Source organism: Cyanistes caeruleus, chromosome 3, assembly GCF_971803275.1.
Source record: "Cyanistes caeruleus chromosome 3, bCyaCae1.hap1.1, whole genome shotgun sequence".
Lineage (NCBI taxonomy): Eukaryota > Metazoa > Chordata > Aves > Passeriformes > Paridae > Cyanistes > Cyanistes caeruleus.
The window spans coordinates 96,672,148-96,960,505 of NC_141703.1; the positions used below are offsets into that span (position 1 = coordinate 96,672,148).

At 38.2% G+C, this 288,358-nt stretch overlaps 1 protein-coding gene and 3 long non-coding RNA genes across 6 annotated transcripts; 3 read left to right on the plus strand and 1 right to left on the minus strand.

Annotated features, from left to right (window-relative positions):
* Positions 1-21,861: 21,861 nt before the first annotated feature.
* Positions 21,862-148,501, minus strand: CBLB (Cbl proto-oncogene B). Of its 3 annotated transcripts, XM_086883215.1 has the most exons (20): positions 148,329-148,446; positions 147,297-147,455; positions 137,443-137,693; positions 81,976-82,122; positions 79,202-79,292; positions 70,798-70,954; positions 66,760-66,881; positions 64,502-64,639; positions 62,874-62,961; positions 60,460-60,591; positions 56,550-56,753; positions 48,645-48,830; positions 45,764-46,123; positions 43,847-43,941; positions 40,133-40,276; positions 36,121-36,200; positions 35,889-36,020; positions 34,448-34,585; positions 31,842-31,961; positions 21,862-25,985 (listed from the first exon to the last, which is right to left on the minus strand). In XM_086883215.1, exons 4-20 carry the CDS (start codon positions 82,052-82,054, stop codon positions 25,723-25,725), a joined length of 2,529 nt encoding a protein of 842 aa, XP_086739341.1. In that variant the 5' UTR covers positions 82,055-82,122; positions 137,443-137,693; positions 147,297-147,455; positions 148,329-148,446; the 3' UTR covers positions 21,862-25,722. The 3 variants fall into 3 exon arrangements, with proteins under 3 accessions (XP_086739341.1, XP_086739339.1, XP_086739340.1); XM_086883213.1 differs by lacking the exon at positions 79,202-79,292 and having other exon boundaries at positions 148,329-148,499; XM_086883214.1 differs by lacking the exons at positions 35,889-36,020; positions 79,202-79,292 and having other exon boundaries at positions 148,329-148,501.
* On the plus strand, positions 46,017-51,760 carry LOC147654377 (uncharacterized). Its single transcript, XR_015285071.1, has 2 exons — positions 46,017-46,397; positions 48,307-51,760. It is a non-coding gene; the product is annotated as an uncharacterized LOC147654377 (long non-coding RNA).
* Positions 148,502-214,664: 66,163 nt separating the features above from the next.
* On the plus strand, positions 214,665-225,799 carry LOC111943892 (uncharacterized). Its single transcript, XR_015285072.1, has 6 exons — positions 214,665-214,739; positions 219,009-219,092; positions 224,692-224,793; positions 225,205-225,272; positions 225,433-225,586; positions 225,666-225,799. It is a non-coding gene; the product is annotated as an uncharacterized LOC111943892 (long non-coding RNA).
* Positions 225,800-270,167: 44,368 nt separating this feature from the next.
* Positions 270,168-282,677, plus strand: LOC147654378 (uncharacterized). The gene is made up of 3 exons (XR_015285074.1): positions 270,168-270,547; positions 270,815-271,093; positions 281,917-282,677. It is a non-coding gene; the product is annotated as an uncharacterized LOC147654378 (long non-coding RNA).
* Positions 282,678-288,358: the final 5,681 nt, after the last annotated feature.

The window sequence follows — 288,358 nt, forward strand, 5'->3', positions numbered from 1 at the left end:
TGCAGCAAAGGCAGAATCCTGCAACAACACTCCAGCAGCTCTAGAGTCCTCTGAAGCAAAAATACCAAAGCTGTATCTTTGCTGCAGTGGGTATGAGCCACAGAGACGTGATAATGGTGTGGCCCCAAGGTAAGGCCTTCTGCAAAGAGAGGGAAAAAAGAGTACTTGGGGATAACCCTATCAAAGGAAAAGCTCAGGGACATTAAGTGCTGGTTCTGTTCCTACAGACAAGCCTCTGTTGAGGGCTTTACTGCACCTACAGCTGCTGCTCAGGGCCTGAGCAAGGGACAGTGCTGACCCAGCTGTGGCCAGGGAAACAAACCATCCACACCTTTCTGGGCATTTGCCAGATCTGCCAGCACCAACCCAAATGCTTTAGGCAGTATGTTACACCTTTTCCTGGACACTGTTTTCATCCTGTCATGTTTTGGAAAAAATACACAAATAAGTAACTAAATTCTGTATTGGTTATTATTTGAACATTATGAGATACTAATGTGAGTTTTATCCATATTGGTACCAGCCCACAAAGATGTACAAGAATGAATAAATCTAAATTTGTTGTGGTTTTATTTTTAGTGATAAATTTTGTCAGGGAACATCCGATATTCACCTATTAGCCTCAGCTGCTGGCTGTTGCAGTGAAATCTGATTTACTTGTAGTACCACATGTAGCTGGATACCTTCCTGTTGACTTCATATTTAGACATCCATATGTCTGCAATTATCTCAGCTACAATTAAGCAGTGACATATGAAATGAGATCATGACCTCCTGTGTCAACCACATCTGTGCAAATGTTTTCTGGGTTTCCTTTTGACAAGAATGTGTCTGCATTCAGGTGTCTGTTTCCAAGAATTGTCCAATACAGCATTTTCAGGCAGGTTTCTCCTCCAAGCAGAGGAGGCACATAGCTTCCAGTTACGTGCTTCTAACCCCTGAAGGGCTCCCAAGCTCTTCTAGAAAAGGATAACATCCTCAAGCTGGCATAATTCAGCGTGGGGCAAGGCTCACTTCAACCCCCTCTCCTGCTGACATATGGAAGGGAGGGCATTGTAGGAAGGGAGGCAGGCAGGCTGCAAACAAACCAAGCAGCCAAACCCACCCCCCACACACCCCTTGCCTGTGTACACTTCATGTGTAATGCAGCTCACACATTCAGTAAAGATTTGCTGCATTTCAAGTTATTAGAGAATCAGAAAATAAGCCTATTACTTATTATCAAATTATGTCAAAGCCAATTTCTAAAATAAGACTAACTTCATCCACCCAGCCACTCACAAGTCTTAAAATGTCTTGTAATGCATACATTTTTTCATTTACATTCTAAATAGAGACATTTATTCTGTTTGTAGCAAGGAATTCACTATGATGTAGTAATGAATTTCAGCTTGAAAAGGTATAGCCTGACAAATTACTAGGGAATTTTGTTTCTTAGTGAGAAAACAGCAATGTACCTCTGTTGTCACTCACCCTCCCCTGTTTCCACCAAGAGTTTTGTCTCTTCCCATGCTCCACCTGGTGTTAGAGCCAAGGCCTCTGTCAGAGTCTGTTCCCTGTGCCCATTGCCACATCTCCTGTTCAGTACCGATGGATTCTCTGCTGCCCTCACCATCAGTTCTTCATTTGCAGGACACCTAGTAAATACCAGCAACTAAACACAACACAGACATGAAATAGACTGTGAAACAGGGAAAAAGGTAGAAACATACCAAGCTTCCTGTGTTTGGGCTTCAATGTGTTCACTTCCATAGTTCTGGAGTCCCCTGGAGTTTCACTGTTTTGGGAAAATTGCGCAAAAATCTAACCCACACTCCAAAGGCTCAACTGTAATGCCATAACATATAGCCATGCACACCACTGTGCCTTTTCTTCTCATCTAACCTTTCTCCTGTCACTCATAGCATTAGAAATAATGTTAAATAAATATCATTAGGTACTGGAATGCCAGCACAAGTCTTAGGTTTAAGAATGTGATCTTTTTTCCTATATTCAGTCCACATAGTAGTGATGCAAGGATTTATTGCATGAGACCCAGCCCTAGACTTGAGAGAGCAGAGAGAAGTAACATCCTATTGCTCTAAACAGTAACAAATTAAATCATATTTAAATATAGTGACTTCCATCCATCTTGTTTTTCTAGAAAAAAGGAGTCTCTCTTTCAATACAAACCTATGTTCGATTTCACTCAGATATATTCTGCAATATAATAATTGAGTAATTATAGAATGATACATAATATAGTAATAGAACAATAATTATATAATAAGCTATATAATAAAGCTTATAATAAAAGAGACCAACTACAAATCCAGAACAATGCTTCCCTCAGATCAAACTCACATCACCCTAATCCATTCCCCGCCTGCCCCTTGAGATTCTCTCCAGATCAGTTAAGTGACTGAATAGGCACATCTCTGATGTCAGTTTGTTTTCTCCAGGGCTAGAAAACAATTACAAATTCAGGTTGTGTTGTAAGTGTTCAATAATCTACACACCAGATCGAGAGTTTTCATTAATATCTGCATCTGTCACAAGAAAAGCTATTCTAGCATGGACAACAGAATACAGTTTAAAGGAAGAACATATAATTGAATCTAAATTCAGGAAATTAAATGAGTTAAAGACTCAAATAAAACCCTCATAAAGACAAAATATTTTCACAAATTTGATTTTGTCCATGTTGATATAAAAGCTTTCTCTGGTTTTATTATTGCAAATAAAGAAAGATAATACTCATTTCCATGAATTTAGGGAAGTAAATCACACAACAAACATAACTGGCCAAAGAGAGTGCACTCACTGAACAGAAAGAAACAGGATATGGAAATCAGCTCAACAGACTTTCTGATAAAATTAAAGCTAGCAAGGTTAGCAGTGTGTGGAATACTCAGCTTTTGTCTCTTGTCAAGTGTAGTATCTATTCTAAATGCAATGTCTTTCTACCCCCACCCACTGCACTTGAAATAACCCACTGTGCAGTGCAGTCCAGGTTTGCTGTTTCTCTTCTGCACAGCACTGCATCCCAGATTTTCCTAATCCAAACCACATCAGGAACAACAGCAGAAAAGCAGTTTTTCACTGAAATTTTTACACATATTCAAGGCAAGGATAAGAATTATGAGTTTGGCAACCAAAGTCATCAGTAGTCAGACTGAGAAAAGTCATATTTGTGGACCATCTCCTCTCACTCTGCCTTTGACTGAAAAAATCAGTTGTTTGATCCTTCAAAAAGGGGTGTGGGAGAGAATGGAAGAGTGAAACCGCCAGTAAGCAGGAGAATAACTCACTAAAAGGTACCTTAAATGAAAGCTAAATACCTTTCCAAGTGCAAATCTTCAAAAAATAAAAAAAGCAGAAAGAAGAATCTGAGGTGGGAATGTTGCTGTGGTCAGCAGCATCCTCCAAGGATGCAGCCCTTAGACAGGAGTGCTGCTCCATCCGAATGCTCTCTCTACTGCTCTCCCTGGAGCACTTTTGCAAACATTTGCTCTCTCCTCATTATGAATATGTTTCTCTGCACTTAGATGAGCTAAAAGGTGCTCATAGTTATCACCACACAGGGATCTGGGGCTCAAGGCAGTCAGAGCAATCCTTTACAATGCTGCTACTGAGTTCTAACAGAGGAAACCACCAGATCTCTCCGTGTAGCTGCAGAGAGGGAGCAGCCTACAGTATTGGGCAGAGGTAAATTCAGCAATTAACAAATCCGTCTAATTCCAGTTGCAGCAGGATGGAAATGCTGAAAGGAACTTCAGCCACCACAGAAGGTGTGCAGAGGGTTGACATTAAGCAGGTTGCATTTGCTCATGGAGTTTTAAGGAAGGTCTGATGGCTGAACCAGCAGTAGCTGGAGCAGGACTGGCTGAAGCACCAATTCAGCTTCAATATAGCAGCAGGTACCAAGAGAACTTTTTAAACATCTGCATTTCTTCAATCAGTACAATTCAGCTCAGAGATGAACTGAAAGGAAAGAAAAAACTTCTGAGGAAATAATTAGGCTGGACAGGATGAGTGTCTTCGGCTCTAAGAGATAGGGTAACTAAACCTAAATAGCTCAGCTTCCTGAATATACATAATATTGCCTTTATTGTAATTATTCCACCTTCAGTACAAAAGATATACATGAATTTACATGAAGAAAAGCATTGAACTGCATTTCAAGGTACTACTAACCAATAACCCTCTCAAATGGTGTTTTAGTGCACTCAGTTCTTTCTTCCAACTAATTCTTGACACAAAACACGAGTGTAATAAGTAATCCAGCATAAAAATGCATTACTCAGCATTCTTAATAAATCCACTTGACATATAAGGCATGGCCATTTGTTACTGGCTGGGCACAGGGCAGAGACATGGCCAAAGAAAAGTGATTGTGGCTGTGGTAAATCTGACAGAATTTCTAATGGGGAACACAGCTTCTGCTTCCACCATCCTGAAAAGAATTTTGGTGTGAAAGTATCACAAACAGAACTCTCATTGTGTATTGCTGGTGCTCAGCTACATGGGGAAAACTCTAAATTCTGACTAATGCAGAAACTTGTGCATCAGGACAGAGGCAGTGAGAGAGAAACTGTCAGGCACCAAGGAACAAATAATGAAATTACTCATAAGGAATTAAAGCTGACCCAAAATCATTAGAAAATGGTTCAGGAATGAGAATTTTTCCAAAAAGAAGCTAAATAATATTTCAAAGGAAGAAGAAATAAAAGAGTATGAAGAAAAATAAATAAATATTAAATTAAATATTCATATAAATAAGTATATAAATAAATGAAACAAACCATCCTGTCTGCAATGGCAGCTACTAAATATCCAGAGATATTTGAAGATTATTATAAAGTTCCAGTGATTATAAAGTTCCAAACAAAAATTTGTCAACCTCCCTGTTCCAAAACAGGAACCATAAGCTGAAACTGCCTGAACCAAAAATATTTATGGGGACATTTGAGGGATAGGGACAGTTTTGACCATGTAGGAACTAATGAGCTAAAAATGGGAATGAAAGAACTTTTACATTACAAACATCACCTTGAGGATTCCAGGTTACTGTGGATGACAGTCTAAGTGGAAGAGTAACCAGACTGGTGTTTAAGATGTTTACAACACTTTCTTACCACTTTGGGTTCCATGGAGACACAGCCATGCAAGGTCCAGAACAATTCTTCTTTCAGAAGAATCACATGCTGGGTTGTTGCCTTAGGATCTGACTCTCCTCCTTTATATTGCAGGCTTGAGATAGAACTGATAGGGACTGTAATTCTTATTGATTAATCAACATATCACTAATAAATAATAAAACAGTTTAATTACCTAATAAAAAGACAGCTGTTTCCAATTTACATTATTTGGCTTGCTGTTACACACAGCTACAAAGCTACCATTTATCACTGCTAAATCCTATTAATTACACATAACTACTTCTGAAATACAAGTCACCCTTCCCTCCCCACAGCATTTAACATTAAGGTGCAGGTTATCCCTCTTGGCTCTGCCCCCTACACCAGCCTTTTCCAAAGCAGGCCTGCCTGGCATGTGAGAGAGTTTTCCCAAGGGTTCCCCCTGGCATCCTGGTGGCCTGAGGCCAGTGGGACAGCTACAGTGACATCTGTAAAAGCTCATACTCTTATATCTGGAAAATCTGCCCTCCTTTGGTTTGTACCTGATTTTTATCTTAGCTTCCATTTCTCCACTTCTTAACCCTGTTATTCACCTTGTACCTCCTTTCCTCTAGCCATTCCCCTCCCAAATTAATGTGTTTCTGTTTTTGCTTCTCCACTGGTCCCAGTGCTGCTGCATCCAAATTTGCTACCCAAATTCAGTGGGTTCAATAACAGTAATGAAGCAATCTCATCTTTACTAATGCAGTTCCTTAACTGAAGGGAAAGTGGCAAGACAAACTCCCCTACAGCTGCCTGGTTATTTTTAGCTTACCTGTCGTCCAGGACAAATCACTCCATATGGGAGCCTTGGTACCACTACCTGGATCCAGTTAAGCACAAGCATTTCCCTGTCATCTGCATGAGGAGCGTGCATGTGACAGCAGCTTGTCACACTGTTTCTGTTCTTGTCACATAACTGCTTCTGTTCACATCATCACCATCCTGCTCTCTCTCAGCTGATGGATTGCAGTGCCCTTGGTGTGCCCTTCAGACAATCTACACCTTTTCCTGGAGACTCATTAGAATCCAAGACCTGGCATTCCAGCAGGACATCTGATCCCCCCCTCCAAAGGTTAACTCAAAGTGTTCTGGGGGAGGACAAAATCCATAGAGGTAATGCAAAAATTAATAATCTGTGTAGTAGACAGAGGTAGCCTGGCTATAACACAGAACAGAAGATGTCTTTATTTAAGTCCACAGTGCTGGCATTCAAAGATGTAGAAGAAACATTGCTTTGTTCCCATTCCTTGCCCCCCAAAATGAAGTTGAGGAGCATTGTTAATGATGGTGGTGATGATGGCAGCAGGGCAAATCACTGCTTAGAGACAGCATCCAGAAAGTGTCTGAAGTAACAAGCAGAAGAGCTTGCTGCTCTGAGCTGAGAGCAATGTGCACCTTTCACAGTGCTGGTGCCTGCAGTAGTGAGTGAGCATCCTCCAAGGGACCAGTGACCAGTTGTCCTGCTCCTACTTATCTGGGGCAGGGGAGATTGCAGGCACAATGTCAAACACCACACAGAACTTTAATGGGGGTCTGGCTGTAGACAGTTAACTTTATTAGCCACAAAGATCAAGCACTCACCACAGATACCCTCAGATACTGTTCTGATCCCTAATCATTCTTGACAGCAGGTGGAATTTTGTGTGTTGAATTAGGAGTCTGTCTTCCCTCACGTCAGAGATCATTTCCTCCCAGTACAGCCTCGGTGCCTGGAGAACACGGCAGCATTAATAGGTTTCATTTCCCCCTACTGATGCTGAACAGCCTATGATTAATCACACTGTCACTGGATCCTATCCTGATGAGAAAAGTAGGCTAAGCATTATTTATATTTCTAAATGTTAGGCATTTGCAATATGGTTTTAACAGTCAGTACCCTGATTTTCTGTGACAGTGGTTTGTATCACAGAACAGCAGTGGCTGTATGTGAAGATCTGCTGGCCATTTCTCAGAGCTGGCTAAAAGTAGCCAGGCTCAATAAAAATTACAATAAAAAAATTACAATCATTATTTTGTCCTTCTGAAACCTGTTCTCAGTAAGAACTCAAATGCAATTACCATCCCAGGTCACATCACTTTGGCAGTTTCTCCTTGCACGCAGTGAGCCCGTTCCCAAGGTGTGGGTGACATTACCTCAATGCTTTCCAGTCAAAAGGGTCAATTGGCAGAATTGTTCAGAACATTTTCAGCACTGAACTGGGCTATTCTGCAAATAAAGCCTTGTACAACAGCGAGCTCAGGGCCCCCCAGCAGGACAGCTGCCCTTCCAACTGGTCACCTCAGGCAAATGACAGCAACCCAGTGGTATTTTCCCAACATGCAAGTTTTACCTCGCTCATTGAAGACAGAGATTTCCCTACTCCTTTATTATCATTGTTTATTTTAACTAAATGACTTGGTAGTCTTCTGCCTGGCTGTTTACAAAGTCCCAGTGCATATCCTGTGATACTTAGCAACTGCTCAAAGCCCTGTACCCTGGTCAGAACCTCATGAGGAAGTCAGACACTATAATTCTATAATTTTATTAACAGTTCCTTATTGAAAGCAGAACATCAGACTCAAGCTAATCAGTTCTGTTGACACAACAAGCTTCAAACTCCTGGCTTACTCTTTCCTAATCAGAAGCCTAATCAAATTTTACATGTTAATATGACCTGATTATTAACTGGCCCAGAAAGGAAACATTTTTCTCCCCTAATCGTTCCAGCCAGGACCCTCCTGGGCCCACTGCCTAAATCCACTGGCAAGTGCTGGTACACACCTGCCATCTTCTTTTGCTGGGCTGGGTTTTGTCACCTCTGACATAAAGGGTAAAACCAGCCATGAATGAGGGAAATGCCCAGCAAACATCATGGCTGTGGAAAGGCAAGGGCACCTCCAGAGATGGCACTCTGAGCTCCACTGAGCATCTCCCACATCAGTCCCAATGTCTGATGGAGCTCCAGCCTTCTCTCACATGTGCCTATCAGAAAGAGGCATGTGCTTCATCACATCCTGCTCCTCCAACCACCCTGTGCCATCACACAAAGCTGTCGCTGCTTGCCCTGCACCAGACAGCTGTTCCCGTGCTCCAGACGTGCTTCCCGTGCTCCAGATGTGCTTCCCGAGCTCCAGATGTGCTTCCCGAGCTCCAGATGTGCTCTCCCTGTCCCGCAGAGGGCAGGCAGCCCGTGGCTCTGCACAGCAGCACAGGAGCATCCTGCCCTTGGGCACCACTCGGGCCCCCAGGAGATGGCCGGGGACAAGGACAAGGAGGAAACCTCGTACAGAGAGAGGCTCTGATGGGAAGATGGGCAGGAGCCCACATCAAACACACCAGGGAGCCAAGGGATGCAGGTGACAGAGAGGAGGAGGGGGAAATGCACTTCAGAAAATAAAGGAGTGATCTGAAACCAGCAAAGCAGGAAACGAGAGGAGATCTTAGAAAGCAGAGAGGAGACTAAACATGCAAATTCTGACTAGGAATAAAATAGAGGCTGGTGGGAGAGAAAACAGCTCAGGACAGCACAAGCAGCTGAGCAAACAGCAGCAAACCATCAGCAGCGCTGTGAAACGCAACTGAGAAAGGATGTGATGCTCTGCAAAGGTCACACAAGGAATCACAACTCAGGAGGAAAGGAAAACCTTGCTTGGAGTCTGGGGGAGATGACTGGAGATTGTCATCCCAACATTTTGTCATGTTTTGTACAACCACTAAATAAATAAATATTTTTCCTTGAAAATAGACATCAGATTTGTGTATGCAAGCATTGTATATTATATAACAATCATTGTAAGGTTAAACATTACAATAAAAAGAAAATGGAGAGGGAAGCATGAAACAGAGGGGGAAAAAAAGGCCTGGTGAATTCTACCTTGTGTTTGTGTTTCCACTGGCACTCAGAATGGATGAAGTGACTTTCTGGCTCTCCTGTTGGGACAATGCTGCTACTTGGAGACTGGGGAGGGAGGGGAAGGGCTTCCAACATTTCTGAAAAATGTGCACCTCTTCAGAGCACAATCACTCAAAAAGAGAGCAGTGACTAAAAACAGATTAATGATAACATGCTCCCTCCACCACATAGCAGCAAAGGTAAGCTCTCAATACAAATTATGTGACTTTTTTTTTTATTTTTTTATTTTTTTGCAAGGAGGATGAGTAATCACATGAGAAATCCATGTGACGATAGATGGATGTCACCATGGACAGTTCAGGAAACAAAGTACTTAAAAAAATCTAATTACTGCACATCTTAGTGGATTTAAAGCATTTGGGGGTCATCCATCAAAATTAAAGCATGCTGTGATTAGAGAACCATATTAGGATGGGATACATCTTGCATTACAAGGGAGACTTCCAAATTAAAGTCAGCATGCAGGGAAAATGTGATTCCTTTGAGCTTTCACTAAAATTTAGACAACTTGTAATTAATATGCATGCGGGATGACTTGTAACTTGGTGGGTCATGTGCCTTTTTAAAACTTGATAATTTTAATGCCAATTTAAAATATTTTTATTAATATGATTAATGCAAGCCAGTTTGTCTGATGGGAGGGAACAGAAGCAAATCAAAGTTAGCTGTCTGCTTCATTTAAACTCATATTGCTAGGAATATACACTGCTCCCTGGCCTGAGTTATCAGATAGAAAGAGGAAAAGAAAAAAATGTACAGAAATGGAACCATTATTTACTGAAGAGGATTGGAAGCTGTCATCCATTGAACAAGGCTTGGTCAACCAAACTTTGGGACATAATTGTATCTTCTACAAGATGCCAAGATAATGGATAAGGATTTCAAAGGAGTTCTATTAAAAGACAGTATTTTCCAGGCTGTAAAAGGGCTTTAGATTGACAAACATCCTCCAAAAGTGAGCTAGGAAATCAGAGAGACAGTTTAATCCACACTGCCTTGATTTAGGCTCACTAGACTCACAAAATATCTGCTGAAACACAGGGCTGCCGTTTATGATGAATCCAACTTTCTCCTGTAATGTGACACCCTTTTATAAATGAGCCTGTGATGCTGCAACTCAGGCTCAAGAAAAGAGGAGACAGGAGAGGTTGGCAGCTCTGGAAGCCAAGCCTGCAATGTCTCAGATGAAAACCTTGTTTGGCATTGTTCCCACCCCTGCAGGGTGCTCTCGCTATTGAAGGGCGCTAGAACAGGGGTGATGTATGAGCCACAAGGCCACAGCTAACATTGACCCTGCAGCCCTGCCACACACAGCTCCTCCTCCTGTGGCTGTGCCCTCCCTGTCCCACAGCTCCCCTTCCCTCCCCTCCACTGCTGCCATGGCACAGGCAAGGAATGGATGCCTTGTGCCTGCAAGCAACTCTGCAGAAAGTCCATTTTCCCTGGGTTTGCTGCACAAGATTGGATGCACAGCACAGCAGTATTGCATCAGGCTTTAGCACACTGACACCACATCTTCCTCTCATCAGGAGGTGTCTGCTCTTCGTGCTCTCCTGTGCACAGGCACACAGGGATGGACTGGACGTGCAGGGAAGGGGGTGTCTCAGAAAAGCCCTGGGCTGGGCTGTGTACACACACAGAGCTGTGCAGATCTGATCAACTCAGCTTATCAGCAAGCTCCTTCAGCAGGTGACACAGCTAGGCCCTTGTTTCATAGGGCACAGGCTTTCAGTAAGACTTTGGTCAAACAGCTCTGAAGTGAAGGGGAGAAATCACTGTCCATATGCTGAACTAATTCTAAACTCTAACGAGAAAGTCTTCACAGAGAGAAAGCTGAAAAAAAACTGAATGAAGGCAGTGCTGCAGCAAGAGCCCACATGTTTACAGATAAACATTACAGACACTTCATTGGTATTGAGTCAGCAACTGAGGCAGGCAGTAAAAGTTTGAAAGGAGCACATCTCTCGATAGGTGAAGTGCACCAGACAGTCCACACTCCATCACCAAAACCATTTTCAGAAGAGCTGTGCATCCCCTGTCAAGCAGTTCCTGGGCTCCTCTTGTTTCTTCTTTTACTACCAAACCCAGCCACAAGCAGGAAGATTCTTTCTACTTTCCCTCTTCCTCTGCCTCCTACCTGTTTATCTTTTGTCTGATCTCCATCCTGGAAAGTTCCCTGCAGCTAGTTTTTCACCTGATAGAAAGTGAAGCAAAAAATCCCAAATCAGTCTTTCTGCAAAAGTCTTTTTTTCCTTCATTGAATTCCTTCAAACATCTCAATTGTTATCAATCTATCCCAATGGCTTCATATATTTACCATCATTTCATCCTCTGTCTTCACTGCTACTGCAATTCTACCTCCATTCCATCTTCAACTTGGCTTTATTTGGTCATTGGTCTCCCATTTGGTTTTGGTCTCATGGTCATGGATTGGTAGTGATGTGACTTCCAGTCTTCCTTAAGCATGTGATTGGCACAGATAATTAGACAAAAGGAGGAGGAAAGTTTCCAAATTTTTGTTTGACCCACACTCTCTCAAAAAAGATGCCAGCAAATCAGTGTGCAGATAACATGAGCAGTGTGCTGTCAGGACTGACAGCCCCCAGGGTGCACACAGCACTTTCTGCACCAGAGAAACCACAGCAGCTGCAGAGCTTCAATCAAAGCACATTTACAGTAAATTCTTCCTCTCCAGGGAAGAGTCGAGACACCAACCAACTACAGCCAAGCAATACACAAGAATGTTTAAAAAAATAAATAAAAAAAATGCTTCAGATATCCCATGAAAGAGGTGGCACATCATTAAACAATCTTTTCAAACATCCTTGACCAGATTAAATACCCCCCCGTGGAGTTACAAACCAGTTGCTACAAGGCAGAAACTGGATGATTTCAAAGCACATAAACACGCCCCATTTCATTATAAAACTAAAGATTTGCTAAAAAGTGGATAAAAATATTGTAGAAAAAAATAATGGTAGAAAACCCATTATTTTCCCAGTCTATAAAATTAGTCCCATTCTCTTTAACATAATTTCTCTGCACTGCTGCAATCTGCAAGCTCTTACACATTTGAACTGATTATTATATGGTATTATATTATATGCCCTGTTTGGGCATATAACAGTGGGCTCCTGTTTGAAAGTGAAACTACATGTTGTTAACAGAGATCATGGAGAAAAGTAGATGAGTTTCTGTCATTTTCATCCTCTGGCTCACCTCAGCAAGACAGCACCACAGCTTTCCTGGCTAGCACACACTACCACAACCCACAGGACATGCTAATGGCTGCATTTTCACAAAAACAAAAAAAAAAAACAAAACACACACACAAAAATAAAATAACTCCAAAGACAAGAAAAAAAAAACCATAATCAGGGAACCAGAGCACATCAGGCTGATGGCAGCAGTCACATCAGCATGGTGTCAAACAGCAGCCATCATCTGGAGCCACCAAGGAGCAGCGATTGTAGAGCCAAGCCCTCTGCAGCAGTCCCACTGCCCACACTGTGCCTTCCTCCCCCAGGAGTTCACCTGAAGAGATCCCACAGGCTCACAGCCCGAGAGCATTTTGCCTGTGGCTTAGGAGGCACCACTCAGCATCACACTGCAAAGGTGCCAGAACCATGGAAACGTACGGACAAGTAGGATGCCAGCCAAGAAAAAAGACAAAGCACTGACACAGTTAAAAACTTAATGGTCTCAACACAGCATCGATGCTTTGTGCAGACAAGGGATGATTGCACTTAAAGCCACTTACAGAGCTGGCCAGGCACTTCAGGCTGGCACAAACAGCCAAGGAACAGCTAATGAACAGCTGCTAATGAGATATTTGCTCACTGTGGAAGACAGAAGGGGCAAGAAAGAAGCAGAGTGTTACTGTCACCGAATGTCCCTGAGCAACAAAAATTGTAAAGGAGGAGAGAGTTCACAGCATGGCACATCAGGATCTTGAAGAGACGGGCACAAGCTCTTGGCAGCTGTGGTACATGGGATGGAATAGCCAGCAAGGGTGGGAAGACAGGATTTCAAAATTTCTGAGGAAAATCTTAACAGAGAAATTGTATCATAAGAAGCAAATAGAAGGGATGAGGGAAGTCTATGAGATGAACCAAGAGAAAGATATAAAGCCTGAGACTGAAGTAGTAAAGGTGAGACTGCCAGGCACACACTATAAGAGAGCTGTAAGAGCAAAATTCAAAAACGTGCATCTGCTTTTACTGAAAATGAGACGGTGAGAGAAAATAGATATTCTAATTAGGTTTAAAAAGGTACATGCAGACTTTTCCCACTGCCATATTTCAGGTGTTTGCAAATTAAACCTAATTGCATTTTGCAAATATCTACAAAGATATATCAACACCACGCATCATTTTACTTGGTTGAAGTTCCTATGCTACCTTTCACAGTTGCCAGTATAAAAGAAACAGTACCTGTCAAGATAATTGTTTGATTGTACTCCCCTATATGGCTATTTCCTCAAATTTTCCCTTGTCTTATTCTTATTTTATATTTCAATAGGAAGTATATATTTACTCATTTATATATACATATATATATATACATAGATATACACATATACATACATAAATTCACACACACACATAAATACATATATATATATATATATATATATATATATAATGTTTCTGCTTCACATTAGGGTCAAAACTATTAGAAGAAGGCTTGTTTTTCTATTCTGTGTTTTCCACTTTTCTAGCATCTAGTTCACTGGGGTCTCACCACCCTGACAAGATTTTTGTCCAGGATCAGATAAACAGCAACAATGACAGCAGTATATCTTTAATTTCCCTATTTTCTCTTAACTCCCAAATATGAGAAAAAAAATCCCACCAAATGCACTGCATGTTACAAGGTGGACAGGAAGAAAAAAACACCTCAGCAGTTAGACTCCTGACTTTGAGGCAGTAGAAATTTGGTTGAGGAAAGGTCAGAGTGGAATAACAAAGTTGGTTTTATTATAGTAGGAAAAAGCTTAATAGAAACAAGATATGTAGATTAATTAGAGCATAAATCTCTTCTAATGACTTTAGCTCAGATCATCATCTTTTAATTGCCTTTCACATCAAATCATGAAGGTTTTTGGCATATGTACTTTATTTCCATTGATTTAATTTTTAAATCAATAGAAGTGACTCACACAGAAGTCAGCCTTTACTGACTTCAGTATTAGATAGAAGCCTAAGAAACAGAAATGCACAGAAAACTTTGGAGTCCAAACTGCTTGAACAGGGCTCTTTAACCATGATACTGACTTCTTTGGATCTGCTTTTATATGAAAATTTCCTCCTTCATATGGCCTTAATCACAGAATGGGCTGAAAGGGACCTTTAAAGGCCACCCAGTCCAATCCCTCCTGCAATGAGCAGGGACACCTTCCACAAGAGCAGGATGTTCAGAGCCCCATCCAACCTGGCCCTGGAATGTTTCCAGGGATGGGGCATTCACCACCTCTCACAGCAACCTGTTCCAGCATCTCATCACCCTCACTGTGAAAAACATCATCCTCCAATCTAACCTAAATCAATCCTTCAGTTGCAAATGTTATCTTGTCTTATCTCAACAGATCCTGTTAAAAAATTGTCCCTCTCATAGGCAACACTGCTACTTGCATCACAGACAAAGTCTGGGCAGACAGAAGAGAACCTATTAAAGTAAAAGATAAAGAATAGTTAAGGGAGAAAGGAAACAAACTGCAGACACTGACATGATGAGTTCTGTCCCTCGGCCCATGGGAATTTTGTTTTCCCAGCACAGGGAGGAAAATGCCATTATTTTCACCTACTCTCTGAACTTCTCATAACATCTCCTGCTGAATCCATTATGGTTTGACTCTCCCTTTAAACTGAACTGATCAAGTTCTTGTCTTTGCAAAATGGCAAAAAATCACCGCATAACAGAGCTTGGAAAAACAACAAAACTGTGCCTACAATGCTTTGTTCCATCACTTACAGACTGGCCTGCCAATTCTCACAATCCAGTTGTAGAAAAAGGAAATTTCTTACTCTCTAGAAATGAGGAAGAATAGGTGTTTTGCAGCTTCTAGCTTGCCATCTCCAGCACTGTGCCAACTTTCACTTTCAGGAGCGCAAATAAATGAGCTATACTTATGATGTGTATTTAAATTCCAATTATCATACAATTAAGCTACAACTATGCTTCTCAAGAAACAATATGCTCTTACAGCATAAACAAAACATCAGCAAAATTACTGAGACTGTTTCTTAGAGACATAAACCATTTTCATTTCTTACTGCTACAAGGATATTGTTTTACATCCAAAGAATGCCTTTCTCTATGTATGTGAGTTCTGGCATCACCATTCCTAAAATAGCTTTCAAAGCATTTTTAAAGTTATTCTTGTGGAACCTCTTTTCCCCTTCTTCCCCCTGAGTTAATCTGATAGATCTTTTATAAATAAACACAGTCTCCCCTTCACAATGGGAATGGGAACAGTGACATACCTCAGAATCCATGAATTTCAGACAACAAAATTTAGGAGAACTTATCTTAAAATATTTGAAAATAATTGTCAGCCCCCTCCCCCTCAAACCCAGACAACAAAATATCCTGTCATTGTCCTTATCTGGTATTTTTAGGTTCAGTCTCAAAGTCCAGCTCCTCTCTAAACTCAAAGACCAGTCCTAGCAACATTTCCTCTTGTCAGGATATGGCTTTGTAAAGCGGATCCCTTGGCTTGAATAAGGCTCAATTCATTGATGTAAATGTAGAATGCAAAGAAGTGCCAACGTTTTAAGGACTTTCCCCTTCTTATTCTCCAACCCAAGAAAGCCCACTGCCACAGCAGCTTCAAAGCAGCTGACATGCAGCCCAGAGATCAGGCAAGCATTTCCTAGCTTATTATAGGCTGCTTTTCTGGGAGTCTCCCTCTCTCTACATGTTATTCAGCAGACATGCAAATGAAGTATTGTCCAATTTGTTCCCGAGTTTCTTACAGAAATGCAGAAGCATTGCTCTCCTTTGTACTCTCCTAAACTGCCCTACTGGCCTGGCTCACAAATTTCTGCAGCCTCTAGAAGTGTTTCTGTGTTTAAAAGGAGTGAAATACACATAAACTGTATTTCTTGAGCAACAAAACTCACACAGGTTTTACTAGTATACCAGAAAAAAAAAACCTTTGCAAAGAGATCTCACTAAACCTTTGCAGTTTAGAGAGATTAATTACAGAGACATAGAACTAGAAAGAGGGCACCTCCCTCCATTCTCTCTCCCTTCTGCCTTCTACACACCAGAACACCTACCAAGGGCATTTTACACAGTTTCTCTGGATAAATAGGTTTAAAAAGCAGCTATGGATCTTGGGTGCACGTGTAGTTTTAAGTGCAGTGAGAAATCTTAAAATATGTTGGATGACAAGGAAGTCGCTTTTGAAACTGGACCACCTGAAACTGGGGTATCACAATTTCCCCCTAGATAATTTCATTTTATTTGGGCAATAACAATTCTCAGCATGCCTGATAGCTGTATGATTTATTGCCAGTCATGAGCATAAAGCATACTCACACCATGACTGCTCTGTAGCTGGAAAATTATTTCCAAAACTGCACTGAAAAGTGAAACCCAGATTTCAATTCTGAGAAAAAAACCCCACAATCTCCCACTTCAAAGTAACCTGTAACCTCTTAACACTTTCTGGATTTAACAGGTTCCAGATTGGGCTCGGATACAAAACTGCCAAATGACAGAGTTTTCTTTGTTTAATCACTCATTTGTAAGACTTAGTGAACTTTCTCACTATCAGTTTCAAACCATCTGATTTTGTGAGTCTTTTCTATACTTAGACATTAACTAATCATATCTTCATTAGAATATAAAGAAAAAAAGAAAGGCCCATTGTTTCTGAGACTTGTTCATTTAAAGCAGCATTAAATGGAATTATTAAGATGCATTACCCGCCACCATTTGTGTTTTAGCTGAGGATGGTATTTACACTTCTTATTTAATTCTGGAGAAAGTTTTTCATCAAATGAACCACTTCTATCTTCCTTTTGGTTTTTTTTTCCCCATAAGGGGATTTTCTTCATACTTTTTTCCTTGTCTTTCTCTGTTCCCACCTCTGTCACATTGCTCCTTCCTGTTTCCTCTGAAAAAACTTTTTATCCTGTTGCCACTGACAAAAGATTAACACCAAGGTCTTGTTCAAACAGCCTAGCTGCTGAACAAGCACCAGCAAGTTAGCACCATTTCAGAAAGTATAGGAAGCAGTTTTCATATTTGTTTATTAACCAAGAAACAAAACAAAAAAATAGTTGGAGGATCTGCAGCTCCCTCAATGCCACTGCTGAGTGCTAGCACCTTTCTGTTTTTAAAGGCACATGAGATAGCTTCCAAAAACTGAAAATATAAACTTCTCCACCATAAATAAATAGAGAAAATAAATAAATAGATAAAAAAAAGTGCTTCTCCTGAAATCCCTTTTCTCCCACAAACATGCTACTAACAAATCAGGCAACTAGACCCACTCTATACATCTCATATAGCTCTACTGACAGACTTTGCTACTGTCTTGAAAGGGAGACCTGGCAGCCTCAATATTGCTGTGATGGAGAAAGCTCAAACACAACAATGATACAGTACCAATAATACAAGGTCCCACAGGGCAGATCACTGAAAAATAAATTTCAGCTCAAACAACCAAGGAAAATCAATCCACATTGCCAAGTTAGTTTGCACATCAACAGGAGTCTCTGTTGCTGTGCTCATCACTAGCAAGAAATTAGCCTTTGTCCTGTGCACCCCATCAGAGGAGTGTACTTCACAAGGCAGAGTACAACCACCTCTGAACAAGAATGGAAATAACACGGGGTTCAGGACAGGTGGAGTTTTACAGCATTATGCTTGTGACATCACACACAGTACAGCAAGTTACAAAAAGTGCAAAGCGTACCCACTTTGCATGAAGCCACAGGCAATTTTAATTTTGTCTCAGGCCTTTATAAATTGTTATGGAATGTGGATAAAAAGGCAACCAAGAGCCAGTGTGATGGCAGGCTCACAGCCTGCAGCAATGCCCTGGTCAGCCAGTATCCTAAAAACAAAGCACAGATACAATCAAGGCTCTGCCTCTCCTAGTAATCTTGGAGACTTCACTCAGCAACACCAACACATGAAAGGAAAGGATGCCAATGCATGCAGACAAGTCTGTGTAACTCCAAGCAAGGTTTGTTTATTGCTAATAGTCTTCCTGCTTAAGTTAAACCTCAGAATACATAGGAGAGCCTTTGAAAGGCCTGGAAACCTCACTTCAAATCACAGGTAAATAATGTCTCTATGAGAACTGACTGAGCAGATTGCCACGAAGAATTTCAGAGCTGTGCCACAGACCACAGCAAGGTTGGGGATGGGGGGTGTGTGTGTGAAGAGTAGTGGTGTGAGGGCAAACACTAAAATAAGGGTATTAACTATGGCACAGATGACTCTGTAATGATACATGCAGGAACATAAGGCCCTTTTCATGTAACTGTGTTCTGCGCCAAGCATGGCAAGTAAGATTTACCCCAGTAAAACGCACCCTTGTACACTACTACTCAAATTCCCCCCTCAACTCACACTCTGAAACACTTCTCTAAATTTCAACCAAATGTCCACCCATTTTTCTCATCTGATTCCCCTGCTTCCTGTTTCTATTGCACAACATTCCTGCTCCCCCAAGGTAATCACAGTTCTAGCACCTCCTTGCTCAGCCAGGTTGTACATTCCCAACCCTTCCCTCACCAACCAGCCATCCTGTCTCTGGAGGATCTCCTCCAGGTGGGAAATCTACACTTGTGTAAGACCTCATGAAATTCACCCAATTTCTGTTAGAATTTGGGAAAATTATAATGTGCATCCTCCCCCAGCAGCAGGGAGAGGAAACCCACAAGCCTTCTGTCTCTGGTCATGCTCACAGATACTGGTTCACCTAAAAAGCCACAAAATTGTGGCCAACATATGGGCAAGGTTACCTCACAAATGAGGAACAGAAGTCTTTTGGAGGCCATTGGTGCAATCATTCAGATATAGTGCTTTTACATTCTCTGTGTGAGAGCTTTCAAGCTAAATGATACTTACTTGTTTGATTTCAAAGGTCAATCTTTTATCCCAGATGCTCATGGTAATCAATTACCTTTATCTGCAAGTAAGTTCCCAATTTCACTGACACATCTTATAAAATTCATCCCTTCCACTTGCTCCTCAGTTTGTACTAGAAGTAAGCAAATGTATTTGATTTTTCAAGATACAAACCAATTTCATTGGACAAACTCCTCTAACTCCCATATATTTAGACACAATTCATCTCAAATAGAAGGAGTGTTACCAGCAGATGTCATGTGTTGGTTTCTTCTCACATCTCAGAAGCAAAATAGGAGTCTGCTGAAATAAGAAGTGGATTTCATTTTCATCCCTGACAAGTAAGTCATGAAACACAAGAGTGCTCTTCCAGATCAAGAAAGGAACAGGAAAAAAAGCCAGTGATAATAAAGAAAAGAGGCTTTCTCACAGAATTCTTGGTTCATTTTGGATGACCACATTCACAGAGGCCATTTGGATACAGTGCAGAGAATCTGAACAATCAGTGAGACAGACAATGACAGCAGAACACTTTATGAGGGACCTCAGAAAAAAACACAGATGTGGTTGCAAGCTGAGATGGGAAACTGTAAAGTGTCTGTCATTAAGGCAATGAAGGATGTGCTGGTGATTGATGCCACTGGAGAGATTTGGGGTGGGAGAAGGAGATAAAAACAGTCAGAGGGAGCAGATGAGGATGCACAGTGATGTATCCTCATCACTGGCTGTTGTAGGACAAAGGTCAGGCTGAACATGGCCCAAGCTGGGATTTAGGAGAGCAGGATAATCTGAATTTAGCCAAGGTAATAAAGGTACTACTGACAAAAGCCATAGTGAAAAGGGAATAAAAGCTTTTAAATTAAGGCCCAAGAATTTCATATAGACCACAATAAATTGTAACAAAAATTTAACAAGAGGAAACACTTGAGTCACATGTTCAAGCAAATTAATAGCTTCAGAAAAGTACCAGCCACTACCTTCAGGTATTTCTGAAAGGCAAGTTTAGAAAGGTATTTCTGCTGTAAGTTTACTTTTGGTTGTAAAGAATTTGAAATTCAAAGACACTCCATTAACAAATTAAAAAGAGCTCTCCAAGGGCACTTTCTGCATTGTAGTCTAATGAGAACTAGGGAGCAGGCATTACTTTCAGTGTCCTGATCACTACACCGATGCACAGAAGCCAGGCTCTCTATTTTGGAGTGGATGTATGCACCCCCCCAGCTACACAGGGATAAAAACTCGCCTTGTAAAATGTGGATGACTGTAGTAGCTTGACTACTACTGACTACTTGGGCCTTGACTACTGGGCAGGTTCAGCTACCCAAAAGGAGCAGGTATTTTGTACCATGATTGCCACAGCCTAGGTGTGAACTCCCCAGGCTGGCATCAAGCAGCATCCTCTCTCCTCCACTCTCCACCAGACCAGCACGTACATCTCGGGGTACATACACACATCCTTCAAAAGCCAAGAGATGAACTTGAAAACAGAGGTGTTTCCACTGAAATCCTCATAAAGCTTTTGGCTGTTTTGCTGGCATGCAAACACTTGAGCAGAATGCTCTTTCACACTTCCCTCTGCTGCTAAAATCCTGGCATCCTGTTCCTAAACAGTGTGACTTCTAAATAAGACACACTGTCCTCAGAGAAGGACACTTCCCTGGAGAAGAACACAGTAACTGAAGACTGGAAAAACCATAACAAACACCCCTTCATGTGCACTAGATCTCCAGGCAATTCACACTAGCTAAATCTTACATGGCAACAGGAGAGAGGGGCTTGGATTGTTATTACATAATTATCTCCTTCTGCCTAGATATCTGTTCCTCTCCCATCCTGCTGCCTACTGTGGCACTTAAGGCAATAAAAAATTAAAACATGTTTTCCAAGCAGTAATGTTGTAGTTGGCTGATTCCTTCACAGATCCAGACAGATGGAAGCAGCTTCACAGTGAGAAGATCACTATTCAATGGGTTTAGGCTTTTACTTCTGGCAGGTCTACGAAGCAAGAATCTTGTCACAGTTCACATTATTCTGAGTCTTCTAAGTTATTTACAATGTTCAGGATGTTTATGCAATTAAGTTTCACAAATTTAAGATTTTGTGATTTAAGATTAAGGTTTGGGAATTAGCATTTATTCTGAATAAGAATTTCCACTGCTAGACATGAAATCATCTAAGGCCAAATGGAATGTTCAGATGTCACAGTAACACACAGTGTTAAAATCTAAACGTAGCAATTTCCTGATGGGAACTTACTGAAACTGATAAATGGAGGTGGGTATCTTGTACAGAATAATGACTGGGTCTATCAAACAAAAATTCCTGAAACATTCCTAGAGCATCCAGCTGCTAAAATTTGATTGTAACACAATAATGTAACACCTAACTTTCACATATGAAGAGTAACAATGACAGAAATAGGCACCTGGAGTACTAAAGACAAGTATCCCAAACAGGAAAATTCTCTAATTAGCAATGTGACTAGTGACATACACGGTGGACAAGGATTTAACACAATGAAGAAAATACCATGAAAATCTCAGCACTGAAAGTCTAATCCAACTGCAGGGAACAGTGCTGGGGTTTAAGTAGCAATAGTTGTATTGCCATGCATAGAAGAGGGTTTTGATTTTCTAAGCTTTATATCAGCGCTAGCTTATTGTAATTTTCTTGAGGAAAAAACCCTGATAATTAATATACAGTCGGACTATGTGTTTACCACTTTGGATTCTAAATATTTAATAGTTAGCATCTTTCTGCCATACAGCTATTACATGCACATTCCAAAATTACTGCCAATTTATTAACTTTTACTACTGAAATTTAGAAATGAGGTAATGTATGGGGATATAAAACACATGTCACAATGCAATGATTCACCTTATTTTAGAGCAAGGCCTCATTTTTGTGGCTTACAGAACAATGTTTTTTAAGGCCCCTACACAGGACAGGCTATGTTGCTAAAGCATCATATGAAAAGTGATAATATTCAGCAACAGAGAGACAGAGTCTTGAAAAATCACGGACCAACCCAACATTCTCTTAACATTAATTTTATAAAATACCTTACATGAACAGATAAAGAACTTGAGCATACATAATAACCAAAATTTAAAAAGAATGTTGAATAAAATATAAATTAATTGAACACATCACTAAATTTGCCACATGAGACAAGTTTATAAAAGGCATTTTCAGATAAAATAGTTATTTGAAAGAAAATCCTTCAAAATGGAAACTGCTGAAGTCCTTTTTCAAGAAGTCACTCCTAAAAGCCCTAAATTCCAGGTCATCAGGTAGCACCTGAATTTGCTTTGAATACGGTGTTCATTTGCTTCAAAATTTGTCAAGATTTAAGACACAAATTTAAATGCTTTCAGGTCAGAGTTGTCAGTGCAAAGTAAAGCTTCAAGCTGAAAATGAGAGAAATACAACAGAAGAAATGATCCTGGTACAAAACTTCCTTAATTCACATTATAAAAAAGCTGTGCCAGATGCACTCTTGAGATATTGGACATTAACAAATTTTACCATTTTAAGGTTCAAGACAAGCCATTAAAATGGCTAATTATATTCATTTCCTTTAACACGATTTAATTTTTTCCTACACACAGCCTTTGAAAAATGATCTGTGCTGCTGATGTCCACTCGTTCTGCTTAACTTCTGATTCAGCTGATTTGCTCAAAATGCAGTAACTCAGCCAAAAGGAGAGGAAAAAACAACACAAGGATGGTCTAAAGACTGCAAATGTCTCTGAGTTTAACCAACTTTGTTCACCCAAGTACCCTCATTCAAGTCAGTATTCCCTAAAGTAATATAAGTGCATAACACACTGCCAGGCTCAAACCCTTAAGTCTTTCAAAGGTTAAAAATATGTTTAGAGAACTAGGTCTTTAGAGAACTAGACTGCAGCCAGATTAATTCATTTTTAAGCCTATTAATTCCTGCAGAGTAAACATCAACACTACAGCAAAGCACTTTTGCTGTTTGACTTTAAAACTACTAACCAAAACAGGTTTGAAATAGTCTGCATGTTCCCCTGTTTAGAAGAGTCATTAGGACACTCATTTAAAGATTAGTGGAACTCTTTTCAAGTTACCACTCAGAATATTGCTCATCAAGTTTGGTTTTTTTATCACATAATAAAAAAAAGTGTCACTGGTGGTCACAAGCAGAAAGAAGGAAAACTTTAAAAACCTTAATCTAACAGGCAGTAGTTCCAGCCTCTAATTGAAATATAAGGATGTAATTTATACTAAGCTGCTGCATAAAAGAAGAGAAAATGAGTTCTTCATTACAATTCAAAATTTCAAAACTCAGTTTGCAGATTGTTTGTTCATCCTTGTAAAGTGCTCTTTTTTCACTGTCATCATTGCTATGGTGGCAGTTATGCTAGAACCTCATTTCAGTAATTCCAGTACAACCAGAGTGTATAATTTAATAGCCTGAATCATTTTCAATTCATAGCTAGCTAAAATGCTACAGTGATGTTGCAAACAAACCAAATGAGCAAGAGGGCTCACTACTACACAAAACTTTCTCCCAGAACAAAGGAAAAAGATTAACTCAAGCCAAAAGCACAGAATGTAACTTACACCAAAACTTTTCCTAAGCTGTACTCGAGGAAAGAACAATTACAGTAAGATGCAAATGTCTTTTCCCAGAACATAAACTCAGAAGCATTTGCTCAAATCCCAATGGAGCAGCAGCTCTTCCCTACACCCTGTATTCTCCTGATCATCTTTTATCACTGAAGCAGATTAACAGTATCCATACTATGCTTCGTGATGCTATGAAATACTTTAGTTTTAAGAATAAATTTTTTGTTGGAACAACAGGACTTTGAGATAGCCCAGGAATTTCCAATGGGTGTTCTCAGTTCAAATCCTGCAGTTCAGCCACGTGCTGCCTTTAAAAACATCTTTACAACAAATGCACCAGCTGATGAGATCTGATCCTGTAAGTGGTACAAATTCTAGCACTTGCTCAGAGTGAAAGAGAACACTAACAGCTGAAAGGGAATAAAGAATATATATTTCACCACCCAGCACACTGAATTTTCAGGCACACTGAAAATTTTCATACACTCATCACATCTCAAAATAAGAAAAATATTCTAACTACCACATGGTTTTATTTTTTCAATAGTATTAGAAGAAAAATTTCAAAGTATCCTAAAAACAAACAAAAAACCGAAAGCAGCAATCTTAAGAATTGTTCTGAAAATATTTGGACTCAACTTTGAAAGCACACAGAATAGAGCTGTCTTCTCTTTTTTTAAAACCAGAAAGATTTTTCAATTGGCTTGCACCAATTTGGGCTCAAAAATAAAATGTCAAAGTTTGGAGTATCACTAACCAAGTAAAGTAAAAACATATTTCCAACTAATCAGCTGGAAAGTGAGTGAATGAATTTGGGTGTTAAACACATCTTTGAGGATTATAAAGTACGCAGGGGAGGGAGGAGGTTATTAAAGAACTTTGCAAAAAATATTGCTACAGTAGCATTAGGAATTAACAGTGCATCAAAGATTTAAAGTTTCCAAGTTAATACAAACTGATCCAAGCCACAATGAACCACAGGATAATCACTCAAATAAAACATTAACTGCATTCTACTTTACTGAATCTAGAACTGAAATTTACCTGAATACCTTTAATATCATTGAAACAGATTCCTTTTAGTCTTGTCATGAAGAAATGGTGCCATTAGTGTGTAATCAAAACACAGTATTATCATGTGCATTTGGCTTTTTTTGAACATCTGCAATCAAATACTCAAATTTGAAGGAGATTTTACATGTGAGAACTCAGTATCACTGCTGCATGAAGTGTTTTATTTGTTGGTTGGGATGGTTTTTTATGGAAACTGTATATAAAAGACCTTGAGACTACAGGTCATGGAATTCTTGTTAAACAGAAAGCTGCCCAAAATTACTGTCAAAATACCTTTAAGAAGGCAGTTCACAGAATAATGTGTTTTACATTCAGATACTTCCTCTTTCAAAAGCAAAGGAATCCCAGAAGAAAAAAAAAAATCAGTAGTGAAGGCCACATACTTTTTGCATTCGATGAGCTGAAATGCAAAAAACAATTAAAGCATCTCGTAAAAGAAAAAAACGACCAAAAGAAACACAGAATTTCTGGAAAGTGATGATTTAGTTGGTGGAGTGGTCAGCATGGAAACTGTTGGGAATGCTACAGCAGAACTGACCACAAGTACAAGGGAATATGAACAGGACATAGTACAGGCACAAACTAGAAAACTGTAACTTGCCAACTTGTAAACAAGAAAAAGCATTTCACAGATTAAAAGTTCTAGGGAAGTAAACTTTTTTTTAAATTACTTTGTAAGTTCAACCCTGATTTAAAAAAGTATGGCTAGCAAAAATACATAAGCCTCAGCATATTTATAAGTCTTGATCAGAGCAGCCAGGAGCCTTTGATAAATGGCTGGAAACAAACATCCTTCTGCTAAGGATGGAAGAAAAATACTCCACTCTGTTCTTCCTCTCATTCCCCAATCCACACGTGTATCTGTAGAATTCATACGCTCCAAGAAAATCTTGATGCTGCTATAGATTGAGACGTGGGGAGACTGGTGGAGGAAAACAAACAAACTCTCTTAAAATACTACGGGCCACGTCAACATTATTCTGGGCAATTTCAAGTGCCCTCTTGACTTCTTCAAAGGAATAGCCCTCTCCCATAAGTTTTGCAATTTTCGCATCCACATTTTCCATGGAACTGTCAGAGCTGTACGCTTTCCTGTGATGTATTTCTGGTGCAGTTCTCCGAGGAAGTGGTTTAGGGGGCCTGGCTGGTGCTTGTGAACCATCTGTTTCAAATAAAAGAGATAAAAATCATTATAAATTGGCCTAAGACTGTGTCAAATGTTGCTCAAATCCCACGAAGCTGTTTGAAAAGCAAAATTCTAAAGGAACATGAAGAAATTTTTTAGTTAACCAATATAGTTAATTTTAAAATTCTGACAGAAGCAGAAGTGCTCAAGAGCATCCAAAATGGAAATAATGCAGCAATACACTATTTTAATAATATGATAGGAACATGCAATTTACAATCTGGATTATCTAATGCTGGAAGAAAAATAAAGTATGCTGGAATAATAAAGACAGTGAAAATAGCCAATCAAACTATAAAAGGCTCTCCATTCTCAATCCACAGTTTGAGAACTTCTGAGTTACAAAAAAATAGCCCAAAACAACAAAACAAACTAACAAAAAAACCCACAAACAAACAAACAAACAAAAAAACCCCAAGAAAAATATCCCTACAAAAACAAACAAATAAGCAAAACCCAAGCACAAATTTGATCACAATTTTATTGGGGACCGTAAGTTGCATAAAAAAGGAATCCAAATATGACTGAAGGAGAAAAATCCTGAACTTATTGGTCCATCTTGTAGATGCTGTTAATTCAATTGTTATTCATTTCATGCACAGCAACTAAACCTAAGTACATAAATAAGTGGTTTCTCAAAAAGACCTCTAGCCCAATTATTGCCATGGTGAGAACAGAACATGCTCCTTCCTCTCCAGTCCCCCTTTGGAAACATCTCCCAGTTCCTCATCATCTGTGGAAAGGTTACCTTCAAAGTTAATGCTGGTGACTAAGAATCATGATCTGCTGGTGAAAAAAAAGCTAATATGCAAACTTGCTAATCTTCTCAGAGTCAAGAGTTTCGTGCTCAAGTAAACTTGGTACTTTAAAGAAATGCCTTTATCCTCACTGATTCCACAATAAGAAGCTTAAATACAAGCAGGCACAGTGCAAAAAGCACTTTCAAGAGCAAAGTATTTAAAAAATTAAAAAATCTTTAATCCCTCAAAAAGGGTTTTAACAAGTCCTATCAACAGTGACTTTGATAGATAAATTAATGGAATTTCTGGCTGTGATACTTCCTGTTTACTTACACTGATAGCAGTGGCATTTTCCAGTGTTAAGTATTTCAGAGACAGTTCTTTAGGCACAGAAGAAATGTTATATTTCCAATATTCTTGTTGAAACCTTATCATAACACTGGATAGAGAAAACTATATATCAACCAAGTGCATTAAACACTTCACATAAATGAAAGCAGTTCAAACAAGAGCTTGTCTAATGCAGGTGTATTTTTCTTTCAAGTCAGTTTTAACATCAATTTGGATGTGTGTTGCTATACAATTTAATTCCACTTCTTAATTTAGAGTTAATAGTACCTTTAGCAAGATGGTGATATTCATGGAACAAATGGATGAAAGAAATTTGATTAAAGATTTATAGTAAGAGGCTAAGACGTACAGGTACTAAGGGCTACTTCATATTTGTTTTGATTTTTTTTCTCTCTGAAGATAAAAAGAGTGATGTAAATGCCAAACTTTCTGAAGCAAATCCAAACCTGCTAGGAAGGTGTGGAAGACCCATGAAACACTTCTCTGAGAAATTAACTGTAGCTCAGGAAATTCAGGTAATCACTAAAAACTGAATAAAGTAAGTTCAGATTTCTCACTTATTTTAGGAAACTCAAGACTATAAAAGAATAATATTCTTTATCTTTAGGTTAATGGCACATCATTTAAAACTGAACATTTTTCTTTCACAAATATTCAAACTGTTTTAATATGTACATTCCATTATGGGCTTCATTTCTATACAGTACGAAACGAAATTCATTTACAAACTACATTTTCCCCTGGGCTTGAAGTACAGAAGAAATTCCTTACTAATAAATCCGATCCTTCCCTGTGCTTGTGTTACATGAGGATATTTTTGCTTGACTCAGTCTAATACAGGCTTAAAACTGAAGTTATTTCTTGTTTAAAACCTTTGCTGAAGCTTTCAAACAAACTTTATTAAGCAATCACATCATTTAGAAAGGTCATTTTAAATTCTGTTAGCAGATTTGAAGCATAAGCATTTCTTTCCTCACTACAGTGGCATCTCTCTATAGCAAAGATACTCTGAGATCTTCAGCCTCTCTCTCAATTCCCATTATTTTTTAAACGCTGACATCTCTTTCAGTATCTTCACATCCATGTAAAATTTCAGCTAAAGCTGGGTATCATATTGGATCCTGAGCTTAAAGGTACTAAGCCTAAGCTGCATGTCCATCTGGACACTAAGATAGAGGTATTAAGCAGGACTTTCCTTCCCTACCTCCATCCTCTGATGTTTCAGCCACCACAGATGTCTAACCAAAAATTCAAATAGATTTTCTAACTGTGAAATTCAATTAACAGTTTCTACCACAAGCAGCTTCCTCCACCACTCACATTTCTGTAAATCAGCACTAGACTGAACCCTTAGGTAAGGGGTTAATGCAAAGGGAGACACAGGCTCCTTTAATAAGTGTTTAAAAAGCATGGCAAAAGTGGTGAGAGCTCTATGGCACAGTGGGAGAGGCTATTTGTATCGATGCCAACTGTCTGTTCCTCTCTGCTGTGAAATGCCCTTCTTCTCTTCCCTCACTGCTTCTCCTGGATTCCTTTGCTTTTCACTGACTGCCTGAGGAGCATCAGGGAAGCAGGTGACAAAGGCCAGCTGTGCAAGGCCCTCTGTGGAGCAGTGGCAAGCAGCTACACCTCACCTAACTGGGGTGCAGAAACAAAGCACACCCAGGGGACACGTGCTCTGAGGAACTCCGAGAGCAAGGAGAAGGCGAGGGAAGGACCCTCCATCAAGTTGTTAGGCACAATCTTTGCATTTTGTAATAGTGTGGATTACATTATTTCCTCTAGTGTTAACTGAAATATACCCTGGAATAATGTTTTCATAAAGGGAATCCAAATTTGTAAGCATTTTCATAAGGCCAAATGAGTGAATGAATAGGCAGCAGGCAAATAAAGTTAACCAATCATTTGAATCTATATCTTACATAATAGCTAAGTTCAGCAAAATAGAGAGACATCTATTAGAGGCTTAATTTTCTTCCTCCTTTCCCTCGTATTATTTGCTGTGCTTAGGTAAAATTTCCTAATTATTAGCAATATCATAGATTAATAGAATTGGTTAGGTTGGAAAGGACCTTGAAGTTAATTTAATTCCAATGCCCCTGCCATGGGGGATGAGGCACCCTTTCCAGGGATGAGGCACCCACAGCTCCTCTGGACAACCTGTCCCAGGGCCTCACTATCCTCACAGTAAAGAACTTCTTCCTGATACCTCATCTAATCTCTTTCAGTTCTGCCTTGTCCTGTCACTGCTCTTGTAAAAAGTCCCTCTCCTGCCTTGTTGAGGCTGCCTTCATGTACTGGAAGGCCACAATTAGGTCACCCCAAAACCTTCCCTTCTCCAGGCTGAACAATCCAAATTGTCTCAGGCTTTCCTCACAGGAGAGATGCCCCAACCCTCTAATCACCTTGGTGGTCTTCTCTGGACTCACTCCAGCAGGTCCATGTCTTTCTTATGCTGGATGCATTTCTCCAGGTGGTGCCAAATTCCCTCCTTTGCCCTTGCTGGCCAGACTGCTCTGGATGCAGCCCAGGACATGTTTGGCTTTCTGGGCTCTGAGCACATACTGGTAGTTCATGTCCAGTCTCTCATCCACAGCACCCAAAAGCCCTATCTCCTTTTCCTGCTCTTTTTGTAATAATTTTAAACAGTGGTACATAAGAAGTTTGAGAAACCATGCCTTTGGGGGACTGGGTTGCATGGCTGAGTACTATTTCTGAAGTGTTCAACAGTGGATACCTGAATTAGAATAAATTATTTGGTAGATGTTAAGGATTCAGTTAAACATAATGACAGCAATCTTAAAAACAGTGAAAGTGAAGCAGAGAACTTAAAGCACTGCCCATGCTTCTCTAGGAACCCAGTGGCTAAATTATAATTAGATTTTAGAGTGAACTCCATTTCTTTTTAAGCTAGTTCAAAGAATCACCTTACAAAAGCACTGAAAAGAAGAATTTCTTAAGTGAGCTGATTAGTTCAGAGTAAATGCAAAACCAAAGTTCGGAATACAGTTATGCTCCCTACATTGTCTTTTTAAATCATAGATGAAGGTGAACCAGTTCATCCTGCAGCTCATCAGTTCCATCCTTTGGAATTACTGCCACTGTAAAAACAACTTTCCAATTAAGAGAATGACATGATCTATCACATAGTTTTCATCTAATTGAAATTAAATGGAATATCTTGCTGCATATCATGCTGATTTAGAATGATATTTATAGCAAAAGCTGACACGTGAGTGTTTTAGAAGATGGCTGTGGGAAACACAAATCAAAAAGTATCAAGTAGCACCAGAAAGCTCCAAGTTCTTCACTAACAAGTATCTTGAAATAATTTAGGAAAATTAAAAATTGTTCGACCGCAGAAGTGCAAGAATTGCAGGAAAACTCCACAGCTTTAAAAGTAGTTACATCACTGTCATAATTTACATTATAACAGAACTCAAAACACCCTGAATAAATGACACTTTAGGACAAATAGACCCCTCACAATGCCACACAAAGCACGTGCTATAAACTCTTTTCTTCTAACAACTGGAAACAAAAAGAGAAACACTTATATTTGTAAAGATGCTCTCCCAACAGGGACAGTATTTACTAAAGGCATCACACTAATTCACAGTTATGCTATTCATTAATAAAATAAGTAAGCCTGAAGACAGCTACAGAAATTTCCCATCATTTAAGTTTGAAAAATATACTCTTTTATTCCCTATACCCCAGCATCATGAAACTCTGTATTTCTGAGAAGGAGAATGTAATTACCACTAAAAAAATATATACTTTTTTCCCACTTGGGAATGCTGCAATTGAACAATGGTGATTATTACAACTGAAAGATTAGAGGAAAAAGAAATACTTTCCTTTATGCATAAGAAGTCTTTACACACAACTTTATCTATCTGGAGAATGATTAATAGTACCAAACATCACTTGGCTTTTTCTTTGTGTGGTTTCTTCATACAGCAAAATAACATGGTTGGGCCAATCCTCCCCCTTCCCTATGTACCATGCACATCTAAAGAAAGGAAAATTTGTCTAAAAACTGGTGAAGGTACTTTGAAATACAGGTAATACTGTTATCATTTTTATTCACTTAGTAGATTTCCTTTAAATGTACTATTATTGTTGCCTGAAAACCATAACCAAAATTTCTTTGGCAGAGGTACTGTTTCTACTGTACCTGTTCCATTGAAAAGGAAGACCAAATTTTAAGTGGTTTTGATTCTTGTTGTTTTATTAAGAAACCTCTTAAAAGATTCTTAGAAATTCAGACAAACACATTAGCAAAAAAGACAGGAAATAATAATACTTTAGAGAGTTAAGCTACTATTTTTTTTGTTTAGGAGAAATGAAACAAAGATGGAAATCAGATGCTTGTGCTCTTTTCAGTACTTCTGACCCCTTATGACCTTGAAAGAACACTTTGAAAGTTGTCAGGAAAATCTCTTCTCTTCCTTTCCCAAAAAATAAGGAATGCTATGACTCACATAAGCATTCAGTTTGGCAGCTAGTAAAATGGATGCCATAATAGTAGATACACCTACACACAGCAAGTAGCCATTTCTGTCTTGACTGCAGAACTTAAATCTCTGTTATCCTTTGATGATTTCACACTTTTGTAAAGCAATATTACCATTGCCATTTGTTGCCCAGAATGACAAAAAACTCATTGGACTTTATGGATTCAAGTTATTTTCTACATACAATTGCAATTTTCTACAAGAACAGTTTGGTGCCTTACCTGAAGATGGAGGAAGTTGATCGTAGTCTTGAGATGTCCTATTTGTTTTGACATTTTCTCCAGGTGCTCTCCGAGCAGGCGGCAAAGGAACATGACCAGTTATTGGGTCGAAATGGGGATCTGTGATAACAGAATAAAAAAGGTGTCTTAGAATAATCAGAATTACTGTTTGAGGGAGGGCTGAAGCATAGAAGGTTGGATTAAAATAGCCTCCCACCATGCAAAATAACCAGGTGTCCCTGGACATAAACCTCCAACGTTGGCATTCATAGTACACACGTAAGTATGATTTGAAGTAACAAACACAGGAGCACAGCTTAAAGGTGGTCTGTCCTGCACTGACTGTGGTCTCTACATCCATGAGGTATTTTTCAACCACCCAACTCTGACACTGCTGGGATTGTGTCTGGAAAAGCATAGAGAAAAGGTTGCAGTACCTAAAGCAGTACAATTAGAAACATCCCATCTATTCAGTTTGGTTAGAGCTTCATTACACTTCTGTGCTTTGCAGTGCACAAAGACTGCAGGGCTCATTTCCTATTCATACAGTCCCAGCTATGGGTAAATATTACAGGGACAGAATTTAAAAAATGAGAGAAATAAACAATTCTGGTATATTGCTCCCTCCTCTTCTATTTTCTTTGGCTACTAAAGATGCTGCTGAGCAAGTGCAACATCATCCTGGATCTGGCTTCTGCTCTAGACTCAGAGCTTGCAGAGTGTTTGTTTTGTATGTGAGTGCAACTTTTTGCTGGTGTTGATGATGAGATTATTATTCTAATCTGACAGGCTCTGATGGATAGCTGAGAAATCACCCTCAAGACTTGTATGGAAACCAATCATCAAAACCTCATCATAAATCTTCTACAACAGATTATGTGACAAGATGCAAAGTGAGTAATATGGCTTTAGAAATACCATATGAATAAAAAAAGACCAATTCACACAACCATGCATGCCTAAGTAGATGCAATACACTGCTAAGATTAATGAGAACTGCTGCTGTACCACTGTATTCCTTATGCAAATACGAAGAACAATACGTGGCTGTAGATACATATTCCAGATATTTATTTTAAAGCTAATAAATGTTTTTAACACTATCAGTGACTTTCTCAGATTATTTGGAAGTTACACTTAAACATTTAAAACTCTGCATCATGTTTCTGGGAACTGGGCATAGGCAGATGGAGCTTATGTGCATTTGTCTGTGAGGGCTCCTGTTTTTCCTGTCCATTACCATCAGAACTAAATGGTGCAGTGGGTGTTTCTGCATCAGATTATACAACTGAGGCACCCATTCAGATTAGACTGCTGAAGGTTGCATTGTTTTTATTTTGACATGTAGAAGATAAACTACACTGTATTTATGAACATCAACCTTTAAATTCTGTAAAGCAGTAAGTCTGAAGTGCACCTGTATGCATTCAGCAACTTAGATGAGAAAGTAACACACCCAGCTGAATTTGCATTATAAAATACACAAAGCCTTGGCAAATTACTCAATGTCAGGCCTTGACTGATAGCAAAACACACATAATAAAAACATTCCATCAAAGGTCACCTCACTTCAACCTAAAGTAGCTCCCTTTCACCCCACAGAGAGTTCCACTCACACAGGTCACCCAAACACCAGAGAATGTGTCAGGCCATCATGCAGCTGCACGTGACTGCTTGTCATCCACATTCTGGCCTTCCTGTGAAACTATCACCAAAACATTTCATTTTATCCCTCTCCACAGAGCTTCTAAGAAAAACAGACAGGGGGTAGACAACATCTAACCCCACCTCAGGGCATATCATCCCTGAAAATATTCACAGAAAATGTAAACTTAAGACACCAACATCCTTTGAAAGCTTCCACAAATTAAAAATACAAAAAACAAAAAAACCCCACTTCACAGATGGGCACTATGACACACAAAAATCCTGCTGTAATCTGTATCATAATCAGCAAACACATTCAACTTCATTAACCTGAAAATCAAACTCTTTTCAATTCGAAGACAAAAAAATCATGATTTGTAAGCACAGTTTTCATACCTTTTATAAGCAAAATACCAGCCTGAATGTATCACAGTGATTTACAGGTAAAGATAGGTGAAAACCTGACTTAGCAAAAAGATTATGAACCCCAGGACCTAGCAACTGTGTTAACAATATAGTTTTGTAGCAAAATTTTACAACAGTAAATTTGTAAAAAAAAAAAATTTGTAAGAAAGTAAAAGCATAATGTTCTTTTCTTTTATAACTTCTTTCAAAGTTTCAACTTGAAAATAACCCCCATGAATTATATTTTACTATTGAAAACAATGGAATTGAAAAAAATATACAGACTAATATCAGTCTGTTTACAAGAGAAAACTAAGATTTACAAAATTTCTAGCCTGGTATAGAAATATTGACCTCATTTTATTACTTTGTGATAATGAAAGGCAAAGTCTTTCTATCTTCTGAGTAGCTTCACCTCCACCATTTAAAAATTTGATTTTTTAATATTTTATATAATGAGATCTGAGGCCTGGTGACAACTTTATCACTGAACAGGTAAGCTTCTGAAGTAAAGGAAAATAAAATAAAATATGCTGTTTCCTTTGTATTCCTACCAGAATGAAGGAACAGTTCGTGTCCTGAAGAGGGTCGGCTCCCTGAGCCAGCAGGTTTTGTGTGCTCAATCATGCTGTGCCGAGCAGGTGGTGGTGGTGGTGGGAGTGAGGGGGGAGAGTTATCAAATGCATCTTCACCTGCAGTTTAGAAATGAATTATTAGATGAGCAAGACTTCATTAAGAACTGCAGAATAAGAATAAATTTTATTTTTCTCTGGCTGCTGAGGCTTTTACTCCTATGGTTCATCTAAGCAGTTCAGTGACTCCAGTAATGAAACTGTAAACCTGACTGTTAATACCCACAGTCCCTTTCTAAAACATGCTCTGAATGACCTTTTGCCATGCTCAGTTTCTTTTCTGGGATGGAAGGAGAGATTGCTTTCAGTGACTCAATTGCCAAGATGTGTACTACAATGAAAGCTTCACCAAGTACCACAGTAGAATAACAGCTGTATTTCAGTGGCTAAGCAGGTGTATTTATATACAAACACCAATGCTGGCTGCACTGAATCTGCTACATTTACACTGTGCACTATCTCTATCTGCTGCTCAGAAGCTCTGACTCCAGATACAAACTGAATTTTCTAGAGCTAGGCAAAAGAACACCCCTCTTATAGAAAGGTGGTGCAAGCAGGACTGGAGTTACCAAGCACTGTGATTTTTTTGTTCTTTTGCCTGCATTTCTCCTGCATCTCAGCAACACTTCAGGGACCAGGGGGAGCACAGTGCAGCAACAAGGCAAATGTTCAAAACATTTTATGGAACCAGAAATTTGGATGCTTACACATACACAGACACAACCATGCAGCTGAGTTTGTCAATGAAGGTGTGGGTGGTCCCCAAGCACAGCACCAATATATACACAGAGATCACTAATTTTTGTGTTGGAGAACACAACAGAAACCAGGGTTGGAAAAAAGAGTTTTTGGTGACTGTAGACAGCAGGGAGTTTTGAACTGCCCCCTGATGGGGGAAAAAAAATCCCAGAAATTAACTTCATTATTTAATTTAGTGCTTTGGTTTGTTTTACTCAAATACCATCTTTTTGGCATTCTTCTTTTTTATTTTCTTTTTCTTTTTTTATTTGATAAAATAAATGGAATTAGTTAAGCTACAGCAGGAAAAATGCTCCACTACTGCATTAAATTGCAATGCTCAAGCTTCTTAGTAAAGGACAATTAAAATTCATTTTAGCAAAAGTGGTTTTTACTTTTCTGTATAGCTGGACTACAGATTCAGTATACCTTTTTGTCTGTCTCGAGTGAGGCCCTACAAACAGACTCCAAATGACAGAAATATTGACTGACAGCTGCAATATTTAGCTCATAGTCTGTTTGGTCATCCTAACATACTCAACATTGTCTGTTTTTCAGTAAATATGGCATTTAGTTCATCTGGGCAGTGTTAACCATTCCATGTAATCAGCAAAAAGTCTGCAACCTAAAGGGGGCACCAGAAGATCATAATCGGAGGGTGTCCTGTTGAGCAAAGAGCTGTGTTTGGGGTTGTCTCTGGCAGGAGGCCGTGCAGGAGGCAAAGGTACCGGAACAGTAGGTGCATCATAGACATCTCCTGAATGACACAACCACAAGAAGTGAATGTTTTTCTGCTGCACCCCTAGGGCAGCACAGAGTAAATCTTCTCGGCAAACAATGAAAGAAGAGAAACGTACCTGACTCGGGATGTTTAGATTTCTTTATCTCGGAAGTAGCACCGTGTGTTCCATTCGCACATTGACCATTCTCACACACCCTGAAGACAGACATTAAGCAGGAAGTAATCAACCATTTAGCCAAGCATTAATTCCCTGGATCAGCAGTACCTGGCAGTTCACTATATGGACACGAATCTGGGACAATAAGCCGCACCGATTTTTAAATTTACATTTTTAGATATTGAGAGTAGATACTGGTTAACCTTCATTAAAACTGCTTTGAAGGATTATACTGCTTTCTTGTACTGACATGGCTTAAAACAACACAGGCTTCAATACAAGTTAGAGGAAGAACTAACATTAAACACAGTCCTCACTTCAGAGCCCAGCTCATTACTTCATTCACACATCACCCTTATATCACAGCCTCAATCTTAGTTCACCTTCCCAGATGCTGAATTTTCCCTAGCAGGATAATGAAGAAAGGGAAATGTGGATTTTGGTAATTTTCCACACCAAAGCACACAGAAAAACCATTCAACAAAATCTAAGAACAACAACAAAAAAATTCAAACAGAACACCACAATACATACTAATAACAAATTTCAATTCAGCCTTGCCAAACATTAACAAAACTCCAGTGAAAACCCCAAAATTGAACTAGCCAAAGCAGTTTTGCAGGAACCTATTCATTTCTGTATCAAAAAACTGAGCCTTGCTGATACTTCTATCACAGTTTACTGAGTTTTCTTTATTAAATGGAATCATATTTTGCCCTCAAAACTTAACAATGCTATCAAATTAATATGAAAAGCATCCAACCAAACAGTAAAGAGTGCCTACAATCTTGTTGAAAATACTGGACGTTATTTTTGTTCAAGTGAAGACTTTGTTCAAATATGACAAGGAAAAATATTGAACAAGCCTTTTCATAATATTATATACTGTTTAAAAATACAGAAGAACCAGGAAACTGCTCCTGTCACTGGAACTGTGGACCCTGTATATCCACAAAGAACCAGAGACTTTCCTTGGATAAAGGCCACCATGCTAAGCAATTCCAGCTTAAAGACAAAAATCCCATTCCACCATGCATCATTATTAATTAGACATTGGAATATCTGCTAGAGCTATATACAGTTAAAATTTCAGGTTTGGGGTTTTTACCAACAGTATTAATAAACCTATCAGCTTTGGTCAAATGGAAAGAAGGAATAAATAAGGGTCTGGAATCATTTAAAATATATAACCAGGAAAGAGGAAGTGAATTGCATTTGTGGTCCCAAGAGTTACAAATAAGGGTAATGAAATAAATGTAAGAGTAATTGCAAGATTTAAAAACAAACAAATAAACAAAAGCCCCTAATGGTAAGAGATCTTTTGCTATAAATTAACTCCCCCAGAGAAGTGCTAGAGGAAGTGTTTCTTTCTCTGAGATTGGTTCAGTCTTTCAAATGCACTGGATGCAACACTTCCTTTGACTCCTCACCATATACACTAAATAATTAAGAGTATTTTCTGCTCTAGTTTTAATCAATTCTGCATTTTCAATAATGTAACTAGCCACAGGCAGCACAGTAACTTAACACAGCACCACTTCAGGAGTATTCAGTCCATGATGAGCCCGGCTAAGCGATCAGTTTACAAACAATGCTGAAATACCTGCTTACATTAACAGTAAACCCCAGAAAAAAGGGCACCAAATGAGTACTAACAAGCAAGCCTTTTCTCCTTTCCCCTTTTGGAAAAAGTTTTATTAGGAAAAGACAGCAAATCCAATAAGGTAATATTCTTCTAATAATAGTCTTATTAGTAATGCTGAAATTCTTTCCTTTTATTTCTTATTCCTGAGCTGATGTTCTGCGGTAACAAACCAGACAATTAAATGATCTGCCAGAAAGTAAGACTGTGAATCATTTTTTTGCATTATTCTTGAAATATTTTTAGCACTGTCATATCTACAGGTAAAAGAGAGAAAAGGCAACACAAATCTGGGAGTAGGATGGAACAATTACATAATTCTAAACCACAAAACATTCTGACAAAATTTTGAAGCTCTTTAGCTTACTGAAAACTTCAAGTACTATCCAAGAAATGAGGGACTAATACTTTGGAAAGAGGTAAGATAAAGTGACAATGGGGAAAACAACTGAAATGTACTAAAAATTAAAAGAAAAAAAAAAAAAGAAAATAAGAGTTGATAACAGTTTTGCTGAACAATAATGAGAAGTTTCATTGAAACAAAACACCCCTCCCAAGTTACTTAATGAAATGCATTCAAAGAACACATCAAGCAGGAACCAGATTCTTTCTTGAAAACTTTATCTCAGCTTTCTCATCTAAGTAGTGACATTAGCTAGAAGAAGACATTTTAAGTATGTGGAACACCAGACTTTTTTTTTTTTTTTTTTCCTTAATGCCTAGGAGAATGGTTTGAGTTAAATTTTTTATCAGAATGTATAATAAGAGGAGTTGGTGGTTTTAATCATGGAGCAGCTTGAATAGCCAACTGAGGCATTTGATCTGTATCAGGTTCTGAATTCATGTAAAAACCCCCGCCATAAGCACAGTAAAAACTAGAGAAAACTTCAAAATCATCTTTCTATCTATAGCTTCTATTAGTAATTCTGAGGGTCTGGTAAAGTACTATCCCAGCCAACTGAAGGCACTCAGTTATTTTTTTTTGTAAAATAAAAATGATAAGATTCTATTTCTCCAGCTGCTTATTTTCTCAACCTTTCAGTTTGAATCTATTTGCATCATTCCCATACAGAAGCACAACATGATTCCATAAAAATGGCATAGGTAAAAGGATTAGGACCTTGGAATGTTTTTCTTCTTGCTTCCCATTTTTTTGCTCAGCCAACACAGTTTTATTTATCATTGATTTTTTTTTTTTTTTAAAGTCACATACAGTAGATAAAAATTTAAGTACTTAAGTTCATTAAGCTTTGGCAATGGCAACAGTATTCATGTCTATGCAGTGAAGCCTGGATTAGGATTTCCAAGACAGAATTTTTAACCTGTATGCAAAGAATGATTGTATTATGATCATTTTATCTACCTGTTTTAAATTCTGACTTAAATGTCTAAAAATTATTTCTGGCTAATTTTGGGGTGAGATACATGTTTATTGATGGCAGGTCCTCAACATCACATTCTGACAGAGAGAGTTAAAAATGGCAATATGTCACTGATTTTTTTTGATCACAGGAAGGTCTAAATTTTTTAGATCAATCCTTGATTTTAATACCATACTTGTGACCTACAAGATCAGTAAAACATTTGCCCTTTTTTTTTTCTGTGACTCCAGTCATTCATAACTTTTTAAGGAGCAAAGTTCAGCAGGAATGTCACAGCCTTCAGTTGCCATGCCCTTGCTCCAAGTCTCCTTGTCATAATCCTTTAGTAATTCTGAACAGTGAAGGTTTGGAAGTATTGTTTCAGAACATATTTAAAGCTAAGGAGACATATTCCACCTGTATGTAAAAAAAGTTCTCTTCCTGAGAAGCACAAAAAAAATATACTGCCAAACAGGCTGAAAAAGCTAAAAAGACACACTATACATTGGACAAAAAGAGAATCAAAGTATGTCCATACAGCTTCCAGTTCACATACTTTTCAATACCACATTGCTTTTAAATTGAATTATATAAAATGTGAAAGGCAAAGAATTTCAAAGCTGTGAATTTCAGTCACACATTTCTTCTTAAAATTATATCTGAAAGAGTTTTAGGGGTTGGATCTCCAGGTCAGTTTTGAAAACCTCAATGTAAGGGGAAAAAAAAGACCCCAAATGCAAAAATGGCGTCCAAAGGCAAAAAATACCCAGTTCTAACACAAGAGAGATACAATGATGTAAACTTCATAGGCTTTTATCTGTGTCAGTGGCCAAATGAAACAGAAGCATGGGTAATCCAAGCTTAGAAGGCAGGCAAGCTTAACCATCACATCAAACAATCCAGTTAATTTTGGAAAAAGCATAGGTTTTGTAAAAAGATCTTTTTCAAGGCTGCTAAATTACCTTACCGAGCAAGAGGTTTTATATTATGACCATGAGGTGGTTGTGAACACAGTATTACAGGATGTGAAGAAGGAATTTTGTATTCATCATCATCATCTGGGTGTTCCCTTGATTTATCAGACAGAGAATTTGCTGAAGGACCAGGGCACCTAAGGAGAAGAGAAAAATATTGATTTATCTTTAGCTGTTAGGTACATGACCTCAGATAATATCAAAAATGCTCTTCTTTAGCCAAAACATCCTTAATATGTCTGCTGCATATAAGGAGACAAAAGCACCATGACAAACAACCTTGGAAGGCTACTGACTTTTTGTCACTGAGAATGCATAGAGCAAAGGGCAGCTGCCCTTCTAAGAGAGAAACAGCTACTTTAATCAAGCACAGCTGAGCAGAGAATTGCAAAGAATTAAGAGTACTAAATAGGCACTTGCAAGATCCAGCCAGTTTGCTTTATCAAAAGCACTAAATAAAAGTTAATTCAGGACGAAAAGTGTTCAGCAGGGCTTAGTGATGCAGAGGAGATTCACCCTTTCAGTGGCCTGTCAAGCTGTAAGGACACACAGTGTCCTCTCACATGTCTGGAACGTGCACGTCAGACTGCTCCTTCTGTCACTGGGAAGTGTCATGCCAAAGGCTGATCTCAAGGGACACAGGAATTCCAAGACACAGTTTGCCCTAATGCAACTGTGATTTCACCTTCAAAATTTTGTTAGCAAGATGGGACAGACAGCAAGAAAACAAACACCTTTTGATACTACTGTTCCCTCAACTATCTCAACTCAAGGCAACTAAATATTCCTAACAAATTTATAAACTACAAAAGGTGCTTGGAATTGGATGCTTCATTACATACTCAAAAATGGATGCTCCCTCATGCAAAATACCACTGTGACTTATGGTACTTTTGAGACAGCACTGATGTAGCAAAATGGGAGCTACTCACCAGAATGAAACAAACACTACTTAACTTGAACACTTTGAAATTTTGGGGAAGAATCATTCTGTATCTTTGACATAAGAGTTTTAGATCTCTTTTCAAGAATAAAACAACAATTTGATCAAAAAGTCTTACATAATTACAGAAGTCTAAATAAAAATAACTATTTTTACATGTCCAGTCAAAAACATAGGGGCTGAGTGGAAAATAAAAATCAGATGTTCAGTTAGCAAGACTCCAATATTTCAATATTGAAGTGCAGTTTATCGTAAGTACTTTAGCAAAACAAAAATAAATCAGCACTGTTTCCAGGAGAAAAAAAAAAAACAAAAAACCAAAAACCTCCAGTGCTTTTCTATTAATGTAACTTTTTAAGGAAAAAAAAGTCACATTTGTAACATTATATTCAGTAAAGGCTGAACAAACAATTTAAGTAGGGACAATTTAGAATTGTGACTTTTCAAGTAAGAGTCATTTTGCCTCCTTGTTATTTAGAATAAGACATTTCATACATGATCAGTGTATCCTTCAGTCAAATGTTTGGAATTACTGACTGATTATAACAACTAGAAAGAACAGAATGCCTTGGAGCTATATGAAACAAACCAGCTCTCAATCCACCACACTGCACAGACTGGAAAGCAGGAAAAAAAATGAGCAACTTGCTCAGATTAATTGGAGTAAAACAGGGTATTTTGAATCAAGTACAGTTCAACATTTATGAGTGTTTAGAGCAGTCAATTCAACAGGAAGAAAAACAGACTGCAAAAATATTCTCTCTGACATTTCCAAATACATTATGATAGATATTATTTGAGCGACATTTTTTGAAAGCAGTTGCTGTGGTTGGTGGAAATTGCTGTTTTTAAAGTTTTTTTTCCCTTCCTCCCAAGTTTTTCTAACTACGTACTGTCACACAACATTATTGTGTATATAATATAAATATGCCTATATTATAGGGGTATTTCCTACTGGTAACAAAAACCTAATTTTAAATAAATTAAGACCAAACAAATTAGTGTTTAAAGAACATACAATGATCAATTTTTGCTTTTAAGAGTCATTCCATGGGATAGTTTAGTAATTAGATAATTTGAACTTCTTACTCTTAGTATTATGTATTGGTAATTTTACATCTTAAAAATAAGAAATCTGAAACTGCCTGTGTAATTTTTAAAAGGTGTAAGCACAAAGCCAAAATAGAAATGAAACTTAATTTCTTCCTCAAAAATCAATGAAGCTTGGTTTTTGCAAATGAAGGTTCTTTCTTCTTCCTGGAATTTATCAGTTTTCTATTCAGAAGTCTTCCGTTAATGAAAATAATTTCTTTTGACCAAGCTGAAGTCACACATTCTAGCTTTGGATTGGCCTGACATGGGTTTTGTGCCTGTACATATTGTCACAATATTGTGTGGCCTTTCCAATGGTCTGTGTGCTCTGTGTAAATACACTATACTTTGGTTGTAGGCTACATCTGGAAATATTTGAGAAAAAAAAAACCGGGATTCACATGAAGTGGGATGTTTTTCCATTAAATGAAATACAAAAATAAGAATATTCCCCTCTTCAGATTTGCATTGTGTTATGAAATAAGTAGACTAGAAGGGCACTGATTACATGAGGTATCCAACTGGTACTCCTCTGAGACCCCATCTCCATCAGGTTACACTCTGACATTTAATTACAGGTATGTCTGGATAATATACTAAATTTTTCTTCTGAACTTGCAGTAGGCATGGAGAATTTCACCTCAGCAATTGCTTCACCTGAGAACAGGCTTCTAAATAAAAAAGTCAATGCTTGACTGCATCTTTATTGTAGCACTCAGGAAGAAAAAACCCAGCATATTAATAAAGTGCTGAAATATATTTGACTTCTATATTGAAGCTAACTGAACACAAAAATGAAATAAGTTCGGGACTAATATGAACTGACTGTCCAATTATATTATTTAAGAGCAAGAATCACAAGCAGAACATTGGAAAGAAGTTGTAGGACAGCATTATTGTGACATGCTCCAATTTCCTTACAAAAACACAAAAAAAATGAAAAACCACATTATAGGAGTTCCAAGATTTTGACTTTAAATATATCTTGTTCTGTACAAAATCCTGTGTCATTCAGAATCTGAAGATACTTGCTGTGACAGCAACATCTTTATTTAAAAAATAAACAGTCATTTTACTGGAAGACTAACAGTAGTCTGCAATTGAAATGACAAATCTTCCCATATTCTGGAACTCAGGGAGGTTGATCATATTTAAAATTATATAAAATGGTTTTGGTGGCTTGTTTTTCAGCCGTAACAAATAAGAGATGATAGTGTGAACCCCGGATAAGGCTCCACATACTGAAAGCCCAGAAAGACTGACTAGATTAGGGGTAGAACAGTGACAGAAGATATTTTTTAGCCCTAGCACTTTCCCTAGAATCTGTCATCTCCTGCAATAAATAGCTCTGACCACACTTCTCCTGCAGTAATAGAAGCCAAACCAGACAGTATCTGCTCTCACTGCCAAATGCCTGTGAGCAAAATCTGCCACAATTTATCCTCTCTCCCTATACAAACATGCTGTGTTCAATTAACATTAGGACTGCTCCCACTTAATCAATACCATTTACATTTCCTTAAGGAAAAGGCACATTAAAATTAATGGAAAGCATATCAAATTGTATTAGTTAATTTCTTTCTTTTTCTCATTTTTCCTTTTAGCACCAGAGAGTTGGTGCTATTATCTAATATTAATTAGCATTTTTCTTTTATAGATAAAGTTAACTTACTTTATACTAGGGATGACGGAGCCAGCTGGAAGAGGGGGTGAAAGCCGTGGAGGGACATCATATTCTTCATTTATTAGATGACCATTTGAAAAAACCTAAAAATCATACAAGTATTACAATGGGTATCTCCTTCTGTCACCATGGATATTCATCAACTAAGTATTACACAGCAGACTTTGAGAAGCCTGTGGATAAAGGCTTTCCCAGGAGTTCACACCACAGAGCCTCAGTGAAGTGAAGTCTCAGGCCTGCTTCAGCTCAGCCCATTTCGGAGCTGTAGAACATGTTAGTTTAAAACTCCACCAAATGAAGTTTAACTTGACAGTTACTAGAGAGACACCCAGTTACAGATGAACTGCTTGGGGGAAAATTAACATTTCCAGATCAAAGTGAGAGAGATGAAATGTAATGGCAAAGCAACAGGTACATCATACTGAACATATTAGTTATTAAAACTGTGACACAGTGCCTGCTAGAATCCATCCTCTACCCACAGGATTGTCTTCCCAATTCTCAGCCTCTACCAATAGCAAAATGTTTATATTAGAATTGATGTAAGAATCAGGGAAGAAAATTCATTCCTTGTTTCCCTCATGAATGTAAATACAGCCTGAAATTGTAATTCAGGGTTGCTTCTGCTAATCAAATGGTTTAGATCTACAACCTGAAGATGACAGTTCAAGAAGTACTTGGTTAAAGACACATAACTTCTCCAGACTACACTTCCACACTGACTGGGTACTCTAATTTGAGAAGCAGACACTCCAACAGCTTAAATGCTAGACCACAACACGAGTGCCACATGAAGGTACAGTTGAGGATAAAAACCCAGAATCTATCCTTTGAAAATCAGAAGAAAGCCTGCAGCATTTTAAACAACAGCCTAGTTCTATGTAAAATGTTGGTGCTTACCCTCAACGCTAAGCATTATATAATAATAATTTAATTATATATAACATCCTAAATGACTTAAGTACCCTTCAACACACGTCAACACCCCTTATCAACAATAACTGAATTTCAGTAACGTACTTTCAAAATAACCAAAAAACCCATATATACATATTGATATCTATCTGTACCTTCATCTATACCTCTATATATATATATATATCTATATATGGGAAGATATTTGCTATATATATACACACACACAAAAATGAATTAACTGGAGATACAAAGGTTTAATAGCCTGTGGTCTTGAGAAAAGCAAATAGATGAAAAAAAAAATTTCTAACAACCATTACTTAACCACAAATCCATCCATCTAAGCAAGAGCTATGTAGTCTTGTGCAATCTATGTAGTCTTCAAGCTAAGAGAGCAGCTTTGAGTTACTAACCTCTATGAATAAATTACTGAGCTGCTTTGATAAAACTGATTAGAGCAGAACTAGGAATTTTTTCTTAGGACATCACCATTTGATCTCCTTTCAAAGCTAAGCCTGACCAGCTGTAAATGGCTTTGCAAATGCCTGAAGCTGCTAAATGACAGCATTCACCTCACCTACAACAGAGCTAACTGGAACGTCTACTATTCCATCAGAAATGCACACACAGTTTTGGCATATGACAGTTCCAAAGTGGACTTGAGATGCTATGTAATTACAGCACACAGGGATACGCTGTTGTCGTGGATAATTTGCTACAAGAATATAGCAAATCTAGAATATTCTCTCAAAGATATTTTTAGAAGGTTTTATATGAAAATTGTAACTCAGACCCTCGTGTACTGTTGCTTTACAAATTACAGTATTTAACAAATCATTTCTTTAAGAGCAGCTTATTATTAAGTATCAACAGAAAAGCTTCGGAAACCACAAATCAACACTGGCCGATATACACAGCGCGTTAGCCAGCGCCAGACAATGCCGCAGTAGGTGTGAATTTATGGTTCGACAGCCAGTCCATCACAAATACCTTGGCACCTTCTGCAGGCAGCTCGTGTCGCCGGTGCTTCCTCACAAAGCCCTGCTCAGAGCTCACGCGGCCGTGCCTCCCGTTTGAAACGGCGGTCAGTCCTGCTTTGGGCGAAGCGTCGCCCGCCCCGCGGCAGCCCACCAGCTGTCCTGTCCCGAACACGTCCCTGGGACACCAGGCCTCGAGGGGCAGGGGCTGGTCCCTGGCAGGCAGGCTCTCGGGCTGGGGCAGGTGCCGGCCGGCCCTGCTGTCCGGCAGCATGGGGGGAGGCCGCTCGGGCGGCGGCGGCGGAGGGTCCCGCAGGGGAGGTGGCGGCGCTGGCAGAGGTTTGTCCTGTTTCCTCACCATGCAGGGCGAAGACTAAACAACATGGGAAGTTACGAGAAAAGAAAAAGAAAGGTTACACGGAGGCATAAATGCTGCTCGTGACCAAGAATGGCTTTATCATTTCTGACGGAGACATTTTCTTGTCAGGAGGTTGAATGCAGGCCTTGCCGGCATTCCGCAGACAACCAGGCCCTTCTTCAGAAAACATGCCCCCATTTCTGATGTCACATGAGTAACCCAAGCGAGGAGTGGGAAGCAGAAAAGACAATTAAGTCAAGCAGATTTATTTGACCCATAGTTCTTTCCAGTATCCTTTGCTTTGATCACTTGAACCGCTTACTCATCTGTGGAAATGAATTCTGTGGAGTGTTTGGAAAAAACGGGCTTCCTCATATGGAAAAGTGTGTTGAAAAACCCAAAATCCCAAACAAAATAAAATCCCAGAGGAGTAACTCACTGATAGCAAGTGAGCACATAAAGCAATGATTACAGAGCAAGGGGAAGAAGAAACAATAATTTCATTTTTAATTATATACCGAGGAATGACTCCAATCTTTACATGACATGTACTGTGTTAGAGTACCAAATCTGTTTGAACTGCATTCAGTTTTTCAGGTAGCAGCCTAATTAGTTTGTAGTTTTACTTGCAATTAGCTTATCTGCAAGCAACATTTGTCAGAATACCTGCTTTCTAAGAACTGAATTACATCATAAATGGTTGAATGTGGTCTAAAATTATGTATGCTAATACTAAATAGCTGAAACCCACGTTATCAGGAAAAAAACCTCACAGCTGCACAAATCTGAGCACAAATCTGACAAAACTAAAACATTTTCATTATGACTGAATTAATAATGGCAATTTACAAAGTAACACCTGGGCCAGGTCTTTACAAATGTTTTATCTCCAGCTACCATAAGGAATACAGGGAAGATTATTTCCCTGGGAATGTATAATTTTCTTGGACTTTGGTAAGCCTGCATTTTATTATCATTTAAAGAAATGGAGGTCACTGAACTTTTTAAAGTAAGAACAGCATTTGCTCTCACTTCACTGGCTAGCTCAGCACTACTCTTCAAGCAGCACCTAAACACATCACTTGAACAGAAAATAAAGTTATTCTACCTACAGACCCATGCATTTTAAAAGGAAATAAACTAAATAAAGAAGTGTTTAACTCACTTACTAGTCAAGTAAAATAGTTATTTCCATGGTCAACAAAGGAAAATAATACCCTGATCCAGATTTTTTGTTATACCTTATACTTATAAATTACAGTTTTTAATTTGAGCAAAACAGAAAAGTTGTGTGATTTTTTCCTGAAGGAGTAGTTTTGGCAGGACTAAATAGTATTTTTTTTTCTCTGAAATATAATTTTGTTTAATGTATGAGACTATTCTTGGTTGCCCCCGTTCTGCTTCCCTTGCACCCCACAAATTTATATTTTTACAGGAAAATTTTCATGTAAAAAAAGCATTTTCAAAAAATTAAAGCAGCATTAATGTTATTCTTGGTTTGCTTTTCTTTTAAAGCCATGAACTCTGCAAAAACCCCTATTGTAAAACTAATTCTTAATGGATGTGGCATATGCTTTGTGTATATCCTCAATGTGTTATAAATTCCTTTGTATAATATAAGAAGTTAAGAAAGAAAATTCAATAAACTATTCAGACTTCTATTTTTCCTTCTAAATTATGAACCAATAAGATCTTAAAAATATACTGCTTTTCAACCTTAAAGTAAAAACCTGACAAAAGAAACAAGGTACTGCAAACTGGATATGAGCACACAGGTTTCAAGTCATGTCGTGAACTTGAATTTGAATTAATCATATAAAAATGAAAAATTTTAATCTAACTCCCTCTATACAGCAATTACAATAAAACAATCAACTTGTTATAGAGAGCAACAAACAATATTTGTTCTCTTTCATACTTATTCACTCAAAAAATCATTGAATCTTCAGTATCACTAGTTTTACAGAACATAACATACAATCTTATTTGCTACCCTTGAAATTTGAGTCCTATTATATGCCATTTAAGGTTTTGAAAGCAGTGTATCTGCACATATTTTTCTTGTAAGGACACTGTGCAAATTGAACATAAATCATCATAAAAGGAAAACATATAATTTTAATGAGATAATGACCTTTAAATCTATTTTCAGGAAACTTTAGCTTCTATTTATTTTCATTAATCAGAGTTTGTTACAGAACTGATCCATTACTGCAACATCATTAAAATTCTGACCATAACCAAGTACAAGATAATCATCAGACAAACTGAAGTCATATTTGACCAACACATGCAGCCAAAAACATTTAACTATATAAGGCATTATGGAAAGAGAAGAGACTTCATCAAGATGGATGTAATCTTAAGTTTCTTTAAACTAGAAGGAATTTGGGCAGAGCAAAATCATGAAAAAGCAAAATCCATGGAAATGTTTGTAACAGTCCACTATACAAAACAAACAAGAAGCTCACCTTGGAAAAAAGCAAATACAATTTCTCAGAACTATATCCAGAAATAATGGTTCAGTACCACTTACCTTTGGTGACCCGGTTGGGCTGGCACACGGTGACCGTGCTACTCCCTTCTGAATCAGATCCAGACGGGGAGGTACAGGTGGAAGACTCAGATGTGGGATTTGCAGGGGGTCTGGAAGTGGTTTTCTTCTTTGTGCAAGAGGGGAAGATCCTGGGGAAGTCACTGGTGAATTCTGCCTCTCATTGCACTTCAGGATAGAGAAAACAAAATTGCCTTTTACCTGATGATCAAGTATACAACTTCCATTCCACAACTAAAACACTTGATGCTTAGCAGATACTTAGTAAGAGTCAATTATAATAGTCATTTTTCATAATGGACATCTGGACAGTATAGTTCAACTTGTAGTTACTGAAGAAGAACTCTACAAGTCATTTTACCTCAAAATTAAGACCTGTGTTAATTTGTGATGAAAATAAAAGAATACATGTTCCAGCAATTTGTAGAAAATCTTAACAACAGTGGCCAAACATGAGGAAAAAAACCCCATAACCCCATACCATAGCACTACTACCCTTGATAACCTTTTTATTAATAGAGAGTACTCAATCTAAAGTTCTACAAATTACTTTTAAAAACTGGACATCCATGATATTGTCTGTTATTGCTTGCTGCCCAATTTCAAATCATACTTCCATATGAAATAGAATGCATGTCTTCTGAAAATTCACCAATCAAAATCACCAGCAAGATATTCAGGAAAGAAGCAAAATTAGCAAAAAATGGAGCTGTTACAACAATAATTTTAGAATAATTTTATCATTTAAACAAATATTGAACTAATAACACAAACATTTAACATCCCCTTCCAGTGACAAATTATGATTTCTTTTTACCTGGACCTATCCTTTCAAATTCATCAGAACATAGATTACTACTCTTAATATAGGTCTCCACCCAATTTTTCAACTAGTCCCAACCCTTCATCTGGTTCAGTTTTAACAAACACAGCTCAGGCATTTGCACAGATCAGTACAAGTTATTTCTATGAACTCACAGAATGAGTTTCAGTGCCCTGTAATAAACCTGAACATCTGTGCTGCTCTGTGCTTTCCCTGAGAGTAGACACGAGTAGCTGGAAGACATTCCCAGGAAGGATCAGCCTTAGGCCACTTGTGCATTGAGGCATCCCACTGTTCTCATATCACAGCTTGCCTAAAGAGGTAAAAATGCACCCATCTTTAGGCTAAACCCCTTTGATAAAGACTTCCCCCTCTCTTCATAAGCTTTTTCTCATGAATGCTGAACATCCCATAGTGGTAACTGGAATGAGAGTAGAAAGTTCTTCAGCAAGGTAAACAAGTAAGCAACACTACCTTTCTTTATACACAATCATTGTATTAAAGAAACTGGAAACTTCATCAATTCAAAAGCAGATTGAGGAAAAGTATCTATAGCAGTGACTCCTTATCAATGCTCTGTACTACAGCTTAGTTTAATCTCCCATTCCATACAATGGATTGCTACCATATCTCCTTCAAAAATAGGAGCCACCAAAGTATTGCTGCCAACAGTGCACAAAAATGCAGGAGAGGGGGGTGAGAAGATGTTGAAAGCTGGAAGGGTAATGTGCAACTCCATCATCAGGATGATTGTTTTGCTGCTATTTAGAGTCTTACCCATTTTGTCTACGTGTGCAAGCTCAATGTCACAACTAAACATTCAAATTCAGGAGACAGAGCAGTTTAAGTTTTGTGGTCTTCATGGCTACCAGAAGTTTCTCAGTTACTCTCTTCATTGAAGAGGTAGTCTTAATACTTATATTAAATGTCTTGAATAAAGTCTTTAAATTTTGTTTCCTTTAATTGGTGAACAACCCTGTCCTTGACTGGGAGACCATAAAGATAAGCACATGAATTACTGAAGCATTTAGCTGCTCAACATTAAGGGAAGTTGAATAACAAAGTAAGATAACTATCTTGCGAGCATGCCTGAGCAACCGAAATTATCGCTATTATAAACCGAATGTCAATTCATTTTCCTTATCAGAAGGCATCTGTCAATTAAACAGCACAATAAACATTATATCATTTAATAGCATTAGTTTTCAAAGTATAGTTACAACTCCATAAAGCATTCCTGAAAGCCAAGAACCATGCAATACAATATACTCAAAGGATTGACTTCAACAGACACAAAATGAATTTATTTCCCAGATTATCTGAAATAGATAAATAAGGCAGGTCACACCTCCAAGAAGATTCAATTATTTAAAATAAATGAAAGTGATGTAGTTAAGTCACAGCATTTTTCAGTGTTGCACAACATAATGCATTTCAGTCAGTGGGGAATCATTCCAGAAGAGCAATCATATATGTGATAGGAATAGGAAACAAAGAGTAAGAGAGATAGGAAATACTGAAAACCCTTTATTGGACAGGAAACACTTGTTTGGAATTTAGAATGTTCTAACTGTCACATCATCAAAATAATTAATGCAATTTCTTGAAAGAGCAACCCAAGAGTCTCAAATAGGAGACTGCATGGAGTTGTAAAAATCCCAGCTAAGTGAACAGCACTATAGTGATATCTTCTTAAGAATATCCATCCCTGCTTCTATCTGGCAAACTTCTCTTACATGGTTCTGCTCTAAAGAATCATTAGACAAAATGATACCCTCTTCCCTCAGTGTGCTCGCTGGTTCCATCCATGTCAGACTTCCTTTCTCCTGCTGCAACAACAGTCTGGCTTTTGCAGAGACAAAAACCATAGAATATTCACATTTAAAACCCATTAATATAGAAGTTCAAGATTCTTAAACCCTGACATGCTTTTAAACCCAATGAAGCAAGCTATTTAATTTATGTGATAAACTTCTCTTTCCATCTATTCTTGGTATTTGGCTACCTATATCACATTCCGTGGATAGTAAACCACAACTAACAAAACTAAATGGAAAATTTTTGAAGCAGTAAGTGTGTGAGAAGACTTGAATTTCAGCTTACATCCATGCCTTGTTATGTCTTGTTTGAAAATAGTGATTTTTTGGTCCCCTGGACTACCATGCTATACTACAGCCACAATGCTAACAGAACATACTGTGACCCCAGAGATTTCAAAAAGGGAATTAATTACAGCCAAGAAATTAAAGAGTAACGTATCAGGCACAATAAAAAATAGAATAATTTTTTTTTTTTTTTTTTTTTAAAAAAAGAAGAAAGTTAAATAGCTGCAAGCTTCTACAAGGAAGCTTAATCCGTATCATCACTTGATGCTGAAGTAAGAGCAAAAGCTTTGCTGGGACAAACTAATAATTCCTTGTTTGGTTCCACCAATACTAGAAATAAATCAAATCTAAATATTCCACAGCAACAAACAGGTTTTCCTCAGCATTCAGTATCAGATTTCCATCATGTTCCCATTATGAAAATCCCATATTTTTCAGTCCACCTGTCTAGCTTCATCATTTGATGTGTGTTGACAAGCTAGGCCAAGAAGATGGCTGCATCTCATGTGGATACCAAGGCATTAATAGATGTACTAATATCTACTCTTTGTGGCAAATTCTCCTAAAATTTCTCTGTTTGTCACCTACTGGAGATTTCTGTGTGTTTTCTATACACTGGGAAAAAAATGTGCAACGAGAGAGAACAGTGACAAAAAGCTAAAACAATCAAGTGATTAAGACACAAACTAACTCGAATGAACTGGCAGTGACAGAAGACAGACCTTCAGCGTACAAAGGGGCTCTGCTGCACCACACAGAGACCTGTGCAATAAAGATGTAATTAAGGAGAAGAACACAGACTCCTTTGTAACAACATGGACTTCATCTGGTTGGTGTGACTGCTGCCAAAGGAAAAGCAGCTGCAACTTTGCAGTTGTACTGCAGAAGGGACCATACTTGTGTTATTCCATCAGATGCATCTGTTACTGGGATATACTGGTATCAGTTTGCCCCTAGCAGCTGTGAATTCAAGAAAAAGCCTGTTTCCAACCCTGATTCCAATTTCTAGCCAAGGTTTTTTCTGATGGAAATATTAACAGCCAGGCTATTGAATCAAGAGCTTTTAAATAGTTTTATGCCAAATAGGCACGTATGAAAAGCATATTCAACATAAATCCTAACAATTGACTCACTGAGGAATACTATTTTGCCTGTTAATGTCCTTGGAGCAACCTCAAACTGCATGAGACATCTAAGAAGGTCCAAGCAGACCTACACCAGAAGTAACTTCCTGAAGTTACTTTATTTATAATCAGGTAAGAGTAACTCATGTATTTGTTATTTCTTGTTAAGATAAGCTGTGACCTAGGTAGAGCTGTATTATCTAGGCTTAAAAACTTACACGAGGATATAAATTTACATCACTTAACACTGATGACTTTAAACATGTTTTTAAAAGACAGATTTATTCCCTTTATCATTGCTGACCCAAGAAAATGCATATGAAGGAGGGAAAAGGAGTTAGGTCTGCTAGAGTCAGCAGCACACTGCCAAGGGAATCAGTAATTAGGGGAGGCACACTGCCTCCCAGCATTTAAACCCTTCAAATACTAGTAAGTAATCACTTAAGTAAGTCACTCCAGTTGAGTGACATGATCTTAATACATTCCCACCAACCAGGTGTAGCATTATGTAGGCAGTGATACATATGTGTCAGTTCAGGTACTGCTGAAGGGAATATCTAGATACATATTTTAAGTCTTATTTTATATATTTTTATATTTCATATAATGAAATTAAAAACATTATTACCATGTATTACATACCTTCCTCCATTACCAGAAAAAAACTCAACTCAATAATAAGGAAATGAGTGAAAATAGCCTTCTCCCATATTTTGAGAGCCAAGGTCTTTTGTTGTGATTTATCAAATTTGACCTAGCTCATCTGCTGGAAGAAGCCTAGTCATGGCAAACTGTCTTTGAGCCTTGACAATTTGCTATCATTATTTTAAAGTACAGGGTGAACCAATCAATCAGGGTATTGTACATTCAGATATCTAGGAAAATAATTTCAGACATGACAGTAACACCCCAGATGGGGTAACTGCATCTACTTTTAGACAAAAGTATTTATAGACTGTGTTAATTCACTTTAAGGTACTGAAAACCTCAGACTCCTATACTGGCAGAGCCGTCTATGTTTTCATGGGATATTATTTGCATAATAATTACTTTAGGCACTTAGGAATTTAAAATTACTTGCTCTTAGCAAGAACTCCTGCACTATCCATTTTCCTTATTTTCTTTCTTTTTAAAAGAAGTGTATCAAATTATGTCTTGTACCAAGGAAAAGTGACAGAGAACTCTTCATTCATTAGGAAAATTAAATATTAAACATTATAGAATAATTAAAATACTCCACAAGAGACTGAAATGCTGTCTCGAAAAATAAAAAAAAAAAAAGCTATTTTCAATATTTACCTGAGCCTGTAATCTTTTTTTTTTAGAATGCATTTCATAATGTTTGCTTTGCTAGAATAAAAGCTGAGAAGAGGAACATTTTGGAAAATAACTGCATTTGCTAATCTGATACCACAGAGCTGGAAATTTCTTGGTGAGGAAACAATTAACAGAGGGTTTTGGCACCACTCTTCCTCTTTCTTTCATTAAGAAATATCTGAAGACAATTTGGAAATAATAGTAATAAAAAAAAAAAAGCTGATTGATGAGGCAGATAAACAGCCTAACTGCAGTGGATTTCTCCAAAGCCTCTGACAGAGCTGACCTGCTGCTACTGCTGACTCATACACAACACCTAGCAAGAATTATTCATTTTTCTTAGTGCGTATCCACTTACTAATTCCTTTAAAGAATGACAAAGGAGCTTCATGATTATTCTTTTCCTTTAAGTAATTTCAAGTCTTTCAGAGACTTAATACAGGCACTTCTGAGTGTTTCTGAGTACAGTTCACACATTAGAGTGATAAACTGCAGAACTGATATTTTTCTGATATCAAATTGAGTATTTCCACAACACATCATGAAGCCCTACAGTCACTTTCATCAGAACTTCATGTCCCTGAAATTCTCCTCTTCTAAAGGGTTTCACAGCCCAGCTCACTACTAGCCAGATTTTTTCATAGAATGGTCAGCCAGGTGACTTGACACAAATACAGCCCATTTGATTTTCAATGATTAACAGATTTATGTTGAGAAAGCTTACCACAGTCCACGCAAGAAAGTAAGAATTGAAAAATTTGTTCACTGAGATGACAAAATTACAACAGTACCAGCAGGTTGGCTGCAAGAGCTAAATTACTGTCTTTGCCACCTAACTTCCATCATTTCAACAAATTACTTTACTACAACACAGTCATTATGCAGCACCCTGTTCAAATGAACAACATTAATGACAAAGAAAAGAAAATTTCACAGAATAAAGTTCTACATAATGTCATAGAGAAAAATATAGTTTCTTTTAGCAGGCTCCAAAGATACACTGCTTAGCAGGAAAAACAAATAATGGTTAAAGAAATAGGCAAGTCTGATGAAGACATTGCTAACAAAAATAATATTTATAAAAATAAGAAACAATTCCATATTACATACAGATGACATGGCTAAGACCATCATTGCACAACCAATGGTAATAAGTTTAAGAAGTTTAAGAAAACAGTGGCTAAAAATCACCAAATGACCCAATAATTCAACAATTTCAAATAGATTTCAAGAGGCTGGCAGAGTGAAGACTTCTTTCACCGAACAATGAAATCAATGAAATAAAAATAGCAAGGCACCAAAGCACTCAAGCACTTGGTGGATACCTAAAAGAAGACTTCTTATAGTAAAACCTACTGTTCCTTCTTTTGATAGAGGCATAATGCATTTTTGCCTTATCATGGAAGTGATAGCGTTATAAAAGCCCATCAATTCAAGGCTATCTCACAGAGGTCATGCTGCAGACTGCAATTTAAGTCCAGGCAAGAAGGATAAACTGTTCCCAAGGGTAGAGCATGTTGTATTACGTACACAACACAAGAATGATTCATAAGCCTTAAGAGGTTAGGAAGGATATCAGCAGCATGTATATTAACTGACAGATACTCTCAGATATGAGGGTGAAAAATGTTTTTTTTTTTTCCTAACAAATGCAATGATAAGGAAATGGCAAAGTAAGATGTTACAAAATTAATTCCAAGGCAACAATTCAATCTGGATGACCTTAGTATAAGGTAAAATCTAGTAAATGCTCTGTCAAAATCAGTGTTGCATGCCCTTTGACAATATCTATTCCAGAGCAAAATACAGTAGTAAAAAACTATCACCATAAAATTAACTTTTGGCAATGACAGTGCTTATTTCTCAGTAATAAAATCTCCTGCAACAAAGATCTCTGAATTTAACATAGAGCATTTTCAGGACAAAAAACATCACAAAACACATCCCAAAACACAAAGCACTATGGATAATCTCAAAAATGCTTTTCCCACTTAGAGAACCTAATTCTAAAAATTACAGAAAAAAAATTATAGACAACTCACATAAACATAACTTGTAGTTAATTGTGTGCAGTATGAATTAGGCATCAAGTCACTTTTATGAAGTAATAATATTGAAAACTGTTTAGAAACTCAATTTTAATCCTAAAACATTCTATGCATGTGTACACACATATCGGAATTTTTTTCTTCTTTACAAATAAAAGCTCAGGGAATTGTCCATACAGCATAATTTGGGTAAGAGTTTCAGCTGGTGCATACTTATACTTCACCCTTTATAAACTAAGTTATCTCAGTTCACATCACCTCAGCTGAGAATATGGAATATTCTTTTCCTCCAGTTCAACTTCAGTTTTAACGCATTTGTATTGACACATTTTGTTTTTTTCAATCCAACAGCTGTTCAGTGAGATGCTGTGAGCTAAAGCATGAAGTGCAACCCCTCATTGTTTAAAGTTACAGGCAGCTTTGTTTACAAATGTCTGGGTTTAGCAGTTGTGCAGTGTTGGGAAAGTTACCTTTCGGACTGAAGCCAAACGATTCATCATTAGAGACTCTTCTCGATCATCATCATCATCCAAGTCCAACATGGGCATACTAAAGCTATCCATAATACTGCAGCACCTGGAGTTCTCATCCCTGGGATCAAAGGGATCCACAATGATTGGTTCTGTTCCTTTGATTTCACAGCGGCAGAAAGGGCAGCCTTGGCCATCTGATTCCTACAGCAAGATAAAAAAGTAGATAAATTTTAAAAAAAAGAAACAAAGCTAGCAATAATTTAAAAGTAGGACTTATACCTTACACACAGAAACATCCTCAATCAGTCTCTAAAAGCTTGTAAAGAAGGACTGGAATAAACAGGAAACAGATTAACAAATATTTAACTACAGTAAATCTTAAAATGACTGCACGTTTAAAGCTGTCTCTCTTTAAAAGATTAAACTTCACTTAAAAACAACTAATCAAAATGTAACTATTATCTCTTCAAAGCAGTAAAACAGTCTTAATATTACAGGTCAGGAAGCAACAGGATTCCTTTCAGGCTTACAATTTTGCTATTTCTTCAAGAGAAAGAAGGTGAGGTGTGTAGACAGAGATAATGCATTTTGTTATACACCTTTTATATTAACCAGAAAATATTTCTTTTTCATTTGACATTAGAAAGTGGAAGCAAGTTTAATGGCATGCAGCTCTTCTTGTAAAAACATATTCAGCCCATCACAGCTACAGCATTACCAACATTCAGAACACCTAAGGCTACAAGCAGCTTTCTTCATATTTACATAAAAAATCAGGACTGAACTACATTTTCAATAAATTATATAAGACAATGAATTATATTCACATATTATCAGAAATGAGAACTACTTGAATTTTAATTTTTAAGTCATATGTGTTCACTGATTTTCAAGCATCCATATTCTATTCCTTTTACTTATTTCAGAAATGTATTTTTTCTCATCAGAAATAAACAAAAAGCCTTTAGATTCAGACTACTAATGAACAAAAATCAGAGAAGTCTTTTCAAGCACTTATAGAAATATTTCTATCAAGAAGCACAACAGCTACTAATTACTAAAAATAAAACCAAAAGCCCACCACCAAATAAATAAAACCACAGACAAATCCACACCCAGAACCATGAAGCTTTGAGAGTTTAGGATAATTCAAAGAGAAATCAGAAATCATGTTGTGTTGTATTTACAGTCAGGTAGACAGACAGCTAAAAGGATATGAACACCAAAATTAATTCTAAACCTCCTACTGATACTGAAATATAACCAAGCAAGCACAGGTTTTTGATTTCTCAGATGCAAAAACAACTTTAACTTTCTTTCTAGCTTTATTTTTATCTTGACACTTGCCAGTCTTACTAAACTGACAGATGATTTTACAGTTTTTGGATAAGCTGTATCACAAGGCCAGATGAGCATAAATGATGTCTTCTGACATCACTCGCAGGATCAGTACTGGATTTTCATTTTGTATGGAAAGACACATCTACTCTACTTTCAGCACTGTGAGTACAACTAATTAGTCAACTTCACTACTGCAAAAAACATCTTTAGATTATATGGTCCTGCTAAAGTAGCTGTGGTCAAGTGAGCCGAAGTCCTCCCTCACTCTATACAACTCCTTACAGTTTCATTTTCTTAAAAAAAACCCCAAAATTATCAATGAGGCAACAGAGCTTTTACTTTTCAAGGCTTTCTTGTACCTGTGTTCTGCACTAGCAGTTTCCATCCTTTCTTTAAAATGTCTTAGTAACTAAAAACATCAGCAGACTTGTATTCAATAGTATGAATATATATCTGACTCACACTTGCCCATGCCCTCAAAAAGGTTATTCAAAGCCTTACAATACAGCCTATACATATGCTTTTAGAAAACATGTACTTTTCAGACAGCAGATTTCTGTGGTATAAAATGACATTTTACTCCTGTTGCATTATACAAAAAGGAAATAAGTAAACCAAGTCTTATTTGAGAGACTGAGCCCCATAGAGGTGAACAACTCAATCATCCTTAGTATTCTACGCAGATCTGATGTTGCTTACTCGAATTTTTTCTGCTTAGTGAAAACATCTGTATTGGATCTCTTGAGGCATGGCTAACGAGCCATTATGCTGCCAATTAAACAACCCACCAGAAGCTCACAACAGCTGATGCTGTTATACTATAATATTTCTTCATTGCCTCACTAATTATACAAAAGTTAAATTTGTAATGAAGTCTGAAATGTACCTGACCAATTACAGCTGGTAGCTATGTTCTGATGAAACCTGGTGCATCCAAACACGTCAGTTTTCTGAGCCTAAAATGCTTTGTCATTCTCTTCCTGAATCCCTATCCCATAACCAAGTACTGGGGATCTCAGCTTCTCCAGTCTCCAGAATCAGAGCACATCACTGGTCCAAGAGTGCAATGGGCTCTTACCACACCACAAGACACCCAACAATCAGTAGTTGTACAAGTACAAAGTAGAAGTACAAAGATTTCAGTCCTTCTGCTTAGCCCTGTCAGCTGAGCCAAAAAACAAATGAACAAGCAAACAAAGCTAACAAAACTACAGACCTTAGAATTTTTTAAGTCAATGATTTATGTGGTCAGACCTCTATGTCTGACATTCAGAATGAAACTTGAAAGAATAGAGAAAGGGTACTCCTGAAATGAGAAATATTGTTCCAGCCCAGCAGCTACTTAGTAGTGAAATAAATATACTTTTGTGGGTATGCCTCAAATGGAATTTCCTCAGAATTTCTGATCTATGGCAAATTTGAAAGATTTGTGTTTGGAACATCAAACTCAAATTTCACAAAGAACACAAAATTGGAAACCGAGAGTACTTCTTTTTCAAAAAACTTTTATTGCTAATGGAAGAAAAACTCAAATGATACTTCTGATATATCATGTTGGTTTGCCACTGAGGCTTTCTTAATTAGGTAGAAAATGTCCTAATTAGAAAAGGAAAATTATAGTAATTGAAGACATGCCACTAATGTAAGAGTGAAAACACACTGATGGAGGTGAACTCATTTAAAAATAGGTCCAAAATGCACTAGACTCAAGGATTCTTTTTATTCCTCTCACTACATTTATAAGCATTGACTGATTATTAAATGTGGAACAAAGAGAACTGGATGAACCTTACTTCTCCCCATAAAATAAAGATATGAAAGAAGGGGCAGGGATGATGCACAACTGTAAAGAGGACTTCAGACACTACTTTTTAGGTCAGCTGCCCTGAATTAAAGGTACCCATTCTCCCTTTTCCCACAGACTGGAACACCCAAGAACAAGATGGACAAAACACACCAACCTGCATCACCAGGAAGTCTCTGGGTTTTTTTGGATGTTCCATAAATGACTTTGAGAGAAGGGAGTTTCCCATCCATTCAATCTTAGTCCAACAACCATCTAAAGCCATCTAGGTGTTCCAGTGCTTTGCATGTTACTAATGTGAAACACAGGCATCCTGAAAGCTTAATTTTCCACAGATCAATACATGACACCTCTACTACTCTCACCAAAGATGTCCCCTCTCCTTATAAAATGCTGTCTAGTCACTTATCCATTCCCAGCAGCTACATGTCCTCTTTGTGCCATTTAAATACATCATCAAGTGACCTCTGTGTGACTGAATTGGCACCAAATGCCCAGCTACTGTCTGAGTAGGTACTGCACTCAGGAAATAGCTTCCACTCAGCAGCAGTCAACAAATGGTCTTGGCAAGACTACAGGTCCAGACTACAAAGACTCCTGGAGCTTTATTTTTCACAGATTCCTGGTTTGAAAAATGAGGAAGTTTGTAATTTTTACTATATACATCCTTGCACCTGGAAAAATAAACATATGCCCACATTGTAAACAGGAACGTAACAGAGAAATCCATCCTCTTCCCCACCAACTGAACTATGACAGTACCTGCCATGCTGTAAGACAAGAAGTGCACATAAGGTGTCCACAAGGCTCTATCTTCACATCTTTGTCATTCTCTGCACAGATTTTACACAGCTGAAAAGTGGAACCCATTTCACAGTACAATTCATATTGCTCCTGTAACAAAAAGAAATCAAGCAATTATTTCTTTCCAATGAATTGTTCACAAAGAATATACTTCTCCAAATACCCTGTTTTCCAATCTGCTTTATTTATTAATTAAGGAAACTCTTGCTACTGATCTAAAAGCCACACTAAGGTTACTGAATTTTTTACTTACATTTTTGCTTCTTCCAACCTGTGATATACTACAATTCATGCCAAAAAGTGTTAAAAATATCTGTGCCTATTTGATTTTATACAGAATTGTCATACATAACTGCTCTGCAAGGCACATGCCCTGCTTTTCTTCGGTTGCAGCTAAAAGAAAGAAAATGAACATATGATTCTAAGTAAAAAATGAAGTGATGAATGGGAACAAAACTGGGATTTTCATTTCTAGGTGTGAGTTTTGAAATAAGAAGATTATTGGATTGAAGACTGACAAGCAAAAGTGCTTTTTACCTACAGCAAGGATGTTGTAAGCTAAAGTACACAATCCTTGTAAAGGAAGTATGGCAACACCCTGCAGGATAACTTGGCGACAGTCATGCACAGATTATTCAGTACTTTGCATCCTTACAAGACTGACAGGAAGGCAGAACACCACCATTAGATGGAATAAATAATAGACAAAACTCAAGTCCAGAACAGTTTTCTAGAATTAGTTATTGTTGTGGAACTAACAGTTAAATGCATTTGTATTGAAATAAGCTTTTTTAGCCTTGAAAAAACAAATTTTGAAATCCTAAAGTAAGTACAATCCAGATCATGGGAAAATAACCAGCTACTGCTATGTAAAGTGAGGGGACATGAGTCTAAGAAAAAGAGAAAACAAGTGAGAGCTTGCATCTGCAGCTGTAGTCAGTCTAGTAAAGATGCTTATGGTGGAGCTCTCGCAAAGAATCCATCTGCAGCAATCTAGCCCTGCAGCCACTTTCATACCATCTTTCCATAGTTTAAGCAGGTCTAGTGACAACTTTAAACCTCTTCAGTTGCATATTATTTAAGGCAGACTCCCATAATTCAGACTTTGTTGAATTACCATCAAAGCTAGCTAATAATGTCCTCATAACTACATGTGCAGAAATAACTTGACTCATTCAATGGATCCAAAATAAAATATTATTGGCTTGTGAGGAGCGAGGTAGCCACTGACCATGTGCTGCTTCTCCTTTCTTTGAGAATAAGTGAAGATATGGGCTGCAGCATTGCTCTGAGCAACACAAATACCTGATAAGTCTCCATTACTCTTTCATTATTATCTTAAGACAGGAGGGAAAAGATGGAAGTCAGAGAAGTGGAAGTGTTCAGGTTTTCTTCAGGTAATTCTTTTTAAGAATTCTTTTACTTACAAAACAGGTATTTCTGATAATACCATAGATAGTAAAGAATACTTCTTTTCTAAAATACTTCTGGAGGTGGAATGCACATAGAGTACCCAGAAGTACACAAGATTCAGCAGGTCAGCCAGACTGATTGGAAGAAACAGAAGACCAGCTGGAGCAGCATGGCTTGTATCTAGTCTGGTGTCTTTCTTTGCACATAATCTTCCAGATGTTTTCATCAGGAAAAATGAAAAGTGTTCTGCACTGTATCCCTTAGCCTTCTAGTGTTAATTTCAGCACTATTTTTAATCAAGCATTTCTCTTGGGGTGGCTACTTCCTACTACTTGACTATCAAACATTTGCACAATTAATCACATCATTATTTAATGAGACTATAAACACAACTACATATTCGAATTTTCTCTGCAATTCTCTGCAAAGTGGCTCTGTCTAAACATTTAATCACTTCTGCTGTTTTCCATGATCTCTCTTTTGATTTGCACCATAGACAAAGAAGAAAGGAGAGAACTGGATATCCTGGAACTGATATTTCTGTGATGTATGACCCTTTCCTCCTGGACTCGCCAACCAACTGTACCATTCCTATCCAGCCTTCAAAACTATTACTTGGTCCTCATTTTGTTTCTGTATACCCCTTTGTTATTAGCAAGGAAAAAACAAACTATATGAATTTGTTACATAAATATCAGAAAAAAACTTTAATAGCTGTATGAAACACTTCCCACTGGGAAAAGGCTCACAATAAACAAAACATTCCAAGATGTGCTGTCTGCATCACCATCCACTCTACAGTTTATTACCCTGTTCTTCACCTAAGCCCTCCTATCAACACTATATTTTCAGTCTTATGAACCTATTGCTCACATTTTAATAAAAGCTTATTAATACTGATAGGTGAGATACTAAGAGAAGTGAAGACTACAAAGTAACTCAAAACTCTGCCAACATACCTGCGTGACTTTTATGTGATCGTGTGGTGTGGGCTCACATAATCCTGTCAAATCAGGGTTATAACTTCGTCCATCTGGGAACAGATAGCTGCATCACAAGAAGACTGTTATAAATATGTGCATTTCTTCAGCTTTATTAGCTAAATCATACTTACAAAATTTCAAGGGGGCAGAATAAGTGACAGTAGACATTAACTAAAATAAATCATCTTTCCTCAGCCATCTATTTTATCTTTTAAGTGCAACTAAATTGCTACATATTCATTCTGACACATGCTCAAGCGTATTTATAAAAGCAGAGGACAGATTTTGGCATCACTTGCATAGCTACCACCAGAATGCATCTGAGCTTTGATTAGCAGATAACCTTCTAGGGGAAACTCAAAAGAGAGTTATTTCACATCTTTGTTTCACAGTGAGCACACACTTCCTAGTGATTTCCCCACTGAGAGCATCATGCTCAGGACTCTATTTAGACTATTTCAACTAAAGCTGAAGAAAAGAAGGCAGCACATTTGTGTGTATCTGTATTTTGATATATATATAATATGTCACAATATTATATCTGTGCATATCTGTGTATAATATGACAAGAATCCACACTGAGAACTTCTAATGCAGACTGGATGTTAGGCAAGAACCAATGGGAGCATTTCAATCATGTGGGAAATTATCAACAGGTTAAATGATATTACAGTAACCCTATGTTGTTCTATATTCAGGTTTATGTTACCTGTAACTTGGGAACAGTTTCTTAAAGGTCATGTATTTTTATGTGATCTAATGAAAAAGTTATAAGGTACAAAAACATCACTCTGCATAAAATATTCTCAGCTTCAGTTTTTGTTTGCTCAGTTTTTGTCAGAGAGAAACACTACCAATATAAGTGTGTTTTTATTACAGGTATGAAATCAACACACCTGAAAAAAAATACTAGATTGTGTAGGACTGAGAAAAATTACAAGACTGGAAAAGATTTATCAGTCTTTTTGTTTCTAAGGATTGATCAATTGCCTTTTCTCTTTCTTTCACATTATATATATTTATATTGGGTATACCAAAACATGTATCCCAGTGAAAAGATTCTGACACCAAATATTTGTCTGTTACTTCAGCCAACCTAGCAAAAATGTACTACTTCTCCCTATAAACTTACATTCTCTAATAATTATAAATCTTTTCAGTAAACTATTAGAATGTGGAAAATGTTCTGGCTGCACAATATATAAAAAAGCAATTACATAGCTTTCAAATCATTGTCCACAGTTAGACACATGAGTAACTGGAAGTAGCAACTGTTCAATAAGCCTAAGTGCATTTGGGACTCTTGGGGGGCTGTGGGGGGAAGGAGGGATCAATGCAACAACTGTCTCATTTTATTTTCTCATGGAATTTATTTGCTATGAGATATGACTTTGGTTAACTTTCAGTAACTCTGGTTAATGGAATTAGCTAGAAACAAGTTGGTTTTAAATGAATTAAACGAATGGTCCTTAAACTCTGAAATAATGCTAACCACCATATGCAGTTTCTCTGTTTTAAATATATTTAACTACCCATATAAGCATTAAGGGAACAAGGAAATCAGGATTTCACAGCCATGGTGGCTGTTAAGAATTTGTACTTACAATCCTTCCCGGCTGCCGTCGATCAAAGCTTGAAACAGAGGCTTATTGTGAGGTATGGTCTGCAGTATGTTCCCATCACCAGTCACATACCCGATGGCCCACTGGCCCAGGCGAGTGCAACTCAGTCTGAAAATGTAGCTTAATAAAAACAGGATGAATGAAAAGTCAGTATAATTCAGAGTTCAGCAAAACAAGTGAAGAGAGCAATTATGGCCTCTGGTTCAAACACTGAATTAGGTCTCTGAACATTTGGGTCAGATTCACAATTCTGCCATGTTCTTTGTATAACCTTAAATAAACCTGCCTCTTCTACACTGTCACTTTCTCATGGGCAGAAATAAAGTAAGAGTAGCTGCCTAGCCCCTGCTTTTCATCTGCTTATGTTTTAGTTCTCAGAGTGAAAGCTGCACATTCACCGTGAGCAGTCTCACTCAGACATGTCCATAAACCTCTCCAAGAAGAGTGTATGACATTATCCAGCCTCCATAGCTACAACAGACACCTTTTGTGCTTGTGCAGGCCAATAACCTGAACAAGTGGAAGGAAAAATATAAAGCATCTTTAGATGCAACAGAAACAGGAAAGATGAATGATAAAACCTGCTCTACTAGAAAATGGTAACTTTGTGTGAGCCTGTGGAGGTGAACAAAAGAAATATCATTTCTACTGCAGTAAAGTGAAATATTAACTACACCATTTGACTTGGATTTAAATACTTCTGTGTGTTACAGGTGATAGCTGGGACTATACGTAATGTAGACATAGAGCACAATCAGAAGAAAAGGAAGTTTACAAGCAACAGGATTGGGCATGTATAGAGCTTTACATTAAAAACTACTCCCTTTCATGTCAGACACCATTTCACATGCAAAAACCTCACTGAGAAAAGCATCTCACAGCAAAAGACCACAAACTCAATTCTATATTACAGAGGAGCTTTTCTTAATTACCCATCAATATTATATTTCATTTCAAACTAATATAAGACATCTAAGCCTCTCTGAAGTTTGACAGAGCTCTTACAACCTTCAGTAGGGCCAACATTACATTGAAGTACTAACTATATATCTGAACAGAATCTTTTAATTTGCAGGATGTTTTAGTCAGATTAAAGAAGAAATTTCACTTCATATCCCCTCTTTCACACTCCAGCATTTCACTTAAGCGACTCAGAAAGTAATTTTTTGATAGGCAATAGAAAGCTATCTTAAAATTAACAATTTACAAGGAACATATAAGCTACATGGGGTAATTTCTCTATCACAGCATTAGAATCAATAATAGAGAAAATAATAAATACATAAAATGCTCTCCAAATCAGCTTAGTTATTTGATTTTTGCAGTAGTGTCCACAATTATCAAGCTAAAAATCAGCAGTTTTCTGTTAGAACCACAAGATTTCTGTATATATGCACTTGACTACTAGGATAACTTCTCATACAGTATACTATTTGCTAAATATCAGAAGAAACCAAGCACAGAACATGGGTATAACTGCTGGTAGACTTCACTAATGAGTTTCAAAACAATGCACTTTAACTATGTGTACATGTGCTTCAGCAGATGTTTCAGCAAGGAGACATTAGGGACAAAGCTTCTGTAAGACAAAGCTAGCAAAAGAAATTGTATGTAACATGGGATTAAATACATTCTTGTTTTTATTTTTTCCCCTGAGTGAAGAAAAAAAACAGTGACATAATTGTAAAAGCTCAGTTTAAGTGATTTACTATGCATAGCACCACATAAGGAAGTGTTTATAAACTACATGTCATGCTCTTTAATCTGACTGTTTTACTAGGTGAAGAGTTTATGATACAGAATGACACAGGCAAAGGAAAAAGAAACATATAAAACACAAAAGGAACACAAAATCACAGATTATATAGCTTGAATGTTGCCATGAAAGATGTTAAGAAGATTTTTGCTTTGAGTGAAAACTCAATGTACATTTATTCAATGTAAATTTTGAAAATCAAATTACATTTTAAAATACGCTTTTCAAGAATGAATTGCTTGTTTTACCTGATTCAGAAGAAGAAAGGAAAAGCAATTTATTTTCAATTTCTCTCTGTTTATTTTTACATATTTAGACTTCAGTGTGCTAATATGATATTTTTTTTGCTTCACTTCTTCAGTGCTTCAGTAAGTGTTAAATAAAATGCAAAAACATGCAAAATAGAAGTATGAACCTAGCAGAATTATGTAGGTTCCAAGACAGCAAGTTTATTTGGAAAGCAATCCGCAGTGAAACCTCTCACCTCCCAGGTTTAGTGCTGTATTTCTGCAGCCTTGCTTTCACTTCATCATACGTCAGGAATGCCATATATCCAGGATGTGTCACAGCGAGGAAGTTCCAATTCCTTAAGATTGAGCCCCACGGCTACAACGAGAAGACAAACAAGTAAAGAGACAAAGCCACGTAGCTCTGTATTTCTAATAAAACTCAAGTCTGCATGTCAGTCACCTAGAGTGTTTTAGCTTCAGCTGAAAAACACTTGGGTCTAAATGATTCAAAGGACTGTCCTAAATACCCAATTTTGCTACAAGTGTTCCTTCGAAAGAATTATTCCAAGAACACCAAGCACAGCTTTTTGGATAAGGATTTTGAAGACCCTGAATTTAAGAGACCTTCTATTCATAGCTACATAAAATATTAAACATCTTATTTAGTTAAAACCTAGAAAGTATGACTCCATGATGGTTTAATAAAAACACAATTAAGCCTGAGAGGTCCTGAAGCACTTTCATAGTTAATGTTAAGTAACACTGACAAATGAATTGTAATAAAGCTCCTAATTTGAGCTATCATTCCTTTTTTTATTCTCTACATCTTGATTTCTTCAGTCACTATAATGGTATTACAGCCAGAAAACAGAACAAATATTGACAGCACTTCACCTGAGTATTTTCTAACTTGAGTAGCAAATGCTTCAGAAAATTCAGTGAAACATGCCTGATATGCTGTCACTTCAAAGAATATGGAACAGTCCATTAATGTAAATAAAGAATGATTTTTTAAAGTAATGGATTCATTTAGATATATAAATGTCCATTTCCAGCATTTGGGAAGTCAAGAAGCTGCCTCTGAATGTTTTGCAGATCATTAACCTATTTCTCAGAAGATCAAGGCAGGTGAAGTTAAGTGACACAAGACAAGAGGCTTGTGCTCTTATGTGCCCTGAAAATTCCCTTTAAAAGAACTTCTAAGGGGCAGAGATGAAATGCCTGTATGATATGCTTGAGCATTTTATCCTAACAGTTCTTGAGAGTGTTACATTTTCCAGGCAAACCCTAGCCACTAACTAAACACAGATGAATACCTATGTATTTTAAAATTAATGCCTCATCAAGTTGGACACATGGAATAAGAAGACACGTTTCAGCACAGAGGGTGTAAGAAATCTGAAGTGTTTAAATTTGTCCAAAAGCCAGGAGGAAAGAAAAAAAAATCCCAGTCCTAGATTCAACACTGCATGTGAAGAATGGACTGAGAGCAGCCCTGATGAGCAGGAGTTGGGTGTGCTGCTGGATGAGAGGCTGAACACAACCCAGCAAAGTGCACTTACAGCCCGAAAAGCCAAATGTGTCCTGCACTGCGCCCAAAGCAGCGTGGCCAGCAGGGCAAGGGAGGGGATTCTCACTCTCCTCAGCTCTTGTGAGACCCCACGTGGAAAACCACATCCAGCTCTTGGGCCTCCAGCACAGGAGGGACACAGACCTGCTGGAGCAAGTCCAGAGGAGGGACAGCAAGTTGATGAGGTGGATGGAACACCTGACCTATAAAGACAGGCTGAGAGAGCTGTTATTATTCAGCCTGGAGAAGTGAAGGCTCTGAAAACCTGGAAACCTGGTGCAGCATCCCAATACCTGAAGGGGTATACAAGAGAGCTGGAGAAGAATTTCAAAAGGACTTGGAGTGATAGGACAAGGGGGAATGGTTTCAAACTGAAAGACTATAGGTTTAAACTGGATACTTGGAAAAAATTCTTCAGTCTAAGTGAAATGAAGGCATCGGAACAGGTTGCTCAGGGAAGCTGATCCATAACATTTTGGTATGGGGCATTCATTTGATGACCCATCCCTGAAAATGTTCAGGCTGGAGGGAGCTTCTGGTCTTGTAGAAGTGTGTCCCTACCCATGGCAGGGGGGGGTTGGAATGAGATGATCTTTAGGGTCTCTTCCAACCCAAACCATTCAAAGGCAAGAACCCATAGCTTGCCTTGTGTACACGGAGTCTTACCAGAGCAGAAGTGCTAAATGGGACAAGATTTTAACCCTTTCTCTTCAGTGGAAGTATTTTCACACCAAAGGACATGTCAACAGCAACAGATTGAAGTTTCTGCAGAGCATGCAGATACTCTGCTGTGCTAAGCTTCTCTCTGGTCAGGGAGCACAGCACTTAAAGTTGTGTATACATACAGTGGGGAGGCAGGGGGAGCAACTTCACTTTCAAAGGATCTCCATAAAGCCTAGTCTTGCTTGCTTGTGTGAAAAAATAGCATTACAAATGCAGCTTTTCTGTAACATAACCCACAGTCGGCAAAACAGTATTTTGATTACTTAACTGGGATTTTCTCTCCGTGGGTGTATGCACACATAGCTACAGAAGCTGTTTAAAAACTAGAGAAGTAAAATGTAACCTTCTGGGAGAAGTTCTCAGACCAAGTTCAGTGCAAGTTCAGTTCAACAGTTACACAGCTTTTGCACCCAATCTGTTTGTCAAAACATAGCTCTCTGCTTCTTTGCTGAATTAAAAGTTAACCCTTACCAGTCATCTCTCTTTACATGTATAAATATTGCTGATCCCCTCTTCTAGCACAAGGCACAGTAATGAATCCAACCAGCAGTGGCCTCACAAAGAAAATAAGTGGCCAATGTTTGTGGCTCAGTTAAAAAGAGATTACTGACACCATTAACATTTGCAATTGTGACACTCTTTTGACTCAGAATGGAGAAGAGATACTCAAAATCAAAACTCTGTATACTAAAATCATTAATCCCCTCCTGCCAGATTTTACTATCAGCTTCATGATGGCACCCTTTCCCACAAAAGCAAAACTAGGACATCTAAGCAAGAATTAGCACAAGACAATGTGGAAAACAGAACAAACATCAACCCACAGTTTGATGTAAAATTGGTATTTTGAACGTATGTCCATTAGGCCAAATAATAATGACATATTCATATAGGTTGAAAAAAGACCTCTGAGATCATCAAGTCCAGCTGTTAACCCAGTACTGCCAAGTGTTCATAATGATACATAGGTTATGATGATAATATGATGCATATTACATATGCAGTAGTATATATAATAATATATAACACATTATTATAAATAATAAGTATAATTGTTTGTATGGTATTATATATAATATTTATATATTCAAATAGGTCTCAAAAAGACCTCTGAGACCATCAAATCCAACTGTTAACCCAGCACTCCCACTAAATCATGTCCCTAAGTGCTTGAAAACCCTTTCAGTGAAAAAGCTTTTTCTAATATCCAGTCTAAACCTTCCCTAGTGCAACTTGTAGCTCTGTACTAGTTTACCACTGTACATGGTAAAGAAAATAAATTATCAAATAAATGGTTGTATATCTCAGCAGTTTCTTATATTTTTAAAAGAAATATCCAAAGTGATCAATTCAGAAACAGTACATCTAATATGGATGCAAGTACAGTCTTCCATATTGATTAAAATACCTTAAATATGTTCTGTAGAAGAGAAACAAGTTTAAAATAGACACATAACATATAGGTATAGTTAATTTTATAAATATTGACAATAGTACAATTAATGCTATTCCCAAATATAGCTCCTTGTTGTGAATAAGCAATAAAGCATTAATGGCAAAAATAGGTTCATGAAAAAAAGTTAGGCCTACATTTAGCCTAAAGTAAATTAATATGTAACTGTCTTTATGTTTTTTGTAAAACACCTCATATATGTAGATTACAAATGCACAACACAAAAAAAACAACTAAAACTCTGATTATATGGATATCTACATTTCTAGGAATGTATTTAAAAATAGTGAAAAATAAGCAGCAAACACAAAGCTATTGTAGTAAAATTAGATACATGCAGAAACGAAGCAGGTGTTGCTGTACACTTTCAGTTTTTCAGATGTGTGTGCTGCTGCCTCAACCACCACTGATGGACTAAAAGAAATGCACTCTATTTCTAAATTATAATGTTTTAGTTCTTCCATTTTTTCAAAGAAATCTGCTTCCTTGCCTCAGAGCACTAAGCTTCTAAAATTCACATAAGTATCTAAAATTTTCAAATCTTACCTGAAATAATCTAGTGAAGATATCAAATTCAAAAATTGAAATGTAGTCATTGCAGGTCAAGTCAATAGTAGATTTAAGAGCCATTGCTTCCAAACCAGAGCTAATCTGATGAACTTCATGAAGGCACTGCCTGAACACTTTCCATGGCACTATAGTTCTGTTAAACAGGCAGAAAGAATAAATTCAGTGAAATAACATATTTAAGATATGATACCTCATTCAGACATCAAAACTGAACTTTTAGAGGAGTGAAGTGCAACATTAATTTGGTTTCTCTACAGAGGAAAGTAAAACCCTACAAATTAAGTTTTCTGAAAGCAGCCTAAGGAAATACAAGAATGTCTTACCTTCCTTTAAACACAGCTGAAGTGCCATTTCTTTCACAAAGATAAATATTCAAGCTTCCTTAGGAGTACAACAAAAACAACACTGCAGAAACCAAAGTACCCTACCAAGCAGGTGCTGCAAACAATCTCACATCCTTTCAGAGACAATGTAAAGGACCAGCTCTATGCTTGTTAAGAACTCTTTTCTTCAAAATCTCCCTTTCCAGTATGATAAGCATCAATTTAGTATCTACAATTATGTGATTTTTGCTATAGTTAAAGCTCATGAGCAGTGGTCAAGTAACACGACAGCAATCAACCACGTACCACCAAGAATGGTCCAAGCCCTGTCATAAGCCATGACAGCTACATTAACTTTAATAGACAGGAAATTAGAATTATCTTTTCTAACACACAAAGCCATGTTCTGTCAGATTCAGTTTCTATTTCCACAGTTGAAGATAATGCAGGTTAGTTATTTCACCAGCCAAATACTTGTATTTGGAAACTGGGATGAGGTTGATCACTTGAACGTGCTTCATCTTATCACTCTCAGTAACAGAAATAATTCTTGTGTCACTGGGGTCGAATCCAAATTTTGCTAAGCCATAACACCTCTTAAAAATGTTCTCCCACACATTGAAATCAGATTATATGATATTTTTTTAAAAAAATTAATTAACCAAAATATACCAAATGCATAATTATTTAGGACTAGATCTCACACATTCATAGTAATATTTTGTTAATAACTGCTAAATCAACAAAAAACACAAGCCTCACAAACTCAGTAATATTTCCTGTAAATTTTATTAGTTCAAATTGCTTTAGTTCTTCTAACTATTTTCTCATGCACAAATGCAAATAACTTACACGGGGCAGGGGAGAACAAATGTATTAAGTTGGTCCTGTGTAACAAACACTACACAGTTATCCTAAACTCAAACAAGCAATAATCTGAAGTACAACACTAAAGATATACTCCTGTATTTCTGTTGCATAAGATATTCACTACATTTCTAAGTGCAAAGAAATTCACTTGTTACATGCAGGCTTGTATTGAGAAAGTCATAAATGACAAAATGGGAAGTTTAATAGATCGCAGCAGATACTTTCATCTGTATATGAAAAACAGGAAACCACAAAGAGCTGAAGAGAGATACCACATCAGATGCCATTTATGAAAGAATGCACATCAAATTTTCATTAGGGCAAAGAGAGAATAAAACATTGTATTAAATTCAGACAAAAAAAATTAGAAAAATCAGTGCCTTTGTGGTGCTAAAGTTGTCTTGGCTCAAGTGCCTACTGCTTATTTAGCTCCTGTAACAATGGCTCCAAATTTTTTTCTGATTCTCTTTATAAACCACCCTAAATGGTTACAGCACTCTGGGATCATGCTGAAATGGGTTTAAAAAAGTTTCAGGGTTGACTGTGGGTTTTGTGAGCTTTTTGCTTGGTTGTTATTTGTTGGTTTTTTGGTTTGTTTTTTTAGGGGGGGAGAGGGTGTTAATTTTATTGTTTTGAGGTTTTTTAAAGACAATAACCCTAAAATAAAAAAAACAATAGAGCGTTTATCAGATAGGATGACAGTCATACTACACCTTAACAATAGGTTTTTCATCCCTTGCACAAGACAGTTCCTTAGATGCAATCAATAAATAGGATCTTTAGCTATCTATTCACAAACAACCTGCATTCCCAAAACTCCACCAGCAACACAGAAAACAGAAGTCTTCAGGAAAATATGTTTTCAGAGCTCTGTTGGCTATATTTTGGCTAAGACAGAAACCAGATGCTGGAAAATGAGTGATTAGCTAATGAAATAACAACTAAAGTTATTTTTTGGGATTTCTCCAAGAACAAGTGCTTGAAATAGTGGTGGCCCAAATTTAAAATACACTAAATTCAGCAGGTTTTTTTTTTTCTCTGCAGCTTCCTGGGATAGGTCTTTTATCTTCTGCTTTCTTTAAATAAAGGTGTGAATTGGTTGTTGAAACCTGTTAACTCCTATTTCTCAGCAGCTATTTTATAGTTATCATTTCAAAATACTTTGAAACAGCATCAGCCAGGGATTATTTCTCCCCAGTGTCTCTCTCCAATTTATCCACGCATATGCTGATCTCTTTAAGACCTTGCAGACTGCACACACCCACTAAATGCAGGTGTTACTGGGTCTTCACAAGGTGAAAGTTTCTGCAATGTCCTCTCCTCCTGCTCCTACATCACTGAAACCTGGTGACCTTTCAGGCACCCTGAGAAACACATCCTCTGCAGAGATCTGGGAGGGCTCACTCAGCATGAAAGAAGCTTTCAGAGATGGCTGGACAAGTTGAGTTTCTGTTTGAATGAACATTTCACTGCTCTTGCTTTCTTGTGTTTCAGGGGATACACAGCCTTTGAAGGCATCTGTTCATGAGTCTCAAGTTTAAAGTTATTTTAATTTGAGTTTGGTTGGTGGCAGGGATGGTGGAAAGGAAAAAAGTATAGGACCAAGATGGAGATTCAGACTTTCCTCATCAATAGAATGTTTAGACTGTTATTTAAATACATACATATGTTTACATATATAAAACACCTGTTCTTATAGAAAGAAAATAACAAAACCCTGTTAGCAATGAAACCACTGCCTGCCACATTCAGCTCCTGAACCATAGAAGGTATCTCCTATAAATATTTTCAGGGATCTTTGTAATATTTGTTGCATCATGTCCTAATGATGCTTTGCACTAGAGGCTGGCAGATACTCTGCACATGCCTCATGCTATTAGGCTGAACCTGTAGACACTTGTCTAGGAGATGAGTCAGTCAGCTCTGCCTCAGCTCATCAGAAAGATGTGATTTGATGTCTTGGTAACATTAGCTGTCTACAGAATCAGGCTGAGGAAGTGCAGGTCTCAGTATTTCAGGTATTTAATTGTAGTTACATAAGCTATCCCTTGTAGAAGAAGTGCCCATGACTTGACTCCAGCTGAAACAATGTTCTGGGGAGTCTCTCACCTGAGAGGGTGGCACTAAACAGTGACTGTACTTCTCTCAAAGGCTTGATGCCCAAAGTTTACAGCACTACTGCATATGCACACATTACAAACAGATATACCCAGAGCTTTGGTAACACTTTCTTTTTTTATAATACACTTCAGAAAAAAAAAATAAAAGAAAGAAGAAAATACGACTGAATTACAGGTACATACCTTGACTGTGCTACACATTAATTTATTGCAACACTATCAGCTCAAAAAAATCTTCAGAGAGGTAATATTAGAAGGAAACAAAAATATGAAGAAAGTCAAGATGTACAGCAGTAAAAGAATAGAAGGACCTTTTACAAGGAAATCCTTATATCCACCTGCCAATCTTTTAGGAAATGATTTATACACAACATGTCCTTGTACTGCCTTTTCTCATCATTAAAGTAGAAGCAAGCTCATGCCAATTCAAGGAAAGAAAACAAAAATAAAAGAAATGGTCCTGAAAAATATTTCCTTAAGAGGTTTTCTGTGCATCTCTCAAATCAACAAAACTATCTGGATCATGGTATTTACCCTGGGATTGTGTTCTTAAAGAGTCCTGTCAAAAACCCTAAAATAAGCCATTTCTCCTGTCAAAAACCCTAAAATAAGCCATTTCTCCACAGGTCTCTCTAAATGATACTACTTCATTCCCTTTCTTCTGCAATAGTAGATTTAGTAAGTGTATCTGAAAAACTATGAATTCAAAAGTGTCCTATATGAAACATAAGATTTTAAAAATACTGTTATATAGGATGGTATCTATTTACTATTGTTGGCACACATCAAAGAGAAGTATGACTCTATAATCTGAAATAAAGTGTTTTAAACACCCCCCACACAACTTCCACATGCTTAAAGGGAAAGGATTAGTGTTTAGCATGTGATTTCCAAGTGATTTAGCAGAGGAATTTAGGTTCTCTCTTCCCTCCTGCCCTCATCATGCGTACATGGGATTTTCTAAACTCCCCAAATGTTGCTACATTATTAAAAGCAAAAGACGTTAATATAAACCTGGAGATGAAGCATCCATTTCCTGAGCACAAAGAGAACAGCACTTGTGTAAAACTGCAGAGATGCAGCTACCCTGCAATGTCAAGTGACACTGCTTCCATTTGAACCAGATCAGACCACAAGAATGTCTAGGGAGGTAAACATGTACCTGTATAACTTACACTTACAGTGAATGGTTTTTTTTCTGCAAGAGACTCTTTCAAATGTTGCCAAAAAACACATCATGAAAAGGCCATTTATACTGTTTCCAGAGCAATCTCAAAAATATTCAAGCAAATACTGACCCAGATAGAAACAACATTCTTTGTAAGTCTGCAGTGAGCAATGTGGATTTTGACTTATCACCACTGAAAAGAGCATTTTCTTAAGACTGCTGCTTCAGTTTTAAGTGAGAGGCAACATGTTTCCACTGCTTCTGAACTGCAAAGCAAATAAATGACACACAGAAGGCTTGAAAAATTCAGTCCTAAGGGAAAAAAGGAATTCTGCCATATCATGCCAGTACAATTGCTAAATAGTGACATCATTGAGAACAAATATAGATGAATCTACTGAGAACAGAAAAAGAGAGAAAATCAGCCTTATGAAATGGAGAAAATATACCACCAAAAAAAGCCACTTCCAAAGCTGTGTAACTGGACATTGCTGGAGAGACAGCAAGTTCCTTGAGATACAGGAACTCTGTGTTTCTGTTCATTTCTCTGCATTTTCAGCTCTGATCTCTAACAACAAAATCAAAGCATGTTCACACTTTTGCACATCCTTTTATACTTAAAACATTGCCTCTCCTGTCTATCCATGGAGAATGTGTTCTCCTGTCTCACAATCTGGTGTGCAAAGTATCAGAACTTTCTTCTATCTTTTGTAGATGCAATTTTACTTTATTCTTAGATACCCAGAACAGCTGTGAAGACTGCTCTTTTCCATTTTCTAATCCTGTCTTGCAACTTTCTACTGACTTGCTCTTCTCTGTAATGTTACCTGTTGTCTTATTCAAACATTTTCATCTTGAATTTGTAGGAAACAGGTCTAGAGAGATTCCTGTCCCACCAGTACCCAGAGAATAGTACCTTCTGTCTCTAGCTCAAGTTTAAACAGGTTTATCAATAAGCCAAAAGCCCCATTTTAAACTCTTTAAAAGTTCCTGTTACTAAAACACCTGTCTTGACAGTGATGAAGGCAATGGCATTTGGATCACTGCCTCTTCCACTTTCATCTCTGTCTTTGGCTTCCCTTTACACTTCAGTTCATACTCAGATTTGAAGCTCTCTGGGCCAGGACCAACTCTTCAGTCTGTATTTTTACACTGTTCAGGCAGTAATAGGGCTCTTGGGCACTATCAGCAGCAAGAACAGAAAATCAAGTAATAAATTAAGGGGATTAACAAGGTGTTAAAACTTAGCTTATCTGAGGTCTCTTGAACTTGGCAACATTTAACTGTCAGATAAGTTGTGCATTGTGGTCTGCCTGTTTTACTGCTGCTTCTGTGAACCCAAACCACTGAGGCCGTGTCTGTTCTATCCTGAGCCAAAAAGCACTGACCACAGCAGAACCACAGCTACTCCAAGTTTAGAATATCAATTTGAAATGCACTATTTAACTGCTACAGAGAAATCAATAGCCACATTTTTTCATAAATTCCAATAAAAAATAAATACATTTCAGGCCTCATCTGGAAAAAAATACAGGAGTGTTAAAATAGTATTGTCTTTGATCCCAACAGTGAAAGAATTTCTATTTCCTCAGCAACTAAAAGGTGGATGGGAAATCAATTTACCTGAAAACAATAACAGAAATGCTTTAACATTTTTAAAGTTCCACAACAAAGAATAAAAAGTTTAAAAGTTAAATAAATGGCAGAACTGAGGAAAAAATTAAAATCTAAGAATATTGACATTTAGCTGCTGATTCATTCTGCAGCATGAAGACTGTCACAAATCACAAATTTGTGTAACAAATTTCAATAGCTACCAAGCCCTACATGACTTCTGTAGTTTCCAAATTAAGAAGCTGAAAGATCTGTTAGGTCATCTTGCCTGATCTCCTTCACAATTCAGGATTGCTCCCTGTGGCATTTTGCACAGTTCTACTCAGAAAAAAACCAAAAACAATAGAAGATATAACGTGCTATTAAAATGAGTGAGAAATCAAGGCAAATTCTCATCAAGCAGCATACAGTAATAAAATGCTGGTAATGAAGATGCTATCAGATTGTGTTTTATATGCAGATTTACAACCCACTGGGGGGGTTACTAAAGTATCTGTAAACAAGTATAACTGCTGATTACATGCCTTACAATTTCACAGTTCCACTGAACATTCCTGTCTAGCTGTACATGGAACTAGCACTTGCCTCAGCACAACTATGATGGTCAACTGGGGGTGAAGATTCACTCCACTAAAACCACCTGTTCCAATCAGTGTACTCTAGCAATCACTACAAATTCAGGAAAATCACATCTCAATTTCACTACTTTCCTGCTTTTGACATTATCAAGTTCTTTTTTGGTATAGGTAAAGCTTGCGTCAATTTATTTCTTAGTTCTTTTTCAGTCAGCTCCTTTATATTCTTCAAGAGGCTCTCTTTTTCCACATTGCCTGTGAAAATACCAGAGACTACCTATTCCAGGCATTTAGCCTTTGGAATGCTCTCACCCATTCCTGATTTGTTTTCAGAAAGCAAATCCAAACTAAACTATTCCCCATCTCCCTGATATCTTTTCTTTGACAGCTTCCTTGACAAAATCTATACACCAAAATAATCCTGGGCCTTCTACTGAACACTGCTGACCTCCTCACCTACCCCCCCGTAATTTGGATACACGTTTTACTTCGTCCTTGCAGAGAAATCAATACCTCCACTCTTTCCTTCTTCATAGGGCAATTAGCACGTTTCTCCTTCCACCCAGACAATCACAATCTCATTATCTTCCACTTTGGTTTATCAATCCTCCCTATACACTCCTGAATCCCACATTAGTGTCTCCAGATCCCTTCCAAATATCCTAGAACTTCCAAGGTTTCCCATTCTCCTCTGAAACATGCAATACTGGAAAAAACTCACAATTGTAAAGGCTCTATGTGCTCCTTATACATTTTCTGCCTGTGTGAGGGCTGATGATTTCCATTATTGGTACATCTGCTGCTCTCACGTAGCATTCTCTCCCAGATAAGCTGTTCCAACTACTGGCATTGTAGCCATTCTAGACTGCCACAGTCCAGAAGTTTTTTAGGGGTGTACCAGAAATGTGAAAACTAAGAAGGTATTTGAAGGCCAAGAGTATGTGGTTATCTCAGCACTTTGCTATGAGGGAGGCATTCAAATTGCTTGCTGAGTTCTACACAGTATTTTCAACAGAAATGCAATGAGCAGCTAAATGTATGCTCCAAGGTGAGAAAGAGCCTGGCCATTCACTTTGCTCCTAAGTTTGAAGCCACATGAATTTACACCTGACTAGCTCTAAACACAAAAAAGAAAGCCTGCAGACTATGAAATTTATTAGTAACAGGATAAATTAACTTAGTTGCAGTTGCACAATTTTGCAGCAAGTGTGCAGACGGAAAAATGTAACCAACAAAATTAAAAGTTCCCCATTCACTGGAAAAAAGCAGTGGGAAAAAAAATTGCTCCTTTTTTGTTTTAAAGTACAAACTGGACTCATGAAAACTGTGTTTTGGATTTCAGTCCTCAGCAAACCGTAACATGTTGCTTTCTCTAAAAGGAAGTGTAGGTCATGTTTTCAAAAACTGAAAGCCAACTTAAAAATATAAATTACTATTGGTGATAGTCTTCTTGATATTTAAAATATTTCAAATTAAAAAATTAAAAACATTGATTTCAGAAAGAAATGAGTGCAAAAGCTTGATTCTATAAAAAAAGCATCCAATTCATTATGCTTAGAAACAGGAAAGTTTTAATGATAATACTATGTTGAAAAAATTATAAGTTCATCTAATACTTCAAACTCCCTCCTTCCAATCAGAACAAACTGCAATAGAAATATTTTTAGTACTACAATTTACCATCAGAAGCCAAGATCCAGCACAACTTACTTTTTATTTATGCTGTAATCTTGAGCAGCGTTAGTCAGTGACCCAAAGTAAGGGCTGCTGTTCAGAAACAAGTGAGGGGTCCAGGCTTGCCCTGTAAAACAGAGATGCAGCCAGGGAACACACAATCAAGTTCCTCCCTGTAATCCTTCACTGCACTGCCTAAGCAGAGTTGGGGCTTTCAGAAAGTCCTAGAGGCCTACCTTTGGATGGCCAGGTTAGAGAAAGATATCATGGGCTGTTTGCAAAACCTTTATGCAGGCTTTGCTTTTAAGGAAGTGATACCAGCATATTCACAAACTAATTTGTCACAACAGGCCCACTGTAAAGGATGTGGCTTACAGGCATACCTGCCATATATTTCTAAAAGGATTAGAAAATAATTAATGTTTAAAAAGCTTCGGGCATTTTGTTTAACAAAGAGATTAAAAATAATGCCAAATAAACTTTTTTCTCATCTGTTTGTTTGACATATATGCTGTTACATGTTTTATAGTTACTTAAGCACAATTAACTAAACCTGAGATAATGGCAAGGCTGCCAAGCAGAGATCTACTGCTCCTTGCTTAGAAGACAGGCAGCAAAACCAGCTTCACTTTATTGGAGAAGAGCTGGGAACACCAGTAACAGTGCTTATTTACTTGGTCTAAAAGTAAAGCACCTGACCAGAAATAACTCAAAAAAATTTTCAGCCTATACTACAAACCAAAAATACATATGTTTAACTGGATATCACCAAACTGCCTTGGTTCCTAGGTATTTTTGATGCATTAATGTATTAGGCAACAAGCCAACAAAACCCAAACATCCAGTCACCCTCCCTGAAAAACAATCAAACAAAAAAACCCAAACACAAAAAAAAACCTTATCAAGGTACACAGAGGAGAGCAGAGGTCAGAGGGTTTATACTGAAGGTTCATATTTTAAGTTGCATTCTATGCAGAAATTTGCATAAGCAGAAAAAACCCCAAAGCCTAGAAAAGGCATGGCAACAGCACTGAGGCCATGAAAGGTTTTAGAAATAAGAGCTCCAGGAGATGAGTACCTCCAGAAGAGGTAAGAGTTAAGTGTGCACAAAAAAAGACACGGGTAGAGCTGAGTTGTTCAGATGGAGTGATGCAGTTAAAAGATTCTCCTTACCAATCTTGTTCTGATAAGAACATATAAATATGTTACAGTATCCCACTGTCTGACACCTCAAATACCTATCTATTGTGTCATCTCCCAGTGGAAATTGGAGGACCATGGAAGGAAACTTGAAGGAAATCTCTTGAATCTCACACAGACAATAGAAGTCAGTTGAGAGCCCCAAAGAGGAACAGCACAGAGAATAGGGGAGCTGAGGAAACTGGTTCAGATGAAATGATAGAAACAGCAGAATGCAGAGAAGGAGATCTGTAAATCCCAATGACAGAAACACAATTTGCCATCAAGACATCTGCTAAAGGTCATTTAAGGACAGAGCCCAAAAGGAAAAAAAAAGTACCACAACAAAATTTAAATTCTGAGAGTTCCTAAGAAAAGGGGAAAAAGAGAGGAAGAAAAAATAGCAACACTGAACAAACATGATCATTAGTCATTTGATCAGAGATCCTGTTTTTCTTTTCTTGACTGACATGTTTTTAAAAACCTTGTCTGATAGAGAACCCTACACGTCACTTAAGTTAATCCCCCAGAAAACTTTAACTGAACTTTTGAAGTTATTTTGAAAATTATATTCACGTAAAAACGGGTAACACGGAACACGGTTAAATTCCTTTTCTCTAACAAAACAGAGGACTGATATAGCAACTTCATCACACCAACATTACTTACATGGGAAAGAAATTACCAGAAAACACTACCATGAACCCAGAAAGAGGAAAGCTGACAGTGTGTTTAGACTAACAAAAAAAACATGGAAGTGAAACTTGTAAATTCACACTGAACAGAACTGATTTGCAAAAGTGCCAACCTGGTATTCTAAATAAAAAACGACTTATTTTAAAGAGCTGTTTATGCTCAGAAGATGCAACAGATTGTTCCAGAAATTGTTCTGCCAACATTGTGCAAGATACAAGAGCTGATGACCATAATGACTGCTCTGCTATAATGAAAAATACACCAATCTATTGCCTCTGGCAGTCCTCTTATGTCACTGTTTCATTTACAAAAATTCCACATGAGAAAGTGAACAAGCTTCACATCTTTTATTAGCTTACATGTGTATTCTAAATGGGTTTTTTTTCCCAGAAACAAACCAAAAATCTCACGTATGCCTACTTTTACTTTTTCACCATTGCATTTCCTATATGGATTAAATCACGTATCTACACTTCACATACTTCATTCCACCAAATACTGTAGTAGCTAGAAAGTTAAAGGTGAGATAAGGAAACATACGGTCCATGAAACTAATATCAAGTTCCTAATTTAGACTTTAGAGTTTTTGTTTGTAGAATATATATAATTATTCTGTAGAATATATATATATATATAAAAGGACATGATTTGCCATATACTTTGTAAAAGCAATGTACTATCTTCACCCTATAATAGAACAAAAATTTCTTTCAGTAAGACTGAAGTAGCCTTGACAGAATTACCTTTATGCAAGTTACAGCATTGAAATAAAAAAAAAAAACACTAACAATGAACTCAGGAATTTCAGCCAATTTAAAGACTTGGATGAGAAATTATATTCAAAACACCCACCAACCCTTATTTGTATTTATGAAAAGTTCATTTTTTCATGCTTATGATTAGAAAGAATTGAGGATTTTACAAAAGTTACTTACTTATCTCCGAAGAATTTTCTCCAGAAATCTGCAGCATCGGCTTTGGTGATGCGAAAGTTATCACCCTGGAATTGTCCATTTGGAAAAATAGCCTTGATTTCTGCTAACATGTGGCTGAAGATGAGAGACAGCTTTGTAAGGTTTCTTCTGCAGATACAAGAGGGGGAAAAAAAAAAATAAATCACATTAAATCCTTCAAATTTAATCAATCTTCAGGTATTTCACATATCCCATGTATTGTGTAATAATCACTGTATGACACAAGAAAAACACTGAGCTTCAACTGAAAACACAGAGAAATACAAATCAGTGGTTCGTGTTTCCATGGACTTCTGAGGACATATTTATCATAAGTCTCCATCAATATAAAACCAGTTTTTGGCAGCAAAACAAATCTGAGTTCACAACTGCATATTCGGATAAATTTCTTGTGCACTATCCTTTTATGTCTCCATTTCATTTACTCATTGCAGAAGCAAGAACTTATACTTATTAGATAGCTTATTTTTAAAAAAAACCCAACCAACAAAGAAAAACAAAAAGCTCCCAAACCTCAAAAACGTAAAATTATATTTTTGTATGTGACAACAAACCTGTTTCAGTCCAGGTTTCCAGAAATATAAACATGGCATAGAACTAGATTTACTCCTTTTTCCTATGATTGTTTTATTTTTTTTTATTCTTTTCAGCTTTCTCTCACTGTACTTATTCTCCTTCCAAATGCTCTCTAGTTAAAATTTGCTTTCACTAGCATATTATAAACAAAAATCTAACTTGTTGTAAACAAACAAACAAACAAAAAGCTTCTTTGCAATCATCTCATCACGTTTTCCAGGCTTGTATCAGTTAATCAAAAATTATTTAGCTTTTGGCACAGAAATCCCATCTGGTATATATAAAGAATCCTTAAATGCAAATAAGCCTTTTGTATGGAAAAATCTGTGGGAAATGGTGAGGAAAGGAGAAAAGAAAGAAGAAGCAAACTTTATGAGAGCTTATGCCTGGAGATTCCTTGACACTCCTTGCAGTAAAAAAAGGGCAATTTCCCAAGGAAATATACAAAATAGAGGAGACTGAGCAGTTTCTGATGAAGGATTTGTACTCTGGTGAATTCCACTGACTATTTTAATGTGTTAGAAGTGTCCTATGTATGTCAAGTCCATTCAGCTTCAACCATCTCAGGTACTACTTAAAAATGACTCAAGCAATTTAATGAATACCACACTAAAATCCTTATCCATCATGTAATTTATAGACAGTTTAAAGACAATATTTTAAATAAATTCAAACTTATTCATAAGTTTCTTGCCACATGGAAATATTAAGATAGATATTTATTTTAGCTAAACATATTTCCTGGGGTCTTCCTAAAAGAACACTGAATTTAGCACTGAAGTGGTAATTATTTCAACTACATTTGTGAACTTTATAATAGAAATTTCTGTGGAAACTGTGTTGCAGATTTACCATAGGTTTTACTACCAAGAAAATGATGATAAAGTTGCTGTGAAAACATAAGTAATTTAAAACAAACAAAGCAACCCCCAATGAATACACTCTCCCTTCCCTCAAGATTAAGAATGGCTATAGGGCTAAGTCATTCAGAGTCCTCTAATTCCTTCACTAAAATCAGATGTCTGTAATTACAATGCTCAAGAGTTCCTTACTATCCCCCTTCCTATTTCCTTTGTATTTTAATTACACACATGTGTTCTTTATTATTTTATTCCTCAGAACTCAAGCCTGATGGAGAGGAGCAAGCAACAGCTTTTTTTTCATGTGGTTTCCTGGGTCTGCCCTAGACCCAAGATTAAACAAGAAGCTTTCTGTCCTTGGGACAGATGGGAACACGACTCTGTGCATGTTTGAGCAGAGCTCTGCCTTGCCTGGCACAGGCAGTGTCCCACATTCATGTGCTGTGCTGCAGGGGCTCTCTTCAGGTACAAATTCACCTAGTGAGCTTTGCTGGGTCTGTGGGGCTGGAGCCCTGCAGTGAATTAAGGGATGAAGTGACACAGAGGTGCCATCTGGGGCACTTCCTTGCCGGAGGGCAGCATGTGTTTGTACCTGCAGAGGCACTGCCTGCTGGGCACAGCTGCACAGGACATGGACAGAACCAGCAGCCCCTAGGATGTGGGCAGTACAGGCACAATAAAAACAGCACCCAAATGGCTCTGCCTAAATCACAAAGCCTCTTCCTTCCCTCTTACAACAGCACCAGTCACGTAGTGCATCAGCACACTTTTGCTCCATTATATGAAATCACAAGGAACGGAGAAAAAGTAAAATTATTTTTTGTTTGCATTTGTATAAATAAGAAAAAATATTTTAACATCTGAGACAGCTTCTTTTTATTTGACGACAAAGGTGAAACTTGAAACCAACTAAAAGCTTGTCTGTGCTTGAATATATATCAGAGCATGTATAAACAGCAAGAGATGACAAACTCCTGGTAATTTATATGCAGGATATGTTTTTTCTCTTTACTTTTGATTCTTACTCTGTGAGATCATTATCTCAAGTCCTTCAAAAAGCCATGATAAATCACATCTTAATTTTTTACTTACACAACAGCAAAGCACATACTGCACCATTTTTGCTCAGATATACTTATGTGATACCAGATCTCAGTGCCTTCTTGAGGCAGACATACAAAGCTCACTGATTTCAGAAATGGTTATCAACAATTACACTGCAGAGACGATAGCACTGGGGTGGGCCAATGACTCTCCCTCCCTGGACACTTCACTTGCCTGAAGATATCTATCCATTTCAGCAGTGTACTATTCCTGTCTTGGGGAGGGCTTTCCCAAGACACCTCAAGAAATATGTACTCAGACCTAGTAGTTTGTGTCGCTGCATTTTTCCACCTAGGATGATTCCCTTCTTTCCCCCATATGAAGGATGAGCAGTGTCAAAAAAATTTCCATCTTAGTTTCCATTCATATGTTTAAGACAAGGTATTTAAGTCCTATTCATTTGAAAAAAAAAACAAAACAAATAAAACCATCAAGGTTTGGCAATTTGGTGAACAATTCTAATGGAAGCCAAAGAACTGTTCAATCTGAGCACCTGTTTTAGGTTTTTGCCACCATAAGACTGTAAAGAAACCAGTCTGCACCTCTTGCAGTAACAAAGGCTTTCTTCTGGTCACAGCAAAGACTGATGTAGTGGCAAAGGGACAATTGCACTGCCAGTCCAGAGGAGCAGAAGAGCTGACCTGATAGAGACATGCTCCAGAGACCCTTTGACTCACTGGATTCCAGCAGGGGAGATATCTAAGGGATCACAGTGGAGCTGCAACTCAAACTCACAGCATCCAAATTATACAGAAACAATGGTTTTAATGCCTCAGCAGCCAAGCTTTAGGGTTTAAAATTATACTTTTTTCTGGCAACCTGGGTCTGGTTAGAGGTGGAATTTTTTTCCTTATCTGTGGAACAGAGCGCAGACATCTTTATCTCTGCAGAGAAGGGATTTCATGCTGATAAGAAAAATCTTACCTTACTAAAATTAAAATCAAACAACACTGCTTTATACAAAAGTGAACCAAGATGATGACTCTTCAGTATATAGTGGCTACTGTGGTAAAATATAATATTTTAACACTAAATTATGTTATATCAACTGCATTTTACGTAACATACAGTGTAGGTCTCATCCATATTACTTGCAACATACTCAATACCTCCTAGCTGATGTTTCTCTTATGATTCAAGCTTATAATGTGCTACCTTGTTTGACTTGCACCAAGTCAAACTAATGTCATACAGATCAAATTCCTTGATTTGACCCAAACTTGATTTCTGAAGTACCATTTCGTCAGTCAGAATCTATGACTGATTGCCAAACATCTTTGTACATGACAGATCTATTGAAGAACCAACATGGTCTGAATCAACCCCAGAGCACCTAAGATACAAAAATTAAAAACTGAATTTTTATTTCATATAAACGTCTGAAGATCTACTGAATCAGTAAGCATCCTTTGGTTGCAAATGCAGCAATATGCATTTTTTAATTTCAAAATGAATCCTTCTTTTAAAGAGAGCAAAGCCTGAAGACAATAATATTTGGTTTCTTCACTTCTCACAAATTACTATATTCTGTATCAATTTTCTCTTCCACTGTTAGGAGTGGGGTCAGGCTAGAGAATTCTGCAAAGATTTAATAACTGAAGGACTTTTCAAATACCAGTCATGTGCAATGTGAAAACAGGGCTTGATAATGGAGACACTACAATATCCCTGCCAAACCAAAACAGCAGGAACAGCTGAGCAGTAGGAGGTCTGAAACTATCCTACCCTCCTGGATCTACTGAAAAAAAAAGAGGGAAGCATGATCAGCATGCAACAGCACAGATCAGTTTTGGCTGTGTCAACTTTGTAATCACTGTATGAAGTTAGTTTTACATGTTGGAAGGCAGTATGGCCCAGCGAAAAGAACTGGACAGGGAATTAGGTGGTGTCAGTTCCTTTCTGCCACTGGCCTGAATTGTGAGGTGGAAGGAACACCTGAGTCCTGCATTTACTGTCTGTGTACATGGATGAACACAGCAAAATGTTCAGAGAGTGCCAAACTTGGAGAGCTCTGGACAAAAACGTACGGCACATCCAGCCTGTGCATAAATACACAAAGCAAAGCATTCATCTGTGCCATCATCCTTCATAATTACTGGATGCCACAGACAATAACCAATACAAAGTCATTTTAGCAATACATACTTGTTACTCCTACAAAAACTTGAAAGTGTTTATATCTACCTACATATTACATGTATATATAGTTTCTACTTTCATGCCTATTTATTACTATGCCTGTGAAAAAACGTATTTTCATTTTACAACTACAAATATTTTGGAAAAAGAAACCCAGTCTGGAAGAATAGTATGAATGCATAGCTCTGCAGTTATTTATGTTATTCCAAAAATTAGGTTATTGCTGGACTTCCTTCTTCATTGCATCTAGCAGATGTTTAATCTTTCTGCATCCACATTGATACACTTTGTTAAACAATCACCTGCTGTAATAAGCAATACACCTTTCCAATACAGCTTTCCAAGCTCATAATATATAACTCAATCACCTGGCACAGAAAACATCTTTAGAGTTAGAATAAAATCTGTTTGGCAGCTAAGAATATTTTCCAGATAGATCTTTGCAAGTACAAAAAACTACTCCTAAGTAACAGATAATTCCTCTGAAATCATTATATAGAATAATCATACAAAGACAGCTCTATTAGCTGGCAAAACTGCAAATCATAACTGCATAGGAACTAAGATGAAAGGAAGTTTGAAATATGTATTTCATAAAGTGAATTGTTTATTTTGACTTCTAAAAATCCATCCCCCCCCACCAAATATTACCAAATATTAAAGCCTCAAAATCCAAAGCATATGTACAGAACTCGTTTCACTTAATTAGTTCTATTCAAAACAGATTTCTGATCCATATGCTCTATTGTGGTAAAACACAAGGATTCTACAAAATGCATGTTACTTATCCAAAGGAACAGAATAGAGTCTTGTGATTCAGGTGCAAAAGAGGCAAATGAAGACCAAAGTTCTGAGTTCTGTCACTCCACTCTCCCAGAGTTCAGAATTTACATTTTGTGACTCACATTTGCATTTTGTGAAAAAAGTTCTTTACAAACTATTTCCCATTTTTATTTTGCTACCATGAAGACAGTCATAGCTGCTCAAAAAACCCCTTGACAGATGATACTTCTGCCACTAGCTACTTATAAGTGACTCAAATAGGAATGCACTAAGTCCAGGACTTATAATATATATATAGATATAATTTATATATTTTATGTAACAATTCATATATTTATATATGTATATTTTATATAATATAAAATACAGAGGAGAAAAAAATCTGAAGAAATATGTGAATTTTTGAAGATCTCCAAAAGACATAGTAACAAGACTAAAAATTATACGTGCTGACAGTGGTTCACTCTTGATAATCTAGTATAACCCTGACTCATTCATCCCCCTTCCTCTTACAGAACTTCCCTTCTCAGAGACAGGAAACATAGGAAAAAGAATTAGTAAAAAAACCAAAACCAAACCCTCCCCCCCCCCCCCAATAACACTCCTTACAAAGAAAAGCACAAAAAATAAACAAAAACAAACAAAAAACCACATCCCCCCAACACTTCTTTTTCAGAAATCTACAGGTGTAGAATGCAGTCAGATAATCTTAACAATGGAGCATTCCTTAACACTTCAGAGGAAACTAAGGAAACCAAAGGTTCCTGTCAGCATGCTTGCAGAGATAAAATATGCCTACCATCATATTTGGCAATCAGATCAACTCTGCTCCTGTGCAATGATTATTTTTAAAAGCTATATAAGGACAGGGTATTGTTTAGGGACCAAAGTATATGAGCCTATTCTTGGGATGAAATGTCCCTGGGAGTAAGAATAATCATGAGCTCTGTTTCCTACTTGTGCCACTGACTCATGGAAGGAACACATACAACTCAACTTTGCTTTAGTTTATTATAACTATTTGCTACAGTTTGTTTTAGTATTCCTTATCTGTAAGCTACCCCACAAACAAAACCTAAATACCTGCCTTAAACACGCAGCAAGATTCAGCCAATAACTAAATTTATCATATATTAAGCATAAAAAAACCCAAGTATAAAATTGCAAGAAACTAACTGGAGACAAGTATTAGTTTTCTTTGAATCCTGGAGGAGATGGGTTTATTATGGGTAGGAAGGCAGCATCCTTCCTTGAATGCCTCTTCATCAGCCTCTTTGTAACACACACAAGGAATATGGTACAAGTCTGTGCTACTCACAATGGATACAAAAGGAGGAAATGACAGACTTTGGGTAAGAATTGGGCAAGGATGTTTGGGAAAACAAAAAGCTGATTCCAATGTCACCTTGAATTTTCCTCCATCTTTTCCTTTGCTTAGAAATCCTTCTACATTCATACACCATCTTTCACCAGCAGCCTGTCTCCTTTTCTTCTCATATTTAAGAAAATAAATTAAAATGGGAGAAGGCAATGCTTGAAGAATTCAAAATTTCATTTCATCTTGTGAAACTGTTTATCAGCTGTCATTGCTTCTACAGTAGGTATTTACTACCCAATTTATACAATTTATCCTGAGAATTAACTTAATATACAACTACTTAGTAAAGAAAGTGGAATATAAACACAGAGGAAGGAAGAAGGCCAGAGGTTTGCCAATCCATGATACTCTACAAACTGATGAGTCTGTCTGCTCACTGCTCTTTCATTTGTGAACTGTCATTGCACTGTGCCACCAACATCTCTTAAGTGAAGTTCTATCCAATGATTATATTTGCTTTTTGCTAAACAAATGCTTCATACAGCAGCAACCATGAATAGCTCTTGTCAGCTGGGCTTTAGGCTTTACAGTCCAAGATTTGAAAATTTCATTACCTCCAGTTCTGTCCAAGGGGCATTTATCCACACAGATAAATGTCTCAAGGTACTCCTAAACAATTTTAATTTTTTTCTTCCCTAGTCCCCTGGTATATGAGGTAACAAATATAACCATGAAATGGAAACCTAAGGAGTAGTAGCAAGAGTAAGAAGTAACAAAGAAAACACAGTCTGCATAAAGCAAAATGTGAGTCAGCAGCAACAGAGGTGTGTTGACAAGCTAAAGATTTAATAATTTTGCCTATAATTATTATCTTTAATTATTCATGCAGAAGGATAGAGGTTACACAAAAAACACCCTCTAGAGAATGCTACTCTGAAAGAGATTTACATAAAACTGATCTGAATATTTACAAGTGCAAATATTTTGTGAGGACAGTCAATCCTATAACATTTTAGGTAGCAACATAAACTAGCAGACTTCTTGATTTTACTGCCAAGACTTTCAATGGACCTACTAGATCATCCTTACAAAATAAATTATTTAACATAATATGTACAGAGATTTTAAAACAGAGCTGGACACTGGCTGTTTACTTTTATTTGCTACTTTGTAACAGTCTACTGCTTTTGCACTCTGGTTCCACTCATCAGTAACAACATCTGTTCAAGCACAGTTTGCTTCCTCTGACCTCCTCCCATAGACATCTTTGTCTACAATGGTCCAATATTATTAAACTGAAGACTGACTTAAGTCTAAAGCCTATATCTGTATGTACAAATGAAACTGAAGTTGTCACTTCAGAATTCCCCAGGAACAGCAGTAAACTCAGTGTTTGAAAAGGTGAATTAATTCACTGAATACACAAATACATAAAACTTGTTGGAAGCATGAATGAATTAATATGAAACAGAGAAGACTGAACTAGCATCCTTTTGCCATTTTCCAAAGCCTCCTCCAAGTGGAAGGAATTCTTAAGTAGGGGACTTTTAACACCAAAGAGGATAGAATAAGAAAATTATTCTCCATTTCTCTCAGCAAAGCCCTCAAAGAATCCAGAAAGGCAGACAAGCTGTTTGTTTCAAGAGCAAAGAACACTGAAGCTAGAGAGGGGAGATGGAAATAAATAGATGGCAACATTGTACCCAGAGAAACTTTATTTACAAGGTATGATAATGCAGAGCAGCATAGGAAAACCCATGAGAAAAAGCCAACACTTAAAGAGAAGGTTGAACAGCATAAAAAAATTAAACTAGAAGGAGATGCATTAAACACCAGGAACAAATGTATGTATTCTGCAGTTGCTGTCTAAGTGAACATCTCTCCTCTGCATTCAGGCCTAACCAGGCAACAGAGCCATGGAATAAAAAAAACTCATACTGTATTTAGAGACCATCAAAATGTACAGATCCTAAGGGGATCAACCAAGGCTATACACAGAATCTTATTCCTGGCAATTCTTTTGAGACTTCACCCTTTTTTTTTTTTATTTCAGTTATAATTTTGTTTTTGTTTGTATGAGTTGTAAGAAGTACAGTAGTATTTTTACTGATCAGATCTTCTAGTGCAGATAAGGGATCTAAAGAGAAGTTTTAAAATAACATCCACTTTCTTGTATTAGGAGTGTATAGAAGTATCAAAACTGCTGTTTTTATAGAAATGCTGTAACATGCAGAGGTGCTTAGTACCTGCTGTGTAACACATGACTTCCACTGAGTGCAAGTCAACAAGCTGTCCCAGCATTCCCAAGAGCCTGGCCAAAAAGGAATTTTCCTGGCTGAGCTGCTTCTGAGACTTGATCGAGAGAAAATACCAAGTTGCACATTTTGCCCTAGAATTCAACTTTAGAAAAAGCCCTTGGATTTTACTTTTCAAGCCTCTTGTGCACTATCACTTCTATTTATTTGTTTAGTGGCAGTGATAGGAGCCTCTCATCAAAAGTAGAATTATTTTACAAAAACTAAACCTCTTCATCCCATGTACCTTCCTGTCAAAACTATCATCATTAAATTAGCAGAGAAACTCTCCAACTCTACACTTCAACAATTATAGTTTTTTCACAGACCTTCAAATACGTAAGAATTTTGACCCTAAGCCCTGAAATCAGATTTCATGTAGGTAGATGCTCTCATTACAGCATTCTCAGTGTTGTCACTAAAGCATTCTAAAGGTATTTTAGAACACATGAAAATATGTTATTTATTCAAAATGGAAATTCAAGTGAGAGCTACATAATCCATCAAAATATAATAATCAGCCTTCAAACCACGTCTCAAGGTATTGAATTCCCATCAAACATCTAATAAAAATTTCCATTTCGTCAGATGCACTCTAATCAAATCCACCTGAAATCATTCACTGAAAATGATTTAAACATTACTTAGAGCCGAGATGCAACTTGTTTGCAACATTCAGGTAACAGAAATCTGTGTCCCACAGCTAAGCAGTGTCACACACAAACGCATATGGCATAAAAATATACAAAATAAGATATATGAAGTACTGAAACTGCATCTGGGTATCAGAATAATCACTGTTTTATTTACTGAGAGACTTTAATGTGACTTTCATTGAGAGAAAAAAACTGCTATCTCTGGTCAAAACAGTAAACAACACACCCTATTCCCTTACACATGCACCCTGAGGCACTCAGTCACCTGTCCTCCTGCATAGGAGGAGCACATCTAAACCATTTAAATCCAGATTGCTGCCACACTGCATTAGGAACTTTATCTGTACAGAATAGCAGGGAGAGAAAAATCAAATCCTTGGTTCCAAAATGCCACTTGAAATGATGCCATAGGTACTTGGGTCCCTTGAGGAACAGGCCAGTGTGTATCCAACAGGACAGTAAGGAATCATGTGGCATCAAGGGAATACAGCACAGACCTTGGTCAAAGTCTAACAGATTTTATAATAAGATGTGTGATTTCACACTAACTAGAAAACAGTAGAACTGGCTGAAGTATTTTCATCAGTAATTTAGACAGTAAAAGCAGGCACTAAAACACAAGGATATAGCTAGACAGACAGGTGTGTTTTACATGTAAACAGAGGCAGAATCTTTGTCTTCAAGAAGTACTGATGCCAAATGCCCAAACAGAAGCTTTCCATAAAAATCAAAATAAACCATTTTGCTTTTTCACTCCTTATCTCCCATGAAAAGCAAAGGAAGAGAACAGAATGAAAAAGATTGAGAAGTTATTTGCAAAAAATTACTTTCCTTCTTTTGGTCTAAAGTACAGTAACCAATGAAGAAATTTATACCTTGATCTGCTTATTATTTTTTTTTTACATGAAGCCATTCAAAGGCTATAAGGCTGACAGATAACTGCAAATAGCTGCAGAGTAACTGCACAATAAAAACGGCAGATGAAGTTCAATAGATGTGAAGGCATAACGTATTTGAACAAAAAGCTTGACCTGATGTAGAAAACAGCAGGCTCTGAGCTCTCCATTGTCACCCAAAAGCAAAATTTTCAATTATGATGGGTAATTCCATGAAAATATCTGCTCAGTGCTCATCAGCAATAAAAACCCAGATCAAGTATTATGAATTATTAGAAAAAGAAGAGAGGAAAAAACCCTGAAAACATACTTATGCCACCATGTAGAAACACAATAGCCTGTTATCAAACCAGATACATAAGAAACAAAGACATAAGAGATACACTGAAGGATGAGTGACGTTACCAAAGGTAAGAACTGGCTACAAACTGAAGAGGAAGTAAGTATGGTGGGACTCTTCACGTTGGATGAATAACCACAGAGGAACTCTGATAGAGATCTACAAATTGCAAGTGACATAAGGAAGATGGATGAGGACTGACAGTAACTAGAACATTTAGTGAAGGAGACAGGAAGCAGGCTCAAAAAATCCCCGATGCACAAAAGCTGTTGCTTAAGGATACTGAGGAGACAAGTTTAAATAGGTTTGAGGGGAAGCTGGGAAAACCCCAGGAAGAGCTGCTTCACTGAAGGTTACTAGAGTAACAAAGCACAACAGGTTCAGGAAATCCCTTAGCTAAAAATGGCCAAAGGCTGAGAGAGTACTAGAGAAACGTACTAAATTATACATGTTTGCCCCATTTATTCTTCCTTAGGTATCTCCTTATCCTCACCACTGAAAACAAGAGTAACTACAGTGGTTCAGAACAGGTTCTGTCTTAAAAACAGGACACAGTACTTCAGAACTAAAGCACATGGTTCATAGGTTACCCCCAAAGCTCTTAAGTTCACTTATTTCACTCATACAATTTGATTGCACAGAACTTCTAATACTTGATCACTCCTAAATTAATTCTGGATGCCTTGGTGAATGGAAGCATCCTGCTGTTGACAATCATTCTTTTCCACCCCCATAACTGAGATTAAGAAATTGAAGTTGCCCAAATGTACCATGCCTGTACCATGAGTGTGGCTACCTGCTCCACCAGGAGAGTGGCCAGGTGGTGGAGCAGCGCCACATGAGGCAAAGATTGAGAGAAGTACCAGGGTTGATCAGGAGCAGAGCCCTATTCTGTGTTTTTAAATGATAGCTGCAACAAGAACCTAGATGGGTACTTGCCAACACTGGAGACACGAGTAGTGTTAAGAGGGCTAGCGGGAAAATTGAATCACAGATATCTTCCAAGATAATCAGCTTCAACAGTGAAAACCAAGTAAGATACCATTCCTAAAATTAGATGAAGAGGCTCATAGAGGGCAAGTGTCCAAAGAGAAAAGGTTACTACACCACAGCTGCAATGGAAACGTCAAAATTCTGAGCACCAATGTGAAAATCTGTATGTTTTATTTACTGCTAAATTTTATCACGTGCAGGCCATTAAAACAATGTACATGAATAGAATCACAACTGGACACAAAATACACTAAAATTCCTTCTGGTAAAAATAGCTTTTAAGGCATGAATGTTCCAGGAGTCACACCCTAAGAGTTTATTCCCCTGGGACAACACTTGCGCAGTTTTGCCTAGCAAGACAGTTCACTTTGCTACTTGCAAAAGTAAACACTTTATGCGATTATGGATTCCTGGAACAATCCATCAGTCTCTGAAAACAAATTGCTTTGAAACAGGAATGTAAACCTTAAAACAATACTGTTCTTCTCTCAAACATCGAAGCTCAGTCCAGCTCTTGCTACCAAAGCAAGTAAGAGCAGGAGACAGAAATTGAAACAAACAAAAATCTCTGGACACTAAGACATCCAGCTGCAGATTTCTAATCAGTCTTCTTTTCATGAGTCATCCTTAAAATCACTGCAGTAAATATCCTCACCACCTGAAAATACTTATATTAAGATTATATGTAATTATACTATCTTTAGTGTGGTTTAGTTTGTGGACCCAACACTTCAATTTCTCTAATTACTTGAGTGCTATAGCTAAATTAAATATATAAAAATACTCTTAAGAGCCATCAGGCTAAAATATTCACAGTCAAAACCATATTCACACTTCTGTTTTTTCATATCAGCCATCTTGGGACAGGAAAGGAGCATTGACAACCAAAGTATACCAGGTATTTAATCACCCTTTGATACAATGAATAACAAGACGACTGTTTAGAGCTGAAGGGAAACAGAACTGGAAAAATAAAACTGCATTCCTTCCATCTCTGGGAAGCTCAGAGCACCAGCTACCATGGCAGGTAGCCTGCTGAGGTTTGGCACAGCTTGAAATACTCTTGACAAAGAATTTCACTCAGTGCAGTGCATTTGGTGTTGGAAACCCTTTCACACATATTAGCAGTTTTCTTCCCATCTAAGAGACATCTGACATGAAGTGGATGACAAATACTATCCCTGTAATAAGCCATATCTGAGCTACTATAAGAAATATTTGTGATCAATAGCTATTGTTGGCTCTTACAGTCTAACAAATGACAAAGTCTCTATTTTCTAGTGACTGCAAGATCATTTCCAAAAAAAGAACTATTACAGCTAACTACAAGAGAGAATACTGGAGAAGCTTGTGCAGCCAACTTGGAAAATATCTCAATCTGTATCAGCAAAAGACAGAGTTCTTGAAAGCTTTTTGTGCCCCAAGTCCCCACGCAGCCTGCTCTGTCCCTGGACAGCTTCCCAGAAAAAGCAACGTCCTGTACACCAGTTTCCACCAGAAGTCCCACAGTACTCCTTCACTCCTCCTATTCCCTAATGGCTAAAAGTAAATTTTACATCTGGCTCCCAAAGAAGAGAAAGGAAAGACTGTGAGAGACAGACAGGAGAGGGGAAACAGAGAAGGCAAAGGCCGAATAGCTATCCTGGAGCTTCTTGCTTCCCACCCACCAAGCCACATTCCACAGCCCCACAAGGGAGAGACCCCTCTTTAGCACAGAAGATAAAGCAGTATCTGACATGGAGCATTCTCTTACGGAACGTGCACCCATGGAAAAGACTGATGCAAAGCCTGAAATATCCAGTGTGCTGCATTCATGTTCTCATACCAGTCTAAAGCCCACTGGTAAACATTTAGGAAGAGAAAAAACCTTACTCTGTTAATATCCCAAACACAAAAATTCCCCAAGACTTCTCCTGAGAGCTTGAGGATTAAAAGGCCTGGCTAGTATGTCATAGTGACTCACTGCTTAAATCCAGAATATTAAAAGATAAGCTAGCCAGAAGAAACTTTACTTTTGCCATAAGTGATGTTAATTAAAAGGTCAAGAGATCTAGAGAAGGTATTAAGAGAAAAACCACAGAAGAAGGAAATGAGCAGGACATTAAAAATATATTTTTTTTAAAAGGCAGGGATTAAAGGAGGATAAAATAAAACCCTTTGAGAGCTGAAAACGAAAAAAGGATGAAAAGGTAGAAATGAAAAGTGTAAAATTTATATCTCTAATTCTTCCTTCAGAACTTTATAGTTCACATTTTCCTCCAGGTTTAGTCACCTTAATTGCACATATGATTCACAGCAGGCTCACTTGCTAGTAACAGTTTCATGATTAAGAAGGCACAGTAAGTTTTGATTTCAATAGCTAAGACCTCAGTATATCTGAAAAAAATTGTTTCAGTCATAATGCACGTGTGAAGAATAATTCTCAATTTGATTTTTCCATTTCTTGCTTCTTTTAGTCTGGCTGCAGAGAGCCCAGTAATAACAGCAACAATGTACTAACACCAAGCAGTTCATCAACATCCCACACCAGCTGTACATAACTCTCTTAGGAGAATATGAAAGCTATTTCTTTCCAAAAGCAAGCCCTTAGTATGTGTTAGGAACAACGTAAATAATTTTGGATTCAGACTGTGCTAGGCACCAGTTTTGATTTGTAATGTTACTCAAAGAATCACAACTGTGGAAATAAGAAAATGTTTTTAAAGTGCTTAATTCTGAAGAGTCTTCTTTAGCTTCCCTTAAATGATTTTAATAGTATGTTTAAGGAAAATGCCACAGGGACAACATAGCTCCTTTTGGAAGAGAGGGTAATGCTAAATAAATAATTCCTTACCTAAACTCTCACTTAATGGTAAATTTGAATGATGATGAAGCAATAGGAATGTGTTCAAGAGGGGGGTTTCTTTTTCCAGCAGACCAAAGTTGAGCTCTCAATGGCAAAGTTTAATCAGTCAAAATGGAGAACATTAACACTGCAGAGGATCTCTGAAACAGGCATGGCCCTCTGGGCAGGAGCTGGGAGGTCACAGATATTTTGCTGCAGGTTGGGTATTTGAGCCTGTCACATGCTGTTCTAGCTCTCCATGCTTGTGCCTGTGCAAATTAACCACCAGCAAGTGTACAACATCAACTCCAACTCTGTACAGCCGCAAGCAAGTACATAGGTGCTGCTGCTTCCCTGTGCCTCAGAACACGTTCAATGTCATGATCCTGAACCACATTGCACCCTCATCCACAGTCAGCTCCTCTACAATGGCTATTTAAACACAGCATTATTTTTATCATCAAGGCTGGGTGCAAGGGGAGGGAGCAGGAGATCCTGGAAGCATTCAATAATACTCTTGGACGTGGAAATCTGAACTTTCAAGCCGTACTGAAGTCATTTCACAGTCAATCCACAGAACTCAGTGGATCCTGCTGTAAACAAGTCTTGGCTGAAAACAATGTTCACCCCCCACTACAAATCTGGGGCTATATTCAGAATATATATATATTCAGAATATATAGCTATATTCATCTATTATTTAGAAGGCCTGAATTCTACCTAGCTTTCTGAGTGCTTATTTTTGACAATTCCTGAAAGGAAGGCCCACTGAGAAACTACAACCTTTTAAAAAAAGAAAAAGAAAAGAAAAAAAAAGAAAAATCCAGCACTAAATGCCTTTGATCTAAAATGATGCTTTTTCCCCAGCACAGTAGTAGGACTGCCATAGAAAAATACTTCTCTTGACATAAAAAAATAATAAAATCATATACATATATGCTTTGTTTCCAGAATTATATCAGAACACATTGTTTTAATAGTCTTTGCTATTTTACTGCTTAGATGTATACTATCTCACAAACCTACAGAACTGCAAATACATCCACTTATGATAAACCAGAAATTTCCCTCTGCTTGCTCAACAGCTGTCTCTGTTAAAACAAACCCAGAATAACAATTCTTATCTAAAAATTGAAGATTTGAAAAAGTTTCGGATCAAATATTTGTCAGGTAAACACTAGAAAGAAGCTTTTATAAAACTTAAAGCTGACAGCATTCTGTAACACCATAAAGTTGAGATCCTTTCAACCTGCAAACTCAGAAAAATCCTGAGATAATGGAAAGGCACAGAAGATAAATCACCATATGACTTGCTGTTATAGGGCTTACAAACACCTATATGTGTCACTGAAGCATTAGTCCAAAGGCAATCACTCAGCATTTCTCAGACTGCAGGGACTTATTCCCAGGTCCAGAACTTAAAGAGACACTATTTTAATAGGAGCCACAAGACCTCTAAGTCTATCAGGTTAAGTGTAAAGGGAAAAACGCCTCATCTCCAGTATTAATAGAGTGTGTCTTAACCATGAGTTAATTTGCACTAGTTACTGTATTATAAATTCCTAATCCAAACAGAGTTCCCTAATTTTAATGAGCTGAATTATGAAGCAAGCTCAGGCAAGGGTTATGCAGATTTTGTCTGACAAAGAACTTTGTTGCAAGTACCCTGCCTCTGCCAGAGTTTTGTGTGAAGCAAGTATCTCACAAGAACTTTCCATCAGCTCATTAACATTCCCCACCATCTCTCTAAACAGCAAAGCCATCTATGCAGATTCAAACAAAAACCAGAAACCCTCTTCATAGAGGATGACAGCCTGGAGCAGCCAGCACTATCAATTGAAATCTTGCCCCTGTTGCATAACAAGTAGTAAAAAGAGAGAGGTTACAAGCAGTATTACTCCACAATTTATTATCTGTCTTCTGACAGCAAGTAATAAATCCTTTTCCTAGTTATTAATTCTTAACCACTGACTTTTATAATGATAAGCTTTCTTTATAATATACTGAAAGAGTAACAAGGTCCATCTAAAGATAGTGACAGGAAAGTTGAAAACTAAGACCAAAAATATTTCCTCAGTTAAAGAATTCCTCATTCAAAACTTCACTGTTCATACAGGTTTTCTGGGATTAGTTTTCTCCATGTCTGAAAAAGTTTCAGCTTCTGGTGAGGGGAAAGGTATGGCTTCCTGAAACCCCTTCAGAATAAGTGTGTTTGTTCTGGAATACCATTGGGCCACTTACTGCATCATTCACCCTCTGGATACAGTACAGCTTGGCAAAACATCTCTTCAACAGGTAACAAAAGACATGACATCAGTTATCCTTCATTACACAGGACAAGGTGATCCTTTTATTAAAAAATTCATACAAACCATAATACCAAGAATATATGCAATATATGGTGGGATTTACCTCAAACCCATATAATAAAAACAGCATGATGTTTCTGCATAGTAAATGTCACATTAGCACATTACATAACAAAAATAACATTCTCTTCTATTCCTAACTTTATATTATCTGCCTAGTCTACCACATTCACCTCTGCCCTTTGGTATTTTCTTTAGATTACTTGCATTAATTTTAACATTTATTCAGCTGACTTGAAAGGTATTTTTCAGCTACAAGTAGGAGTGTGGTAAGTATCAGCCATCTATATAACTAATAAACTAGTTCTGTCCTGTATGTCTTTTGGTATCAGAGGGCATTGAGACACACACACACATGTGAAAATAGATAGATAGATAGATAGATAGATAGATAGATAGATAGATAGATAGATAGATAGATAGAGAGATAGATAGAGAGATAGATAGATAGATAGATAGATAGATAGATAGATAGATAGATAGATAGATGTATTTATATGCAATTGGCAGTTAGCTTAAAAGTTGGTGGCTGGGTTAAAGATTGAACTCGATGACCTTAGAGGTCTTTTCCAACCTAAACCATTCTGTTTCTGAGACAACAGAAGGCAGTTTCTCTCCAACACTGTAAATCAAACTGGACATTTGTTTGTTAAGACTCTCAGACTCCAGACACATTTTGAGTGTTTCCCCCAAGTCCTACACTTTCTTTCATTTCCCAGTTGCAATTAAAGCTTCTTAGGTGCATGACATATTACAATCAGACACCAATAATACATTTACATACCTTGCATCAGATTACATATTTTGTCCCCTCAAGAATGAAAATATTTCCCTTGCACCATAAATTACTCTCATGCTCTATGCAACCAGAACACCTCAAAGAAAAGGAAGAATCAGATTCATTTTTGCTACTGCCTGCCTCAAGCAGGGTCCCAGCTAGGGCAGTGCTCCTCACAAAGGGAGAACAATCCACTCCAGTTAATCCACTCAACTCCACAGAGTCTTTGCTGCTTCTTTCACAAAAGATCATGATTATGGAAATAACTAAGGGGTTCACAAACCTCTATGCAGCAACATGTTGCAAGATAGTACGAATTTAACTAGGGTGTTCAAGTGAACAGTTAGAACAGTCTTTGTAGACACACAGCCAATGTTCGCTTCCCCAGTTTATGTAAGAGAAAGTGAAGGCAAAGATACATTTTTAACAGGAGTTCAAAAGCCCTGACTACACTGGCTTGTGTGTATTTCCTTGCAATAGGAAATAGGGCCAGGGCATGAGCACTCCTAGCTGCAGGCAGATGCCTTGCCATGACTGTCCCAGCCCCACCAGACTTGTGCCACACAATTCAGGTACCATTCGTGTGACAGCTCCCGTGGGAGACCATTCCCAGCAGGATCCCAGCAGCTGATCCCAGTGGATCAGCTCTCCCTGTCTGTAGAGGAAAGCCTGTCCTAGACACATGCCATCCCACACCATGACTCCACGCAATGAGCACGGGCACATTTTATTACTGATCACCAAAATGGCCATCAGAATAGAAATCTAGGGAAAGCTGGTCACCAGGGATCTAACTCGGGAACATTCTTGAGGCTCAGAGACAGCAGTGAAACTCAGCAGATTTACAAGTGCCTGATAAATTAAAACAAAGCCTAAAAATACCAGAGTTAACCTACCAGAAAAAGTTAATGGTAATTCAACTCAAACTTCTGCAATGTTCATTTCTGTTGAAGAAAATATTTCAATTGTGAATACCAGCATACGTACCCAAGAAAAAAAGAACAAAGGAGGAACAGACTGGGTTTTTAAATAGAAGGCACGAAACAATAAAGCATGCACCTTTTCTAATAAAAATGCATCAGAAGTTTTACAGCGTAAAAACTTGAATATTCACTCTCAAAAGCACAAAGCCACTTCGGCATCTGTTGAAAACACTGCATTATCTCAGAATGTAACTATGACACAAATACACAGAACTATAAATACAATTACATCTGTAGCTTTTATCTAAAGTAAAGTATCTAAAGATGTTATGCATGAGAGTTATCAAAACCAGAAGGAAAACATCAGATTTTGATAAAGATTGAGATATTCTAGAGTTTATATGACACTAAATTTTGCTCCAAAAAGAGACAGACTCTTAAAATGGAGAAACATAAAATGTCATGAAGTCCACTGGAACTTTTTGCACTCCCCTTCTTTTTACAGGAAAGTAGTCAAACATAAAACCATGGGAGTTTGTATGAAAGAACTTCTCCTTTGCATATAGATACAAAGTTGCACATTTAGTTTAAAGTGGGCCATAGTATTTTTAAAACAAAACATAACCCAAATGCTAAAGAATAATGCTGCATACTCTAAGGTTACCTGTAAGACGAAAGTAACCTTAAGAACTGACACTTGTTTATTCCACTGATATCCAATACTTGTTGAGACCATTTGAAGATACATTTCCTATTTTAAAATGTGGAACTTTTGCATCTACTTTATTCAGCTGAACTCTCCCATCACTAACATTAGACTTTCACTCAAATTGAACTTACAGGGAAAAATCTGTCACCTAGAAGGGACAAAATCATAGAATTACCCAAAAGCGAGATTTGTGTTGAATCTGCTATTCTTGTGAATAACCTGTTTCAAAATTTCCTGTTTCAGAATCAGCAGCAGTTTCTATACTGATAATTAGTCACCCTAATGAACGCACAGCAATTTCTACCCAATTCAATAGGGTAGGAAACAACACATCCTCCATGAAAAGTAAGCACACAATTGCCAGACTCTTTTCTGCATGGGGAAACTTCACAAAGGCGCCAGAAAAAAAGCATCAAAACTCTATATGATGATTCTTCCACATATGATTTATCAGGTGGCATTAAAGTTTCAAAAAAAATTTACATCTGGCTGCAACATTTTTTGGTTTTTGGGGTTTTTTTTTTGCACATGCCACACAGGAAATCATTTAATGCCATTGTACTTCAGGGTGCAGTTCTGTAATTGAGCTCCTCAGATGATGTAAAAGGGGTTTTGTCCCAGTGTAGTAGCCCAACCACAGATCTTACTGGGAGTAAAGATCTGGATTTTAGGTTTGTTGCGTTGGGGTTTCTTTTGTGTTGGGGAGCAGGGGTTGGTTTGGGTGCCTGGTGTTGGGGTTTGCATTTTCCAGCAAGATACTCGGAACCCCAAATCAATTTTTCACTTTTACATTTTTTTTCAGCAAAAAATATGAGCAAATTGTTTGTTCCTACAATTTAACTAGTAAGTTGCAAAATCCCCTCAAAACAGAGTCATCTAATAGAAATTTTGACACATGCTTGTTTAGAGCCACTCTAGTCAGTACTGGTTAAAAGCATTTTATTTTTTCATATATGATTTTCCTGTAAAATTCTATATCTAGGATGGGTTCTCCTTTCTATTTAAAAACAGAGTTGCTCTTGCCTTACAGAGGTTGTTGTCTTTTTTCTCTCTTTTTGGGGGAGAAAAATGAGTACATTCTCTAATGGCTAAGAGAAATCAGATATCTAGCATTTAAATACTTTGCATCCAGCACATGTGAAACATTGCCAATTCAAGGTGGGAAGTGAAAATAGAAAGCAGGAACAGCTTATATATACAAAGTTGAAGTAATGGAGAAAAAAGGCTTGCTGCGTTAATTGACCAGCCTAAAGCCATATGATATACAGACCTATGTAGACACTTTGGTGCCAAAAGCAGTACTGTATTTTAAATGTTTCTGGAGAGTTAGCAACTCTTTTTGCTTATATTCCAATGGAAAAAAAAAAAACCAATTAGTTACTTTCCTGACTTCCTGTTGACTCTTACACTAACACTATAATATTTGACTATAATTCACTTTTCTAACAATCAAATATAGTGGAAAAATGCAATCTTACTTTTTTTCCACCCCCACCCTCCGCATCATTAACATTGAAGCAAAGAATACACAGCTGCCTTTTTAACTTTCACAAATTGAAACTATGTTCCTCTAATGTAACATTGATATTCTTGTGCATCTTAAGGTGGATCAGTTACACCCTGGGTAAGGAAAGGGTTAGCACTTGTCTTACACAAATGATCAGAGTAGCTATGCAGTAAACAGAAAAGCTCCAGAGTTTACCTTCACTAAGCAGCAAATAGGATGAGAATGATGAGGGGTTTAATTATTGTTTTTACCCTTCATAAAGAATAGCAAGAACATTAATCAAACTGAAATTCTGATTATACAAACACAACAAATGGAAAGCTGCTTGGAAGCTTTATCGCATCACTGGAACAGAGGTACTGAAAATACATATTCCCCACCCAATTATAATTTCCCACTCTCTTCCCTTCCTGTCTGGAAAAAAAACCCAAAAACAACAGAACATCAAAACCAAAAGGTTCAACACTTCTTCACCTCACTCCCTTCACTTACCTTGGGCACTCGTTTACAAATCTCTGATTTCCTCATTCATGAACTGGAATGAAACTATCATCATCAGGAGCAGAATCATTTTGTGAAAGCAGAACAAAGTTATCCCACACAAGGTTATCCCACTCATGTTTACTTTACCAAGTAGACGTTTCACCTCTGGAGCAGATAAACAATTCTGAATGTATTTTCAGTTTCCAACTGAAACATGGAGATGAAACACTTATATAAATATATATATATATTGTAGGTTCTCATTCATTAATGAAAAACACAGTAGCGAACTACTACTGAATATTATCTCTACAAGCAAGCCTGTGAAGGCCTTTTAAGTTTCATCCAACCCTAAAAAGATGCACTGCATTTAAGTGCTTTAAAGACAAGTCACTATTGTGAATTGCATACAGCAAATTAAGCAAATTGAAACCACATTCTCTAGATAAAAATCAATTAGCATGATACATGCTGTATTACACTCTTATCTACAGCCTACTCTCATATGCAACAAATGAAAATTCTTAGGATGAAAAGCCAGTTCTTTCTGTCAGTATCCCCTGTAGAATTAAGAACTGTAACCCTGCAGTGCCAAGGATCCTTATTTTACACACAGGAAACGGCCCAACAGGAAGTCAAAACAAATGTACCAAAGGTGGTCCAAGAGGCTAATGTGAGCTGGATGATGGCCGAAAACCAGGGTTCTAAGCCTTTCTCTCTCTATACATTAAAAATCACTGGCTAAGAAAGAAAAAGGCACCTGCACTGCTGTTTGAGCCAGGCCACACCACTGGTACTTGCAACAGCAGTTTAAGAACACACAAAGTTCTGATTGTTTGCAAAAGCTTTAATGCATAATCCATAACTGCATCTGAACTATTTTTGCCATGGGAGAAATAAACCCTCACCTATTTGCCAAAGACCCTGCAGTAAATGAAGCAACTACTCTTGGTCTGACACTAGCATAGTATATTATTCACATAACTTAGATCCTTCCTCACCTATTTGCTTAAACAGCTTAAAGTTCTTAATAACAGCTGAGCCTAGTCTTGATATCTTCACCTGTCATTTTAGATAAAACTTTAATTTCTGATTTTAGGTATTTCCAACATGTTTCATATATTTTAATTTTCCCATTCTACTTATAAAGCACAATCTGTTTGGCATCTACAAAATTTTCTTTAAATTTAATATTATTAAGGTAAAGCCTGAAATGGGCAGAGAGCCCAAGCATGGTTTTGTGGCTTGGCTTGAGTTCAAACAGAAAACAGTAAGAAAATCCAAAGGCGAGGAAACCCACCTTTTCAAGTCAGAACCATTATAAAAACAGGTCTCAAGCTGCTCTATGCAACCATTTTCTCTATAGATACCCCAAAAATAAGGCCCAGACCACTCTGTCGTCCCCAGCATGTACCACCAAAAACCTGAACAATAGGGATGACAGACTGTAAGATGCTCAAGCTGCTCTGTTCTGTCTCCTACAGTGGCGTTAGTGAAAAAATAATCACTACAACAACTGTGATGTATCAGTGCCCAGACTCTCCTAAGCAAGGCAGGTTAGTCACTGCATCTGCAAATAAACTGCCAGATTTTTTTCTCATTTGATGATAATGACCACAGACTTGATGTAAAAAAGTTAAATCAAAACACCATAGAGGTCTCCTTCAAAAGAATAATTATCCTTCCACTTGGCTGAAGTGCAAACTAGCAGAATAAGAGCCAATTAATTAAAAAGCCACATAAATTACATGGTTATTTTTCACTACCCTGCTGTGCAGTTTGACAGTCACCAAGTAAGGGGAAAGAGAAAAGCAGGGAAAATACTTGTAAGTGACAAATTAAGGACTTTATTCTGCAACCAAGAAGGAGTTTATGCTAGAATTACTTTGTAGATGTCTCAGGAATTAAGTTTTGCTCACTGGCATGTGGAAGGATTACACAACCTGGCAGAATAGGCTGAGCAAACAGATGAGGAGATAACACACACCAGGAAGGGCACTGAGAGAAGTTACATGCTCATGAGGCAAAAAAACAGCTGATCAGTTTAATTAAAACCTTTTTGTTCAAACATTTTTGTAAGGAGACATTTTTTTATCTGTGCCAATGTTTGAGCTTTCTTTTAAAGCAACATTTTCCAATTATTTTGTTATTTATTCCTTTCCAGCATCTGTGCCATAGAAAGGGTAAAATTTAAAATTTCTCTCAGTCTCTTCTTTCTCTCTGTGCCTCTGTTTTATTAACTAGTTATAAGTAACTATATTAATAATTAAAAGTTATAAATATATTAATGATATTAATATTATGATAACTTATAACTAGTTATAAACTTTTGTCAAATTGTTTTGCCCTAAGTTTATTTTTTCATTACAGCAAAATGACCAAGAAGTCAGACTACACTGTCAGAAATGTCAACAACTTCACACAACAGCAAAGTCTCTCTTAACACATGAATGAGCACCACTTAGTTTTGCTTTCAAAACACTGGTCATTTAGATCTATTGTGAAACAGCAGACAGCACATAATCAGAAAGAGTGAGCTGTTCATTGAGGGAGCAAATATAAACATGTACAAAGCATACACATTTTTTTAAAAGAGCCCTGAGGATGACCAATCATTTGAACAAAAAAAAAAATAAAAAAATAGAAGTAATATTCAGCCATATTCCAAGCTTTAAAATGCCTATGAAAACTCTTCCATGGAAGTTGCACTATATTAGACATGATTAAAACTGTACACTACATTTTTTCCTTTGAGCTGAATACATATCATAGTTAACAAAGTATCAAAGATGACCTTCTGAATTAGTCCACAGTTAATTCATATCCAGAGCTCACAGCTCTTACCCAGAATATCTGAGCCTCTGATTTTTGCCTAAACAATTTTCAAGCATGTTTTTCTTTGTTTCCTATTCATTAAGTACATATTTACAAACAGTACTACTAAGTAACATGACTTTTCCCAATGAAAATTATCAATATTAAGACCTTAAATTCTAGCTATGTCTATCTCTACAAATACAGTTTCCTTCCAAGGAAAGATTAAATGGTTAAAAATACTTTACAATTTCTACATATTTTTTTCCTATGCAAAATATTTCAGGTTGAAGTTCTTTGCTTTCATTTTAACCAAATTAAAGGAAAATAAAAAAGGCTGTACAGAGCATTTAGTGCCACAGCATACTCATCTCATTAAATCTGTTAAACAATTAATCTAAGTAAGGTTACTCACTTTTGAAGCAAAGCTACCAAAGAACTATTTCAATTGCTTAAAAACAGATTAAAACAACTGTAGCAAAAACCTGACAAATAAACACTGGAACTTTACTCTTTTTGCTCAAGCATAACATCAGCTCACGGTTCAAGTATTTTTATCTCTACAGGAAGAAAGGAAAGGCAGAAGAAAAGTCAACACAGTCATGGCTGTTTTAAACACACTACTGAAAATGCTTAATTGATTTTTACTATCACTGCTTTTCAGAAATGGTATCTTGGCACACTTGGGAACTTGTTCCTTGCCTGCATCTGTTTTGGCATATTTTGGTGTTGGCAAGTAAACTGTTTCATAAACAACAACACCCCAAACACTAAAATTGTACCATAAACAGAGAATTAATTTTTACCTAGGGCACTAAACTTTTTATTAGCATTAGAAAGCTTCCTATATGTGTGAGAGCTTAAAGTTTTTTGGGGTTTTTTTGTTGTGTTTTTTGTTAGTTTTGTTTCCATTTTGCTTGTTTTTTTTACTGTAGGAAGGCAAGACTGAGTTCAGAATCAGATTTTCTGAAGCAACATTCTAAGGGTCAGAAAATTCACCATTTGTTTGACACAACTTTTTAAGAGCTAATACTTGCCAGCTTTTAAACACTGAAGATAAGAAAAGAAATACAACAGTACCATCACTCTTAAAATGCTTTATTATGCATTAACTGTAATACTTTGTTTCAGTAAGTTTCTTCACATCATAGTAGTTTTACAAATAAGATGAGACAGTAAAAACATCAGGCTACTGGCAACGGTTCCAAGAATAATAATCTATGAACAAAGAAACAATGAAAACCTCTTACTCCAGTGCTTACAAGCAAGTATGTGAAAACTACCAACATCCAAAGCATGAAATAATCATGTATTTGTTTGCATCAAAAACTACTACAGGTTGATTAAATTTGATCAATATGCAAACATTCAAGAAAATCCTGAAAAACATTTATCAGAGTAATAAGCTAATGTCAAGTAAAGCAAAAATTTTCAGCTTTTCTGAGAGTAGTTTCTATCAGTAATCCTTTTATTTCTTTTGCTACTGTACATCTCCAATGCCACTTGCATTTGGAACTTTGTACTACACAGAACACAGCATGGATGCTCCTTGGTTCTGAACTGAATCTCTCAAATCATAACAAGTACTGCAAAAGTTTGCCACAGAAATGTCACAGCAGCAACTTTTGCCGTGACGCGGAAAGTCTGACAAATCCAAAACCATTTTTGTAACGGCTAGGTTATTTCACAATATGATAAGATCATTATGATCACTTCTTGGTTACTTTAATAGATATATTTTTCTTTCCCACAAATAACTTGCCACTCCCCTCCCCCCCTTTTTTTCCCTGATTATGCATCTCAGAAGTTCACAGTGCTGCTCTACCCATCTGTTTCTGGGAGTCCCTCAGAAACATCACCCACCAGCAGTTCCTTCATTCATTAATTTATTTGCTGTATGCAAAGAAAATGGAATGTTTTCTTTCCGAATACTTACTTTCCCTAAAATTATCAAGTCCATTATTTATGTCACCAATAGCAAGCTTTTTCTCTAAGGAACAAATACAAAGGTCTGGAATTCTATTTTGCCTGCTTCTAATACAGTGTTTGACATTTTCATACCTTGAGATGGGGTTTAGTTTTCATTCCAAATTACATCTCTAGACACAGAAAGATGTTAGCTTCATCTCACTTTTGGCTGGAATTCATTTTTGAGAAATGATTAAATATCAAGAGATTTCAAACTGTGATTAAAAAACACCTATCAGTAATTCAAAATTTCATCCTTGTAGTAAACTAGTTCAGAATTTTTGCAAGACAGAAAATAGAGAAGGCAAAGGCTATCTAACAAATAGGTCTAATTTTTTTTTGTTTATGATGATGATAATATAACACAGCCTATTTCAGAATTATTCTGGTAGAAAGATGGAAGGTAGATTATTTGATTTTTTTTTATTCATGACAATCTGTGGCTTTTTAAGCTATTGTGTCTAGTAGTTAATTAGAACAATTTTTGTATTAATCCAAATGAGAGATCTTTTCCTCCTCATCCCAATAATTCTCAAGAATTATTAATCTTTTATGTGCTCCTTTAAAAGCTTAAAATCATTTGCCTTGTGACCAGTACGCACATACTGAAGATGTACACTGGTGATACCATTGCCCAAAAAAGTAAAAAACCCAGAGCATACAAAAATAGATCCTCCTACACAAACATACTTTAAATGCATTTATTTTGAGGATAACAAGTAAGACTTTAGTGGATGGTCATGATACAAGTGAGAAGACGCACTTCTCTGAAACACTGAAAGCTTTTGCTCTCTGCATGTACTGCATTTGTCAGTGATATCAGAAATGCTTTTCTTGCCCACATTTAGGCATACTATTTTAGATTAATTTTGCAGATTGATCTTCTCCTTTTGTGTTAAAAAGATAAAATACTTCACGATAAAGCTCCCAGTAAAACCAGCAGAAATAACATGTACCGGTTGTCCATGACTGTATAAGCACAGAGAGTAGTATCATCACAAGTACCACAAAGTTCAACTGTCCAGGCTGCCTGAGGTGTCCTTTCCAGAAGCCAAAAAGTCACTGTTGGAGAAAAATCAGTTGGAAAACTGTATTTCAAGGCACTGCCTGAAAGGGGAGAGAAATGAAAGAGGATACTCCTCAGCAGCCAGCAGCAAAGTTGTCTGTGAGCAGCAATACGGAAAGTGGACTCCAGCAGACACAGCTTCTATAAAACCAGTGTTACATCCTCCCACAGTCAATCAGCAAAAGTAAAGATCCAGTCCTGCACTCAGGCATTGCAACAATTGCATTTCAGGACATATTGTACAATTCCAGAGAACTGCAGTTAAAAAAATGTACCACCTAGCAGTTGAGCACCTTCTACTTCTCCTGCTTCCTTACCTGCTACTCCTGAGGGATCTCCAAGTAAAAGACACACCCTGGTACTCATGTTTTTCATGTTTTTTTTCATGGCTAAGCAATTAATGAGACAAAGCTGTTCTTTGGGCTATACCTCAGGCATCTATAAACAATTTCACTATTTCAAATGCAAGATGAATGTTAAAGATGCTCCCAGAAGGACTTGCCCAGCTCTATTTTGGTTTACAACAGGGCTGTATTTAAATTAAACAAGACTTTTATAGAAGCCTTGTACAAGTTAAGATCATTTTTAGCTTTCTAACATGCCTACATCAGAAAACAAAAAGTCACCCTAAATTAAAGCAGGGCTCAAGAAAGGATACGATTTTTCAGCTATCAATGCAATTACTTATCTAAAATTAAGACTAAGGAAAGCTGTTTCAGTTGTGCAACAGTGTAGCACAGCAGATCTGACCAGACTCCTGCTCTTTCAGGACACAAAAAGGACAGCCTCTGAAACTCACTTGGCATTCATGAAGTTCTTCTTCATGAAGACTATCCAACTCCTGACTGAATTGACGTTGATGTGGAAACCTTGAGAGATGTCTCAGTCAGACTAACAAAATTAATGGCTGCTTAACTTTACCATCACTCTTTGAATTTTCCCCACTAAGAGCTATCCTCCAGCAAAATACCCTGAATATAAATTATTACTGCAAAGCACTCGGACACTACCGTGATCAGTTTTAATAATGCCATAGCTGAAATTAATACTCAGTCATGAATAAGGCAAGTAGGCAGAAAGAAGTTTAAGACTACACAATGTGTAAGTAAAATAAAAAATAGAAAATTATTCTGAACTTATTAGGAAACATTGGGGTTATGTAAATAGTGAGCAATAACAAGTAATTCTGAATATGATATAAATGAAAACAGTATCCAAATGCACGTACACAAAAGGGGCCCTGAGGTATTTTATCACGTAGATCCTTGGAATAAAAGTCTCATCTCCTGAAAGAAGTAGGACATATTTCCAATCTTTTGTACCAAATTCATAAGGACAACTGAAGTAGTTATGCTTGTTTTTCTTAAAATTTAAATATTTGGTATTATAACTTCAGTGGTTCCAACACTTTTCAAACTTCTTATTATTTTGGCACACCGTTTATAAAAGCAAAGAGCAATAACAGACTTTACTGGACTGTATTTGTGGAATCAGAACATAAATAGAATAGATAATTATTTCAAATACATTATTGGTTATACTATCATCAAAGAGATAAAATATTGCATTCAAAAATGAAAAAAAATACTGTCATTGCCTTGAAGATCACTTCAGTGTGTTGAACTCCAGCCTACCTCTTTACTTAAAGCTCAGTCATGACATTGTATAAATATTGATCCTGAAAATGTGTCCTTCCTATAGAGAGACCAAAATAATGTAATTTTTCTCTTTTTTCAATATTAGTGTCTTTAGTAATTTTAAATATTAGTATAATATTGAAGAAAGCCTAACGAGGCAGAGCACTGTACTTAAGAGATCCAACTTGCCTCTTCTGTTTAGTGCATGTTCTTAAAGTCATGGATGTAACTCATATTCCTCACATAACAGACAGAATACCTTTGGTTTATCACACAGAATCACAGAAAATGCTGAGCTAGGAGGGACCCATCAGGGTCATCGAGGCCAACTCCTGGTCCTGAGCAGGACACTCCAAGAGTCACACTGTGACTGAGAGTGTTGTCCAAATGCTGCCTGAACTCTGTCAGTCTGGTGCTGTGGACTTCCCTGAAGAGCCTGTTCCCCAGCCACCCTCTGGGTGAAAAATCCCTTCCTGATTGTTTAAAAACAATTCTCATTTTAACCGCCTGATGTTTTTGTTTGACTAGCCAGAAATATTTACAGAAACTGCAAGAAGCTGTAGTTTCCTATTACAAATACAAATGTTTCTTAAAAGATTTATTGAACAACAATATAGTCTAGAAAGCTAAATCAAAATAAAATGCTTTAAGAAAAATTTCACCCATCATAAAATAGCTCAGCAGGGATAGAATAGCAAAAGAGTGCTTCCAAGAACTCCAGCACAAAAAAATACTTTATCTAGCTGCCAAAAGTTTAACTGGAAATACTTTGATAAATATCTCAGACTACCTTGCAACTCAACTTCTGTTTGCAAATCACCACAAGTTTTACTTTATTAGCCTGTTTCAGCAAAAATGAGTTTCTTCTGCTGGCCAGTTCCCGTCACTAGCACAATCATTTGAAGCAGATTGCATTGAATGTCAATTTGTGTGCTTATCATTGCTTCTGTCTTATTATTATTTCTGTTAATTTAGCACAGAGAGGCCCCAATCAAAACTGAGGCCTTTGTCAGGCTCTGTACAAACCAGAACAGGAAGGCCTAAAGGCCTTTGAAATAAGGACACAAGTCTGCAGAAGTGGCTGATACACCAGAAGGTCATGCTTCCACCCAGAGGACCTCAAAAATGGGCTGTGAGGAGCCTCAGGAAGTTCAACAGGAGAAACGTCAAGCCCTGTCCCTGAGGAGACACCACCTGGAGCAGTCAGTACATGCTGTGAGGCAGCTTTGAGAGAAGGATGTGAGGTCCTGCTGGCCACCGAGTTGAACACCAGCCAGGAACACAGCCCTGAGGCCAAGAGGGCCAATGCCATGCTGGCTCGCATTAGGGGAGCGCTGCCATGCAGCGATCCTTCTTCTCCACTCAGCAAGTGCGAGCCCACTCCTGGAGCACCGCTGGGCTCTCCGCTACAGGAGAGAGACAGAGCTCCTGCAGAAAGTTCAGCAAGGGGCCATGGAGATTGAGGGGTTGGAGCACTTCACGTGAGACAGTCAAGGTCATTTGGACCGGAGAAGGAAAGGCTTGAGTGAAATCCCATCGATGTATAAAAATACCTCAATGAAGGGTGCAAGGAGGGGATATATAAGCTGAAAGCAACTGATACAGACTGAAACACGGGAGGTTCTCTCTCAACATCAGGAAACACTTTTTTCCTGTGAGGGTAACCAAGCAGTGTCACAGGTTGCCCAGGGAAGTGCTAGAGTCTCCATCTCTGTATACAAGCAAAAGCCACCTGGACATGGTTGTGGGCAAATGGCTCTAAGTGGCCCTTCTTGAGCAGGGTCTTGGAACAGATGAGCTCCAAAAGTCCCTTACAACCTCAACCATTCTGCAATTCTGTGATCCTTTTTTTTATTTTACAGACTCAATTCAACATAAATAATTATGTAAGGAATCACATCACTCATTAATTCCAGGAATAAATGCATGATCAATAGTACCACACTGTGACAGTAATCTAAGAACAAAGGCAATGAAATACCAAGAAGTTTATGCCTCATTTAATTTAATAAGGTGAAATATATGTTGGTATTTTAGTCGATCCTGATCCCAAGTCAGTCTGTGAAAGACCCAGAAGTTTCAAAATACACATATTTACATTAAGAATCTGAGAACAGGGTAACAGTATAGAAGAATACCAAAGCAAAGTAAGACCATGTAGGAAACTTTAAACAATGTTTATATATGGAAAATTAATTATACCAAATAGCCTCAGCTCACTTTGATTGTCATTTACTATTATAAACTCACGGCTGACTACTCTCAAATTAATTGCTCAATCTTCATCAGTACATGTCATATGATGGGTATCTCAATTTTCAGAAAATGTTACTTGCTTTAAACACCAGATTTAGCAAAGCACATCCTTAACTTTGAAACAAAATAAAAGCATCCCTTTTGGAAGCGACTGTGTTTATAAAGACTCAGCTGGTTATTTGCATGCCTGATGCTCAGAACAATATGCTAGTCAAGCAAGGACACAAATATCCTGACTGAATCATACTCAGGATACAGTCACGGAGTACCAATAACATTTCCTTATAGACACAGAGAAAAACTGATCAGCTTAACAGCCACAAGAGAGCTGGTCTAGAAGTGAAAAGGGGACGGAAAGGTTAAACTTTTGCAGCTTACAAGGTTTCATCCTACATTTCGCATGGGTGAAAGAAACCACAAGTCTTACAAAGTTCCACTAATTTAAGCTCAAATAGCTCTTTTAAAACAGTTAGAAACCATCAAAATTCCTCCCTACCTAAGATTTCTGCAATGCAACAGCACCCTGAATACCTTCCCGTACACTGCAGTCCATTGACTTTTGTCTTGCAGGTCTGCAAGGGGAGAGGAAGTTTGGAAGTGCAGACAGGCTCCTGCTCAGCACATAGTAACAGCTCAATAAGGGGCTGCCCCCGTCAAGGCAAGATTTAATCAACACTATTTGAAATGTAGTTCAGACTGCTGTGCTAGCAGAATTCATCCAAACATCTCACATGGAGGAAGCAGACCATGACAAATATTTCTTTTTACTGGCACTATACATAGAGATGAACAGCTGTTACAGTGAGGTGTAAACCTGCCTACTATTTTCAGCAAAAGCAGGAGGACAGTCATTCTTTGAGTTCTCTGGCAGTAGACGCTGTTGAACTGACGTGCTCTGTGCTGCTGCTTGGCACAACTTTGCAGTCTACAGAGCAGACTTCCCCGTTCCATGAAAGCTGGCCTTCACCCTGCACTGAAGGGCACAACTGTTCCAGATTCTGTACACTGACTATGTGCCATTCACAGCCCTGAACGTTAATGGCAAACTGTAAAAGCCAAAGCGTAATAAACAGTGAAAATGAAAAAAAATGTGAAATTAAGGTAAGCAGATATGGAGAAGATGCTGTGGACAGTGTTAGGATGACATACAAAACCACCTGAGGGAGGCACAGCTTCCCTGCAGCTGGGGGTGCTGGACCAGGGGCTACACCCCAGCTTCCACAGCCTCTTACCTCACAGAGGGGATGGCATTGACACACACAGACCAATCCTCACTGGTTTAATTTACCTTATGTTTTAAAGCATGGATTCCCTCACAGCCTGCTTAAGAGACTGCTCTGCTTACCGTAGCCCACATGGAAAGCCCTTTCAGAAGCCTACTTTACCAACAATCATGGTCTTAGTGGTATGGCTCTGACAGCAGGAAAATTCAGTGAAGGACCCACTGATTTTTTAAAGAATTGTTCTGGGAGATACAGTATCAATAAAACCCTCTACTTACTAAACCACAAGAAATTTCTAAAAGGAAATAGCTGTATTAAAGGAGTCATGAAAAGTTTCAATATCTTGAAGTTTCATATATTGAAGTCTTCAAGCTTAAAAAGCATAAAACTAGAACTGCACACTATTGCTAAAAGAGTCATATTTCATCATAGGGCCTTTAAGATTATTTCACCCTACAGAACAGCTTACTTTGAATACCACAGACATAACATTTACAGTAAAAACCAGAAAATATAACACTATGACAAGATGGAACATAGACATAAATATTTTTAAAGATTAGAATATAAAATTTAATTCAATAGCAGCATCAGACTGGGAGCAATGATTATTCAAAATTATAAAGCTTTTCATTGGCAAAAGTTATACAATGTGACTGAAAACATATTTTATGGAAACAAACAGAACATTTACATTTGAGATTTTAACTATCTTCAAAAGCTAACTTTCTGCACACTTTTTTTTAACAGAAGGCAATCTAATGTTTACTCTTGTATAGTTCTAGAAAAACTTCACACATGGTATCCACAGGTAATTTTTAAGGTGGTCTCGAAGTATTATATTCAGTTTTACAACACCCAAGCCTGAAATATCTAAAGAGGAACCTGATTTAAAATTATACATTCTTCCTCATAAAAAATTTAGTTTCCTCTACACACGTATTACTTGTCCAAAGATGAGTTTATGCCTTTGCTTTCAAATTCTAAATGTGGTAAATTTGACAGACAACCAAGTACACAGAACCCTCACCATGGGCAGGCATGATGATAATGTGCATGCATGTAGAGAACTTAACTGTACACACATCTGGCAATTGCCTAAGCACAAACAGCAGTATCTCCAAATGGTGGCCAGAAATGATGAACACCTTGTATGTAATACAAAGAAATGATTCAGCAGAGGACTAAAACCCCAAGCAGTTACAGTACTTGTCATATTAAAAAGAAACACAATATAATAAGCAGAGGAAGAGAAGTATTTCAGAAATTTAAATCTCAATGTGCTTATCGAAATGTAAAGACAACTTTCTGTGTTTTACTGACAAATGAACATTTTGCTAACAAAATGGTGCATGTAAATTGTGTCACTGAGGCTATAATCTCAATTTGTAATCTAGTGGACTGAAATCTCTTCTTACATCAGAAGGCATAACAGAGCAGCTCAGGTAGCTAGTCTTCAGTTACCTTTCTTTGATAACTTGTTTGCATTATAAACTTTCCTTCGGAACACAATTTGTGAAACTAAACCCCTAGAAGCCAAAACAAGGGAATGGTCAACAATATCTTTGGAGTTATTTCCAATTAGTAGAAGTACAAGTGAATTGGAGACCTGAGTTCATTAACAGCTCTTCAAGGAAATAACCATGTCTTATATGTCAGAACTACATCCTGAAATTTAAAATGTCAGTCTCTCACTGTGTTATATTTACAGTCTAGCAAATTAATATTCTGCTCCTCTAAGCATAACTAAACCCTGCAGCTTAAAATTCTGCACAGCTGATGTTCTGAGGTATAGCCTTAGACAGGCCACATTCACCTTCAACAGGGACAGCACACTTACAATGAAGGACTTCCAGGCATTAGTTTCCCCCCTTCAGACATACCCTTCCACGAAATGCCACTGTATTTCTCCAGACTTTCTGTAACCCTATCTTTTCTTACACACATATGAATGTTACTAACAATGCCCTCTCTTTAAAACACACCTAGACCACAGGTCGCTTCCATGGTTATTCTCTATTCAGACTAGGGGTGAGAAAGCCACGGGTCTCTGTCTCAGAGATCTTGCTCTGTGCCCTTTTATTTTGAAAGTCACATGCTAATTTTGGACCAAACAGGCCCAACAGCCTATGCTGACTGCATGGCTGAAAAAGGAAAAAAAAAAAGAAAATCATCATATTGTTTTTTACCTATTTACATCATTTTGGTAAGGCTTTGGTCCTTCATCCACAATCTGCTGCCTTACAGCTCCACTCTACACGCTCTTCTGTATAAAACATACATATGTTTTAGTAGACAAAATCAATTAACCATGCATTATGCTAGCTGCCTTCTTCACTCCAAAATGGAATTTTGTTAGCTCAACAATTTTTATAGCTAAAAGGCTGACTAGAACTCAAGGTGCCTTAGCCTCATCACCAGGGAACATCTTTTTCAGCGGACCTTATCTCACTCTATGTTCCTCCTCTGTGCCAACATCGCTCCACTCTCATATGTGACCTTACCCAAACTAAAGTGTGTGGGGAGGTCTCCTCTCCAGTCATTTAAAACCAAATTTCTCTGAGTGGCTCTGTGAGCTTTACCTTTTCTGTAAGTCTGTTTCCAGTGCTACTGTCATCCAGCTGCTATCTATTAAACACATGCAGCGGATCACAGCTCAGCAGAGGCAGCATCAGATGTATCCATACCCACAAGCTCCCCGCAGATGGGGGAAACAAAAAAAAGGTGGCAGGGAGAGAAAGGGACAGGAAATCTCTGTTATCAATAGATGACATCCTGTTCATAGACTCACATGAGTCTATGTGATACATACTGTAAGTGTTAAACTGAAACCAGATTCTATTACAAAAAAAAAAAAAAAACAAAAAAAACAACAACCCTGATGCCTGCTGCTACAGCATTAAAATAGGTAATATTTTAAGACAGTAATTTATACACAGCTATGACTGCTCTCAGAACCAAAATAAGACAGGACAAGGACCTGGCCTCAAACTTGTGAAGAAAATTAATTATTTCTCTCCCGCCTCTGTCCCTGGGCAACCGGCTGCAGGTGGCCCTGCTTGAGCAGAGGGGTTGAACCATATGATCTCCAGACATCCTTTCCCACTTCAGTTATTATTCAAATCCTAAGATCAACACTTCCACTTGGAAATGCAAGTCTGACGAGAAGTAAAACTGAGGACTTGACTCAATTGTAGTTGTAGTTGAATGCTAACAACATTCACTTTTTCAGAAAAAGACTGAATTTCCATTGTAGAAAGCTAACTAAATAAATATCAACTCAAGAAAGAGTAAGAGATAAGATTCCCACGCGACCCAATTCCCGAGCTGTGCCAATTGAAGTTTAAAACTAGTTTCTGTGTGTCCCCAGCTGTGTCCTGGAGTACTATCTGTTCAGGAGCTGCAGTTCAGCTGGGAGCATTTCTGCACTGGAAATGGACACACTTGACATAAGACACTGCAGCATTCCCTACACTCAGTCAAGCACAGCAACAACAGCCAGCTCCAGGAGAACCATTTCTCTTCTAAGGACAAGATAATTCTGAGAACAGCTTTTCTTCCTGCAGTACAGCTGAAGACAAAATTCAGTGTGATCTTTGGAAATAAAAACTGTTCTATTTAGCTTTAAACCTTCACTTCCTCTTCACAGACTTCTGAATACTTAGATACAAGAGTGGTGATATAAATATAGGTTTAATCATGGGTGAGTCATTGAAGCCTATTGCTCAACTTGGCACCTTTTTCACAAGTTGTTACAAACCACTGCATTGCATCTCACCTGTACTACATATAACTAACTGCAAAAATGCACTCTTTCCTATCACTGTAGCAGAAACTAAGTCCTGTTCTCAAGAAATTAAAAATAAATGGTTCCAACTGATTAAGTTCACAGCTTTGCTCAATAAATAAACTCAGAAAGATCTAACGTTTCATGAAAATTTAGTTATGTAATGTGGTTCTACTATTATTCATTATATCCACTGTGTATATGCTTGATGCCAGGCAATGTCTTTTTAATCCAGCTTGGTAGCTATCGACATGAAAAGCAAATTTGTCATATTAACTCTACATCCAACATGCTACTTTCTCCAGCAAAGATCATCCTGGTCTTACAGCAAATCCCTAGATCAGAAAGGGGTTTAACAAAGACAAATATCTTTTTATGTATCCTCCCCTTTTTAATAAAAATATGGAAGAAGAAAAATCGTTAGCATGATATAATACAGAAATCAAAGCAAGAGCCTGAAGAGCTGGAGACACCCTTCCTGGCACTGCTACATAATCCTAGGAAAATTACTTTCACACTTCTCTGTGTCTCAATTTCCTCAATTTCTAGTTGAAGAAAAATCTAAAAGCACTTTTGTATTTAGAACTAAATACCATATAAAAGTTAGGAATATGACCAAAATCCCACTTATTTCACACATTACACTAACAGGTTGATCTTTGTGTAAAATATATAAACTATTGGCATGAGTGTGAGAATCAAATACTTGCAAGTCTTTATCTAAACACTGAACATTACTAGATATGATCCTGACTCAACCTTCAGAAACACAATGCAACAATTATTTTAAAACAATGTTTAAAAAGAAAAATGTTTTAAAGTGCATTCATCTTTTGTCAAGTTTTAGATAGATATGAAAACATATATTAGATATAAACTAATTCATTATATAGGCTTATTAAAATAATGATGCAAAAATTAAAGAGATGGGGTTTGTTTGACCTTGTTATTATAAAACTATTTTGCTAAGTCAGATATTAAAATTTAGAGCAGTTGCATCTCCAACTGTGAGATAAGTAATATAATAAAAACCGTAGAATGCAGCTCTGTTATGACATATTTTGAGTCAGCTGGGGTTATTTCCCCACGCACTCCAATTCAAAACACTTCCATATGAGAAAAGCAAAAGCTCCACTTCTTTCATCCTTAACTTGGTTCCTCCATCAGTGTTACACAAAGAGTATAACTTCACTAACTCAAATAAGTTAGGGTAACACCACCTTTCACAGAAACAAAACTGGGTGTTGACAAATTGTGATTCTTCAGATATGTTACCAAGGCAGCCTTTGCCCTGAAAATGAGCACATTTTATCCTGCAAACCAGAAGACAGTGAGATCCAAAAGCATGCACTAAAAACAAACAGTTTTTGGAAGGAACGGTGGCAGGAGTAGCAGAATCAGCAGTTTTGGGTCTCACAATTCAGAAGATTTCTGGACAGCAGCCATTGTCCAGCATTAAACTTATGGTATGGGACAGGGAAGATGAAACCAAAGCACTTTAATTAGATCACTTTAACTTAAAGTGAACACACAACAAATCAGAACTTACTGGTGGGTAAATTAGATTTGAATAGATGTTCAGCTATCTAATAAATCTTACTTCATTCTTCACTGCAAAGAACACTCAAACCCTCCAAATAGCTTTGACTTAAAAGAGGTACATAAACTTAGTTCATTCTTCAATTTAGCCACAAATTCCACATTAAGTAGGTACCATAAACCAAATGGAATCAAATTAAATTACACACTTGAAGCACTCCTTGGAGAGAGCTATTGACTAAATGTTGATTTTTCAGGAACAAAACACTGAGGTCATATATAGCATGGGGAAATTAAGACATGTGCATTTTGTGTGTTTTTCTTTTGAACTCTTAATAAAGTTGACTATTCTAAATGACTATGCCTCTATCCATAAAGAGAGATTCAAAGAGAAGGAAATCTGAAGGGTCATTTGCTTTTACACAAACTAAATAACTGATCATGGGCTACTAAATATTATCACAGAAAACAGATTAATGCTAATCATGTCATGCTTACTGATTTGCCAAAAAGTCACAGGCCACAAAGATAACAGGTTCAAGCATGGGTCAGGACTTCATGTATCTTGCCCTTCCTACACTATTCCTCTGCAAGCTTTTCTCTTCTGACACCCAACACCTTTTAAGACTGGTACAACAGCAACACAAAGCCCAGTGTAATATATCCCAGCTCTCACTGCATCAAATTCAGTCCACTAAATGAGAGTAGAAGTAAATTGGTCTTCTTTTAGCACTCATCTCTGTTGCATTGCTTTGCCCCACACTTTGGAAACCCAATTTCAAGTTTGATAAAATCTTATTAATATTTTGTTGGGAACAGAACAGTGAAAAAAGGTTTCCACTAATTTGGAAAGCACAAATTCAGGCTGTATCAAATACTTATCCTCCAATGGTTCATGTGCAGATTTATTCAAACTAATTATACTAGACAGGGCACATTGAATTGTGAATCAAAGCAAAACTCTCAGTGTAATCAAGTATCTAAGTTAAAAAGCTAAAGTATGGTTGTTTAAAAATAAATCTCTCCGAACATAAAAATATAACTACCCTTTGTAACACCACTTTGAAGAGTTAAAGTACTGTACAAATAAAACTGCCACTCAAACCGTAACAACATTAAAAAGAATAAAGTAAGCTTTTTTTGAAGGTCTGGTGAACATTTGCTGGACTGGCAAAATAGAAATGTTCTCTAATTATTAAAAGATGAAAGAGTATCTAAGTGCATGTGATTGTTTGAATAGTCCTTGATGGGACAGCATTATTACTACTTAGTTTTCTCCAGTGTAAGCTAAAGAGCATATAAAATCTCAGCTGTTAGTGTAAAACTGTTATAACATTGCAGTCATGGACAACTGCAGTTGCTGACTATATTATTTTTTTCTCCCCAGGGGGGCATACATTCATCCTAGATTCACTGGGGAATCAAGCCTTGTGGAAGAAGGAACCCTGGGGACATTTTAGCAACACTGCAGTGGGGAGGGAAGGCTAATTATGAAAATGAGGCAGAACTATTACAGTGGGAGCTCCAGGATATGTAGGACTTACACAGAAATGAAAGTAGTTGCAAAATAAGAAATATGACTAATTCAAGGCTATTCAAACACCTTTTTTTCTTATCATGATTGGTGTGCATTTTATCATCCATCTAGTTACTCTTGAAAGGAGAATGCTGTTATAAATGAAAATTTATTTTGTAATATTAAACCCAGAAAGTGTATGAAGTCTATGAAGAACTCCAAAAGGACACATGAAACTAGTACGCTATCAAGTACACTTTATTAAGCAGCATCAAATCTATATGAAATTTAAATTACTCTCAAACTTCCAGAAGATCGTCAAACACTCAGACTTGCATATGCACCCATCACTGTTTCAAGTTTTTATCAGATGGTATCTTAAAAAGTAAAGGCCTAAAGAAATTTTGATTTTGTCTGAGGTTTGTGCAAGTTCCCTCTACCTCTGATGTGGACCATTCAGAGGAAACATGTAAAGATGGGCTCAGGCATCAGCCATAGGAATTTATCTTGACATCAGTGCAGTCTGATGCTAAAAAGACAGAAGCACTTACAAGCATGAAGAAATTAAGTAAACAATCACATTTTGCAGATGGAGAAAATAGGACACAGAGCTTCTAATCACAAATTATGGCCATCATCCTGCAAAGCTATTTACTGCAGGACACAGTAGTGGCTGACCATCTATGCATATTTATTGCACTCTAAATTAGATCTTTACACAAGATTTAATGCCTTAGTGACCTGCAGACTTCATTACAGACACGCAATTCTCTTGGACTAACATTAAAAAGAACTCAGACTACAGTGATTCATCTAACCAGAAGGGCAGTTGGGTTGCATACCCAACATATTAATGTGTTATGAGCCCTGCTAACTACCTGATTACATCCAAGACCTGGTCATCACCTGAATCATTCTTTCCCCTGCAAACTCCACCCACTCCCAAAAAGGGGCAAAAGGTTACACTACTGTTTGCTTCAGGGTTTAACCTCTCCAGCTCACAGAGGTCAAGCTCTTGCAACATCTGGGCTCATTGTTCTTTGCAGTCAAAGTTTCAGTTTCCAGAAGATACTTTGACGTTTGGGATGGGGCTGTAGTTAGTAGGTGGGAGTGCATTGACATGGTTTCAGAACAGAAAGAGAAAACCTCAGGTTTCTGTCAATTCAATATTCTTTTGTCAATATTAACTTGTGTTTCCTAAGGGAGGCACAAAAACAATTTGCATACTTGCGTCACTATGCATATTACCTGATGTATTGCACATCTAGTTCCTCTCAAGAGGTTCAAGTAAGCCACGACCAGGATTCATTCCATATAAAACAATAATTAGAATAATCTACCACTGCAGAAACGTGGGACCACCGGACATCCTAACGTGATCAGTAGAGCTGCACAAGAGAAGAGTTTTTACAGCAACGTCCTGCCCACCCACCCTTTCCTATCAAGGATGTACAGAGGAGCTCTTTCCAGGGGTGTCAGTTCTCAACTTGGATTTCAAAATGTGGAAGAGCATTGATTTGCTTATCTTCAAACTGCAGGCTTGTCTTGTTGGCCTGCTGTTACTCAAGTGAAACCATTTGCCATTTATATGGAGGCTTGTAGATGGCATTCAGCTAAAGAGGGCTCAAAACACATTCATTTAATATAAAACCTCTGTCCAGCAAATATTATCCCACATAAGTAAATCCCAAGCCATAACACAACAACATTTTGTTTACAGCATATCGCTTTTGAAACTCTAGTAGCAAGTTATTGTTCCTGCACACAAACTGAAATGTTTGAAGTCTGCCTGTTTCAACATCCAATCTGAACTCTGCTCCTACACAGCCACCCACACGCTACAGAATCAGCATGTCCTGTCCCATGGTTTGCCCTGCTGTGTGTATGAAACCAAGTGGTTTCTTAACTAGCAAAGGCTTCTAGCAAGAAAACACTCTAACTTGGAGGAACACTGTTTAAACACATTAAAATACACCACAGACTTACTCCATTTCTCAGAACATAATAAAAAAGATTGGTTTGACAAATAAGGGAGACACCAATTAATTATAGACTATTACAATGATGAAACCTCAATCAGATGAAACTAATTCAGTGAAACTGGAAGTTCCCCATACTCAAACATGATTATTAGAAAAACGTAATTGCTTTTCAGCCTAGACAACAGTCACAAGCCCTAGCCCATCTTCTTTTACCACAAATCTCTTAAAATTCTTCAAAAACAGTGATATCTACTATAGCCTCAGTACAGTTAATGAGCAGGTACTGCTTTAGAGTTAAAGAGTCTATCATGACACCATGCCTCTAATTCAGCTTGTATTCACCTGGCAAAAAGTCACACTTGAAAACTACAATGGCTGAGACTGTGTGTTAAGTTCCATCACAGACAACTTTCACATGCAGGCTAAAACAAGGCTCTTAAAATAGGGAGCTATTCTGGAAATGCTGACACATCTTTAACACTGTGAGTGGGCGCCAATATAATACACACATTGTGTACACATATGTTGCTGTCTTCCTGGGAAGCTTAGCTGAAAGCCCACATGGTTGATGTGGGACAGCAGGAATGCCTCTTTGAAAGCGCTCACACTCCTTATTCATAGTATCTCAAACGAAACCCATGGCATATGGTAAAATTATGCCATTTTACAAACCAGCACTTATGGCAGTGAACAATCCTTTTGAATCAAAACTACCCTTGACACTTCAACAAAGAAAAAAACACCTTGATGACAGAATTTACACACAGTATCAAACATTCAAATAAAAAAAATGCTAAGAGCTAGAATTGCAGAGGTCACCAACAGTTTAACAAAATGAGTTACATCCATTACAAACAGACCTACTTTAGTTATTCTTTTTCCACTAAAGCACACACCCACTATAGAGGGTCAGATTCACAAAAGAATAATGAAACAATAGATGGACCATCTGCTGTTACACAAAGCAAATTGAAAATCCAGGAATAGAATATATGGGAGCTATACTAAAATCAGAACTACCTTTCCATTTGCTTTTACTCCAGATTCTTAGCTGAGCTTTTAAAAACAAAAGCAAACAAGAAAGGCTACCACACAGGAAAGCTGTAAGAGAGAGAAACAAGTACACATAAAGGTTGAAAAGAACAGGACAAATCCTTTGAAACTTTTTTTTTCTTCTCTTGGCAACTCTAACCTATACACCAATTTTCCAGTGACAAATACTCTTCCTTCTGTTAATAGAGCAAATGACTGGCATTCACAGAACTGGCTTTCCACAAGGGTACAGAAGGATATGACAGTTATCTTAAATTGCATATCCATGAATATCCACAACCTAAATGTCTTCACAGATTTCAGTTCACTTTTCTCTACGGTTTACTCACCTCCATTCCAGCTTATTTAGCCACATCAAGCACAAGGCAAACAGAACTCCTTAATAGGCTTAAAACAAGTGTGAAAAAATAACTACCCAAGGAAGACTGTCTTGCATAGTACACTACTCAAAAACAAAGTGCAAATAAACAAAGGAGCCATACATTTACATGTCTCTTTTTCCCAACAGGTACCTTCAACTGGTGTAACAGATAGGACTCTTCTGTTCCATTATGTTTGAAGGATTTAGCCACTAGACACCTTTACAGTGTTAAAACCCATACCAGGAGATTGGTCTTGCTCTTTTTTGTTGTTTTGTTTACACTGAGTAAGCATAAGCTAGTATATTTTTCTAGTATTTCATTAGCTATTACCCCTTCCAGTAAGAGTGGACGCACTGGGCTCATAGGTTTTGAGAAGGTATGTCAAAGTCCTTCCAGTTATCCACTCCAATAACAAACTGCACTCTCAGAAATCATTAAATAAAAGATGGAATTTTAAAACAAATATCCAAAAATCTGTCTTCCAAGTCCATTTAAAGATATATTGTAGGATTCTAAAAAAACTATGTGTATCTTTTAGGTTGCCTATGACAGTTTAGCATTAATAACGCTAAATTCATGCAGCGCAAACAAAAACCCTGAAAAAAGCTTTTGTGCTTTCAGAAAAGCATTTTGTATTCATATTCCTTTTAAGCCACTAAAAAACTGTTATGTGGTGTTCAAACATGTCTCTTCCTGGCATTAGGATTCATTAAAGATAATTTCAAAGTGACTGCTGGGATTCATGATCCTCACAGAACAGCTTCCCTCCCCCATTCTTTTCTTCCTCCCAGTGGAAGTGGAAAAAATGTGAGAAAATAAGCAAGTCTTTCTCAGCACCACTTAAGACAACTTCATAAGGCAAGATTCCTTTCAGATAATCATTACAAGCCTGTCAGTCATACATGGGTGTAGTTAATGAAGCCACATAAGCAGAGACTGGAGGACAGCTGGGCACTGACTGGGTCACCCCTGCTCCATCCTGCTGAACACCCCCCAGACGAGCGCTGCCTTCTTACATGACTGTGCTCTGTAAGTGATTACAGCCCCATTCCTCATAGGGCATTAATTACAGGGATTAACAGTAAAAGGAAACACATGAACAGGATGCTACATACTTTTGGGGTTTGTTTTTTGGTGGTGTTTTTTTTTTTTCTTTTAATCTTTGTGTATTTGCTACAGCTATGAATTAAGGAGTAAAAAGGATGTGCAGAGATCTGAACAAAACACTACAATACAGTCTTCCAGTCTGCCATATTAAAGAAGCCCATTAAAAAAATGGCTGGAGGAGAGGATTTGAACCTGCTGACACATGACTTCCTAAGCAAGACAAAAAAACTGGCTATATATGCCACATTTTCTATATTTTCCACACTTCAGCATAGAATATGTATCATTAAGCTGTAAAACCACTGGAGCATTAGCCACTGGGAATGAGCTGTCAGTAAGATGCACTTATGAAGTGGATTAAAAATTCTTATGAAGTTAGAACAGACACAAGCCTTTATCAGCACTCCTATCACCCATCATTACTCTGCTGCTATAACCAAAAAGCATGTAACTGTAAATACTACTCTTAATTCTAGAAAAACCTGGAGCTGCTGTACTGTAAATTAAATGGCATAATACTTATATCTAAGTGACCTATTGTGACTCAGGCAACCAGTAAAAAATAACGTAAATAGAACTAAAGTATAGCTGTTCAAACTCAGAACAAAAAATACAGACACAGCCTATTCATTATTACCAACTCAGTGTTATTGAGATGATCTAGAAACTGAATATGTGATTTTCCTATTACGGTGTTTCAGAGCTGAAAACTAGAACAATATTTCATTACAAAAGATTACTTTTTTCTAGTGTTTTAAAACCAAATAACTTAGAAATGAAGAGACAAAAACAAGCTAAGTTAACATAACATAGACATCTCCTTTACTGCTGGCACATTAGGCAAGCAGATGTTCTTAACAGAGACTGTCATCATTTTTAATGACAAACAACAGTTGGAACACAGGTTCTGCACTTTAGGATTTTCACAACAGGCTGTATATCTGAACAAACCAAAATATTTTCAGGCTCTATTTCTTGTATTATATCTTCCTTTAACATGCATGTCATTCATAGAGTATTAAAAAGAACTTACACAGCTCTACCCTAACTGTACTGATGAAAGGCTTACATACCCTAGTTGCTGAAACTTATAACTTTGACATTGAAGAAATTATTTTTCTTCTGTCAAAACTAAGCATTCTCCAAAAATAAGAATAGTACTTAGAGATTTTGATACTAAACCTTAAAGTAATCTGGTAACACAATAATTTAATTTTCTACAAGTTACACAATGACTAATTCTCTACAGCCCCATAAACCTTTCAAAATGCTGACATGAAAAACATCTGAAGGTGTTTCTCTTTGTCTTTTCACATTCTCCCACTGGAGAACAGTTAGAATTAAAGGCCTGCTCTAGGATATACACCTGTCAGGTCTCATCTATTAATGACTTTTAAAAAAAATTAAACATTATTCTAACCAATGTTCCTGGGTACAAGACATTTTATTACTGATCCTGAATTTCATACTTCCTATGACAGATATTCATGACTCAGAATCATCTCTGAAATGAGTTCATAAAATATTCTGTTGGCTAAGGACCATCTTCCATTGGAACAATTTGAAAACAGATGCTAATACAAGTGTCTGTCTTACATTAATGTCCTTTAACTTGTAACAGGAGGCACTTTTTTATCATTCAATCATTCCTTAAGCAATAGTGTATTCCCCAAAATGTGCTATTTTAAGAGGGATAACTAACAAATGAACTTATCACCTCTTAAAAAGTAACAAGATTTGTGATACAGAGCCAATGAAGGTGTTTGGGTTTTTTTCAGGACAAGTAAAGAGGTTAGTAAAAGCTTTCAGAACATTACTGAGGCCTAGCACACACTCAAGAAACAATTAAGATTATTAAAATGTTTCTTTATTCATACTGTAATCAAGACTAGAATTTGTCACAGAATAATCCTCTACACAAACTAGGGAACGATCACAGATTTTCTACTAAATATGTCAGTTTCACTTCTTTGAATGTGTGTCCTGGCTCCAGCCAGGGCAGGGTAATTTTTTGCAGTAGCTGGGACAGGGGCATGGCCAGGACCCCAGTGTTATTCCATTCCAGCTCAGGTCATTTCATTCTGGTCAGAGTGGTGGGAATGCTGGTCCTGGGCCAGGGGGAACATGGCTGCAGTCAGGTCAAGCTCCCCGCTCTCCTTTTTGCAAACTTCTGTTATTACTATTGTTAGTGCTCCTGTTCGTTTTCTCATCTCACTGCTGCTTCTCGTACATTATTCTACCTGTGCCTTTTGCACTTCCAGTTCTCCACCTGCTGCAGCAGGGAGGGAGAGGGGAAACGGAGAAGAGTGAGTGGCAGCGTGTGGTTTGGGGTTTGTGGGAACACTAAATTGGGGAATACCTTTCCCAAACCAAGAACAGAAGTTAGTCAACAGACACTAGAAAAAAAGGTGAACACTGGGCCCCAGATACAGCTAATCATCATTTGCAGGAGACTCTGACTGTAGTCACTCATAAGCAAGCCCATGGATCATTCTTTTCCTGCCATCAGTGCCACACGTCTAACCCAGTCCTGCAGTATGTCAAGTACTTTCTCAAGAGTCTTGATATTCTCCACCATTGGTCATATCAACATAAACAGACACAGTGCAATACTTTGGATTGGAGCTCCAGAGACAGAGATAGCAGCTAATCAGGAGTTGATAAGACTTCCATACCTTATTACTCAGTATTCCTCCCCATCAGGAGGTAGCTGCATTGTCCAAGGTAGATGCAAAACTGGGGCTAATATTCAATAATGAGATATGGTTGTGGATTTTATTTCTAAAGACACATCTGCTGGGTACACCAGACAAAACAAAGTAAGGCTCAAATTACTATTAGTGATAACTTTGAGTAAGAATCGTGGAATAAGTAAGGTAATCTTGACACATTTTTGTTACACATGATAGGAATAATTTCCTTTTTTATTCTTGCTTCAAATTTCAAAGCCATACTGTTTCACTGGTTTATCCTAGGGGAAAGCAAGGATGTGTTTTGTGAACTCTCCCACAAGTGGTATCAAGTAGAAGAAAAAAAATTAAATTTAATTATTTTTCCCCAAAATTCTTCTCCCACTGTAGAGTCACAGCTTGCCAAAACTCAGCTAGTAGCAGTGAAAGGCTAGCTCATCAGGTAGGCTGTCCAGGTCCCCAGTGGAGTCCTAGCTGCACAACACATCAGATACTGTACTAAAATTACATCTCCACTCTTTGACCATTCAAGAACTATAAATGAAAGTCCTCCTACAGAGAGATCACAACCTTACCCATACAGAAATTTAATTTAGCTCAATCCATATGCCACCAAGTACTATAATCTTTCATTGTATACCCCAGAAATGTGTTTCTTAGGCATCTGTTACTTCTATGTTTCCCCTTATTGCCTTATATCATAGCAGGAAGAAATACAGTTATATCTACCTCTCCATCAGATACATGAAAAGGAGCAATACAATCAGTATTATGACCAAATACACTAAAATGAACAAAAAATTACTTTTTCACTGCTTGTGTGATCTGCCAAGATATCTGAAAGCTGTACGTACAATAAAGCCAATATACTTAGTCAATATGTATTTCACTTCACACGATGGTAAAAATTAGGTAATGACACAGATTATGGGGAAAATCTTCCATTATGAGACAGGATAGCTCTTTAATTCCAACATGAAATCTAAGCAAATGATGGTGAAAGTGCTCAGTGTTTTATCATATGCTAGAGACAAATATAAAAACATTTCAACAATGAGTACCTTGGTTGCACTCAAACCAGAAAGATTAAAAATGTTTTTAATCATCTACATTACTAATAAGAGACAGATGACAGTCACCTGGTTGCCTGCTCAGGAAGTTTTATCCCTCACATAAATTCACTTAGTGACAACTTCTTCCATTTGTACTACGGGTTAAGATGTGCTTCTTCTCAGTTTACTCTTGGTCCTTTCCACGTATTACCCTGTTTCTTTGGATTTTTTTTGGTGAGTTTTATTAAATGCAGTCTTTTGTGTAAATATAACACCTCCTTTCAAATCAAGCAAATTATATTCCTAAACTGGTTATCAAGAGAATATGCTTTTAAATAATTTGTAATTGCTCAATATAAAATAATGAGACTTGCCAATATATTCATCTTGCAACCAACAAAACTGTTTTGTGCAGACAACAGTAAACCTGTATGTTTAACCACTAATCCTTGTTCCTCCAATACAAATTAACCATATTAAAGCTTTGCCTCATTCTAGAGCATGCACAATATTATTGAACAATCTGTAAAAACAAAGTTAGCTTGCAAATGTGCAGCCACTGATAAAAAGACTTGCAAAATATTTATATTAACTCTGTTATTTTTAGTGAGATTCAAGTAAATTAGCTTTATTAATACTGAAGCAGAGAACAAAACAGGAAGAAAAAAAAAAAACTTGAGTCAAATGATCATAAAGTATTTTTAAAATTCCATGACTATCAAAGTACTCCCTAGCATGCCAGATTTTAATGAATGGAATACAGTAGTTCCATCCATTAGCTTTTCCATCAATATCCCACTCTGTCACTTTTGTTTTGAACTAAAACTTCAACTATGTTAATCTAAACATATACTGCCACTTTTTCAAATGAAGGTTATTTCTTACTCTTTACAGGTTAGTGAAACTGTCTTGACTACAGCAAGTCAACTGTCTTGACTTGATACACAGCAAGCATGTCTTCTAGGCTGATTTTTTCATCAAGCGTTCCTTGGACAAAGGATTACCACTACAGCATGATTGTTTTTATAAACTGGCTCTACTTTACTTTCAAAGAGCTTCTATTGACTAAACAGCAAGTGTAGCACTTGAAAGCGATTATTTCCAACTTTTTTTCCATCTCTTTACAGAATAAAAGCAGACTTTCTTTCATGTTTCTAATTTTTAATGGAAAACAATGCCACATAAGATTAAGAAAAGGAAACCATTTATTTTTATAACCTAAAAATAAAATTATATGTGCTTATAAGTTTAGGCATACATTTCATAAAAATGGATCCTTTCTTCTATAATCTCTGTGCTCCTGCTTGCATGGCAAGCAGCTTCCATCATGCAGGCTAGTGTTGAAGGCATCCTAAAACAAATACCTTTTCACTGAATACAAAATACTTCTGGAGATGGAGAGGCAGAGACCAAAATTTTCTAAAAATCAAATGCACATAAAAAAGTGATTGACAAAAGATACATTCGGGTCCATTACAGGAGCCTTCTTTTCTACATGCTAAATTCAGGACCCAGCACTGCCTGCTCTTCAAGAAGTTCCCAAAGTTGCTAACTGGGGCTTTATCATACCTATTAACACAGCTCTATTTATGGTTGGTGGCCATGGTCCGCCCCCACAAGCACAGCTGCTCCCTATACAGACCCTGCAGGCAAGTATGGGGAAGGGATGTGAGACAGAGCTACTGCAGACCAGAAATGGGTACTGCTACCCTCACTGCAATAGAGTGCTTCCAGACTTCTCTAACCAAAAATACTGGGTCAGAAAAACACCTACTTCCCCAGCTCACTGTGCCATCCTATACTATACCCTGAAGATGAACTGAAATCCTACAGAAAACTGTGTCAGGTTAGACATTGCAAGAGTTATTTTGTATAACCCTAGCAGCAAAACTATCATCAGCTTTATCATAAAGGAAATTAATGTATAGAAAGCCTATGGGACAGATTCCCCTAACTGTGCTTTTTGAGAGCTTTCACACCTGCCTAAAATGGGTATAAATTGTATGGCACCTTAAAATTTGGCAACAACATCATGCACACTTTCATAAGGCATTAATAATTATACAAAAGACAACAAGGAAAATATCAGACTGTGCGTATATCCCCTTACAACCAGCTCAGACATGACTGTCAACACCACATTACTTGTAAAATAATGTTTGAAAGAGACCTTTCACTAACATACAAAATGCTGTTTGATTTTATAAGAATAACAAAGTAAAAGAAAAAGTGCATGTATCTCTCCTCTACACAACTAGATATGAATCAAGGCTCTAAATCAATTATAAGAATTTACAAGCCATTATTTTTTCATTAGGATCTTTTGTGGTTTTAAAATCCTTGTCTTCCTCTGCAATCTGAATAAATAGTTGCCTCTAAGTAACTCTGGTACTAATACTTCCTTTGTTCTCATTTGACAGTACCCACCCCCAAGCACTGGAGATGATAAAAAAAATCTAAAATTTAAATACTGCCTTACAACAACTGCAGTCACAGCCTGTTTGCATTTATGCTGAGAACAAGCTGTCATAATACTGCTCTACCATTTGTAACCTCCACGCGTTGTCACCTGCCCTCTGCAACAAGAGTCTCTTTGTCTGAAAAGTGTGTTTGTGTAACATTCCTTTTTTAATTTAAACTATAGCCAAAAATAGCAAACAGCTTGTGCTCCACCAGATCTGCACTGAAGCTCAGCTACTCATGTGGGTCAGGTACAGTAATAAACCAAAGGGTTTATTAAAGCTGTTTGGTTTTACATCTGGTTTTACATCACATCTACGGAACAGGAAGGGAGAAGAGGGTGGAAATTCTCACCATGACATGAAAGCTTAAAAAAAACCCAAAAACACTGTATTTCCTCCTCCCCATCTAATGCAACCCCATCTAATCAGTCATGCATTCATTTTTCCTGAGAAGAAACTTCTTTGTTAGAGGCTATTTACTGTAGCCAAGTTCTTATACTAGGAATCATCTAAAAATACAGGTAAATAAATACAAGAGGGGAAAAAACAAATATTAGATTCCCTTCTCTCAGCTTCAGCAAGATTAAACAGTCAATATATCTCTAAATTGTGGTGAGACAGTTTAAGTTTAGGGGTTTACATACCATGTTAAACAACAGATTGATGGTATGTATAGCTTAGCTCAGAATTTACTGGAGACCAAAAACTATATAATATGCTTGGAAAACAGAACAAATCAGGAAGCCCATAACTTTTATTCGACAATTACCACGTTATCTATGTGATGTCAATCAAAAGCCAAAACTGGCTCTATGAAAAGGGCCATTAACATCTTTTTCTGAATCTCTACCTTCTATTTGTCAAACAAAAAAAACCATCAGCCAAAACAATCTTAACTTCTCCAAACAAAATCACCCTGAATTAAAACTTTGCTCTTCCTGATCCTTCCCACAATCAACAAAACCTCCTCTTCCTGGAGACACAAACAAGTTGTGAGGCTAGCTAAGTTATAAACTTCTTAAATTCCTATAAATTAAACAGCAAGTTTGTGATACAAGCAGAGGTAATGCAAGGAAGCAGACAAGACACACAAGACAGAAGTACACAAGGGGCTACTGCATCGCAGCAGGCACACCTGACTCCCATCCTGATACTATTTTTAACCTCTTATTAAGTCTGTACTTTCAGGATAAGAAGAAATACGTGAGAAATTTCTGCAGCAGAAAGAACATTGTGTACTTTAATGTAGCAGTTCAAGGACTTGATCCAAAAACCACAACTGATCACAAGTCAAGATGGACTTAAGGAAGAGAAATGGAATACTCTATAAACCCAGTAACCAATATCAACAGTAACAAAGGAGAACTTGATCTATCATTTGAATTGCAGGTACAAGACCTCCTTACAAGACTTAAGAGAGTATAAGAATTCTGCACCAACATTTAAACAAGCTGTACAATATAGAAACACATAATTTGAATCAAGACATCAAACAGCCAGATGCACAAGAGAATTTAATAAGACTTTTTAGACAGGAACAGAAGTGGTTTTGTGATCACCTTGAAGGACTCCTTTGACTCTGACATATACTTCATACACACCTTCCTACACTGACCACAAAACCATCACAGGTCTTCTCTTGACATCTTCATCCTTACCATCCACTGCTTAAGAAATATCCATCTTCCACTTCTGGAATACCACTTAAAAACAAACAGCCAACCAACTCTGGCTGAACCAAGGTGAATTTTAAGAGATTATTAAAAATATACACCCTGGTTTTACACTTTTCTGCCTCTCCTCATATAAAAGGCCTATAGCAGAAGGCAGTCAATATTAAAAGTCAGAGAAAAAGTTCCATTTCAAGACATTCTTCTAAGATATGTTTTACAGGAAATCACAGGAAACCTCCCACTTGTCTCCATTAGTAAGAACTGAAGACTATGTCCAGCACCTTGAATGAATCCAAATGTACTCTCCCCACTGCCACTTTATTCTTTAGTCTTATTATTGTAACTTATGTGCTTGATTTCTACACCTGGATAACACATTTATCTCAAAAACTGCCATTCTGTGAAGTTTTTATTTTTTCTGAATTCCTAATTCTGGAATACAGCAAAAGGGAAGGAAGTTTGGACTTCACAGACATGATGTTTTCCAGCTTTAGTTTACTTCCCAATAAACAAAGGGCGACAAAGAAAAGCAACAAAAAGCAGAAAAGACAACCCCAAAAGCCTCAAAGACACAGAGAACCTTTTTAGAGTAGATGACTCTGAACCAGTAATTCTAATAAACTTGCGTTAATAACTTTTTAAAAAGTAAAATCTGTGACAAAAAGTAAAATTACTTCAGTCATAGAAAGATTTCCATACAGCCTGTATGTAGTACAGTTTACAGAACTTACTGGACATTATCTCTTACTTCATTAAGCAAGAAGACTGAAAGGACATAATTTTGTAGAAGACACCATACTCAAAAATAGATGCAGTTAAGCACAAGAAACAAACTTGCAAACCCTATTTTCCCTTCTTAGCAAGACTTATCCAATAGAGTACAGAATGACAGCACCATCTACTCTTAAATGGCTATCATATGCATTCGATATGGAAACAAGATACTGTACCAGCCAGATTACCTACAAATGGCTAACACCAAAGCTTACACTACCTAAGTGCTGCTTCTCTAACTTGTTTCTTCCACAGGACCTTTGAAAACTAAAATTCATTCACAGGATCTTTGAAAACTAAAATCTCTGATAAATTATTCACAGTAGAGTAGTTTTTGTGTCATCACACAAACAAAATCACATGTATATTGGCACTGGTTCCTAAATGTACCATCACTATAGAAATTAGTCAATAATGCTAAATAAGTTAAAATTATACCAATCAAATTTATGAAGAGTAAAGCATTTCTCTTTTCTATGATGCGCTTTTATCCACAAACCAAGACAGAATAAGAATGAAAAACCACAGAAACTGTCCAGGTGCCAACATTTGCCTTAGCTTTTTTTAAAATTTACTATTTCCCAATATTTCCACTACAAATTGACTACTTTAATGACAGTCATTTTAGAAGCATCTTCAAAAATACAATCTTCAATTGATCACTGCTACAATTACATTATAATACTTGTTAATCATTTGTTGATGAGGTTAATGCAAGCATATTTGGAAGCAAAGAAACTATCAAAACACATTAAAGCTACTAAACACATTAACAACTTCTTTGCTAAGTTACCAAGAATTAGCATGATAAAGTATATTGAAGCACTCCTTAGCAGTGCTCCAACACCTAGTCATATAGCTCAGCAAACAAGTACACCTTCATTCAGGATGCACTGAAATCATATAGACTTTTATTTGGAATGACATGGGTCATGATCTAATGAAGTAATTCTTACAATCTTTTCATTTAAGCATTCTGACAGTCAAAATGCAATTTGTATTTTGGAAACACAACTAACAATTTGAACACAAGAAAAACATTTCTATTATGCTCCTTTTCTCAAGCTCTGAACTCCATCAGTTAAGCAAAATAAGATAGCTGTCAACTTCTGAAATACTAATTTTAAAAGCCTGAAATAGTTATTGTGATTCAGTGCACTTCATTAGTATGATTTGTTTTAAAATTGCTCCTCTCCAGCCATCTCAGAAGAATGGCCCAAATATACAGTAAATATGCTAACTACACCTTCTCCAAAAATTCTGTGCTTCACAAAAGACATCCTTCTAGCACCACTGTTACCATAATACAGAAAATGAAATGGGTAACCAGAAAGAAGCAACTCCAGCAACTAGACAAGAGTTACTAACATATTGCCTGAATTACTGTACAGAGCTTATAGCACGTATTTTGAAGGAGTGTCACTGAAACTGGCTTTAATTTTTGCCAACTTTAAGCAAACCTGTAACTAGATTGGGGTTTCATACAACACAAGTAAGTCAAAATAAAACCTGCTTATATAATCCAACTACTCCTGTCAAATTTCCCTTGTCATAACAAGTTCATATTTCCTTTGAAACACAATGACTTCTATACATATACCAAATGGGATGCCTAAATTAGGTAGCCATGGGCTCAGCGATGCACAGCTCTCTCAGGAGTTCTGGTAAGAATGCATCCACATTGAAAACATTGCTTTGCACACAAATTCACACACAGAAAACATGCATTCATCAAAATCTTTACTGATCACTGAAACACCTTAAACAGTATATTTTGCTCCTCTTGGAGCGTTTCTGCCTAAGTATATTCACATCTGGACAGTCTTGATGTTCTATAAGAGAAAAGTCCTTAGATGTCAAACAAATTTCAGACACCCTACCAAGCCCAAAAGACTACCACAGTAGACTGAGTAGCTATAATCATTGCCAAAGATCTGGAAGGAACATATGTACAATTCAACCATAACAGCAATGACATATACAAGAATGTAGACATTTCACTGCTTCTACCAACAATTTCACCAGCTGTAAAACTATACTGCCACCATGCCTGCCTCAGAGCTCAAATGCAGACAGACAGAAGAGCAGGAATTCAATCCTCCATTCGCTTGACATCTCATTCTCCACCATCTCCTTTAAAAAGAGACTTCAGATAGAGCATTGTCTCTTTCATTTAAATAGATTTACAGTAATAGCACACAAGGCAAAGACTAATGGCCACAACAGTGTTCAATCCCCTCTCTTCCCAAAACAAGACTGCAGATCTTGCACAGAATTTCCTGAAATATTGTTTTTTAAAATATTAGGTAATCAAATCAAATATTAAAAACCTCTTCAGTTACCACCAAGAGTGCAGATAAAGTGGACGTTAATTCCTTTTATTAAAACTGAACCATTGCAAATCAAGAATCCATTATGTTTCTGAAAAGGTTTCTCAGCATGAAGCTAACGTTATCATTTCCTTATCATAAAATTACATAATATCTGAAAAGTGTGAATATTGTTTTGCATCATTCCATCGCTTGTGAAAATTCTAAGTCAATATCCATCATGGGTCCCAAAGTTTAAGGATCTAGGGTAGGGAGGGAGGTCAAGCTCAATCCAAGTTAACAGTCCCTCTCTCTACCACAGGAAAAACTACATACTGTAAGCCCTGTGAATAAGCAATTACAATGAAATGAATGTTTTATGAAGGAAATGCACTTGGTTTTAAAGGTCACAAAGTGACAGATAAGAGCATACAGCAAAACAAATCCAGCAAATTACTGATTGACCTGCAGGGTCAATGAATCCAAGCAATAAATATTTCTGCTCTTTGAATAATTAAAAATGTCAAAGCACAATGGCTGCAGACAACAGTGTTAAGAATGCAGATACACCAGATGATGTACTTCATATTTAAGTACTTCACTTACCTGTCCTGTGACTGCTCTTCATACATTCTTTCCTTTCCTTCTTTAAAGAGTCTTATGGCCCGTTTTGATTTTTTCATAAGACTGTCAATGTAGATTTTAAAATACTCATTCTCACTGAGTTGTGCGAGTTTCTGGTTGTCATCATATTTGCTCAGTATAAGTCGCAAATGTTGGTAAGTATCAGGTAGAATGTCAAGTATATAAGGTGGGCTGTTTTTGAGTTGAAGCTTTGGGTTTTGGCACAATCTTACCTATAAGCAAAAACAAGAGAATGTAAAAGACAAGAAATCCATTGAGGCAAAAACTGATTTGATATTTTCAAATTTATCAGGTATAACATACTTCTCTAACCTCCAACCCCAAAGAATTAAATTGTACTTCATTTATATTCTGTGAAATTCCAACACAGTTTCTGATGTCAAAAGGGGCAAAATTTGACTTAATCTTGTCACATCTCTAAAAAGCAAACAAGCTTACCTACATATTTGTGGGTTTGCCCTTCAAGTATGTCTTTTCCTGCCTAATATATGCTAAGGAGTATATCAAAACACAGCATGCAACAAATGCCAAGAGCAGTACTTTCATACAGCTCTGTTTGCTGCAGGTAACTTAGCTACAGGTGTTTAAGTATCTGCTAAGAACTGACATAAATTACTTTGTCATCTGCTGTCTCTCTTTATCTAACAATATAGCCTCTTAGACCCTAGGGAAATTTAATTTTGAAAGCTCTGCACTTAAGAAAATGGTCTGAACTGTGACAGTTGTTCAAAAATTATTACCTATAACAGACAGACTTTAGGTCACTCAAAAACAGATATTGTAAACCAGAAAACAAAATTATTATAAACTCATTGTTTTCCAGCTCCTGGCTGGAATAGAAGTTCAGTACTCTGCTTTTGACTGGATGAGGAGGTGCCCACTACAGCTTTGTTCTCATTCCCCTACCTGTAACAAAAGACTCATAGGTCAAGAAAAGGACAGGGAGAGCTCATTCACAAAATACTGTCACAGGTATTTAATATTAACGTACTTAGCCTCGACTTGGGGAACTTAATTCATGTAATTATCAATCAAATCAGAGTAGGGTGACAAGAAAATAAAACCAAATCTTAAAAACACATTACACCCACCACTCCCTCCTTTCTGTGCCTAACTTTATTTTCCACTCTACCTCCTCCCTCACTATAGCACAGGGGATGGTGAATGGAGACTGTGGTCAGTTCATCCCACCTTGTCTGCCACTGCTCCCTCCACAGTGGAAGAACTCCTCACACTCTTCCCCTGCCCCAAACAGGGGTCCCTCCCACAGGAGACAGCTGTCTTTGAACTTCCCCAACATGAGTCTTTCTCACAGAACACGGTTCTTCATGAACTCCTCTAGAACATATCCCCTCCACAGGGTGCTCAGGAACAGACTGCTCCAGCATGGGTCCTCTGCAGGGTCACAAGTCCTGCCAGGAAACCTGTTCCAGTGTGGGCTCCTCTGTCCACAGGACCACAGATCCTGCCAGGAGCCTGTTCTAGCACATGCTAGACACGTTAAGGTGTCACAGCCTCCTTCAAGCATCAGCCTGCTCTGATGTGGGGTCCTCCACGGCTTAAAGTGAAAGCCAGCTCCACTGTGGACCTGCATGGTCTTCACCGTGGGCCACGGGCATCTCTGCTCCAGCACCCAGAACACATCCCCCTCTTCCACTGAGCTGTGTGGCTGCAGAGTTGTTTCTCTCACACATTCTCATTCCCCTCTTCCTTGACTGCAAACTGCTTCTGCACAGTAGCTTTTCTCCCCCTTCCTTTAAGACATGGGGCATCACTGCTGCCGATGGGATCAGCCCTGGCCAGCAGCAGGTCCGGCTTGGAGCCAGCTGGTCTTTTGGACAGGGAGAAGCTTCTGGCTGTTACTCAGCAAAACTACCCCTGTGGTCCCCTTCACTACTAAAACTCTGCCACTTAAACCAAATAGAAGAAAACATCTCAATGGACTTGGAATCACTGTGATCCCAAATGGCACAAATATTAATTGAATATATATTACTCAGTAAATTCAGACTAATAGAATACCTTTATTTGAATCCAGCTCCACTGGAACTGTTACTGGAATTGAAAGGTACTCTTTGTTTCTTAGACATACTTAATGTAAAAAGGTTAGAATTGTCTCCTGGCTATCTAGATTTTCTGATAGTTTGCTCTGTAATTTTCTGTTCTAGAAAGAAAAGAGACTAAAACTAACGTGTAGTTTTTTACTGCTGTTGTACTGAGCTATTCAGGCTCAGCTAAAACATTGCATAGAGGCACTTTCTAGATGTGTGTACAGCTGTACATATGCAAATACTTATGAAAAAATTAAGACCATGTGGTATAAATGTTTTATAGGCATCATTTGGAGATTGCCACATTATATATTAGTGACTTTGACATTCTTTTGAAGTAACTAATGAGGTTATAAAAACATCTTAATACTGCTGAAAGTAGATTCCTATTCCTACTAATCTATCAACTTGAAAAAAGTACATCCTTGAGCTGTACTTTCTGTAAAAAAAGCTGTCACTTTCTGGGTGAGAAGGGAACAAACCTGTATCCTGTAACACTCATCTCTTAAAACACTACCGCTATTGCTGATCTCTCTTGTAATTTCTACATCTACAACATTAAGAAATCCACTGCCTAAAGATTGCTGCCACTACCAGACTTTCATGCACCCCAAACAGCAAAGCAAACAGGTAACAGTTTGTGTCTGAAACATACAGTGCAAGAACACAACCAGGCAATTAGACTGCAGTAACGGGAGGTCATAGTTAGAAAAGTGGAGATAGAGTGGACAAAAGTCAAGCACTAAGTTTTTAAAAAGTCTAGCACCATTCAAAACAGTGTTTAAAACATGACATTAGAAATAGCTCTCCTCATTTCGCTGATTGTTATTTTAGTAATTTCTATTATTCTTTCAACTCTTTGACCAAGTAATACATCAGGAAGCCTTCTGATGTGTTGTAGAACAGTCCTTATCCCAGAGAAATTTACATTTCAGTAGGAATAAAAACAAACAGAAGCAGGCAAATATGAACACATGAGCTGTTCAACATGCTGAAGAGTGGTTCAGAGACTCAACACCAACAGTTTGGTATTACTAGACATAAACTGCAAAGTTCCACAGCAAGCTCTCAAAAATAATTTAATGGCTTATAAAGGAAGCTGAGAACAAGCTGGAAGGAAACAAAAAAAAGTAAAGCATATTTGATCATCTCTTAACCTGTAATGAACTCTGAAACTGCAATCTACAACTGCAAGAGCTTTGAAACTGTGAATAACTTGTTTATGTTTTATGTGATAAAGGTAAGGTCATCAGGATAAAAAAAAAGGGACAACAGGGCCCCAGTTGTGGGTTAGGAGATGTCTAAGGTAGGGTTCTCAAAGAATAAAGATTGGCTATGATAGCATTCTTTCAAGATCAGAAAAGCACTGAAGTTAGGCTGACAGATAGAATTCTCTAAGGAGATGTCAGAAACACAGACAAAGAACCTAACATGTGTAGCTACACCTGAAAATCATCCATGCAGAGACATACATGAATTTCTTTTAGTAGAAAATTAAGAACTGGAATCCCAAATGCAGAAGTGAAAATCTTTATGAAAACCAGATTTTTTACCTCTGAACTTTGAGTTCACTGTGATTTCTGGTTTAGTGAAAACTTGAAACCAAACTGACATTCTTCACAAGACCAACTACAGGTGACACAAATCTATCACTGACCAGGCCTTACAACTCTCTGAAGTAAAATCACAAGGGAAAAAAAACATCTGAAAGATCAAAATGTTTATTTAGAGAAAAGTCAGCAATGAGAGCAGACCACAAGCAGAAAAGGCTGCAATCATTCTGAATTACTTATTTACCCCAAGTTAAATCTCATTAAGAAAGAATTGTCTTTCTGAAGTCAACCTTTTCAATCATACGTGCCAACAAGCAGAACAGAAGTGATTTCATATATGTTAGAAATACCATTAAAATTTTAAAACAAGAAAAAGCAATTTGCTCATGCTGGTTGCTGTATTTTCAACAGTCAGTCCATTCAGCTAATACAAAAAGAATATCCCCTTACAAGGAAGAACTATTTTCTCTTCCAGAAGTTCTAGAAAGTTTTCTTCATTTTCACACCCTTACATAGAAGGTAGCTTACAAAGACTCGCTTTCTGCTAAATTTGGAGAGATAAATAACAGCACATTACCAGCACATTAAACCTTAATGTTTTAAGAAAACCATACAAAAATTCTTCAACACCTTCATTAGTTTTATGCATTAAAATTGAAAAAAAATACTAATATTACGTTCAAATCAGTGATCCACTGAAGTAGTATAAGGTTTCCTTCACTTTACAGAGTACACAAGGCTTCAAAGGAAGTAAGTCTGTAAGGAGATGGTTGGTAAACCATATGGTTTCCAGTCAGGATGTCCTGACACATACCACAGCAGTTCACAATTAAAAGTAAGCAGTAAGAAATGACACCTGCTGACGCAAAAGATTTGCCAAGACCTTTCTTTAAAAGAAAACAGAACTCAAAACAAATAAACACAAAAAAAACCCCAACACCCCTAAAATAAAGAGTTCTATATTGCACTTTACAAGGCAACTCTCACCAACACCTTAGGAACGGACATGAATCATATCTCTGTGTGATTTTTGTATTGTTATGACTGGAAGTAAACATGTATATATTTAGCAAGCACTCAGTGGTGAAAAATGAAAAGCAGCAAGCAAGTTAGTAAAAAAATATCTCTCTTACTGAGGCAAACTGAGAAAAAATTAAGCTCCTTTCCACTAGCTCACACTCAGGGAAAATCCAAGTACTTAATCCAGAATCACAGAAACAATAAGAGTGCGATCCTGTGAAAACTGAGGCATTACCTTGATCTACCAGAAAATGAATTAGAAACAGTTAACTCCAGAACTTCCAGACAAGTTAACTCTAGTTTCTTTGCAGAAAAAAACCAGCCCCTTCTCCTTGCCCACCCCTAACCAAAATAAATGCCACTACTCATAACCCTTTTGAAGATATTTGACTTAAATTATAAGGCATTATTTCATAGCATCATTGGAGATGAGAGTAATGGAGGCCTATTGTATACAATTTCTTGCTAAAAACTATCTTCTAGTCACTCTTTAAAGCAAAGTTGAAGGCCTTTGACTCACTTGAAAAAAGGACCCTTGTTAAAACAAAGTACAGCAGCCTTAACACAATCTGTTTAAACACCTAAGGCTAGTCAAAAAGACAATACAAGGAAAGTAACTCAGCTAAAACAGAGTATCTAATGAGTAGGACATCCGCTAAACACCGTTTTCAGCCTCAGTGAATGGGTCAGAACAATTGGAGCATCAGTGCTCACACACTTCCAAAACTACACTTCCAAAGTGCCTCACTGAGCAAAGCTGCTGCTTCTGCCACGCTGCACAAAATACCTAAAGAATTATAAAACACCTTGACATACCACAAACAGTATAAAGGTAGCCCTGCTGTTAAGATACCATAACAACTCTCTAGCAATCCTCAACATCCAATGCAACCAACCATAAATTCTGAAAAACTTAATCAGGAGGGGATAGTAAGGAAAATGGTCAAAGTTGGAACATTATGGTTCTTCGACAGAGATTTCTTCCTGCCTGAAGTCACCTGAACTGCAAAGCATTTCATTTTCCAGAGGGAAAAAAGCTCTTGTCAGAATATAAGTAGAAATGACCCAAACATCTATCTTTTTGACTGAGAATACAGTAAATGTTTGCTCAACCACACTGCAACTGAGCCATATATTTCCATAGTGGAAGAATAAACACCAAGACTGCTGATACCACAGACACACAAGGACAGTTGACTTTGGAGGGTAATTTTACCTTCTTCCAATTAGAAAGAGAGAAGCTTCTGTTTCCATGTTTAATTTTGTATTCTTTTTCCATAACCAGCATACACATGACATAAGATTTCCTACCAACTTTGACCATAGAATCAATTACACAAAGTTTTGCAAAGGATAACCAACACACGCATAGTTTCAACTACCATGCTCTGTATACTCAGATGATGACAGATGTTAACTTAAAACCACAATACTAAACTGCAGAGGTAACATAGCTTTTACTCACCAAGTCAACAGTATAAGCTTTGGAGAAGCACTCTACTTTGCTCTTAAATAATTCCTAAATAGCAAATCAATTCCATCTGCATTTATACAGTCAAACAGCTGGTGGGCCATGACAGTGCACCGAATAGTTTAGGCAATATTGTTAATCTTCATAGCAGAAAATTTAATTATTTTCAGGCCCAATGAATAGGAGGAATGACAAGTGATTACAAGTTGATGAAATACACCTACTTTAGAAAATCCCATTCATAATGTGTCACGATTTTATCAGCTTGAATCCCACACGAGTGAAGTGTAAAAAAATAGCACAGACAAGTCTAAGTAGCCCAAGCAGTAAACAGACCTAACTACTCCAATGTTTACATAACAGTAACTCTCTCCCAAAGTTGGTCTCAACATACCCTTATTCTCTAATGGTAATACATGGCTAGGGTCTAGGTTTTAAAAGTCCTTAGGTTTACAATCACAGAAAAAATACCTCATGTACCTCACACACAGTTTAAAGAAAGACCTAAGTTATTTGTTAACAATATTTATTTTTCATTTATTTACAGGATACAAACTTTCTAAAATATAGATCATGCTTTAAAAACAGTAATTTGTTTCCTACAAGTCCAGAGATACATGGTCAACTTTCTTATACAATGCAAGCATTGAAAAGCAAGGCTAGCCTTCTAAACCATAAAAGAAATATTATCTTTTGCACTGCACAGGAATTTAAATATTTTTGTTTCTTAATGATAAGAACCCATGAGAAAAGCAGTAGAGAAACCTGATTGATGCTAACACTTGTTTTCCCTTTAATAATGCAGTTAATACTGTAAATTCACATAAGGCATATCAATAAACCACAAAAAGTATAGATCCCAGTAAATGAAGTATAAAAAGGAAAGATATATAGACAGATAGCAATTTACCTTCACTGATTATCTACGTGCAGATTGTTTTTTTAATTCCCTGCAAGAATGTTGCTTATGGCAACTTTTACAAACAAGGATCTAAGCAGGAGCACTATTCCAACGTTCTGTCCTGCTAAAGATCTCTTTTTCAAAACCCATTCTTCTTTTCAGACTGATAATAGAAGTTTAAAAAGAAAGTACTCAAACAGAACTGCAATATTCTGCCTATTCCAACCTAAAGTATCAGCCCATGGAACACTGATCTTATCATGAAATCTGAATAATTTGAAAGCAGGACACAAAACCAATTCTACACAAAGGAGTTTGCATAGTGTCTAGGTAGACAGAATTTTTGTACACCATAAAACTACCCTCATAGTACAGTTCTTATAGGGTAGGAATGTTTGTAGTATTGGTTAATCCCTCATTGCAAACAAGTAACTCATACAGAAAATCTCATATGCTAGAGGACAAAATTACAGAAAGAAACAAAAGAAAGATAGAAGATAGCAATTTTAAAAAAGATAAAAATGCAAACTAGAAATTATTGAGCTCTACCACTAGTTTTTAAGGCTGCTCTTTTTTCGATGTTTGGTCAAGATAAAAGCTTTGCTGTGTTTCCATTTTTCATTTTCTTAACATCATTAGAATGAGGGAAAACTTCAGCTACCTTACTACAGTAATAAGATGGTTATCATAGCTACTGTAGTTAAAGAATAAACAAGCATAATAACTGTTATTACAACAAGTAAAATAGGCCTCCAAGCCATAGCCTTACCATGGGTAGCACCCCAGTGACTTGGCAGAGCTACTGCCTTCAATAGGTATTAATTTGATCCCTGACCCACCACAGAAATCAGTCATAGGACATACTCCAGAAATGGGATTTAAAACAACAGTTGATCGAGCAGGTTTCTATTTCTGATTTTAATCCCTGGGTTTGATCTAGGCAGAGGAAAAAATGACCTTCCTGTGCCTGCTGCCACACAAGACCATGAGATTTAAATTTGTTTGCCAGCATATTAAATTTGCTCAAACACATCCTTTCACTACAAGTACCAAATGCTAAAAACTCAACCAACAAGCTAGAGCATTCTCACACTATGACATCATCCTGTCTGGTATACTTTAATACAATTTGGAAATAAAATTTGATTAACTGAGAGCAGCTTAAAGAGGATACATTAAAGATCCAAATTGAGGACACTTATCCAGTAAAATTAAAAAGGAAGCACAGCACAATGTCCAGCCTTTCCAGTGACTTCTACCAAACAGGCCTTCCTGGCTGTTCTGATGGACTGTGACAGATAGAGTTTCCTGTATTGGATGAGTAAAAGCAATCCAGAAGCCTAAGCGTGGGATAAAGACTTTCTGATAATTGTGATTATACAAACAAATCAGGGTATAATCTTACTATATAGATCTCTAAAAGGCCTGACACAAGGAAATCAGAGCTCTGCATTCCTCACGTGGTTTCAACAACAAACCAGATTCCTAGTTTCCAAGCTGAAAACTTCCTCCTACTGAAGAAGAGTACCTACTTTTGAGTATTTATACTTGCAGTTCTTAGCACAAGAGAACTCACTGTTAACAGCATCCTGACCATTAAGAGGAAAATGTCAACAGTCTGTGTGACAATACCCATTTTTGCTAAAGCTGAGGTTTTAGTTTATAATTGCTATCAGAAAACACAGTGGAAATACAGATACTATTCTTGGAGCATCAAAAAAGAGCCTACAAAGATTTCAAATACAGTGTAACACTTGTAAAGGCACATTTCATGAAATAGTCTCTACCCTGCCAGTATAACTAATTATGAACGCTAAGAAATATTGAACATCTTATTTCACAAGAGCCCCAGGGAGTGCAGAGTTGCACTAAATCACAGAGTTAAAAAGGAGTAACTGTATGGCCATACGTACCCCAGGCCAACAGGTAGCAATCCTCACTGCTCAGCAGTTTCAAGAGGAAGCTTTTAAGTATCACCCCATGTGCAAAGCAGAGTGACTGCATCTCCTGAACAGCAAGCCATGTTACAATCAAACTCTTCCTATCACTGGTAAGTCACTCTCCAAGATAATCTATCATTATACAAGCTGTCATTTCAAAGAATACTAAACAAAATGTATCAGAGTGGCGAGGGAAAGCAGAAGAGCTAAGAAGCTACCGTCTATCCCCTCGCTTCCTGAAAAATGAGTTTCAGTATAGTGCATTTCTAGTTTCAAAATTAATAGTAGACATACTTATAAATCATTAAAATGCAGAACACATACTCAAAAAGTTAGGCATGCCATACTAATCTGTTTACTAAACTGACAAGAGTGACATCCACCAGTACCCACGCACATTCCTAAAAGCACAAACACATCTATGCTGCCATCACCAATATATCTCACAGGACAATTAGCTTAACTGAAGTTTAATACTTCAGAGGTCTTGTTTGCAGACTAACAGTGTGATACAACATGAAACACACAGAATATGTGATTACAAGTCTAAGTTAAGCAGCTTTTGGTTAGGACAGCTCTTCAACTTTGAGTCATTTTAAAGGATCTGAAAATAACAATAGCCTAAGGCAAACGCACACATTTGTTTTCCTTCCACAAACCAAGATTAAAAAAAACATAGCCAGAGGCCACTGGAACAGAAAAACAAAAAAAAACCCCAAAAAACAAATGATGCTTAAATAACCTAAAACATAAGTCCCCTAACTTCCCGAGGCACATGCAGCACAGCACTCAGAGCTGCAAGAAGCTCTCTGCCCCCGTGTACCTATTTAAATACCCATTCCTCACTGTGCGTGTACACGGATGCACAGAGACACCCACCACTTTGTCCATAAGCTTCCAGGTCTTCTCCACAGTCCTGCGGTCGGCAGCTGCCTGCTTGGGGGGGCCCACAGCATCCTGAATGGCATCGATGAAGCCCAGGATCCGTCCCTTGCGCGGGTTCCGGCCGTTCAGGGAATTGGCCATCTGGGAGCCAAGCTGGCCGCAACGACAGAGAAACACAGGCTCGTAAGGTGCTCCGAAAACATCTTGTCATAGAACCCGCCGCAGCCTGCGAGGCAACACTTCCTTCTCCACGGGCAGGAAAGGGCAAGATCAGAGCATGTTTAGGAACAAGCTTAACTTTTCACGACAAACAGCGTAAACCCACCTGGCCCGGGTTTACATTGGCAGAAGCGATCTCGGATTTATTGTCAACACCGCCAGTCGGGAGGGGGGAACGCACCCGCGCCCGGCTCCGCGCCCCTGCCCGTCCCCGCGCCCGCCGGCCGCGGGCACATGCCCGGCACGGCACAACAAAAGAGGCCGCGGCGGAGCGGGGGCAGGAGCGGGAGCAGAGGAAGGCAGCGCGGGCAGCAGGCAGGACCCCGCAGGGCAGGCGGGGGCAGCGGCACGCACACGCACGGACCGGCACCGCGCGGCCGTGTGCCAAGGGCGAGAGCGGCCGCCGGGAGAGCCGGGAGCGGGCGGCCGCAGGGAGGCTCCTCAGCCCCCGCGGCGGAGCGGAGCGCAGGCGAAACGTCTCTCCGGACGAGGCTCTCCTCCCTCCGGCCGCGGCGGCTTCAGTGCCGCGGGAGGCAAGCGGAGCGCATCCCGCCCCGCCGCCCGCGCCCGTCCCGCTCCGCGCCGGCCGCCCGCAGGACTCTGCTCCGTGCGGCTGCTGCTGGCAGCGGGCGGGCCGGCGCTGCCCCACGGGGAAGCGCGGAGAGCTGCTGCCCCGCCGCCCGTGTCCCCTCCCGTACCCCAGCCCTCCCGGCGGGCGGGTGGGAATGTGCGCGCTTGTGTGGAGAGTCCTAGAGGCGCATGCAAAAGAGACAGAGAGAGAAGAGAGAGAGAGAGATGCACACGCACAGGTCTGTCTGTGGCACCGCTCGCAGCCCCCGGCAGGCTGTGGTCTCCCCGCACTCCTAGGAAGTGAGGCTGGCTCCCCGGCGGCGGCGGCCCCGCTCCTTCTGCCGCGCCCGCCCCCTCCCCGCGGCGCGCTGGCGGCCGCTCCTCTCCTCGGAACATGCCCACCCCCGGGACAACACTCCGTGCGCGCCTGCGCGCCGCGCCGCCAGCGCGGCCCTCTGCCCGGGGGCGGGAACGCTGCCGCATCACAGCCAATGGCAACGGCAGATTCGCTTGATTGACGCGATATTCAGCAAATGGGAGCGGGTATAGGCACGGGGCGGGACAGCGGCCCGGAGCGGGCTCGGGCTGGGGAGGGGGCGGGAAGGAGCGGCCGGCAGGGGTGGGAGCGGTGGCAGAGCGGGCCGGGGGAGGGAGGAGGCTCCGGTCCCACCTGGTCCTGCCGGCTGACGGACAGCCTGAGGCCTCTGAGGGCGGTGGGGCGGGGTTGCCTTCGTGGGGACGCTGACATTGTCCCTGTGTGTGGGGTCTCCCGAGGCTGTGGCAGCGTTCCCTCCCTCCTGGGGAGGCTGTGGGACCCCTGCCTGCTGCAGCGTTTAGAGTGTGCTCACGGCTGGGAGTTCCTGCCGCCTTTTTCAGTGCGCTGCCTCTGCGCTTCCCCTTCGCGCTTTTGGGAGTTTGCTGGGGCTTTTTGCTGCCACAAAGAACAAGAATTTTTTTTTCTCTCTGTCTGGTTCCTTTTCTTGTTTCGGGGTTTTTTGTTTGGTTCTTTTTTGTTGGGTTTTTTTTTTTTTTGGGGGGGGGGGATGGTTTTGGGGGTTTGGGTGGGGTTTCTTTGTTTTTTGGGGTTTTTTTATTTGTTTCTTGAGGGTTTTTGAGAGTGAGGAAGCTTTGCTGTAAAGCAAGTGCTGGGATTTCCATATTTCCATGCTGGGAATGGGCTGGAGGGCTCCGAAAGGTGGTGAGGGAAAATGTAGGCACTTTCTAGTTTAAAAAGCCCTTTTATATGCGATTATTTTGATAGGAGCACTTCCCCTGGGGATATGATAAATAAAACTCAAGTGACTGTTACGCTTGAACGCTGCAAAAAGTGAGGCTTTACCTGCATAGAGTACAAGACATTTGACTTCAGATCCTTTTGAAGAATGTCCAGGGAGCAATTACACTTTGCAAGGGTTAATCTTCCAGTGAGCTGTCATAAAAGGAAACAAAAATGCAACACTTTGCATCAAAGTTTTTATTTTCTAAGGACAATTGTATTAGAGGAGTATTTTTAACCTTTGGTTTTACAAAGTATCTGCAAATGTGGTTTTCGTAGTAATTTTCTTTCCTAAGATTTTCTTTTTAACAGTTTCCTCTTTTTCTTGTTTTTTTCCCCTGGCTTTTTCTCGGATTTGACTTTTAATAAACTAGGAGTCAGGAAAAAAACAGTAGAAAAACTCGTAGAATATTTCAGTGTTGCTTTTATTAATGTTGTAATTTTTAGGTATTTTTAGTGCAGGTATCTTCCTGGTGATTTAAAATGTGTCATGTTATTCTTTTGAACACGCAAAACAATAAAATCATATCAATAATGTCCTCTTCAAAGGTTGCTCCTCTACAGCTTTTAAATATGATTTACCAGTTACCTGCCTTAAGTTGGAAGTTTCTCATTTTATTGTAGTCCCTGTAAACTGCTCTCTTCGTTGTGTTGGTTTAAAATTTCTCTCTGGCAAATGTCCCTGTCCCTTTTTTCTTTGGAGTTTGGCTTTTGTAAGATTAAGTTGGTAGTGACTTCTCACTCTGTTGCTATCTGTCGTTTGGCTGTGAAAAAAGCAGAGGAGCTGACGCTGTTTCGGAACTTGTAAAGTCTTTGGTTCCTGCTCCCGATTGTTTTGTTTTCATTGTTGTTATGTCATTCCCTTCATATCGCACACTCTGCCAAGAGCTGTGATCTGTGAGCTCTTGGTAGCTGTCTGGGGCTGAGTCATGGTGTCTTGCAGTTCATGCGAGTGCAGGCCAGCAGGAGCCAGCAGCTTGGTTCCCTGCATCCCTCTGCATCTGTGCTGTTGTTAAGGGAGTAGCCAGCTCCATGGGGAAAGTGAGTGGTTTTCAAGCAGTGTTCTCTCATTGCCTGTGCTGTACAGTAAGCACAGATATTCTGGGAATTGCAGTCCTCAGAAGGTCATGTGAGTACATTGGAAGCAAGCCAGCTGGGAGAGCAGGTGGAAGAGATAACCATGGCTTCAGCATCAAGGCTGTTAAAGATGGGTCAGGATTCTGCAGCCTGTGCTGTGGAAGGACAAGAAGGCACAGCACTGCTGATGTGGCTTCAAGCACACAGAGTGACAAGGCTGACAGAAGACAGCTGAGAGGTGAGGCTGAGAGGAGCAGAGCCAACAGCTGCTGTGTTTGAAGTTCAGGACATGCCTTGTTAGCAGTTAGCACATAAAGACTTAGCTGGCCCGCTGGATCTGTGAGGTCCATTAAGATTAAGGGTGGTCACATAAGGCACTGGAATATTGGTAATGGAATATTTTAATACAGGCCAGAAGCACTGTGTTAATTCCTACTGCCCAGCTTCAGGCTCTCTTGACAGGCTAGATTAAGAAGCTAACTTCCCATGTATAGATCCACTGAGACACCACGGGGTGTTCCAATGCAGAAACCTAGGTCAGGTACTTTAAATCTCTAGGAAAGAGTGTCTTTCTGTTTGGGCTACATGTAAGGTACATATGTAAGTTTGGTGTCTAAGGTCCAAAAATTTTCTATATACAATTAAAATGGCTCCACAGATCTCTTTTACTCTCAAGCTCTCCAACTGAATGTTTATTCTACTTGTTATTATACTAAATAATATGGCAGTTTGGATCTGTGATTCAGTCACTATGAAAACACTACAGAACATAGCATGGTAAATCTGAGGCATCAGATTTTGAGATTTGTATGTTGCATGAGCCTAGGTAGGGTACTAATCAGTCATGTAATGATGATATTAGGATGTTACCCAGGATTTTGTAAAATTCTGTAGTGAAAATTGTGGACTGAAGGTGATTGAGAGTCAGGATATGATGAAGGAATCAAGACAGTGTAAAAGAAGCCTTGAATTGAACTCTCTGAAGTCCCTTTATGAAGTAGGGATTCTAGGTCTAAGCATTTTACTGAAAAGCAAAATGTGACTTCTTGAAAAGCCCAGCTGCTTGGTAGGGAGAAAACAAATATGAAAGATTAAGCTAACAGTTACTAACACTAATACTGTAGTATTTTTCCTATCTCTTAACTGGTTTGGGTTTCTTGGGGTTTTGTTTTTGTGGAGTTTTTTTGGTTTGTTTTTTTTTTTTTTTTTTTTACTTTCTTGGTGATTCTCATTCATCATTTATTAGACTGCCTTATGAATGAAACTTTATGTTGATGCTCTTGAATGAATTCCATTCCATCAAAGAGCAATTGACAGGCATTGGAAGCAAGAAAGATGTTTTGGTTTGGTTTTCTTTTTTCACCAGCTATTAAAAAATTACTGATTTTCTGCAGTCAGTCAATGCCTGTGGTTTGGGAGCTTTTATCATTTGGGTGTTTTTTTCTGTGGTACAATTGGTTTTGTACCTAAATACACTGAAACATAAGAACAATGAAGAGGACAGATGTAGGTTCTATTTCTAGCAACATAAATAAGGCTAATATAGTATATAATATGCTGAGTTAAGGGATATGGTAACAATGCTTGTAAAGCTTAAGTCATCTGTTTCAAAAATTGAATGTGAAGTGATTTCTTGCTAATTGTAACACAATATCCTGGCTATCCCAGCATCCTTAAACTTTCAGATTTATCTCTTGGTATTTTGACTGAATATGTACAATGTGATGAAAAGGCAGCTGTTTGTGGGCAGCATTCTGTGGTGCAGGGTCAGGCAGTGGTTTAATGGCTGAGCTCTGACAAGGTCATCCTCTTCTCAGCATGTGCAATGCCCCAGCAAAATGCAGCTGGTCCCTCTTAGCAGGGAAGCTGAAGCTTTGAGGGCCACTGGAACCTACTGGTATTTTCGTGCCCAACTTTTATCTGTTCTGTAAAAACATCAAACAAACAAGATCAGCGAACAGGAAACCCCCACACCACAACCTAAACAAACAAGACAACCAAAAAAGAGAAAAGATAACAATAGATAACTCTTAAGTTCCAGGACTATTTGCTTAAACACATTTTGGCTAGCACATTCTAGATACATACAATATCTTATGCTACCCCTCTTCTCCCATATCAAATTACTGCATAATCACCTGTAATAGTTGTTAAAAATATTAAAGTGAAGTAAATGCAAAATGCTTACATGTTATTATTGTTATTATTTCATAGTGCCCTCAAGAATGCTAGGATCTTTAGATCTAAGAAAAAAAAAATGGTTTATAAGCTGCAAGCCAAATTCATGGGTAATTTTTAAAATAGATTGCAAGGTACTTATCTGAGTTTTATTGTAGCAAACTGAGAGACAGAAAGTGAAACCAATCACCTGTGACACTCAATATTCTCTTACTGATAATTTAAATTGGTATAATAATAATAATAGTAGATGTTTTTCCTGCCTTAGTGGGTAATTAGAGAAAATTAGTGATGGGAGTGACAGTTTGTCAGATTATTATCTAGTTAATTTGGCTACTATTATTTTTCCTTTATTTACTTGTATTATATTTTTCATAATCATCAACTACTCCATCTTACTTTTTAAAGAAAATAGTTTCTGCTTTCCAGAAGTGACAATATGTTATTTTCATACATGAAATGTGAATAGTGTAATAGTTAACACACTTTGCCATTGAACTACTGCAAGAAAGAAAAAAAAAAAAAAAAAGGCTGCCTTTCCAAGTTTTTGTATGCTGTAAAGATCCATCATGGCTTGAGCAGACTGAGGGTAATACAGTGTTGCTGTATTAGTTCCCTCTGCTGAGTAATTAAATCCTCTTTTTATCCTTGATGTGGAAAGGCAAGCTAAATTTAGCTCTATCTGTACCTGTAAATAAAACTAGGCAGGCACTGTTCTTGGGCCCTGAGGCCAGGTAGGCTGGCACAGGAGTGGTCACCACCATCTTTTCTGAAATGACACCAGTGTCATTATCTCCTTACACCCCCAAAAAGCAATCCCTGACCTGTGTTGGCCCTGAACCTCCTGGGGATTTGTTTGGGAAAACACCAGCTGACATGGGCCAAAACTACCCAGCAGTATCTTAATAATCTGCTACCACATTTCATGGTGTGCCTAGGTCATTGTGGCTGCAGTAACTAGACAGATATTGTTCCAGTTTTTTATGCATATAAATATACATACATACATATACACAATGTAATAGGAGATGTTTCATCTTAATTTTGGTTGGGCTGAAAATAATGAAATTGTTTTCAGCAGGCTTCTCGAGGAGTGAAATCTTTAAAGGGCAAGAATTTAACTGACTGAGGATCTTGTGCTCATGTTTTTAAATCATTCCTTTACACTAGGAGCAAATCTACTTAAGTATGATATTGTTTCCCTTGCAAAATACAGCTCATCCATTTACCTGACTATGAGTAATTAAAAAATGTGTTCTCTGTTTGCAGAATGAGTATGAAAACTAATTGTGGGGCCAGGCCTGTGTTTGTTTACACACCTCACTAATGAGTTAGTTTACTGTAAACTAGACAGCCCACTTCAAAACACATCTCTGCCTTAATATATTGTATTAAAAAAGTGTGTCAGCTAAATTTTAAAACAACCTACCCCTCAGGGAATGTTCTTCTGTTTCTTTTCTGTTATTAATTGCATCCATCTGCCAGAGCAGGTGCAAAGGCTTTAACTAAGTCCTGTCATTTTAGTGCTACCTCTTGAATTTGCTCCATCTGTGCAATAGCATAAAACAATCAATGTCTATATCTATTTTTTATTTTATTATCCCTCTGTTCCTTCTGAGTACCATGATTTTAGTTCTGCCAATCTTGGTCTGATAAAACAATCTTTAACTCTAACATCCTTTTTGATGTCTTGCCAAAGTACGACTTGGTTTTGTTTTTTGACTTGATAATTAGGAGGTTTTGTTCTTTTCAATTCAAATAGCTTATTTTTTGCCTTTTTTTTTTTTTTAAGATTTTCAGCTTGTGGTAAGTTGTAAAGTACTTCAGGGACTTTTCATTGTAGGAGTTGCACTTTGATAGGACACAAGCCTGTGTCTACTCTGTGCTTCTGCAAGATGAAATAAACTCAGTGGAGATTTGAACTATATTGCTAGCAGCTTTAATTGAAATAGTCGCATGAGACCTTGTCATAGAGGCTTTTCCTTTTGAAAACCATGTTTTCAGTTGAGTAAGATAGCATCTTAAACAGGGGAATTATACAGTGCTAGGAAATCATAGCTTAAGCAAGATGATTTGTTTGCTTAAATTTCTTCTTTTTCGTTGTCACTTCCAGTATTCTTGTTCATCCTTCTAAAACAAGACAACTTTTTGTACTATAATCTGCTTGACTCCTTGACTGCAAATTTGTGGTGTATCTTGTGTTTCCTGTATGCCTCAAGTTCTGCTGATTTTTTGTTTGTGAGCAAAGACAGGAACCTTTTGTCTTTGACTGGTAAAATAAACAAGTTGGGGTTTTATTCCCTCTGCTTATTTACCTTAATTTAAAATAAGTTATTTTTTCCACACTGAAAAGTAAACCATGTATTTTGTAAGGCAAGTCACTATTTTAACCTTTTGCATGGGCCATTTTGTAACACAAACTGCATTTGGTATTTGTGATTATTTGCTGCATGCTTCAGAGCATTCAGCTATTCTCAGACTTAGCTGATAAGATTTTTACATCAGTTGCTCACTCTTCAGAACACAATTGGTGACTATTTTTTCTATTTCATCTTAAGTACAAGAAGTACTTGTATAAAAGTACAAGATTTTTTTTTCCCCCACTCAGAGGAAACTGAAAAACAGTGAATCAGGCTTCTAGGGAGAGCAATAAGTGGCTTTTGTCTTTGGAAAACATTCATTTTATTTCATCAAGAGGTCACATTTTGAACAACAGTGAACACTACGCTGAAATGTGTTTTGACTTTATTCTGTTAATTCTGTTGGGTGGGAGACTATTACATTTGTTTCGATTAAGTTTCAGATTGAGGCATCTTGTGTCCAAGGAAATATAAAGAGGTCAAAGTAAAACTAATAAAGAAGTGAAGCTTGAATTAACTTCTTTTGCTGAATTTCTTTCATTTTCCTATCAACTTTTCAATGTATCCAGTTCCACATGGATGCCCCCATGGTTTAGACAGTCAGCAGTTGTCTAGCAGAACATTGTGACCCTTGTATCAAGCTGCACAACAGTAGTTTTAATTATTAGGAATGTGATTTTATTTCAGTGTGGGTTTTAGCTTTTTTGCTCTGAAGATTTATTTCCCTGCGTTTTTATTTTGTTCAGTTACCATTCACTTGCTGGTAAATGCAAAACCAGCTATACTGGCTTACAAGCCTGTAATGCCAGTATTTTCCTCTCTCCTTTCTGTTATTCTTGGCTTTTTAAAAGGGTCTGGTATTTTACAGCTTTTCTTGAAATAGTGTAGTACTATAGGGGATAACAAAAAATGTCTTCTTATGTAGTTCAGTTGTTCTCTAACTCTTCACTTCATCGGAAGTGGCAATGAACACTCAAATACATTTTTTCTACATACCCGCCAGTAATCCATGCTGCTCATAGGTTTTATCGTGCTTTTGTGCAAATTAGCCAGACTGTGTCACACAGCTCACTTTTTAATGAGATATTTATGATTAAAGCCTTATATCTCTCAACAGCTGTATAATTTTGGCACCAGGTACAGTACATGGTTGGTACTCAATCCACCATATTAAGTGAAAATTTTCCTTCAGTTTTTCTATGTAGAGAAAAGGCAGAGTTGATAATATTACCTATACTGCCCCTTATTTTCAAGTTTGCCCTTTTTTGTCCCTCTTTATGAGAAAAGAGTCTAAATACTATTTTTCACAAGAAATATTGTGAATATTCTTATATGTCAGCAGTGTGGACAGTATGTAATGCTTTACTCAGTCCTGATAGAAAGGAATATCAGAAACTGAGTGTTTAATATTTGGTGGTTTTTTCCAATACTTACAGAGAAAGTTTGGAGGAAGTAGGAAAGGCCTGTGTCTCAGAAATTTTTGCATGTGTTTTCCTTTTACCTATAGGCAATGCATCCAGAATTTTGAAAGAAAAGTAGTGATCTGATTAATGAGTCTATTCATGAATCCTTGAAAAGGCAGGCCGATCTCATAAAAGTAGATATTTGATAATTTTGGAAAATTTACTGAATGTGAAGGTGCATTGAGGTGCAGAGTTGCCTGCTAATTCAAAAATCCTTGAATACTTTGCTCTGCTCATGACTGGTATTCTGAAGTTTGTTTTAAACAAACACTTTACTTTTTCTGTAGATACATGCCTTGGGCTGTTTATTTTTCATGTGTAGCGTACTTAAATATTGTCAGATTGAAAGAGAATAATATGGATTCATTAACTCCTCATTTCTTTGTTGCTATATAAATTGGCTTTGGACTTCTTCTGTCAGAGCCTCAGCAAGACTGTCCACACACTGTTTGTGTGGACAAAACATAATTTGTGTCGGGCTTCACTGTCTAATACAGCTGAAGAGACTGTACAGCTTCTAGGGGGAAATGTCCATGTGCTGGAAGGATTGGTTGAAGCTTGGCTCAGCACATCCAAAAAACTCATCCTTTCATTCATCTTCTGAAGAAAATGAGTGCTCTAAAGCTGACAAGCTAATACATTCAGAGAGCTTTTCCATTTTGGTGACAAACAGAAGCAAAGGGTAGTAATTTTGTCCTTTTTTTTTTGTACAGTCTCAATGCAACTTCTAGGGATTTGTGGGAATTCTCACTGCCTTTCTTCTTCATAACTCTGTGGTCAGCTAGAGCAGTGAAATAGCAGGAATAATTCACTTTGTAGACCCTGAATAAAGGTACACCCTGCCACTCTTAAGCTCAAAGAGAACTCACTTGCAAGGCTTTTCAACCCAATTTCATAATCTTGCACAGCCTCATGACATAATAAATTCTGCAGTTCAGTGGAGTGCCTGTTCCTGTAGCAGTGCAGTATCTCCTGCCAGGGTACAATATCTACGTAACCTTACAGGCACTGAAATTATAGGTGGTTGTGACTTTTATAGAAACAGGTAAATCTACACTTTTAAAAAGCAGGGCATGGTAGGTACTGTGGTGTGTGAGACAGTGCATGCCAGTTCAAGTATTTTAAATCTGTGTAATACTTTTTAAAAGGAAAAAATTCATAATGTGCATCTCTCAATTTCTGGTTTTTTCCCCCTTTGGTCAAAGCTGAAAATATTTTCTCATGAACTTACTTCCTTTTACTCATTGAATTTCTATATTTATTTTTTTTCTTTCCACTTGGCTAAAATATGCCAGTTGGATTTTAACTCTATTTAACTTGATTTCTGAGCCACAAAACCTATGAAGAGTGTAGTTGGTGGAGTCAAAAAGCAGAAATACAGTAGAAATAACCTACTCAGAAATAGGACAGAAATTTGGACAGTAAATAAAACTTCAAAATTCTTCAAAGAATGTAGTGATTATATAAATGGAAAATATGTTCAATTTCAGGTCTTCTAGTGTTAGTGTGTAAGGGCAGAACCAGCAGAAGGCTGTTATCTTCATGTGTGGTTGTATCAATGACCTCTGAAGATAGAGGAAAGGAATCAAAGATGAGGTAAAATAATCAGAAAGAACAATCAGAGAAAATATGCTGCAAGCAATAAGTTGAGATTGACATCTGTTTAAAGATACAGGCTTGCGGTTGTAGTTAAATGCCTTGGTTCCACTGACAGTATGCAAACATCACCCTGGGATTTTACTTTAATGGCTCTCATGTGTTCATGATCTTAGAAGAGTTAAGACTTCAGACTTGATGTTTAAATTGAATCCATTTGTTTATCACACTTTGAAGAGTTTCTGAACTCCTCCTGGTAGGTACCACAGTTAAAGCTAAATGGTGTTTCCTAAGGTGTTAGTCTATGAAGATATTTATTTTGTAAGAAAGCAATGTGTGTTCTTCACTACCTGTGCAAGTAGCACTTCATCTATTCCAAATTACTTGTAGAGCTTATCTGTCAGTCAGTTCAACTTCTCTCACAAGATTCTGTACGTTGATGCTCGCTCAAGCTTTCTGCATTTTCAGTTTGAGCGGCTGCTCTGCTTGGCATTGCAGAAGTTGCAGCTTCCTTTGCAAGAATGCTTGTTTGCTGAAATAGTGAAACTTGACTGAATACAATCAAGTGGAAGCAGTGCCTGGGAAGAGAGTTTTGAGCTCAAAAACTTTGATATTTTTTGTGAATAACTGACTGTAATTCCTTCTTCTCCTGAGTAGAACACAAAAATGTCATGAGACTTGTTTCTTTTTTTTTTTTTTCTAATTGGGCCTGCCAGCCAAAATTTAAATACTAAAATACTCTCTATAAGCTGCTTATGAATAAGAAGCAGGATAAGAATTAGTCATAATTTTGGCAATGATTTAGAATCTAATCAATTAGCTGCAGTTACAGCTCTTCTATGAAGTGGTGTATCCACAAACACAGTTACGTGAAACCTTGTTTGGATCTTGCTTGTGTGATTTTATTGTATTTTAGTGTGATTTTAACATAATCTTGGAAATAATAATGTCAGAGCAGCCCAAAAAATAGTAGAAAAATGCAGTATCATTCTTTTAGGTGATCTTCCTACAGGTTTGTAGAAGTACAAGTAACATTAGGTAGATTTGGGTTTCACTCAGCTGGTGATATTTTTCAGAATAACGAGCTTGTAGAGGTAACAGAAAAACCATTGGCACTAATTATGACTAATGTTTCACTGTATTGTATGAAACACCATTTAAACACCATGTAGTCTGAGATATTTAATTTTACATGTTCTCAAAGCTTTTTTTTTTTCATGGTGGTCTTATTTTTGAAGTATATTGAGCCTTTTTCAGACGTTTAAAATTAAAGTGATATCAGTGAGACTATCTTGGTTTAAACCAAAAGGTAAAATGTGTCTTTCTAGATTGTCTTCTATACTGTCAAGTTTACTTGGTTTTGTGGATTTATGTCTTCACTTGTGTTAATTTCTCTGTTTAGTGTCGTATTCATTCTCTCATTTTTAATGCACTTATATAGGCTTAAGCTTCATCTTTATCCAAGTGTATTGCTAAAAAAAAGGTAATTTTTCAAGGGTGCCTAGCAGCATAAATGTAAGAATGTATGTTTGCAAAATGTGAATGACTTTGTGGAAAAATTGTTTGGTCTCTGTCTGTGTCTAAATATATATATGTGTGTGTGTGAGAGAGGACCAGAAAAGCAAACTTAGGCAACTTCTCACATCTTATTCATAAAGGCAGAACTTTGTCCTGTTAAAATGGATATTTTTGGTATCATAGTTTCTTCCGTAGATGAGCTTGCTTAAATGCAACTTGGTTGTAGTTCTCAATGGATTTTGTTTTTAAAGTAGACACTGGAGACTGCTTAAAAATAAAACTGGTCAAATTTCTCTGAGTTTTTTCTCTTTTTGGCATGAAGTTTACCCATCCAGCCAAATGAGTCAGTTTCATCTTTTCCATGTAGCTCTGATGTAACAGAAAGAAATGGTCTTACTTAAATAGCCGTGACATTCATCGTTATTACAAAAGGGTGAGTGGGGGAGGAAAATAAAAGAAACTAAGTGGGAACAAGTCTAGACCAACAGTGACTCGTAGTGTCATAAACCATGGAATGAAAGCCATGGATTTATAAAAACTCATTGATAGTGTGTCCTTGCTCTACGTTACACTGGCATGAGAACTCATGACTATATTCCTCATTAAAATTAAATTTGGAAAACCCTCTTACAGACTTCAAACCATTGATGTTAATCAGTGTTTGAAATCAAAACCATTACTCATCAAAAGCTGAGTAAACTTTTTTACACAAATATAAAAATCATGTGAGGATGGAAATAATCATTACGCAGAGTTTTACTTTTTTGTTATTTTTTGTTATTTTTTAGTTAGGAAGCTTACTGCTATTGTGAGGGTGGTGTATTCCTGTATTTTCCCTTCACCATAATGACTTCAGATAGTCATAGAATCATGCCTAACTTTTCCACTGATCAGAAAATACCTTGTTTAAAGTGCATCTCACTTTCTTATATGAGAAGAAACTTTTAATTTCTTTTCTTTTAAACTGCACAGTTAACTAAGGTCTTAAGTCTTTCAAATTCTCACTGACATTGTTAGTTTATCTTGTTCATTATTTTAGTAAAACCTATTTTACATGACTATGCAAGGTACAAGAGGGAAATAATTTCCCATCAAAGAAAACCTTTTCAAAATGGATGATAGATACAGCAATAAGAATTAAACTATTTGGAAGAGAACTTCAATAAAAATCTAAATCCACTTTGAAGTATTGAAAAAGGCATAGAAGTAACATCTGCCCTTTGTTTCTGTCACTGTTGTTTTTATTTCTATGCCCTTTTCTTCTCGGCTCCCCAGAGGCCTTTGCTTACAGTGCGATAGTGACATTGTACATATCACAGAAAAGCAAACACAGGTTCAGTTGTAATCTTAGCTCCTACTGCCCACACAGATTCATGAGTTCTCTTCCTTTTAACTTGCATATTGGTAACTGGAAAGCTTGGAAGGGCAAATAAGATAGAAAAGGAAGTTATGCACCATATTGGGCTTCTGTTGATCCTTCATTTTCAAAGGTGACAAAAATATTTTATCCCATAGAAAACAGAGTTTAAATGGTCCCTTCCTGGTTCCAACTGATGTTTTCTGGCGAAATGTTCAGGGGAGGATTTTACTTCTACTTTGTTGTCTTCCTGCGTAGCCTTTCATGTAAATCATAGGCAGAAGTGTTGAGCTCTCTATTCCCTGAACTACAATTATGAAATTGTACCCCTGATGAATAGGAGATACTGTATTGATAATTTTGAATAGAAAACAAGAGACTTAACTAAGAGCATTTCTGTAGATAGGTTTGGCTCTGTGTTTTCACAGGGCTTGGGATTTACTACCAGCATGTCTAATGAAAAGGAATAAGCAGGAGAGCTGAGCTCACTTTTCCACATAGCACTTGTAGAATAGTCTGCAGTCCCTTTCTTGGGTGCAGCACTGCTGTGGGCTTGCAGCTGCTGGAATCCATGCTAGCAGACTGGCAAGCAACGGTGTCAGCCATGGGATGAGAATTTCACTGTGCAAAACCTGCTGGCTCAGATTATTTCAGATCAACTCGGTAAATGACAACTGGCTGTTCAGGACAACTCAGATGGAAAATCTAGCCTGAAAAAAATGTTTGCTGTAGCATCCTGAGAACCTTCTCAATGCTCAACACTTACTGCTTTCTTTTTGTGCATAATAAAGATTTTGAAAATTTATTAGTCTCTTCAGTGAGCATATATTTCTATTCAGTATTTCCTGGTGCCATTGTGAGTCCTTCAGAAGCAGTGAAGGCCTTTTTCACCCTTGTGGATGACCTTTTCCTACAACTGAATATGCAAAGCTGAGGTGTTGCATCACACAGAAGCATCCAGATCCACAGAATTCTGCTGGAATGGATTATGGAGCATGACCACTGTGGATGGTGATGAAACTGCTCCTTGCTATTGTGTGAGACTGGATGTACCATTTTCTTCCTGGACTGAGCCTGTTTACTGGGCACTTTAGGTATTGGAAAGATGCTATAAACATGAATGCAAACTGTCACAGCAAAGTGAGTGTTTTAGTCCAGAAAATAAAGTTAGAAACAAATTTCTTTTGTGTTGAAATCAAGGCCTATTGAAATTCATAGAGTGTAACTGTATTAACATGTGGTTATTAATAAAAATGGATTGTATAGTTGTGATACTTCTAAGATAAGTTCAGTCTGTCTCCATTTCCTGACTGCATGACTTTGAAAGATCTTGTAAAAAGTTGCCTGGGCTAGGGTGCTTGTCTTGTATTCTCACTTGCTACTTTCACTGGTCATTTCAGTTGCAGCGCTGCAATTTTTTTTTTTTAAAAAAAAGGAACAAAGAAAGAGCTCTTACATCTGTTTATGTCTGCAGTTCTTCACTCTGGCCCCCTCTGAGGCCAACACAGGCCATTGAGAACTGCTCCAGAGAGCTGTTCCTCTAAAGCTATGTAATTTTCCACCAGCATGAGTTAAATATTTATTGGAATAAAACTTCTCAGCTCACTTCCAAAATTAATCCATTTGTTTCATGGGTGATGGACATTTGAACAGACCACAACTGATAAGAAAAATGTAGAAAGTCTGAATATTAAGCATCATCTTGCTAGTCTGCTGTGTATCTGTTCCTAACTTTTGAAAAATATGATCATCTTCCACTTTACTATGTCAAAGTGTACTTCTAAGGGAACTTCCTCACTTCCCATTGGCTGGCAAGAGGTCTCCCAAGTTACTGTCCTTAGCTCTGCTGCTCTGTAACAAGGTACATGAGCAGCTGGCTTCTGTGAGGAGAGAAGCAGCCCCTGGTAAGTTAATTACATGCATGTGCTTTCAGCTGGATGCCCTTGGAAGGCATTTGTGGGACACATTGTCCTTGACAGGAGCTGGCACCATATACAGGCAGAGGGTGGGGAATGAGAGAGTTGCTCGGCTTTGTAGTTTTAGCAACGTAGTGTCTGCTAGCTGGTGCAGAAATAGAGCAAAAGATGGTCCTGAGAGAGCTGCTTTTTCTTGTGGTTTGCATACCAAACTGAGCTTCTATCTCTGATGTCAATTATCTTTTTTGTTTTTAATGACACCTATAGATAAAGGATAAAGCACATCTCCATATTAGAGGAATTCTGCAGTGTATGTTCCAGAGCTGTAAACTTTCTTAAAAGCTTTGGGACACTTGCCTCATGAAATCTGAACTTCAGTAAAAGTTGAATGCAGGAACTAGCCAGCATTCACTTTTTCAGTTGTTTTTGCTCTGTTTATTTGTTCCTTCAAATGTTGCATTTTGGATGCTATTTAACTTTTAATCTCCCTGGGGTATGCTGGTGTTTAAACTGCCCAGCTTGCTTAATAGGAGGGCAAAAGAAGAAAGAGGAGAATGAGCTTGAACAGCAGAGCAGGCATGAAGACAATAATAAATTTAGCTGACTTCTGGAATTGCATCTGTAATGTTGTGGAATTTGATACAGATGGAAAATAGGAGTCAAAAAGCGCAAAATTTCCAGTGTGGGTGCCATTTTGAGTAGGCTGTGTGGGTGGAGAATGGTGCTAAATGCCAAGCAGGGAAGCAGAAGGGAGAGAGGTCTTTCCAACTAGTGATAGACAGCTAGAAGTGGAGGGGGAGGGGGTTGGGGAAGTGGTTTAAATGTCCCAGTGCAGCTGTTTTGTAATAAATCACTAATACTTGTGGGTAAAGCTCAGCTCATCAGTGTTTGCTACTTCCTTGTCCATAGAATTCTTTTCCAGAGTAGTTTCAGTATTATTTTTATGGTATCTCTGTTTAATGTCCTACTGTATGTATGGTACACGAAACTCTGAAATCTTTTTTTGGTCATACTGCATGACATACAGCAGGGAAAAATCAGTTTTTACTGTTTTGGTTAACTATCACTCTTCAGTATGAAAGCAGCATTACTTTTAAGAGTGAAGTGCTGTTCCTTACAGGACATGCATTACCAGTGTTGGTGGACATCTCTGCTTCTTCTTTGGTTTCAGATTCTCAGTCCAAGTTCTGATGCTTTGCTTAGGCATCAGGCCCAGGTCCAGGAGCAGAGATTTTCATTTGGTGCAGATCTATTTTCTGTGTGTTCATGTGACTCTCCTTTAAAAGAAAAAAAATAAAAAGCTTTTCCTCCAGTAACTTTTAAGAGGCAGTTCCCTGCCTTGAGAGAGCATGTCAATACTTGTGCTATCTGGTACATTAACATAGAGAGGAAAAGGGGAAGGACAAAGTTATTCTGCTTGATAGTCACTAAGTATTTGAGCATGTTCTCTTGTACCTGTCAGTTAAAGGTGGGTTTGTTGTTCAAGATGGACTCATGCACCTTTGATGACAGAAGTCCTTTGTACTGAATGGCCCAACATTTTTCTGCTCTCATATTAGGTTTTAGATGAAGCTGTAAATATGTGTAATATTTATATGTGTAATATTTATATGTGTATTTATATGTGTAATATATGTGTTTGAATATTTATATGTGTAAAAGTTCTGGTTCAGTTTTGAACTAAGTAGAGATTCTTGGAAACAAAAAAATGTCCCTTAGTGTTTCAGAAGGATCCTATGGTTGAACCACAGAGCATTTCTGTTGTAATGTGAACAATTTAACTCTGTCTTGTGTGTAGGAAATGGAGTCTAATAGTTGTAATCACTTGGCTTTTGTTGTTCTAGGAGAGCCCTTTTGTTAGTTACCAGCTTCCAAGAGAAAGGTTGTAATTCTTGCAATCCTGTCGTTTAGGAATGATACAAGAATCCTACACGGTAACATTTAAAAATCTGCTTTCAGCTACAGCCAGAAAATAAGTGTGCTATATGTAGTGCATAGCAAAAGTGGAAATGACTCAGTTCAACAAGTTCCCAAGTGTATAGAGGGAATGACACTGCAATGCATGTGGTAATTATCTCTGCGAAAGAAGCACACGGTCTTGTGAATGAAATTTAGTATTTAAGAGCAATGTTGGGTGTGAGATAATAATTGGGAAGTCATTTGGGATGCAAAAGCAGTGAAAATAGGTTGGGGTTTTATACAGCTGGAAAGTATAACCATGTGTTGTTGTTCACAAATACTATTAACATCCAGTGTTCCTTTCACTGATTTTTAAATTATAACTATCAGGCTTGAAGGAGGGAGGTTGTTTTTTCCCCTTTTCCTATACTTTTTTATAGGGTTTGGAATGCAATTCTGGTGCTTGCAAGTCTTCCTGCTGCAGCTGAAGAGAGACGTCATAATGCTGATGTCCACAGCTGGTTGTGTTCTGAAATCATAGCCCAAACAAAGGGAAATGCATAGTTTTACCACCTCCCCCAGCTGCTGTCACAAGAAACCCTGACTCAGACACACCTGTGAGTCAGAATTCCTGTAGCTTCTTTCCTGCAGCCCAGTAGTAGCAATTTGCCTCTTACTTCACCTGTAACCTTTACTGCTGTTCTCAACCTCTGCATTGTCTCTCTTAATGTGAGCAGGCAGCAGAAGTGAAACTAAGCTGTCTCCTACTGTCCTCTTCCAACCCATCTATTCTGAAAAGAGGGCAACCAGTCAGAAAAGTACTCTGCTCCTCTGTGCTAGAGCACAACATTTGGGTAGATGGTAAATTATAAAAGGGCTCTCTTTTCCTCCGAACTGATAAGTAACCAGGTCATAAGCTACATAAACAGGAACTGGACTGAAGAAAATCAAAGGTCATGATGTTTGTTAAATGCAGTGGAGATTTTTACACAAGCTGCTTTGCTAAAGGATAGTAATGTGGTTTATTTCCTCTGGTTTCACAGACAGTTGTGTTCTTCGTGGGGCCTCTGTTGTTGCATTACAGTTTTGCTTTTCAGAACATAATTCACTGTTGATTTTTAGTGTCCTCTTAAAAGCACTGACACTGAGATTATTATTTTCAAATGAGCCAATGATTTTGATTCTTTTCTTTTTTGATTGTCTGTTTTAGATCTTCTGAAGGGTCTGAAACAAGTGCTGAATTACCTCTTTTGCAGAGATATTTCAAGTTGCATAACTGACATAAAAGGTAATTGCAGAAGAAAAATTACATATTTGCATTGATTATTGTAATGGAAGAATACTTAATTAGACATGCAGACAATAATCTCTAAGTGAAAAAAAGTCCACCCTGCAATATATTTAGATATCAGTAAGAAATGAAATGAGTTAACAACAGGAGAAACAAATGGTCTGTGGTTAATTCGATCACTTCCTTTGCTACAGAAAGGCAACCATCAAGTTTTAGAAGGCTTATTCAGATGTGACGGGGACAACCCCTAAGCAACAGCAACAGGAACATCCACCCCTAATCATTCTCCTTTGCCAGTTTTTATTCCAGTCCTGCCATTTCTCCGCTCACAGAAAGGAAATATGAAAGACTGTTTTGTTTGAGCAAGGACAGTCAGACTAAATATTCAAAAGTACAGCTCCTGAAACTTCTTGCAGATTTAATTTTCATTTAAAATATTCTGTAATAAAATGCAGCATATGTAATGCAACCAGCAAACCTTGTGCAGAAGCTGTCTCTTGCTTTTCTGTTATTAAGCACAACCTGAATCAGGCTGGGGAATATTGGAAGAAATAACTTAAAATGCTAAAACTGTTAAAATACTAAGCACCTTTGGCTTTGTGAGAATAGTGGGATGGAATCAGAGAATTCTAGGCAAATTTTGGTTCCTTAGAATTCAGCATGGTTTGGATTCCAAGCTTTACACAGACAGTTGAATTTGAGGTGAAACCAGACTAAAAGAGGAATGTTTTATGTGTCTGATTTTGAGTCAGATGAAGACAGCAGAAAGCTTATAAAAAAAAAAATTAATTAATTTTATCATCAAACTCAAAATCTGGAAATGACAGTCTAAGAGCTTGGCCCTGGCACACCTGAAACAACTCTGAACCTGTTTCGGGTCGGAGCTTGGCTGTTGTTGAAAATACAGATTAAAGAGTGCATCTGTGGCATATTTTTCATATTAAATGGTTTATTCATAATTTGATAATTTGATAAGTTACTATTTCCTCTTTACCCCACGTGCTAGGGGTTTTACGCCATGTTGACGTTTCATTACACATTAAGTTTTGCACAGAAAAATGTCTTGTTCAAATGTGTGAATTCACTACATAGAATTGTGAATTCACTATATAGGATGGATCTTTATCTTTTTACCCGGGTGGAGCATCTCTGCAAGCATTTAGCAAAAGAACCTGCAAGTTTGTTTTTTTGTAAATATTTAACACCTATTAATGTGTTGAAAATCTTAGCATTGCTCAGCAAACATTCCTTTGGGGTGTTCTGCTTTGGTTGAGAGACAGTCTGCCTGGATGAGGTACTCATTCAGGACTCCTCACCTCCAAAATCCTGCCTTTCTGAGCAATTGGTAGAGTCTTTGCTTATTTGGCATGATCAGCAGTATGCAATAAATTTTGCAGCAGGTAATTGCAGTCCATTCACCAATGGAGACACTCTGGAGACACTCAAGAGAAACAGAGCAAAGCAACCAGGTTTTCAGGGCAGAAGGACCAAAAGATTTAGCTATTAGGAATTCTGGAGCAAAAGTAGCATCTGTAATACAACATAAGGTCGACTTGTGAAGTGCTCTATCAGTGGATACAAGTCACATCTGTATGACATTTAATGTATGTATCTGTATGACATTTAAATAAAGCTTTCAAAAAAGCCTCTTAATCTGATTGCTAACAAAAGATCAGCACTTTTGTTAATGGTAAGAAGCTTTCAGTGCATAGTATCTGTGCACTGCAGTAAGAAAAATGCATTGGTCAATAGCCTCTGTTATGTATAATTTGCTGTATTTCCATATTGGGGCAGAAATTTGATCTTTACTCTGTTTAAGTCCTCTACCAGATATTTGTCTAATTTCCTCTTTTAGGACGTGAGACTCACTTTTGTATTTATTTTATGCGTTCATGTGCATTTTTTTTGTGAATTTACTTTGGATGATGCAGGCTGTCTCTGGTTACATCAAAATGGGCACTTCTGAGAGACTACTGGCATTTGCAGAAAATCTTTTCTTAAGCACCTAGTCTTACCTACAGTTCAAAGTGCTTTGATTTGGTTTGCTTTTTCTTGGTTTTTTGGTTGTTGGTGGTTTTTTATTCCATAAGGTGTAAAAATCTGCTAGGAAAGCTGCTCAAACTGTGAAACAGAACAAAGCTTGAAGGAAGAAGAAGAGTGGACATTACATTATTTTGATCTTGTGTTTTTTTGGTTTGTTTTTTTTTTTTGGGTTATTTTTTCAAGTAGCATTTCGTTTAAGGGCTAATATACGGAATCTCCAAGTGTAGGTGGAAATACTGGGGGCAACTGACGTGAAGTTCATTAGCACTCTATTGGGTTTGTATGGCTTGGTTTTTGGTACTGGAGGGTCACAGAGGTGGTTTCTGTGAGAAGCTGCTGGAAGCTTCCACTGTGTCCAGCAGAGCCAACCCCTGGCAGCTCCAAAGACGGACCTGCTGCTGGCCAGGGCTGGGCCAGTTAGAGGTGGTGGTAACCCCTCTGTGATAACAGATTTCAGAAGAAATGAAAACAAAGGTTGGGCTAAAGTTTTAATTCCAGAGAAGAGCAGAGTTAGAACATGTGAGACAAACGACTCAGCAGACACCAGGGTTTGTGGAGAAGGAAGGACAGGGGGTGCTCCTGGCACTGGAGCTGAGATTCCCCGGCAGGCCGTGGTGAGGACCGGTGAAGCAGCGCTGCCCCTGCAGCCCATGGGGATCCACAAGGGATGTAGAGATCCAGCCACAGCCCATGTGGAGCCCCACACCAGTCCAAGTGGGTGCCTGGAGGAGGCTGTGAACCCGTGGGAGACCTGTGGAGAGAGGGGCCCTGTTGCCAGGCTGGGGCAGCCTGTGTTGGAGGGCCGTAGCCATGGCAGTGAGCCAGGCCACAGCAGCCTGCGTATAGACGTGGTCACAGCAGTTCACAGAGAGCTGCTGCTCATGAGATGGAGCCACACCAGAGAAGTTCCTTGGGAAATGTCTCCTGTGGGAGTGATCCCATGAGGCAGCAGAGGAACAGCTCCTCTCCCTGAGCAGCGGGAGAAGCCTTGGCTGATGAACTGACCATAACTCCCATTCCCTGTCTCCTGCTGGGAGAGTAAAACTGGGAAGGGTGAGGGTTTTTTAAGGGCTTATTTTACTTCTTATTATCCTGCTCTGATTTTACATCTCTAAGCTGAGCCTGATTTGCCTGTGATGGTATTTGATGAGTGATGTCTCCTGATCCTTATCTGAACCCATGGCCCCTTTTTAAAATTTCTCTCCTCTGTAGAGAGGGGTGAGTGAGCAGCTTTCATGGGTACCTGGCATCCAGCCTAGGTCAATCCCCAACAAGTGTCAAATCATTATCATCTATACACTCTTCCAAAGAGCTTTCACTTTGTCAAATGAGTAATGAGTTTGCAAGAAATGTGCTAAGTGCAGTATATCCCATGAACATGGTCTGGTTAAAAGGAGGTATATTGTATTAATGCATACATTTTACTTGGATATTTATAAATATGTTAATTTTAGCAGATTATATTCCTTTACTGACCGATTTGTAGTAGTTTATTTTCTATATTATTGCTGTTTGTACTATTAACAGACCATCTTTACACCTGAGCTCATAGCTGAGTGAGAGTCTGCATCAATGAGGATGCAGGAGGGGGATTGATAACACATTCTCTCTCTTCTCCTCTTTGGACATTTAACACTACAAATTGTAAGTTTGGTAAGCAGCTCAGATAGAAGTTTTTGACTGCCTTCTGGCCAGTCTACTTTCAAATAAGCCTCCCAGGATCAGTAATCCACATTACACAGATCATTAATGAATGGAAAATTTCTTTTGAGAAATAGGGAATGGTAGCAGCTGCATAGGAACATGTTTTTACTCTACTAGAGATTAAAAGCATATTTTCAATGCCCAAACATGTTTTCCTGTTTGTATTTTGATTTCTATAATTCTTTTATGTGCTTTTGAAATTAGTTTGTCTATGGTTTTCTCCATGAATTGAGCCACCAAGTACTTGGGTCAAACTGCTACCTGCAAGAAACTATTTCATGATGGATGCATCATTTTTGGGATTTTCGGGTATTTACAATTTTGCAAGCAAATATTTAAAATATTTAAAAACTCTTAATTGCTTTTGGAAATATAATCTCTGTAAATGTGAGTTATGATCTTGAATGATAGAAATTGGTAGCATAAGTTGGAAAATAAAGTCTAGCTCATCTTTTAAAACTTTTATAAATTAAATATATGTGATATTTTGTAAACTCTGAAAACCTTAAAATATCTGACAGCTGTGGAAATCTTATGGGTTTTTTGACCACATATGTTGGTCAGTATTGCTTGTAAAGATTATAGTCATTGTACACTCATCAGTATGGCAATGTGACTTCATTAGGCTCCTGGCTTGTTTCAAAAGATGCCTGTGGAAAGTTTTCAACAGGGCCTCGGGTTCCCTGCACAACCAGGAGTTAGAATTCCCTATTGCATCCTTTCTGTTAGGTTGTTTACAGAAAGTCATGGATGGATGTTACAAGCTAACAAGTTATAAAACAATTTTATGTGATATACTCAAACTATGTGCATAAGCTTAGACTGGGCCACTTTGACACAGGAAATCACTGATGTGTTTGCAGGATTGACATCTAGAGGAAATAAGAAAATTGTGAACATGTGGTGAACATAGCTCTAGCGCTTTGCTAGCTATTTCTTGTTAAAGATTAATATGTCAGTGTGATTTACAGTGAACTGAGTGTTGCCAATCTCTCCTGGTCATCCAGTAAAACAAAGCATGTGTGTGACTTTATGACAGAGGTGAGTGCAGGAACTCTGCAGCACATACCATAAAACCCAAAACTGCAACAGGGCAAGTAATTTCCAATGCTGAAGTCTTTGCTTCTTTCGAGGACTACATGCTGCCCAGTGTCATCTTAATCTTAATAGGGCCTGGAAACCATAACTGATCCTTTTCCAATAAAAATGTCTCTTTGTGTTTTCTTTGGGAATGGGAAAAGGAAGTATGCTGTGTATAAAAGGACTTCCATATTTAAGCAGGAAGAGAAGTACAAGTTTGTATACAAGGATGAAATAAGCTGCAAACCTTCCTTTCCTTTCTTCCCTCCCTTTGTTTTTTTAACTCTGTATATGGCATCAAAATGACAGCAGGAACAAACTCGTATTTCTATGTACTCACGAAAAGAGAATGGGAATTCAAGGCATTGGTGCATGTCCTTTGTGTGTTAACAAGACAAATATCAGGGCGATTTAGAATCTGTGTTCAGTCTTTAGTGCTCTTCATGAAGCTGCTAACAAAGGGCTTCTTTTTGTTTTGCTGCAGTATAATTTTTAATGCTGCTGACAGACTTCGTTGTTGAAATTCAACCCCTGGTTATTCACAGAGCAGATATAGCAGACAGCTGCAGTTGTATTTTCTTGAGAGTGTTCCAGGAGCTCTACTTCTCCCAGTCCTTCAGGGACCACTTACTGAGGAATGTGGAGAACTTGGTGTCAGTATTGGCACAATCCTTGGACTATTTTATAACCTTATGCAAAATCTCCTGGCTGCATTGTCATAGCAGCCACCACTCACTTGAAACTGAATACTGACCACCAATTTTACATACAGAAGCTTTTTCTTCCATATTGAAGCTAGTGACCTGTGGGTAGGAATGTTTTGTATGCAAGTATTGATGTGCTTATCTAAAAGCTAATTTTATTAGAATATAATTGGTGGTGGAAGTCTAGGGAGGTAATTTCATGCTTAATTTTGGCAGTGAAGTTAGGTGTCTATTTCTCCCACGTAAGGGTGGGAGCTGGGCTCATTAGGTTAGTTTTTTGAATTGTAACAAACAAGTCAAAAATAGATTAGTACTCTTAAATATGTACAATGTACAAGTCTCTAGTGCTTTTGAGTGAAGCTACAGCATAAACAAGTCACCAAGTACCTATCTATTCCTACATACCTATCAGCATTTTAACTCCTTTGCAATAAGTAAATGTGCAGTCACTTTGACTGTAAGATGCTGAGGACTGGGACACATTTAAATATTGGTATAGGTATTAGCATATTTTTATATACTTTAGACCTAATTATTTCACTTTTATTTAAGTGCAGGTTCCTAAAATTTAGTCTTAAGTTATTTATGCTTGTGGTACTATGCAAATGTCTCATTTATTTAATAAAAAATACAGCTGAACCATTTTACCAATATTTATGGTTTTAAGAGCTCCTGGGGAATAATAGGAATAAAAGAGAAATTAAGGTTTTACAGTAATCCTATTCCTTCTTGAACCCTTTCATTATTATCTATATTAGTCTCTCATAAGTATCCTTGTATGTATTTCAGCTCTTAATGACTCATTCTGAGCATAAAAAATAAAACTTCCATTTATGTACACAACTGAGTAATTTCTGAAACTCTTAAGGGTTTGGAATTGTCCAGCAGTGTGGTTAATTTCCATGTAGTGCATATTTCTATTCCCTTTTTTTAGGTGAATGAGTATGCTTTGGTTCCTCTATAACATTTACAGGAACAGGAAGCAACAATGCTATTAGTACTCCAAGCCTGGATTTTTGTTTTGTTCCAGGCAGAGTTCCTAGCCTTGACAGTGAGTATGTCACTTGGAGTTTGAAAAGCTTTACCTCCTTGAAAAAGTAGTTTACTTGCAGCACCTATAAGGAAATGAGTTCCTTCTTACTGAGAAACAAGTTTTTGCTAATAGGGACTGTTATTCCTATCTTCTGGAACATTCTAATTTAACAAGTTTATATTTTTTCACAACACTTCTGTGTATATAGAGATGTTAGGGTGAATCTGAAAATTTATGGATCAAGCTGCATCTGTAACAGAATAAGAAGCAAATCAAACAACAGGAGTATTTTATCATTGCTTCTATAAAACAAAACAGTCAAGCCAAGACAGAGTTTCAAAGGTTCATTTCTTAGCTGTGTTAGGTTTTAATCAGTGAAAGAACCTAGTGACTTACATTGCCATTTATTTATCAGTAGTTATTTACTCTACTAAACTTGCATAGATACATTTAATATTAGACTGCCACTTCAATTTTAATTCAGTGTTCACAGTTTTTCAAGTTTTAAAATGTAATTCAACCAGTACTGATAACAAAAATGCCTTGAAAAGGAATTTTTTCTGTCAGAATCCATTCCATCAATATAATAAAAAGAATATATTAAAGATTTAATTTACTGAAATGACATTCCATCCTTTACTACAGCAGTGTTTGAGCAACGTCCCTGCAACTATATTTCATTCTGGTGAGGTTCTGAAATCCTTTTTCTCTCCTACCCTTGTAATATTTCTTCTTTGCCCTAAACTCAAAGGATTTTAAAAAAAAAAAATTAAAATTATTTTAAGAAATCCCCCTGAATCATCCTTTGTCAGACAGTGACTCCATAATTCTGGTTTTCCCCATCTGAAAATTACTAAGGACCATATCATACTGTCCACTGCAAAGGACACTACTGCACTTTCAGAAACCATGGCTAATTTGTGTGGTGAGAGGAAGGAAATAGCAACCTATGAAGCATTCTCTCTTACTTAGTAGGAGTCATAGCACATTTTCTCAGAGTAGGGAATCCCGTGTGACTTGGGGGGAAAAAAAAAGTAGATTCTTGCCTATTTATACAAGGAGCAGCATTTTATCTCCTGATTTTATCACATGTTTTTCAATACCTGATGTAGTTACCTGAGAAACCAGTTCATTCTTGAAACAGAATAATAAAAATGGCAGCTTCAACCAAAACTCTGTGACAGCTGAGTTGCCTAGGGCTGCCTAGGAATGTCTGTTCTGAAACAAAGAAATTAAACCCAACATAGAAGTTGAGGTGGGAACTTAGAGACTTTAAGAGTCGGGAGGGTACAGAGCCCATATTTCCAAAACAAGGTACCTTATAGGGCAGAAATTTTGTGATGCACATCACACCCTAAGCCATAGTCTGGGTCTCAAACTCTGCTCTCAGCATGGCTAGATTACCATGTTAGAAGCCTGCAGAAAAATGCTAAATGACAACTTCCATGCTTCATAGCTCTGCATGTCTAGTTTGTGGTTGTTTCAAAACAGTTTACTTTGACAGAAATACTCTATATAAGGTAGTTCTGTAGTAACTAAATTAATTTTCAGAAGCTGTCCTTGTATCTGCAGCCTCATGCACTCTCTCATTCCCTTTCTCCATTAAAAGGAAATATTATAAAATTTGTAGGTTTTTATTTACTCATTTTTCACATACTTTCTATTTAGATATGAACAATGTTTTTTTCCTCATGGAATGTGATACAGCAGAGCAGTCAACTATTTCTTTAAAGTTGTTTAAATGGACTCTGGGTTAAAAAGAGCTTGTTCCCAGCCTGTCTCTATAAACAATTGCTCCAGGCCAAAACCTGGCTTTCTTTTCTTGAAAGAGCCCAGGGGAGGAACCCTTGTTTAGCCAGATGTGATACACAATTATCCAAGGATGCTCATTCTTCTCCTTCCTCAGCTGAGTTCAGTGCTATCTGATCATAAGACTTTCAGTATTCAGTACTGTACCACAGGCTGTCATGTTTTGGGTGTGGCTGTGTTCCCCATAAATGATATGGGAATCCCAATTTGTTGTCACAAAATGGGGTGAGTACTGCCAAGCCTTTAAATTGTTGCAGAATATGGGTCCTCAATTGTTCCCTTGATACCATAAATAAAATGAAAGCCATGCTAACGTAGTGAGCCATTTTGTCTTGCCTTTCTTTTGCAGTCTGGTTGCTACTAAATGTTACTTATTTGGTGAAATGTCCTACTAGAGCACCCTGCTTTTTAATTTAAACCTATTTTTCATAAATCCAACAGCAGTTATTTTATGTTGATATGCACATTGGATCAAGCAAATGGCTGCTTGAAGTGGTTGTTAAAGTCTCTATGATATCAGCAAATGACCTAAGTGTAACTTTGGGAAGTTTTTTGCATGACTTCCAGGAGCTGTAGGGCAACTGAAGTAATAAGTGATTATGACTCATAAAGAATAAAAGGAGCTGAAGTGGGAAATTACGGGAAAGAGCATAAGCTCTGGCTTTTCCCTGCTGTGATTTCAGGGCTATTTTTATTAGAGACAAGGGAACTTTTGCATGCCTAGAGAGAAGGCGAAATAAACAGAGACACAGATATCCTTAGAGAAAAAGGTAATATGTAATGAAGTAAGGAAGTAAAGCACTAATAATCTCTGAATTCTGATGCAGAAAAAACCAGGAATTTGCTCTTATTTATTTATTTATTTTTCCCCTTCTCTTTTCCATTGACATCCCCCTGCCCCATCCCCTCAGTAATGAAGTGCACTAATATTAGGGTGCATCCCTATTGTTTTCAGGGTCTTAACAGTTGAAGTTACTGTTAGTTTATAACCAAAATCATCAAATTAGAGCTAGTGAAGGAGTTCAAGCTGTCCTCTATAGGACTGGACTGTGAAACCTCCCATTTTACTGTAATGGAGTGAAAGATATAAAACATTATGAGCAGTGTCTTCCTGAGCCTTGTGTTACTTACAGAGAAATGCCTGCATATGCAGAAGCTGTCCTTGAAATTAGGATAAAAAAAGAAATTACTATTCTCAACAAAACAAGCGTGGTAATAACAAAAGCAAGCTAAATGTAATTTCTCATTAATGTAACATGCCTTCCCTTCCAGTGTCTGCCAGATTTTCAGAAAGCTCTTTTTGAGATGGGCAGAACTCATAGCTGCTGAATTCAAGGTGAATGCTTGTGCTTGTGTATCTGTGGAGGCCTAACAAACAAGGAAGATTTGATCATTTGTAAGACTAAAACATAAAAATATATTTTAAGGACCCTCATAAGATAAATCCTTGTTTTACATAAGCTCTCTTCCTACTCCTCCCTGTGAATGCAGCAAAAAAGCCTGTACCTACAGCTGCCCTGTGTGTTGCTTGTGTTAGCATAACTCTTCCACACCCACAAAGGCACACAAAGCTATTTTGCTTCATGCTGGAGTAGTGCCATCCAGGAGTAACAGCCAAAAGGAAAAATTCCTTTCAGCCACATTCATTGCCCTAAGCCAAAAACAAAGCAGAAAGATGCACTTCTCTCTTTCACGCTTGTGAAGCCAGAGACAGTGCCAACATAAACCATGACTGATGCTCTGAAATGGTGCAAGTCCATGTCAGTATTTCAAACTCAGTGATGCAACCTGAGTTTACATTAATTAACTTTCTCCTAAGTTAAAGCTTTTTAAAGTAGTTTAAAGCTTTTGGGCAATGGAGCTGGTGAAGGGTCAGGAGCACAAGTCCTACAAGGAGCAGCTGAGGGAACTGGGGGTGTTTAGCCTGGAGAAAAGGAGGTTCACAGGGGACCTTAACACTGTCTATAACCTCTTGAAAGGTTGTTGCCAGGTGAGGGTTGGCCTATTCTCCCAGAGAACTAGTGACAGGACAACTGGAAATGTGCTTAAGCTGCACCAAGGGAGGTTCAGTTTGGATATCAGGAAGAATTTCTTCCCTGAAACGATTGTCAGATGTTAGAAAGGGTTGCCCAGGACCATGGGGGATTCACCATCCCTGGAACTGTTCAAGAAACAACCAGACATGACACAGTGCCATGGTTTTGTTGACAAGGTGGTGTTCAGTCAAATGGTGGACTTGATGGTCTTGAAGATCTTTTTCAACCTTACAAATTCTATAATTTCCCATTATATTATTATACTTCTTATAAATGATAATTTCATAACTATGGTATGCTGCAGGCTCAAAGTAGCCTATACCTCAGGTACTATGACTTTTTTGATTACTTCCTTGTAAAGCTTTAAAAGGGAAATGAGATTATGCTTTTTGAAAGAAAACTACTTATCTCAAGTTATTTGGGTCTGTACTTTTCACTCAAATCAAAGGTAGGAGAGTCACTGATTTGAGGAAAGGGGCTTTAATTTACCTGCATGGTTTACCAATTAAGAAACCTGAGAGAGATGCATGTCCTTGTATCTGAAGAGAAGGCAAAAGAGCAACTAATTTGAGGAAAATTAAAATCAGCAGGGCCAGAGAATTTTAAACTGTATCTGTTCTTGGAGACTGACCACCTCAACTTCTAGATCTAGATGAACAACAAAAATTTCAGCTGCAGTCTAAGAGTGAGATGCACACACACCAGCCAAACTTCACATGGTCTGACAAATCAAGAATGCAAGCACATTATCAAATAAAAGCCATAACTTTGATCCAGGTTCTTGGCCTGAATAATGGGTGGTTCAGGACCTGGGAGTTTAAAAGTTTGTATATGTATAATTGATATGCAACCTAAATAAAATACTGTAGCTGGAGGCCATGTAGTCAGATTTAAAAAGGTCCCTGGTACCACCACGTCAGCTGCGCTAAATCATCTAATTTGGAAAGTAATGCACAGATACCACTGAGAATGTGGACATAGATGATCAACATCCCCTTAAAACACTAGTGAATAAAGATTTAGGGTAGCATAAAGTAGGGGAGTTTGATTTGGAATGCTGATGTAGGGCCAGCAGTTGTGTACCAGGAAATGGAGCACTGGCGGTCGATAACACAAACTAGTAACAAAAAAATGTACGCTGATTTCAGAAAGAAATTAGAAAATATTTTAATTCACACATTTAGAAATGTAAAGTAGAATACCTCACAGTGAGAACTATTAAATGTACCAAATCAAAGCTAGTATGTCTGTGATTTTTGTAAGGCTCACTAAAAAGAGAAAATTTTTCTCTCCCTTGACAAAATCAAAGATACCCGCTTTTTGTTTGCAGAGCATTTTCAGGCTAACTGCACTAAAGACAAAAACCAAGAAAGTGAAAAAATTATATTTATTCTCCAAGTAGTCACCATGTCACTAAGGAGAATAAAACTGCAGATGCCTTTGTTCATTATTATGCAAAAGATTTATAAATTTGGTTTAGCTTTAGACCCTTATGCCATTTCCAACTTCCTTGATATTCTTCTCTGAAACAAAATAAAATTACACATATGGAGTTTTTGTATCACAGAAATCATCCCCCTTGGTTTGATTTCTTGGATAATACTGATCCTGTGTTTTCTCAAGACCTAAATTTTGTTTAAAAATTTGTAAAATGATCCAAAGGGCAACACCAGTGAATTTAGACTCTACAATCAATTTGTCAGCTGAGGATCTGACCTCTTCTTTTCAAACCAGACACTATGTCCCATATAACAGCACATTTCTGTACATACTCTGCCAGCTTGTTACGAGCACCACAGCTTTTCTAACACTGGGAGTTGCCCAGAGGCCATAAAACAAGAGAGGCCACCACTGTAGCTTAGATGATGATTTCCATCTGGGGCCAGTGCAGAAGGCAGAGTCAGATGCAGTCTTATTCCTCTTTGCTCTGCATGGCTGCTCTGGAAGGTACATTCTAGACGAGGTACAAAGGCAAACTAATCACTCTCTGAGCTGTTTTAGGTAATGTAATAGAGTAACAAAGAGGTTATCCAGTGGGTTCTAGCAGGAAGGTAGAGAGGAAGACTTTCAGAGAGAGCAGAACAAGAGAATTTCTTCAAGTCCCTCCTCCTAGCTATACACTCTTATTGCTTCTTATATTGAAATAGTCCAGAAGCAGTATAAGCGCTTGCCAAACTCATGCAAATATTAATTATTCTCTTGGGAGAAAATCCAAACAAAAGTTCATTGGTGGAGAGCATGCAAGAACACTTTGTTTTAGAGGTGTTTTAGATCACCCCATGGTTCCACTTTGTGCCAATGTTATTCTAATGAAGGCATATTCAAACTACTGTCTTTTATGCACTTCAGCAGGTAAGTGAATTTTGAAGTGGGTGATATACCCCCCAAATCAGAAGAACTGCAAAACACTTAAACAGGGCACTATATTTAGGTGAGAGTCAGTCTTTTTTCTGCACAATTGGCCTAGAATGCACCATGTTTGCTGTAATCCGCCACCTGCTCCTGTTTTCCTCAGCTGAATGTACCCCAAGCTCAGCTTTAGAAATTTATATAAATAGATCAGTATCCTGTTTCTTCAGACTGGCTATTTGATCTTTCTGATTTTTTTTCTTGTTTCTAACTTTAGTGAAATACTTTTCCTACTAACTTCATGTTGTTCCTTGCTGTTTCTTTCATTTTTCTCTAAGTAGATCTCGAGTTCTGCAGTGTGTGAATGCCAAGAATATTCCCAGTCCCAGAGCATTGATCTCAGAAAAGCAAATCTAAATGAGAGAAATCACAAGAAAAATAATTCTTATTGGTATTTTCTTTTTCTGTTATTACTACACAAAGAAAAATCCACAACTCTAATTTTGCTTTAAGGGCCCTTATTTACCAGAGACAGAGTTTAGGCTCAAGGCAAATTTTCATTGCAAGAATGACTAGCAGAGATATGACTTCTGGGTTCCTTTTTGTAGCTAGGTAATTATATCAACTTTAACCATTTAGACACTTTTCAGGGTTACTTATTTTGGTGGCAAAAGTTGATTATACAGTGTATAACACTGAAGCCAAGTAGAAGAACCTATTCCACAAGGCATCCTGGCCCCACCCTCGTTCAGTGAAATCCACTGGGGCTGGGCTATCTGAGCTTTGACACATAGGAAGCTGCTTAGGAAATGTGAGAATGTGGGGATTGTTAACTCCAGGGGAATTTGAGGCTTAAACTGGTTATATTGTGGGTTTCCTTCCACGGGGAAATGGACTCAGGGTGCTTTATTCTTTCCCCATACTAAAGGGAGTGGGGAAAAATGTTGAGCAAATTCAAGTTTACAAAATGCTGAATTTTTGTCATATTCTTTGCAATTTGTTTTCTGAACTCAGCAGTTAAGGGACTTTAATATGTCACTGAACTACTCTCCCTGCTGGGTGAAAAATCTTGGGTATATTTTTGTTTTGCCTGTCTTTCTCTTATCTGATAGTTCAGACTTACAAAATACTGATTTTTTCTTATTTTTATTTTTTTTAACAATGCCTAGTAGGATTATCACAATTTCTTTTTGGTATTGTCAATTATAAAATATTCTTCTTCGAAATTGTAAAGGAAGTTTTGAAAATATAGTAAAAGAAAAAAGTGGCTAGTTGAAGTTAGACCTTGAAAAATATGAGAGATGTGTAATTTATAAGAATTTTATCTTGAAAAACCTTCATTTTTAACGTATCTAGGATTAAAATGTTGCTTTATCAGATTTCTTGTGTCTTGCTAATTTTGGAATATGCTGATTGGAAGTGATAAATCTTGATTTTTTTTTTCAAAAGCTTTTTTCAAAATTTGAACAAGAATTAATTTGTTTTAGAAAGAAAAAAGTCATGATCACTGTTGTTGATGTTTTGGGGATTTTTTATTTTTTTTTTTTTTTATAGAATGTAAAAGAGAGAGCATGCTAGAATTTATCCTTATTTTTGAAGTAGCAGATAACTGTTTGTTTATCAGTATGAACTTCTTGGACCACAACAGTTATTTCATTAGTAGTCAAACTGGTTTCACTGTCTTTATATAAGCTGTTTTCAAATATTTGGGGTTATAGGGATACAACACGCTTAAATATCTTAACTGCAAGCAAGAACCTCACCAAATGTGTTTTGAGATGTGAGTGGCAATGCTTCTGGAGCAGGAGGTGACTTTCATTTAGCTGCTTAGTTCTTACAGAAGATGCAGCCTTTATTTACATTGCTTCCAGTTTGTGTAACATTAACAAAAAGAAATAAAGCTGCCATTAAAAAACTAACATAAGAATAACTTCAATTGCCTAAAAATTATTGATTTCCAAGGGGTTCCAGCGACAAATCCTTTATTTCATTTGTATGAATGAGTAGAGACTTGAGGAAAAATATTGTGGTTTTGTTATATCAGACTGTGACAATGAGCATTGATTAGATGGAGTATTTTTTAATTAACATAATATAAAGGGTCATAATCTAAGTCTTTTATGTTTAGCTTCATCTATTGTGTCAGTTTGTATTCAAGACATTGAAGTGCTTCTTTTTTAAATCCCTTTGCTTTGTAGAGTACTCAGCCTCAAGAAGTGCTCATGCATAAAGAATTTGTGGTTAATTTCTGAAGTAATTCTTAGGAATTAATGTGTACATGCAAATTCTTGCAAGTAGAAATGAATTTGTTGTTGTAGTTTGTTTACTTTTCCTTTCTCTGGGATAAACTTCAGTAACAAGTTTCTGTGCAGCTGTGTGTGTGTGGCCTTAGCAAAGATTTACAGTTCTTGCCTTGCCCTAAGAGTCATGTCAGACAGAAGGAGAGGCAGGAGTCTTGGTAGAAAGATGCTATTTTGCAGGGAAATAAAATTACCTGGTAGTATCAATACAAATAAATGCTTCATAAATGACTTGCTAGCAATGTGTGCACAAAGGAAACCTCTCAGAAGCTTGTCTTGGTTGCCCAAGGCTAGTGCAGTACAAATTGATGCACTAGGATAACTAAGGAAGATTCTGGGACTGTGTGGATTTGCTTCCACTGTTGCCATCTGCACAAGGTGGTGAGCATGGAGTGTAGTTTCCATATCTATAATATGGGAATAATCATCCTCCCCATTGATAATGCACATCTTATGATAAGTAGCTGCTTGTTATGCTGAACATCAGCTGCAACCTATTCTGATTTGTTGGTTTTCTGTGATTGATCACAGAGGAAGCAGATGTTGGGTCCTAAGCAGAGGGAATAATTTAGGATATACATCCTTTAGAACGCTTTTTGTTAAGCCTGGGAGAACTGACAATAGTAAATTCAAGCAGAGCTGCAGACCAATAGCACATACTGGGATATGCTATTCTGTACTTAAAGCAAATAGGTGCATTAGTCCCAGGATACCACGATTCAAACCATAAAATAGACATAATGAGGTGATGTACTGGGATAATTGCAGCTAGTGACAGGAACAGAATTTGGAATCTGTGCTTGGACACTTGCAAGGGCTGTGCTTGAGGCAGCTGAATAGAACCAGCTTCTTAAGACTGTGATAGGTACATCTCCTCTCCCTTAAAAACACCTTCAGTAGCTTCTGTTTCCTACCATTGCTGTTCTGTCAAGAAATGCTACTCTGGTTGAGTAGTGCTTCCATAGTATTTTGTTCCAACCTGTTAAAATTCAGGTTTAGCAGTCTTTGCTTTTGAAACTGGTAGTGGTCATAGTCTGTAGGGTTAATTTTTTGATCAAAAACCACATTTTCAGTCTTTTAAATACCAGTAAAAGAATGAATTGTAAATACAAAAAAAACCCTTTTTTTTTTTTTTTTTTTTTTTTTTTGGTTAAGAGAAGAAAATAAGTCCCAAACAACAAAACAAAAACCCACACATGAATACAGAACTTAGCAGTGCAGCTTTCCCATTATATGATAATAATGGATATCAAAAATGCATTTGATACAATTGCATACTTGCTCCTGACATGGTACTTTTCCACTCCCAGGCCTGTAAAACCATTCACTGCATTTTGTCTTTGGTGCTGAGCACATACTTCCAGTCTCAGTCATAAACTACATATTGACAAGAGGGTTCAGAGGATGCAGATCTGATGGTGAAATACCACATGAAACCATAATTTCTAGACTAATTAGATGTCATTTTCAATCATTCTCTTTTGGTTTCTTATTCCCACATTAGTTTTAAACCTGGAAGGTGAACTTGCTTTAGAACTAATGACTGATTTGTAAGGAATTTGTGTATGACTGCCTGGAGTTTATTCTCCCATAGGAAATTCCCTCATCCTGTTTAAAACTGAACTGTTACCTAGCACTAGACACATGTGTGTGGGTTTGGTATAAAGCTCAAGGGGACATTATTTTTGGATGTTTACACATATGTGTGTGTGTGTATTCATGTTGCAGAAGGATTGGGGGGTGGTTATTATTCATACTACTATTGTTTCTGCTGGCTTTAACAAAAGAGCAGCTGGTTCTACTAATGAATGTTTAAGGTGCCCATTTTTCCTCTCCAGTCTCATCTGTGCTGCAGGGAAATATATGCTGATAGGAACATTTCATGACACAATTATTCATTAAATGACAATACTGTTCCTGAGGTATAGTAACTGTTTTATTTCCTTTATAGAGGTTTTCCACTGTTTCCTTCTGTAGTAAGCCTCATGAAATATAGGGATGAACAGTGACAGGAATCAAAACACCTTGATCTTTGGACAGATTCACATCTGAATAGAAATAATATAGTTTTCTGAATGCGGAGGGGGTTTGCAAAGGTCAGTTGGGATTCCTCTTAGCTTGCCACTAGGAAAGTCAGTGGTAAAACTCCTAGACTCTAAGGAAAACCTGTCTGTGCCAACTTGTAACCTTAGTCATTCCGGTTTGAAATGACTTGTTTAGGCAAATGTATCTCCATCCATATTAGACACTTTTCTTGGTCAGTGTATGCTGTTGAAATGAAAGTGTTTCTAAAAGTGGTTTCCTGGCTGATGTATTAAAAACTAAACTTTATATCTTTAAAGTCATCTTCTTGAAACTGTAACTTCTAGTAATTTTGAGGCTTTTGATTTATAACCTGTGAAAGGAACAGGTACTTACAAATGGTAGAGTCACACAAAATTTCACTTATTTTAACAAAAAAACCACAAAATCTCTATTGCAATAACTATAAAGGATAGATCACTGCTTTAAACTCTGCAGCAATTATAACTTCACAAGTTCACACAATCTAGGTTAAGAAATAAACAGCCCAATCTATGTCCAGATTGGAAAAACTATGGATTTTGACTGTCTTTTCTTTATTGCATTCATGCTTTCAAGCTTTTCTCCAGAGGACCTCTAATTCCTTCTACTTTATAGCTACACAAAAATATTTAGTTTGGTGAATTTTTGCTGAATATTGCGTTCCTTCTAATAAAGCTTAGAAAATTCAGTGTGCCCTGATACTTATTCCTTCCATTACAAATTCATTCAATATCTTTTGAAATTTTATCCTGCTTGCTCTTATGAGTCATGTTATAGTAGCACCAGTAGGAAACCAAGTGCTACACTAGGACTTTGTACTCTAGGAGAACATCCTCTCTAAAGCTGCCTGCCAATTACACTGTAGATTTACCTGCTGCAGGGAAAGTTAGTCATTATTTTCTTCTCCTCTCTCTCCAAGCTGCCACAAATTATTTATTGTTTGCTCATCTTTGGCATTAAAAGAACTCCCCAAAAAATGATTTGTCATGAGGGATAGCATAGGCAGCTCACAAGGTCAGTGAATCAGATACGCATGTACCTGTAAGGAGGTACTGGCACTTCCTGCTGTGGCATGTCTCCCTCAACAAATGTTGAGTGAGAGCAATGACACATTTCTTGGACATATCTGATGGTCATGTAAAGTGTGAAACAACAATTACCAGACTGATAAGCTCCTGAGAAATGTGCCTGAGCAGCTGCAGGTGGCACAAATAATGCTTTTTGTTTGAATGACTGCTCATGTGCTTTTCAAGTGTTTTTTGGGTCATCTTTAATTGACTGCAGCCCTTTTCCATTTTGCCCATTTTTGATAACCTTGGTAAAACCAGGAGAGCTAGAGGATCTAGTTTCAAGTTCTTTCCTGGAGTTTCTGTGCACCAAGAGACACTAGGTGTTGAAACTGCTTAGCATTATCCATATCTTAATACTTGGATACAACTTTCATATTTTTAAAGAATAAATTTTCAAAACAGATACCCTTTTAAGATAATAACACTTATGAGATAGAACAATACACAGAGTTTTCATAACCCCTTCTCTCTTTCTGAAATGACATAAGAGGAGACCACTGGCTTCTATTACCTGTAATAAATCTGCAGGATCCATAGGCATCTGTACTGCTTTTATGAACACGTGCAATCACAAACTGAAATTAGAGAGAGCTAGTAACACTGTGCTGTACAAACACCTCTATCCTTTATCATTTTCAGAGCACTGTAAAAAACTCCATGTGGCTGTAATGATCAGTGGTAATTTTACCTAGCCTTTTATTTTGCAGTTTGAACATGCATGAAATAGGTAAATACTTATTTTATTGATCCATAAACTGAAGCTAGAAGAGGGATAAAGCCCAAGCTAGCTCTACTAAAGCAAATGGGGAGGTTCTGTACTGCTTTTAGAGCAAATTGGATATTCTGAGCATCTTGCCTGAGGCCATGTAATAAATAGCTTATACAGGTAGGAGTGGAACAAAGGCACCATACAATTCTATAATAATGTTCTAAATTCTTAAAATCAAAAGCATAGCATTAAATGTATCATTTGTTATGTCATTTTAGCAACACTACCAGCTATGAATTTTTTCATGGAGCAAACCATATTTTTTTTTATTTTTTTATTTTGACTCTCTAATATTTCAGAGATTCTTAAAGATATATGGTCACATTTCATCCTCTGTACAACTGGGAATTAGGTGTATCAATAGATGCAATAACATATCATATGATTTCACTGGTATATCAGAGAGCAAAATTTTCCCCTGTTGATCTTAAAACTTCTCTAACTTCTCTTAACTGGACAAAATTTAATGACCATGTCTTTATTAACGGTTTTAATGCTGAGATATAAATTTGGCTTAAAGAGTAAATTATTCCTGATTTTCATAGTGCCATAAAGTAGATATTTAATTTTAAAAAATAAACAAAAACCAACACAGCCCCACAATTTTTTTTTACTTGTATCTTTTCTCAGCGGTCTGCAATTTTTAAAGGAAAGGACTTTAGGTAGTAAAGAGGATTTTGTGTATATTTTTGACAGCCAAAATGGGATGAGATTTCCATTCCATCTTTAGACTTCAGTGAAGTGCCCGAGGCAGCATGAGTAGAAGATGGAAAAAGAATCTTTTCAAAAAGATTCAGAAATCATTTTGATAAGTCTGTCTTTCCTTGCTTGACTTGACAGTTTTATTTCTTTGTAGAGCCACTGGCTATTGCTGTCTTTGATTCTTCTAACTCAACATACTGCAGTAAAGCATTTAATACCTTACAGAATCTGAAATTGTTTTTACTAAGACAAAGCAGGGGGGTGGGGGAGTGGGCAGCAAGGAGCAGCAAATATGGTGGATTTAGTAACAGCTGCAAGTAGCTCATTACAGGGCTTTGAGTTTGGTTCCTGTAGGATCACTGTGGTAATTCAGCTTTAGGCAACACAAGTCTAGAGAGGCGGTGACATTAAAGCCTCAAGGAGGAGCAGGGAAACAAGTTGAAGCAGGTTGAGAAGAAAGAAGGTATACATGAAGAAAAAAAATCAAGTGTGATAATCCTTGTCTACATCAATATACTTGCTGAGTGTTTTGTTTCTGTTCTGTTCTGTTTTGTTTCCAAAGACATATAATTATTTCAGATACATTTTCTGGCTTTTGACTCCATGTGTCCTATTTCGAGCTGCTCTTTTTCTGGTTGCACACTAGTGTGGGAAGTGTATCAGAGCTGCCAGAATATGTCCCTCACTTTAAAAGTGGGTGGGAAGTATGTGGATAGTCCTGGTTTGTGCAGAGTAGACAGAATGGGGAAAAAGAACCACTTGCATTATTAGCTTCAGGATTTGCACCTTCTGAAATCCTTCTTGAAAAACAAACTCCCCTCCAAAAAGAAAAAAAAAGCCCAATTCATAAAAACTAGCCAATTATTAAAAAAAACAAGAAAACAGAACAAAGAGCATAAATCCCCCCAAAAAAGCACTTGGAAATCTTAGACCAGACAGACAGAGGTGGCTATGGTAGCCATGAATTTAATCATAAGCAGAAATAGTACTGGTTTTCTCACATATTTGTGAAATAACACAATTTGTGTTACTACTATTTGTGCCTGCAATTGTTGTTCTCCATATTAATAGAGGGTTGTTCTGCTAAGTAGAGATAATGAAAGTAATTTTTTTGGTTGTTTTCTGGACTGTCATTGGAATTTATATGTGGGAAAATTTGATGGAAGAGAAATATGCCCACTAGACTTTTGGATTTTAAATAATCAAGAGTGAAATTTTATTTTATTCTTCCGTCAGCTCTGTATTCTTCAAGAGATCAGGAAAATAAGGAGGTTCACCAAGCTGTGTCTGGGCAGAACAGTGGCACTACTAGCTGTATGGATATTGCTCACATGCAGCTTAAATTCGGACATCAGCAATTTTTACAATGATAACTGGAATGGGAAAGGTCCCAGGAATGCAGCACTGTGGATGGTATCACTGACACAGTTGACAAAGGGTTGCAATACCAGACCATTCTTATTTTCTTATTCTGTATGTTGAAGAGAGAAATACTGGAGAGAGAAATATTGGATATGTCCACAGCTTTCTGAGGAGATGTTCCTTTTTCTGACCCTGTTGTCTCATTTGCACAGTACTTTAGGAGCTCTGGCAGAGCTCTTAGCAAGGCTTATGACAGGATGGGGGAGGAAAGAAAATGACATTCTTGCAAGAGCAGAACAAGCAGAGGGAGAAAGCCTAGGGGGAGAAGGAAGATTAATATGCTATTTGGGGATTTTGCAGACCAATCACCCTCCAAGGGAGGTGGTACTCAACACATGCTTTGCTCAGTTACTCAAAACTGAGAGCTTTTTTGGAACTGCAAGCCTAAGTCATGTGCCTGTGCATACAACATGCCTGCCCTGCTGCACTTGCATCTACTTAGATCACTGCCACTACATCATCTAACCAAAACAAAAATAATGCAATGAATCACCACTGCCAAATAACTGTAAGTTTTGAAATCTACTCGATAGGTCATTCTGTTTTAACTCAGACCTAATGCACCACAAAAAGACATGGCAACACTTATCTTGGCTTGAAGGAAGTTGTCCATATCTAGCTATGGATTTAAATCCAAGCTAATGGTACTGGGGCAGTAAATAGCTCTGGATTTCACTCTCTTTTAATTTTTTTTTTTTTTCCCTCTGTAATGTAAGAGTTTGGACTTGAAAGTATGCTAGAAATCAAGATGACAGAAACTTGTGGTTGATTCCTGTTCTATGGCCTCTCACCAATTCTCTTGGTAATACCCATAGAATCCTCTGCCAAGATCCTGACAATTACAAGCTGCTGAGACTATAATAAATGGAATCCCTATAGTTAGTCCCAAAGTAACTGGTACCCTAAATGCATGTAATAGCCAAACTTTAGGTATCAGGGCATTAAAATTCTTGCTATTATTTATTAGTGTCACTGTGTCCATATGTGACACAAGGTATGACAGAAAAGCTAGCACAAGATAATAAATTCTGAAAAGTGCTAGAATAAAACTATGGATACTCCCTGATATCTTAGAGCAAGCATAACTTATGAGAAGAAAGCACACTTTTCTTTTAGAATAGATCTTTACTCTCAGCAGTAAGAGAGAATATATAAACTATATAAGAGCCCAGGGGCTTAATAATCAGTTTTGGTACAACAGATTTGTAAGTGGTGAGGAGTGGTTGAGGGGAACATTCTCCTGCCTTTGTTCCTTTCCTCTTTCAACATTATAACTTATGAAAATTAATTTTTTTTTCCTCTTTGCTGTAATACTTTTGATATTGACACTGTTTGGCAAGAGTAATCTTCACTTACCTGCTTCATGCACCAGTGAAGTTCTTCATGGTAATGTATGTGTGTAATTAGATAATACTTCTGAAATCTTCAGTCCATTGTTGGGATACAGAGGAGAATTTGTGAGCTTAAAAAAATGCAACAAAGGGTAGAACCCTACTACATTAATTAAAGAATTTGACATTCTGATCAAAGGTAAAAAGCAAGCAGCAGAAGTGTGAAAAGCTTTCCCTCTGAGACACCAAAGTGAATGAAACTTAATTGGAATCTCTTGACTGAGGTAATGATTTTTAGATTATATTCAGCCTTCTGCCCTGTGCAAGGCTTGATATCACTTCTAACCATGTTTGGTTCTGAAGAGGCCTTGAATTAAGGGTCCTGCTCACAGAAAACTATCTGAACAAGAAGGCTTCAAGGTACTCATAGGTGATGATTGTCCTGCAGTCTGTCCTGGCAAAAAAGGACTGAAACAGAGACAGAAAGTGAATGCTCTGTGGCTTAGAGCAGGGGGAAGTAGAGAGAGAAGTGATCAAAAGAGATTAATACAGACATTCGAGGAGGTGTTGATGCAACCTCTGTTAGAGGTACTTGTTTTTTAATACTAGAGCCTTGGTTGGCTAGAGGGAACTAAGAAAGGGTAGGTGGAAGGAGGACTTGCTGGGTTTTGTGGACAATGGTCAATCCTTATTCCTCACAGTCTTCACACTTCCTTGCCCTGTCATATATTTTATCTTTTTAAACAAAATTATTAAGTGACAGCTGCTTCAGGAGTGAAATACTTATGGCAGGGGAAGCGAGAGTGGTAGTGCCACACATCTATTGATCTGGCAGGAGAGTGTGACAGCCAGTCTTTCAGCCTCTCCAAAGCAATGGGTGTCTTGGGGTGCTCATGAAGGCTGACTAATACAAACTTTCCAAAAACCTATGAGTATGTCTGTGCCCATAACTCAAGTTAAAGATTCATTAGGAGAGATCTGGTATATTCTTTATTCAGTTATTTGCCCCACCCACAGTCTACAGCCTCTGCTGCTTAGAAAATGAGAGTGAGAGTGGCAGGTGAAACAGAAAAGACATTTGATATACCTGAAACCTAGTTCATTTTTCACATCTGAAAGTCACATACATGTGAAAGACACATACATGTTTCGAGTACTGTGTTCTTTGAAAAGTAATTCCTCAGCTAGGCTATTTTAATAACTGCTTCCCACTAAGTATCCACCATGCCCACCGGATGTTTTATACCTGGAGGTAACAAGTTACACTCTGCTCTATCTGAAGAGTGAGTGGTAATACTTGGAAATGTCTGTTTTATATTAGGCATGGAGAGTGTTGTGTGAACCACAGATAAAAGGTGCTGAAGATGTAAAGCAAAGAACCTTTTCAATACTGAATAATAACCTGCTTGCCTGACAATAAAAATGTTTGCATTTTTTATCTGGACAAGCAGATAAAAGTAGTAAGAAGTAAGAGAGGAGACCTTCTTCATAGCACTAAAACAAGACTTGATCTTCATGGGAACTTAAACTAGCATGGTATCTGCTGACAGGCAAATGAAGGAAGGCACAAGCAGCTGTGCATTCATGGTAACTTCCTGCTGCAGCTGCTGAGGGCCCTGACAAAAGGTTGTTCTTTGCTGGGCCTGACACAAGTGAGGAAGAACTTGCAAAAACTGTGAAGGTAGGGGAAACCTTGGCTGCACTGAGCACAGGGTTTCTCAAGCTCCTGAGAAAATGTAGTTAGACATATAACAGGATTACAATCCCTGGACCTGAAAAGAGCAGATTTTGGCCTCTTGAGGAGTCTCCTTGGAAGAGTGCTGTGGGGTAAAGTCCAAGAGAGCTTCTTGGGTGGTTTGTTTTTGTTTCCCTCTACAAAGGGTTGCATCCTCCAAGTCCAAGAGTAGTTCAACCCAACATGCAGGAAATTGAAGCAAAGGTGGTAGGAGACTTGTGTAGATGAACAATGATATTCTGATGAAATTAGATATAAACAAGAAGTGTACACAAGATTCAAAAGGTCAAGTAACCTAAGAGGACTATAACCAAATGTGCAGGGACAGGGTTAGGAATGCCAGCACCAGTGTACCATTCAGCCTAGAAAGGGATTTAAAAGTAACAAGGGCTTCCTACAGAGGAATGCAGCACAGGAAACACCAAGAAAAACATGGGCTAAGTGCTGAATGGGGAAGGGGACTTGGTGGCAAATAGCATGATAAAGACTGACATAATCAATGCCTTCTTTGCTTTGGTCTCTGCTGGTAAGACTTATACTCACAGAGGCCCCTGAGATGAGTGGGAGAGCCTAGAAGAAGGAAGACTGAACTTATGGGATGAGAATAAATTAGGGAATTTTAAATGACCTTTATCAAGCACAAATCCACGTGTCTGGATGGGATAGACACATGTATGCTGAGGAAATTGGCTGATGTCATTGTATGGCCACTTTTGTACCTCCAAAGGTTGTGCTGATAGGGGAAGGTTTCTAAGGACCAGGAATGAGTAAATGATGTGCCTGTCTTCAAGAAGAGAATGAAGGAAGAACTGGGAAATGAGAGGCCAGTCAGGTTTACCTTGATCCCTGGGAAGGTATGGAGCAAATAATTCTGGAAACTGTTTCCAAAAACAGCAAGAATAAGTAGAGGATTGGATTAGTCAGCATGTATTTATGAAGGAAAGATTATCCCTGAATTGTATAATAGCCTTCTGCATGAAATGAGCAACTGTGGTTGGTGATTGTGTGATGCAAGTGGATGATCAGTGGATGCTTCACTTTAGTAATGCTTTCAACACTGTCTTACAAAACATCCTCATAGACAAACTGATGAAGGATGAACTAGATCAGTAAGTGGATAGGGAGATAGATTGAAATCTGCTTGAATTGTGGTCAAAAGCATAAAGTTCCAGCTGGAGATCGGTCACTAGTGGTGTACCCTAAAAGTCAATTCCATTTAATATATTCATTAATCATGTGGATGATGGGGCAGAGTGTACCCTCAAGAAGTCACAGATCATACAAAACTGGGAGGAATTGTTGATAGACAAGATAATTGTGTTTCTTTTCAGAGAGATCTTGACAGGATGAGCAAAGCAAACAGCATTGTGGGTTGCATTAGGAAGAGTGTCACAAGCAGCTTGAAGGAGACAATCCTTTCCCTCTAGCCAGCCCTTGTGAGCCCTCTACACACACCACTGGAGTGCTGTGCACATTTCTGTGTTCCCCAGTAAAGGAGAGACATGGACACACAGCAGTGAGTCTCCTGAAGGTCCCCTAGGCTGATGAAGTGACTAGGGCATCAATCCTGTAAGGAAAAGATGCAAAAGCTGGCATTACTTAAACTTGTGTGTATCTTATCATTGTGCATGAATACCACATGGAGGAAGCAAAGAAGATGGAGACAGATTCTTCTCACTGGTGTCCTGTGCAAGGCCAAGAGGGTGTGAACTGTAATACAGGTGATTCCATTTCAATCCCAACAGAAATAACCCAGCTTGTTTTCTGATAGAGTGGCTTTCTGCTGGCTTAGTTCCCAGCAGTTTGTGGAGTCTGCATCCTTGGAGATGTCTTGTGTCCAGTTAGACTTCATCTTGAGCAAACTTAACTGAGTTTACTCTGCTTTGGTCAAGGAGATTGGACTAGAAAATTTCTAGATGAACTTCAATGATTTTATTTTTTTTTAATTTATTTTTTATTTTTTATTTACTTGTTGTGGAAGACTATGAAACTGAAATATGATCACTGTAGGAACAAGAATCCCATTGGAGTCTCATGAAAGTGATGCTAAATTATAGCATTTGAGGATAAAATTATAAATACAACAAAGAAATGTGCTTTCCTTACTTTTAATAATAAACAGGTGTCCTGATTTTTCTTTCAATTGCTGAGTCCCAGTGTCTGCCTGTGAATGGACTGAACATTTCACACAGTTAGCAGTACTGCAAACACTTTGAGGCCAACAGATAAAAATATCCCACCCCATCAGACTCATCCTACCTACATCTTGGATTTTCTTCTGATCTAGCTTGTAGTTACAAGATAGAAATTCATATTACAGGGTCTTTCAAGATAGTAAGACAAGTTTTAAAAAAAAGTTTGAAGCAATGTATACAAGAGCAGACTATCTTTTAAAATGTTAAACACTGATTTTTTTTTTTTATATGCATGTCATAGACTGAGAAGAGTTTGAAATGCACATGGCACTCTAAAATATCAACTGACATGCTAACATTTAAGTCTGCATGGTCAAACTGGTGATGCTTGGTTTGGGTCTAGTCCTTGGAACTCTTTCTTGTGTGTATATTTTCCCTTATAGGAGATAGGAAATGGTGTCTTGGGCAGCTAGCCCATACTGCTGGGTTTTAAATGCTCAACCACATGTAGACAGATATTTCTGCATCTATGGGGGCTGAGACAGGGAAAGGAAGTGGTGTTGGAACCAAACCTCTTCTGTATGACTCCATGAAAACATTGACATCAAAGAAAAGTATCAAAATGTGACTCTTTTATTGTCTGATTCCATTTAATGTAGGACTCTTCTGTGTGTCCAGGCAGGGCTCACTGGGCTTTTGTTTTTTTAACATCTGGAAATAGTAATGATAGTATGTGTGTTTTGGAATAAGCTTTAGATAGGTGAGAGTATGCACTGATAAATTTAGGGCACTCATATTTGGTACCTTCTTCTGCTGCAAACTTACAGCTTTGCATTTTCCACCTCTCACAAATGTGATCTCTTCTTACATTCCTTTCCTGTATACTGTACTAATTTGAAACTTCCTATAGGTGTAATGTAAAAAGGGGAAACTGAACAGTGGATACCTCATGTTATGGGAGAAGTTCATGTCTCCACCACTGCCCCAGTGCTTTGGCTCTAGGAAATTTCATCACCACATCAATACTAATACAAAGTTAGTTTTGCTCATTACCAACTCATCTGGCTATTGATTTGTTTGATTCTTGCTATTTTTGTGTTCTGGAGAGTCTGAGAGGAGCACCTATCCTCTCCACATCCCATTTTAGGGAACTGCTACATAAGATATATTTATTATATATTTAGTAACGTTGTTTGAGTGACTAATGCACGGTTACATATAGGAAATTCCCAGTTATCCAAAACTCCATTTATAAACAATCTCTGTAATTCCATCTTCTCTTGACTGCTGATCATTTGACCTCAACTTCATCCAAATACCCTGGATAAACCAAATGTGGTTTGGCAGGCAGGCTTCTGTTATATTTAAGCTTGATTCATAATGTGGCAATAGTCCGGTAATGACACATATCCACTTTTCCACAATGTACTCAAAAACCCGTGGATAAAACATGAGTGCATAAATGCTAGCACTGTTTTGCTTCAAATTACAGTGGTAGGAGAAAATGAAGTATTTTTAAGATCACACAAAAAACACATTTTTAGATTACTCAGTTACAAAGGGCTGTGAGGAAGGGAGATGTCTCCTTCTCTAGTGTTCAGCAAACTTCTTTGGCACAGAAATGCCCCTTTCAGGCATAAGAAAACCAAGGAAGGAAAGATGTTCCTGTGTCATGCAAAGGCATAGGTACCCAGATCAGAGCAGGTGTCAGGAGCAGGGAGGCTGGTGGAACAAAAGCAAGGGGAATAAAAACCAGGCCTCAGAGATGGAAAAAAGTAAAAATATATTTTTCAGAGTCCTCAAGAGGACTTTACAGCACAAAACCCCCAATGCACTGATGTCTAGAAAGAGAACACTCATTAAAACAAGGTAGTAGTTTAGATGGCTTCTTCCCTCCTCACCAAATGTCAATTAATGCAAAGCCAGCACACAAGGGATCCTTCCTACCAGCAGACAGGCATATTTGGTTACAATATGTAACCATCTATATATTTTATGTTTTGAGTGTATTGTTCTTTTAAAGCCTAGTCTCCATGTCTCTAAACCCTTGTGGTGTATTTGATAAGTTCGACTTGTGGGAGAGGTTCAGCAAGATTCACTAGAGTTCTCAGTGATGACAACAATTTTAAAGTAGGTTTGCAAAAAACTCCTTTCCAAGGAAAATTTTGAAATAAGTTTGCCAGAACTCCTTTCCAAAGGAAATGTAATTTTTAAATCTCAAGGGGATTTTTTTTTCATTTAGAATTGAATTCTCTCTTATCTGAAGCAGAGATACAAAATTCTGTGAGTATTTGAAATTTGAATACTTTCAGACTAAAACTCATGTGGAACCTCATCTGTAGCCTAAATTAAATTTCCACAAACAAGTAAATGATTGAGAATTTACGGGAAGTATCATTTTTTCATGAAATGTCACCATTGTGTCAGTTAATGAGAAAAGATCCTGCCTTTCTAAAAGTTTTATTGGCTTACTGGATTTTTTCTTCCTGACTGCTAAAAAAATTCCTGCTGATGACAAATTGTCTTTGTATGAAGTGTGAACCAGAATCCCTCTGACCAGTTGTGGTTAGCAAAATTCCCACACTATTTTTGCAATAACAGTCTTTGCCATGAAATTCAGTCCAAGATTCTATTAACATTAGGTATGCTTTGCCTAATGAACTTACTCTCCTAGTTTCCCAATATTCTCAATTCAATTTTTAATGTAATCTTATATAATTGCTTTTATATTGTCTTTTATAAAATCTTCCAGCTTTTTAATTATTTTTTTAAGTAACATGGAGATTAAGAAAGCTCAGATTCAGACTGCACCATTAATTCATAACTGTGACAGTTCATATAAATTAATGTTGTAGGGCCTCAAGTGTTTCTTTATTTGGTGATACCAAATGTATCATTTGGGTAATTGGAAGGAATAGGCTCGAGTCTTTTTCTAGCCCTGCAGTTGAGAATGAACACTTTGGATGGGGTTTAATGTCAAGATTTCTGATGAATTCCAGAGCAAATGGATTAATGCCTAAAATTGACTGTTGGAACTTTGGTCTGTTGAAGATGTGGTTGGAGAAGTCTCTCATTGTCTGGCTCAGTTATTGTGTGACCTTTGATAAGTCCTTCCACTTCTCCTTTCTCCACTTTCAGTCTGTAAAAGATGATAATGGTTACGGAATCTTAGGTTTTTGTGAAAATTAATGGGCTAATAATTTTAAAGCCCTCTAGCTCATCAAAAGGTACTTCAGATTATTTTTCTCCCCTCTTATTAATGATCTAAGAGAAGTTTGAGCTAATGGGTAAGAGGTGAAAATATATCTCCCATTATTAGTTCCAAGAAACATCTACCACTTTTAAATCATAAAAAAGAAGCACAGGTTGTTTGACAAGGTTTCCATTCTGCACAATGTTTTACATTCTTTAAAAACCCACATGTTCAGTAAATCACCCTGAAACTCCAGTCTTTCTTAAATTAATAAATGAGTTTTATCAGACCATTAATTTAAGCTTTTAAAATTTTTATACAGCCTCTTTAGACTTGTGTGAAGAATTCAATATGCTTGGTCATCCGGCATTGATTTTAAAATTCAAAAGTATCAGCCTGAGCTTTAATAGCATCTCATTGGTTTGAACCTCCTGTAGCTTAAAGGCCTTAATTTGCTTTAACTGATACATGTTTAGGGAGGAAAATTTAGTCCAAGGAAAAGTGGTAAAATGCAACAGAACTGTACAATGGCTTTAGGAAACTAAGGATGTGGATAAAGGAAGATAAAGTGGATTTGGACACAGTTCAGTTGGAAGATACACAGATCAAAAAAAACAAGTATATATGATGCTCCCAACAGCCAAACAAGTATATATAAGGCTCCCAAAAGCCACAAGTGGTATGAATATCTTACTGTCATTTGTGCCTTTGGAAGTATAAAGCCTTGGTTCTTCTGTTGAATTCAACAGCAAATCTCTTGATTACTTTGCTGGAGAAAAATCAAGCTTTAATCATTCCAGGTCCTATGGTATCTTGGTCAGAAAGTCAGTCCTTCACAGTGATGGGCTGATGCCTTACAGACTAATGTTGTTAATGTTCCTAGAGTTGATTGCTCATGTCTTTTTAGGGGTAAACACCTGTAGTGTTTTCTGTTACTGAACTGCTGGTTTTGGAGAAAAGGTGATTTTCTTGCCCAAAATGCAAGAGGGAAAAACAGTACAGCAGCTTCTTTCAGATATTTCTCAATCTCATTAAACTATACCTTCTTAGCAAATTTGTATAATTTTCTCTTTGAATCCCTCTGTAATTTACATATTCCAGGATTAACCTGTGCTTTCCACTCTACTTTTACCTTTGTGGAAGCAGTAGTACTGTGTATACTCGTAGTAGCCTGCTTTGTCACTGTACTGATAGAGAATAGCATGGCCACAGAAATGGTACAGTATGGTTGAATCTTGAAACAAAGCCTCTCATTGAATTTTGTTGTTCATATAAATCTCTATTATCTTTTGTTGGTTGAAAACAGAGTGATCTCTTCCTAGCTGGAAACTCTGTTACATACAGTGAAATGGTGTACTAAGAGCTCTGGAGAAATTAACTCTCATTGCTGTTTTCTTTTCTGTGCATGAGATTATACAATGCTGAATTTTTGCACAAACATTTGCACAGAATCTGTTTCTTGCTTTGTTAGTATCCTGTTCTGACGGAGGGAATTAAATGTTTGTGAAATCCCATGCATTTTGCAATCAAAGTGGAGATGGATATCTGGTCCTAAATCATCATAGACATAATGGTGGGTCTTTAGAAGCTGCATTCTAAGAACAGGTGGCCTAATTGGCTCTTTCACAGTGCTGGTACAGAAAGCTGACAGTGGCTGCTGCCACTGCCATCTTTCACTTGTAAGGAAATCTCTGGGATCATATTCATGTATACTAATGTCTCCTGGGAAATCAGATGCAATTTCTAATTATTTTTTTCCATTTTATGGTGTCATTCTAGTGAGCAATTTGATAAATGCACTTAATCATGTTTTGGGGTTTTTAAATACAAAACTTGTATTGGGACTTGAGCCATCCGAATCCCCTGTTCTTACTCTGCAACTGGACACCACTGAATAATAAAGTCAGCTAGGCTGGAAAAGACCTTTGAGATCACCAGGTCCACCCCATGACCAAACACCACCTTGTCAACTACTCTCTGGCACTGATTGCCACATCCAGCCTTTTCTTAAACACCTCCAGGAATGGTGACTCTACCACCTCCCTGGAAAGTCCAGATTGAAATGTCTTTTTACAGACAACCCAGACTGAAATCCCAGTCTGAATTTTCACATTATGTATTCCCTCTGTTTTACTTTTTCTCCATAGTTCCCCAAGTAAATTTTCAGCCTTTCAAAACCTTCACATTTTTAACATTTGTTCCCCTTTTTTTTTGACAGAGACTATCATTTAGGGTGGTTCTTGCTAAAATAACTGGCATGTATAATCCAATTTCATACTAATAATAGTAAAATACCACTTTATTTCATACCTTTTATCTATCAATATTTGTAGACTTTTTAATAAATGTGAAAATTATTCCTGTGCAGGCAAACTATGCAGTCCTCTGGTGAGCCACTGTGTTTCATTAACTTGATGGGGAAGGAGGGGAGGTAGGGGACAATTTAAGAAAGGCAATAGCTGAATGATGACTCTAAGGGGAAAAGAAAAAAAAATTAAGTGAATGTTCCTCTTGAGATTTCTACACTTACCACTCAAAATAACACTCTGATTTGTGGTAGGTGATGAGCAAAGTTTGGCCTACAGATGTACCATGGACCAGTTCTGAATGGCACCATGGCAATAGACGGTCATGCTTTTCACTTCTGAGATCTGTTGATCTGTGGCCTTTAGGTCAAGGTCTCCACTGCCACACTACACTGCAGCTGTTGAATTTGTGGGCAGCTTCTCAGGAGACCTGTGCTAGGCTGCTGTTTCCTGCCTGTTGGACAGCAATGGTGAGAGCTGCTTTGTGTGGAGGTCTGCAGTGCTGGAGATTCAGTAAATTCAATGTGCTTCCCCAGAGGACTCTGGGAGGGTCATAGACCATCTCCAGTACTTTGTCCTATTCAAATGTCTGTACAGAAAATCGCTAGAGATCAATCTTCCTAAGGTCTCAGAATCCTGACCCCTCTTATCAGCAGAGTGTGAACAAAAACTTTAAAGTGTTGAAGATAGAAAGAAATTGGATTTGTGCCTGGATAGGACGAGACTAGCTTACAGGAGGTAATGGAAATGTACCTGCCAGGAGGAAAAAGGTCATTTGTTCAGAGGTAGAATTCCTGTGATGTACTTAACTGGGTGAAAGTTGTTTTCTTTGAATTGCCTTTTGTATTCAAGGTACTGCGGACTGCTGTGCAATAATGAATTAGAACTGCAGCACCTATGTAAGCAAATGTAGCTCCAATTATACATTTGGCAAAAACTTGCATCCTGTCTACAGCAAGCTGAAAGTGTTATGAAACACAGAGATGTTTGATTTTGGACTAGAATGTACTGCCCTCCAAAACTGTCATGTAGACTTAAATGTCTATCTAGAACCATTAGCAAGCATCAAATTCTCCTAATCTTTCCTAAACATGTGCCCTTATTAGATAAAAGTTTATTATATAATGCCAAATTTAGTGTAATAAAATATTCCAGCTAAATCTGAACCCACAGCAGCCCACTACTTTATGATTCTTATGTATTCTCCCCAAAAGATTAATAATTTAATATGTACTCTTAAACAAGATTGCTCCACAAATTTATGCAAAATTGTCAAGAGAATATTATTTACACAGTATTATAAGTAAATAGGTGTTGTAGGAGAAAACAAAATTTAATCAATTAACTATTCAAATACTAATGGGGATTTCCCGCAAATTTGTCAGCCAGAGTTTTTTTGAAATAAAAGTCTTCTAACCCACTGCTTGAGTACAGTTAGCCAAGCCTATTTTTTTTACACCAGCATAGACAGATACTTTCTGTGGCTCTGTCCTTGCTGCATCTCCACACTCTACAGAAATGAGTTAGTGATGCTTAAGAAAGAAATCTGAGGGAAAGTATGGCTGGTTTTTATCCACTGGTTATGATCTCCCTCCATTCTGGCTGAAAGAACCAAATGCAGAGTGGGGTTTTTCTTATCTTTGAGAAGTAAAATGCAATTTTGTCTATAACGTGGTCAAGAGCTTGCACTAGTCTTAACCTTAACTATTAATGTAGAAAAGGCTTCTTCCCAAGCCATTGTAATAAGAGCAAAAACTGAATGCATAACCTCAACTGTTACTCTTGAGCACTTCAGAGAAATGCATTAGTTAATTACTAACTATTATTACTGCCAGCTGGTACCTGGTTAAGTCTGCAGTTTATTTTACTACAGACTGCTGTGGAAAAATTCTTCTGTCCCATGGTACACAGATGTTTTCCTTAAATCTGAGAAACTCTCTATAGAGGTGAACACACTGGTTGTTTTGAAAGGGAAGTTCTTCTGTGAACCCTTATTTCTCAGCTATATTTCCCATCTATCCTGTTACCTACCCATTCTCTGTCATGAAATTAGTGCTCCATTTTATGCCTGCCTTCCAGTACCTGCAGGCTGCATAACAGAGGCAACAGGAGCTGCTTCATACTCTTGCAGAGCTGGCCCCTACAGGAACATCTCCATTTTATGGTCCCTAACACTTCCATTCATTCTTTCAGCACTAAATGCTGAAAATACAAAACCTGATTCTTAGCTATACCTCTGTCACCAAGAGCCAAGGAGCTCTTGGCTTACCTATTTCAGTAACCATAAAAACATCTGTGCCTTTCATCTGAAGGATATCAGTGTGATAAAAAGCTGGTAGGAGTAATAAGTTATCCACTTTAGTGGTCAAGTTGGGTTGGAAGAAAATAATATCAAAGGATACCAAAGCATATTATTTACCTCAAGTTAAAATGTTTTGTTGTTTCTACCAGATTACATAAAATCAGTTTCTTATTAATTAGACATTTGATTTGTCTTTTTAAAGCACAATGTTTTCATTTATAATTTTTTTTTCCTGAATTCTCCATGGGAATTGCTATGGTAAACTTCAAATAGACATCTTCAAATTACACTTTTACTTATTTCTATGATATATTGTAAAAGCATATGCTTGGTTTTATTATCCTGTCTTATTGCAAGTATTTATACAATTATCATCCCAGTCGTGTTTATGAACTGGTTAGAAATTATTTGGACTCAACAGCAGCTGTATTCTGCTAAGTGGATGCAATGTAAATGAGGCCCTTCTCAGTTTAAGAACTGCTTTTCACATTTCTGCTGAGAATCTCACAGAAGTTTGTCATACCACATCCTCTCTCAACCTCAGATAAATTTATGCACCTTATATTTAATTCGTATTAAATTAAATGTTTTGTAATGCAGCAGTTGCCAAATAAATTATTTTAATGATATAAAACATCCATAATGACAATTTAAAAAATTGTAAATATATCTCATACAAAAGTTCAGAGAAAGGTGAGGGGCAGTGACAAAGTAAATCCACAAGAGTTTTAGAATGAGGTAGAAGAAATTTTTACTTCGAATTTTGTGCGAAGTATAAAAAAATCTCCCTCCCTTCTCTGCCTCCCCTCACTCTGCAAACCTCAAAGCATTAAATTGCTTTCTAGTTTTAGATAAACAAAGTCCTGATGGATTACACAGTGAGAAGTAGAACAGGGAATACAGTGAAGCTTTAGCTTTAAAAAAAGACTCAACCAAGCAAATCTTATCTGTATGGCTTTAAAATTTTGTGTGTTTGCGTGTATGCGTGTGTTAAGGGATTCTGTGTTGGTATTGGATTGCTAAATTGTTCATAATTGAGCATTTACAAACACTTGGTATATATGGAGTTTTTGATTTATGGAATGGGCCCGGTGGTCAAAAGATATATGATTCGTTTCAGTAATATATTTGTCTGGTGGCACCTGATCTATTAATCAAGAAAGTGATTTTCCAGTCAGGCAAGTGCTTTGCGAGTAAGACTGATTTATAAGTGTAGAAAATAATGGATAGTTCATGTGCCTGATTTATAAGTAGCATTACTGTCATACAGATGGTTTGAAACTCAATACTTTATATGTTGGATGTAAATATCTATTTTATTAATAAAAATGGACTGATTTATGTGACTGATTTGTAAACCTTTATTCTAGATTTTAGCTGAAGTCATGCTCTGATATACATTATTTCTCAAACAGGCTATTTTCCAAGGTCCAAATTTTGTGATCACAGTTTAGCTTATTGATATTTACTTTGCATTCTTCTCGCTTCATGTTCTTACCAAGATGAATTACTTTCTTTGTCCTTTTTAGGGTACTGACTTGATGAATGTTGTAAATGGGTGACTTTCTATCACTTCACACCTTCTCTCCTAGTGATGCTTTTTGCACAGCTTTCATATTTACCAATAATTTCTGACCTCTGTTTATGTCTGGATGCCACTTCAAGAGCATCTAGTGCTTTTTCTTAGTAGCTGCATACAAATTACCACAGCAAGCAAACTAATGAATGGATAGAAACTGTAGCCAAGGGTTGATAATACTTCACAAATCTGTTTGTGGTTTGGGAATTTGGGCTATAAACCAAGTACTTTGAGATAGTAAGCTTTCAGTTGCATTTTCAGTTCATGTAAATTGAATAAATTTGTTCCATCTGAGATCAAAAGGAAAAGGTGCCCGTAAGGTGCAGTTTTTAATCAGCATTGGATTATATCTAAAATGTATTTGTAGTATTTAATCATCTTTTTTTTCTTTCTTCATACTATTCCTCTATTGAGGAACTTCACACATTTTTATTGAAGGATATGTTCCCCAACATATCCTTTTCATAAGTGAAATTCCTGAATAAAGAGCAAAAATTTTGAGCTTTTAATTACACAAAAATAAAAAAAAGAAAAAAAAAAGAAAAAAAAGAAAAAATTAAGAATCTTTTAACTGAAAATGATACAGCAGATTTGAGTCCATTTTTGGACAGCTTCAAAAAATATTAGTAATTTGGAAGCCTACAAGCAGTACTTTACACAAACAGTGCCTGATTGAGCTATTCATAGTTTATTATTGAAATGCTTACTATTGGTCATCTGGCTTTGTTTGCTGTTTAATGGTTTGATCTTCACAGAGTCTCAACAAACAGCTACTTAAATGAGTTGTGATTACAGTCATGACAAACATATGCAGGAGCCACAGCTCAAGCTTACTAATTTGTGGGGGAACACTGTCAGGAAGAGGGGGGTGAGTGAGGGTTTGGATCAGCATTGGATCACTGGATGTGTAGCATTGCAGCAGTATCCTGAGGCCCTGACTTAGCCTGTCCCTCCCTTTGCAAGGCAGCTGTCAAGGAGAAAAAGGATATGAGTAACCCAGATCACTTTCACATTAAAGTTAGGGACAGCTCTCGTTATACCATACATGGAGATGCAGCATGCCATGGGAGAGAAAACTGGAGCTATGACCCCTTCAGTCAATGGTTAAATTCTTGACTGTTTGAACAGACATCCCAGTTTTGTACACAGCTTGTTGGAAATTTATAGCACAATGAAGGTGGGGCAAGGCCAAACAAGATGGTCATAGGGCCAAATGGAAAGGGTCAGGAATACACAGCCTTGTAGGGGCTGTCAGACAATCATATTGTGACTATTGATCGTACCCCTGACCTGTAGAGTTTCAGTGGATAAGACAAATGGATGTGGATGGAGAAGAATTCTGGAAGTCCACCACAATGCAGTGGCTGGGCCAAGGTCAGAGAGAGCGAGAATGAAGCACAAATATCTCAGTTCTGTGATAAATGGATGTTCAAAGATTTGTGATTAAAACTTTGTTCATGTTCTCCTTTTCCAGTCTTCAGTCACTGCATTTCAAACAACATGAAGCACAATAAACAGTGGAGGGTTTTGCCTGGCAGAAACTTTAAGCAGATCTTACGTTAATTAGAATAAGATAGAGTAGTTTCAGATCCTGTAAAGAACACCATTTTTATGATCAAATTCATTTTGAAGAGATTCACTAGCAGCACATTAATTCACTGTAAAAGATTTGATAAAGTTTAGATGAGTTACATAATTGACTATATATCTTGGAACATTAATTATAATTCAAACTTTAATATGCTTACAACTGTTATATTGAGAATAAAAGGACAATTTAAAATATCAAAAAATTAAGTTTTTATGGATTGTGCTTCATTTATACTACCATATTTTTAAGTTATTGTGGGATTAGATACTGTAAGTTCAATTTATAGCTGGCTGAAAAACTTCTGAGTTTTTGTATGCTGAAAATTTGCAGCTGGAGAAAATATTTAGCAATCATTTATTCAAATTCTGTGTTTAAGAAACTCACTCTGCTCTGTGAAAGCTGGAGAGAAATATTTTGGTCCAACTGAAATCAGAACATTGGTTTTACAAATCACTGAAAAGTGGAGTTTGGTACTAAACTGGTCTTCAGTGTTGGCACACAGAAAGAGTTCTGTTATCCTGAAATCCGGGTAAGCTCATGGTTTGCACTTTCTGAGCTGCAGTTTTTATTATGCTTTGTTTTCTACCTCGGCCTTGCCCTTATCTGTCCTGTCACATATATGCAGAAGCCCTATCTACTGACTCAGGCACCAGGAATGGGCAAATAATATTAAACTATAGTTTTCAGACCTAGAGCAATAGATTTGGTGAAGAGAATTTGTGCCCAGTGAGTTCAATCATATATTTTCTGTTTGATTTAAAAAAAACTATTTTATTCAATTTTGAAATGCCAGAATATTTTTATTTGTGTGTTTCCAGACATGTTCTGTATTTTCACCTTTTCTCTTAAAAGTAACACCTTTTCTCATTCAAGTTTCTGTTCTAATCCATCAAAAAAAACCCTCAAAATTTTTTATAGGACAAGAAAAATGATTGACAACGAGTTTAACCTCCAGCTGTTTCACACATGTTTGAATAGGCAAAAGGCTTTGAATTCACAAATTGAGTTACAGCTGTAGTGCCTATACAGTTACCCTTAAGGGTTATCACTGGTGCCTGTGGTAGATTTTTTTGGATTCTGAATCTGAAAGGACAACATTTTGGATTCCCAGCTAGCACAAACTATTGGTGACTGGAGCCTCCCAGCATTTACACCAGTTCTTTGTTAATTTCACTGATGTTGCCTTCTCTTTCACCCTTTACATACACAACCACTTTAATGGTATTATGTAATTGTCTAAGCACTTCTGTCAATTTCTTCCTTTTAATTTTTAACATTTATAGAAATTAATATACACACAGTACATGTGACTGTCTTGTCTTTCTCCCCTTTCCTTAAAAGGGTTTATTTCCCATTGTCAGGTTGTGAATATAGCGTATGAATTTATCATGAGTACCAGAATGTTCCTCACAGCTGTAACTCTTATATTCTGATCCAGTACTATTTGTAACGAGCATTTTTTAAGATGAAATTAATGAAAAACATCACTAGACAAATTAGTCAGTTCTGAGTGTGTGTGTCTGTGTGCATTTAGGACTTTAGAGGAGAGACCTTTTGGAAATATCTACTGGCCATAAAATTTCCTACTAACACGAGGAATCCTACAAATGTGACTAACAAGTGAGCATAATGTTTGTACAGTGCGTCACCAAAAGATACACACTCATTTTACGTGACCTTGCTTCCTCTGTCGTAGAAACATAGTCCCTATACTATTAACTCTTTATCTGATGGCCAGATCTTTGTGTTTAGGAACTCTTTTTAAAATAAAGTACTGCAATAAAAATCTTAGTTGTGATCTCTTGCAATGTTGAGGTAGATATTGGAGCCTGTGGTAACAAACATGCTAGCTTTGGTAAAGAGCAGAAAACAACTGGAAAGAAACAAAGCTGGCAGAGTGGTAACCAGAATATAATTCCATATGTGTCCTCTCATTTGAAGGCTTCATTTCCTTCCTTCATTTGAATCAGCAGATATAGAGATCCATGAAAGTAAACCATGAATACTGGGACAGAAATGAGCAATAAAATTGCAGTTGAAGCTCCAAGGTTTGGCTCCTATCTAAGGGCAAACACAGAACCCTGACTCATTTCTCTATTTTGCCTAAGTGGTTTTCCCATTTTTCCTCTACACATTTGCTTGTATTTTGAACATCAAGCTGAGTGCATTAGCAGCAGGATACATTGCATTATTAAACTGCATCACAGTTATTGGGATCCAAACACCAAGCTGTGCAGTGGCCACCTAGGAATTGCACATTGCTGAGAATGCATAATGACCAATGGAGTTTAAACAACATGGGTGTTGGACTACAGTGTATGCAGTTCCAAATTAACTTCTGACAAAACTGAATCCCAAAAGTCATCAAGTAGAAATACTAAACTCTAATAGTCCACTGTGTTGAGCTGCAATGAAAGTCACATATTTAAATACACGGAGAAATATTAGGAGATTTCTTGGAAAATTCAGTGACTACAGCAGTTAAACTCTGCTGTGAAACATAAAATATGTAATATATTAAAGCAATACTTGCCATTTGAAGGATTATGATGTACAAAATTGTGAACTGTTACTGCAGCTGAAGTTGCCTTAGAGCTTTAATGCAGGTTTTGGTGTAGAGTCCTGGAAGAGGTTTCTGGGAGGCTTTAGCTTCAGGTGCTTACACTAGCCCTCTGCTAGAGACTGCCAACCCCATAGTATGGTCAGCACAATGTTCTCATGCATAACTCAGACAACTTAAAAATGAGGAGTTCAACCTCGGATCCAAAGCATGAAATGACACCATTGAGAAACATTCATGTATTTCTTCCTGTTGTTCCCCAAGGATGACTGCTGGGAAAAATAATGTTATAAATTTCAAGAGCATGATTTCCTAGAGCTCAGCTCTTAAATCCATCCTTAGTTTCATTTTAGTTACAACTCCCTGGCTTTCTTTAAAACACAGTTAGGAGAACTGAGATACTGAGTCTGTGAGATGACAAACTGGGGAAGAAGAGTTTGAATAAGATGGTTTCTTTAAGTATTCTAGGTTATAATTGTAGATGCACATTTTATTTCTATAAAAAAAAAGCTGAATTTTTTGTTTTGGTTGACTTGTTAACATAACATTTGGAAAGCATTTGGGTCTTTTAGTGACCTCAGTCCCACGTTTGGGTGACTAAGGTCCTCATTGCTATGAATTTACTGTAACGTACATTTCTTGACTGGTGTAAACTACCAGAATATATCTGATTAGAGGCAAATGTTATCACTTTTGGAGAGCTGAAAATCCAACTGATGTTTTATTTGCATGTGCCAGTCAGCAGAATAAGCAGAGTGTCCATTTCCCAGCAGATTGGGTCCAAATGTTGTGCTTGCTGGGAATTGAAAGGGAGGAAGGGCTGGGATCATTACTTAAAGAATTTCTAGTGATATTTGTTATGTCATTAAGTACCAGTGTCTTGGAAAAATCAGGTTTTCCCCTTCTACTTTGTAATATTAGAATTGGTAGAAGTCAAATAGCTGGCTTGCATCATACTTTTTACTATTTGACTAGACTACTGTCTGTAATAAAATTCAGCTTCAAGCATGACTCATGGTTTGTAGAAGAACAATGATCTTTAGTAACCAGTAATAAGCCTCCTGCTTTTCGTGCCCACAGGTGTACATATATAGGTTAGACTTCCTGTCCCTTGGCCAGGAACCTGAGCTTGGATCAACATTGTACGGCTGCTGTGGCCCTGAAAAGATTAATGTGTTTTCTCACTTTTACTTTTATGATTTTGTTAAATAGATTTAGAAAGACTTCCTCTTCATTTAAGGAAATGAAGCAGCAGCTGTAGCTTGGAATGAAATTTTGTTCAGCTGAGGCCAAAGCAACATCCTAAAATAGTGGAATACCTTCAACTGTTAATACAACAGTAACCTTTCAAAGTTTTGCGATTCCCAGTGAATTTTAGTGTTACACATTTTTGCTGTGCCAAAACCTGACAGCAGACACTCTGGATTACTGAAGCTGGCAGAAAATGGTAAGTGGTTGACTGGTGCCAAGATTAAACATCTGTAGGATAAAAACCCACCACTGAAATCTGTGCTTTTGGGGAGTAATTTGCTTAAACAGCTCATATTTTTGTCAGCAAAACCCTCAAGAATGTTTATCCTTAATTGCAACAACATAAATGTTGATAATCAAGGACTTCAGGAAAAATTTACAGAAATGACAGTGTTCTCTAACTAAATTATTAAACATCACATTACTTTCACATATGAATCCCAATGAGCTTCTGTACTTATGTGCCTAGGAATTAGCCCTGATTACAGGAAAAATAATTCTTTGTGAGAAGGCGACAAGTGTGATTTTAAAATCCAGACTTCTGAAAAATTAGTGACTTAATTTCCTGGCATTTGCTTAAAAGGGGAAAAATAGTGTCACTGAAGATATTTCACATTAGAGTGAATTGAAAGTAAAGAGAGCAGGAACCACTACAGCCCTAATGGGGGACGAGGATGGGTCTGGACCTGAGCTGGGACATCCTATCCGTTCTTCACCACCTCAGCCAGACTGTGCTCTGCTGGAGGGGTGTGCCATAGAGTCTCCTTGTAAATCCCTGGCAGCTGTAAATAAAAGGAGAGAGAGAATTGAAACGTCTGCTGGTTAATGCTTAATATTTTACCAGCTCATCTTTCCAAGAACAAGATTTAGGATGTGGATGTGGTATGAGCTGCTTTTCTGGGAGCAAGGGGGGAGAGAGGGAGGGGTTAAGTTAGTCCTTTGTGTGTTATGTGGTGCTGAGGTATGGGAGAAGGGAAGAGAGATGACATCTGGTGCTGATCTCAAACACCCACGCAATGAGATGAATAGATCATCACTCCATCCTTAATTCCTGTTTACTAGGAATCCCAGTTCTTTTCTGGAATTGTGTCACCATGCAGAAGAAATCAGTATGCAAGCCAGGTTGCTTTACTTATAGTACTTCCTTTTAATGCACAAAGGGAAAACTCAAAAAGCAAAACTCATAGTATTTTTAATATAATTTGAATATAGTTGGAAGGAAATAAAAGTTAAAACCCACTGTCCTTGACTGACACCTCATCTTTTTATTACATGCTTAGCTCTCTTCATAGATTAAGATCCAGAAGAGAATTTATCTATGCTGGCCATTGTTTCTTTATTCCTTCTACATAACTTAGAATTTTCTCCATGGTGCATCTGTGGAGATTAGCTATAAAGTTCTCCTTCAAGTAAGTCTTGGTCTCTAGGTAAATGTTTTTGAAAATGGCAGGCTTTCCAGTATATTTCTAAGGAAAACAAGAACAACTGTATTTTAACCTCTGAATCTTTCACAACCAAAGACTGTAACTTGAGGCATTTCACTTGCCTGATCTTGTTTTCAAATGTAATTGAGCAGGTAGGAATGACTACTGATGTACCTTGCATTACTTGCTTGAGGTTTAGTTTGCTCCTGCCAGTTTAGGGCATTATGGGGGAGGGTGTTAGGTGCTCTGAGCCATCTGGAGCTTGAGATCCTTTTGCTCAGAAACTTAGACCAGTGCTCTTTTACCCCATTTATTCTCACTGGGCATTTTCTAGTTGTTTCTCTTTGCCTCAGCATGCTAACCTGCATTTTGCCAATTCAATTTAATTCTCCTTTTTTTTCAGACTTCTCTTTTGCTTTTTTTTCAGGATCATCTTGAATTCTATTTTTATCCTCCAGCACACTGGCAATCACTCCCAGCTTGGTGTACCTGCAAAATTAATAGTCTTACTGTCTTTTCATCAGCCAGTTTATTAAGGAAAGCATCAAATAGTCCTGTACTTAGGATAGGCCCCTGTGGAATCTTGTGGCGGGTATGCCAAAGATAGTTTCAGAATCAGTTCCCATAATGAACTATACATATTGGCTAATAAACCTTTCTAAATTACTTTTTATATTGCTTTGGGAGCTCTAATGTGTGGTTTCCTCATAAATTTTGTGGCATAGTGTACTACCTTAACAATTAGTTCTTGAGTTTGCTTGACTGAAGAAGTTTACTTGGGTTTTTATTTTTTCTAAGAACACAACCAGCTGTAAGCGTGATTGCTAGGCCCTTTTGGTCACAGGGCAAACTTCACATATGTGAAGGGAAGGCCTGAAGAAGCATGCTGCTAGATGCAAGAGTGACCATGAAATCAGAAAATCCCCTAATATCTGCAATTATACATGCTACATTCCAGAGGGTAAAAAGATTAGGCTGATTTATGCTCACCTGGATCCATAGGCTGGTCATGATAAAAATCTTCCTGACCCTTCTTGGATAGCTTGTATGTGGACTGAACCTGGAACAGCTGATAAACAGAGGGATCTCCCTCTTACCTTAGCAAGGGTTTAATGTTAATAGCTTTTCTTCAGTAAATTCCAGTAGTTGTTATGGATAGAAATAGGTGCTATTTTCTATTTTTTATTGCTGTGCTTAGAGAAACCCAAGGGAATGTGTTGTCAGGGGCCTCAGAGATACAAAAATAGTCACCTTGCAGAACCCATGCAAGGGGCCAAACTACTGACCACCAGAAGTCATGCAGATGCTGTAAAAGGAGGCAGAGCATATTCTTAAAGATAGAGGACATCGGATGTAGTAAATTCACCCAGTACTGTGCCATATAGGGTCACTGGCACTGAAAATTTTACCTATAAAGCTGGGCTTGGTGCCATGTGACTATCAATACCTGGACTGAAGCTGGTTTTTCCAGCTCCTCTGGGTGTGGACACAGTGCTTTATTCATTTTTCTGTTTTCTGGGTTTCCAGAGTAGTTCACACTATTCTGGTTTGTCTGTAATCAGTAGTATATCATACATGCTGACCCTGTTGCATCAGTTCAGGCAAAGGCAGGCTTCAAAGTTTACCATTACTTGCTGCTAACATCTCACTTCTTAACTGAAAGCTGGTCTTTTGGCTCACTCAGAATTTTGGTACCCTGGGTGTTATCTTAAATACAAAACTGAAGAGATGCTGGAAAAGATTTTGTTTTGTCTTTATTTTTGAGTATGGCACCAGGGTGCAGAACGAGCTCTGTGTGTGGATTCAGCCACATTCCAGTCTCAGCCTCAAAACATACAAAAGAGCGTTAATTCTGGAAATGAACAGGCAAAAGTCCTGAAACCCCTGTTAATGAAAACTGGTCTATCTCGCTGTCTACCTGCAAGCAGTATGCTTAAGAAGAAGTGAGGTGCTCTTAACCTCATCCAAGCTGGTAGGACTTTGCAAGAAGCCTTGCATAGGTTTGGATGGATTGAAAGAATTGTGATGTGCTCTAAGCAAACAGCAATGTGCATGTGAAGTCATACAGCCCACAATAGCTGTGCTCATAGGCTGAAGTATTTTGCAACTCATGGATCATTATCCTTAGTGGGCCATAAGTCCTGCTGAGTGAATTCAGTTGACTTTGCAGGCCTTCTCTTGGCAGTGAAATTCCCTGTTGCCACTACGCTGTAAAGAGGATATAGCCGCCAAAATAATTTTGGGATATCAAACAAGCAATAGCCTCTTCTAACTGCATGCCTTTTTTTTATTTTTTATTTTTTTATTTATTATTTTTATTTTTATTGTTTTTTATTTTTCCTGTGTCTCTACCACATTTATATTTAATAAGTGCCTTAATAAATAAGTATTTGATAAGAAGATCTTTTCAACAAGAAGCATCTCTGGCACCAATAATAGACAAGCACCAGTACAGGCACAGTGATACATTCCTGTACTTGAAAAATGTCCTCCTGTGTGCAGTTTAGGACTGGCACTTAGTGAAGGCAGTTTTCATAGCTGTAGACCACCATGGCTATAAGGGAAATTTAGTACCTCTAATTAGAGAAAATACTGCCTTTCTCTGCAAGCCTGTCCTTAGTAATTGAAGAATAATGTGTTAAACCATTATGGTCATTAAATATATGAAGAGGAGGGTACACTTATTTCAGTTTGCCTTTTAAAAAATGGCTCATTAATAATTTAAAACCCTTTGCTTCAGGGTTTTTTAAACACCTAACTAAAAATTAGACTCCTAATTACATGTTAATAGTACAGTGGCAAAATAGGAGGGAAGAAGAGAATCATAATTATTCATTCTCCCTGGCCTTGTTTCAGCAAGTCATTTAAACACGTGGTTTCAAACCTTCAGTAGTCAGAGTAGAAAAGGACTACAGGAACTCAGCAGCATAAAGACAGCAGCCACAGGAAAAATGAAACTGCAGTGTGCAAATGCTGTTCTATAGTGCTTGCTGTCAGAAATGTCTGAAGGGTTGGAGTTCTGTTTCAGGACACACTTTGAATTTGGAATGAAACCAAAATCGGAAAGAATTGTCTTTTCCAAAGCAAAATAGAAATAAGCATACTATTCTGTATGGGTACAGAGATTCATCGTCAGCAGAGTCACAATAGTTCATTTTGAAAGGTGGCAGGAGAAGGCTGTCTGCTGCAGTGGCCTACTTCCATCATAGATATCCATATGTGCTTGTGTTCCTGAGATTTGGTCCTGGATAAATGTACTGAATTGCCTAAGATGTAGTGATTGACAGATACCAGTGGAAAGGATTCATGATTTTTAAGTAGGTTTCCTAATGCAGTATTCTTTTCTATGAAAGAGTGGCAGCTTTTGCTGTTATGTTTCTAATGAATGATGTATGTACTGAGTACTGGTGAAGCAGTTTACTCCTTTGACTCACTCCTGGTGGCAAAAATACAGCACTTTAACAGCTTGTAAAGTGCTAGGGAAGCTTTTAAATGGGCTTAGACTAACGAGTGTCACCAACATTTCTTCTGTCCTTAATGTTTGTATTTCTGCTCAGTTTTCTTCATTGTGTCCAGATGGGCAGAAGGAAAAAAAAGTCCTAAGATCAAAGATGATAGAAAATAAGAGCACACCCTGTTTCAACTCCTCCTCTGACATGTTGTTTTCCTATTTGTATAAGTACCAGATCATGTTAGTGACACCTTAGAATAGGGTGAAGAAGAATACAGACCTGTGATGTGTCTGCACACCGCTGGCTGCTTGATGACTGTTAACTGACAGCTCACCTTAAAGCTGCTAAAAATTTTTGCAGGTTTTACGGGCTTTAGAATTTGAATGAATCTGTGATTGAATCAGGGTTACTGTCATTTTTCTCAGAAACCAACAAGTTTCAGCTCCCTGCTTTAAGAGAGATTTTTTCCTACTGTTGTTCATGAACCCTAGATGGGTTGATTGACTTATTTGGCCAGTTTCAGGAAGCCAGATCTTTAGCTTTTTCACTCTAGAAACAAAATGACAATAGGTTCTATATTGTCCTATAGCAACAAAACATTTGTAGGCTTGTACTCTTTTTCTCTTTTTTCAAAGAGAGAACCTATCATCAGATTCTCCATTTGCTTGATTCATTTTGTAAGGTCACCTATTTTGGTCTCCAAAGAATTGAAAATTTTCTCTGGCTTGTGCAGTTTGTGATGACCTTGTTCCACCTTTATGGCATGTTCTGCTTTCAACAACATTCAAAGCAGAATACCTTAATTTTCTGTAATTCACAAGGTATTGGCAGATTAAAGCTTTCAGCTATGCAGGCAATGCCTCATTTTACTGCCACAAAGATAAAACTCCTCTTGCAATAGAGGATGTTGCAAGAAAGAAATAGAAGAGGTGGAACAGAGAGCAAGACTTCTCTCCCCTTGAGGGTGGTATGGTGAAGATGTTAAATGGTGCTGGAGGGAGAAAAATTCATTACCTTAGCAGTTTGCATTGCCTCATTCACAGACTGCTCTTGGTGGAACAGCACCCACAAGTTTGGGGTTTTATATAAGCAAAGGCCACAGAAGCATGACCCTGTCTCAGTCCACAACAGTTTATGAACCTGGACCTGTCATCCTGGAACCTGGAATTTGAGGGCTGATCTTGCTCATAAATTGGGCAAACGCCTCTAACACTAGGAATGTTGGGACCAAGGCAGTAATTAAAATCAAGAGCATTTTTCTTTGTCTACGTGTGTTGGGTTTGGTTTTGGTGGGGGGATTTGTTTTGGTTTTGTTGTTTGGTTTGCTTTGCTTTGGTTTTTCTCTAGTCTTCCAAAAGATAGTGCTGTTATTTAAGCTTAGTTCAGTTCTGTGGACAGACTTCCATGGGTTTGGGCTAACGTCAGCTGTGATGTGGGGCTGAAATGGGGCCAAAGGCCTGTGCCAGAACTGTCAGCACTGTACAGAGATCACCTTTGCTGTTTCCTCTGTGCAGCAGGTGTGAGTGAGCAGGGATGTGCAGTGTGCCACGTGCTCCCCTTGAGGACAGGGCATGTTGGTAATGCTGTGTGCCTTCCGGGGCTGCTTCGTCTTCTCCACAGTATAGCGGTAAGGCAGTGTCTGAGCAGCAATTGCTAGGAAATTCAGAGAGCCACAAAGCAACTGGATACCAACAACTGGACTGGATACCAAGGCTGGCTTAGCGAATACACAGCAAAACTGCTCAAAGGATTTGTAGGCAGTGCATGTGATTAGTTATGATGTACTGTTTGAAGGTTTTTCCTGCTTAAAGTAAATAAAATGAAAAATGCTTTTCTGGGGAAAGCAAAGTAATCTTATGTCCATATTGAATTCAGTCAAATAATTGCAGATCCTGTTTTTTAATATCTTGAATGAAGCAGTAATTTTCTCTTTTACCATGATGAGGGAGGACCAATGGGGAAGAGTTAATCGTTACTGAAGGCAAGTTATTGCTTTCCTTCATGTTTCTTTCCTTCCTTGATTACCCATACTGAGCTGAGACCTTCTCACACACTGGATGCACTTGCATAACAAATAAGAAGTTCAGCAGAAAGATATGCTATAATTTTGGGAAATAAGTGGAAAAGTTGTTTAAGGAGAAAATAAAATGGTGTCCACATCAACTTAGTTTTCTAAGACAGAAGAAAAATATAACCTAATTTTATACATACATTTTTCTGTAGTTTTTATGGGCCAATCTCTACAAAAAAAGCCTAGATCTGCCAAAAAGGTGAGGCTTATGCTGAATACTTACCTTTATTGGTGTGAAGACAGCAGAAGTAAATTTAAGCCAAAAATAAGAAAACCTTTTTTTCTTGGGATTCAAAGGAGCTTTGACTGTGACTTTCACTAAAATGATAGAGGGATCTGATTTTTTTCCCCTGTATAATTTCTAGAGTATTTTTTGCCTTTACAGCTTTGAAAGCACTGCACAAAAATGAATATGAATAAATGGAGTAGTCTTAGAGATGGGGGCAAGCAGGAACACATAGATGAGTTATTGCATGTCTCATCTTAGCCAATCAATACCAGAGCAGAGAACTGAACCCAGGTGTCTTGATTTCACCTTGGAATGTATCACACTGTCTCTGGTGAAACCCTTCAGCTCATCTGTGGCTTTGCCAAGAGAATAAATAGCTCCTTCCCTAATGTTTACCTTTCTGTAAATGGTCTACATAACAGGGAATTCCATGAAGAATTTAAAGATAGACAAAATTATGGGTAGAGAAACAGGTAATGTATATAACTCTTAACTTTCAGGATGTGGAAATTTGGGAAGTTTTTATAGGAATTAGAGCTGTAGTACAATTGCTTTTGCAATGGTATCTACAAGTCACTTCAAGGAATCTGTAGAAGTGATATGGAGAACTGTGAGTTAAAACCAAGGACAAACAGCTACAGAAAATCTCTAAATTTTCTCCTTTTAATCCTTATGTTACTATTGAAAGTAGAGATACAGACAACCTATTTTCAAACAGTTCCAATTAGTGATATATCTCTGATTAATCTTTACTGTAACAAGTATTTATGTATTCAGAATTTTATGATTGCACCAAAAAAGTTAAGTGACAACAACAGTTGTCAAATTGAAGTTAACAACAATATATAGTTGTTAAATTATAGTCCTGTAGTTTCTGTAGTGAAACCCAGCTTCTCCATCCTATCTTGGTTGTGCAATGGGCTCTTGAGCCTGATAAATCTCAGAAGAGCTCACTCCAGAAAAGAAAGGCAATCCAATGTCCTCTGGCAGGCTGTAGGCAAGCCATGGCTGAAAAACAGCATGAGTGTGCTAAACTACACAGCAGCCTGCTCTAGGAGAAACAGGGCTGGAATGGAGGCCCTTCCAGTCATATGAATGATTATAGGAACTTCTGCTGACCAGTGCTCCCCAGGCTTAGCTAATACTAACATGTATGTCAGTGATATGCTAAGGAGATATACATGAAGAAATAGATTTTATCTAATATATGAAACAGAAAGGGAGGGAGGGAATTTAGAAAAATGCTAAACTCTGTTCTCTCCTCAACCAGAGGGTGAAATGCAATGCACTGACTTCCATTCTTACAGCAGAAAAACTTGAGACATCCACAGTTTTCTATTTATTTCTATTTTTATTTTCTCTTCTGCTTCTGAAATAACTTAAAACCAAATAAAAACCCACCCAAAAATTAAGCCTGTCTTGGACATAGAAGAGTAAGCCTTTGCACACTTGATGAATGTGTCCCTGTGGAAGTTACCAGTGACTCTGCTGAATGCTAACAAAGGTATTGTTCAGCACCATTAGGCATGTGAAGCAGCAATATTGTCAGGTCTTTGGATTTTTGTGCTGGTTGGAATGATGCCTCAGGTCTCAAAGTGTTGTCATAATCTGATAATCTGTAACACTTTTGAGAAACTGATATTGCAGTCCACAGGTGAAGTAGAGACAAAGGCTTCCGCCATTCTCCAGCATTCAAAAGCTAAAAAGAAAGAAAGAGTGTGAAAGTCATGGTTTAGAACTCCAGAGGCCTAACTTGAGTGTTTGGGTTTTGGCAATATTGAAACAGCCTTACAGCAAGATGACTGATTATACCTGAATACAGGGAATCCCTCCTTCTCCTTTCTGCAAGGCTTCTTGTTGAGGATTGTGTTAAAGAGTATCCATACATTTTGTGTGCTACAAGAATGGACTGTGCCTTGTCTGGAAGGGTTTGGTGTAATGAACAACGTAATTGTACACAGCTGGAAGTTGGAGGGTGTGTTCTGTTTGACTTCTTGCATTATGAACAGTCAAGCTGATTTTAATCTTGGTTAACTGGAGTATCCTTGCGAGAAGTCTCAGGGAGTGGAAAGAGCTGTTAGTCTTGCACAGTTTGCATATTGTGGTTGTGTAATATTTTTTATTTTTCCTGAAGAAAACATCTGCTCTCAGATCAGCCCAGGTATAAAATAACCATTTTCAGAGGCTGACTGCTCTGAGAACAAGCAGTAGTTTGCTTGAGCAGAAGGGAAAATATACATCTGCTGCCTCCTTAATATCCCAAATTACAACTGACTTCACTGTCCTTTGCACGAGAAGAGAGTCCTCTGATAGTCCTCTGAATTTAGTGGGATCAAGGTTGCCTGCAAGAGATTTCTTTAGGCTGCAGGCTGTTAAAATGAAAATCACTGAGGTCTCCTTTTACAGCTGAGCAGAGAGACGAGCCTCTCTCTTGCCTCAAGCAGTAGGTAATAAGTCTGTGCAGGAAAGAAAGTGTAATCTATTTTTCTGATATTTAGCTGTGATAATGGCCAGGCATAAGGGCTTCACTGTGCTGGACACTGTTAAGTTAATCTCTGCCCTGCACAGTCCCCATACATAAAGACATAAAGACAGGTGTTAATACAGAGCTATAAGCACAGGAAAGCTGGGTTCATTTTTGCATAAACTGGTATCACTGTGATCTTAGTTGGCACAAATGAGGCATGGACCTAACCAGTGCAAACAGACACTAATCCATCAGCATTGAGGCAGATGAAGGTGTGTGTGACTGGTTCAGCTGTGGGAGGGTGCACACTCATCAGCGTTACATTCTGACAGAGCAGGACCAGAAGAATAGTAGTTTTGTCTGTCCCAGACTCCCTTTTCTTCTCCCTTTCTCCCCTCTTCCTCTCTTCCTCTTTTTTCTCTTGCAGATGTAGTCTGTTGCCACTTTTGTCCACTTGGACAGAAAGGCTTGAGCCAGAGAACTGGTTCTCTTAGAGGTGGAAAATTCCAATTGGTATGTGGCTGAGGAAGGGGTCAGGACCAGTTGGCTTACTTTTAACCTTTCCTGTCTCTGCAGGTGGAACAATGCTCTGCATAGCTTCCCAAAGGCAACAGACTCCATCAGGACAAACTAAGCTAAACTAGCTAAACTAAAACTAAACTGAGCTAAACTAGCTTTGCCCTTTAAGTTCACTAAATTGCAGAACGAACAAGAGAATTAACCAGCTCCTTATGTCTTCTCAGTTTGCCCAAATTTCAGAGGGACTTTGGTGTGGCTGAGAACTTTCCACTTTTCCAGACATTTAGCTGTTTTCTTCCATTGTTCTGCTATGCTTTATTCTGCCTCACTGAGATCCATATTTCTGAGCTTTCAGGGAGAGAGTTTTTCAAATGGGATGCTTGTATCCTTTTGCTGAGTTGTAGAGAGGCCTGACAAAAGCAGTAATTTTGACATAGTTACAGCCTGAAGTCCAGTTGCTGGCAGAACTTTCAAGCTGCATCAACTTTCTGTGGACTGGCTCCCTTGAGAAACTCTGGGGAAATATTTGTTTGCCCAGTACTTAAAGTAATGGATTCTAATACCAATAATACCAAGATGTTGACATAGTAATACAGAGGAAAAAAAAAATTTTTTTTTTTTTTTTTTTTTTGGAGGAGGTGTGGAGAGTAGGAATGAGAGACAGGTAGATGCTGGGGCATGTAGCCAGGCAGAACAGAAAGGGTGATGGCTTGTGAGGAAGGAATTTTGAAACAAAAAAAAAAAGTATTGATCAAAATCAGATTCACTTAAAAACGTTCACTGAAGAACTGCCTTCTGCTAAATCTACTGTCAGGTATTGTTGCATTCAGGAGAAGGCTGAAGTCACTGTAGAGTGTTGGTGTTTTGATAGCCCACTCTTGAGAGGAAGACCAGGGCTGGCTATTTTTCTGATGAATTTAATGCCTGCTTGGTCTAAGAAACTTCCAAACATCTAAGGCAGCAAAACCCCACTTTCTTCCCTTTAACAAGGATAGCCTTTTTCTTTTTCTTTTTTTTAAAAAGTTTACTAACTGTAAGCTAAATTTATCAACCTGAAAATGAAGAGAACTTGCTTGGTAGTTTAAGTTCTCCTTAAAATTTGCAAGTAGTGAAACCATTTCCTCCCTCTTTTTGGTTTCATGGCCTCCATTCCTTCACCTTCTTCAAACACTTGTGAAAACTGTTGATGGGGAAGGTAAGAATTGATTTAAGCCCACTGGTGTAGAAAGTCAAATTTATCCATCTTGATTTTTCTCCTGCTTTGGCCAGCTGGTGGAAAATTGCTTTTTGCTCCTATTAAAGACTAAGAACCACAGCATCTGGGAAAAACAAAATAGTATGAGTTCATGCTTATTGGAGGCACCATAGAGCTGTTAGCTATTTGGTTGCTGTAACTTTTATTTGTAGGTTTTACTTCAAAGTACACATATGCTCTTGAAGGATTCCTCCATTCAGAAGCATTTGAATTGAATTGATTCATAGACTTGATTGCTAATGTAAGTTTTTTGTGTGTGTCCTGTGGATAGGAATTTTCCATGTCCTCTTACAGGAACCTTTTGTGATCTTCCTGCACACAACTTGTGCAAGGCCTATTTTTAGGTAGTCCTAAAACCATTTCATATAAAACACGGGGCAGAAGTGAGAGGGGTCCTTCAAATCTAAGGTGAAACAATTTTCCAATTTTCTCCACACTTTTCATGGGGAATTTAAATCCTAGGTGGTAACCAGTTGCAATTATTTTCTCATCCCGAGGCAGTGGCCAAACCTGGTGACTTAACCTACAGTGTGCATGTGTCTTGCTGACTGCAAGCTGAGTCTTCTAATGCCATCTAGTACCAAGGTACTGCTTCTCAGCATTTTCTCTACTGTACTGTAATGTTTCTTTGAGGGGTTAAATACCCACTGCTCACTAGAAGGGGGGCTGAATTACACCAGTGCCTTGACAATGTAGCCACAGGACACAGGAATGAGAAAATGAGAATATTTGATCCGTTTGTGTCAGTGGGTTTAGTGTGAGATGTTGGCCTGCAAAGAAAGCCCTGTGGAAGGACTAGAGAGGTTGAAGACCCAGGATACAGAGAACACAAGACAAAATTAAATTAGCTGCTGTGATGAAGGGTGCAAATATAAAATGCAAGCAAATCACAGACTTCTCTGGGGACTAGTCTGAAAGAAAAGAAAAGGAAGGGGACAACTACTATTTAAACAGAATGAATTTTCAGTTCAATAATATTGAATACTGACTATATTGTAGGGTAGGGATACAAAGCAAGTACTTTTGGGGAAAGAAGGTTATTTTTGCCACTTTTAGCTGTATTGAAGAGACCATATCAAATTTCTTACATTAATTTTTGGTCTCCATTTTCTGAAAAGAAATTTCAGATGACATGGAGCTTGGGCTAAAAGGAGAGTTCTAGTTGAGCTAGAAGAGTATGTTCCAAGAATATGACCCAGGAAAGGCTTCATCCTCACTGTTCTCTAAAGTTTAATGAGTTAAAAAAAGCTTGACATTTAAAAAAATTAAAAATAAAAAGGGGGAAACAGTGTAAGTTACTAATTGACACCTATGGTGGCAACTTGAGTATAGAGATAATGGGAAGAATTAATAGAGCATTTTCTAGAGTAAAAGTGAGCTACATTTTTAAAGTAATGGTGTTTAGTTTGCTATATGTATGAAGATATGTTATACCTGTCATCGGGAAAATGAAAATACACTTTCTTGTGTACATTGGGTAGACTCTTTTAGAAAATAAAGCATGTATTTTGACCTAATCCCTATAAACTTAGCTACCTCTCTAAAAGCTTAGAAACAGAGAGAAGCAGCACATTTGAAAAAGTTTCCATAATAATTTTTAAGAGAGGTTTTGTAAATAAACAAGAATTGGAGCTGACATCTATCTATATTCAGAGGAAACCGAACCTTATTTTTTTCAGCTTTGTATAAACTACCACACCAGCCAAAAGTCATTAAAAGATGCAGACATATTCTTCTGGGGCTCTCTCAGCTATCATGGGAAAAAGAAAAAAAAAAAAAAAAAAAAAAAGCATATGAATTTATAATCATTTGTTTTCTGGGTTTTCTGTGAAATCAAAATACAGCTGTATGTTTATATGTGCATACTAGAGATGAGTAGGTGTATGATGCAGATTTGTGGATTATTTTCTGGCCAGATGCAAGCATGAAAAGAGGAAAAGTGTTATGGGCAGACTTTGCATGCAAATCTCAGTTCCAGAACACAGTCATTACATCTGTACTACAGCTGTCCTCTACATTTTATGAAGCTCTCACTTGGTTTGAGAAACCAGATATGTAAATGAACTGAACACTCACATTTGAGAGCATGACTGGAAGAGTTTCGGAGCGTCACTCTTCATTTGTGAGCTCTCACATAGGTAATATGGCCACTCCCAAACTCCTGAGAGATTTTACAGTAACATCCTTTGTGTCCCCTCAAAGCTGCTGTAAGCAGTGGTGTCACCTAGACTTATGTACTGCGCACTGGTGTGAGGCCCTAGAGGTGCATTTTCAAGTCTGTTTTAAAGCTTTTGAAATCAGCTGGTCTTGTTTTATGTCTTCTAAACACACAGTTTCTGTAGATAATTAACTCGTTGAAGGACACTTTTTATGAAAAGGCTGGAAGGTGCATTCCTCCCTCAGGCTGGGTCTGACATGAGGTCTGCTGAAGTCGCATCAGGTCATCGCATAATTTATTTTTAATTTACTGAATATGTTGCCTTGGGGTCATATTATTGCTAGAAAACCTGAGGTGATTTATGTCATGTCTGTACAATTTCCACCCACAAACTTGCTGCAGACACTGCAAAGTCAGGATCATCAGTAAGGAAAAAGGGAGACCCCTCATAAGACAATGAGTCTCTCAGGTTTCTTCTGCTGAGTGATGAATTACAGGGACACAGAAGAACTGAGGATTCTCTTACAGTAATTTGTAGAGCTTTGCCCTTCAAAGCCATCTCCTGAAGTGTCAGGCAGTAAAACTTGCCTTGCAGGAGTGTTAGCGATTTTCCTCAAGCCTAGGGGTCTTAGCCTGTGGATGCAGGTGTTAACTTTAAACGGGGATACGGATGACAAAACCAAGGAGGCTGAACACTGGAGCTCTGCCTGGTGGAAGCCAGAAAGCACCACAGCCCAGAGCAAAGCTCAACATTCAACAACTCATGTTTCACTTATGGGATACCCTGTGATTCCAGAGCACCAAGGGTTGCTGGCACAGGCTGTCCTGGGGTGACTGCCCCTCCTTTATTTCAGCCTTAGGCTTTAAAAAGAATCAAAATCAAAGCTAACAAACAAACAGAAAATCCTCATGCTTGCCAAAACAAAAGGAAACATTCTAAAAATGGCTTGTGTGTGTTGTGTTTAAGTAGAAGGAAGTATCTTGGGAATTATGAATTTGCAGAAGGCAAGTACAGATGTAGGGCAGCAGAGCAGCTATGAAGAAGATCCTATTGGATCAAAAAAAGCCTCAGTGACCAAATAAGCCTATGTTAATCAAAGACCATACTGCAGTGAGAAGAGTTTGGGTGAGTTGGGAGAAACAGAGAACTTGTATCTAAGTTGCATCAAAAAGGCATTTGTGCATAGAAATAAGGGTAGATATGAAGCTGAGCTTCCCCAATTGCAGGTTCAGTAGTTGAATTTATAGGAACATTCTTCCCCTTCCCTCTTTAGCTGGTTCATCTATTTTGTACCTTTTGACCAAAGCAAAAAGTCCTCAATGATAGCAGTCAGCCAGCCACCCTCTCTCACTTTTTATTCATTTGCCAGATTTCGAAATACCATAACCAGATAATAAATAATGATAATCTCTCCCTGGAACATCCTGAGGGGTTAACAAACAAATACTGTAATGTTCTAGGGGATTCCTAATGAATGCAAGGACTTCCTGGCAGCTTTTCTCAGAAAGGAGAACACAATGAGGAAAGTGGCTTGTGTACGGTTCTAATTGCACTGAAGGCCTTCAGAAAATATCTTGAAGTAGCCTCTTTTGAGTTGTATTTTTGAAGGTTTCGTCTCCTTCATCTGTAGTAAAACTTGTTCTGTAGAGAAGTTATGACAGGAAGAAGTGTTTAATGTTCACATCTGTATTTTCTCAGCATCACTCTGACACTCAGTCTGTAAAAGAAATACTGGCTTTACAAGGATCTAGAGGCATAATGCTCTGAGAATTTAGTTTTTCAGTTTCAAAATAACACACTCAGAATTCTAAAGCCAAAATGTTCATATTTCAAAGGTTTTTGTATGAAGGACGAGAAAATAGCCAGAAAATAATTTTAATATTGACAAAACCCAGCAGATGGATACATTATTCCTATTATGTTCTTCTGTCAGACTTTCAGGGTAATATTTCTCAGTGTACAGATAATAGCAGGTTCATTGCATGACTGTGTTTCTGTGAACTAATGGCACCTATGATGTACTGGCTTTAAATCTGCTTTATTAAGTTTATTCTCCCGAGTCAGATCCTCAGATGCTGAAAATAATTGTATCCTTTGCAGAGCATCTAACCCTTATTATATATTTTTTAAGTCAGGAAAAAAAAAAATCAAAGCTAGTTGGACATAATTTGTGTATTCCTTGATCTAAATTACTGATTTGTGCACTCCTCTATTTTCACTTTGCCCATTTGGGCAACTGATGTTACAATTTCCAACCATACTTGACTAGCTTGCAATCATGTGTGGCCCGTTCTGGGTACAAAACCACATATGAACAGGATTGGTGCTGCCTTAGATAACAATCTAAGGATCACCAAGGAAGCAATGAAAGGTGATATTACTATAGCTAGCTAACAGTGCAAAAATATATGGTTTCAGCAAGTTACCACTCTATTATAGTCTACCTGGCTGTGAATTTATAATATTGTTGTCACAGAAACTCCAAGTGAAAATAACAGAACTTTGAAAAAAAAGACTAACTTAGCTATTGCTAAGGGTTGTAAGTGGGAGCTGTGTCAGGGAAATGGGCTTACACCACTCATGTTAGTATAGATGACATGTCAGTATAGATTATTGTCTTTTTTACCTACCTAACATAATTGCATTGTTTGTGCCAAGTTATTAGTAGTTTGCAGTCCATGCTCCAGTTTGGAGGTGTTATGTGGTGAGCAAAAGTACCAATGCCTGTGTTTGACAGATGAAGGGTGCAGGCCTGGCCCACAGATATGGTGAATTCTGAAGGGTGCTGGCAGCAACAGGATGTTAAATTAATCAGTGAGCAACAGGCTGAGAAGTTTGGACTAGAGCCTAGGTTGCTTCACTCCCCCTCCCTGGGGCTTCCTGTTTGGAGAGTTTGCTTCTTTTTAAGGGCTCAGATCCCAAATGCCTCAGTTGAAGTGTGTGTTGTAGTAGGCAAATATTCAAGTGGGCCAAGCACCGTGACCTAGACTTCTGTTTATCTGTGCCTCAGAGTGATCAAAAGAATGAGTAGGAGGGGATGCAGATAATGTGCTGGGTGACCTTCACTGAGGGGCTTAACGTCACTGCATCTGTTTCCAGTAATGGGAAATGAAGATTGCTACACACATCTCTAAAACTGCTGGTTAAGTTTTTGGATATGATCCATTATTTAAATGTAGGTGATAAATCTAAATGTTTCTGACATTTTGAGATGGGCTGTCAGATTTACACTGCACATCTAGTTTGGGGAAAGGGAGTCAAGGCATGCTTAGTGAAATGGTCACCCTGATCTGATGCTAAGTAAGATATTTCATTCAAAATGGATAGAACTTTTAAATTCCCTACTCTTAGAACTGATTGATCACTTCTTTGCAACTCAACACTTAAAACAGCAAAATTGATTTGTGCAGTTTTATGTATAATGACCTACAATGAGTTTATTCACAGTACTGAGAATGGAAAAAATATATGACATATCTCAGCTTCTTCTTATGCATGATGTGACATTCAAAATGATGGGACCAAGAATGTTTAAATTTCTTGAGAAAGATTTTTCTCACCTTTCAACTGCCTTCCTCAAGCATGTTTCAGTTAAAGAGTTGATTTTATGCTTTTAATGAGATGAAGCATGTCCTAAAGGTGGATAGTGCTATAGGAAGGGAAAATAGCTTGGTCAGTGATCCAGTACAGGTACAGACTCCAACCTCTACCATCCCTTGGTTTGTTTTGCTTTTGAAATTCCATTTACCACTTGAGAAGCAGATGGTGGATTGTAAGCCAGCAGCAAAACAGCCAGGATCATGGAAGCAAAATCTACAAAAAGAACCTCAGAATTATGGAAGTCCAGTTGTCTGGAAATCTTTGAAAATTGGTGGCTTCCAGTTTAGTGGAAGAGGATATATTTGGTTATACTGTAGTACTTTTATGTTGGGATATTGCTTCTTATGAAGATTAAATGTTTTCTGCTCCTTTTCCTCTTTACAGCTTTTGTTTAATTCTACATGAAATCTTATTTAAACTTGCAGGAGGTCTGTGTCTGGATCTGAACCCTGTTGAGCTGGGTGCTGCACTTTGTGAAAAATTGTGCTATCTCTGAAAGAGCTTGTGATCTAAATGGTTAGTAGCAGGTAGGAGTATCTTCATTTTCTGCAGCCTTGTATAGTTGATGTTTACACAGAGAAGATAGAAAATGCCAACAGATTTCAATTAATTAGCAAATTCTGATGTTTTAGTGAGATTTTCTCCATCTTCATAAGAAGGACATGCAGGGCAGTGGGAGAAATGTTTCATATTTGAAGTGTAGGGTGAGATTTTAGTTTTGAAGCACAGGAAAAACAAGAAATGTGAGGATGTGATCATGACATGTTATCCTGCTATTCAGTTACTCAGTGACATTGCAACCTTACTACTGCAGGCTGTGATTTTTGTCAGCTGTTGAACTGAATTTATCTTCATCTGTTTTGAATGAGAGGTCACCCAGGGAAACTCACAGGGAAGACAGTAATGAGCCACTGATAGCAAATGTTCATCTCTTTCAGGACTGACAGCTTGGTGACACTAGTGACAAAAGGTTGTTTAACACAAATCATGGGACCTGGCATGGCAGGTGAGTTGTGTGTGAGCTCTGACTACAGAGGTGGGTATCTGTGTGGATGAAGAGTGCACACAGCTCTCTCAGCTCTGCTGTTTGTAATCCCAACAGCCTGCAGGGCGTTCTGGAGGAAGACAAATCCCTTCTCATACCATGTGCTTTCCATTACACCCAGGACCATTATGGTAGAGACAGGACTGCCTGCACTACTTCCACCTAAATTCACTGCTGACTTTCCTCCCACCCCTATAAAGGAATTTTCCATCTGCTGCTTATGCCAGTAGGGCAGACACTTCTCCAGTAAACATTCACCTCCAGCAGAACCACAGGTAATGAAAGTAGTTCTGCACAGGGGATTTCCCATTAGATAACCTCCCTTATCACTAACCAAAAGCTTCACCCTAATAGAGTGGCGTTTACTGCCCCTGGAGAAATCACTGTGCCTTTGAAGCATTGAGGCCCCAAGGCTCAATGGAATTGAAGAGGCAAAAGATGATGGACAGAAGCAGTGTTTTTTGCTTTTCAAATAATTAGGGTACTATGCACCCAATTTCTAATGCGGCCTCAAAGTTGGCCTGGTGGCTGGAAGTCAGCTGCTGGGTTACAGGGTTGGTCAGCTTAGATGACAGATAAAATCCGTATGCCTACCAAAGGGGGCAAGAGTGGAAAGCACAACTGTTTGGTTTCCTAAGCAGTGAGTACCTAGAAATTTCATTTCCCACTCTGTCAGTGGCTCAGCACATGTTCTTAGTGCAGTCATAAGGTTAACACTTCAAAGAATGTCCATTCATTTTGAAGGTCTCAACATCTGAAAAATCTCTTACTTTTTTCCTGGAAGTGCTGTGAACTTTTGAAACTGCTATCGGAACAAAAGGTATCAAAGCAGCACGTACTTTACTTTAGGGAGAGATTTGCAGGTAGAATACTCCTAATGCCCGTGATTTCCAAAATAAATAGCCATTTTTGAGAATGTTGCCTTTATCTTCTGTGGGTCTGGTTTCATCCTGTACAATGGACATAATCATGCCTTATACTTTACACGGGTATTGCAGTGTAGGATTAGTGTACAGGAATGCTTCATGATCCTTGAATGATGAAATTTCCAGATAAAATTCAAGGTGGTTTTTACACTACCAATAGCTTTGATGCACTTCCTCTTCAGAGATTGTTCCAGCCTGCATTCTCAAGAATAATCATGAAGCAGATTTTTCTGAAGGAAGATGTATTTATTAGTGGTGCTTAGATCAGGACAGTACCCCTGGCTCATATTCATTGTCATGTAGGGATGCTCTGGAAGCTGGGGGGTCACAGGGTAACACTGTGAAGAGTAGTTCCTTGTTCTGCCCTGACACCAAGTGTAGCTTTAAGACCCCCTAATGCTGGGTCAATGCTGTGAGTTCCTGTTTCCTATGTGCTTCATGGAAGGTGTTTGCTGCAAGTGGATGAAGCTATTTGCTGTTGGATAGTAATCTGCTTCTGCTGCGAGGTCACATGTGTTGGTATTCCAACTCCAGAGCTGAAAAGGACAAAAGTAATTATCTTAGCATTGTTTTTCAGTCTGTTTCAATGGAATTCCTCCAATTTGACTTATCAATGGCAAATGTATTGTACAGAAATATATTATTAATAAAAAATTATTATATTTGTTTAGATTCTGTAAAAAATAGTTTAAATACCTTGTTTCTTTGCTTGTAACTTTAGCCATATTCCTGAGTACCTGGCTAGCTGTTAATTTTTCAAATTAGTGGCATGAGCCAGAGATCTTAGGAGCAAGAGTCTGACTGGACATCTTTCTCTTGTTTTGCAGTGAAGCTACGTCACTGCATTTGATTATTCTCTTGTATTAGTATTCATAAGATCAAAAGCAAGCCTACCCTGAAGTTTATTCTCCCCAGGATAATGCTTGCGACTAGAATCTGACTTGTGCAAAGGGAGGATGTTTGTGTGAGCAGAAACCCAAATACAACTGGAAATACTTCCATGGAAACTGAAGGAACAGAAAGGGCAGTGTTACATTTAGCGAATGCTTGTGTCTGCTGAGGTGTTAGTTTTCTTACAAGTTGAAACTATTTTCTGCTGCTATTTTATTTTATTTTTTTAAGCTGTTATGGAAAAAAGTGCTGTCTTGAGTCACTCTACTGTTTATCACCATCCAAATCAAAGGGCACAGAACTGGGTTTGTGTTTTCACAGAGAAGATTGATGCTGACACACAGCTGTCCTTTCCTCCTCCTCAGCACATCAAGACTGAATGTTTTGCAGATTCTAAGCTTGGTCCTGGTGAGAAGTCTGAAATAAAACTTCTATTTTCTCAAGTGTTTTGGTGTTTGCTCTAAAGAAATCATCAACCTTTGTTGTTTATTTTTTCTTCTGCAATAAAGGAGAGGGATAGGGAAGTCATCCATAAGTTTGCAATTTAAGTTTTAAAAGTCTAAAAGTAAACAGGCCTCACAATCCACCCAAAAATTGTGTTCACTGGCAGTCTAGAACCAGGGACAACATATACTTTGGAATCAGCTTATCTCAAAAATTCTACAGACTGGGAAAAAAAGTCAGTGATGGTGTTTACCACTTGAAAGTAAAAATAATTTTTAGACATCTGCATCAACACAAATACTTCTAATATGGCCAGAACCCTACTATTTAAATTTCTCTTTGTAATCCACTCTTTCTTTCAGCTCTTGTTCTTATCCTTCAGTGATTGTGTTGGATTTGAGGAACCACTGAAACACTGCTGTGCTGATATGAAAAGTTAAAAAAGGTTATCTCAGAGACTGAGTGTGTGCTCAGATTTCTGTATGCAAGGCAATTTTAGCTAGAAGCATGGCAAATCTTTTGCAAAACAACCAAATGAGCTGTGCTATATACATTGTATAAGTTAAGGCTTCAACCATGGTGTCTACAGCGAAATATTGATGGTTTAGGGATAGTGGTAGAGATGGCTTCAGAAAAGATTGGATACTGTGCTATCTATGGCCCTAATACTATTGCTAACCTACAATGTTGTTATTGTGATTTATGTAATGATAGAGCAACAACAGAGACCTGTAATGGGGTGTTTATATCTGTGTGTTTGTGTGTGTGTGTGTCTGTGGCCCTCCCTTAAATTTCCAGGGAGCTGATTCTATTTCCTCTGGTGTGCAGACATATTTGCACAACTGCAAAGACAAGCAGTATTAAGAGCTGAAGATAGAGCTGTAGCACATGAATAGACACTTGTTGGAATGTATTTATATGCATGCACATACACAAAACAAACAAAAATTGACATTGGACTTGTAATTAAATTGGAGATATTCAGTGTTAAGATTCCCACAGTGTCTGTTCATAGGCATGAAAAAGCTCATTTTCTCTGCAACTTCTCATCTCCTTTTTCCTCTTGACTTGCTCTTTATTTTTAGTCCATTTGAAGCTTCCTCATGCAGGAGAATCAAAGCCTAAAAAGCAGGATTGCCTAACTGGAAAGGCCATAGCATTGTTATGATTAACTTGGCTTGAAAAGCTGCCCACATAGTATTGCCATCAGTAGTTGACTTGACTTCTGTGGATGGGATCCCTGAATAAAGCATGCAGGTTGCAGGGGCTCATCATTTTTATGTGTTATGATGCCACTGTGGTCTCATGTAGAGAATATTGATGCCCCATCATCTCTATAGACAGAAGCTGTTTAGATGGGGAAAGCAGTGAGAGGCCTGCACAAAGACAGAGAGAATGTTAAACTCTGGAGGGGGTGGAAGGCTCTGGAGGAAATCCCCTGTGTGGAGCCATCTTTACGACGTTTCATTCTTTGCAGCTCTCTCACAAGTCTCACTGCATTGGTTGCTCTCTGCTAAAATTCCTGCGGCACATTTCAGTCTGTTCTTTCTTAATTTCCTCAAGCAGGCTGGTGCATTTTCTTGTTTACTTAAATCTTTGTCTCTCCATCTCAGGGTAGTTTTTTCCTCTCTGTAGCTGTTAAGTTACGCACAAGGTCAGATGCTTACTCAGAACTTCCTGGAAAGCCTCTTGTTTGCTTTAAGACAAAAGTACTCAGGAAGTTCCTCAGCTCTTCCAGCAGAGCTGTACTGGCAGCATCCTGCCAATCCTCCAACTGCACTTACTGCACTTTTTGGAAGATGCACTAAAATAATTTTTAGTATGTTACTAAACTCAGGGTATTGTCCCATATATTTCAAATGCTAAGACTATTTTCAAGATCTCCTGCACCTCCATTAATAGGAAAATGTCTCTCCTCACTCACTGTGATGGCAGTGTGACAGTCAGGCTTTTCGGTGTTCCCCACCAAGCCTGCCATCTTCAGATTAGCATGTTCCACTCCAGGCACAAATTTGATGCCTTTACAGTTCATCTTCCCCTTCTACACACAAGCTTTCAGTCTTACTCAGCTGGTGAGGTCTCACCCTGCTTCAGACACTTCCTGCACAGCACAGACTCAAGGAGCTAAACGTATGTGTATTAAAGATAAAAGGAGTGGAAAAATAAAACCAAACATAAATTCAAATGGCTTGGCGCACAGATTCTCTTTAGGCTCACATCCCCTGGTGGCTCATTTCAAAGCATTTGAATCTATACAATTAGATGGAATATTTCCTGTGATGTTGGGTGATGGAGCAATCATTTTAACATATTTATATATTAAGACTATGTATGCTTCTCTTACAGCCCTCTCTGAGCAGAGACAGCAATACCAGTAAGAGAGCACAGAGGGGCTGTTGTCTGTATTTGTGTGTAAAGATTTAATTCTCTGAAGAGCCATCACACTGTGGGAGAATTAAAGACAGATGGCAGCTCCTTCCTGATTCCGACCTCTGAGTCCTCCACACCTACGCCATGAGATGTTCGTGGGAAGGAGGTCTACAAGCTGTTGAATTCAGCTGTTACCTTGGAAATTATAAGTCTGTAAATAAGGCCAGCCACTTCCAATATGAAAGTGCTACTGATGGGGCTAAATTAGTTTAAGAGACTACTGGTGCATGAAAGCACTTGCAATACTGTTTTTAATCTTAAGTTCTGCTGGCATCTTAGCTTCAGCTACCATCAATTGTGCAATAATTTAAAAATTGATTCTGAGAGCTCCATAGAAAGGGCCTGTACTGACTTGGTCTCCATGAGCTGGTTAAATATTTCTGTTGTAGACTAAATCATTTTGCAATCAACTCTTTAGTTTGCAGCATGTGTCTGCATTCCCTCTCCAGCAAAAAAAAAGGTGGGAAGACAGGAAGCTGCTGGTGCTGGGACCTGTGCTCAGCAACAGCAGGATTCGGAGGTCAGAATGACTTTCAGCTATTACATTTCTGGCAGCCCTGAATCTCACTGGAGCTTAGGCATCTGAAGGAGCAGGGTGAATCTCAATATAGACTAATAATTTCCATGAAAAAACTCAAAATGAAATAAAACCACAAAACTCAAAAACACCGTAGAGTACCTGTGCCTGTCTACATGAACCACTGCTTTTCAGCCAGGTGAGTCTTGCTACCAAACAACATTTTGTGGAACTTAATCCAAATGCTTTTGGGCTGAATTACTTTCCAAATTACCAAGACTTTCTGTTTCAGCTTTTTGGCAAGTTCACAAGTGTATATTCTGTAGATACGCCACCGATTTGTTTTGGGTCTTTTCCTTCACAGAAAGGAGGGTACTGCCAGAAGACAGAGCAAGGAAAAATAACTTTGTGTTGAGCTCAATGAATTCAGTTCAGCTGGTACTGGAAGAATGAGGTTTTTCTGTTTTTCCTCTTGACATGCCAAGAAGGCCTTTGCAGTAAGGACTAGGCAAAATGTAAGTGCAATTTATCATTCCTGTTGTTTTATTGTATCAGGAAGCTGGGAAACTTGGTTTTGTAAGTGGTTCCTGCCAATTCTAAGTCCCCCATCTTTTCTCATTGAAAGCAGATTTTGGAAATATCTTCCAAAGTGTCATGAAATACTGAGTTATAGTGAAGCTGTGGTTTATTTCCTCTGACAAAGTATTAGTCAAGGCTGAAATGATGAGAACTGGTAGCACTTAGTATGCTCTGATCTTTAGTACTCGAAGGTCATCAAAACTGGGTCATAACTGGTGCTCATGTAAAGCTTCCCGGGCTCAAAGCACATGAAGTCAAATTCAGACGCAGCTTGGGAAGTGTCTTTAACATTGAAACTGCAACTTTTAGATTGTAGTTGCCATTTAAATAAAATAATTCTGTATGATTATTGCAGAAAAAAAAATTTGTATATATCCTCTGTCCTTATGAAAGATTGGTGACAAATTATCGTAATTTATAGCTATTTCGAAAGTGGATCCAAATTCCACAAATATGTTCACAAAGTTTATGAAGACTGTATCCAGTTAACACTTTACTTGCTTGAGAGAAAAACTTCAACCTTTTAGTGCAAAATTCAAGCATTCTTTTTGTTAAAGTTCTAAGATTTTCTAATGTTAGACATTGTAACAGTTTTTCGTTCTTACGTGTAGGAGATCATAACATCTTTCTCTGGTTCAAGTTTTTAGCTTTAATGTTTCTGAAATAGAGAGATTGATATTATTTTGGATCCTTCATCAGAACTGGCCAGACATTAGCATTCAAATCATGACAGCAATTCTGTAATAACAAGAAAATTATGGTTAGACCAGGCAAGTAAACTCCGCAGAAAGGAGCAGATTACATCCTTGAGGAAAATAGACCGTTGTTGTGGATGCTTATATTTTGCTGTACTGATTCTAATTGTTGCATCTATGGTTTCTAGGAGCTCAGGAGTCAGTTATGCACAGGTGTTCACAGGCTTTGGCATTTAGTAGGACAGGAAGAAGTCTGCCAGCTGATTTCCCATGGACTGGTTCACAGTCAGACGCTGAAAATTTACAACTTCATGTCTACTAATATGGATTGGTTTCAAACCAGCAGACCAGAGAAAAAAAGTGATTTGCTTTCCTTTACTAGTTCCTTTAATTCTTTCAACTCTTCCATTCTCTCTCTCTCCTAGATTTGATTATATTTGTCATGCAACACATTGGTGGCTGAATGAATATGCATGAAGTGTGCACCACTTGTTTAGCAACTGAGCAATTTGTTTATGAAAATTGCCTGCTAGAAACATTTTCTACCTAGGTGGCTCTGCTTATGCCTTGTTTTGTTGTTTTTAACTTGCATCCCCTCCCCAGTTTAATTCTGAGTAAGTGATCCTACTAATGGGTATGCACTCAATTTGTGAAAGCAATTTTCTTATTGTACCTGCAAATCAATAAGGATGGATTGTTTGTTCAATAATGACTAGAGAGTAGTCATCCACCCTCTAGCTTAACCTAGCAAATACTACTAGTAGTTTGCCTAACACTAGGCTGAGCTTCTTCCTTACCTGGATGTATGGTTTTTGAGATTGTTAGTATACTGCCTTTCTTTAGGCAAAACTTCTTTCTGCACACAGTCTGTGAGCATTCCTGCAAATAACAGAAACTCAGTATTTCCATGCATAGTAACCACTCATCTTCAAGTTCCTGGAAAAACAGCAAGAGGGGAATGAAGGAAGCCAGAACAAATTACAACTGGGAATGCATGACTATATCTGTGGATATTATTTTCCTGCTATTCTGCCATTCCTTGTATTTCACACAGTCTTATGCTTTTTAAGACAGGGAAAAACTCAGTGAGACAGAAGGATAATGGTAAATTCTCAACGGCTTTGGTGATAGAAGCATGATATTCTTTAATTCAGATTTCAAGTGATTTGTTTGGCTTATATTTGAACTATCAATTAATTTGTTTCATTAGAAGACTAAAGTTATGAAAGAGTTATATTGCTGAATTTATTTTTTTTATTTTTTTTTGTAATGGATAGTCTAAAGCTTCCCAGAAAGTCTTGGAAGCACAGGAGTTCAGTACTAATAGCGACAACCATGTGTTTTATAATCTTTCCTAGGCTGTACGTCAATCTAGGGTGAAAGGAATTCATTACAAATATCCAAGGAATGACCATCCAAGTCTCACTTTTCCTGCAGAAGCTTGGTAGTATTTACTTAATAGCAATTCACCTCAGCTGACTCCATTCTGTAGATTTGAACTTAGGGCTTTCTATATCAATAACCTTCAGGGTAAGCACAGAATAACATTTTTCTTACTGCTCCTTTCTGCTTCTGGTGGGAAGCTCTGCCAGTAATGCAGAAAGATAGTTAGGAGCCCATGGCTCAGATGGCTCAGCTAACGAGTACCATTTGTGATGTCTGTGTCAGGCCTCTAAGCACTAAACCAAGTTATTTTACACTCTGAAACCTCTGTCAGAAAAAGATCATTTTGAATTTCCAACAATCAGGGCAAAACTATTGATTAAAAAAGGGTTTTGTATGCCACAACCTCATATTAAAAGGAGGAATGAGGCACTTCAAAGCAAGGGAAGTGCAAGCCTTGCTTCTGATAGTGTATGCAAAAGTTTCAAAAAAATCTCAACACTGAACTTTATTTGAAGAGGCAGGCCAGCAGAGATATGTGCCTAATTCTACTATTTAAGCTCACTTAGCTTCCAGATTTGTAGTCTTTGTGCTTTACTCTGTCAAGTAGCATGCAAGGACTAGATTTTTCAAAATCACAGATGAACTACAAGGGATGGACTCTGTAGTCCTTTTCTGTGTGATGCAGAGTTTTGGAAGTTTAGCAGTTCCTAAAATAATGATCTATAAAATAATGATTTATAGCTTCCTGTAGTTATTCATATTTGTCTTCATTTTTGTACTGTGAATCTTCAGATCTCAAGGAGATGTATTTGAGGGCAGTCCTTTATTCTTGGATTATTCTGGCAGAGATACTATGTTGTCAAACAGCTGATTTCATTGGTAGAGGGAAAGAAAAGCTCTAAATTTACTGAGTAGGCTTTTTAACAGAGACTTGCCAGCCTAATCTTGTGAAACTAAGACATTTGATTAATTCTGCCACTCAGTGGAACTGCCTTATTTTTACTGTGTTTGAGATTTAACAGTTCAGTTGAATTTGTCCAAAAAGATAGGAAAGCAGGGAGAATAAGGGGGGCCATGGGGGAGGATCTACTTAAATATACTTCCCTACTGAATTCAAACAAAATTTAGCAGAAAAATGTTATTGTCAAGATGCAGCAACCACTATTACTTGCACTGGTAAGAAGAACAAGCAGCAGATATCATTAACATAGAGGAAGAGTGGCCTTGCTGGGCTCACTGAAGGTAGACAAATCCAGAGCAGGCCTGGAATGGAATTTGTTTTACTGCTGCTGCCCTGGAGAGTCAGTGGGCACGAGAAGAGCAAGAGAGGCACCTGTGCTGAACCGAGCCGAGATCCTCACAGCAAAGCCGCCTCTCAGCCAAGGTGCTGATGGCACGGTCTGCTGGACCGCTGCCTTCCAAACGCTTCCTCAGCCGCGGTTTCGTTTGTTCACCTGGAGTGTCTCCGACCAGCCCTGTTAAAGTTTCAAGAGGGCTTTCTGAGGTTGGTTTATTATCAGAGACCTTTTCTTGTTAGCCCTCTCTTGGTAAGTGGATAAGGAATTTTGAAGCCCTTTTCCATCTGGATGGCAATTATTACCTACCCTTCGGAAGAACCTCTTTTATTGTTTCCATGACCCAGACTTGAAGTTTAGTTCTATTTGACATATCTACAATTATTACCAAGGAGTTTCATGGCAGAATAAGAAGGAGAAACTTTGCATTTCTACAGGAAGGCGCTTCCTGTGCGTTGGATCCAACATCCAGCATCTGGAGTTGTATGTGCAAAGAACAAAACTATCAATTTATGAATTTCTTTCCATCAAAATGGATTGTATCTGCTTTTGAGTAAGGCCCTTTTGTTTTGTTTTTCTGTTCTTCAAAAACAAATAAAATTTAAGTTAAAGTCTTGGGATTTTTAAAATTTACAAAAAGCTGTGGCAAATCTAGATGACACTACTTCTTGTGGGTTCTTGTTTGTTCAGCCAAAGGTAGAAAATTAGGATAAAAAAAGAAGCAACATTATTTGTTCGCTATTTTATGAAATGTAAGAAAACGTCAAGAATAACAGAGTCAGTGTGGACTCTCCTAGTTATAGATTCTGTTGGTATTCCCCTCCACACCAGGTCTGACACCACAGACCATTTATTGAGAAAATATGGATATAAAGTAATTTAATTATTTGTTTATAGATCCTAAGAACAAGAAGTACCATCCTTAGAGGAAGTATAACCTGGCAGTAAGTCAATATGCCTTAGAATGAAGTCTTCTGCAGGGCTGGGCAGTGTCCCAAGAGGCCTCAATAATTTTTCATAAGGTATTATACCAACAGTACCACCTACAGGAGTTCAGCAAAAGGGATACAACATTTTACAAAAATTCAGAATAGAACAGAAATCAAGGTTCTTTGAGTATGGTCTGACCTTCCTTAATATCTAGCATTTTGGGGAAAATCCTCAGCTATATCAGGAAATATTAATACACAAATCTTGTCTCACGAATCTAAACATTTCTATGGAGAACCATCCTTTGTGAAAGGCAGATCTCATTGCATTGTAACTCACTGTGCTAGAAATTTTAAATTTGTTTTTCAGGTCTTAAATGTGAGCATGTATGATTAAAATTTATACCTCACACACATCCATAATCAGAGGCTAATCTGCACAAAAACTTGGCTTAGTTTAATGTGCACATTTCTATTTTTGGTTTATGTATAGGTATACAGCAGTACCCATATTTTAGCCTGTATGGAAGTTGTATTGCTCACACAGATGTTGCATATATTTCACTGCTTTTTAGTAAGCTGCCATTAGGCCAGCATGAACAGAACTGTCTGAAAATAGATTGAGGCTATTGAAAAAGAAATACGTCATTATGTGTGGTATCTTTCAGTATACTGGACTTTGAGGGATTCTGTTTCCAGTCATCCACTATCATTGCTTACAGTATTTCAAGTTATTTACCCAAAGAAAGGAAATTGTGAAGCTGTAGCTTTGCAAAGTATTTACACTGAATAAATGTCAAGTTGCATCTCCTCATTTTTTCACTTTCTTGTCAGTCATTGCCAAGCTGAGAGAGAGATGATCCATAAATAGTAGACAAGTTTAAATTTGCATCTACAAAAGAAAGGCGTGCTAAACATTCTTGTCCTGGGTAGTAAGACACTTAAAATTGTGCTCAAGCTCAGTGGGTTTCAGTGAAGCTTAGGTACAAAAAAGCAATAGACACTGTTGCCTAACACACCATGGAACCCACTTTTCAATAAGATGCACCAAAATGCCAATTACATGATGACTACCCAATTTATCAATTTATCAGTGAGAAATAAATGTACTGAGGGTTGCCATGGCTTCTATTCCATGTTGTCTCATATCCTCACTGGCATTTTAATTTCCTCTGACAGGTAGAAAAAGCTAAAGTTTCTGAGGTGATACCTATCAGATTTGTTCCAAATGCCCTGTGTTTTCATACTTATATCCCCCAAACATGCTAGGAGTTTGATTCTTGCTTTGACAAGCATATTTCAAGCTTAGTCCATTAGGGGTGTAATCTCTGGAAGCAGTCCGAGTGTATCTGCAGCCCTGAGTTTCGAGTGTTTGAACACATAGGACAAGGTTCCTGGCTGGCACAGTGACTGTGGAGAGGAGAGGCCAGCCTCAGGAGCTTTACTTACAGCTCCTGCAAGTTGCTGGGCTGTTGTAGTAGCTGGCTGCACTTCCCAGGTGGCTGAGGGGTGTTCAGTGCAGGTACTGCTCATAAAGAACATTCTGTTTATTGAAAGAAGGCTGGAGGCACCTGGAAAAACAGGTCAAGAAAGTGATTTATTTCAACAGTTAATCCGTAACTTCACCGCTCTCTTTTCTTTAGCTTTTCTAGGTTAACTACAATGCTTTCAGATGTGTTTGCTGTTAAGGAGATAAAATGAGAATGTTTTAAAAACACGCGCACTATGGAAGGAGGCAAAAAAAATCCGTGGGAGAGTCAGGCAGCAAGACTCAGGGGCTGAGCTTAGATGCATAGGCAAAACTCATAATAAAACATTAAAATAAAGAAGTAAAACTGACTTGCCCAGGACTGTTGAACAATACTTCCTGTCAGCTCTGAAAAAAGCACTGACAACAAGCAATAGAATATAAGGTTACTGATGATCATCATATCTATAAAGGAGCCTTGAATAGCTGAAGTTGACTGTAAGATATTGTAGAACCAAATTTTCAAGCTACACAGAAAACTATTGCTGTGAGATATCAGAGGAGTTCTTGGGAGTCTCTGCTATGAACTCCAAGCAGCAGTATTTTGGAAGCTTGTCTTAATTAAAATTTCAGACAGAAGCAGACAAAAAACCCCCAAAACCCCAAACAACCAAACCCCAAAGGCGTGAAAGAGAAAGAAAACCACTGAAGCAATTGTGTCTGCAAAATCAGACATCTAAAAGGTCACAGTTCTTGGTTCTTCCCCAAGGTCTCTTGGGTGTTTATATAGTATTTTCACAATCTTCTCTATATTAAACCTTGTAAACCACTTAAGACACTTAAAATGAACAGTGTCAGTGTCGATTTATCTGTCCTTGGTGTTAGATGTTAAGCTTCAGTTTGACACGTATTACTTCACATCATAACCTGGACTCAAAAGCTCTGATATGAAAATGATAAAAAATATTAAGTTTACCCAAAATAATTAAAAATGAGGAGTAGAATAGCAATAATTATAACCTTGGGGACTCAAAATTAAATTTTACCATTGTCTGAAAATTATCTCTTCCTTTGCTTTTCCTATGATAAAGCATGGCTTTTTAGGCAAGGGGATAACTAGCTCATTCTCTTGGGTCTTTGACCAAATAATATGTTGTGAATCTGAAATACCCACATGCAGACATCACACACTGCATGATGGTACTGAAATAAATTTTATGTCTTTTTCTTGAGAGTAGTTGACTTGAGCAAATTTTTCTGTTGGTGTGTTACAGGTTTGCAAATCACACAAGGACCCTGGCCTTTGTGTCACTACTTAACAGAAGTGGCATGTTTTGCTTTGGGGAAACCAGTTGACACATTCTGCATCTGGTTAGATGTTTGCAGGATCAGGGCTGAGTAGACTTCTTTTCTCTTGTTTAGTTTGGGTTTCTTTGTTGTTTTTTTTTCTGCATATCACCATAATTAGAATAGGTGGAAGGATGGAATAGCAGCTTTATGCATACTTTGCCTTTTCATTAAAAAAAAATCCAGTCTTCAGTCCTTCTCAATCCACCTCTATTTAAATTCTAAGAATGAGTAAATCAAATACATGGTTTCCTTAAGATGGCTTTAAAACTGAGTATCAAACACCACCCTTCCTAAACACATTGTGTGCTATTTACTCTATTTGTAAATCTAAAAGCACTATATTTATTTTGTTGACCTCTACAGTTGCACTGAACTTTGTAGGTGGGGCCTTTCAAAGTATGATTTTCTTTCTGTGCTGGTGGAAAACTGATCTGTTGGCCAGCTTTAATGCGTCAGCATGATTTTGCAGCTGAATCTCAGCTACCAGCCAGGGATGTGACAAGAACCAAGAACAGATCTGACAGACTGTCTGCCTGAGGGATGCCCAGTGCCCCTCTTACAAGACCCATTATACTGAAGTGTCCTAAATGTGACACTGTTGTTCTTTCTTGTAGCACTTTGTCTGTGTGCTAAGCAATGCCAGAGCTCTGAGCTGGCTTCCTAATGATGGACAAAATCAGTCAGGGGGAGTCTGAGTGATAGTAATGTATGTTTTGTATGTATACTAAGGAAGTGATCCTGGAAAAGGAGTGATCACAAAAAACTGCACTTTCTCAGTACCATCAGCTTCAAATTGTTCCTAGGGAGCGAGTCTGGTTCAAGAACTGATTCTACCTGTGAATTTAGAGAGAAATCTAATTCCTGAGCAGCTTGCACACCTTCATGTCCAAGGTCCACTGTTTCTGCATAAAGCTTCAAATAATACATGTGAGCAACAAAATAGCAGCTTTTCCTAAGTTTTCCCAGCAAGGACACCCTTCATACCAACAGCTGGCACTGACATTAGTTAAGTACTGTGACACATGACTTGGTGGGCACAGGATAAGAACTTGCCATGCATTATCTACTCCACAGACACAATCTGTGCATGTCCTGATTCTCAACAACCAAGTGAAAGAAAGCTGGGGTAGTCTGGCCCTATCTGGGAAGAAGCTGGGGGACCCTTGACCAGCTGCAATTAAAAGCTCCACGAGATTAGATGATAACCAGCTGCTGGTGCATGGTACCTCATGCACACAGCAGAAATCAAATGAATCTGTAGCCTGATTTTTGTGTGTGGCAATGCAAAAGGCTCAAGTGCCTGATTAAAGACTTAAAAGATGGCTCATGACCACTCTGGTTTAAAAAAAATCAGTTTTGATAGGTTCTTTTTTAAATTGTGAATGCCATTAGCTAGTGGTGTGGGTTTGGTGAGGATGTCATATGTATATACTAACTGTGGTGCTGTATGTGGCAATTAGGGAGATCTTTAGCCCTGTTTATCTGTTGATGCTAAGAGAATGCATAAAAAATTAAAAGGTGGTTTGAAATTACACTAATTTGCTCGTTTCTCATTATTGCAGCTCATAAAGATGTTGATTTGCATACTGGATATATTCCTGATTTGTATTTTAAACTTATTTCATTTCCTGTTATGCTTGCAATGCAAATTACCTTTGTATAGGGAAGAGTACTCTGCCCTCTGAAAAAAAAAAGCTAGAAGATATTCTTTTGGAAGAGCAGGCTGTAGGTAATATTTTACAATAGCTGTGTTTTTTCTGTTCCCATTTTTTATCGTCAGTGAAAGCAAAACCTTTTCTTAAACCCCAATATGTAGCTCTCTGCTGCACCCACCACAGCAAACTCTTCCAACAGCAGCTGAATTCTTTTAATTGAGTCTTTCACAAGACCAGAACCAAGAGCAGGGGAAAAAGACATTAAATCAGTTTTGCAAAAGTGGACTTCACCAGAGGAAAGAGGGTAGGATCAGATTAGATAGAGTTACGAGTGTTTGGGGAAAAAATATTAATCCCCCAAACTGGGAATGAAACTATGCAGGCAATCTTAGTTGTAATTATTACTCTGCTCTTAACTATAATGATGTTGGGATTTAAGCAGCACTTTTCATATGTGAATTGCTCATCATATTGCTAATTGTCTCATAACATAGACTGTTCCTTGCCTGAATGTGGCTGCAAAAGAGTGCAAGGATCTTTCAGCAATGTCACATACAGGCAGCTATCACAATTTTCACTTTGTGTTCTAAAGAGATTATCCTTTTACACCATACAGCTCTATCTGCGTGCCAATAATGTCAGAGCACTTTCAGGCAAATATGACAGAGCACAAGAGGTCCAAAAGATTCAAATTTCCCAATATTTTAGGGAAATAGAAGATTAACTTCAGGAAAGAGACTCAATTAATATTTCCATTGAGGAAAAGCCTGCAATGTTTCCTGTTTTCCATGGAATGCCAGAGAGTTTTTCTTTCTGTACATCTACAGACAGGTAAACATCAGGAAAGTCTTCAGTAATCCCTCACCTTCTTACACATGAGAGAATCCAATCACTAGACAAAGAGTGACAGGAAACCAGATTTCATTGCTTGAGGTATGGTGGAGTAAGTGTTAATTCTGGCTTTTAAAAACACAGTGATTTTGAAGCAGCTCCCCTCCCGTGAAAAAGGAGAGAGGCAAGGAGACGAAATTCAGCCTCCACTTTTCCAAACTTGCAGTAAATTACTTTCCTTGTCATCCAAAATGTGTTCATGAAAGGAACTGAGGCTCTGGAAAAATTAGCCGAAAAGACATTTTCCTGTTAGAACATGCTATTTAACTGAAATACATGCCATTCTCAGTGCAATTGTATGTAAAGAAATTGTAAAGCAAATGTCAGTAAGTCTGTGCCTTGTTTGCTTTGACATTTTTCTTTTGTTTGCAACATATTTTGCATTGTATTATACAGTAGGAAAAACTTCTAAATTTAATCAAAGCAGAACTTTTTGAAAAGCCCAAAGGGGATGAATTTAGATTTCAAGAAAAAATGAGTTTTTCTTTCAGATTCAGAGGGAAAATAAAACTTAGAAAGCTCTTGTTTCCTGTAGACTACAATTTTAGCTTCTAATTGCAACCACTATCAACCATTATGACTCTAAGGAGCCTCCTTCCTGAGCACTCTATCAAGAAACATGTCTAATTCTTTCTAAATAATTTATATCTTCTATTTAATGTGTTTAATGATGGTGGTCTAGCAAACTTTATAGACTAAAGACTAATGTGATTGTTTTTATCTCTATGTGTGTTTTCTTATGCCACTGGACATGAATTAAAAAGGCTGTTTCCATGGCCAAAATGTATGTGCTAAGGGAGAAAGAAATTTGTATAAGGGAACAACTGCTAAATACTGGAAATGCAGCCATAGACCCAAGTATAGGATGACTAGTCCAATTTTTTAATTCTTTTTTTCTTCTGTATTACACATATGCTTTGATAGTAATGTCACTATTACCAGGATTTTGTTTCTCAGTACAATTCAAAGAGTGTTTCTTTACAAATCCATTTTTTTCTTTAGATTTTCTTAACAGAGTTGTAACAGTGAGAGAAGAGACCAAAAATGTTGACATGCAATTTTTAATTATTTTTCATATTTTTTTTGTTGCATTTTGATGGCAGAAGCAATAGTTACTAAGTCCACACTAAAAGTTATTTTTAAACTGCAAAATCTTGAACAGGCCGAAGTTTTTTTTCTGATTTGGGTTTGTTTGTATACTACAAAGTAGTGATGGTGGCACTGCAAGCCTCTGTAATCTTCTAAAAATCAAGCACTTTCAAATGAAGTGATTACTCTTTCTTGAATCTTTAGAAACCAGGTGCAATGATACCAACTTGCTCAATTTTTGTACTGTCACATGAAAACTGAAATAATAAAGATGTGCTGAGCTTCTCTACTAGGAAAGGATACTTATTCACAGAAAATGGTTAAGCTCTGTTCAATGTATAGAATTGAAGGAAGAAAATGGGCTGCTACAGGGAAATAATCCTATATTTGCCTCAAGTTTATGTAAGAAAATATGTTAAAACCAAGTGGAAGTTTATTGTTTTATGAACCTGTGGTTGAGGATATTCTCCATCTGGGAGAAAGTGTGAGAATGGAAGGAGAAAAATAATAACCTGTGGAAGTGTAAAGTATCCTGGGGATTTCATTCTCCCAGGCACAACATTAGTGCCAGAGGCTCTGATTTTTTTTCCTTTCTGTTTTACTAGGCCATTCCTGTCAGCATCTCTGGGTTGCCCAGTTTTGGGGAAGACATCAAGCTAAAATAAAGCAAGAAGGTGCTGAGACTAGGCAGTGATTCTGCACACTTAACTGTAGTTATTTAGAAATTACCAAGTCACTCGCACAAATGCAGTCTGGCAAAGTCACTGGCACAGGAGAGCCAGTCTGTGCTGTGGGTATGAAGGGAGCTGGTTCACTTTTTCCACCTGTGAGCAGTGGAGAGCTGCGTGGGACACTGCCAGTCTGGTCTGATCTGAGTAACAGCGCCTGGAAACTGTGAGCTCTGATTTGGTACAAACCCCACACTCGCCTGCACTGTCACTTCATTACTTTATTAGTCACCCAGGGCTGGATTGCTCATGGGAGCCTTGTGCAGTGGTAGATTGGAGGTGCTTCTTGGTGTTGACTTGACCCTGAAAGGAATTGAGTGCTGTGGCCTTAATTTAGCCTAACACATCAGTATGTCTATGAATTTAAATTTTCAACTCCTCTCACTGCTGGAGGGGAAGGTTAAGGACTTTATACCCTACATAAAACTTCAGTAGACCTGTAAATATAGAGGAAATGCAGACTTTTGCTAGTTAGACATCTGAGAGGAGCTGGACTTCTAGATGTCTTTCTGAACCAGAAACCTAGACTAATAAAATATTTTGCACCTGCATATTTACAGTCTTGACCTTTACTGTTACTGTCTAGCTTTTCTCACTTCCCCTGGTATTTTTCATCAAAGAAGGAATATTATTAGTCTGCTGCAGCTTCCTACCCTACCCAAAAGCATGAAGGAAGTGTGAGTTTTACATGTGAAAACACACTGCACTAATGGTAGGACAAGTGTCAGTGGTGGTGAGAGAGGCGAGGGAAAGTGGCTCCTTGCATGGCTGCAGAGGTGGACAGCTTGTGAATTGATGTTGGAGATTCATCACCTGACTCTCAGCATGGGGCAGCATGCTCTGTGCAAATCGTTGGTCATAAATAATTATTAATAGTAATCCACTGTAGTTACAGAGTTCAGATGTCAATATTAATGGAGTGAAACTACCAGCAGCTTTCACTGTGAATTAAGTGTTGACCATGGCAGTTGATGTAAATCAGTTGTGAGTACCAGTGAGGTCAGTTGCATGCAAATGAAAAAGATCTTTCTCAACTATTGCCTATGGCTTTTTTGCCAGCTACCTCATTTCTTTCTAACATTTACCTTTTTTCACCATCCAGTTGGTAGGTAGAGTGGTGCAGATGGTAAGAGCTCATGTGCCAAAAATTGCTGCTCCTGCTTGCTGTTGGAAAACGATCAGTATCATCAAAAGTGTGCTCTGCAGTGAGGAAAGAGCGCTGGGTGGCATATTGGTGAGACAGAAATTGCATATAAATTAGTTGAAGTGGGTTATTTTCTAGGAAGTTTGAATGTAGATCTCTGTGGATATACAGTTCAAAAAGCATAGGGATTCCTATAATAAAAAGAGAAAATATCGAACCCATTTTTACTGGGCAATTTGTCAAAATCCACAGAAATCTGGGGTAAGATGAAAGATTAATGTTAGAATCAGACATTTCCTTGCATGTAATCCCACATACTTACAACGAATATTCATGGTGGCCTTGTTCAAATTTCAATCTTATTTTCTATCCAGCCCTTACCAGGGAGCATTTTGGGTTTTTCTCTCCCCATAGGATTTCCTTGGGGCCACATTTCCTGAGAGTGTGCTGGCTATGTTCCTGAGAACCAGAGAGAGTCGTGGTTTGGATCAGACTGTGTCACTGTTGCAGAAGAAGTAATGCTGGGGATTGAGAAATGGGTACAGGAGCTGCATCTTTCATACTCCATCATGTAAATCATGTAATACTCTATGGCTTTCTACTGCTTTGTTCTCTGCTCTTTTGGTGATTTCCTGTTTCACTTTCTGTCCTCTTTTATCACTCATGAAAAGCTTTGTCTCAGACAGTGGTAGACCATATAGACTGTGTTATAGCTAAATGAACACAGTGGGAGCAGTCTTAAATGGGGGGGCTGAGACTCCTGGGGAACTTTGTTACAACCTGTTCTGTGGGATAGCAGGCTCAACAAGGTCCGTTCACCCAGAGAAAGCAGGTGCAACAAAAAACAGAAGGGAAAAGAAAGATATTGAGAAACCTGTCTGATAGATCATTTAATCAAATGAGAGGGTAATCTCCTCAGGTTAACTGTGGGTGAATGTGTGCTTGTATGATTTGAAGAACTGGTGGTGTCAGCTAAGGCTTCAGGGATCTGGAAAGCTGTATTTTGCTGTTCTTCAACCTATGCTCACCTTCCCAAGGACACAGTGGAGATCTCTGATCTGCTATTATTGCAAACAGATGTTTTTGTTTCAGACATACATTTCCATCACATTCCTGATAGTGCTGGCACTGTCTCAGTTTTCTGATTGCAGGCGTGTTCAACTAATATACAGTTAATTCCTTCTAGATAGGTTGCACTGTGCAGCAACTTGATGTTTATATATTAATGTATTGTATATTGGCATTTTGGTTTTTCCTGTGATGAAATTCTAGAAGGAAATGCGGATGAAATGCATCACTACCTACCCAAATTTCTTACTGAAATTTGGGTGAAATCCTCATTCTCAGCAATTCTCTTTCCCTGAATCTCTTCTGTTCAGCCTCTATGGAGATTCTGACAAGCTTTATGGAAGGCTGGCCAGCCTTTAACCCTTTGGGAAAATGGGTTCCACAGAAAACTTAGCCATTTTTCATCAAGGATTTTGTTCTTTTGTGTGTGTGTTTGTGTTTACAGAAGGAAAGGCTGCTCTTTTGTGGCTGTCCCTGTACCAGAAGGCACTACTGCTCACTGTGGACAGCAGCCTTCAGTCAGGCTAAACCTGAAAACAAGACCACCTCGGGGGTTTTTTAAAGCACTGTATTTTGAAGAACTTTCTGCACCAACCAGAGACTGTACTGGGAGTAGAAAAACCTGGGGGTGCATATTGTTCTTGGAGTAGTTATTTTTGAGGGGTTGAATTCTGTCCTCAGACAATAAGGTAAGACTGTCATCTGTGCTTGAGGTGCACAGAAGCCAACTCTAGAAAGATTTCTTTGTTAAATAATGGCAGAAATGCCCATATAAGATTTCCCTTCCCTCAGAAAAAGAAAAATCAAACACAGCCACCATCTCCTTAATCATCCTTGCTATTGATCTTCAGAACATGGTTTTGAATGCCACCATCAGAAGCAGCACAGACAAAAGCATTTTCTCATTTTCTCACAAAGGAGATTTTTTAGGCCCTGTGATACAAAAAGTTAAAAGTCTAAAAGAAATGTTTAAAGATACTGTCATTTAATTTGAATTGGCTCAGTTATGGCAAAAGGTTCCTCATTTTATGAGATTATAATTTCTATTTTAAGGATCAGTTGAGGTTTTGAGACTGGCCCTTGAAGAAAGCATTGCCACAGGAAGCATTGCTCAAGGCTCTGTATCTTACAAAAGGTTTGGGATCCCTATGGCTACAAATCATCAATTCACCAGAAGTGACACTATCTGTTAAACTGATGATTTGCCAATTCTAGCAGGGTCAGATACATCAGGACAAACCTGCATGTTGGTCTGGAATGTCACAGAATCAATTAGGTCAGAAAAGACTTTGGAGATAATCAAGTCCAACTTATGACCTAACACCACCTTACCTACTAAACAGTGACTTTGAGTGCCACATCCTGTCTTAAACACCTCCAGGGATGGTGTCTCCACCACCTCTCTGGGAAGCCCATTCCAATGCCTAATCTGAGAAAATTTTTTTCTATAAAGAATTTTTTTCTAATATCTAGCCTAAACTTCCCCTGGTGCAGCTTAAGATTTGAAGCCAAATCCCAAGGTTTATGAAGCACAATACAGGAGCCAGTGTGGTACAGCGGAGGGATTATCTTTTTGTTCTCCTCTCCCTGGGACAGCATAAAAATTGCATCAGTTCTTTGAATATTTTAGAGCATCCAAGAAGTTTTGTTTATCTCACATCAGCTGAAACTGTACCTTGTGCTCTGCTCTCAAGCACTCCATGTTCAAACTCTTCTCCATCTCCTACCACAGCCAGTGCAGCTGTTCTTAGGTAGGAACTTTATCACTTTTATAGTGCTTGAGGATCCTTTTGTGGCAGGAAAACCCTTCCCTTGTGATAGGACACAGCAGCAGTACAGAGGAGAAAGTGTGGGCTAAGGGTATGACCCTTGGTATAGTTATAACCATATATGTGGTTATATATAGTAGTTTTTTGAGCAGGTGCCTCAGCCTTTATGGGGTGCATTAAAATCAATGATGAATGTAAATACAGAATTCTGCCCCTCTTCCTAAAGTTTAGTATGTTTTTTACTTGATTATTGTGACTTTATAGTTTTTTTTTTTCAATTAAAAGAATGATTATCGAATCAGATAATGACTGTGCTTTGAGAGTTTGCTTGATGGCTGGCATGGTCCTTTGGCTTTGCATAAAGTATCTTTTTCCAAGGTCTTTTGAGACTATTTATTACTGGCTGCAAAAGCTCAAGATTCAGGCAATTGGTTCCCCCTGCCTTAATCTTGTTTCTGAATGTTTCAATTAATGTTTGTCAGAACCATTTTTTCATTGTGAATTGTTTCAATTGATTCTGTAGAGCCCCATAGCCTTGGAAATCGCTTTCATTTAGGACCACAACTTTGTAAGGGCTTGGCAAGAGAGAACAACAGCAAACAAGAGGAGAGACCCTTTCCTTCAGAACTTTCCCAGGTTGAGTTGAGTGTTAGCTGCCAAAGCACGTAATTTTAAGGACCTACAGAAACAATCAAAGCCTAGTTTAACTTTACAGTTCGATCCCAACCTTGCTAACAGCAGACTCAGGATGAATGCCACATGTTGTTATGCTAAAGAGTTTGCTCAGGAGCTTCATTTCTATGCACTGACCCCTAAAAAATTCACTAGAGATCCCATCTGCTTCCTGCTGTGACAACATAACATTGTCCGAGGCAGAGAGAAGATGAGCTTATATTTCCTTGGCAGTACTTAAAAGCTGTCAGGGGATACGTGCGGGGAGATATTTGGGTCACAACTTGCAGTTCCATTCTCCTACACAAAATCAAGAAAGGTCTTTATGCATGGAGAAAGTCTGAAACCCCCCCACCAGTAAATTATTAACTGAGATTTCCCATTGATGGTACCTAAAAGAGTTCTGCATGACCTCCACGGATGTGTAATTAAATTATAAATGGTGTGCTCTCCAGTCTCTTTAAGAATTATGTGTTTGGGAACAATTAAGGCTAGTCCAGAATATGCAAAAACTACCCTAATAAGTTTGGAAGCAGTGTAGACGTACTCACAATAGTTTTCTGTTGGCACACAACCTGTTTAGTGCTGCAGGATGGAACACTGCATGGGTTAATTGAACTCAGGTTTTAGACTGAGTCTGCCATGGCTGCAGTGGTAAAATCCTGAGCTACTGTAAAGTTAGCAACATCCTGTTACTGCTACAACTGAAGTGCAGGCTCACCTTGAGAAAAGCCTGGCCAGAGGATATGTAATAAAGAATTTATTAAGCAACTTTTTGTCCATCTGGTTACAAGCTCTAATAGCTTTGATGTGGAGAAATAAGGCTCATTACAAGCTGATTTCATTTAGGATACAAGTAAGTGGGAGCTCTGAGGTCTTACAGTTCTAAGACAACATGTTCCTGTGAAGACAGAAACATGATCATCTGTTGTGCCCTGTTTTGCTCAATTTTAAGCTCTCAAACTCATAAAGAAAAGGGACATTTTGAATCATACAAAGTATAATTTATAAGCATTTCAATAGAAATTAATAATTATTTTTGTCTATTAATTATAAGTATTAATTATAAATAGTATTAATAATAACTAAATAATAATTAGTAAATTATTAACAGTAAATATTTTTAAATATGTATAATTAAAAATGTTTCTATGCATCAGATGCTTACTTGTGCTAATCTTACCTGTATAACTAGGTTTTTCCACTACCATAGCCATGCTGGTAATCCTAGGAGCAGGAGTCTTGGTCTGTTGTGAAGGGCTTTGCATGCTGACCGACTGCTCTAATTGATTGCCAAACTCTAATTTTGTTTCTTTCCATGAAAAACACAAATTGCAAAAGCAACCTTTTAATAAAAAAAAAAACCCAACTCTTTCTTCTGCAATCTTCTGTCACGGGAGATGACAAGCTTTTTTTCTACATAGCCCTCTTGAGAAAGCACAGAGCCAGAGGCTGATTGACACTGTGTGGGAATAATGACCCCAAAGGGTAAAATGTGAAGCTGTCTTACCAAAATTTGCCAGTACCACTGTGATACACAAACAACCTGACAGGGAGGAAGAGGAGGTGCTAGGAGCATTTCCTTTCCTGTTCCCAATGGACCTTTAGGCAATGGTAGGTGTATAAACTGTTTGGTTTTTCTGGGCTTTTTCTTGCTGTGCAAACACTGCCAGCCCCAAATTCCATATAGTGCCTGGGAAGTAGAAGTATTTATACCAGCCTGAAAGTCACTTCATTGACCGTGAATCTCTTCCACTTCTGGATCTTGCTGACTGTTAAAGAGCCCAGATTGTGTTTTTAAGTGCAACCACCAACTACAGGACTGACAGTTTGTTCATAGTCTAAGCATTTTAACTTCAGGTATTCTTTAAGCCACAGAAGCAGATGATTTCATTCAAGAAAAGCCTTAGAGTTTTTAATAGAAGAAAAAGAAGAGAAATTCAAGAAAAATATAGTAGAACTGTAATTGTTCTTTACCAGAATATTTTCCAAGACACATCAGTGTCTTTTGAGGCATACTCCATCTTAGCAGAACCCTTTGGAATGTGCTTCATTGTGAGATTGCAGTTTTATTGAGGCCATTGTCCAGAAATTAAGATAAGCCAGAACATACCTTGCCTTTAATTTCCTTTAGATTATTTTCCAGTATTTTTCACCCAGGCTGCTTCATTAGGCAGATTATTTTGTCATAAGCACTCACCTCTGAAGGATTTCAGTAGCAAAGTTGGAGCTTCCTGCAGAAGGAAAGTAAGTGAAATAAACTTTTTTTCTTACTTGCCTGTGTCCTTTTCTTTCTATAGAAAAGGGAACAATTTAGAAGTATAAGATATTGGTTAAAATAGAGACAACCAGTATCTGCACCTTATGAAAAAACATGTTAATTTGAAACAGACACTCAGTTGTGTAATTTGTGCATCAAAATATGATGGTATCTTAGTTTCCAAAAGGAGGAAGCATGCAGCAGTCACCTGACATGACTCTACTGGAGACAAGGAGTGAAGAGGTGTTTCTGGTGATTGCCATGGGAAGGTGAGGGTGCACAGTTACCCCACTTCTACTCTAAAAGATAGTAATTATATATGGAGACATCCTGGAGCAGGGAAAATCAGAAATGCACTTGCTAGGAGGCTGATGGAAATACATGCAGAGTATGTATTTTGATCTATTCTCAAAGTTGCTGACTGATATAAGCTGGGAAGAGTGGTGCTTTTTTTCTCATCAGGGTTACTACATCCTATTGAAGGCACAGTGTACCTGTATGCACAAATATGCAAGAATGTCCAGTTATCCTGTACCTGATTTTCTCCTCTGTCTTTCATCTAAAATTGCCAAGGCAGTCAGTGCCACTCCAGACTGTGAACCACTTTGAGGACAATGAGGAATCTTTGAACGTGGCTCATCTGCCCAGGCCAGTGCGTTGAAGGTTTAATGCATTCCTGGCAGCTGCCTTACTGGAGAGACACAGGGTGTTCTCCTCGTAGCTGGAGTTTCTCAAGGACTGTGGCTTCATGCCAGGTCACTGTGCTGGAGTTTTGATAAGAGAGAAAGCCAGATCAGCATTTGTCCAGATGGGACTGAGTCTCTTGCCAACTGGAGATCGTAGAAAGTGTTATTCATGGATGCTGCCAAGATCAAACTTACTGTTTTCTGAAGAATCCAGGACTACTGCTAAGCTAGAGATTGATATGGTATTGCGGTGTTCGTGCTGTAGGGCTCTAAAAAACTCATGTTTTTTCATATTGTAGAGCTACTGCTATCTGATATGTAATCCAAGTCAAGCAGTAACATAGCTAAGCTTAGTCACTGGGATACAAAGATGCCAAATCTAACAGGCTGAGCAAGTCTAAAAGCTGAGTCTTTGTTTTGATTTTATTTTGAAAACTGAATTACCGATAAGTGCAAGAAGTCTGAAGATGAGAATAGGTTCTGGAGCTGTCTTTACTGAAAAAAGACATAGAGTAACCAAATCAACCATGTCTTTGTCAAAAGAGGCTTTATAGTTCCATGTGGGAGAGCCTTGCTGATTGTTCTAGTCATTTGCTAATTTTGTTGACAACAATTACGCTTGCTGTCTGGAGAGGTGTTAAACTAAAACATTTCCAACTGTCAGATGCCCAACAAATGATACTTTCCAATGTCTTTTCTTCTCGGAGAAATGATCTATGAAGAGGGTTTGAAAGAGTGGAGTGACTCAGTCTAAAGTACTGTGTCACAAAGGATGGGGTCAAGGTAACTTTTCTTATATGCTGCTGGAAAGAGAAAAGGACTATTTTTCTCACATAGTCTAGCCTAGGTAGTGCAGGAAAAAATGGGCTTCAACTGCATTATGAGAAACTAATTTAGCTGTTGAGAAAAAAACTTCTAATAACAAGTGAATTACCAGAATAGATGAGTTGCAGAGGTTATGGAATCTCTGTCAGAAGTTTTAAGAACAGGTCAGATAAAAATCAGGAAAAAGTTAAGGTGAATTTGGGACTGATTCTTCAAATCACTTTCAGCACTTTTTCAATGGCTTGTTGTTTGGCATGACAAGAAGGGGATGAAAATGAACTTTTTTGTTACATTAAAGCACCATAACAGCAATTTTTCAACAAAAAAATAAATATTGTGAGAGGTACTATCTTCACCTAATCAATGCTATTTAATAAATAGTTATAAAAGCACAAATATGTTTGTGAGAGTAGGGAGAGGAGAGAAGCAGAGTGGCATATTGGAGGGGGAGAGAACGGAGCCTGTAATGTGCTAAGCCCATGGTTCTAATTTAGAGAAAAGTTTCATCTTGTCTGGCTTTCCCCTTAAATTATAGGAGGGAAAAATACCACCAGCACCACAAACCCAAACAATCTTCTAAGTTTCCAGTTCTATTCTATTGTAGAACAAAAGGGAATGGGAGAGCTTTGCCCTATCACAAACTGGCCTGGCCCTATCACCAACACAGTGGGAAACAGGTATGTTGTGTCCACAGGAGATGCCACAAGGATTCCTTCATTTTTAATCACTTGTTAATCCAAAGTAAGATTTAACTGGTGCCTTTTAAGTCCCACCTGCCCTGGGAGACCCACAGATAGGCCTGGAGAACAAAATTATCATAGCTTCTACAATTCATAGAATGAGCTTTATGTGGCTGGAATTGCTATGTTGCTGCTACAGCCATGTCCATGCAAGCACAAGGGGGAGTTCAGAATAAAGCCAATTTTCCTTGATCCACATTGCTCATGTGGTATTTTGCAATAGGGTTGTGAGTTATTGGGGGGGCCTTTTGCATTAGTGGGATCTCCCCCCTTATAAAGTTCTCATTGTTCTTTTTTTTAATATACTTTCCTGAAATGCAAACTTTTAAATGTAGAATATTCAGTAGTGACTTTTTGCTCACTTTCCTTTAAAGCTTTCTATGCAAGCCTCATTGGCATTTATCCCAAAAAGATGTTAAAATTATATCATAGAGGAAACCAGTTTAAAGCTTACTGGAAAAGAGTTGGTCTCTTTTCTTTAATTTTGGTATATGCCTAAGTAAGCATAACCTCTTGGTTGCAAAATTAAAGAATGCCCATAGAAAACTATCTTCACTAAAATATGTATAAGGCATCATAGCTAACCCAATGCCTTACCCAGTACTTGAGCTAATATTTTCCTTTTGATGTTCAGGCAACCCAGCTGGGAAAATGGAAAGAAAAAGCTGTATTTTTGGTATTTCTGCAAATATATGGTGGCAAAATATACTACTGCATTTTTTTTGTCTTGAAATTTCTGTGAGGAACAACCACGTCTCGTGACTCCTGCAGTCAGGGCCCCATGCTGTAAGTGATCCTGACAGTAAACAGCTGGTGTGATCTTATCACTTGTGTTTGTGTAACAAAAAAAAATGCCTCCCTTGGTATGGATATCCTATCCATATTCCCCTGGACTTCCACTGCCTCCCAAGCACAACTCATGCAACTCTGACATGCCTTGAACCTATAGCAGTATGTGGTAAAGCAAAAAATTACACTCTTGATTAATTTCTTAGTTAATAAAATGTAAACTTGTTAATTTACATTTACTTCTGAGAGAAGAGCTGTATAGCCATAAATACTGCCTCTAAATTGAACCATGTTGTCTTCAGATCAGGAGGCTGAAATGTGACCTGTTTTGCATGCAGGGGTTTTGGGGCAGTGTCTGCTGAGGGAGGTCTGGCATCTGGACATACTATTGTTTCCACTGCCTGAGAGCTTTCCACTTATAGACTCCGTAACCTCAGCCTTGAACTTTGTTTATACCGCAGGAGTCATGTTCTCTGTGACTCACAGAGCCTTTGGCAAACAAAAATATCGAGCCTTTTTTGAAGAGTGAAGAGGCTTCAGAGCAATGCTAAACTGAGAGACACTTGGGAGAAAAGGAGAGGAAAAAACTTGGTGAGAAAGCTGCTCACATGGACCTCTTGTAAAAGACAGAGAATCTTAGATATTTTTCAGCAGCAGGATGGCATGAATGAAAATAGAGGGAAACCTTGGGAGGAGGGGTGAAAACTATAGATTAACCCCTGTGGCTGACAGGGCAGAAGAGAGTTTCCAAGTGCCTGATCCTTGAACGCAGACGATCCACATCAGACATTAGGTCTCTGGATCTGGCCGGCCCTCAGAGGCCACAGAAAGATGCTGAAGTTCCTCAGACTGTCCTTCCACTTCTCCAAGTCTACTCATTAGATGTCAGACAGGTCCCAGTGAATAATATAAGACAGACTTTAAGAGTCACCACTAATGCAAAATTGCTTGCTTTCTACCCCTATCTCCTCCCCCTCAAAACCAATAAAAACTGTAGAAAACTCATAGGAAAGACAACATAAAACATCTTTTCTGCAATTAAAATGTTTTTCCCAGTATTTATGTGACCCAAATCATAAAATCTGTGAAAAGCTGGCAATTTTCTCTAATCAGGCTGTCTTGTAAATAGGTAGAAGAACAAGTGAAAAGTTCCTAGAAGAGTGCAGATCAAAATTAGTGCTGGGGAAACAGACAGGAATGGAAAACAATAAATCAGAAAGTACTGCTTTATAATCTTAGGCAGCCAAATTCTTGATCAAAGCTCATTGCCATCTGATGTGGAAAGAGAAGGGAGGACACAAGGAATCAGCCAAGTGGTGAAGGGCAGTCTGGGAGGTGTGACTGTATAAATCACAGCTCTAGGGATTTGTGCCTGCTTACCTATGGAATGACAGAGGATTCCCCTTCCACCTTCCCAGGCCTAGGATTTCCCTGGGAGTTTCACAGAGCCATGTAGCCATGTTGATAAAACCTCTAGGAGTCCTAGGAAAACTCATCTCCTGTACTGGGGGCAAGCAGGCAGAAAAAAGCTATCAGTGGAGAAAGTGTTAGAGTCCTTGGCAGTTATCTTCTCCTTGGGAGCCCCTGCAGAGCAGAGGCTGGAAGAGGTGTCTTCTCCGCCTGGGGTATCTGCAATACCCTCACCTCCTTCCCAGGCCTACAAACACCATTTTGCCTTGGAGAAGCGTGGAGCATACAGAGGAGAGTCTTGTTGTGGGGGCAAACATGGTGAGGGGACAAAGGACAAGGTGAGAGACTGACAAAGCTCACATTAGGAAGACTGTGTTAAAGGTTTTGTGGATGTGTATGCTGGAGATACCACAGTTCTCTAAAAGATCTGGTGAGGTGTGTCAGCTTTCCTCTGCTATTTTCCACTGATAGGAAATGTTTCCATTGGGCAGTGTCCCAGAACTACTGTGACAGTTTAGCAGCTCCTGTATGAAGGTCATGTCCCTGTTTTGCAAGAAAAATGCAATAAATGGCATTACAGTCTTATGAAAGAAATGCTGTAATAACAGAATAGTTTGGAACAAGATATCAGTAGATCTGAGTTAGATCTGCTAACTCAAAATAGACCAGAATCGGTGTTGACTGTGAAATTCATGTGCTCATGCAACCAATTAGCACAACATGATATTAGTAATAGTATTGTCAGATTAGTTTCTGCCTAGCTTATCTAGCAATTCCAGCCAGAGCTGTATAAACCTGGTTTTCCTTGTCATGCCATTGAATAATAAGCACTGAGTGGTTGACATCTGTTCATATGCTTACTGTGTTTCATGCTGATTAGCTTTTTCCACAGGTAGGGAAAATAAAGTCCCCTATTAACCAAGGCTTAGTGGGGCTCTGTGGCAGAGCTCTGTAAGGCATAATAGAAAGTAATTTACTGACAGAGTCCTATTCTCAGTCACAGCAGTTGGTTGAAGTGTTAGTTTATATTCACTGAGGATCTGGCTGTGAGACCTGGCTTGACATTCTTATCCCATATTTACACTAGAATAAGCCAGTTGGAAATCACCGAGGATGTGGGGTGTGGTTCCTCACAGGGAACGCTCTGACACCCATGTTGGTTTAGTTTTCTTGTTTGGAGAAGTGAACACATTCACAAGCAGAATGGCACAGAAAATTAAGAGTCACCTTTTGGCAAGAAACCTGCTATTACCATAAACCAACATGATTTATATACCAATTCTTTTTTTAATGTTACTGAGTTGCAGTGACATTATTTGAGCTGAGAATTTCCTGAGGACATCATGTACATGCTCCCAAATACAAGATTCCTTTCCTTTTGTGTTCAATTTAAGCTGTTTTTTAAAAAATTATTTTTAGTCTTGGGACAGAGAAAATATTTTCAGTGTATGTATGTGCTTTTCATCATACACCAGCTAAGCTGGTCTTTTATTCTCAGTAATTCAGTGACATAATTTTACTCTCATATTATTTGTCTTCAAATGAACTCTCAAAAAGAGGCTGGAAATAGGGTTTACTGGGAGGAAATTGAGTCTTTTTTTTCCTGAGCTGTGGACTTTAAAGTATGAGCCATGCTTTTACTATGTCCATGATTCCTTGCTGGTATGGGTGACACACCCCCATCACCTTCTACCTACAACTTACTGGAAGCATTCCTTAAAGGAGAGAAGGCAGCCTATTTTCTGCATCGAGTCTATTACAGGGTTGAAGATGGTGGAGAGCCTCATATCTGGATTAAGTTCTGGTTCATTTAAAAGCCCAGCTCAAAGCCTAATGGTACTGCAGTAGCTGAGATCTGTTGGCACGTGTCAGAGCTTACAGAAATTCCTTTATTGATCTTTAACAGGACCTCTTGCCCCTGCTATTTCCTGAGCCTAAGGTGCTCTGTTGCATTGATCAATTCCATCCCCAGCTCCCCTCTCAAAGGGTAGTTTGGGTTCAGATGCACATGTTGTGGTGTGGAATTATGAGCACCTTGAATGCAGCTGCTGAGATAATTGGCTGCTTGAAATTTAAATTGCATCTTCCCCTGTTCATCCTTTGCCCAAATGCCATTCAAAAACCTGCACAAGATTACAATGCAGTTTCAGATACTGTTTCTGGAAGCTCCTGATGCCCAGATACAGGCACATCGGAGGAAATTCAGCACGCAACAACACCGATGATTAGAGGGGCTGACATGATTGCTTACAAGGAAAGTTGAAAATGTGTAATATACCTAACTTGGCTAAGCAGCAGCTGGCTCAAGTGCCAGATGAAGACAAATGAGAGGAATCAGTGCGGGCATGTGAAATGAGACAAATCCGGAGGCAGGAAGCATTTTGGCTGAATAGCAGCCAGTGTTATGAAGAGAAAGATCTAGGTGATCAGCAAGTCCCAACCTTTTTCATAGCAGGAATTTCAAGCATGTCAGTCTCCTCTCCTGGGAGGAATGGGCTGAAAAAAGAAAACAGGCTAAATAAGAAGGGCAGACAGGTTGCAACCCAGCCTGTTCCAGGTTGTATAATTTATGTATTAGATATAGAATGATTTTCAAAGAGAATGGTTAAAACTCCATGGAACATAGAGAGGCTAGTGTGCCGGTGAGTGTTCCACAGGGGTCAATTAGGAAATTGTAAAAGGATGTATTAGAATGATTATTAAGGCTTGTTTCATTTCTAAATGGTACCATTTATGCCAAACACACTCAGCAAACAAAAAGAAGTTAAAAATAAAATCCAAAGGCATAATGATTTCCAGTTGTATTTAATTTCCATCTCATTTCAGTGATTAGACAGTGAAGTTTTATTTGTCTTAATCCATGGGTCAGTGAATGAACCAGTCTTAAATTCCAGGGCTAGGTTTGTGCCACATGTATTTCTTTCCAGTGAGCAGATTCTGTGATAGAATTTGTAATTTTTTAAAATTTTCTGTCTGACTTTTTAAATTCTTTTGGGTGTATGCAGCCAATTCATCTTTCTGAGGTAATTGAATTATCAGGGTACCTAAGTCATAGGAAGAGAGGTAAGAGTAATATTAATTCAAGGAGAACCATGGGTACCCACTCTCTATTTAGTCTTGTCCAACAGTTCTTTTCAGTCTATGAAGGTCATAAAACACTGTGATGTTGTGTGTAAGAGTATGCCCTATTGACAATTATCATATATTCTAGTATCTTTTGCCTTTGTTCTAGTACCTAGGGATATTGCCAGTCTAGCAATATCCATACTTATTCTTTTCAGCCTCTTTGAATTTCACTCTGCTGCAAAGTTACAGGTGGTTACAAATCACATGAACAGCTGTATAGAAGTCTAATACAAAATTGTTACTGTGCTTGTCAAGTTGTGATAATGTGATTATGTGCCCAAGACACAAGGAACTATGTTTTTGTCTTTTGTACATGTATAATCTCTGGTGTTACTTACTTCATTTTCCTTCTTAAAATCCAATGAGATTAGAAGAGGTGTACTTTCTTTTCCTTCCATTCCTGAAATGATTTTTGGGAAACCCTGCTGTAGTAATGATTCATGCTGACTAATGGATTAGCATTTTTTGATGAGTTTCAGAAAGCACTTGTTTCTATATCTGCAATTTTGTGGATTCTGTTAACACAGTCATTTAAAAGTTAAAACAAATTTAGCAGCAGGAGCATTACCTCTAGGACTCTGTCTGGCTAACATCAGTCACACAAGTCTGGAGAGAATCTGTCAACAGAAGAGTGAAGAGTTAAATTCTGTGGATGTTTGTGTGTTTGCTCCTATTGAAAACAGTAGCTGTATGGAAGTAATAGAGCAGCACTTGGCCTTAAGCCTTTCTTAACAGCCAAAAAGTGCTGCATTATCTGGGTTTTCTCTTGCAGACTTTCTCCCTCCAGGAGAAAACTCTATGTACTGGATGTTCTTGAAATGAATGAATAACACTGCAAACAGCCTCATAATTAACCCATCTTGCCTAAAATGAGAGTCTTCCTAAAACATGCTTAACCTTGCTGGGATTATGATGTTTAAAACCCAGCTGCAGTAGACAGCTCTGATTTGAAGCACTGTAATGAGAGAATTTGTAACAGGAAACATATGACATTAAAAAGATATGATAGATGAGAGAGAGGAGGCTAAAATCAGATTAAGACAGTTCATTTCTTTGTCCTGTCTTCCTGTTTGTCTTTTTTCATTGGGGTGGGGTGAGGTGGCACCCACCATGCAGGGCTCAGTTTGAAGACTTAAATCCCTAAATTTGTTGGAATTGTCAAGGAATTGATCCTTGCCTGGAAAATAATGCCAAACATATTCATCAAAGGGGCAGGTGAGAAAAGACTTGTGTGTTTTTTTTCAGTTGGTTCGTTTTATTTTGTGGGGGTTTAACATCTTGTGAACAGTCTGAGTGGGGACTTTATTATTAATATTTTGCACTTCATCCCATGCCACTTGCACATATGCTTTTGAAATAAGAGAGATGAAGTAAAATGGTTTTAATCTTTTCCTTTCCTGCAGTGTATTTAGATGAAAGAGTCTGCAGTAATCACCATTAGGCATCTGGCTACCCCCACAGAGTGGGCACATGCCTGATTTTGCTTGTTCTCCAAAAATGTTCTTGGATTTTTCCCTTTTCCTTTAAAGATGTTTACAACACTGTGCCTCAAGTTCTGTTTATTGATTTTCATGCTAGAATGAGTGAGAGGGGGTTAATATACTCATTCTTTGTTGTCTCTCTCTACGAGCTCTTCCCTGAGCTGCTTGGTACATCACACACAGCTGGCAGTAGCTGGAATGTCCAATACTGCTGCTGCATATTCCTATCTGACAAGAGTAAGTGGAAACAGGTATTTCTGGGGAACACTGACTACTCTATGCTTGTATTTTATCTTTGTTACCAGAAGCTAACAAGGAGGACTGATGCAAAGGTCATTTACAAACCATATTTAAAGGTCTGTATCAAAACAGGAGAAGGGCCAAGTTCTGCTCTCTGTTCAGTGTGTATGTGTGCAGAAGTTAAGCCAGCTTGTCTAAAAGGAGGACATGCCACAGATTTAGTTAGGTTTAGAAAGGTAATTTTCTATGTGGAACTCCTCCTAAATATGATCTCTTCTGTCTGAATTTTGTTTTTATAACTTCAAAACTCTGGTGAGAATGTTGAAATACTTTGCCTTGATTTATTGTCCCCTTTAAGTTGTTTAGTTTTAAAAGAGTTGGGAGATTAAGAGCATACTTAGAGGAGGTTAATTGTGATGACTTCTGCGGCCTGTGTGATTCTGTGTTGCTGGCTCTTACTTCAGCTCTGGTGACTGGCTGTAGCTTGGACTCAGGATGCTAAGACTGTGCTTGGGAAGAGCTTAGGAGAGAACAGGATGAGCCTGCTTGCTCCTGGATATGGATGATTTACCCACATCACCAGGAACAAAAAGGTCATTATGTATTACCCAGCTGTCAGTTTTCAGGCTCCACCTCAGGGAGTTCCTGAGACTGCTTGTCCTCAGTCTGTACGTGGTGTATGTTCATATGTAAACAACAGAGTGAGCAAGGTTAACCTGGAGCATAACTTCAAACTTGGCTTGACTTGCAGTGCAAACATACATTCAGAGGAGTTTGGAGAAACAGCAGTCCATACTCAGAATGGCTTCAGAAACAGCAGAAACTTGTACCAACTCTAAATATAAGTCTTAACAAATACTGGCTAAATACTTACAAAGTCATTGACTGGAAGAGTGTGGTATGTGAAGGATGTGTTTCAGCTGAGGTTAGACTGATTAAGAGTAATTTCAGATCAATAGCTATGTATTCAAGTAGCTAATCAATAAAATATTTATGAATAAGAACACACTGAAATGCCTAAAGGTGCAAATCTAAACTTCTTTAAATATTTATAACACTTTAAAAAAATAAAAATAAAAAAATCCAACCCTCAAATACCCTATGTCCATCTTTGAAATTTAACTGTCTCTGTACATCTGGGCCCCCAGATATTCCAGAAATGTGAGATGTATAAATGTCCTGCAAACTGACAGGTTGCCAGGTAAGTGAAGATTGGAGAGCTGGGAAAAACTTGAGATAGTCCAATAGTGAAATTGTAGTTGTGAATTTCTATCACTGATGTGTTCTTCTTCACCAGCCAGCGATGTAGAGAGGGCATCTTTATGGTGTCCTGTCAGGTTATCAATGACAAAGACACTGGTCTATGGGACCTGTCATGAAAGTATTAAAATTTCCAGGGTGCAAAACAAAGTACAGAAGAGAAAAAAAAAATTAAAAATCTCCTAAAAATTAGTTTTTCAGCACTCTGACATTTCTCAAATGGAGAAACTACTGATTTCTCATCTATATGTTATTTTTCTTTAATAGTGTTCTAGGACACTAAAATTAGCACATATCATCTTGTGTGAAAAAACCCAGCCCGCTACAGAATTCAAGAAAACTGTCTGAATTTTAATTTATTTAAAATAAGTTAATTTATTTAAAGAAAATAAAGTTATCACATTTGGGGATTTTGCTTTTAGTTTTTTTTCTTGTATAAGCAGGCAACATAAGAACAGGAATAGAAATGTTTGTATTTTTATGTTGGATCATATCCATTCACGTTTGTGCTGTATCTCAAAGCTGAAAGAATAGTGAAGTCTCATTTAGACTTCATTTAGCTAAGAATATGTTCATTAAGTTCTATAAAAGCAGAGTTTGCCCAAAAGGCAGTGCTGCAGCAGTGGGAGAGGCATCTTAAGAATCTTGTACAGACACCTTCCACTAAGGCAGTGGCAAAAGAAAGGTAAACTTTCCATCTCATTTTTTGGTGAGCATATGCACCTGTTCTTGTGCACATTAGTGATTTGATATTAACCAGCAGATAGCTCCTAGGCAGCAAAGATGGAGGTGCCAGCATCCAGCAGCTGTAATGTGAGGAACCAATGTTGCCACATACTTATCTTAGTTTTAATAACGCATCTGTGGAGTGGTGCCTGGGTAACTCACTTTGTAAAAATGTGACCTGATCTGCCTTCTCTTATAATTTGTCTTTGTAAGTGGACCATTGCTGTCCCATTACTTGTTCATTTTTTGTGTGATGTAGTCATGATATGACTGCAGTCATGTAAGTGGTATCTATGTGAAGAGATTTAAGTGCTTGTGCAGTTTTACATGCTTCATTTCAACACTGGAGTTGCATTATAGTTCATAAGATGTTCACAAGTACAGATGACTCAATCCAACTGGCAACATTTTCTGATTTTGTTTTTTTTTAGGTTCCATTTCACTGTGTGCAAGTACTGCTGAAGGATTATTGTGTAGGTGGAATTACTTAAAGGTTAGTAAGGGTGATGTCACCTAATGGGACTGTTTGTTTGGACTCAACAGGATAGCTAAGCAGTAAAGTATGTCTGATTTCTTTCTTCAAGCAAAACTGTTGTGAAAAAGTTCTTAAAATACAGAGTAGTTCACACAACACATGGAAAAGATTAATAGTAAAAGAACAGTTCTGAGATTAGAGAACCAATTTTATGTACAAAATTATGCTTGCAAAAAAAGTCCAACCCATTATGTTTATCCACCTTTACTCAAATTGATCACTTTTGCTCCGAAGAATAATTGCATAAAGGTATTTTTGGGTTTTCATCCAAAATCACAGTAATTGCAGTGCTTTCAATCAATTGTTAAAAAAGTTATAACTGTTAAAAAAGTGATGGTGAGTCTCTGAGAAAGACCTTCAAAAAACATTTAATCTTTCCTTGTAAGCTTGTCATCTCTTTGCACTTTTTATATAAGAGAGACATCCCCTAATCAAACCCCACACAAGTGTCTCTTTGGGGACATTTACTGAAATGGCATGTATTGGTTCTTTTCTCTTTACTGAAAGTTAAGTAAGATGGAAGAGAAGAAGACCAGAAAGATGTGAAAGAGTAAAGTAGATAGGAGAGTTGAAAAAAGAGGAAGGGGAGAGGTCGGTGAGAAAGAAGACATGAGTATGAGGGAAGGAAAATAGTCTGAGAGGAAGGAACAGATAATCCTCAAGGGAAGTAATCCTTGACACTGAGATAATTGTCGTTTTCAGTATGATTATTCTGAGACTAGTATCTGAGGCTAAGAGAGTCCCAAGTGTGTGAGTTGAGATGTTCTGTGGTTGGGTTTCTCATGAGGGGTGGGTATTGCTGTGTGCAGGATACTCCCCTCAGCTGGGTGAAATATACGTCAGAAGTGTACAGGTTGTACTGAACACGCATCTCGAGCTACTGGAAACCACTCACTGCCAAACTTCCTTTATATTCTGAAAATTACCAACTGGAAACAATAATACACTCTGATGCAAAACTGAATAAATTCTCTCCATTAAAGTAATCTTACTGCTGAGATGATGAGAAAAACCACTCAAATTAGGTTAAGAAAATACAGTTTTATTTTTTCCAAATTCAAACAGAAGTTTTCTTTATTCTTGATAAGGCTGAATTTTTTTCCCAGGCAACATGCTGTTAAGGTGAGCTGCCACTGCACTGTCTACTGCTTCCATCCAGGTCAAAGACTTATGTCTCTGAGGTACTCTGACAACAGCCTGGGGCTTTTACCTGGGAGTGAAATGATAGGACACAATTATATTTCAGGGGATCAGAGCAGAGAAATAAAATACACTAAACCTGCAAAATTTTAGCAGCCCAGTGAATGAACAGTTTGACAGGACAAGGTGAGAGAGAACGTTTCTGGCAAGATTCTATTTAGGATGAGCAACTTTTTACTGGGGGTTAATCATCAAATTAGTCAAAATATCTTTGCTACTTTCCACACCATGTTTGCACACCAAGCCTTTGTGATTCAGCACAGAAAAGCTAAAAACTATTGACACAAGGCCACCGTTTGCAGAATCATTTCCTTGGGTAATCAGTGTTGCACTCATGCTCTCAATTCACACATGGTGGCTGAGGTGGCAGAGTAGCGGTGAAGTTGTTGTATATGAAGATTGAACTTTTTCCATGCTTCACTCTTCATTTTTGAATAGCCATGTTGATATGCTGTTTTGCTTGACTGCTGACACCTAACTCTGTCTCAGAGTGGGAGGGGCAGTGCAGATCTGCTCCTCTCTGAAGAAAAGAGATGGGATATTGCATTTCAGAGGACCAGAACCATTTCACTGCTCTGAGGTGCACTAACATCATTCTCTTTTGCTACTTCCCTGTGACCTCTTCTCCCTGACTTAGCTGCTCAGTATTCTAGCAACTTTCCCTCGCTCATGGTTTTTGCATGAACCTACCTCTGTGTGACTTTGGACCAATTTTTATTTTTCCCAAGATGCCTATACAGTACCAAGGTAATATACAAGAACGTTTGCTTTAGAAAAACCAGGTCTTTGTCCCTTGTCATTTTTTTGTAAGCCCTTCCTTATTTTAATGTTTCCTATAACTGGTGAGGGTATTCCTTTTACATACATAGTTTTCCAGGCATCTAAAATTGTAATCTAAGATTGTAGTAATATATTGCAAAAATAATTTTTCTTGCCACGAAGTTGCAGAGTATTCATCATGATTTAAAGTAAAATAGCTTCCCTATTTTTCCCTAAACTGTTTAAGGTTTTAAGCATTTTTTTTTTTCCTTACTTCTGGGAATTTGAAGTTTATGTGGCACGGGTAAATGGAAGTTAGATATCCTAGTAACCAGTGGAGAAGGTGTCCAGTCATTTTTTGTTTGTGAGGGTACTGCTGAGAATTCTCCCTCTTGTCATAAAAAGTCTTTTGTGCAACTCCCCGCTTCCTTTAGGCTTTAATCCAGCAAAACACTTCCAGCACCAAGTGGTCTCATTTTCTTTCAGTAACAATATTCACAGACTTAACATAAAGCATGTGTTGGAGTGCTTTCCTGGGTCAGGGACTGCTTTACTTGAGCTGCATATCAAGTCTGCTTGTATGTTATTCTAGAAGTTTCACAAACCCACAGTATCATTCTTCATCAGTACTTACTATTTTCCTACAATACATGTGTGTAGAAGATGGCAGATTAATGAAAAACATGTGATTAGACACACAGATATGCACCTAGCTGTGCTCATTAGAGCTGTGATATTCAGGGAGTCCTTTTTTATACAGCTAGGTTTGCAAAGAACAAACTGCTTTTTTTCCCTCCAGTTTGTTGTATTTCATTGTGAGATTTCAGAATGACAGCTTAGGGAAATAATCAATAACGTAATTAAAATAGCCTGTCTTTGCCTACAATTGTTCAGGTTGGGCAAAGTGATTAATACTGAATTTCCCACTGCAAGCACCAGTGGATACTAACATTACTTGAACCCGATCCCTGGTTTGCTGAGGTTTCACCATCTGTCTACTTTTTTATTTAAAAAAAAAAATAAAATTAAAGTTGTGTTATCTTTACAAAGGGTTGAGAAAAGAACTTTTGAATGGAAAGGCCAGTTTGGGCAGCCCTCACTCTCGCCAGTAGTAAGCTAAGGGCATCCCACTTTTGACTCCATTACCTCTCTCTGCAGCATTTGGAGCTTTTCCCAGGCAGGACATGATGTGGACTGGCTGCCACCAACCACAGCAGCCCTGCCCACGGTCATGTTTGTGCCCTGCAAGGACCTCCGAGTGTTATCGCCTGCTCAGACTCTTGGTATCCACCTGAGCACACCTGAGGGCGTAGCCCAGGGTTGTTTGTGCCCAGACATGCTAAAAGTATGTCCAGGCTGCAGCTTGAGGATTAAGACAAGGCAAGTAGCAGAGGTGTGGGGAGCCAGCCCCCCAGAAGCAGCAGGGCAGTAGCTGCTGCTGTCCTGTGGCTGGTCAGCAGAACGTGGCTCCCGTGTGCCGCTTCCCCAAGCGCCAGGAGCCAACCACAGACACACCTGCTGCTCGGGAGGCAAGAAATGAAGGAGCCATGTGGAACACATAGGGAGTTAGTCTCAAGGTCAAGTGTTTCCTGGGTCATTTGAAGTGGTAACCTGTGCTGATCTTGCCTTCTATTTTTGCCATTTGGTCCTTTATTAACAATATTCTAATGTGAATTGACAGCTCTGGTGTGGCATTTGGGATACCTTAGATCTGAAATCAGTTACCTGGAAGTAATTAAGTGACAAAGAGACTTCAGCTAAGATTTCAGTTAGACAGAAAAACCCTCACCAAAATCCTGGACACAAAGTGGATTTTCATCCCGTATGTATTGTGCTGACTGCATTTTGGAGTACCACACAGAAAAAAATAAATTTTCCTTTAAAAAAGCAACAACAAAAAAACCCAACCCCCCAAAAAAACCCCAAATCAACACAAAAAAAACCCAAACAAAAACCAACCAAAAAAAAAAAAAACCCTATTAATAGTTAAACATTTTTCTTAAAAGTTTGAATTTTTTGTTTTATCAACAACTATTTTGGTTTTCAGTTGAGAGCTTAGCCAAAACTCAAACCCAAGACTCCAATTCGAGTTCTCAGTACTGTAGATATTTTGGTTTTTATAGTGCATGTTTCAGTGGCCACAGTTCCTGAGCGGGGAAGGTGTAATCCCTCTTTTGCACATTTGAAGAAATGCTTTGACCTCACGATTTCCAAATAGAGAAATCATTTTTAAACAAGGTTTTTCTTTCCTTGAAATTGCCTATACAAGATCAGGCAGATTAAAAAGACCAAAAATTTTAAAAAAATCGTGATTTAACTCACAGTGTCATTTAGACCTGGGACCCTACCCTGCATAATGACAGTGCAGCTGTGGTGTCTTGTTCTGCAGGAAACTGAAATAGAACCAGCCTCTTCCCACAAAAAGAGCACAGGAGGCTGTGCTCTCTAGGGCAGCATAATCAGAAATCTTGTCTTAGCAGCCTTCACCAGCCACTAAACCAACTCTAGTTCTGCCTTAATATAGAAAGAATAGTTATTTTACATACTGCTGGGCATGGTGCTGGTGGCCCAGAAGATGCTGATGTGCTACTGACTTCTTTTGATATATAGATAAAGTTTGACCATTTGTACGTATCAACTGAGGTGATGGGGGAGACAGTTTCAAAATATGTTACTATGGTTAAAATTCTAGTTTTACTAGGCTTGTTCCTGTTGAATTTTTCAGTAATTGCAGATACATCTGTATTTTTCACTGCTTGTTGTGATAAGGAAAGTGTCAAAGTGATCCAAGACAAGACCTTTATAGTCTTCTCTTCTTGATTTGCAATGTGCTATCTTTGGCAAAGAGAATCCTGTCTTATTCCTTCATGGTTGATGAAATGTGTCTGTAAATGCTTGAAAAGCTTTTTAAAAGCTTTTTTTTGAAAAGTTCTCCTAGTGTCTTTCTGAATTTGAAATCTTTGTTTTCTTTCTAACTTGCACTAACAAATCCATTCCAAAATTTTGTCACTACTGGCATGTCCCAGAAATGGACAAACTTTGTGAGGGTGAAGGTGTCGCAATAAGATTGCGTTTAAAAAAAGAGCTGTACATTTGATGTGATTAAAGCATTACATGTTTAGCCAAAGTAGAATGAGGAAAGATGGCAGATACTCCTGCAAGATTCAACTGGGGAGGCTGGGTGGGACCCTGGGATTTGGTGCAGAAGGCAGCCTTGTCCTCTGCTAAGATAAAGGAAGTGGTGTATTAATGCATTTTAGTCAAAGATTTTTACACAGCATTTTTGTGTTTGTCTCACATGTGGTTTGAACTTTTTACACTAGAATCTGTAGAGTAGCTGACCATGGCCTGTTAAACATATCTCAAAGATGTTAAATCTTATTTTTGCGTTAAGACAAAAATAAAAACATGCTTCCTTTCTGTCCCAACCCAGCTAGCTGGGTATTTGCCTCAGGCTCCTCATCATTACCCACAAAATGGGAAATTACTGCCTCTAGCCCAGTGATTACTGTGAGCACTCCCTAAACCAAACACTAAGAAAACATTAGCTAAGTTTGGTGAACCACCCAATTAAAATTTTAAGCTAACTTGCTGTTTTTTTCTGAGGTGGATCAGCAGAAGCTCCTGTGAAGCAGGTCTCCCAGAACAGTGTGTGTTTGTGACACACACTTTGTAACTTTGAGGGAGGGATTTCCAGCAGCAGTTAATAACAAATTGGAAATAGTGGGGAAGAGGAGGTATGTTTTCCAGTGTTGTTACCTGAAAGGTGACCAAAGGGTCCCCAGGCCCCAGCTTGATTTGTGTGAGAAGGGAGATAAGAGGTGCTGAGGGGGAGACAGAGATGGGATGTGTGGAAAGGTATAGATTTATTTGTGGGGGTGTTTTTTCATGATCTCTCTCTTGCACCCACATAAGTGTTCCATTTTCCATGAGCCTCTGTCTTGAAGCATTTATCCTGCCTCTTCATCTTCCTGACCTTTGTATCTATAGCAGCTGAAGTAGCAGCTTTTCCTAGCTGATGCACCCCATGATAGCCACCTACTTCAAGGTGACCAGAAGGTGTTTGAGAATTTTGCCTCTGCTGTTCTTCCTCTCTATACATCACTTCCAACTGTATCAGTGTTGGGAGTCTAACAAGCTAAAGCCAGAAGTCTGAAACACAGACAGGAAGACAGAGGATGTTTGTGCCTGGGGAAAGCTGGGGCACATATTTTTAAATATTTTTTAAAAATATTTTTTCTCTGAGTTGTACAAATCCTGCCTCTTTAAAGTGGGAAGTTTATTCACTTTTAAACAGAATAGCAGCTCTTCCATTGGGTATGCCTGCAAAGCATTGTAAATCATTTATGTCACTCTTCACACTTCAACCATTCTAATGTTATTTCATTCTGACATCAAGAGGTTTGCTGGGGAAAAAAAATCTCATTGGCAATTTAAAAAGGATCTGAGAAACACATGCATTCTCAGGTGTCACAGCATAACCTCAGACTATCTGAAATTATGTGAGAAAGGCTGAACAGAGGAAGAAAGTAAGCCTCCTACGCCTGATTTTCACTTTCCTTGAGTCAGATAGATGAAAATCATGCCCATGTCATGTCTATATCATATCTGATTTGGTTAAAGCTTTGAAGAGATGATACTCTAGTGTTAAGGTTAACCTTAACCTGACTGACAGAATCTCTCCTGAAGCTGACATGAACAAATGTATCAAGAATAAGATAAATTAATCACTCTGGTGAGCTTCATTAGTACAGTCATGGACAAAAATATGACTGCATCCCCCACACTAACCAGGAATCCATTATGCTGCTCCTGTGGAAGGTTGTGCTTGAGGGAAAAATGGATAAGAATGAAGAAAGTGGATTTAGGGAGTGAAAAAATCTTGATACTAAGCTAATTCAGGGGAGAATAATTAAGGGACAGATGACTGTGTTCTCTATTCTGGAAATAAAGGTACCTTTGCTCTCTGAATTCACCAAAAAACATGACCCTGAGATTCTTCTGGTTTATGTAACATTTCACCCAACAAATCAAGATAAATTTATGAGAACCTCTGGAAACAGGAGAAACTCCTGGAGGAAGTTTGAGCCCTGACCTTTTCTCAAACAGTCTGTATAGATCTGATATTTGCTGTATTTGCAGAGTACACTGAGCAAAACCACCCTTTCCTGCACGTTACAAATAGCAGCTGCCTCAATGTACATGTAGGTCTACAGTGTTTATGCAGACCAGTGACTTTGCACACTGAAGAGTATAACCTGATAGGGAAGTCAGATTAGTTGTATGGGCCTCTAGACAAGACCCATCTAACATTTCCTAGCCAAAGCATTTCAAAAAGGTACTGCTTTACTTGCTTTACAAAAGTAAAGTGTATAACATACAAGCTGAGGGGCTGTGGTGCTGGAAAGAAAGCTCAGCAGACTGAAAAGGGAAGATTCCTGATCCCCTGGGTAGTTTCTTGTCACCTGAGCTTGGCACACCAGCCTTTTCTTTTCTTGTGCCCTAGAGCACAGTGCTCTGTAGCCTCCAGAAGTTCCACATTGCTGGCTGGTAGTGGAAGTTCTGCAGCTTTTTTTTTTGTTTAACAGCTTTTCTTTTCTTTTCTTTTCTTTTCTTTTCTTTTCTTTTCTTTTCTTTTCTTTTCTTTTCTTTTCTTTTCTTTTCTTTTCTTTTCTTTTCTTTTCTTTTCTTTTCTTTTCTTTTCTTTTCTTTTCTTTTCTTTTCTTTTCTTTTCTTTTCTTTTCTTTTCTTTTCTTTTCTTTTCTTTTCTTTTCTTTTCTTTTTCTTTTTCTTTTTCTTTTTCTTTTTCTTTTTCTTTTTCTTTTCTTTTTCTTTTTCTTTTTCTTTTTCTTTTTCTTTTTCTTTTTCTTTTTCTATCCTGGTGAAATGCATTCCCATTATTTTGGCTGTATATTTTTAGTTCCCTCATCTGTAGCACCTTCTGAATATCCCTTATTCTGAGGAAACCTTTTTATTCAAACCACAACTAAAACACATGTGCTGGGTCCCTGGGAACTTTTAGGAAATATTGGAGCCTAGTATATTATGTATTGGAGGGATGACAAACTAATAGAGGCTGTAGCACGTCATGCTGTATGTTAGCATATGTTAGTATGTTAGATGTATGGTTAGGTGAGCTACAGATCCTCATTGGATGAAAAAGCAGTGAAAGATGACGACTCTCTAGAAAAGTGAAAGCAGTCACATAGGAGTTATTTACCAAAGAGTGAGAAGGGGGATTTGTGAGTTGTCATGATTTTTTTGCCTTAATATTGGTTTTAGAGCCTTGTTGGAAGCGGGGGGTAGGAAGAAGATATAAAATGAAATTAATCTGATCATCTGTAAAAGTGTTTAAATGAAGAAAAATACATGGAGGTCTGCCTGAATCATCAAAAAATTGATGGACTGGGTTTTCCTCAGTGACTAAGGAACTACAACTCATGGCTGCCAAGTGAGAAATAGCCTATTGTTCTTTGTGGAAAACTGGAAACAAAAAGGTAACCACATTTCTGAATTTTTTTATTTTATTGGGATATTAATGCTCAATATAATGTATTATTACTTCAACTGGCCAGGGCTCTCAGGGCTTTTTTAGCTTACAGAATGAGTTGATATAATTACCAGTATTGAAAGAGGTCTTATTCTTGTTCTAAACCACATAGAGGGTTCAGGACAGAAGTACATGCATTGCACACACAGCTATACAGCCCTGTCTGCCATTAGCTGAAAAGGCCCCATTTTATTCCAGGTCTAGAGAAATGTCTGACTGTAATGGCTTTGGGACAATCAGTTTAAGCACTGAAGCCTTCACTCTGTGAATATCCTGTCTTTAGGATAAGGATCAATAAGGATGAATAAGGATTATTTCAAATATATTTCTTAGATTTTCTTCTGCAGGTATTGCCAACAACAGTGGATCACACACTGAAGAAGCAGAGGACTTCTTGCTCCACCAGAAAATTTTCCAAATTTCTACCTCCTCATTGTAAATTGGGTATTGATGCCTTGTCTCACACACAGTCAGACACCCCCACGGAGATTCTGAAGCAGTGTTTATTGATACACACTCTAAGGAGAAAGCTGCATTGCCATTTCACATTCTGTCTGCTAAACTGGTACCGGGTTTTCCAGTCATGCCCACACATGTATGCCTGTGTTCTGAACCCCACCAATAAGGAGCTGTCTTCCCCTACCTGTTGGTGAAGCAGAGGGAAGAGAGCTTATGAGTGATTTCTAGCTGAAATGGCACCTCCCATACATTTCAGACATATGGGTGAGTAAGCTGTGACTAATATTAATTTTGTTGTGTGATATCAGAGGCAATGCAATTGCACAGAGAGCATTGTGAGTGAAGATATTGCATCAGATTATCAGATTTTGTCTTGTAAAGTGTCAAGGGTAAGCCACATGTAGCACTGATTATTAGCTGTGGTGTTACTTACACCACGGTTATGAATGCTAATGAACCTCTCTATTGACCACAATAGAATGGATGTTTGATATGAATCTGAATCATCTTTCTTCTTTATCTGTTCTACAGGAAGTTTTTTCATCAGGAGAATTAAAACATGGCTCTACTGCTGTTAAAGATCATGAAAGGTCCAGAAGCATATTTAGAAAAGTTTACTGAAGGGCTATGTGAAGGCAGCATTCATGAGACTAGCAAGGGAGGAAGAGATGAAAGAATTTAAGAGGACACATCCTCTCACCTACTACAGAGAGAACTGATTCCTATCTTCTGACTGATAAGGCACGTGGCAAAAATGTCATGATGCAATAAAATATTCCAGAAATGCAGGACAAGAGCTTTTCTGAGATGGTGAGCATAGACCTGATTTGATTGAATGTTGCCAATGTTTGCCAACAAACTGTGAGGTGGTTAGAAAATCTGGGATGCAGGGAAGGGGCAACACTAGCAAATAAAAAGGTGTTTGAATTTGTCAAGCAACCAAAGACTTACGAGGGAAACAAAGCTAGGGAATACAGTCAGGAATACTTGAAAAGCAGGCATTTGGTGTTCATTGGTATTGACACATAAGAATGAAGATACTGGGTTTTTTTTGTTTTCCACCATTAGGTTGTACTTATTTCCTCTGCATTCACAATTGTTTACTAGTTTTTTTTCTTTTATATCCACACTTACTATTTCCAAAGGGAAAGCAGCCTAAAGTGGCTGAGGAAACTGTTTACATTTTTCTACATGCCTGATGTTAGTTAATATTTAGAGGAACCATTCTTGAGGCTCCAGAGTAGCCTATATTTGAACACAGATCTTTCTGAAAAATACATCTGGCAGTAAGGTTACCAATATATTTAAAGACAAGCACCTGTTTGAGGCTGAAATGTTGACATTTAGTATCTTTGCATGTGGTGTGTTTGTAGCTCTGCTGTATACACAGTGCACGCACGTTTTGCTGGTAAATATTTCTTCACTCTCTGTCCCGGAGTCCAAAATTGTTTAGCTATAGAAAAGGGAGAATTAGCAATAGCAGTGTACTTTTCTGTTCCAGCAGTGATAAACATTTGACTGTCATTATGTTGAGCTTGGACTATTTTGTAAATACTCTGAGCACTCCGTCTGTGAGTAGACATCACTGTAGTAATCTAGGCTCATCTTGCAAACTTTTATCCTTAAAATTAAACCCACAGACCTTAATGGGATGAAATGTGTAGGGAAAGGGTACCAACAGGCATAGCTGAAGAAACAGGCTCTTCAAGAATGATGTAGTATTTAGAGTCTGAGATAATAAAGTATAGTGTGGCACAAATGTCTCACTAATAGATGGTAATGTGTTATGAAAATTAAAGTGCCATTCCTGGAGTACTGGGCTGTGTGAATTGTTGGGACATGCAGTGGCAACAAAAACATGCTTTTCAGATGGAATCAAACTACATTTTGACAAATTTTAAGTATTTCAATTTTCATAGTTTTTCTTTAAAATAATATGTCAGCCAATGAGTATAAAGCAGCTGTTATATTCTTGATGGAAATATAATCTCTGCATTTGTATTCAAAGCTCACGGTGCCTGTCCTGGTACTAAGAGAAGATAGAAACACATCAGTCAAAAATATCTGTTACTTGTGCATTAAAAAGCACCTGGTCTAAATACACACCTTTCACAAGGTTAGATTTCGTCCTAATTTGGAAGTTTTCAAAACTTTCAAAGTTGTGGTTTTTACTGAGGTTTTGGTTCATCCCTTACAAAAGATACATAATTGTGGTTACGTTTCCAGGGATGAGCTCTAAAGCCTCAATAAAACTTCCCAATAGCTTCATGAATCAAAATAGATTTGTTGCTCACTGAAACCAGCTGAATGATTCACAAATGTAATACTAGACATTTTAGTTTTCGAGGATTGGGAGAGGAGTCTAAGCTGACTGGACCAAGTGTTTAACTACAGATAATTTAGCTGCCTGCATTAGCAGCCAAGGACTGTAGGGCTCTGTAGCGAGGCCTCATCTGCAGAGCACTTGCCCTGAGGAAGGCTGTCAGATGCCAAAAGGACTGTTTTCAGACTGATAGGTTGCCATTGTTAATCCTTGGTCATTTAATCTGTCCTTCTGCACAGATGGGCGAGGGCCTTATTGGAGGGCTGGGGGAGCAGGATGGGAATGGTGGTACCCATATGCTGGATGTGGATCATTAAAGTCAGCATCAGCAGATGATGTAGGGCTCAGGTGTCTTCTTGGTGGGATACACAAGTAAATTATTTATACAAATAAATAGTCAACCAAGACAATTAGCAGCCATAAAGTGAGGTGTTGTGTATGCTGGTCTGTCTCTCTCCCTTGTTTACAGAGCCAAACTCTTGTAAGCAGGAGTGTGAGTGGGCCCTGCCAAATCAGAAACTGTACTTTGGCTCAGTGGTAACAGATTGGTTGTGGCTGCAATCATCCTTGCCACCCCTCTCTAGTGTATTCCCTTGAATAATGAACCTGGGATGATGTAAATTAAGTCAGCTCCTCTGACAGCATTGCTTGTGTCTCTTCAACAGCTGCGCTGTTAGCATGGATATGTCTGGATTAATGGCATCTTCGTGTCCCCTGCATGGCTGTCATTGTATGCAGCAATGGGGAGCAAGAACATCCTGGATGGTGAAACCTTTGATACTCTTGCTTCTGAATGAAGAGGGACACATGCAAACCAGCTCTGATGTCTTTGTACTATTCAGTGTGCTCCCATCTGTGAAGGTTTATAGGCACTAACACCTGGAGGCAGCTTTTGTCCTTGAAAAGGATGGTGCTGCAGAGATGGGGCTGTGCATGTGGAAATCTACCCTGTGCAAGACGGAGAGTGCTGTAGGAAGAGCTGGATGGAGTCAGCCAGGACCAGCTGTGAGCCTGATCTGGCTCCACACAGAGCAGTGCAGCATGTCTGCACTGTGCTCCATGTGTTCTCAGGCGCCTTTTCACGTGGACATAACCAAACTGTTCCCACATCTGCACCAGCTCTGCATGCACTTAGGGCCACATAAACACAATTTGGTGCCTGAAATAATAAGCCAGGCTGGACATTAACTGCCTCAGCAGGCTTTGCATCCTCCACAAAGACTCTATTTCCACATGCACAGAGGCTACATACCTTTGGAGCACTAAATCTGTGTCCACACTAGAAAATAATACAAGTGCTATCATACCAGTTAACATTACATGACCATGGTCTGTTCAGTTTTCAAACATGGAACAAGACTTTTAGATGCACATATTCAGTTTAATTTTTGCTGCTGTGCTTCCTGATGTCCTGGTCAAGGCTTGGGCTGAAAGTAGTAGCTTCTCCTTTGAGGCAAAGGGGAGGGTATAAAGAACAGCTTCTTCCAAGAACCGCTTTTAGAATTCCAATTTAAAGCAAAACTTTTCCAAAGCCCACTTCAGTCTTTTTCCTCTGTGACAAGAGTGCTTTACCCCCTCACTGTGCATCATACATGAGCAGAAGGGGCCTGTTTTTCCTGGCAGAAAGGTACTTGTTTTCTTAGTTTGTTTTGTTTCCCGTGTGCACTTAAGGGCCCTGTGGAATGCTGTGAAAGGGGCTTTTTTTGAGTGTGTCTGTCATCCCTGTCAAAGGGCTGCTAGGGGTTTAGTCTGCCTGTATTATCTTAGCAGTGATTTTATGTTGCTAAATAACAAGCTATTAATACAACCTTGCCATTGGGGTTTGTCACATTTTGTGTGTCAGTGTGTGTATGTGCTTTTTTGTTAAGTCTCATCTCTCCCGGTCTATAGTCTGGTCATTTAAAGTGAAGTTCGCAAACAGCATAATAATGCTGGGAATCACAAAAGAGGGAGCTAATGGCTGCAGCTGCTGCTGTAAACCTGATTTCCACAGGCTCAGCAGGGCTTGGCATATCAGAGGCAAGTTCAGTAAAAGGGACCCTGCTGCTGCAGCTGTGCCCAAGCAGTTGGATTTTTGTTGTCAGTCTGGAATGGAAGCTGGTCTGGGGGAGCTCCTGACTGCCTCCTGCAATGCCCTGACCCCAGTGGGAGCCTTAGGTGCTACAGCTGAATTAAATGGATGGTGTTGCTGTGCAGGAGGCCTGTATAAGCTCAAGGATCCAGGTGAGCACTGTGGAAGCTTCAGGGGATTGCCCTCCAAGAGAGCCTATCCCAGCTCCAAAGACAGTAGAGGAGAATGGAAGCATTCATTTAATGCCTAGCTCTGTGCTTTTGTGAGAGCTGAAGCAATCCTCCTTTTGAGTGAGAGATTGCCTGTGCCCACTCAAAATTGATAGTTTCCTCCTTTAGACTTCTTTCAAACATATGATTTTCTTAATGAGAGAAGAACATCGTTGTACTCCATGTGCTTTCTGAGTACCTGCTACTGCTGAACTACCCAGTAATTCTCCTTTATGTATGTAATCTCCCTTGATGGTCTCAGGGCCAAGGCTACATTCAGGCTCTCAGTAACTTTCAGAAAACACTGAATGGACCATGAAAGGACTAAACAGTTTTCCATTGTGCTCTTCTGCCCCTCTTCTCCCACGTTATCGATGTGCACTCCATGTAATGTGAGAGAGTCTGTGCAGCCCTAGAGTATATATCTCCGCCCTAAATTAACTTTTAAGTTGTTTGGAAGCACCTGTGGCACTGAGACTAAAAAGGGAGGCTCAGTTCATCTCCAGTAATGTCTTGGGTTTCTATGTAAACACACAGTTCTGTTCTTGTAGGTATTCTGGCCATGCTGACATTTCACGTTGAAGAGGAAAATTTATTGAGGCATTTTGACTGCCAGAAGCTAGCACTTCCATGGACTTATATGGGTTAGGATGTGCTGGTCTGCATAGCTCTCAAAATGTAACACGTTGCATTTGTATATCAGACATACCAACAGGTGCTATCTAGTGCCCCTTGTCAGATGATTTTGGCCCATAGTGTTGTGGTTTAGAGCCCTCTCTCCCCATTTCAGGCAAATCTGAAATTGTCTTAATGATAATTAAGTCCTTATAAACTGGCATCAGCAAAGAGAAAATCTATCCAAATGCTTCCCAGAGTGTGGGAAATGAGAGGAAAATTTAGCAATTGCATAAGCTAAGTAATCATTTAGCACAAACACACTGCCCTGCCAATATGCATCTCTGTATTTACAGATAGCCCACAGCACATGGCATTTCTTGCCTGGCAGGTATTATGTGTGAGGCTCAGGTTATTAGAGTGGAGGAGAAGGAACCCCAAACAGAAGGTGCAAACCTATAGGAAGTAGGTAAGGATGTTGACATACTTAAGAGTTTGTTGAGTTTTTTTTAATGAAAATACTGAAAATGAAAAATATTTAAATAAAATATTGTTGCTCTATAGCAAGGGTCTAAATTACAGAGCAGAACCTGCTGTGGTTCCTATGGCCTGCGTTGTGGATTGTTTTAACACCTCAGTTGTACGCATTTGTCTTGGTCACACATTTTGCCCTTCCTTGCATTCCTAGTGTAAGCACTATCTGAGTGCATTGATCCTTCCAAGCGCAGTTGGTGTCATAGAGAAAAGCATTAAAATTGTAAAAATTTAAATACATTTAACACTCTGTCCTTATGTGACTTTCTCAGGGTTTCCAAGGAAGCCTTCTGTGGGGAGGAACAGAACCTGATTCTGCTGAGTTGCAGGGGAATGTTTACGTGTGCCAAAAGCACGGGGTGCGTTTGCCAGCACTGAGCCAAGGAGCCTGGCAGGGGATTGATCTGGTTGGTGGCTGAGTCCTACCAGGCCAGTCTTACATCAGAAAAAAACACTCTGTTGCCCAGTTCAAGCCAGAGACTCTATAATGCTACTGCTCCTCATGCAGAAAATGAACAGCAGTTGCCCAGTGCTGCTGGCCATGCATCCTCCTCCCTGCAGCTAACAAGCTGGAATAAAGGCATCACTCCACTCCACTTCTTAAGGACTTACACTGTGAGGCATTGACTCATTTCCACAGAGAACTGAGTGCTTTCAGCTTTCCTTAAAGTCAAGTCAACCATTATTGAATCAGATTGTTAGTCCTTCTAGTAGCAGGGCAACTTGAAGTAAGGCAGTATGGGTTGGTGAGGAAGGAAGTGCAGAGATGCATTTAATCCATAAAGTATTTTTGGCCTTTCATTGAAAACACAGCTGGGGGTTTATGAAGAGAGGAACACTTTTTTTTTCTCTCTAAAATGCTTTTTTATCATTATTATGTTTGTGTGAAAATTTGAAAACATTTAAAGGAAACTAAATATCTTTTAAAAATGTCTATCTATACTGAAAAACATAAAAGAAAGTTCCAATGAAAAACTTCTACCAGCTTCTACTCACTAATTGCAATTACCAATAATTCCTAATTTAAAAAATCTCAAGGACTTAAAAGAGTTTAAAAATTTTCTTGCTGATCGCTTTTTATATCTGGCAGTACTAATGTGATCAGATCAGTTCAGCTCAGCTTCAATTAAGAAGATGAATGTATTGGGACTACCAACAAGGTTGTCTGTCAGTAGCACAGGATTATATGATCCTGCCATTTGGCTCTGGGTTTGCTCTTGGTGAGGCTGATAATTTCATCACCCCCCTGAAGCTGCATTTCATTCTCCATAAATTCTTTAGTACCTCTTTAAGTCCCTTGTATTGGAGCACTTTGTCTTCTGGAATGTCCTGGTTTGATCTGTTGTTATGGTGGCATGTCACATCCAGTTACTCTATGTGTCTCTCACTAGGTGCAATGCAGTGCTGGCTGCCAACATAACTAATGGTGAGTGAGTCTTGCTCGTGGGGCAGTTTGCTGGAAAACGCTGCTGGGAATCCTGGTTTCAGAGTATGTGCTCTTTGAACTGTCTTGGCATCAGTGAAATGCTTCATTATAGAGAGATATAATAGAACTGTGGGCTGTGTCCATACTGGCAAACTCCTGCCCAAATTCTCCACCGTTGATACCCTTGGCTGGGCTCTGATGGCGATAGCAGCTGACAGGGTAAATGAATTGACTGCAGCTTTCCAAATCTTTCCGAACAACACCCACAGTTGTGACTGCTTCAGCTTTCTGCTCTGTTCATGCTTGCTGTCTTCAAGCCAGTGTCCCACTTCTGCTGTCAGAAATGGTTCCTGCTGCCTTATCCACCCTGGTCCTTCCCCTCCCACACACCTTGCTCCATGTGCTCCCTATGCCATACCTCCCCATAATGCAACCACTGCTTTTTTGACACTCTGCTGCTGGCCCTGACCAACTTCTGGGAATAAGTGAGCAAGCCCAGCAGAGCAGGCTCAGCTTGATTTGATGCCCTGCTCTCAGCTCTAGTGTGCTTCATCTGTTGGTGACGTGAACACAGCTCCACTTGCAGCTTCTGAAGCTTCTAGCACAGACATTTCATCCTGTGCCAAGCATGTCAGTGTGACACCCAAATTTAGCATGCAAGGCACTGATACAGCTTCCCTTGATACAGCTCAGCAGAGAGACTAGGAAATTGTGGCAAAAATACTCTGTTATGTTGAATGAGAGATTGATAGTGTCATTAATAAAGCTATTGCTAGCAAATAACATCTCTGTATACAGAGAGACTGGATTGCCCTTCACAACCATCTGCCCCTTCCTTCTCTCTTTCCTCCACTGTCTTTGAGCATTTTTCTGTGAAATCTATTTGGAACACTTCTGCTTTATTGGTTTCCCAGGCTTATGAAAGTCAAGTTCTGTCTCCCAACAGAAGGAATTACACCTTGCTGTAACCCTGCTGTATAGCACAAAAGGTTTGGAGTTTAAAATTTTAGCTTTTTGAGTTCACCTTTGGTAGCCTGAACCACCACAAATGATGTACAGGTAGTTTGAATGATACAAACCATGCCTGATGTAAATCTTGCTTGTGAGAGCAGTCTTCCCTTTTCTGCCTGAGTGGCATCATAAGCAGTGCTGTCACCTGAAGTATCATCCTTTGCATCTGAACCAGCAGTACATGAAATGAAGGTTGTTGTTTGCAGACGATCTTCAAAGTCAGGTCACACTGCCAGCTCCATCACTTGTCACACTGTGAGATGCTTCTCTCCCCCCTCCCTGCCCCCAGCCCCATACTGTGGGGTTATATACAATAGCACACGTTGGATTCCCGTCCTCCCCAGTTTCTCAATCTATAGAGTGCTTTTGAAATACATTTGAGAGACCATTTTCTCTGAAACCACGGTCTATACAAAAAGTGGTTTCTAATGGAAACGGAAAATTTTGCTGTATCGTTCCCTTATCCTCTCAGGATCTGCAGCCTAAAGAGAAATATTAATATGCAATACTGTGAGAAAACTGGAAGAGCTGCAGTCATGTAGCTCATTTATTTTAAGGATATTCTCTGACTTTATAACACCTAGATGTGAGGCTGTTAATAAATACAAAGAATCCAGGAGAAGCTGAAGTTTAGAGAACCAAGACCTATCCTGAACTTCGGCTGGATACACCCCTGTGCTTTCTATGGATGTGTACCTTCCTTTCTCTTCACTGTCTTCTCTAATGCAAGAGTGCTTTTACTCGTTCACATTTAATTTTTAAAATATTCTTTGGCCCCAAGCATATAGAAATCATTCTGAAAGGGATGCATGAAAATTTGAAAAGGGCTTCCTTGAATTTCTTCTACATCATCTACTAGTTCCTTTTCTTAGGAACTTATTACTGAATACAGACCTGCCTGGGAACTAAAACTTCAATTTGTTTTAGTGTACATATGAACCACCATACTCTGCATTGTATATATGATTATGGTTTCATGCAGATATCACTATCATTTCCAAGTCTTTTCTCTGTGAAAGAAACCCTCCAAAGTACTAAGTACCTGCAAGAGAGTAGAACCATTAGTTAAGAGTTTTGTGCAAGTACATTTTGACCCTGAAGCTACACAGTTTTAAAAATAGCATTCCTTGGGACTTCCAGAAGATACAACAGTAGCTGTGAGGAACAGACTATAATGGTTTAAATTCCTACATGTGCCTACACACTAAATGTTATATCACTACTGATAATTCTTAAGGTCATGGGCATTTGCTGCTCTGAGCTTAGTCTGCTTTTGCTGCCGAAGTGGGATGAGAGCTGCGTGCATGTGTGCTGTGAGCGCAAGCTGAATTCAAAGCACACTGTGCACCTGATTTTCAAGGGCAAAGCTGAAACTAGGTCCTCTCCTGGTTTTGCTTTTTACTCAGAAGGAAAAAAAAAAGAGAGAAAAGTGGGATGGGGGGTAATCTGATAGTTGAGCTTTGTTATTGCATTATTTGCCTTAATAAAACCTTAATACTAACCACAAGTAGCTTTGGAAATATTTAATTACCTCTCTCATCACAGGCATTTGACACACAAATAAAGGAAGAATCAAAGGGATGTGAAGTGTAATGGATAACTGTTACAAGTAAACAGGCTTGGGGGCCTTGGATGAACTTGACTTTTAACATCACTATGGTATTACATCTGTACAGGCCTGTTATGACATTACAGCCTTTTAAAATTTCAATAGATTAGTTCTGTTTGTTTAGGTTTTATGATTTGTTTGAGGATGGTATGGTTTGAGAGTTATTATGTGGAAAAGCCCTGGGAGTGACAGATGTGATAGAGAGGTATGTGATAAGAAGAAGGTTTTACTGTGACTATTTTTTCTCTCTTTTAAGTGGAATGACTGTACACACTCACATACAATTTACAGAATGCCTGACCCCTTTTCTCTTACCACAACAGATTTATTTCCTAAAAAGCTTTAGTTCTGAGTAAGGAAAGTGTTATTGATACTCCTGCCAACATATATCCATCTGTGAATGCTGGTTTGAATATTTATGTTTGAATCAGAGCATGGGAGGGCTGCCTGTGGCCTGGGAATCATCCGGTCAGGAAGCAGATGGCTCTGTGGCAGCAGTGAGCACACGAGAGTTACTGGGACCACTCAGGAATGCTGTCTGAGCAATGCTCATGATAAACACTGAATATGTTGTGCAGGCTGGGGGAGAAGTATGTCTATATAAATGAGTTTTTCAGCATCCCTGCATCTGTAAGTTGGACTGTTTCATTACATCAGTTATACCATTGATATGCAAAGGCAACCATCTGTTCTGAATATTTAGCCAGGTGCCAGTTAGGTCGGATGCAGCAATATAGCAAACTCCATGTGTGGAATTTTTGTTGAGAACTAAGTGGTGCATGTTCTAGATTTACAAGAAAAAAAAAAAAAATTGTTCTGCTCTGTACTTAATGACAACACTGTTAGATTATTCTGGCCATTTCAGTAGTTGGCTTGTCTCATGTTCCAGTCCCAGGGACCAGAAGTTCAGCTTTCCCTGATAAATGCTGCCTTCAAATTTGGAACCCATTCTGTTCTGCCATGTCTGTTATGCACTTGTGGCAGACCTGATTTTGCTATCACCAAAACTTCCCTTGAATTAAATATTTTGCACCAATCACCTGCATTATATTTTATGCTTTAAGCTCTCCAGCTTTAGACAGGTCTGTATGTTTCTGGATCCTTTTAGATCCAAAATAATAAATGGAGTATTTATAATTAAAATATGCATGTATATGATTATGTTTTTTCTAGAGACTAAGCATAACATATTTAAACCTAATATCAGGATAGAGAGTAGACAAATGCTTCCCTTTCTTTCAATACATTTTCAAGAGCAAATCAGTTATCTTGTGCTGGGTCAGCACTGGAATTCCTGAATTTTAAAATGAAAGCATGTCCTTCAAATAAGATACTGTTTTCTTTGTAGGTAGTCATGAAATTCAATGCATCTTTCACAAATTGAAACTGCATAAACACAAAATTATTGTAAAGGAAGAATTTGGCCCAAGGTGCTATTTTTAGTGAGTATTTTGAGCGCTCTGATGATATTTTCTCATATAATAATAATGATGGTGATTGGAGCTTGCTTGCCCTAAGCTGGTTTCCATCATTCATTCATCTATAAATTGAGTTTGAATGCAGATTGGGTTCTGGGTGGAGAATTATTTCACACAGTTTTTCATCTTCTGATCTTTTATTCAGTTGAGCTGGTGGGATGCCCTACTTACATTTCCAAAGTTTTCCTTCAACACTACTTTGAATAAAGAACTGAAGAATGCTTTGTTGCTTTCTTTCAACCAAAAATGGTATTCTTAATCTTTATAATACCTGTTAAGTTTAAGACCAATGGAATTAGTACTCCGTTTTTAGTATTGTATACGAGGGTAGTGAAAGTTTTTCTCTATTTCCTCCAGGCAGGCTTGGAGCCCTTATTCCTGGGACAAGGATAAGTGAAAAGAACATGCTTGCAAGACCACAGACTGAACACTGAACCAGCCTCCTCCTCCAATCAATGTCATCACCACTTCCAGAAAAACAACAGGTCCTACAGTTTTTCCACTGTAAAAGATTGTGTTCCCTGGATCCACCCAGGATCTATGGCACCAGCCCTTCCCTTATGATGCCTTTTATGTATCATGCATAGAGAAGATTTAAGTGTTCTCCATGTGATTCTGGGCCTACCTCAGTCCCCAGGTCCTTCAGTGAATCTTACTCCCGAATCAAGCAGAGCAATGGACTGCATTATAAAATGTTGTGACAGGAGTAGCTGCAAGCTGATACCCTCCCTTCCTTTTTGCCCTCAGGAGAAGGACAAAAATTGTCACCATGAAGAAGATAATTCATTCTGGGGATGAATGCCATGGAGTACTTAAGGCTTTTGTACATTTAAATGTTTTGCAGATCGCAAAATTCCCCATGATGATCTGTGAAGGGCTCTGTCACTTCAGTTTTGCTCTGCGGTGTACAGGAGTACTCTGTAAAACTCTGTAAAACTGTAACTGAAATTAGAAAAATAGATACCTGAGTTCTCACCAGGTGATACAGGAGGGACCTCAATATTTTCTTTTGGGACAGCTGTAATGCCTTTTATTTTCCCTTGGGTTGGCTGCACTAGAAAATAAATGCTTTTATGGTCAGATCTTTCCTATCAAAAAAGATGATGGTTTGTCATCTAGCAGTGGTTTATCTATGAAGTTCACTTTTATGGTGTCTATTTTCACCTTCTTGGTACTCTAATGACTTTATAATATGTATCAAACTGAAATTATATCTCTCCTTGTGGAAATTTTGTATTTTTTCACCTTCTACCTATGGCTGTGACCTTGAACCATTGAGCAACCTACAGAACCTGAACTCCTTGACTGCTTGTAATTATCCTGCCTGATGAAACAGGGGCCCATTATTTAATTCTTTCTTCCCCCACACACCCTTGACTATAGTCACCATTATTTTATGCAGCACCCTTCTTTCCCTTTAGATGTCCTGGATTCCTGGTCTGAAGAGCCTTAATTCCACAACCATAACCGCTTGATTTCAGCAGGTTTTACACTGGTGTTTCAAATGATTTGGTTAATTAGTGACAACTAGTGTAAAGCACTGAGGGCAAATTTTCATGATACCATGCTGTGCAATTTAATGTAGGAATAGCTGTGGTGCAGCACTGACTGGCAAGCAATGCTGCTTTGTCCCAAAAGAGATAGAGTCCAGAGGCCTGGAGGCCAAACCAGACCTTCTGCATTCTGGACATCGTATCTTACACAGCCATGTATAAAAATGATATTGGTTAAGAATACACCAATAGCCCTTGACTGTGTCCCAGTTAGAATGAGTGATATTTTGTTGAGGGTACATTCCAAACATCCTCAATTGTTGTGTACTCCTGCTTGAGCCCAAATTCCTGCATATCTTAATGCAATCTGGAAATGATGGATTAGCACATTGATATGCCATGGCAGTCTGATGAATTGTGTGGTAATATTGTTCCCAGATTGCCCATTTGTTTGGAAAACAATCGTAGTCACTGTGTTACAAAGGAAGACATTGATTTTCTTCCTTTTCTTTTATTCAAACTAAAAGTAAAGAGGAGTCCTGGGGAATTGGTTTTGCCTAAGCTGATGCATTGGGTATGGCTAGGCAGGAGATAATTTCTTTGTATCAGCCTCTGTGATTCTGCATTTAGAATTTGTGGCTAAAACAGTGTTGATAACCCACTGTTGTTTTGGCTGTGGCTAACCAATGTTTACACGGTGTCACAGCTTGCCTTTTCCTGCTCCACCAAGGAGTAGGCTGATGGCTGGGAAGGGACACAGCAGGACAGCCAACCTGAATTTACCAAAGGGACATCCTATACCGTTTAACGTGTTCAGCAATAAAAGCTGGGGTAGAGCAAGAAGGAAGTGAGGGCTTTCTCTTCTATGGTGGCTCAGTACTGGCTGGGCCATTAGTCTGCTTGTGGGAGTTGGTAAATTATTGCCTATCAATTGCTACTTAATTTCTTCTTTCCTTTGACTATTTTACTGTCCTTAGCTTGAACTATGAGTTTACTGGCTTTTGTTCTTCCTATTTCATCCCTCATCCCAATGAACGGGGTGTGGCGAGTTAGAGGCTGTGTGGTTGCTTGGCTCCTGGCCAGTGTCAATCCACCATGGTAAAAACTTTTTCATTCTCCTCTACATAAGGAACTGCCAGCAACACATTCCAAGATGCTCAGCCTGGCTCTCTGGTCAAGCCTGTTCCCTACCCTCCATTTCCCAGTGGAGGCCAGTCCAATGCTTGTTGTATCCTTTCATCTTTCTGATGGCAAAATCCTGTTCTGCATCCAGTATTGAGGAGAGCTGAATCAGACCTCTGTTCACTTGCTACACTAAAATTAGCATTTTCCTAGCTGTATCAGTTGTGGAGTCCTTGAACAAAAATTTTTAAGGGACAGAATGTGACCTATGAAAATATAAACAACAAATTATTTTTGAGTGCTGTGGGGATATGGTGGCTCCTGGCTGCCAGGTTATAAGGGCTATAGGCTAGATCTTGATAGCAGTATTCCAGCTACATACCATCTGCATTTATTTTAATGACAAAAATAATCACCAGTTTCCTGCACTGCTGTCAAAAAGCTGAGCCAACATGCCGGTCTGGGAGTGTGATCTGGAGTTCTGGTCTGACTACATCAGTTGTGCTTTTCAGCCAATTCCAGAAGCAGATTCTGTAATATTGGTGAGGTTTGATCCAGGAAAAGTACAGATATTGCAGTGTGTTGCAAGTACTTTGGCAGTCAGAAAGATTCAGTCCGGTCCTTGGACCTTTTTCTGTCTCATATGACATTTGTGCCATGGAGCAGAAGCAAAAGTAGGCAATCCAACAAAAGTAGGATTTTTCCCCATGGAAGCATTCATACAATTGGACAGAGTCCCTAATAGCTCTTAATATTTACTCTCCTAACATTTGCACTACGAAACAGAAAATATATTTGATTGCAACAATAGATCCTTGAACCAAAAACAATGGTTATAGCTGAGATTAGGGTCCTTAGGGGCCCACAGAAATTTATTAGCATTCTCTTTGCTCACTGTTTTCTCTCAAATATACTGACAAACCGGTTCTAGTCTTTGTTGACTCTGAGGTGAGCTGGTCTGATGTGCTCCAAGAGCCATTGCAGTAGTAAACTTAGAATCCTATGTTGTTATTTTGGGGTGAGATTAATACACACAATTTCTATTTCAAGGAGGAATTCAGCCAACTGGAGAGCATACCTTGGGTGAACTTAGGTAAGTCTTACTCTACATTTGTGCTGGTTTTTATCAGAAGTGCTTTAGCACTGAGGCAAAGAAGCTGTTTCAACATCTGGCCAAACCAGTCTGCTAAGTGCATTCCACAAGCTTTACATTAACACTGGAAACTCCACTGCTGTGCTTTCTTAGGATACCTGTGCACAGAGGTAGCCATAAATCTACCTGCTGCAATAGCCTTGGTGTTAAACCATAGAGAAAGCATCAGTTTTTTCCCTTGCACTTTACTTGTTCAAGGCCATGTCAGTATTAGCCATTAGTTTTATGCAGAATCTCATGATATGAAGGAGTTAATGAGATTGACTACATATAAACATAATTTTTGGATCATCCAGGGGTATAAAGACCATAGTAAAGAATGGAAGAGATAGTGATACTGAATGATGATGTTAATGGGACTATTCCATCATGAAAACAGCATGGAAAATTCTGCTGAAACAAACCTTTCCAAAGTCAGTGATAAACATCTCCTGCCAAATGCAAATGCCTCATTCAGACCTGACCTCCAGCAGTTCCAACAAGGTATGGTTCATAATTTCTGCTTGTGTTGCTCTGTGGAATTTGTGAGCGCTGATCTTGACCTTGGATTTTCTGTTCACCTTAAGAACAGTAAAAATATTTAGTGCACAGAAATGGAAACCTCTTTTGGTAATGCCTTTCTTCGAATGTCTACATGATTTAAATAAATGAGAAATTTAAGTTTACCTGTGTTGCAGGCAGAGAGATGATTCTTATAAGTCTTTCTCAAAAAAACTGTGATCCAACAGAAGATGATGTTCCTTACTTTTATTCATTTGTAGCACTGCAATGAGACATAGGGAAAATGCTGTTATGGAAAGCAATACTCTCTTCATTTTTAAAATTGAAATTTAAAAAATCATCCAACTGTGTCACTTGCATCAATCCATGGCTGTGAAGCTTTTTGCACTGATATCATATCTCTAGCTCTGCTATTTCTTGGTCCCTAGTGACTCCTTAGTACTCTCCAGAACCTAGCCACCAAATCTTTGTACAGAAAAAAATGGACAGCTTTCCATAACTTAATGTGTGATTTCTCATTACCACCTTCTATAAAAAGGCTCCCCTATATCTTCTTCCCCTTGAGTCCAAAGTCTTGTGTGCCCTAGAGGATAATTTCAGTATTCTGCAATCCTTACATATTATTCTTTCAATTTGTCTCAAGTACTCCAAATTTTTATTCAGTGCAGTGTGTAATAAGTTGCAGCTGCCAGCAGTACAAGAGAGTTGTTTAATTACTGTAGCAATTGGTGAGGGATGGCAAACTAGGTTCATACATGCATTGTGCTCCCTCCTCAGTAACAGGAGACTCAGAAAGGTGTAGATAACAGCCTGCATGCTGAAAGCAACATTCTCACTCAATTCAAGTACTACAATGGGACTTAAGATGGTAACATGCAAAGGTATCTACTGGACTTGAAATCTGTTCGTTTTGTTGCATTTTCAACAAAATTTATTAACTTGTGCTTTCACTGTACTCTAAAATTTTTTTCAGTATCTTCTATGACAATTTTAGACCCAGACCTGTGCTATCCTTTTTCAGATAAGCTTCATATAATACTTGGTGCAGCTGCCAGAGGCAGGGAACAATGTTTCTTTGAAACCACCATGAGATTCAGTCTCTCCTGCTCCACACACAAGGTTTATTTCCTAATGCTCCCATCATAAATAAGTAACAATGCATACATTAAAACAACAGGAGCACTACACACAGCTATCCTCTCTAGAGCAGCTGGGGAAGATCTAACCATTCATAAAACAGAATTAGCCTGTTGATTAGCTGAATATACTAATGGAAAGGTGGTGTGTGAATGGAGAAGAAGAAATGCCTGTTTGCCAAAGGAGCTCTTAGGCACTCACCCACTTTGGACTTGGTTGCTATTGTGCATTTCATGTTAGAGGATCCAGCAGACTCATCATGGTGAGTTTAGAAATTGGCATGCCTGCTATGGCTATACTGATTTTTAGGGTAGCTCTGAGGTCTCAAGACTCCCTTCACTGGCACAGCTGAGTGCAAGAAGGACTGGAGCACACCCAAGAGAGCAGGTACCCGATTGTGCATGAACTCCTCTGGAGGATCCACTTGCACAGGCCAGGCACGTGGAAGCAGGACATGGAGCATGCAGTGCCCACAAACTGTTGGGAACTTTTCCTCTGTGCTAGAGATGTAGACATGCTTTTTGTCGCGGACACCAGGAGATGCTCAGCAAAGGAAAAGGTCTTGGAGGACTGTGGAGCAGCCTTCCCAGCACAGAGAGTACAGGCTGGCCTGATTCATTTACCCTGGTTCCAGAAATACTGGGCTAACATCTTCAAGATGTCACATCTCCTCTATGTCACTCTACTAAGTCTTAGAGGTCAAATAACAAAAATGTCCAGTAAGCTGAAGATTCCCTTGGGGCTACTGCAGTCGTGGGGAATAGACCAAAGTGAGGCAATTTCTAGGGTGGGGAAATCATAAAGAGCTGCTTTGTATTCTTCCAAATGGAGCTGAACCCAGAGCTTATTAACTGCAGCTGGAAAACTAGTTCAGAATAGTAACATGTCCTTTAGTAAAAGCATATATCATCTGTGTTAAAAACAGGTCTCATCATTCTTCTTTAATGTTCTCCAGGCTGTTGTGATTAGTTCAAAGTACATTATTCTGTAGGCATTAATTTCCTGTGTCTACATAAAGACACATCTTTTTAGTAGTTCTAAGTGTCCTTATTACACATCCCCATGGCATTGAAACTTGCAGGCCTTCTGTTCAACTTGAGGTTGTTTCTTGGGCCTCCCAAACTAAACACAGTTTGCTGGTGGGTTTCACCTCCTTACACCCTTTGGGGACAACAGAATAGTGTGCTAAAAGAAGAGGCTTAGCAAAATAAGCACCCACAGCTTTAAAAGGTAAACTATTACAAATCTATATTAAGCATCAGATGACTGGTCTTGTCCCTGGGTTTGATTTAAATTTGCAGGGGAAGACCAAGCCTCTCTGTGTTGCCTTCTGGTAAGAAATTGCCTCCTTTTAGCTGAGAAATTCTCCTTTTTTAAATAGTCGCTACCACTG

What these genes read in the sequence shown, in the direction of transcription:
- CBLB (XM_086883213.1), bottom strand. Translation starts at nt 148,487, where the DNA reads ATGTTCCGAGGAGAGGAGCGGCCGCCAGCGCGCCGCGGGGAGGGGGCG. An exon ending in CTTGTCTTACAGCATGGCAG is followed by an intron (nt 56,754 to 60,459) that starts GTACTGTCATAG and finishes ATCTTGCTGTAG; the next exon opens with GAATCAGATGGCCAAGGCTG. An exon ending in ATCTAAACATCCCGAGTCAG is followed by an intron (nt 36,021 to 36,120) that starts GTACGTTTCTCT and finishes TGTGTCATTCAG; the next exon opens with GAGATGTCTATGATGCACCT.